Below are 270,338 nucleotides of genomic sequence, written 5' to 3'. Positions count from 1 at the left end.
ATGTCCTCGGTCTCATCACTAACTTACGCTCCGCGTCCCTGACCCAACAGACCAATGCAGTGGCTCAGAACTGCTTGCCTCATGACTTCCATGCCTCTAAGACACACCGAGGTTATTCCAGAGACATTAGCTTCTGTCTGCCTTTGGGAAGGCCCTCGTCCCAGTCCTGGCGCCACCACCACCGCGTGCCTTCTGTTGGACCCTGGGCCAGCTCTTTCAATTTGCCAGGCCTCAATTTTGCAAGTGTCATAGGAAAATAGTAATATTAAGTATTAAGTACTTCATAGAGCTGTTGCACGAATTAGATGAGAAAAGCTAATAATACGCCTAGCATAGTGTGTGCCTTACATTAAGGATTTGCCTGTAGGGAACAATATCCAAGCTAAGTTATTCCCCCTTAATTATGAACTATAACAAAGAAAACTGTGTAGACTTCTGCATCAAGCCTTTGTAATATTTGAATGAATTTCGTACTTCTGGATGTAATATCCATTTACAGAGTAAGTTAGTATTAAAGAATAACAAATTTAAGATGGACTTTATAAAACATATGTCCACAAAAAGGACTTGTTCTTAGCAGCCTTTGTTTATAATAGTTCCCAAACTGGAAATGAGTCAAATGTCCATCAAGAGGTGAACGGACATATTGTGACATATTCAGCCCATGGAATACTACTCTGCACTGAAATGGAACAAATTGCTGAAATACACAACAGCACAGACAAATCTTAAAAATGTCATGCTGAATGATAGAAAGAATACATGCAGTGTGATGCTGAGAAGGTGAATTACTAGAACAGGCAAAACTGTAAGTATAAGGACAGAAACTAGATCATTGATTGCCTGGGACAGGGGGTGGTGAGGGGATTGATGGCAAAGGGCACAAGAGGATGTTCTGGAGTAATAGAAATGTCATCAAACTTGAAATGGATGCATTGTACCATTTTATAATCACACCTTAATAAATTTGATTTTAAAGGGGAAGAAGAAAGCCACTTCAAATCTTGATGTCTTTAATTTAATCTAATTTGATTTAATTTTAGCCTGAGAGGGTTCTTTTATTTACTTGTGTTTGTTTTTTTGTTCTGTTTTGTTTTGTTTTGAGACAGGGTCTGAATCTGTCACCCAGGCTGGAATGCAGTGACATGGTCATAGCTCACTGCAGCCTTGAGCTCCTGGGCTGAAGCAATCCTCCTTCCTCAGCCTCCCGAGTAGCTGTGGTTACAGGCATGAGCCACCACACCGAGCTTATTTTTTACAATTATAAATGAAAAAACTGAATGACCTGGAAGTGAAAGAACAGAATAGACATGGAAGGGGTGTGGGGCAGGTGAAAAGGTAAAGGGGTGGACAGACCCAGTGCTGGCAGGAATTGTGTTTAAGTTGATGATTTGGGGGGAGCAGTTGTTGGGATAAGGAGGGTGTTGGGAGGCAGGAGGACCATGAAGATATTTAGGACACTTTTATGCATGTCATATAATTCGTCATGTAGAGTTTCTTCAAAAGACATACACAGGGCCAGGCGCAGTGGCTCACGCCTGTAATCCTAACACTCTGGGAGGCTGAGGTGGGCTGATTGTTTGAGCTCCGGAGTTTGAGGCCAGCCTGAGCAAGAGCAAGACCCCGTCTCTACTAAAAATAGAAAGAAATGATCTGGACAGCTAAAAATATATGTAGGAGAGAAGTAGAAAAAAATTAGCCGGGCATGGTGGCACATGCCTGTAGTCCCAACTACTCAGGAGGCTGAGGCAGCAGGATTGCTTGAACCCAGGAGTTTGAGGTTGCTGTGAGCTAGGCTGATGCCACGGCACTCTAGCCTGGGCAACAGAGTGAGACTCTGTCTAAAAAAAAAAAAGACATGCACAGACTTACATTTATTTTCAAGCATTTTTACCATATGTGTTTCTCTTTTATCAGCAGAGAAAGAGATGCAGAAACACAGAGGCTCTGAGAATGTCTTCTGGAGCCAGGCTGCCTTAGATTCAAATTCCTGCTTTCAAATCCTACTTCACTGAGGCCAGGTGTGGTGGCTCAGGCCTGTAATCCTGGCACTCTGGGAGGCTGAGGAGGGAGGATTGCTTGAGCTCAGGAGTTTGAGACCAGCCTGAGCAACAGTGAGACCTCGTCTCTACTAAAAATAGAAAAATTAGCTGGGTGTGGTGGCACACACCTGTGGTCCCAGCTACTCGGAGGCCAAGGCAGGAGGATCGCATGAGCCTAGAAGTTTGAGATTGCTGTGAGCTATGCTGATGCCATGGCACTCTACTCAGGGCAACAGAGTGAGACTCTGACTCAGAAAAAAAAATCCTACTTCGCTGGCTGAGTGACCATCGACTGGTTACTTAACATCTCTGTGTCTTGGTTTCCCCACATGTAAAATGAGGATGATGGTAAAACATCACACATAAACTCATCGACTGTGCCTGGCACATGGTACTTTCCGTGTACTCATTGAGCATTAGCTCTTGTATTTTGGGTGCAACACTGCACAAAGACAGAATGTGATGAAAACTAATTTTATTTACATCACACCAGTGATGCTTCCCAGTGGCTGTGGACCCTCCCAGGGAGAGTGCAGTAATCCTCTGACCAGTGGTAATCTCCTGGGCTGGGAGATCCCAGGAAAATCCCTCAATCTCCCACAGATTTGGTCCTCAAGGAGCTTCATGGAATGACCTACAGAATCGGTTCTATCTGGGAGGAACTGGGAGTTCATTAGCTCACCTGTTCAGCTCATTAAAAGTAGAATACTCTAGCACTCTGGGAGGCCAAGGTGGGTGGATTGTTTGAGCTCAGGAGTTCAAGACCAGCCTGAGCAAGAGCGAAACCCCATCTCTACTAAAAATAGAAAGAAATTATATGCACAGCTAAAAAGATATATATACAAAAAATTAGCCAGGCATGGTGGCGCATGCCTGTAGTCCCAGCTACTTGAGAGGCTGAGGCAGGAGGATTGCTTGAGCCCAGGAGTTTGAGGTTGCTGTGAGCTAGGCTGATGCCACGGCACTCTAGCCTGGGCAACAGAGTGAGACTCTATGTAAAAAAAAAAAAAAAAAAGGCAGAATAGTGATTCAATTTCTTGTTTGACATCTTCCCCAACAAATTTTTTTTATAGCTCTTCATTGGAGGACATTTCTCCCATTCAAGTACTAACCAGGCCCAACCCTGCTTAGCTTCGTGAAAAGAGATAAGGCACATTCATGGTGGTATGGCCATAGGCTATTGGAAGACATTTCTACATGTAGGAGACAGAATATGTCTTTTCCTCACCCATCCTAGGGTTATGGCTGAGGTCCTATAACAAAAGACAGATTAAACAATAGAAAAGTATACACATTTTTTAAAATTTTATTTCTTTGAAGGGGGCGAGGGAGAAGGGGTGTTCCATTTCCTTTTTGTTTTGTTTTTTTGTTTGTTTGTTTTGAGACAGAGTCTCACTCTGTTGCCCTGGGGCTAGTGCAGTGGCATCATGATAGCTCACTGGGACCCCCAACTCCTGGGCTCAAGTGATCCTCCTGCGTCAGCCTCCCGAGTAGCTAGGACTACAGGCACTCCCAGGACAATGGGCTAATTTTTTTTCTATTTTTAGTTAGTAGAGATGGGGTCTCACTCTTGCTCAGGTTGGTCAGGCTCCTGACCTCAAGCAATCCTCCCACCTTGGCCTCCCAGAGTGCTAGGATTACACACATGTGCCACCATGCCTGGCCTACACACTTATTTAAAATGAGCTTTACCTGACACAAAAGCCACCATAGGGAAATCAGGTTCTGAAGAAACAGTTAAACCTGCAGGTTTCTTTCTTTCTTTCTTTTTTGTAGTAGGTATGATTAAGAGTGTATAGTCATGGAGAAGTATGGAAGCCCAAAAGGAGTATGATCTAATGGTTATGAACTGGGAGAAATATAGCAAGGCCTGTTTGTTCAGATTCTTCTCTGTGTCCTTGTGTCTTCAGACATAAGGATGCTCCTTTCCTCTGGGTATAGGGAGGTTACCTCTCACATGAGGGTCTTATGACCTGCTTCAGGGGACAAAGAGGGTGTAAGGTTTTTTGGATTGGCCAGCACCAGAGAAAGAAAGACAAGCAGAGTTGAAAGGGTTAAGCAATGAGGCTTTATTGGAGCGCTCCCAGGTGAGGTTCATGGCGAGAGAGAGAGAGAGAGAGAGAGAGAGAGAGAGAGAGAGAGAGAGAGAGAGAGAGAGAGAGAGAGAGGGAGAGGGAGAGACAGGCCCGAGAAGTCTTATATATGGTTTTAGAGCTGGGGGTGGGGGTTTCTTTGGCGGGAAGATTTATGGTGGGGAGAGCAAGGAATTTTCCGTATTGAGAAATAGGAGGGGATGGGGGTATGTGCGGACTCCAGGAACTGTGACTCTTACCAGGGTAACCATCCAGGTGCGGTCATCCTTTAACTCAACTGGGCCTTGTAGGCATTGTTCTAGGCAGGTCTCCTGGGCTTCTTCTTTTTCCATTAGGGAGGGGAGGGTGCCCACCACCAGCCTCACATTCCAGCCTTTTAGTGATAATAGGGCACCGCGATCTTTCTGGCTACTTCCTGCTTGAGGGGTGTAGTGGGGTCTATGGTCCAGAGTTGGCTGGTGAAGGGGTGAATGGAAGGGGAGAGTAGGGTTGAAGAAGTATCTGATTTACTGTCACTCTGGATAATTCCTGCAAGTAGCATTGGAGAAACAGGCTGGATTTGCTGACGTGGTAAAAGCATTTCTCCGAGTCGCCAGGCTGTATACCAGTGTTAGAGATATCAGAGTCGGTTTCCGGCAGCTGAGGCAGATATCAGTCCACATGGGCATGGAGAAGTTGCCTGAGGAGAGAAAGATCTGGAAAATAGGAGGCCAAAGATGGTGGCTGGGCTGGAAGATGATGGTCAATGAGAAAAGGCTGGCTGTACACAAGTTCGAAATGTCTGTGAGGTGGCACATGAGTGAAATTGAATTGCCAGTCTTGTCCAGGGAGATGATCACATATCTGATAGATGGACACAGGGAAGTTGAGGCCCCCTTGAGGATTAATAGAAGTACAAATGTCACAGGCTGAGCAGACAGTTTTAATGGGGGAGTACAGAGAAGGGTGTGAAAATAGAGACTGTAAGAAGTGGGAGAGGCCCTTAGTGCCAATATGAAGTGATGAGTGAACCTGCCCAGCGAGTTTTAGGGCCTGTGCCTTAGGGAGAGCCAGCTTGCCGTCCTTAAGGACCCACGCTTCCGTGGTGGTTGATCCCCCTTGGGTGAGAAGGCTGTCGTGCTCCTCTGGAGTGTAGCGAGGTTGGAGGGAAGGAATGGAAAGGAAAAGAAGAGGAGCCGAACTAGGGTGTTTGGGGGATGTTAGGCTGTGGGAGACAGTATCAATATAGTTGTTTCCCTTAGTGACAGGGAACCCATCTGTCTGGTGTCCCTTGCAGTGTATGATAGCTAATTGGGTGGGTAACTGAAGGGCCTCAAGGAGACGGGAGATAAGGGTGGCATTAATATCAGGGGAGCCCTTGGTGGAGAGAAAGCCCTGTTCTCTCCATATGGCAGCAGGGCAGTAAGCTATCATAAATACATACTTGGAGTCTGTGTAAATGTTTATAATCCTACCTTTGGCTAGGTGTAAGGCTCAGGTGAGAGCAATGAGTTCTGCCTTTTGGGAGGTGGTGCCCTCTGGAAGACAGGAGGCTTCTATTACCCGAGAGGCAGAGACAATGGCATAGGTCACCTGGCGTTTGCTGTCCTCACCTGTGACCGAGCTGCCATCAACAAAGAAAGTTAAATCCGCAATAGAAAGTGGCTTGTCTGACAGATCGGATCTAGGGGTAGTGAAGGCTTCAACCACTTCTGAGCAGGAGTCTGAGGCCAGGGTTAGACAGAGAATGGGGAGCAGAGTGGCAGGGTTTAGAGTTGGGGATTGAGATAAAGTAATGGTGGGATTTTCTATAAACAAGAGATGGAATCCCTATAGTCTAGATGGAGTGAGGAGGGCTAAAGAGTGGTGAGTTAGAAGGTCCTGTAAACGATGGGTGGAGAAGACATGTAAGTCCTGTCCCAGGGAGAGTTTAAGGGCCTCCCTGGTGAGAGTAGTGGCCACGGCTAAGGCGCAGAGACAGGGTGGCCAGCCTCAGACCATGGTGTCCAGCTGTTTGGATAAGTAGGCCACTGGGGTGGAAATGGGAGTAGGTCCCAGAGGTTGGGTGAGGATGCCGAGGGCTAGGCCCTGGTGCTCATCCATGTAGAGATAAAAGGGATTTTCAGGATGAGGGAGTCTTAGAGGGGGTGCTTGTAAGAGAGTGTCATGGAGTTTTAGGAATGCACGGCAGACAGCCTGAGGGTTTAATAGGGGGCCAGCAGAAGCATCACGTGTAGCCTCATAGAGGGATTTGGTAAGGAGAGAAAAGTTGGGGATCCAGTGTCGGAAGAAACCAACGAACCCAAGGAAGGACAAAATTTGTTCAGCAATGGTGGGTGGCTGGAGGTCATGAAGAGCCTGCTGGAGATCAACAGTGAGATGATGGGAAGTGGGGGTGAGACTAAGTCCAAGGTATGTGACAGTAGCCTTAGACAGCTGAACTTTGGAGGGGGCCTGTCATTGACATAGTAGCAGCATTCCTCCTGAAGGAAGATGCAGGTCCCTCCTTTTTCAGCTGTCAGTAGATCTAGAATCAAAACACTTTTGAGGTTTCATTAAGAGCAAACCAGGATTTCAAGAATACCTTGTGATTTTTACCAAACCTTTTCTCCTTTAATTATAGCTGACTCAACCATACACAAAATTCTTTCATAAATTCCCTCCACGAACTCCATCACAACCTACACAGACCATCTACGACATGCTTGGGCCTTCTTTTTGTGTCCTAAATTTCCTCTTTCCCAAATAACCAGCCATTCTGTTCCAGGATAAAAAGTCACTACATTAGATCCTTCTCCACCCAAATCATTCCCTTGCTGATCTTTCTTAACAAAAATACATTTCCATGCTCATAGCCTTTCTACGTCTTTTTCTCCACCTTACTAGTTACCTTCTATCTTGATTTTATTTTTCCCTCCAAATCCAGTCTTTAAATCAATTTCTAAACAACCTCTGAATTAGACAAAATTACACACATAATTTCTTTAATGTAAACTTCGGGGTCTACCAGTTCAGATGGGAGAGGGTATGTAGGGCTTGGTAAGGTGGGAGAGGCTGTGGGCGGAGCTGAGGAATCTGGAGAGAGAGAGCGATAGAGGAAGAAGGGCAGAGGTTTTGGAGGAAAAGTGGAGGGTGGTGTCTAATTTGGTTAATAGGTCCTTTCCCAATAGTGGAGCAGGACAGAAGGGCATGATAAGGAAGGAATGGGTGATGGGACAGCCATTTATTAGACAGGTTAGGGGACCAGTGGTGGGGGGCTGAGAGGGATTGCCATCAATACCCATGACCAACACCTGGGAAGGATAAGTAGGGCCCAAAAAGGAAGGCAGGACAAAGTAGGTAGCCCCTGTGTCAACCAGAAAGAACACTGCCTTACCCGCTACCTTGATTGTTACCCTGGGCTTGGCAAGGGTGATCCGGGGTCACTGAGTTGGGGCCTCTTCAGTCTTCAGCAGCCAGACCCAAAACTGCCATCGGCAGGTCTAGGGATGGAAGGACTGGCTCTCCAGACTTCTGTCCCGAGGGGCAGTCACTTTTCCAGCGTCCCTCTTGACCAAATGCCGGGCAAGGCTTGGTGGGTGGACGTGGCTGCAGGCACTGCTTGCCCCAGTGGCCTTCCTTACTGCACTTGAAGCAGGTGCCTGGTGGAGTGCGGCTGGTCACCTTAGACAAGGACGATGGCTTTGCGGGTCCTGCCGGCCACAGGGCTGCAACCAAGGCTTGGGCTTGCAGGTGTGCCTTTTGGCGGACACAAGCCTCCTTTTGGGCCTCTGCCCATTTATTTCGGGAATTAAAGATTTTACATGCCATGTTTACCAGATCTTGGATAGGGGTCTGAGGGCCCTCCTCTGCCTTTTTGAGTTTCTTGCTGATGTCAGGGGAGGACTGAGTAATAAAGTGGGTTACAAGGACTGTAGTCCCCATGGGGGAGGTAGGATCTAGGCGGGTATATTGGATAAGGGCATCTGTAAGGCGGCTGAGAAAGGCCACAGGGTTTTCACCTGCCCTTTGAGTGATTTCCCTGAGTTTATCAAAATTTACAGCCCGATGCGCCGCAGCCTGGAGGCCGGCAAGGACACACTGCAACATGCAGTCCCGCCGTTTCCTGCCCTCCTGGCCAGCCGGGGTGTTGAGTTGGTATTCCCACTCCGGCTCTTTGCCAGGGACAGCCTCAGCCCCCACTAGCATAGAGCGGTCCGTAAGATGGACTTGGTCAGCATGTCCCTGAGCCGCTGCCCAGACGTGCTCCTTTTCATCAGTAGTAAGCGTAGAGGATAGTATAACAAAAATGTCATGCCAAGTAAGGTCATATGCCTGTGTCAAGTAGCAGAACTCTTTGGTATAGGCTACAGGGTCATTAGAAAATGAACCTAGGCGCTTTTCAATCTGAGAAAGGTCAGAAAGGGAGAAGGGAACATGTACCCCTATGACCCCCTTGGCGCCCGCCACCTCCCAACGGACAGAGGAGAGACTGATCTGAGGGATTTGCATGAGAGCAAGTGTGATGGCTGACGGGAGACGTCGTGGGGAGCAGATGGGTGGTGTGGGAGGGTGAGGGGGTGCATCCGGGTATGGTGGAGGTCCAGTGGGGGGAGAGCTGAGAGAGTCAGGTGGATCAGAGAAAGCAGAAGGGGCATTTGAGGAGATGCCTGGTGGAGAGTTAGAGGGAAAAGAGAGGGAGGGCGGTGGGGGACCCTGTGCAAGGAGAACCTGTGCGGGGTGGCAGGTCAGACGGAGAGAAGGACAGGAGCGCAAACAGAAAAAGGCTTGGACATATGGGATCTCTGACCATTTGCCATTTCTGTGACAAAAATTATCAAGGTCTTGTAGAATATTGAAATCGAAAGTCCCATTCTCAGGCCATTGGGAGCCATTGTCCAATTTATACATTGGCCAGGCAGTGTTGCAGTAAAGAATGAGGCGCTTGGGCCGGATGTCTAAACCCAGGGTCTTCAGATTGGCCAGCAGACACTCCAGGGGCGTCTCTCAGGGAATTTTAGAAGATTGGCTACCCCTGTCGTCCGAACCCGAATGGGGAAACAGACAGGAACAGTATCCTGACTATGGAGGCAGCAAAAGTCTGGAAAGATGTCTCCGCCTGAGACTAGTGTGCCCATATATAAAGGGGTGAGAAGAATTCAGGTGTCCCCAAATAGCCTCAGCCCCTGGAACGGGAGAGCCTCCAAGGCGAGGCGGGCCCACGGTTTAACGGCCAGGGAACAGTATGCCAGAGAACAGAGGCTCCCAGTGGGGGATCCGGGTTGGGATAACACAGGGTGACTCACCTAGGCCAAGGTCGTCAATCAGGGACTGGAAGTCAGTCAACGGAGGTCCCGGGCCGGAATGCGAGAGTTCGAGGAATGGGGTGGTGCAGCCAAGGCCCCAGAATGGACCGGTGCAGCCAAATGCCCCTCCTGGTTTCGGCACCAAATGTAAGGTTTTTTGGATTGGCCGGCGCCAGAGAAAGAAAGACGAGCAGAGTTGAAAGGGTTAAACAACAAGGCTTTATTAGGGTGTTCCCTGGCCAGGTTCACGCAGAGAGAGAGAGAGAGAGGGGCCCCAGAAGTCACATTACCCAGAAGTTTTGAGTGGGCTTATATAGGGGTTTAGGGCTGGGGGTGGGGGTTTCTTTGGCGGGAAGATTTATGGTGGGGAGAGCAAGGAATTTTCCGTTGCAGTTTTAGGTTGGGTATTTAGAAACAGGAGGGACTGGTGGTGTGTGTGGATTCCAGGAACCATGACTCTTATCAGGGTAACCATCCAGGTGTGGTCATCCTTTAACTTAGCTGGGCCTTGCAGGCATTGTTCTAGGCAGGTCTCCTGGGCTTCTTTTTCCATTAGGGAGGGGAGGGGTGCCTGCCAACAGCCTTACACAGGGGAAGAGGGAAAGTGACCTTTCTGCTTCTGTTGTTTTCTCAAATCCGGTCAGCTTAAAATGTTCGGTATGCCAAGGTGATATTTTTTGGGGGTAGCATTTACTGAGCTCCATCATGCACATGACACAAAGCCCAGAATCTTCAAAGAGTGACATTTATAACTACAAAATAGTTTAAATTCAAAAACAAATGATGAACTTAAAAAAATTCATATATACAAAGGAATTTTTTTTAATGCACCATACATTTTCATTAAAGTTACACGTGCCCAAAAACTTTTTATGAACAACAGTCCCCTGATCCCCTCCTACATTTCTCTTTGGGGATAACTGTTAGGCATAAAAAATTCACTCTCCCCAAACTTCCATCCAAACCACCTATAAAACCCACTTCTTTCCCCTTCCTAGGGGTGTATTAGGCACGTAGACTTTGCCAGCCTCCTAGGGAGATAAGGGAATGAAATGCAAAAGGGGAACTTACTTTCCTCATCCCTCCTGATAAGGACTATGCTCATCATTCCCGGTTGTTCCCTAGGAAGATAAGGGAAAGGAATGCAAGAGGGGAACTTATTTTCCTTATTTCTTCCGGTTGTTTGAAAAGAATTTATTTACTCCTCCCAGAAAAACCCTCTATAAAACCTAAGGTTCTCCCCATTTGTCTCCTGGACGCCTTTTTCGGCCTCCACCCATCTACCCAGATGCTCAAAATAAACAGCATTTTGCTACACTTGAGGCTTCGTGTGTCTCTCTCGGCTCCGGACCTAACAATGACCACTTTCAGCTCATGTGGCCAGTTTGGCTATTTACCTCCTCTTCTCCAAATAAATAATGTTATTCCTTGATTTTCCGGTTTTCCATCCCGAGCCCTGCAGACCCGCCGGCAAGCGGAAAAATGGGCAGTGTGTGTGTTTCCCTGGCGGCCCTCAACTCCAAGGGAGCCCACAGGCGCCCGCCTTGGCTTCCACTCACTTGCAAACCAACCGGACCCGCCCCTCGGAACCGAACCGGGAAGGGAAACTTTGCAAGAACAACTGCCAGGCAAGCGCTCCGCGACATCCGTGCGGAACCGGGTCGTCGGGTGGATCGGTAAAGGAGCGGAGCCCTCCAGAGTGAGGAGCTGCGGTCGCCCAAATGCGGTCCCCATTTGTCTCCTGGACGCCTTTTTCGGCCTCCACCCATCTACCCAGATGCTCAAAATAAACAGCATTTTGCTACACTTGAGGCTTCGTGTGTCTCTCTCGGCTCCGGACCTAACAATGACCACTTTCAGCTCATGTGGCCAGTTTGGCTATTTACCTCCTCTTCTCCAAATAAATAATGTTATTCCTTGATTTTCCGGTTTTCCATCCCGAGCCCTGCAGACCCGCCGGCAAGCGGAAAAATGGGCAGTGTGTGTGTTTCCCTGGCGGCCCTCAACTCCAAGGGAGCCCACAGGCGCCCGCCTTGGCTTCCACTCACTTGCAAACCAACCGGACCCGCCCTCGCTTCCCTTCCCTGCTTTCTCCCTTCTCTCCTTCCTCTGCTCCTCCGTGTGTCGCCAGCCTCCCAGGCTATTCTCTCCGCCCCACGCCTCTCTTTTTATTCGCGTCCTCCAAAGGGAGCTCCCCAAAGCGAGCTTTTCCCGTCCTTCGCAACGGCTTTCAGTCCCAGAATATCAAAGCCGGAGAGATGCTCCTCAGCCTCTGGAGAACATTTGACCTTGCTGTGAGGATCCACCATGGTCCCCATCCTAAGTTTTCTGCCGAGCAGAAGAAAACATTTTCCCATCTGGTCCTGAGGCGTCTTCTCCTTGGAGCGGACTCCGGGTGGGACGCAGGGGAGGCCCGCGGTCCCGGGTCGCCCTCGGAGCGGCCCGGCTCGGCCCCACTGGCCCCGAGGGCCCGGCCTGGGCGGCCGCGGGTGGGGGGCTCCGCGCTCACAGTCCGCGCGCTCCTCTTTCTGGCCGAGCCTCGGGCGAAAGAATGAGATTTGCTGCAGTCGGGCTCCAAAGCGTCGCGTAACAGCGACTTTCAGGGTCCGCAATCGAGACTGGGGAGCTAGAAAGTCTGAATAAAATCTGAATATGAAGAGCAGAATAAATTAAAATCTGGAATAAAACAGGCCATTTGAATAAAACACAGTACTACTCCCAAGTGAGGTCTCAGACCATCGACCGAAATCCAAGACGCAGTCCCCAATGACTGAGCTAATCCGGTCAAAAGTCTCATATTTGTTAATACCATTTAGGTACGGAAAAGACAATTGGTGCAATTACCGGATTCCCGGGGTGAAAGAAACCTCGGGGTGTAGGATTCGGGGCTGCAGCCCTTTTAGTGGAGGAAACCCTTCCCTCACCCCAGGCCCGAGGGTGCCGCTGAGCAGAAGGTGGGGACCTGCTGTGTCGCGGCGCCCCTGGGTGGTGGAGCTGGAAGGACCGATTGCACGAGGCCAGGTGGGCTCGCCGAAGACAGGGACGCCCCAGGCTCTGTCGTCCCGACTCCATGTGGCGGCGATTCCCGTGTGGACTCGCCTCTCTGAGAACCCGGTTTCTGGGACCCCAGCTGCGGAAGAAGGGGCGGGAGAGCCCAGTCGGGAGGCGTAGCCAGGCGCAGAAGGGACGCGGGGCTCTGGACTGAAAATTTTCTTTCCTGGGAACCAGGACGTGGAGAGGACGTGGAAGCTAAAATCACATTCCATTTAAGGGATTGGTTTTTTTTAGGAAAAAAGGTCTTCCCAAGTAAAGAGGAAGGTCCCACCGAGATTTGAACTCGGATCGCTGGATTCAGAGTCCAGAGTGCTCACCATTACACCATGGAACCCTTTTGTCCCTTGGTCCCTTCCTCTGTCAAAACACGGGACACTGCAGGAGCCATACTTCCCATCCCCCAAGACCCCAGACATTCTTTGTAACTCCACAAGCAACACTCCAGGGAGTTTGACCACAGAGGTGGAGTCATCCATCTTCCTGTCTGTCTGCCTCTATTCTTTGCTTTCATTGACTTCTGTCATTTCATTGCCGCTTCAGAAAATGAGGTAAAGTCCACTCTGGGCTTAGGGTCAGGGATGAGCCCTGTCAGCCTCTGTCATAAACCACATACTCTGTCTCAGTTGACCAGAGTTTTCTGTCCTGAGGTGACATTTCTGCAAACATTAGTGTTATTTGCTTTTTCTTTGCCTTCACACTTGTCCCATTGTCCAGGAAGGCCAGATGATTGTCAGGGAAGGACTTGGGACTTCTTGGGTTCCTTGACCACATAGTACCTATCACACTCCAAAGCCACCACCACATTCTACAGGTCACATGTAAAGCTGTGATGTGACAGCAAGCCACTGACATCGGGAAGCAGGGAAACCTTCAATTTCTTCTTCATAGACTCATGTGTTTGTTTGTTTGGTGGGTTTGGGTGAGTTTTTCTTACAACAAACGTATATTTGTTAGATTTAAAATCAAAATCAATCAGCCATATTTTACATTTATGTAGAACACTCAAACCAGACCATACTCACCTGCTGTGACTCAAAATCAGCCATGCACTGTCGAGGCCCAAGGCAGGGCTCTGACACTTATCCAGGCACAGTGTGTTTCCTGAGAACTTGGCAAAGGTGGTTCCATTGCAATTTCTCAATACATCATAACCCATGAATTGCACAGTTTTTAAAAAGTGTACATGTGTCAAGGCATGCAAGAGCACTCATTGCTGGCTCATAAGGTATGTGTACCCAAGGACTCTTACAGTGTATACAGTATTTATGTTCACAAAATGCTGCTTGCTAAATATTTCCATGTGTCATAGATGAAAATCTGTATTATATCTCAAAATAATAATCTGTATATTTTTCAGGAAAGTTTCAAGGGTGGTCTTGGATTGCTAACAGATAAACCTAGGCATATTCAAATTTTGAAGACTTTATTAGTGAATTCAGTGATTCATGAATCAGGCAGATACAAAGTGGCTCAGGACTCTTCTGGGAGGGGTGAGAGAAGAAACTTTTATAAAGTATTCACAAAAGCATGAGAAAGAAAACATATTTAGCCAGGTGCAATGGCTAACACCTGTAATCCTAGCATTCTGGGAGGCCAAAGCAGGAGGGTCGCTTGAGCCCAGGAGTTTGAGGTTGCTGTGAGCTTGGATGATGTCACGGCACTCTAGCCCAGGCAACAGAGTGAGACTCTGTTAAAAAAAAACAAAAACGGAAACATATTTGATCATATTTGATCAGTTAGAGTGGAAAGTTCTTAGTTAGAGACTAGTTGGCGCTTTCTGATTGGGGAAGCCCCTAGTTTTGTTTTACTGTTTGCATTGGGCTCCAGTTTGCTTACATAGGAACCTGAAGCCCTGGGCCTTCTCAGCCTCAAAACCTCCCAATTTAAAAAGAAAAATTATTTTTAACAATTTGCTCCTTTTAGCCAGTCTCTCCTTGATGAGAGCTTGACCCAAACTTGGGCATGAGTGCCACTCTCTGACACCACCATGGCTGGTTTGTCTTTATCAGCATGGAACTTATAGGTCACAAGATAAGGCTCATTGCTGTTCAACTTGTTTTTCACAGTGAAATCATCTGGCATACTGTTCGAGGCTGTGAATGTGCACTTAGACCCTTGAGAGAATATACGGTCTCAGTCTGTTGCCCGGACTAGACTGCAGTGGTGTCATCATAGCTCACTGCAACCTCTAACTCCTGGGTTCAATGGATCCTCCCACTTCAGCCTCCCCAAAAGCTGGGACTACCGACCTTTGGCAGCATGCCCAGCTAATTTAATGGCGTCTCGCTATGTTGCTCAGGCAGGTCTTGAATGCCTGGGCCTCCAGTGATCCTCCTGCCTCAGCCTCCTAAGTAGCTGTGATTACAAGTTCCAGCTACTGGACTCAGACGAGAAAACAAGATTCTTACTGAACTGCAAATAACTATATTGACATGTGTTTTGGGGAAAAATCCCAGAACAGTAGAGAAAATCTGCACCACTCCGCCCCCAACCTGAGAGGGAGCTGAGGGACCAAAGAATGACTGAGACAAGCCCAGCTTGTCGAGTTAGATGAGTTTATTTGAGGTGACTTACAAGGGCGCTTGCACCTGGACGGCACAGGAATTTCTTCCACAGGAGCTTCTTGCTAGTAAAATCTGCATCTGCCCACCCTGTGCTGTTGCTTTAAATCTCTTCCCAATGAGCAATGTAGTTTTTACAATATATCTTCTTCACTGAACAAGCATTCACAGTGAAACAAATCAGGCAGGCACAGTACCATCATCATATGTTGTCATGTAACCCGTGTTATGTTAATGGTATTATAGTTTTTGTATTACAGTTAGCTAAAGGGCACTATAGGACAATCAAAGCAGCTCTAAAGCAGTCAGGGCCAGTTTGAGCCTGACATGTCAAGGCAAGAAAGTGCTGAGGCACTCATGAAAGTGGGGCGGGAGGCACTCTTCATATCCCCCTTACTAATTATCTTGCTACCTGCTTGATCTACTTTGTAACAGTTCTCCCAGCCCTCCAAGCTACTACAATGTTTCTGTTCTGTGGTGGGGAACTTGCATTTTCTCCTCACCATGAAAATAAGAATATCCAAGAATAGTTACCAAATTCTGAAAGGATCTGGGAGAGAAAAAAAGTAATTGTTTCATCTTTTTTCACAAAGGTATGCTTTACCCAATTGCTATAAGCGATAGATAGCTTAACAGAAAAGAAAAAGGTTTCCTTAAATCTGGAAAACAAGACATTAAGAACAAGGTATGTTTCAAACAAAAGGCCATAGAGAAATCATAATTCTTCTTCATCAGTTCTTTTAGTCCCACACAATTAGTGCTTGTGCTGCTTAATATTGAATGAGGAGTTTTATGAACCAATCAGTTTCTTTCTTAGAGTTCTGGATATTCTTAGCCAGTCCAACCACAGGATCTTAAAGTTGGAATCCTGTACTTGTCAATTCTTTCCACGTATCCCCTCAAAGACAAAACAGTTGAGGATTATAGTTACTTTAAAATGGTTTCAGGAAAGCATCAGAGCAAAACAATTCTGTCTGTGGATGACAAGACTCAAAATGGCCATGGTTACAAATCTGATGAGAGTGCAGCAAAATAATGATGCAGCTGACAAGAAAATTTGGTAACTTCTGTGGCATACAATATTGCAAGATAACAATTAGAACTATGACTAATACATTATATCAGGCTGTATTAGGTTTCTAGGATTTTCATACAATTTCTGGGACACTCATTACTATCATATATCCATACACAAATAGAATTTGAAGAAGGTGAAACATCATTCTTATTTGACAATGGTTCCCATGCAAATTGAACATATCAAACAGGCCTAAGTAGTTTAATATCCCCCTTCTTAGAAAGAGAGAGAATAAACTCTCTTGAGATATTCCAGGGGCCCTCTGTAAGCTCCCAAAGTTAGTTTGAGATCAAAAAGGCTTAATTTAGAATTTGGTTTGGGATGTTTATTAAAAATATCAAACATAGTTTAGAGTACTTGATCAAAGTAGGACCACAGGTCACTGTAAAACAAGTCATTCATTTAACCAGAGTGATAAGTAAAAGACTTCAAAAGCAAATACAGAAAGTTACAAGCTGAGACTTAGCTTTTTGAATAGAGAGGACTCAGTTTTTCTTTTCCTTCCATTATCTGCCAAAGATGAAACGTTTCATGTATTTGTCCCTCCATGGAGGGCTTTGTCATGCTTTGGACTTCAGTTGACCCTGTGGCCTTGCAACCTCAGCTCTCTGGTGGGCCCAAAACAGGTATGACTGTGCAGATCATACAGCTTTCTCTTGTTAGAGTGACAACAGCTTTCTGCCTCTTAAACAGATGTAGGGTTACATATCTATTTTATGAAACCCTTATCTTCTCATGTATTTCTGGACTACTTTCCCTTCAGTACCCTACACAAATTCTTTTAGCCGATCACTTCTTTTGAGACCATGAGGTAGGGATAATGAGCACCTGGAAGATCCATGCAAATTAGCCTATACACTTGATGCAGAAGGGGAACCTGGGCACAGATCAGCGCTGAAACTTACAACTATCACCCATAGCCCTAGTTTACTTTTTGTAATGGGGCTCCTTCTCCTCAATTACCATACCGATCTTTGTACAAGTTTGAGATTGGGCACATCTTATGTTAGGTTCCTCAGAGGCAGTTAAGATTTGCTGGGATTCGAAGTGATGGCCAAATGTGGACTAGCAGAGTGAAGATGACACTCTTGGCAGAGAGAAAGGCAGTAATACCTGGATACACCACATTCTTTATCAACCTCAGAACATTTGTCTCAATGAATATGGGAATGGGTAATTGAAATACTTCTTTCCCCAAGCAGGTGATGGGAAAAATTGGAAAAGTTTCCTTAGTTGTGGAAGTGATTGTGTACTCAGACTATAGTTGATGACACATAAGGTGCAGCCTCCACTGGAAAAGTTTCTAAGGTCTGGATGTGAGTGGAGGATGCAATTTTGGAACTTTATGTCTTTCCCACCTTCTTTTTTTTCTTGCCCTTTCTGTTTTGCCTGATCTTGTGGTCCTAGGCCCAGACATCAATATACACACAACTACAGAAAGCATTTATTTTTCTCAAAGTTCTGGAAGCCAGAAGTCCAAGATCAAGGTGCTGGCAGGGTTGGTTTCTGGTGAGGCCTCTCTTCATGGCTTGGAGAAGGTCGCCTTCTTGCTGTGTCCTTGCATGGCCTCTCCTCAGTGCCTGTGTGGAGAAAGAGAGAGAGACCTCCGGGCTTTCCTCTTCTTAGAGGGACATCATTCCTACCTCATTATGACCTCATTAACCTTAATTACCTCCTCAAAGGCCCTATCTCCTAATGCAGTCACATTGGGGGTTAGGCTTTCAGCATGTGAATTTTGGAGAAGACAATTCAGTCCCTAACACCAAGCAACAGGGACAATCCTAAGACTCTTTACCTGTCAAATCCAGTGACATTTGCCTGGTGGTGGGGCCAAGAGAAGTATTCGTTAGCAAGGCTGTGGTTATTGGTAGTTCTATGATTAGGAAAGCACACCTGGGCTGGAAAGCATAGCCATATGGGAAGGACAGTAGGTGAAACAGATGATACATTGAAAGGGGGATGATGGTAGCAAGCAAGAGCGGTGCTCATAAGTGGGTCAGGATTCCAGGGAGGACTGTAGTTGTGCTATTTTGGAGAAAGAGCATTTGAGCATTAGAGCATTAGATATCTTTTTCAGCTATGGTGCTGTCTAATGCTAGGAGAAAACTACGGACCTTCTCGTCCAAGACAGGAAAATGGAATTCCTGATGATTTCAGAACTCTGCCTAAAATCTTCTTAGGGGACTAAAACAGCCCTGCCTCGTAAATTTTGTCATGCCCTCTACTTGGCCCTTGTGCATATGCCTGGAAAGGCTGATTTTGAGGCTAGAGTCAAAGAATAGGCACAGAGATGTCTTGTAAGTAGGGAATTTAGGTTTGAGACCCTAGGGTTCGAGTGGACCCAGGGTACTGAGTTGAATCAATCCTTTATGAGAAGAATTGCTTGCCCAAGTTCATAGAACAGAAAAAAGGAGGTTGTTAGATTTAAGTCCAGACATGACTATTCAGGATAACATGAACTCTTTACAAATTGGATACAGGGTGTGAGAGGAAGATTGCCAGTCAAAGAAAGTTCTATGATTTTTGGACCTAGCATATGGAAAGATGGATTTTCCATCAACTAAGATGGAACTACTTCAGGTGCAGCAGGTTGTAGGGGCAAGAACAGAGACCGGTTCAGGGCCCGGAAGCCTAGCCTGAAAGAGCTTTCCATTCACACTGTCTCCACTTCTGTATCCCCTTGAGTCCTTTTTGAGGTTGGACACAGAGGCATTGGTGCTTGGCCCCTTCTCCCCCTGGGCACCTACCCTCCCACCTCATCATGACAATATTATCCTGACAACCTCGTCCACTGCCCAGGCTCTGGTGACCATCTCTCAACACATTGTCACCTTGCAAAGAGGTGTTTCAAGATCAGTTCTGCATTGTAGCCACAGAGAGGCCACCACTCCCTGACACGTGGGGACTTGGTGGCTTCAGGAGCATGCCACTGCTCTTCAGAGCACTAGGACTTTCATGTTGGACTCTTCTTTTGAAGAAAGCAGGGAGGAAAATAAGCTGCGGAGAAGGAAGATCTACCACATTCAGGCCCATATGATACGTTTCAACACGTTTAAAAGAATAGAAATTATACAAAGGATCCTCTCAGACCACAGTAGAACTCAAGGAGAAATCAGTAACAGAAATATAGCTGGAAAACCCACATTTGTAGATTAAACAACACACTTCTAAATAACACAGGAGTCAAAGAAAAGTCTCAAGAGAAACTGCATATTTGAGCTAAATGAAAATGAAAATACAACTTACAAAAATTTGTGGATACAGCAAGAGCAGTGCTAAGAAAGAACTTCATAGCATTGAATGTATTATATACTAGCAAACAAAACAGACCTAAACCAATAATCTAAGCTTACACTTTAGGAAACTTGAAAAAGAAGAGCAAGTTAAATCCAAAGGAATCAGAAGAAAAGAAACCATAAAAATCAATGAAATTGAAAACAGGAAATTAATAGACAAAATCAACAAAACCAAAAGCTAGTTCTTTCAAATGATCAATAAAATGAATAAACCTCTATCTGGCTAACCAAGAAATATTCAGAGAAGATACAAATTACTAATATCAAAATGAAAAGAAGGGCCCTCACTACTGATCTCGTGGACATTAAAAGGATAATAGAGGACTATTATGAACAGTTCCCTACCCACAAATTTGATAACTTAGATGAAATGGCCCAAGTCCTTGTAAGAGACTAATCTAGCAAAACTCACACAAGGAGAAATAGATAACTTAAATAGGACTGTATCTATTAAAGAAATTCATAGGACAACTAACAACCTTCCAAAATAAAGCACCAACTCTACATGGTTTCACTGGTGACTTTTACCAAGCATTTAAGGAAAAAATAATGCCAATTCTCTTTGGAATCTCTTCCAGAAATTAGGAGCTAAGGGAACACGTCTGAACGCTGTTCCGAGGCAAGCTTTACCCTAATACCCAAACCAGACAGATGACCCAGGATGTTAACCAGTCTGGACTGCTGACCAGCTCCTCACAATTGACTCTGGAAGAATTCTACAAGCCAGAAGGAAATATGGCTTACAGGAACTGTGAAAAATTGTAAACCTCCATAGAGGTGGAAGGCTATTTTGTTGTTTTTTGTAGAGTGGGGTCTAGCTATTGCCCAGACAGGTTTTGAGCTCCTGCGATACTCCCTCCCTGGCCTCCCAAAGTGCTAGAATTACACACTTCAGCCACCATGCCCGGCCGAAGGATATCTTGAACTGACGTGTGTGGAAGTAGATGTTCACAGGTAGCAGAGAGAAAGAAGAAGATAGAGAAAAGCATTTTTGGTTTGCCTCTTGCCACTTGAATTTCCTATCCCTTCAAGAAAGAAATGTATCAGTGGCACTTAATCCTCCAGTGTGCTGCAGCCGCCATGTGACACCTGGAACCCATATAAGCTTTGCTGAGGAAAAGAGTTTGTTGAGGAAGACAGGTGTGGACAAACCAGATGATCCCTGGGCTTTCCTTTTCCAGAGTGTCCTCTCCCAAACCTCCAGAGCTAGTGAGTGTCATGGCCTCCTCCCCATGCTGCTTAACCGTAAGCATGGAAAGTAATCTCCTGAAGGGAAGATTTTCCTGGTGGAGAATAACAAAACAAGGGTGATAGAGATGATTTTGGAGGACGTGCTTTGCTGCTCTCCACCTTGAGTCGGGGCTCATCCTTAATTTCACCAAGACCACTGGTGCTTTCCTGAACAGGAAGGTCTGAAATCCTCTCCCCGAAGCTCCCCTCACTTCCAGGCGGAGTCCTCCCCTTTCCCGAGGCCCCTGACGACTCCCCAGCAAGGCGTGTGGGGTACACGCCACAGCAGCTCTCCTTTCAGGAATTTCATTTCTTGGTCCCCACGCCACAGTGACACGTGGTCCAGTGGTCTGTCCAAGATCCAGGAAGTGAATCAGTGACCAGATCACTCTTTGGATTCCAGGGATCAACCAGGAGGGAGAATAAAAGCAACACTGGTTTGGGAATGAAATACGGAAGACTGCACAAACCAAGCAGACACTTGCTGCTGCGGGGGAGAGTGTCTCTGCAAAATCCCTGTTTCGAGAAATTCTTTAAAGTCTTCCATTTTGGATATAATCCAGAAGGGTAGACAGCGACTCCCTTTTCCTTGCCTTTATTGCGGCCAGGTGTTCCTGAAGGGCAGAACCTGAAAAGGACCTGACTTAGCTGAGGAATAGGCACTGTCATGAGTGTAAAAGCATTAGACACGACAGACAAACCGCTGCATTGGCCGGGAATCGAACCCGGGTCTCCCGCGTGGGAGGCGAGAATTCTACCACTGAACCACCAATGCCGCCCGATCTGTGTCCCATCTGCATCTCAATGGATGGACTTTAAGAAGGACTTGGAAAAAGCGGCTTCATCATTTTCGCTGTATTCTCTTTAGAAAACTTGACTAACAACAACAAAAAGGCCGCCACACCAAAGGCTCGCATAGGACATTTACGTCAGGCAACACTACAAAGTTACGGCTTTGGACACAAAGGTCTGACTTGAAAAACTCGAATTCTCAAGTAGACCGTGTACCAACCGCATAACAAACCTCTGTGGAAAACAGCAGAAAGTCACCCAGTTTCTTGTCTCCGGCCCTGTATCTGGCCTCAGCCCCTGGAAAGTTCATTTCCTCACTTGCTGATATATTCTCTTTGCCTTCGCATCGCTTGGTACCTCCCAACCCTGAGACGAACACCACTTCTTTTCCCAAACAGACCTTCAGAACCCAGTGAGGACGGGTTGGGAAGCCGGACTGTTGGAGGTGTGCCTGGCTTACTCCTGAAGATCTGGGTGATAATTGGGCTTCTCTCCGCCTAACACCTCTTTAGAGTCCCTGGAAAGGGCCGGGGAGCAAATGTTGCGTTTAAATTCTTACGCCTTACAGAGACCTACACAAGAGCCAATAAACAAACATTTCACTCCAAGATTTCTTTCCTTCACTGCACCCTTATGGGCTACTCAAGGCGACCAGTTCAGGGGAAAAGATTCAATTTGACTCGATTCAATTCTGGGTAAATGCTAAGATATTACTCCTCTGTGTAATGTAAAGTGTTCTTTTGCCGTTTGCCTTTGTGGGATATTTGTGTTTTCATTCTCCTTCTTTGGCTTACAATAGGCCTGGCACAGATTTGTACTGCTGTTAATACTTCACCTTTTTCTGTCTTATAAACTGCTATAGCTAGAATTTACTTTTATGTCCAGTCAGAGAGATTTCGATCCATTTTAATTAGCAGCCATTAGTGTTATACTGGGGATTATTGGCATAACTGTTCGCACTTCCACCACTTCATTGTGTGGTTTCTGCTGTTTTGTTTTGTTTTTAAAATCTCTTCCTGCCTTTCCTCACTAGAATGGTCTGCTTGAATACATTTTCTGTTTTCCTGTAGTGTTTTCGAAATTCCATGCTCCTCATTAGTTAATATATTTTTTTAGATCTCAGGTGTATAGGATGAAGGTATTCATGTCCCTTAGCTCACGGAACACACTCTGGTGGTGGCTCTGAGAATGGCCCTTGCTGTCTTTCACTATTTGCTCTGTTTATCAAACTCCCATCCCCTTCTCCACTTTCAGAAACATGCACTCTGAGGAGGTTAGTATGTTATGCTCTTTTATCCCACATTTTGTCTGCAGATTAAAATAAGGGGATGTCTTTGAAAAATATACATTGGTCTTGGGGGGGGGGCTAAAACAACTTTAAGTGTGAGTTGGTCCACTCAAAATCCATTGCATCTGCTTTACTCCATTCTCTCTACTATCTTCTCAACTTTTCTGTAAATCTAAATCTATTCTAATGTAAAAAGTTTTCATAAAAAGTAAAAAGTAGGCTGGGCGCCGTGGCTCACGCCTGTAATCCTAGCACTCTGGGAGGCCGAGGCGGGCGGATTATTTGAGCTCAGGAGTTCGAGACCAGCCTGAGCAAGAGTGAGACCCCGTCCGTACTAAAATTAGAAAGAAATTACATGGACAGCTAAAAATATATATAGAAAACTTAGCCGGGCTTGGTGGCGCTTGCCTGTAGTCCCAGCTACTCGGGAGGCTGAGGCAGTTGGATTGCTTGAGCCCAGGAGTTTGAGGTTGCTGTGAGCTAGGCTGACGCCACGGCACTCTAGCCAGCGCAAAAGAGTGAGACTCTGTCTCAAAAAAAAAAAAAAAAAAAAGTAAAAACCAAATTCACAACAATTAAAAGTGGACGAAACACTGAACAGTGTTTCTTCACAAAAGGGGATTTCTTCATGGTCAAAATGCGGAAGAAAGGACTCTCAACCTCATTACTCACTGAGGGACTGCAAATCTAAAATACCAGGATATATCACTACAGACCCATCCAAACAGGTAAAATTTAAAAGACAGAGAAAACCATGTGCTTACAAGAATGCAGAGCAACTGTATATCTTCTTGCTGGTGAGAGAGTAAATAGTGCAATCATTCTGGAATAGTGTTTGATAGTCTCTAATGAGATTAAAACTACACTTACCACCTATGACATGACCCAGCTATTCCACAACTACGTTTGTATTCAAAGGAAATGAATGAAGAAAGTCCAAAAAAGACCCATTCTAGAATGTTCATAGCCACGTTATTCACAATAGCCCAAACTAAAAATAGCCCACCCAATTGTCCGTCAAACATACTGTATTCACACACTGGAATAACACTCATCAATAACCCCGAAAAACTCATACCTGCAACAAATAGGTCTCAGAAATATTACCTTGTATTTTTAAGAAATGGACCCCAAAGTATAATCATTTATGTGAATTTTAAGAACCAGTAAAACTTATCTATGGAGATAGAAATCAGAATGGTGATTGCCTAAGTGAGGCGGGGGTGGTGATTGACTGGAAAGGGCTCTAAGGACATTCTGGGCCGAGGGAAATTTTCTATAACTTGATCTAAGTGGTTACTTTTGTCAAAATTCATGGGCCATGTACTTAAGGTTTGTGCACTTTGGACTATGCGAATTATTCTTGATTCATTTATTGTTAGCAAAATAATAATAATAATTGGGGGTTAAAGAATGTCATCAAGTTTAGATTTTATTATATTACTTAGATTTTATTTAAAATAGTGCAGAACCTCATCTGAACTCATTCATTTCTGATTTGGTCTAAAAAGGCCCCACAGATGTTTGAAATGTCTGAACCAGAAAGACAGGTACGGCCACACCATTTCAACAGTGGAAGATTCCTATGGGGCTGATCGAGAGGCAGCACCTCACCTTTTGCATGCTGCGCTTGCTCAGAGAGGGGGCAAGTCCAGCCTTCCAAGATAATCTGCTCCCGGGTGTGCACAGTAGGGATTGTTTCCCTTGTCCTGACCTCACAGAGGTCCGGAGCCACAGGTAAGTTGTGATCTCTGGTCACAGGCAAATGCTGAAGTTAGAGTAAAGGAAAAGACAAACCCCACTCTGAGAATGTGCCGTGACTCGGATTCGAACCGAGGTTGCTGCGGCCACAACGCAGAGTACTAACCACTATACGATCACGGCGACCCACGGACAAGGGGACAAGCAGCTGAGTCTTTGTCTAACAGTTATGTTTCTCCTTTTGGATAGCGCTACAGGTCCTCGCATTTTGCTGCTCTTTTGGGGGCTCTCTCTATTTTCCCCTCTTCTCTTCCCCATTCAACTGCAATAAAACAAACAAAACATATCTCCTCTCTCAAGGATCCGGTCCTTACCACTGCACAAAGCTCCTGGGAGGTCTCGTCGCCGGCGTCTACGCCTCCCCGACTTCTTTCCCTCCTCTTCGCGGAACCCTTTTGGACCCGCCCCTCTGACGCCTCCGTCCCGGGCCCCAACCGGCCGCCCAGCACCAGCCTGGTGGAGGCCCAGCGGCTCAGCCGCGCAGGGGGCGCACCGTAGGCCTTTCCCGTGGCCCGCCCCACGGGATGCTGAGAAATCAACCCTAATAACACCTTTTCAAAAGGAACTGACCCTCTGAAAAAACTTTCATGATGTCCATTCTCAGGGTTCTTCAAAGGCCTGAAAGCTAAAGATTACGACGGATTAATTCAACGAGTCCTAATTGTGCGCCCTGGTGAGTGCCAGACCCTGTTCTCGGCGAGGGGACCCGAGAGCGACCAGCACCGCGATCCCCGCCCACTTGGAGCCCCGTGCTGGACCCGGGATCCGACGATGGCAGCGGAAGCGCCACAGCGGCCCCGAAAGCGACTCGGCGGACTGGGCACAGGCTCATTCGTTGGGTGAAGGCGGCGCAAAGAACGGGAAGAGCCATCCCCGGAGCCTGCAGGGTGTTCAGCCTCCTTGGCGCCCCGCGGGGCTCAGGCTCTGGGCGCGGACCCGGGCCTTTCCGGGGGCTTCGGAAGCAGGCGAGGGGCAAGGCTGGGCGAAGGCCATTCGGCTACCCTTCTGGCTTCAGGCTCACGCAACGCCCGGGTTTCGAAAGTGAGGAACCCCACGACTCATCGCTCGAATCTGTCCGGTGTTCCAGGGCTTTGGAACGTGCACAGTCGTCCTGCAAGGCGGACCCGGAGACAGACGGAGTAGGGCGGAGGACGCGGGGGTTCAGACTAATCCCTTGTAAAACACCCAGAAAATCGTTTCAGCATCGTCTCTGTGGCGCAATCGGTTAGCGCGTTCGGCTGTTAACCGAAAGGTTGGTGGTTCGACCCCACCCAGGGACGCCAGCTGTAGCTTTTAACCCCTGCTTGCCACCTGTCAACTGCTGAGTGACAAACACAGCAAGAGGCCTCCACCACACGTCCTACCCACTCATTCATGACTCAGAAGCTGGCAGGTGCCACCCGACACCCCCACCCCATTTTCACAGACCATCTGCTGGGATGAGGGGCTTACAAACTCAGACATTCCTGAAACAGAGGCTAAAGAACCTGCTTCTGCTGCCACGAAATCTTTATTCTGCCCTTTATAGGCTGGGAGGAGTAACCTAGACTTTCAGATGCCTCAATTTGTTTCATTTGTCATAGGAGGCCAATCCCCACGATGTGCCTAGAATCAGTGATTGCCCTATCAACCACGTTGACCAGTCGGATCATTCATTATCATAAGTATTCTCTCCGTTATTTTCAAAAGAAAGCATTTCTTCCTAGGTTGTGTGTGATTTATTTAACCCTTTTCAAAATGTTTTTGAAATGAGGTTGCTCATGGACTCAGGATTACAAATAATGCTGCAATCATCTTCCTTGTACATAGAGCTTTGGTCACTGGGGCAGATATTTCTATAGTGTAGAGAACTGGATGTGCAATTGCTACATTACAGTGTTTATATAGTGCTTCTAATTTTAGTAAATTCTGCAAATTCACCTTCCATAGGAGGGGCCCCAAATCATATTCCCGTTTATTTCCTAACTATATCAATGCCCCTTTCTTCATTTACTTGCCAGCATGACAAACTTTCTGTGCATATCTCTGTGATATTCTACTAAGGGGAGTGGTGCCCCACTGGATTAACTAAGGGGGAGGTATAACAGAAGGACACGGTGGACATTACACCCAAGTATTCTGATCCATACGCTGGACATCTACACTTCTGAGATATTTTAAAATCGTCTAATACCTGGATTAGCTTTCTGTGGTGACCAAGTCACACAGGAGAGAAGTTGCACCAGAGAGACCTTTTTGACACCTTTCTGCCAAGTTGCTTATCCAAGAGGAGGAAAATCACAAAGGTCCCGGACATTTTCCCCTCCTTCCCTTTCCTCTTGTCTCTACAAATCTAGGTTTTGGTTTTATTTCATGAAAACAATCCAATGCCAGTTCTCCCTCCTCTGCCACACTCTATTAGCATGCAGATAACTGTTCTATAGCATTCCTGGACAGTTCTTTGCATGCACTATGTTCATAAAACTTAGCCCAGCTGAAACACATCATTGGAGCCAAAAGAATACTGCACTTGACAGCACCTCGTGCAGACCTGGACCCTTAGAGCTATTGGCTAATGTTCCCTTGATTCTCCCGTTGACCCTGATGTGCAGAAATTGAACTCTTTGGCTTTTACTTACTAAGTATGGTTGTTGGACAATTCTCTCCCCCACCCCCTTTCTCTATCAGTTTCACATCATTGTTTTCTCCCATCAGTGACATCAGTGTGGCTTTCTGGTTCTGATGTTATGAGGTGAACTACTGGGGACAATCTCTGTTGGGTGGTGTTTGACAGGGATTCATTCCCTGATTGTTGGTACATGAAAGCTAATCTTGTCTGTGAGGCTTTTTTTTTGGTTTATTTATCAATCTTAGGATCTGGTATTTCCTGATATTTGAGACTGCAGCAATGAGAAGTTGTTCACATCTTGTCTTTCTAATGTTTCACAAAAATCTTATGGGCCTAATAGTTGTCAATATCTGCAAAAGTGGTGTATCTATGTTAAGGATGATCCTCATACACAGTGGTCCCCCCCCCACCACCATTGTACATGCCATAGTAACTCTGGGTTTGATAAATTGCTGTACCTGAAAGGGATCTTAGCACAGGAAGAAAACTGAATTTCTCGCATGCAAGGGGCAGCTTTCTTTGATTGGTATATTTGAGTTTCCAAACAGCTGGAAAAATTCAAATAAATGTCCTTTAAAGACTTGTAAAATCACACTGCAGAAAGCATAGGAAAGTCATTTATATAATCTCAAATAGGCAATTGAATCAACAATGTGAGCACTTCTGATAACTGTACAAATCACGACCTAATAATTTCTGGGAATTTAAGCAAGTTCAGTCTTTAGTAAGAATGGATGAAAAGCAATGGCCTGTAAAATTGTCAGAACCAAAATGCAGTCACTTATGCCAAACCCTAACAAAACTGAGCAGGAGGACCGTACAGGAGCTCTCATGCACATGAGCCCATGATGTGAACTATTACAAGGACTCTCTGAAGACTACACACAACCTTGCACAAAGGCCATGGCAGTATACGTCTTTGAGGACATCTTCCCAGCCACTGCCTGTTGAAACTGGGACTGACGCCACCCTCGTTCTTATTCCTGTGACCGATGATGATCATTTCAAAACACCTCATTGTAACCTTCCTCATTTTGCCTCTTAAAGTTTCCCCTTGTCTCAGCCTCCAGGGATGTGCCTATGATTCCTCACAGCGTGCATATCCCAGATTGCTATCCCCTGTTTATTGCTGAATAGATTCATTTATGTGGAGAGCCACTCTCTCTTTGCTGTTATTTTAAGTTGTTAACTTCATACCCTGGAAAAGAGAACATCTTGCCAGACTGAAAAGTGTGTCACAGGATTTCTGAGATTTCCAGCAATGAGGGCCCTCCAAAGATATGATGGTGCTTAGGTGGGTATTGTTCACAGATACCCTGGCCTCTGTTTACACCTTAAATGATGTTATTTACCACAGTTAGATCCTTTAGAATGCCCACTATGTTGATGGATTTGTGTGTGTGTGTGTTTGGGGGGGGGCGGGTTGTGGGAGGTTCCTACGGCCCCTGGGTGGACTCTGTCAAGAGCCAAGAGCATTGACGGGCCGGGTGAACCTCTGCGGGATGCGAGGTCCCGAAGCACGGGTGTGGTCCCCAGGGCCTTAGTTGCCCCGGTGGGCTTGGAACACTAAGCCCAGGGCCTATGGGAAGCCGCAGTCTTCTTGTCTGAGGGATCCCTGGTGCTTCCTGGGGCCTTTCGCCTGCACTTTGCCGCTGGCGGTCGGGCTGTGGAAACGCAGCTGGATTTCATACATCGTACGCAGCAATACACAGGAAGGCGGCGACTGAGATTTCCATGGTGAATCCCTCGACGGGCCGCATTCGGCTTGTTTACGTAGCGTGGCGATTGGCGCATTCGCTTGACACCCGGAAGGTTACTTTCATATTAAAATAGTTTTTAACAACGGAGTGGTGGGTGGGGAAACCTAGCTGCATCGTGGATCGCAAGCCACCTGGGAGGAGTTCCGTTACTACCTCCTTTGCCTGCCGTGAGCCAGACTGGAGACGAGGGCGCCGGACCAGGAGGACTTCGTGTTGGCTTTCCATCCGGAAATCCGCAACCTGCTTGTCGATCGCCCAGATCTTCTTTGCAGGCTGGCAGAAACTGCGTCTGTGAAGACCGAGGAGTTCTTTCCTGCGAAGCCCCCTCGGCTTCCTCCCACCCCGGGCACGGTTGCCGAACAGACTGACTCGCCCGACAGAAGCAAAGAAAACGAACCCAAGTCTGCACCTGGAGCTCGAGCCAAAGGCGTGTGGATTAAGTTTCGTGCGCTACTAATTGAGCCAGTCTGGGGACGAAAAGAAGCCCCTACACGTGTCGTTGCCAGGAGAGCCCCTTGAACCAGTTCCGAGATAAGGAACCGGAGGCACTTGGTTCTGAGAGCCAAGCACGCACTGCACTGACAGAGAAAGCGAGGCTCCAAAAGACAGTATGTGCCTGGCTCTGTCACACACAGGGCTAAAGTTAGGCTAGAATGGAACGCAGGTCCGTGTCCTTGCGGCCTGGCCTCACAGCCCAAAGCACCGGCCAGGCAGGGAGAGGCGAGAGGTGCTGAGCAGCGGGGCGGTTAGTTGGCTGCGAGCCTTGCAGACCTGCCACCAGCCCTGGGTCGCCAGGTACCACCTTCACTTCTGCTCCCCTGCCTTGGAAAGTCAATCTTTGCTTTCAGAATTTCCTCCCATAGGGGAAAATAGCCTCTCTCGAGTCCCTGGTGGTCTAGTGGCTATGATTCGGCGCTTTCACCGCTGAGGCCCGGGTTGCCTGCGAAGCCCTATTTGCAACGTCTGGGCTCCTTCCCCACAGGTGTGGCCTGGTGCGCCAGGCAAGGTCCGGTCCGGAAGCAGAAGAAGCTGGGCAGTGAACCCTCCCGCGAGACCCGGTCCCAGTGTCTCCTGCTAACCAGCCCCTTCACCCAACGAAATCCAGAACGATGTGTGAAAACAACAAGGGGTAGCATCCACCATGCAAATGTGGCGGGTGCCTGTGTGCTGCTACGGGCTGACAGGCAGACAGCGGAGCAAAGGGAGAAATCATGTTGTTTTCAGCTTTTCCAGGATGCTAGCTAGGTTGGTCCAAATGTCCAGAGCCCAGCTGAGCTTAAACTCACCTGGGAAAATCTGTCCCCAAAAGGGTAATTGTTGGCCAAAATACATTCCACAGCACGGCAGGGCGGTACTACTAGGCAGCGTTGCCAAGAGAGTAAAACTGCTAGAAACGTGACTCGCTACCTCTTCTTTGCGGGGCAACTGGGCAGGAATTGGCAAAATTAGAAATAACCTAACGCTTTGATATGGCAATTCCATTCCCAGGGCTTTATCCTAGAGAAACACACAGGTGAATAGGAATCAATGGGTGAGGATGTTCCTTGCAGCAGTTATTTGTAATAATAAACACTGGCGCCAACCTCGTGTCCATTAATTAGGGAATGTTTAAAGAAACCATGATCTGTCCATACCATAAAGGATATGAAATTATTTAAAAGGATAGAGTAGATAGCGGTGATCAGGCTCCTGCTGATGACAGCAGTAATAACGGCTAATGCTTTTGGAGCATTTACCATTTGTCAGGCCCTGGGTTCTATGTTTTATTTGCATGTCTCATTTATACTTGGGACAACCCACCTGGAAAGCATTCCTACCGGCCCCACTTTGCTATGTGGAAATGGAGGCACAGAAAACTTCAGTGACTTATTCAAAGTCACACCACCACCACCACCCAGTGAGGCTTCCCACTCAAGTCTAGGGCTTCTGCGCAGAAGAGTCCGAGGTTATCATGTTCTTCTTGCTGGGGACGGTCAGCTTCTCAGAGATGTGAAGCCTTAAAAACCAGCTGGGGCTGGGGGGAGGGAAGGTGTTTGTCTTGCCCTTGAGATAGGTAGGTTCTGGAGCTCTGGAACCGAGCTTTTGTTTTGCCTAAAACATACCATCTGCAATGGCTCTTATTTTTCAAACAACCCCTTAAGCATTCAGGCAGAATTTCCAGCATCTAACTTGAAGCAGAGGGACAACAGAGACTCCATATCCAGATTTGGAAAAGTGAAGATCAGAAAAGATGAGAATGTAAGATAATTACATCCCTGAGGTGGATGCAATGACTAGTCTTTAGTTGTTCACTGAGGCAATGCCCTAACTGCACCACAAGTGCCATGTGGCACCTGGAGGTCTTAGGACAGGTGGCATGACACTTGTCTATTGTCAAATGCCCCCTATTCCCAGGCTGGACTTCTCATTTCTTTGTGCCACTGCACCCATTCAAGATGCCTAGGTGGCGAGGTGACATTGAGGCCGGAAGTCGTGTGGCTGGGCATGTTTGGGAGTTGACCCCAGGGCCATGTGACAGGAGGCTCCCACGCAGGACCACCAGATCCACAACCTTCCCTGCTGTCCCCACTGCCCCCTGCCCCTCTGTGCTTTGGTAGTAGTCCCACTGCAGGCGACCACCACAGCGTCTAGGTCCTGAGTCACCCATTGCCCCATTCTTCCCTATGCTGCAGTTGCTGTGCTCACTGCTAGGCCCCCTGGGCCCGGACCATGGATGCACTGAGGAGAGGGCGGGAACCGGTGGCACTCCCACGGCACTGTCCCTTCTTGATGCCTCCAGATGTGGCTTCCACGGCACAAGGAACGTGCACCTGCTCTCCACGCAGCATGTCACCTAGAGCAAGCCCTGGCACCTAGTCAGCACCCGATAAATGTTCAGTGAATGAAGGCATCCTAATTGAGGGTCCTGTGAGAGATCAAGAAATCTACTTTGGGCTTCAAGTTTTTCATCTTTTGAGTAATTGGGATACTGGGAAGGTAGGAAAAGGTTTTCCAGGTGGGCATTCTTTGGAATGTTTCCTCGGAGAGCGAACTGAGAATCAGGTAAGTCTCCCGATTTGGGGAAAGTCTTGAGGGCACCATCTGGAATGAGCTTCCCACCCTGTGAGGTGCCCCAGACTCAGCCCGTGAGACTCCAAGGCAGAGAAGAGGTGATCCCGGGAAAGCTGAAGAAAACGGGTAAGACTGGGGGCAGCCTGGAGTACGGGGGACAGAGACAGACAGACAGACACAGACCCACAGACACAGATGGGGTGGGGTGCTGGGAGGCTGGGAGATATGCCCGAGAACCGGATTTAGTGTGTAGAAGTCAAAGAGTTTTACTCACGAGATTCAACGGAAGAGCCAAGGGAAAGTGAGTTCATAACTGTAAGGATGTGGGTCTGCGCAGGAGGCATTGTCAGGAGCGGGATGCAGTGGATCCAGCCATTGGTCTCAAGTAAGATAACTTTTGTGGGGGGCGGGGACTCAGACACTGTGGAGAAATAATATAGAGACAGTTATCAGCATGCTCATTCACCCTTGTAGGGGAGGGGGTAAAGTCATTAGATGGTTTGCACCCAACTAAGGCAAGATGCTACCCATAAAGAAAAGGGAAGAGGAAGAAATGTCTCGGACTAGTGATTCTTTCCTCCCGTGTTTGATAAGCGGCCTGACAGGAAGCAAGCCAGGGTCACTCCGGCCAGCTTTCTCTGGATTTGGTTATATAGGTCACCAGAGAAAACAAGTACAATTATTGGAAGACTTTCTAAACATGTTGGAGGTTGAGCTGCAGAACATATGCAATGGGGTATCTCTGGGTAATGTCCACCATGCCTTTCTGTTGTACCTCCTGCTTGGTTAGGTCAGGAGGGCGCCACTCCCCTCATTGGCAGATGGGTTGACTTATAGAAAGTTCGTTGTGCTGGTAAGAGTATGAAGGAAGAGGCTCCCTTTGAGTTGGAAAAATACATTGGACTATAAACTGGCACCCCTCCTATTGAAGTCAAACTAGGAACATACAAAGCGATGCCTTCAGCTTCTGGCAAAGGTGGAGTAACAGATAGCTAATTTACTCCCCTGCCTGAAATCTACCCCCTTCCTTCCCCAAAACAAAGAAACAGACAAAATACATGAGATTACAGTTTTTGAGACACTAGAAATCAGTCAAGAGAGGACAGCCACCCGAGAGAGCAGAAACAAAGAAGGTGAGCCCTCCCGCTGCCCCAGCTGTGGTCTCTGGGGAGTTTCCAGGCCAGGCCCCAGGAGGGGAATCTGAGGCCAACCCCCTGGCTTACTGAGATGAAGCTGAGTGTCCGTGGAGAGCCAGGCAGCTAGAGTTCATGGGACAAAGACCCAGTGATGAGAGAGATGGAGAGAGAGAGAATCCAGGGATGTGGGAAGGGTCACCCTCAAGTATTCAGCAGGCTAGGACCAACCAGCACATGCTTGTGGAGACACTGCCCGAGGCCAAGGAGAAAAGAAAGAAAGCTTCTGAAAGGGCTGTGGAACAGTGCCTGGTGTTCACGCAGGGCAGGAAATGGTACTTGCTCCCTGCCTCCCCCCCCCTCAGCCAGAGTGGACTGCTCATAATTCATAGGATATTGGGTATAATCCTTAGAAAGGCCCTCCCTAGTAGTGGGAATAATCAACCCTAGACTGACCTCCCTAAAAGAAATAATACAAGCAGGACCCAAAAGGATTAAACTGATCCCAAGTCACTTAACTGGCCCTCTCAGAAAAAAGCCTTGGTATCTCAAGTTTTATAGGGTTACCAAAATAGCCAGTAGACAAGAAGGTAAACTTTACAATGCCTGGTATCCAGTCAGAGAACAGCAGGCATGCAAAGGGGCGGGAGACCATGACCCGCAGTGAGGAGCATAATCAAACAGTTGAAGCTGAACCAGAGCTCACACGATGTGAGAACTAGCACAGGGGACTTTAAAACAGTTAATCTGACCGTCTTCCATAGGTCTAAAGAGTTACGTAGAGATGTGGAACATGTAAAAAATGGCCCAAATCAAACTTTAGAGATGAGAAACACAATCTTAGAGATGATAAATTCGCTGGATGATATTAACAGTAGATCAGGCATTGTGGAAGAAGTGATCAGGGGACACAAAGCCGGGACCACTCATAATCCAATTGGTCAAATCCAGCCAGAAGGAAAAGGGAAAAGACATTGTACACACACAGGAACAAAGAGGAGTATTGCAGGAGATTTCTCTCCGCTCTTGGAGGACTCTACCAGAAGCAATGCAGGCGAGAGGACAGCAAAGCAACACCTTTAAAGTACTGAGGTGGGGGTGGGATGGGGGGAGTGAACCTAGAAGTCTAGGTCAGAAAAAAAAAATTCTCTGAAAACTGTAAGTGAAATAAGGGCATTTCGAGACATAAAAAAGCAGAAAGAATTCACCCCCAGCTGACCCACACGTCAAAAGAGTCCTCCCAGCAGAAGCAAACGGATATCAGATGAAAATCTGGGTCTACACGAAGGAATGAAGGACATCTGAAATGGGTAAGTATATTGGTTATTTTCTGATTATTGAAATCTCTCTCTCTGTGTCTCTCAAAGATTTGACGGTTTAAACAAAAGTAATAACAATGGATTGTGGAGTTTATTTTGTAAAAGCAAAAAGGACGGCAAGAATAGCATCAAGGCCAGAAGGCGAGGTATAACACCACTTGAAGGTAGACTGTGGTAAGTTAAAGATGTATGCTCTAAACCCTAAAGCAATGACTAAAATAACAAAAGAAAGAGTTATAGCTAGTAAGCCAACAAAGGAGAGAAAACGGAACGATATAAAACCCGTGTAAGCGCTATGTAGAGTAATTGCTCTTTCAGGACCTCTATCCTAGAGGAATACTTAGACCTGTGGCCAGAGATATGTGTAGAAGAATGATGACTACAGCATTAGATGTAATCGTGAAATCGTAGAACCAATCTAATTTCAAAAGAACATGGAAAGGGCTGAATAAATGATAGTACAAGAAAAGAAATGGAAGGGACGCCTTTGTCAACAGGCGTTCAGAGGTGAATGGTGATGGTTCTGCTCTTTCAAGGTGTCAGTGTTCCCAGACACTTGGTTTCCTTCCTAGCTCTTTTGGGAGGATCGGAGAGGGCGTTGGTATGCGTGCTCATGTTGTACCCGAGACAAGGAGGAGAGGAGGGTAATGGAGGTCTCGCTGTCGTCTTTACGTGAAAGGATGTGCTAGATGGAAAAAGAAAACAGAAAAAAAAAAAACAAACGACGACACTCTGTCCCTTCAATATACAAGGTGCAGGCTCGAACCAGCAACTTTCGGGTTGACGCACGGACAGGCCAAGCAGCTGAGCCACGGAGACAAAGGTACTGCCCGGACGTCGTCACAACGGAGAGCAAGCGTTTCTTCAACGCTAGGCGGAGTCACTGCCTCTTGCAGGACAACTGTGCAGGTTCCAAAGCCTCGGAAAACCGGAGATGGAGCCTACGCGTCGCGCTCGCTACGATTGAAACCCGTGTGCTGGGCGATTCCCAAGCTAGAGGGGCGGTCTTCAGAAGCCGGCGTCCCGGGAGACGCCCGGGTCCGCGACTCCCCCTGCCTGAGCCGCGTGGGTGGCGAGGGAAGCTGAACCCCCGTGGGCTCCCGCGATGGGCTCGTCCGGTCCTTTGCTCCGCCTCACCGGGCCAGCCGCGCCCCGGGCGCTGGCCTCGCTGATCTCGGCTGCGGTGGCTGGGGCGGGAGGGAAAGGATCAGACGGGGGAATCTGAAGAGGCGGGAGAGAGGCAGGGGAGGCGTGGACGAGCACCACGGCACCTGCCAAGAGGCCCGCGCGAAGAAGCGCAGGCGGGATTAGCGGAAATGAGAATTGTTTTCCCCGCGTGTGCGAACTGAGAGGAGGGGAGGGGAAAACCGAGAGCGGGCACGAAGGAGAGAAAAGCACGAGTACCTGTGGCTGTCCGGGATCAGGGCGGCGCGGTAACTGCAATGATTTTACATCGAATATATCCGAGCAAGGTCGGCCTCCGCCACCGGAGTTGTGGCGCGCCGTGATCGTATAGTGGTTAGTACTCTGCGTTGTGGCCGCAGCAACCTCGGTTCGAATCCGAGTCACGGCACTGGCTGTGTTTCCCTCGGCTGGCCCGCCCCTTTTGCTCCACACCCGGCGCGATGCGGCTCGGGACAGGGAAAGAGACCTTCGCGCGCGCTGCGCTAACCTGGGCCGCAGTCAAACCGACACCCCGGGAGTGCTCCGCTCTGTGTCTCACTACTGAGCCTTATGCAGAAAATAACCCGCCCAGCCGTCTTGGTGCCTTAACACTCATGCGATAATGGCCTCCAAACCCATTTTCCGCTAGCGGTGTTACATTTCGCTGGGGGGCCTTTTTTTCCCTTTTACACGAAAGGACGACAAGCTGTAAACGACTTTAAACTCCAAACTCTTTGTCATTCTCTACACCGGCTTGTCTCCATCCCTTCCTCCCCTAACTTGTATGCTAACGGGAAATTATCGAGGCATGCTTCACATAGAGTAAAATGCACAAATCTTTACTGCAATTTTCACAAATGTAATCAACACGCAGGTCACGTTATAGAAAACTGCCATCATCCCACCGAGGTCCTTAGCACCCCTTTGCAGGCAATGCCCACCCTCCCTCGACTACTTCGCTATTCGGAGGACTAGCCCGTAGGTTAGTCTTACCTCTTCTTGAAATTCACACGCATGGATGTGCATTATTATTTTTATTTTCGTGCCACATTATGCTTTTGAGATATATCCATATCGCCACGTTTATCACTTCTTAATTTGGGTGTTGTTGACGAGTGTCATTCCAATGTGTGTATGAATTCACCGCAGTTGATGCACAGTTGATTGGGTGAAGAAGTGCTTTGGCCCGGTGAAGCGCTGAGAAAGGCAGTCTCCCGCATGCAGTCACTCCACCTCCACTCTGCCACGGAAGAATGGGCCTTGGGCCTGGAACGCTTCCTTACCAAGAGGTAGACAGTCCTCACAGCCTGTGCCGGACTTACCACTTGTGCGGGAATATCTTCCCCTGCCTGAGACTCAGTGTGTGCCTCTTGTTCTGCTTAAGCATGTGCATCAAATGGCACCTTGCCAACCCCACTGCTGTATCTGCCCCCTGCCGGGAGGGGAAGAGGTCCTTCCTTCTGTGTCTCAAGAGGGGTGTGTGCAGGCCACTGGGCCTTTTGCCAGAGGGACCTGTTGTCCACGAGGGACCGACGCCCACTACTGAAGCTGATCCTGCTCTGTCTCTTCCCTATGGGAGGCAAGCGCTGTTCTTCCATCCAGTGCTTGACTGCATTGTATTTTGCTCCGACACTCTGACACCAAGCTGCGGGGCCCAGAAGTGTTTCGACTTCTACTCCTGGTGATGGGCAACAGATGCCACTCACTCAAAAAGGCCGCTGCTATGAATGAATGTTCTCGCGTGAGTCTTTTTGTGGACACGTGCATTCCTTTCCCTTGAGTACTGGACTTGCTGGGTCGTGGGGTAGGTATGATTTTACCTTTGTTAGTTAACAGCCCAATAGTTTCTCCTAGAATGGTTTCTCCCCACCAAGGAGTGCTACAGTTGCCCAACCGTCTTGACGATGCCTGGTGCTTGCTGTCTTTTAAGTATTCCCATTCCGGTGGATGTAAAACAGTATCATATGGTGGCTTAAATTTGTGTTTCCTTCATGAGTAATGATGCTGAGCATATTTACTTATGCCTTTTCACCTACCGTTCAGAAATCCTTCCTCATGCAGAGAGGCTATTGAATCATTTTTCCCAATTCAGTTGGCTTGGCTTTTTATTACTGATTTCCAAACTGTACTCTATATATTCAAGATCTGAGTCATTTTCCATGTAAACATAGTGCAAACGCATTCTCCCAGTCTGTGGCTTGCCTTTTCACTTTCTCGCAGTGATTTTTGTTGAACACAAGTTTATTTCTTTGGTGAAATTCTAGTTAGCTTTGTTTTTTCATTTCATTGTTAATAAGGCTTTTATCTGTTCTGGCAGAAATGTATTCTGCTACATGTTTTTCACTCGGGTTGTTTTTTTTTTTTTTTTTTTGAGACAGAGTCTTGTCCTGTGGCCTGGGCTAGAGTGCCATGGCGTGAGGCTAGCTCACAGCAACCTCAAACTCCTGGGCTCAAGCAATCGTTTTGCCTCAGCCTCCCAAGTAGCTGGAACTACAGGCATCTGCCACCATGCCCGGCTAATTTTTTCTATATACTTTTAGTTGTCCAACTAATTTCTTTCTATTTTTTAGTAGACAAGGGGTCTCACTCTTGCTCAGGCTGGTCTTGAACCCCTGACCTTGAGCGATCCTCCCGCCTCGGCCTCCCAGGGTGCTAGGATTACAGGCTTGAGCCGCCACGCCCAGCCTGCTACATGTTTTTCTAAGAACACTTCTAAACCTATGAAATAGAAATTCATGTGAACTTCACCTACTGACCACAGCAAGCTTGGCAGTTATCAGTGTCCTGGTCTCCGGAAATCTTCTCTGTATTGTAAACACATTGGCAATAGTTACAGCTCTGCTCTTTGACACCCACAGGCCCTGTGCCTCCCTCCATTTCTCCCCCACTTCTCTCTCCCTCGGTCTCCTTCTCTGTTATTCTCTGTCTCCTCCTGTGCAGCTGAGAATCCCAGAGACACCTGAAACAGAGAAGTAGACAGATCCCAGTCTAATCTGCACACCGGAACGCGATTTCTGTTTTGGAATCTACTTCTGCCCTGGCGTGACCTTGGTTAAGTATCTTAAACTTTAGGTGCCTCAACATTTTTACCTGCAAGATTGGGCTGCCACGAGAACTCTACTTCACACTGTGGTCATCAGATGTGCCTAGATGTAGTGACTACTCAGTCAATAATGTTATAATCAGTAGAATCACCAAAATCATTGTCACTGTCTCCTGCCTTATCTGTGAACAATAACTCTCCAGACCGTTTCATTTTACCTGTGCTTCTTCTAGACCTTCATGTAGATGGAATCATAGCACACATACTGTTTTCTGCATGCTTCCTCCCCTTTGCATGGTATCTCTGGCTTTGTCCATTGCTGAGTACAGCAGGTGTTCACTCCTCTTTTCTTGCTGAGTAGTATTCCATTGCAGGGATATAGCACGGTTTGTCTACCATTCACCGGATAATGAGCATCTGGGCTGCTTCCAGCATTGGCTGTTGTGAATAAAGCTGCTTTGAACGTCCTTCCCACAGGAGACTTTGTAGACATCTGTTTTCACGGCTCTTGGGAAAAACGTAGCTAAAGAATTGCTGGTACCCGAGAGCGGTATATGCGTAACTTCATGAAAACTGCCAAAACGTTTTCCAAAGTCCTTGTGCCGTTTTACATTCCCACCAACCGTGTGTGAGAGTTGTGGTTGTTCCACATCTTCACAAAGATTCGGTGTTCCCTCTCCTTATGTAACAATTTTAGCCATGCATGCTACTGGGAGGAGTAGTGGTACCTCAACATGGTTTTAATCTCCATTTCCCTGATAGCTAATAATACTGAGCACTGTTTTATGTGCTTTGTCGGCCATGTGTATATCTTCTTTTCTAGCATGTCTGTTCAAGTGTTTGTAATGCCATCAAAACGAAGGTATGACAGTCACATCTCAGAATTTCTACACTCTACCGACCCATCTAACAAACTGGAGTTGTTTGGTTTGCTTTTTACTGCCAGGTTGGAGGAGCCTATGATACATTACAATTACAGGGCTTGGCGGTCACATATGGTTTGTGAATATTTTCTCCCTATCTGTGGCTTGCTTTTTCACTTCCTAAATGGCGTCTTGTGATGAGAAGATATGGTTAATGTTGATGAACTCTAATTTATCATGTCTTTCTTTTATACATATTTTTCCTGTGTCCTGTTTAGTAAGTCTTTGCCTAGCACCCAGTCACAAAGCATCCTTTTAAGTTTTGGTCTATGATGCACCTCAAATTACTTTTGTGTGTGGTGTGAGGTAGAAATGACGTTGTTGGTTTCTCCTCCCTGCAATAAGGACATCTGTTAATTGAAGGCATTTTCATTCCCCCACTGAACTGCTTTTATTGAAACCGATTGACCGTATAGCTGTGGTCACTTGTATATCTCCCAACTCAATCTATTTATCTGTTTGTGTCTCCTGATGCCACTTGCACACTGCCTTGTCTTTAATAGCTTATAGTAAGTTGTAAAGTCAGGTGGTGTAAGTCCTCTGGTTTGGTCTCTTTCACACAGCACAATACATTTTGAAATAGGTGATAACTCTTGTGACCATCAGATACCTCGAGATAATGTTGTCACTTCATCCCTGTCATTCCGGTGTGGGACACATGCCCTCACTCACATAGGCTGGTTTGGCTCCCTGTGGACAAAGATCCCCTATTGTACCCTCTGGGGAGAATGAATCTCCAGTTGTCTGCAGGGAGGATGAACATGCAAAATGTCCACAAGGCTCAGCACAGAGTCTGGATTTTCAGTGAAAGAAAAATGTGCGAAGCTTTGGGTTATATACTATTTCTTCTTTTTTCTGTGGAGAGTGCAATGGACTGCATGTTTGTGTCCCCTCAAAATGCACATGATGAAATCCTAATCCCCTGACCAGGTACAGTGGCTCATGCACTTTGGAAGGCTGAGGTGGGAAGATCACTTTAGGCCAGGAGTTGCAGACCAGCCTGGGCAACATCACAAGACCCCATCTCTACAGAAAATTTAAAAATTAGCCAGTTGTGGTGGCACGCACCTGTACTCCCAGCTACTTGGGAGACTGAGGCAGGAGGATCCCTGGAGCCCAGGAGTTTGAGGTTGCAGTGAGCTATGATGGTGCCACTGCACTCCAGCCTGGATGATGGAGTGAGACCCTGTCTCAAAAAGAAAAGAAAAGAAGGGAACAGAAGAGAAAAGAAAAGAGAGAAGAAAGGAAAAGGAAAGAAAAAGAAAATAAATCTTAACCCCCAATGTGATGGTATTAGGAGGTGGGGTATTTGGGAGGTTATTAGGTCAGGAGGCTGGAGTCCTCCCTTATGGGATTAGTGCCTTTATAAAAGAGACCCCAGAGCACTCTCTCACCCTTTCTGCCTTCTAAGGAGACAATGAGAAGAGGGCAGTCTACAACTGGGAAGAGGTCCCTCACCGCAAGTTCAAGATCAAGGCTTTTAGCTTGGACTTCCAGCCTCTAGAACTGTGAGAAATTCCTGTTGTGACCAAGCCACCCAGTCTGTTACCTTTTAATAAAAAGCAGCCCAAACTAAGACAGAGATGGAGTCCTGTGGAAGGCCTCTAATTTGCTAGGCTGGTCATTGGGTGGGATGTTGCCAACTGGAAACTGAGGAAGAGCCGCCTTTTTGTGCATGTGAAGGAAGATAGCAGAGAGGCAGTGATACAGAGTGGGCAAGAATAAGCTGGAACGAGAACATTGATTTTAGGGTCTGGCACCGGATGTCTGAATTTGGAGAAAGAGAAGACACTGATGGACATATCCAGAGAAAAAGAACTTCACTGGAAACAGCAGTTATGTAAAAGCCATTTTATGACATTTTTCACTTGTTTATGTATAATTCTTCTTTCCCATCTTTGTAAACGCGGCACAGGTGAGGTGGATGCATTTGTTAAATATGTTTTGGGAATGCACGTTTAAATAAAAATAGCTACCATATTTCAAATATTCATCCATGAACCTCCTGGACTCCTCTTGTGTTCCACCAACTGTTCATTGACAGTAAAAAGGCCAGACCTGGGGACTCTTGCTGGGAAAGTGAAATTAAAATTAAGACCGGGATGGGTGGGGGGAAGGGGAGGAAGGTGGCAGTCTCAACAACAGTTGCTGCAGTGGCGTTGGTATGTGCTTCACACCAACCAGATCCATATCGTTTCTTCAAATGAGAGCAGTTGGAAAATCAAAAAGTATTCAGTTGCGTCCTTGGAATCCCAGAAAATCCTGGGTAGGGAAATTCGAGTCCTACCAACTGGGAAGGCCGGGGATTGCCTACTCACTGGTACCCGGGCCCATGGTCGTCTGCTCTGTGTACTTTGGCAAACTGGAGACGGGGACCCGACTCTCCTTAAGCAGCCATGGGAGGACCGGCGTCCGGAGGAGGTCCGCTTGATGGTAACTTTAGATCCTGAAACCTCATAGGATTTTTCTCCTCTTCCCTTTGATCTCTCTTCCGCCTACCCAGATAGGACAGAATTCGCTGCCTTTCTTTCCCGTCAGGAGTCTTTCGGCACGGATCGCTTGTGGAAAGGACCGAAGTGGGCAGCTGTTTCCCTTACGTGTCCCTCCGGGCCTGGGCGTCTCGGGAGCTCAGGCTGACCCAGGATGTAACTCAGGGCGAGTGGGACCGGGGTGGCGGGGAGGAGCCGGGAAGGATGCGCGCCTGAGGGTGGATGTCGGGCGCCAGGAGTCCGGCACCACGATCAAATGCCATTCTTCACCCTGCCCCGCGCACCTGCCGCCCACCCCCGGGATGCCAAAAGACATGGCCCCTAAATCTTCTCTGCAGGCTGAACCGAAAGGGGCGTGAAGTTCCAGAAGGGGCGAGAAGAACTTCGTTGAGCCAACCCAGCCCTTTTGCCTGTCTGGCTGGCTCTCCTGGACAAGGCTCAAAAGAGGCTGAAATCGGGAACGGAACCACAGAATAAACCTAAAGGCAGAAATCCCCGAGATCTCGAGGTTAAAAGTCTCAAACCCTAACGCCCAACCTAGCGAGGGAGGGAGTCGGGGGGGGGGACCGCGAGTAGAATGGACCCCTGAGCCTTTATCAGGAGAGTCATCTGGACAAGCTCAGAGAACAGGACTATCCATGCACATCAATGGTTCTCACTGGGGGGCGGTTTTGCCCTCTCCCCCTCCTCCAGCCCCCCTTCCCCCGCATCCCTGCTGGGACGCTAGGCAAAGTCTGGGAACGTTTTTGATGGTCACAACTGGGAGAACGGGGGAGGGGAGAGTTGTCTCCTGCCATCTAGTCAGCAGAGGCGAGGGATGTTGCTAAGCATCTTCTAATCCACGGGAGGAGCCCTCCCCGCAACGAATTATCCGATCCAAAATACCAGTACCATCGAGGTTTCGAGGTCGAGAAACCCTGGCGTGGGTCAATGTGCACACACTTGACCGACGAGAAATCACGAGTTGGTGACTAGCTGGATATTGGATGCGAAGAAAACTCCAGCGTCGGACACAACTCTCAGATTTTTGGTTCAAGTGTATGGAAGGATGCAGGTGCCCTCAACTGAGATGGGAAAGTGGCAGGAGCAGCAGGTTGTAGGGGGAAGGTCGGAGATCAGTTCAGGGCCCCAGAGGTGTCCTCGAAAGTGTTTTCCATCCAGGCCGTCTGCGTGCTTTATGATGTTGGCCATGCTGGGGGTTCTAGGCGTTCAGCCCCCTTCTCACCCCAGGCGCCTGCTCGCTTCCCCCTCTTCCCGGCACCCCAGCCCACTGCCCCGGCCCCGGCCCGGGCCCGGGCGAGTCCCTCGACGCGCTGCCGCCTCGCAAACAGGCGTCTCTAGGTCAGTTGTGACGAAGTAACTCGGTCCGGAATTGTGGCCCTGGTGGGCCTCGCAGAGTGCTCGGGGAAAGCAGAGACGGAATGGCCTTAGGGAAAGCAGGGACGGAATGGCCTTAGGAGACGACTCCTGGAGCATCGGGCGACCTCCACAAAGCTCAAAAGTTTCCAGAGCTCAGGAAATGAGGCATTCCAGATGGCACAAAGGAGACAGGGCTCCTCGCGGCTCCCTGGTGGTCTAGTGGCTAGGATTCGGCGCTTTCACCGCCGCGGCCCGGGTTCGATTCCCGGTCAGGGAACTCCTTTTGCGCCATCTGGCACCCTCCAAGGGCCAGATGCAGAGGAGCCGCCGCACCGAGTGCCAGACTCCGGCCAAAGAAGGGCAAGTCATGGTAGGCTGCTTCTCAGGACACACAGCACTTGCTTAGCTCCGCGTGGGTCGTCACACGCACAAGCGACTCTCCAGAGCTGCTGAGCGTCTTGCACAGGCTTACACAACTGTGCGGCGATGCCAATCCACGTGGAGCTGCACCCGAGAACCCCACGCTTCTTGCCGCTGCCTGAGATCCCAATGACTAAGAGGGAGGCCAAGCCAAGTCGTGGCGTTTGTGCGCACCCTGGAAGCCGCCGGGTCAGCTGAGCCTCCTGAGCAACTTTCACAGGTAAAGTGATTGTTAGGGCCTTCAGCGGAGGTGACTGGAGGCGATACCCGCGAGGGTGGGAGGGGAGTGAGCGGCGGACGAGGTCCTTGAGGGCTGTCCCCCTTGTACAGTGAGCCAGTAGGGAGGTGACGTTAACTGACCCAACAAAGGCAGCATGTGAAGTATGCACAAATGGAAAACTAGTACCAGGCCCGTAAGAGGAAGGTAGGCGTGAAAATCAACACCGGAACATCAAAACGATGGTATTACAGTCAATTCCCACAATTTCTACACTCTACCAAGCACATGCGCACGTTTTCCCTTTTCCATTCAATGCTCCCAAGAGGGGTTCGGATAAATCCTGCGTCCACTGTAAGTCAAGAGGAGAGCGAGAGTCAGGGAGGCGAACTGGACTGACTCGACGGAGGCAGCAGGTAGAAACAGGTAGATGAGACGGCTTGGTGGCTGCTGGTCTGGAGCCGCTGCTGAAAGACGGTCTGGTTAGCCAGATGGTGGGTTGGCGTGTGGGGGACTGTCGGTGGGATTCTTTGGCAGAGAGTCGTTTGGAAGAATGGCGACCCTGAGTGTACGGTGGGGGGATAGGAGGCTGTGCTGTGCCAGCAGGGCATGCATTGCTGGCAGGGACGAGGGGCGAGGGGTAGCAGGGAGAGAGGGGGACCAGAGACACCAAAGTGGTACTCCCTAGGCACTCGGGATGTGCTGACCCCTGTGATCTCCCCACATGCGGGGAAACTCGTCTGGGGTCTTTGTTGCTAGTGGACACCTGGGTTCACCGCAGACTTGCATAAGGTCACCAGAGATCCTTTGCGGCCCTCCTCCTAGGGATCTTGAGGGCGCTTCCTTGGCACTCTCACTGAACCTCACGAACAGGCAGATAGGAGCTCTTTCTCTTTTACACAGTGAATACGGTTACTGGCAAAAAGCCCTGGCCCAAAGCTTGCGTTTAAACAGAAGTGATAAAAGTGATTGTGGGTTGTTTTTTTTTCCCCCCCCCAGTCATAGCAGTTATCACTTTTTCTTTTTTTCTGCGGCTGCTGTTGTTGTTGTTGTTCTTTTTGTGTTTTTTTTTTTTATTATTATTTCAGGATATCATGAGGGTACAAACATTTTGGTTACATTTTATGTCTCTGCCTCACCCAAGCGAGGATTAGAGGCATACCCTTCCCCTCTACAATGCTCACCGCATCCATTAGTTGTGAGTTTATCCCCCTCCGAACCCCCTAATCCCGGGAGAACATTACTACCGTGTGAGGACCATAGCGTTGATCAGTCAGTGCCAACTTGATGGTGAGTACATGTGGAGCCTATTCTTCCGATCTTGAGATACTACACTTCGGATAATGGGCTCACGCTCTATCCAGGAAAACATAAGAGGTGCTAGATCACTGTTGTTTCTTATAACTGAGTAATATTCCATTGTATACATATACCAAATTGTAATAATCCACTCATGAATCGACGGCCACTTGGGTTGTTTCCACATCCTTGCAATAGTGAATTGTGCTGCCATAAACATTCGGGTGCAGATGTCTTTATTATAGAATGTCTTTTGCTCTTTTTGGTAGATGCCTAATACTGCTATTGCTGCATTGAATGGTATTTCTATTTTTTAGCTCTTTGAGGTATCTCCAAATTCTTTTCCACAGAGGTTGCACTAATTTGCAGTCCCAGGTTGTGGGGTTTTTTTTTCTGGACAAATTCCTGGAAATGCACAACCTTCCAAGACTCAATCAGGAAGAAGTAGAACTCCTGAACAGACCGATAAGGAGCAGTGAGACTGAATCAGTAATAAAAAGTCTTACAACCACCACCACCACCACCACAAAGCTCCAGACCAGATGGATTCACAGCTGAATTCTACCAGTTCTATAAAGTAGAACTGGTACCCATACTGCAGAAATTATTCCATAACATTGAGAAGCAGGGAATCCTCCCCAACTCATTCTATGAAGCCAACATTACCTTGATACCAAAGTCAGGAAAGAACACAACAGAAAAAGAAAACCATAGACCAACATCCCTCATGAATATAGATGCAAAAATCCTCCATAAAATACTAGCAAACTGGAATTCAACAGCACACACACACACAAAGATCCACCATGACCAAGTGGGCTTCATCCCAGGGATGCAAGGATGCTTCAACATAAGTAAATCAATAAATGTGATTCACTACATAAACAGAAGCAAAAACAAAGACCACATGATCATCTCAATAGATGCAGAAAAAGCATTTGACAAAATCCAGCACCCTTTCATGACAGAAACCCTCAACAAACTAGGCATAGAAGGAACATATCTCAAAATTATAAAAGCCGTACATGACAGACCCACAGCCAACGCTCATTCTGAATGGGGAAAAGTTGGCAGCATTCCCCCTAAGAACTGGAACAAGGCAAGGGTGCCCACTGTCATCACTTCTACTCGAGATAGTGCTGGAAGTCCTAGTTGGAGCAATCAGGCAAGAGAAAGAAAGAAATAAAGCATATCCACATCGGGAAAGAGGAGGTCAAACTATCTCTTTTTTGCTGACGATATGATCTTGTATCTAGAAAACCACAAAGGCTCTACCAAGACACTCCTGGAATTGATAAATACATTCAGCAAAGTCTCAGGTTATAAAATCAATCTACACAAATCAGTAGCATTTCTATATACCAATAACAGCCAAGCTGAGAGTCAAATCAAAGACTCAATACCTTTTACAATAGCTACAAAGAAAATAAAATACCTAGGAATATACTTAACCAACGAGGTCAAAGATCTCTACAAGGATATCTACAAAACGCTGAAGAAAGAAATCGTAGCTGACACAAACAATTGGAGAAACATATCATGTTCATGGATTGGTAGAATCAATATTGTTAAAATGTCTATACTAACCAAAAGTGAGTTACAGATTCAATGCAATCCCCATCAAAATACCAATGGCATACTACACAGATATAGAGAAAATAATTCTACACTTTGTTGGGAACCACAAAAGTGCCCAGATAGCCAAAGAAATCCTAAGCAAAAAAAAAAAAAAAAAGCTGGAGGCATCACATTACCAGACTTCAAACGATAGTACAAGGCGATAGCAATCCAAACAGCACAGTATTGGCACAAAAATAGAGACATAGATCAATAGAACAGAATAGAGAACCCAGATATAAAACCATCTATCTGCAGACAACTGATCTTCAACAAAGCAGACAACAATGTACACTGGGGAAAAGAAGCCCTGTTGAATAAATGGTGCTGGGAAAATCAGATAGCCACATGCAGAAGAATGAAACAGGATCTCTATCTCTCACCACTCGCGAAAATTAACTCAAGATGAATAAAAGACTTAAATGTAAGGCACGAAACCATAAGAATTCTAGAAGATTTGGTCCTCACCTGGAGCACCAAAAAAAAAAAACATTAAAAAAATTCTAGAAGAAAATGTAGGAAAATGTCCTCTAGATTTTAGTCTAGGTAAAGGATTTATTTATGACTAAGACCCCAATGGCAATTACAACAACAACAAAAATAAATAAATGGGACTTGATTAAATTACAAGGCTTCTGCACAGCTAAGGAAATAATCAACAGAATAGACAGCCTATGGAATGGGAGAAAATATTCGCAATCTACACATTCGATACAGGGCTAACATCCAGAATCTACAAAGAATTCAAACAAATTGGCAAGAAACAACAGGGACAACAACCCCATTAAAAAGTGGGCAAAAGACATGAACAGAAGTTTTTGAAAAGAAGATAGACAAATGGCCAAGAAACTTATGAAAAAATGCTCAACATCACCAATCATCGGGGAAATGCAAATTAAAACCACAGTGAGATGTCACCTTACTCCTTATAAAATGGCTTTTATTAAAAAGTCCAAAAGCAATAGATGCCGGCACTGATGCAGAGAGAAAGGAACGTTTGCTTATACACTGTTGGCGGGACTGCAGATTAGTACAACCCCTATGGAAAACAGTATGGAGATTTCTCAAAGAACTCAAAGTAGACCTACCATTCAATCCAGCAATCCTACTACTGGGCATCTCCCCAGAGGAAAACAAGTCATTTTATTAAAAAGTCATCTGCACTCTAATGTTTATAGCAGCACAATTCACAATTGCAAAGATCTGGAATCAAGCCCATCAATTCATGAGTGCATTAACAAAATGTGGTATATCTATGCCATGAAGTACTACTCCAGCCATAAAAAAGGATGAATTAATGCCTTCTGCAGGACTTTGGAAGGAATTGGAGATCATTATCCTAAGTGAAGCATCTCAAGAATGGGAAAACAAACACCACACGTACTCTCTGATGAATTGGAACTAACCGATGTGCACACAGGTGCATGGAGGGGAGTAAAAGTCATTGGAAATCAAGCAGGGAGGAAGGGGAGAAAGGGAGGGGCAAAACCCCACCTAACGGGTAGGATGAACACTACTCAGGTGATGGGCATGTTTATGGCCCTGACTCAAGCTGTGTGACAAAAACATTTGTACCCCCTTAGTATTTTGAAATAATAATAATAATGATAATAAAACCCTAAAGCAATCACTAAGTAACAAAAGAAAGCATGATAGCTAATAAGCCAGCAAAGAAGAGTAAATGATATGATATAAAAACCATGCAAACAGTGTAACCCAGCAATCCCTCTTCCAGGACTCTACCCTATAGAAATACCTGCACAACTGGCCAAAGATATGTGTACAAGAATACTGTCTGCAGCATTGTTTGTAATAATAAAAGCAAGTGATCAAATTAATGTCAAAAGTATATGGGAAAATGTAAACAAATACGAGTAAAAACAACCGATGGAACTCTTGTCAGAAGTAAGGTAGAGGATAATATCGACGTTCCTGGGTTTCCCTATTCTTGCAGGTTCCCACGCATACACCTAGTTTGTGCTCAAGGGATCTCATCTTCTAGGAGGATCCGAAGGACTCTTCTTTTGGGTTCTCTGGCGATGCACAAGATAGAGCTCGCTCTCTCTCTCTCTCTCTCTCTGCGCAGTTCTGTAGAGGCTTGGAAAGAACTGCAAACATTTTAAAACAAGCACCGCGCTCCCTCTCTTTGTGCGCAGTTCTGTAGAGTCTTGGAAAGACTGCAAACATTTTAAAACAAGCACTGCGTCTGCGTCCCTGGGTGGGCTCGAACCACCAACCTTTCGGTTAACAGCCGAACGCGCTAACCGATTGCGCCACAGAGACGACCGCAACATGCTATTCTGGGCTATGTTATCAAAGAAGTACTCACAAACTTCCCATCCCTCCGTCTTCAGGGTGCCCCTTGCAGGACAGACTGGGCAAGTTCCAAAGGCTCAGAAAACCGGAGAGGCTCATTACATCATCTCTTGCAGACCCAGATTCTTAGAGCAATGGGCCCGCGTTCCCCTGGTTCTTTTGTTGGATCTCATGAGTAAAAAATGAGGTCTTTGGCTTTTATAGATTAAACCTGGTTCTTGGGCTTTATCTCTCTGTCATCTATCTTTCTACCTATCTCATTTATACATGGTCAATAATTTCCTCCCATCAGTGACATCAGTGTGGAAGGTTTGGGTTTTGGTTTAGGGAAATAAACCTCTTGTGATGAACTTGGGTGGTAGTTGACAGAGATCCATCCTCTCTTATAGTTTGTGATAGATGACAAACAACTCTGGCCGGTATGAGCTCCTCCAAGTCAGTACCCGTGGGCTATTGACATGTGCACATCTACATCAGGCTTTGGGCACTTCATTGCTTTATAGCACCGCTGAATTTTCCAGGACCTTTTTATTCTTTCCACACTCAGACCTGGAATTAGCCATTTCTCAAAATTCCTCGTTCATTCTAACGGATGATGACATTTAGAAACGGAGATCTGGGTGTCAGTTGTGCTCACTGATACTGCGGTATCATTGCCCCTCAGCAATAAAAACATCAAAAGGTCATACAGATATCTCTGATTCCAAACCATTACCAGAACGCACAACTCTTTCTTCCTTTCCCCATGACATATTTTATTTCCATTCTCTCACAATGACAACACTGATTACCACATTATCAGCGTATTTCCTCATTTGTTCTGCCTTACAAGGAACTCAAAGGAGTTTCAGAATTACTCCACAATAAAATTACCAACCCCAAACCTCAATTAAAGTACTGTACATGGTTTCTTTGCAGTCCCTAAAAGGTACTCCACTAAGAATGGGTAGGTAGAGCATTGCTTTTAAAAATGACCAGAGTTAGCCAGGTGTGGTGGTGTATGCCTGTAGTCCTACATACTTAGGAGGCTGAGGTGGGAGGATGGCTTCAGCCCAGGAGTTCAAGGTTGCAGTGAGCTATGATTGTACCACGTGACAGAGCAAGACCCTGTCTCATAAATAAAATAAAATAAAATAAATGTCCCTGTGGTATACCGGGACATTCAACTCCAATTACAGTGTAAAAAGTTGCAAGAGAGTATCACTCCTACCCTAACCATGAGAACACTGTAGATAAACAAAAAATAACAGTTTTTAAATCACTAGAAAGCTTAGGATGCAAAGAAACTAAAATGAACGGAATTCCAGGAAGTGACAAATCCATTTTACCAAAGAAGAGATCCATGGCCGTTTTTATCTCATGTGAACTGGGCAGAGTAGGAGTCTACAATATATGTGAATAAAGTGTAGTTAATCCAAATCTTTCACAAATGTGTAATGGCAACATGTCGGTAACTGGGCTGGATTAGAATCCCAAGGAGCGCTAGTCACAAATCTAGTGAGTACTCATCCATATACTTTTGTCCACACTGTCATGGACTCAACTGTGGTCCCCCCAAACTCAAACGCTGAAGCCTTAACCCCCAAACAGCTGGGAAGGTTGACTGTATTTGGAGATGGGGGCTTTAAAGAGGTAATTAAGTTAAATGAGGATGTTGAGGTGGGTTCTAGTCCAATCTGACTGGTGTTCTCCTAAGAAGAGGACATTAGGACATACAGAGGAAAACACCAGAGATGTGCCTTACACAGAAAAAAGGCCATATGATGACACAGCAAGAAGGTGGCCACATGCAAGCCAAGGAGAGAGGCCTCAGGAGAAACTAAACCCACCAACACCTTGATCTTGGACTTCTGTCCTTCAGAACTGTGAGAAAATAAATTTCTGTTATTTAAGCCACCCACTTTGTGATTTTTTTTTTATGGCAACCCTAGCAAACTCATACAGGTATCAACAAATTCAGGGTATCACACTGAAAGCTGGAAGTATTGCAAGAGGACCGTGTGTGTGTGTGTGTGTGTGTGTGTGTGTGTGTGTGTGTGTGTGTGTGTGAGAGAGAGAGAGAGACAGACAGACAGACAGACAGACAGACATAGACTGAGAGAGACAACTGCCAGGGGTCGAGGTGGTCATAACACAAGAAGCCACACTGAAAGTGACAGTCAAGACTTTATGCACGCACCATGAAAGTATAAGAAGAGGCTAAACAGAATGGGTGCCAGCTCTTTCGATGTTCCATTTTTCTCTATGGAATGGCACCAAGTAAGAGTCACATGTATCAGTGACAATGGGGGGATATCTCACTGCCAAGGAAGCCTTGAACAAAAGACTCCTGCCATTTTATGGATCCAGGGGCCACAGGGAGAGAGAGAGGTATGGGTTAGGAATAGGAAAGTACTAAGTGCTGAGTCTGGGTTGATAAAAGTGTCTTTAAGTCCCCCTGATAAGATCATCTCCTCAGAGGCACCTGAGCAGTATTTCAGCTAAGTCCACCCCCACCCCACCCTATAAAGAATCCTCTGAATAGAGGCCCCAGGGGGAGGGGCCTTAGTCCTTAACTGCAACTACCTTCAGAGACTGCAAAGCACTGGCTAGTCACCAAATGTGGCAGGGGAGGGGAGGGCAGCTTCCCCTCCTTAGGCCTACCTGGTAAAGCCTTTTAATTGCCTGTGGTGGGGCCTGAAAAATCACACATAGGATTTTGGCCTGGAGCTGGACTCAGACTGAAAATAATCCCCTCCCTCGCATGTACTTCCCAGAGTGCAAGTCCACAGCCTGGCAAATGCTGGGAACCAAGAAATTTGCTGTGAGAGATAACACTGGAATCTGGTCCAAATATAAGGCAGATACCTTCCCCAAGTGCTGAGCACAAGACCACCGGAGGCAGGCACGGGGCAAATGAGCCGAGAGGTCACCCCCAGGCACATAGGGCTTTCCCTGAGTGCCTATCTTTGGACTGCTGAAGACTTAGTCGGGCAGGATTGCAGAGAACAAAACCACTAGGAACTTAGGGTCTTCACTGAGTACGCTTCAGTAGCCCCCCAAAGGCTGGGTAGGGGGTGAGGATAGTAAATATGAAATATATCCTTCTGAGGCACGACGGGACTTTACCTCAGACCTCGAAGTCATCCACTGGAGCCTAGAAGCAAGGAAGCAGGGTGAAAAAAAAAGCATCATTGGAAGCTTGCAGCAGGGAAAGGGGGTTCTATGAGCCAAAAAGCTAGCAGCCAGATATAAAAGCAAAAGAAAGCTGGCCTCTGGGCTGTACTGCATAGTCTCACCGACTCTGAGATCCCCATCTCTGATGAAGGAAGAGTTGTGGCAGACTGAATCTAATTTAGATGTAACAAAACCTACACCCAGCTCAAGTACAGATTAGATTGGCTCAAGGCTCTAAACTACAGGCCTGAAAGAAAAATAGGCAAGTCCATAATTGGGAGTAAATATTATTTCCTTCAATTTCTACTGTTCTTTTGCACACACTGTTTGACACATATTAAAAATTATAAGACGCATAATTAAACAACAAAGAGGCACCTAATAAAGAGAAAATAGAGTCCATAAAAGTATAGCCCCAGAGGAGGTAGGTGTTGGACTATATTAAACAAGGACTTACGGAATATAGTCTTGAAAAACAAAAAGGTAAACATGTGGTCAAAAGAGAAATGGAAACTGAAAAAGAACAGAATGGAAGTTCTAGAAATAACAAATGTAATATGAGAAATGAAGGATGCACTCAATGGGATTAACAAGAGCCTTTGCATAGTGGAGAAAAGGAAGGTAGGTGCACCTTTCATCCTTTCCTCCCGTGTGAAAATCTTCCTGCCCCACAAGAGCTTCCACACCAAGGTAGCCGCCACCTGCAGACCTCAAAATTGGATGAGGTGGAGGTGGGGTTGAGCCCAGCAGTGTGACTTGTTTTTGATGAAAGCTTCCAGCTTTAGCCAGACTTGTTAACATGCAGAGGTGAAGAAAATCAGAGGAATTCCAAAATCTCTGTGTATGAATCAGGGAGGGGATCAGCAGGAATAAATCACTTAAGAGTAACGAGCAATCAAGGGAAGGGTAAAAGAATAGGATGGAAACCTGTTGGATCACTCTGCAGGGAATGGCCTCTAGGTGGATGGGGTTACTACTTATTAGGTTAAGAGCCAAGTCCGCGGATGGGGAGCACAACCAAAGCATCTAACCCTCTAACTCTCAGTTTCACAGCATGGTTGCTAAAGGCTGGTTCTAGTAGCTTCTGGAAGCCAAGGAGCCTGAGCATAAAAATCCTATAAATTGGCACCTTCTGCCCTACAGTGGAAACCTGGCCGGGAACAGGACAGCAAATCCAGGTACTGGTTCTCTGGGGAATCCACTGACCTGAACCTATGGAAAGTTTATTTCTTCAGTGGTTGGTGCAATCTCTTTGTCCTCCCACTGCTTGGTGCCTCGAGAACCAGTTTCTCCCAAACTAGAGATGGCCACCAGCTCTTCCTGCAAGAAGGTGTTCAGGGCCCAGTGACAGTTCAGGAGGCTAAACATACTCAAACTGCTCCGGAAAATCTGTGTGATATCTGAACTTTTCTTCTCTGATGCCTCTGGTGAGTCCCTGGTACAGGCCAAGTCCTGAAGGATCCTTCTTTTACTCTCTTGTGTCTTACAGAGACATAGAGCAAATAAGTGAAAGTTTATTCCAAGACTTCTTCCCTTTACTACACCCTTGACCACACCCTTTGGCCATGGAAGGAGGCCAGGCCAGTGCAAAACAATTTGACTACATTTGAGGTGGACACAAGACCCTTACTCGTCTATCCTTTAAAGCTTTTTGCCCTCTACCTTTGTCTAAGACTCATATTCTCACTTTTTGTTTTGATTATGGTTAGCCGGATACAGATTTGTACTACTCTTAATATTTAAACCTTTTGCTGGCTGATACACTACTGTAACTAACTATCATGTACTTTCATACAAAATCTGAGAAGACCTGTACCCATTATAATTAGCAGCACTTTTTATTTCAGAATATTACATGGATACAAATGGTTTGGTTACATGAATTGTTTTTGTACAGTTTGAGTCAAAGGTATAAGTGTACCCATCACCCAGATATTGTGCATTGTACCTATTAGGTGTGAATTTACCCATTCCCTCCTCCCCCCTCCCAACTTTTTGGTTTCCGTTGAGTTTTACTTCCATATGTGCACATGAGTGTTGATCTATTAGTTCTAATTTAGTAGTGAGTACAAGTGGTGTTTGTTTTTCCGTTCTTCGGATACTTCACTTAGAATAATGGTCTCCAGTTCCTTCCAGGTTGTTAACAAAAGGCAACCATTTTTCTTTAATAGCTTAGTAGTACTCCATGGTATGCATATACGACATTTTATTAATCCACTCATGTATCGATGGGCACTTGGGTTGATTCCACATCTTTACGATTGTGAGTTGTGCTGCAATGAATATTTGGGTGCAAGTGCCTTTTTGATAAAACGACTTTTTTTCCTTTGGGTAAAGCGCCAATAGTGAGATTTGCTGGATCACATAATGGTAGGTCTACTTTTAGTTCTTTGAGGTATCTCCATGCTACTTTACATAGATGGTGTACCAGTTAGCAGTCCCACCAACAGCGCATAAGCGCTCAAGAACCGCCGCCGCCTGCAGCTTCTGGGAGCCGGAGAGTCAGCCTGGGGAGATTGCACAGCGGCGCTTAGTTCTGGATCTGGAACCTGCGTGAGATGCGGGATTCCCTAGCCAGATTGTGGGTCCCCAGGGTCTTGGCCTCGGGGGTAGGCGCGAAACCTTAAGCCCAGACCTATGGGAGCTACACTGTCTCAGTTTGAGGGATCGCTGGTATTCCACTTGATTTTTGAAATACAGTTGGATTTCTTATGTTGCAAACTATAATAATGTAAATCGCACATGCTGAGCTGTCCAGACTTATACCTCGCACCGAAGGCCAGCATGCGGTTTCCGTAGTGTAGTGGCTATCACGTTCGCCTCACACGCGAAAGGTCCCCGGTTCGAAACCGGGCGGAAACAGTCCCCTTTTCCTGAACGTCAATCCTTTCTCAACAGGGGCGGGGGAAACCGGTCAGTCAGCTCGACGGCCACGGGGCTCCGGTGCCGAGTGTAAGTAGGGAGGCAAATGCGTAGCTGTATCTTTGAGTCGCAAGACATACGAGTGAGATTGTCATTACTACCACCCAACCGATATCCTGGCTACCAATCTACACCTCATTTTTCGCCTCCTATCCCTTCTGGAGAGGAGGCCACAGATGTCTCTGGCTCCCACGAAGGGAGGTGGGGGCACACGACAATCGCCTCTTCAGGAGGCCAGGAAATCCCTTAAGCGATTATGTCCCTGAAAGCTCAGCAAGTGTTTCTGAGGGGTCCCGGGTGGCTTCTCTCCATCTGGGAGCACAGCTGCAGAACAGGTCCACTTGCCTGAGAGAAAACCAATCCAAATCCGCTTCTGGATCTCAACCTGAGGCTGTATACAGTCAACCTTCCACCGTCACACCGATTAAAAGTCTATATATTTTTATATTAGAATTGCATACGTTCCTCTACCCTAAATAATGTCCAGAAAACTGTAAGGGTCCAAACCACCGTCCGGACGTTCGGGCAAACAACCATTTTAATGGCTACAATTCCCGATGTGTGGTGTACGGATCCCGGAAGGCTCTCACGCCCTGGCCCGCCCTTCTCCACTGCTTTGTCCCTGCCCCTTGGCAGCTCTGCCTTGACGGGTTTGGGGCCGCTGCGCCCAGCGCTTGCCGTGCCCTCCGTTCTCTGGAGGGGGTGCTTAGGCAGCGTGGTGCCACAGGCCGCCGCTTGGACCTGCTGAGTGGCCGCCACTGGTGTAGCTGCAGGCAGAGGCGCCCGCATCCTCAGGAATCTGCCCTTTACCCAGGCGAAAGGCCCAGCCGCTCTCCCCACGGCTTCCTGGCGGCGGTACTAGGGCTTTTGCCCACGAGCCTCGTCCTTCCTTGGTCCCTACAGCCACGGCCTCTAAAGATTCACCGCGTTTGAGCTCTCCGTACCGCTGCAGCGCTACACTGCTTCCTGGAGGTTTAGTTTCTGCCCAAGGCCCAGCACTGATAGCATGGATCAGCAGTGACTTTATGATTCTCCGCCTGGACTTCATGGATCCGCCAAGAGTGTAGGGGAATGCGACCAGGTTATCAGTTCCAAACGTTTTGTTCTATGCGCAGAACGGCACCAGAACACACCTCCCACGCTGGAAGGCGGGGCCTGGAGGGCGGTTGCTGCCCCTCAGGCCAAGCACTGACTGATTACTGTAGTATCACAACCCCGCCCCCAAGTCAGCCAAGTCGATAAGTAGACAAAGTCATTAGCATCTTTTATTCCGCAAAAAACGCCAGTGGGATTTTTTTTTCTTTCCCTCATTTCCTCAGCTGACAGAAGCCCTGCTCCTGGCTGCTGCATCTCTGCACTGACCAGGCTTACCTAAGCAACAGACACTCCCGCAGAGGTAATAAACGAGGTTTAGTTGACAGTGAGAAAAGAAGAAAAACAACTACATGCTTTGGCCAGAAACTGAACCTAGGGAAGAGGAAAAAAATCACTAAAGATTCTAGTTTGGGCAGGCGCGGTGGCTCACGCCTGTAATCCTAGCACTCTGGGAGGCCCAGGCAGAAGGATCGTTTAGGCTCAGGAGTTCGAGACCAGCGTGAGCAAGAGCGAGACCCCCGTCCCTACTAAAAATAGAATGAAATTAGCCAGGCAACTAAAAATATACAGAAAAAATTGGCCGGGGATGGTGGCGCATGCCCGTAGTCCCAGCTACTTGGGAGGCTGAGGCAGAAGGATTGCTTGAGCCCAGGAGTTTGAGGTTGCTGTGGGCTAGGCTGACGCCACGGCACTCTAGCCCCGGCAACAGAGTGAGACTGTGTCTCAATAAATAAATAAATATTAAAAATAACTAAATCAGGAGTAGGTTAGTCAAAAGTCAATGTTACACTTCTTCTAGTTGCAGAGGTTGGAGAGCTAGAAATTATACTCCTCAGACTCTCTTCCAGGTTGGGTTCCGGATAACAGTTAAACTCTGCCAGTTAGATACAGTCAAGAGAGAGCTGGCAGCTGTAAGGAGAGGCAACCTTCCTTCCTGTTGCTGTTATTGATGGCAAACAACATTATGAAAGCACGAGTTAGAGGCACTTGTGACTGGCATCTGTAATCTAATTTCTAGTCTATTTAGTGAGTGTGTGAGGCACTGATGTTGGCAGCAAAGCTTCTTGAGCAGGTAAGGGAGGAAAAGGTAAGGGAGGAAAGTCACTGAACTGCATAGACCAATGTTTCCACCTAAATTGCAGCCTTTCCAAGAAATAAATATCTTTCTAGTAGTTTGCTTCTTAAACTGAACTCCAAATCATGCATTAAGTTAATCTATACATCTCTTTCTATTTATTAAGTTTTCAATCAGTACTGTGTTTTTAAATCAATCTAGATTATTTTTATATTCAATGTATAGAAACTGCATAGTATGGTTACACTACATTTATCTATCTACTCCTATTATTATAGGCATCTATTAATACTCTCCCCAACTGCCTTTCAGAATCTATAAGCAGTAGTAAAATTGTCTCCATACATGTGTCATTATGGGATCTGTGCCACTGTTTCTCTGTGTTATATGCACACAAATAGAACATAGGTGGTACAGGATTACACACAATTTGCTAAATTTTGCTAGGCTACTCTCAGACTGATCCTCAGAATAGCTGCATTAGTTTACTTCCCAGATATGGAAAAATATTGCCAATGTTCTGTTGTTTGAAGACAAAAATTCCACTCATACTTGTAATCCTAGTACACTGGGAGGCCAAGGCTGGAGGATCACTTTAGGTCAGAATTTCAAGACAGCCTGAGCAAGAGTGAGATGTCCATCTTTACCCAAAACAGAAAATATTAGCTAGGTGTGGTGGTGCACGCCCGTAGTCCTGGCTATTCAGGAGGCTGAGGGAAAAGGATCAGTTGAGCCCAGGAGTTTGAGGTTGCACTGAGCTATGATAATGCTACTGCACTCTAGCCTGGGGAAACAGAGTGAGACTCTGTCCAAAAAAAAGATGAAATTCCAAAGGTTTGCATGATCCTAATGGGATTGGTTCCTAATTATCTCAATTGGAGTTGGCTTGAAGGCATCTAGACAACGCATACATATGGATGTATGTAATAATGAGTGCAACCCTTTCTCCGTTGATTATGTTTTGAATTAGTATTATTATTATTATTATTTGAGACAGTCTCACTCTGTTGCCGGGGCTAGAGTGCCGTGGCGTCAGCCTAGCCCACAGCAACCTCAAACTCCTGGGCTCAAGCAATCCTTCTGCCTCAGCCTCCCAAGTAGCTGGGACTACGGGCATGCGCCACCATCCCCGGCCAATTTTTTCTGTATATTTTTAGTTGCCTGGCTAATTTCATTCTATTTTTAGTAGGGACGGGGGTCTCGCTCTTGCTCACGCTGGTCTCGAACTCCTGAGCCTAAACGATCCTTCTGCCTGGGCCTCCCAGAGTGCTAGGATTACAGGCGTGAGCCACCGCGCCTGCCCAAACTAGAATCTTTAGTGATTTTTTTCCTCTTCCCTAGGTTCAGTTTCTGGCCAAAGCATGTAGTTGTTTTTCTTCTTTTCTCACTGTCAACTAAACCTCGTTTATTACCTCTGCGGGAGTGTCTGTTGCTTAGGTAAGCCTGGTCAGTGCAGAGATGCAGCAGCCAGGAGCAGGGCTTCTGTCAGCTGAGGAAATGAGGGAAAGAAAAAAAAATCCCACTGGCGTTTTTTGCGGAATAAAAGATGCTAATGACTTTGTCTACTTATCGACTTGGCTGACTTGGGGGCGGGGTTGTGATACTACAGTAATCAGTCAGTGCTTGGCCTGAGGGGCAGCAACCGCCCTCCAGGCCCCGCCTTCCAGCGTGGGAGGTGTGTTCTGGTGCCGTTCTGCGCATAGAACAAAACGTTTGGAACTGATAACCTGGTCGCATTCCCCTACACTCTTGGCGGATCCATGAAGTCCAGGCGGAGAATCATAAAGTCACTGCTGATCCATGCTATCAGTGCTGGGCCTTGGGCAGAAACTAAACCTCCAGGAAGCAGTGTAGCGCTGCAGCGGTACGGAGAGCTCAAACGCGGTGAATCTTTAGAGGCCGTGGCTGTAGGGACCAAGGAAGGACGAGGCTCGTGGGCAAAAGCCCTAGTACCGCCGCCAGGAAGCCGTGGGGAGAGCGGCTGGGCCTTTCGCCTGGGTAAAGGGCAGATTCCTGAGGATGCGGGCGCCTCTGCCTGCAGCTACACCAGTGGCGGCCACTCAGCAGGTCCAAGCGGCGGCCTGTGGCACCACGCTGCCTAAGCACCCCCTCCAGAGAACGGAGGGCACGGCAAGCGCTGGGCGCAGCGGCCCCAAACCCGTCAAGGCAGAGCTGCCAAGGGGCAGGGACAAAGCAGTGGAGAAGGGCGGGCCAGGGCGTGAGAGCCTTCCGGGATCCGTACACCACACATCGGGAATTGTAGCCATTAAAATGGTTGTTTGCCCGAACGTCCGGACGGTGGTTTGGACCCTTACAGTTTTCTGGACATTATTTAGGGTAGAGGAACGTATGCAATTCTAATATAAAAATATATAGACTTTTAATCGGTGTGACGGTGGAAGGTTGACTGTATACAGCCTCAGGTTGAGATCCAGAAGCGGATTTGGATTGGTTTTCTCTCAGGCAAGTGGACCTGTTCTGCAGCTGTGCTCCCAGATGGAGAGAAGCCACCCGGGACCCCTCAGAAACACTTGCTGAGCTTTCAGGGACATAATCGCTTAAGGGATTTCCTGGCCTCCTGAAGAGGCGATTGTCGTGTGCCCCCACCTCCCTTCGTGGGAGCCAGAGACATCTGTGGCCTCCTCTCCAGAAGGGATAGGAGGCGAAAAATGAGGTGTAGATTGGTAGCCAGGATATCGGTTGGGTGGTAGTAATGACAATCTCACTCGTATGTCTTGCGACTCAAAGATACAGCTACGCATTTGCCTCCCTACTTACACTCGGCACCGGAGCCCCGTGGCCGTCGAGCTGACTGACCGGTTTCCCCCGCCCCTGTTGAGAAAGGATTGACGTTCAGGAAAAGGGGACTGTTTCCGCCCGGTTTCGAACCGGGGACCTTTCGCGTGTGAGGCGAACGTGATAGCCACTACACTACGGAAACCGCATGCTGGCCTTCGGTGCGAGGTATAAGTCTGGACAGCTCAGCATGTGCGATTTACATTATTATAGTTTGCAACATAAGAAATCCAACTGTATTTCAAAAATCAAGTGGAATACCAGCGATCCCTCAAACTGAGACAGTGTAGCTCCCATAGGTCTGGGCTTAAGGTTTCGCGCCTACCCCCGAGGCCAAGACCCTGGGGACCCACAATCTGGCTAGGGAATCCCGCATCTCACGCAGGTTCCAGATCCAGAACTAAGCGCCGCTGTGCAATCTCCCCAGGCTGACTCTCCGGCTCCCAGAAGCTGCAGGCGGCGGCGGTTCTTGAGCGCTTATGCGCTGTTGGTGGGACTGCTAACTGGTACACCATCTATGTAAAGTAGCATGGAGATACCTCAAAGAACTAAAAGTAGACCTACCATTATGTGATCCAGCAAATCTCACTATTGGCGCTTTACCCAAAGGAAAAAAAGTCGTTTTATCAAAAAGGCACTTGCACCCAAATATTCATTGCAGCACAACTCACAATCGTAAAGATGTGGAATCAACCCAAGTGCCCATCGATACATGAGTGGATTAATAAAATGTCGTATATGCATACCATGGAGTACTACTAAGCTATTAAAGAAAAATGGTTGCCTTTTGTTAACAACCTGGAAGGAACTGGAGACCATTATTCTAAGTGAAGTATCCGAAGAACGGAAAAACAAACACCACTTGTACTCACTACTAAATTAGAACTAATAGATCAACACTCATGTGCACATATGGAAGTAAAACTCAACGGAAACCAAAAAGTTGGGAGGGGGGAGGAGGGAATGGGTAAATTCACACCTAATAGGTACAATGCACAATATCTGGGTGATGGGTACACTTATACCTTTGACTCAAACTGTACAAAAACAATTCATGTAACCAAACCATTTGTATCCATGTAATATTCTGAAATAAAAAGTGCTGCTAATTATAATGGGTACAGGTCTTCTCAGATTTTGTATGAAAGTACATGATAGTTAGTTACAGTAGTGTATCAGCCAGCAAAAGGTTTAAATATTAAGAGTAGTACAAATCTGTATCCGGCTAACCATAATCAAAACAAAAAGTGAGAATATGAGTCTTAGACAAAGGTAGAGGGCAAAAAGCTTTAAAGGATAGACGAGTAAGGGTCTTGTGTCCACCTCAAATGTAGTCAAATTGTTTTGCACTGGCCTGGCCTCCTTCCATGGCCAAAGGGTGTGGTCAAGGGTGTAGTAAAGGGAAGAAGTCTTGGAATAAACTTTCACTTATTTGCTCTATGTCTCTGTAAGACACAAGAGAGTAAAAGAAGGATCCTTCAGGACTTGGCCTGTACCAGGGACTCACCAGAGGCATCAGAGAAGAAAAGTTCAGATATCACACAGATTTTCCGGAGCAGTTTGAGTATGTTTAGCCTCCTGAACTGTCACTGGGCCCTGAACACCTTCTTGCAGGAAGAGCTGGTGGCCATCTCTAGTTTGGGAGAAACTGGTTCTCGAGGCACCAAGCAGTGGGAGGACAAAGAGATTGCACCAACCACTGAAGAAATAAACTTTCCATAGGTTCAGGTCAGTGGATTCCCCAGAGAACCAGTACCTGGATTTGCTGTCCTGTTCCCGGCCAGGTTTCCACTGTAGGGCAGAAGGTGCCAATTTATAGGATTTTTATGCTCAGGCTCCTTGGCTTCCAGAAGCTACTAGAACCAGCCTTTAGCAACCATGCTGTGAAACTGAGAGTTAGAGGGTTAGATGCTTTGGTTGTGCTCCCCATCCGCGGACTTGGCTCTTAACCTAATAAGTAGTAACCCCATCCACCTAGAGGCCATTCCCTGCAGAGTGATCCAACAGGTTTCCATCCTATTCTTTTACCCTTCCCTTGATTGCTCGTTACTCTTAAGTGATTTATTCCTGCTGATCCCCTCCCTGATTCATACACAGAGATTTTGGAATTCCTCTGATTTTCTTCACCTCTGCATGTTAACAAGTCTGGCTAAAGCTGGAAGCTTTCATCAAAAACAAGTCACACTGCTGGGCTCAACCCCACCTCCACCTCATCCAATTTTGAGGTCTGCAGGTGGCGGCTACCTTGGTGTGGAAGCTCTTGTGGGGCAGGAAGATTTTCACACGGGAGGAAAGGATGAAAGGTGCACCTACCTTCCTTTTCTCCACTATGCAAAGGCTCTTGTTAATCCCATTGAGTGCATCCTTCATTTCTCATATTACATTTGTTATTTCTAGAACTTCCATTCTGTTCTTTTTCAGTTTCCATTTCTCTTTTGACCACATGTTTACCTTTTTGTTTTTCAAGACTATATTCCGTAAGTCCTTGTTTAATATAGTCCAACACCTACCTCCTCTGGGGCTATACTTTTATGGACTCTATTTTCTCTTTATTAGGTGCCTCTTTGTTGTTTAATTATGCGTCTTATAATTTTTAATATGTGTCAAACAGTGTGTGCAAAAGAACAGTAGAAATTGAAGGAAATAATATTTACTCCCAATTATGGACTTGCCTATTTTTCTTTCAGGCCTGTAGTTTAGAGCCTTGAGCCAATCTAATCTGTACTTGAGCTGGGTGTAGGTTTTGTTACATCTAAATTAGATTCAGTCTGCCACAACTCTTCCTTCATCAGAGATGGGGATCTCAGAGTCGGTGAGACTATGCAGTACAGCCCAGAGGCCAGCTTTCTTTTGCTTTTATATCTGGCTGCTAGCTTTTTGGCTCATAGAACCCCCTTTCCCTGCTGCAAGCTTCCAATGATGCTTTTTTTTTCACCCTGCTTCCTTGCTTCTAGGCTCCAGTGGATGACTTCGAGGTCTGAGGTAAAGTCCCGTCGTGCCTCAGAAGGATATATTTCATATTTACTATCCTCACCCCCTACCCAGCCTTTGGGGGGCTACTGAAGCGTACTCAGTGAAGACCCTAAGTTCCTAGTGGTTTTGTTCTCTGCAATCCTGCCCGACTAAGTCTTCAGCAGTCCAAAGATAGGCACTCAGGGAAAGCCCTATGTGCCTGGGGGTGACCTCTCGGCTCATTTGCCCCGTGCCTGCCTCCGGTGGTCTTGTGCTCAGCACTTGGGGAAGGTATCTGCCTTATATTTGGACCAGATTCCAGTGTTATCTCTCACAGCAAATTTCTTGGTTCCCAGCATTTGCCAGGCTGTGGACTTGCACTCTGGGAAGTACATGCGAGGGAGGGGATTATTTTCAGTCTGAGTCCAGCTCCAGGCCAAAATCCTATGTGTGATTTTTCAGGCCCCACCACAGGCAATTAAAAGGCTTTACCAGGTAGGCCTAAGGAGGGGAAGCTGCCCTCCCCTCCCCTGCCACATTTGGTGACTAGCCAGTGCTTTGCAGTCTCTGAAGGTAGTTGCAGTTAAGGACTAAGGCCCCTCCCCCTGGGGCCTCTATTCAGAGGATTCTTTATAGGGTGGGGTGGGGGTGGACTTAGCTGAAATACTGCTCAGGTGCCTCTGAGGAGATGATCTTATCAGGGGGACTTAAAGACACTTTTATCAACCCAGACTCAGCACTTAGTACTTTCCTATTCCTAACCCATACCTCTCTCTCTCCCTGTGGCCCCTGGATCCATAAAATGGCAGGAGTCTTTTGTTCAAGGCTTCCTTGGCAGTGAGATATCCCCCCATTGTCACTGATACATGTGACTCTTACTTGGTGCCATTCCATAGAGAAAAATGGAACATCGAAAGAGCTGGCACCCATTCTGTTTAGCCTCTTCTTATACTTTCATGGTGCGTGCATAAAGTCTTGACTGTCACTTTCAGTGTGGCTTCTTGTGTTATGACCACCTCGACCCCTGGCAGTTGTCTCTCTCAGTCTATGTCTGTCTGTCTGTCTGTCTGTCTGTCTCTCTCTCTCTCTCACACACACACACACACACACACACACACACACACACACACACACACACACGGTCCTCTTGCAATACTTCCAGCTTTCAGTGTGATACCCTGAATTTGTTGATACCTGTATGAGTTTGCTAGGGTTGCCATAAAAAAAAAATCACAAAGTGGGTGGCTTAAATAACAGAAATTTATTTTCTCACAGTTCTGAAGGACAGAAGTCCAAGATCAAGGTGTTGGTGGGTTTAGTTTCTCCTGAGGCCTCTCTCCTTGGCTTGCATGTGGCCACCTTCTTGCTGTGTCATCATATGGCCTTTTTTCTGTGTAAGGCACATCTCTGGTGTTTTCCTCTGTATGTCCTAATGTCCTCTTCTTAGGAGAACACCAGTCAGATTGGACTAGAACCCACCTCAACATCCTCATTTAACTTAATTACCTCTTTAAAGCCCCCATCTCCAAATACAGTCAACCTTCCCAGCTGTTTGGGGGTTAAGGCTTCAGCGTTTGAGTTTGGGGGGACCACAGTTGAGTCCATGACAGTGTGGACAAAAGTATATGGATGAGTACTCACTAGATTTGTGACTAGCGCTCCTTGGGATTCTAATCCAGCCCAGTTACCGACATGTTGCCATTACACATTTGTGAAAGATTTGGATTAACTACACTTTATTCACATATATTGTAGACTCCTACTCTGCCCAGTTCACATGAGATAAAAACGGCCATGGATCTCTTCTTTGGTAAAATGGATTTGTCACTTCCTGGAATTCCGTTCATTTTAGTTTCTTTGCATCCTAAGCTTTCTAGTGATTTAAAAACTGTTATTTTTTGTTTATCTACAGTGTTCTCATGGTTAGGGTAGGAGTGATACTCTCTTGCAACTTTTTACACTGTAATTGGAGTTGAATGTCCCGGTATACCACAGGGACATTTATTTTATTTTATTTTATTTATGAGACAGGGTCTTGCTCTGTCACGTGGTACAATCATAGCTCACTGCAACCTTGAACTCCTGGGCTGAAGCCATCCTCCCACCTCAGCCTCCTAAGTATGTAGGACTACAGGCATACACCACCACACCTGGCTAACTCTGGTCATTTTTAAAAGCAATGCTCTACCTACCCATTCTTAGTGGAGTACCTTTTAGGGACTGCAAAGAAACCATGTACAGTACTTTAATTGAGGTTTGGGGTTGGTAATTTTATTGTGGAGTAATTCTGAAACTCCTTTGAGTTCCTTGTAAGGCAGAACAAATGAGGAAATACGCTGATAATGTGGTAATCAGTGTTGTCATTGTGAGAGAATGGAAATAAAATATGTCATGGGGAAAGGAAGAAAGAGTTGTGCGTTCTGGTAATGGTTTGGAATCAGAGATATCTGTATGACCTTTTGATGTTTTTATTGCTGAGGGGCAATGATACCGCAGTATCAGTGAGCACAACTGACACCCAGATCTCCGTTTCTAAATGTCATCATCCGTTAGAATGAACGAGGAATTTTGAGAAATGGCTAATTCCAGGTCTGAGTGTGGAAAGAATAAAAAGGTCCTGGAAAATTCAGCGGTGCTATAAAGCAATGAAGTGCCCAAAGCCTGATGTAGATGTGCACATGTCAATAGCCCACGGGTACTGACTTGGAGGAGCTCATACCGGCCAGAGTTGTTTGTCATCTATCACAAACTATAAGAGAGGATGGATCTCTGTCAACTACCACCCAAGTTCATCACAAGAGGTTTATTTCCCTAAACCAAAACCCAAACCTTCCACACTGATGTCACTGATGGGAGGAAATTATTGACCATGTATAAATGAGATAGGTAGAAAGATAGATGACAGAGAGATAAAGCCCAAGAACCAGGTTTAATCTATAAAAGCCAAAGACCTCATTTTTTACTCATGAGATCCAACAAAAGAACCAGGGGAACGCGGGCCCATTGCTCTAAGAATCTGGGTCTGCAAGAGATGATGTAATGAGCCTCTCCGGTTTTCTGAGCCTTTGGAACTTGCCCAGTCTGTCCTGCAAGGGGCACCCTGAAGACGGAGGGATGGGAAGTTTGTGAGTACTTCTTTGATAACATAGCCCAGAATAGCATGTTGCGGTCGTCTCTGTGGCGCAATCGGTTAGCGCGTTCGGCTGTTAACCGAAAGGTTGGTGGTTCGAGCCCACCCAGGGACGCAGACGCAGTGCTTGTTTTAAAATGTTTGCAGTCTTTCCAAGACTCTACAGAACTGCGCACAAAGAGAGGGAGCGCGGTGCTTGTTTTAAAATGTTTGCAGTTCTTTCCAAGCCTCTACAGAACTGCGCAGAGAGAGAGAGAGAGAGAGAGCGAGCTCTATCTTGTGCATCGCCAGAGAACCCAAAAGAAGAGTCCTTCGGATCCTCCTAGAAGATGAGATCCCTTGAGCACAAACTAGGTGTATGCGTGGGAACCTGCAAGAATAGGGAAACCCAGGAACGTCGATATTATCCTCTACCTTACTTCTGACAAGAGTTCCATCGGTTGTTTTTACTCGTATTTGTTTACATTTTCCCATATACTTTTGACATTAATTTGATCACTTGCTTTTATTATTACAAACAATGCTGCAGACAGTATTCTTGTACACATATCTTTGGCCAGTTGTGCAGGTATTTCTATAGGGTAGAGTCCTGGAAGAGGGATTGCTGGGTTACACTGTTTGCATGGTTTTTATATCATATCATTTACTCTTCTTTGCTGGCTTATTAGCTATCATGCTTTCTTTTGTTACTTAGTGATTGCTTTAGGGTTTTATTATCATTATTATTATTATTTCAAAATACTAAGGGGGTACAAATGTTTTTGTCACACAGCTTGAGTCAGGGCCATAAACATGCCCATCACCTGAGTAGTGTTCATCCTACCCGTTAGGTGGGGTTTTGCCCCTCCCTTTCTCCCCTTCCTCCCTGCTTGATTTCCAATGACTTTTACTCCCCTCCATGCACCTGTGTGCACATCGGTTAGTTCCAATTCATCAGAGAGTACGTGTGGTGTTTGTTTTCCCATTCTTGAGATGCTTCACTTAGGATAATGATCTCCAATTCCTTCCAAAGTCCTGCAGAAGGCATTAATTCATCCTTTTTTATGGCTGGAGTAGTACTTCATGGCATAGATATACCACATTTTGTTAATGCACTCATGAATTGATGGGCTTGATTCCAGATCTTTGCAATTGTGAATTGTGCTGCTATAAACATTAGAGTGCAGATGACTTTTTAATAAAATGACTTGTTTTCCTCTGGGGAGATGCCCAGTAGTAGGATTGCTGGATTGAATGGTAGGTCTACTTTGAGTTCTTTGAGAAATCTCCATACTGTTTTCCATAGGGGTTGTACTAATCTGCAGTCCCGCCAACAGTGTATAAGCAAACGTTCCTTTCTCTCTGCATCAGTGCCGGCATCTATTGCTTTTGGACTTTTTAATAAAAGCCATTTTATAAGGAGTAAGGTGACATCTCACTGTGGTTTTAATTTGCATTTCCCCGATGATTGGTGATGTTGAGCATTTTTTCATAAGTTTCTTGGCCATTTGTCTATCTTCTTTTCAAAAACTTCTGTTCATGTCTTTTGCCCACTTTTTAATGGGGTTGTTGTCCCTGTTGTTTCTTGCCAATTTGTTTGAATTCTTTGTAGATTCTGGATGTTAGCCCTGTATCGAATGTGTAGATTGCGAATATTTTCTCCCATTCCATAGGCTGTCTATTCTGTTGATTATTTCCTTAGCTGTGCAGAAGCCTTGTAATTTAATCAAGTCCCATTTATTTATTTTTGTTGTTGTTGTAATTGCCATTGGGGTCTTAGTCATAAATAAATCCTTTACCTAGACTAAAATCTAGAGGACATTTTCCTACATTTTCTTCTAGAATTTTTTTAATGTTTTTTTTTTTTGGTGCTCCAGGTGAGGACCAAATCTTCTAGAATTCTTATGGTTTCGTGCCTTACATTTAAGTCTTTTATTCATCTTGAGTTAATTTTCGCGAGTGGTGAGAGATAGAGATCCTGTTTCATTCTTCTGCATGTGGCTATCTGATTTTCCCAGCACCATTTATTCAACAGGGCTTCTTTTCCCCAGTGTACATTGTTGTCTGCTTTGTTGAAGATCAGTTGTCTGCAGATAGATGGTTTTATATCTGGGTTCTCTATTCTGTTCTATTGATCTATGTCTCTATTTTTGTGCCAATACTGTGCTGTTTGGATTGCTATCGCCTTGTACTATCGTTTGAAGTCTGGTAATGTGATGCCTCCAGCTTTTTTTTTTTTTTTTTGCTTAGGATTTCTTTGGCTATCTGGGCACTTTTGTGGTTCCCAACAAAGTGTAGAATTATTTTCTCTATATCTGTGTAGTATGCCATTGGTATTTTGATGGGGATTGCATTGAATCTGTAACTCACTTTTGGTTAGTATAGACATTTTAACAATATTGATTCTACCAATCCATGAACATGATATGTTTCTCCAATTGTTTGTGTCAGCTACGATTTCTTTCTTCAGCGTTTTGTAGATATCCTTGTAGAGATCTTTGACCTCGTTGGTTAAGTATATTCCTAGGTATTTTATTTTCTTTGTAGCTATTGTAAAAGGTATTGAGTCTTTGATTTGACTCTCAGCTTGGCTGTTATTGGTATATAGAAATGCTACTGATTTGTGTAGATTGATTTTATAACCTGAGACTTTGCTGAATGTATTTATCAATTCCAGGAGTGTCTTGGTAGAGCCTTTGTGGTTTTCTAGATACAAGATCATATCGTCAGCAAAAAAGAGATAGTTTGACCTCCTCTTTCCCGATGTGGATATGCTTTATTTCTTTCTTTCTCTTGCCTGATTGCTCCAACTAGGACTTCCAGCACTATCTCGAGTAGAAGTGATGACAGTGGGCACCCTTGCCTTGTTCCAGTTCTTAGGGGGAATGCTGCCAACTTTTCCCCATTCAGAATGAGCGTTGGCTGTGGGTCTGTCATGTACGGCTTTTATAATTTTGAGATATGTTCCTTCTATGCCTAGTTTGTTGAGGGTTTCTGTCATGAAAGGGTGCTGGATTTTGTCAAATGCTTTTTCTGCATCTATTGAGATGATCATGTGGTCTTTGTTTTTGCTTCTGTTTATGTAGTGAATCACATTTATTGATTTACTTATGTTGAAGCATCCTTGCATCCCTGGGATGAAGCCCACTTGGTCATGGTGGATCTTTGTGTGTGTGTGTGCTGTTGAATTCCAGTTTGCTAGTATTTTATGGAGGATTTTTGCATCTATATTCATGAGGGATGTTGGTCTATGGTTTTCTTTTTCTGTTGTGTTCTTTCCTGACTTTGGTATCAAGGTAATGTTGGCTTCATAGAATGAGTTGGGGAGGATTCCCTGCTTCTCAATGTTATGGAATAATTTCTGCAGTATGGGTACCAGTTCTACTTTATAGAACTGGTAGAATTCAGCTGTGAATCCATCTGGTCTGGAGCTTTGTGGTGGTGGTGGTGGTGGTTGTAAGACTTTTTATTACTGATTCAGTCTCACTGCTCCTTATCGGTCTGTTCAGGAGTTCTACTTCTTCCTGATTGAGTCTTGGAAGGTTGTGCATTTCCAGGAATTTGTCCAGAAAAAAAAACCCCACAACCTGGGACTGCAAATTAGTGCAACCTCTGTGGAAAAGAATTTGGAGATACCTCAAAGAGCTAAAAAATAGAAATACCATTCAATGCAGCAATAGCAGTATTAGGCATCTACCAAAAAGAGCAAAAGACATTCTATAATAAAGACATCTGCACCCGAATGTTTATGGCAGCACAATTCACTATTGCAAGGATGTGGAAACAACCCAAGTGGCCGTCGATTCATGAGTGGATTATTACAATTTGGTATATGTATACAATGGAATATTACTCAGTTATAAGAAACAACAGTGATCTAGCACCTCTTATGTTTTCCTGGATAGAGCGTGAGCCCATTATCCGAAGTGTAGTATCTCAAGATCGGAAGAATAGGCTCCACATGTACTCACCATCAAGTTGGCACTGACTGATCAACGCTATGGTCCTCACACGGTAGTAATGTTCTCCCGGGATTAGGGGGTTCGGAGGGGGATAAACTCACAACTAATGGATGCGGTGAGCATTGTAGAGGGGAAGGGTATGCCTCTAATCCTCGCTTGGGTGAGGCAGAGACATAAAATGTAACCAAAATGTTTGTACCCTCATGATATCCTGAAATAATAATAAAAAAAAAAAACACAAAAAGAACAACAACAACAACAGCAGCCGCAGAAAAAAAGAAAAAGTGATAACTGCTATGACTGGGGGGGGAAAAAAAAACAACCCACAATCACTTTTATCACTTCTGTTTAAACGCAAGCTTTGGGCCAGGGCTTTTTGCCAGTAACCGTATTCACTGTGTAAAAGAGAAAGAGCTCCTATCTGCCTGTTCGTGAGGTTCAGTGAGAGTGCCAAGGAAGCGCCCTCAAGATCCCTAGGAGGAGGGCCGCAAAGGATCTCTGGTGACCTTATGCAAGTCTGCGGTGAACCCAGGTGTCCACTAGCAACAAAGACCCCAGACGAGTTTCCCCGCATGTGGGGAGATCACAGGGGTCAGCACATCCCGAGTGCCTAGGGAGTACCACTTTGGTGTCTCTGGTCCCCCTCTCTCCCTGCTACCCCTCGCCCCTCGTCCCTGCCAGCAATGCATGCCCTGCTGGCACAGCACAGCCTCCTATCCCCCCACCGTACACTCAGGGTCGCCATTCTTCCAAACGACTCTCTGCCAAAGAATCCCACCGACAGTCCCCCACACGCCAACCCACCATCTGGCTAACCAGACCGTCTTTCAGCAGCGGCTCCAGACCAGCAGCCACCAAGCCGTCTCATCTACCTGTTTCTACCTGCTGCCTCCGTCGAGTCAGTCCAGTTCGCCTCCCTGACTCTCGCTCTCCTCTTGACTTACAGTGGACGCAGGATTTATCCGAACCCCTCTTGGGAGCATTGAATGGAAAAGGGAAAACGTGCGCATGTGCTTGGTAGAGTGTAGAAATTGTGGGAATTGACTGTAATACCATCGTTTTGATGTTCCGGTGTTGATTTTCACGCCTACCTTCCTCTTACGGGCCTGGTACTAGTTTTCCATTTGTGCATACTTCACATGCTGCCTTTGTTGGGTCAGTTAACGTCACCTCCCTACTGGCTCACTGTACAAGGGGGACAGCCCTCAAGGACCTCGTCCGCCGCTCACTCCCCTCCCACCCTCGCGGGTATCGCCTCCAGTCACCTCCGCTGAAGGCCCTAACAATCACTTTACCTGTGAAAGTTGCTCAGGAGGCTCAGCTGACCCGGCGGCTTCCAGGGTGCGCACAAACGCCACGACTTGGCTTGGCCTCCCTCTTAGTCATTGGGATCTCAGGCAGCGGCAAGAAGCGTGGGGTTCTCGGGTGCAGCTCCACGTGGATTGGCATCGCCGCACAGTTGTGTAAGCCTGTGCAAGACGCTCAGCAGCTCTGGAGAGTCGCTTGTGCGTGTGACGACCCACGCGGAGCTAAGCAAGTGCTGTGTGTCCTGAGAAGCAGCCTACCATGACTTGCCCTTCTTTGGCCGGAGTCTGGCACTCGGTGCGGCGGCTCCTCTGCATCTGGCCCTTGGAGGGTGCCAGATGGCGCAAAAGGAGTTCCCTGACCGGGAATCGAACCCGGGCCGCGGCGGTGAAAGCGCCGAATCCTAGCCACTAGACCACCAGGGAGCCGCGAGGAGCCCTGTCTCCTTTGTGCCATCTGGAATGCCTCATTTCCTGAGCTCTGGAAACTTTTGAGCTTTGTGGAGGTCGCCCGATGCTCCAGGAGTCGTCTCCTAAGGCCATTCCGTCCCTGCTTTCCCTAAGGCCATTCCGTCTCTGCTTTCCCCGAGCACTCTGCGAGGCCCACCAGGGCCACAATTCCGGACCGAGTTACTTCGTCACAACTGACCTAGAGACGCCTGTTTGCGAGGCGGCAGCGCGTCGAGGGACTCGCCCGGGCCCGGGCCGGGGCCGGGGCAGTGGGCTGGGGTGCCGGGAAGAGGGGGAAGCGAGCAGGCGCCTGGGGTGAGAAGGGGGCTGAACGCCTAGAACCCCCAGCATGGCCAACATCATAAAGCACGCAGACGGCCTGGATGGAAAACACTTTCGAGGACACCTCTGGGGCCCTGAACTGATCTCCGACCTTCCCCCTACAACCTGCTGCTCCTGCCACTTTCCCATCTCAGTTGAGGGCACCTGCATCCTTCCATACACTTGAACCAAAAATCTGAGAGTTGTGTCCGACGCTGGAGTTTTCTTCGCATCCAATATCCAGCTAGTCACCAACTCGTGATTTCTCGTCGGTCAAGTGTGTGCACATTGACCCACGCCAGGGTTTCTCGACCTCGAAACCTCGATGGTACTGGTATTTTGGATCGGATAATTCGTTGCGGGGAGGGCTCCTCCCGTGGATTAGAAGATGCTTAGCAACATCCCTCGCCTCTGCTGACTAGATGGCAGGAGACAACTCTCCCCTCCCCCGTTCTCCCAGTTGTGACCATCAAAAACGTTCCCAGACTTTGCCTAGCGTCCCAGCAGGGATGCGGGGGAAGGGGGGCTGGAGGAGGGGGAGAGGGCAAAACCGCCCCCCAGTGAGAACCATTGATGTGCATGGATAGTCCTGTTCTCTGAGCTTGTCCAGATGACTCTCCTGATAAAGGCTCAGGGGTCCATTCTACTCGCGGTCCCCCCCCCCGACTCCCTCCCTCGCTAGGTTGGGCGTTAGGGTTTGAGACTTTTAACCTCGAGATCTCGGGGATTTCTGCCTTTAGGTTTATTCTGTGGTTCCGTTCCCGATTTCAGCCTCTTTTGAGCCTTGTCCAGGAGAGCCAGCCAGACAGGCAAAAGGGCTGGGTTGGCTCAACGAAGTTCTTCTCGCCCCTTCTGGAACTTCACGCCCCTTTCGGTTCAGCCTGCAGAGAAGATTTAGGGGCCATGTCTTTTGGCATCCCGGGGGTGGGCGGCAGGTGCGCGGGGCAGGGTGAAGAATGGCATTTGATCGTGGTGCCGGACTCCTGGCGCCCGACATCCACCCTCAGGCGCGCATCCTTCCCGGCTCCTCCCCGCCACCCCGGTCCCACTCGCCCTGAGTTACATCCTGGGTCAGCCTGAGCTCCCGAGACGCCCAGGCCCGGAGGGACACGTAAGGGAAACAGCTGCCCACTTCGGTCCTTTCCACAAGCGATCCGTGCCGAAAGACTCCTGACGGGAAAGAAAGGCAGCGAATTCTGTCCTATCTGGGTAGGCGGAAGAGAGATCAAAGGGAAGAGGAGAAAAATCCTATGAGGTTTCAGGATCTAAAGTTACCATCAAGCGGACCTCCTCCGGACGCCGGTCCTCCCATGGCTGCTTAAGGAGAGTCGGGTCCCCGTCTCCAGTTTGCCAAAGTACACAGAGCAGACGACCATGGGCCCGGGTACCAGTGAGTAGGCAATCCCCGGCCTTCCCAGTTGGTAGGACTCGAATTTCCCTACCCAGGATTTTCTGGGATTCCAAGGACGCAACTGAATACTTTTTGATTTTCCAACTGCTCTCATTTGAAGAAACGATATGGATCTGGTTGGTGTGAAGCACATACCAACGCCACTGCAGCAACTGTTGTTGAGACTGCCACCTTCCTCCCCTTCCCCCCACCCATCCCGGTCTTAATTTTAATTTCACTTTCCCAGCAAGAGTCCCCAGGTCTGGCCGTTTTACTGTCAATGCACAGTTGGTGGAACATAAGAGGAGTCCAGGAGGTTCATGGATGAATATTTGAAGTATGGCAGCTATTTTTATTTAAACGTGCATTCCCAAAACATATTTAACAAATGCATCCACCTCACCTGTGCCGCGTTTACAAAGATGGGAAAGAAGAATTATACATAAACAAGTGAAAAATGTCATAAAATGGCTTTTACATAACTGCTGTTTCCAGTGAAGTTCTTTTTCTCTGGATATGTCCATCAGTGTCTTCTCTTTCTCCAAATTCAGACATCCGGTGCCAGACCCTAAAATCAATGTTCTCGTTCCAGCTTATTCTTGCCCACTCTGTATCACTGCCTCTCTGCTATCTTCCTTCACATGCACAAAAAGGCAGCTCTTCCTCAGTTTCCAGTTGGCAACATCCCACCCAATGACCAGCCTAGCAAATTAGAGGCCTTCCACAGGACTCCATCTCTGTCTTAGTTTGGGCTGCTTTTTATTAAAAAGTAACAGACTGGGTGGCTTGGTCACAATAGGAATTTCTCACAGTTCTAGAGGCCGGAAGTCCAAGCTAAAAGCCTTGATCTTGAACTTGCGGTGAGGGACCTCTTCCCAGTTGTAGACTGCCCTCTTCTCATTGTCTCCTTAGAAGGCAGAAAGGGTGAGAGAGTGCTCTGGGGTCTCTTTTATAAAGGCACTAATCCCATAAGGGAGGACTCCACCCTCCTGACCTAATAACCTCCCAAATACCCCACCTCCTAATACCATCACATTGGGGGTTAAGATTTATTTTCCTTTTCTTTCCTTTTCCTTTCTTCTTTCTTTTCTTTTCTCTTCTGTTCCCTTCTTTTCTTTTCTTTTTGAGACAGGGTCTCACTCCATCATCCAGGCTGGAGTGCAGTGGCACCATCATAGCTCACTGCAACCTCAAACTCCTGGGCTCCAGGGATCCTCCTGCCTCAGTCTCCCAAGTAGCTGGGAGGACAGGTGCGTGCCACCACAACTGGCTAATTTTTAAATTTTCTGTAGAGATGGGGTCTTGCGATGTTGCCCAGGCTGGTCTGCAACTCCTGGCCTAAAGTGATCTTCCCACCTCAGCCTCCCAAAGTGCATGAGCCACTGTACCTGGTCAGGGGGTTAGGATTTCAGCATGTGCATTTTGAGGGGACACAAACATCCAGTCCATTGCACTCTCCACAGAAAAAAGAAGAAATAGTATATAACCCAAAGCTTTGTACATTTTTCTTTCACTGAAAATCCAGACTCTGTGCTGAGCCTTGTGGACATTTTGCATGTTCATCCTCCCTGCAGACGACTGGAGATTCATTCTCCCCAGAGGGTACAATAGGGGATCTTTGTCCACAGGGAGCCAAACCAGCCTATGTGAGTGAGGGCATGTGTCCCACACCGGAATGACAGGGATGAAGTGACAACATTATCTCGAGGTATCTGATGGTCACAAGAGTTATCACCTATTTCAAAATGTATTGTGCTGTGTGAAAGAGACCAAACCAGAGGACTTACACCACCTGACTTTACAACTTCCTATAAGCTATTAAAGACAAGGCAGTGTGCAAGTGGCATCAGGAGACACAAACAGATAAATAGATTGAGTTGGGAGATATGCAAGTGACCACAGCTATACGGTCAATCGGTTTCAATAAAAGCAGTTCAGTGGGGGAATGAAAATGCCTTCAATTAACAGATGTCCTTATTGCAGGGAGGAGAAACCAACAACATAATTTCTACCTCACACCACACACAAAAGTAATTTGAGGTGCATCATAAACCAAAACTTAAAAGGATGCTTTGTGACTGGGTGCTAGGCAAAGACTTACTAAACAGAACACAGGAAAAATATGTATAAAAGAAAGACATGATAAATTAGAGTTCATCAACATTAACCATATCTTCTCATCACAAGACGCCATTTAGGAAGTGAAAATGCAAGCCACAGATAGGGAGAAAATATTCACAAACCATATGTGACCGCCAAGCCCTGTAATTGTAATGTATCATAGGCTCCTCCAACCTGGCAGTAAAAAGCAAACCAAACAACTCCAGTTTGTTAGATGGGTCGGTAGAGTGTAGAAATTCTGAGGTGTGACTGTCATACCTTCGTTTTGATGGCATTACAAACACTTGAACAGACATGCTAGAAAAGAAGATATACACATGGCCGACAAAGCACATAAAACAGTGCTCAGTATTATTAGCTATCAGGGAAATGGAGATTAAAACCATGTTGAGGTACCACTACTCCTCCCAGTAGCATGCATGGCTAAAATTGTTACATAAGGAGAGGGAACACTGAATCTTCTTGAAGATGTGGAACAACCACAACTCTCACACACGGTTGGTGGGAATGTAAAACGGCACAAGGACTTTGGAAAACGTTTTGGCAGTTTTCATGAAGTTACACATATACCGCTCTTGGGTACCAGCAATTCTTTAGCTACGTTTTTCCCAAGAGCCGTGAAAACAGATGTCTACAAAGTCTCCTGTGGGAAGGACGTTCAAAGCAGCTTTATTCACAACAGCCAATGCTGGAAGCAGCCCAGATGCTCATTATCCGGTGAATGGTAGACAAACCGTGCTATATCCCTGCAATGGAATACTACTCAGCAAGAAAAGAGAAGTGAACACCTGCTGTACTCAGCAATGGACAAAGCCAGAGATACCATGCAAAGGGGAGGAAGCATGCAGAAAACAGTATGTGTGCTATGATTCCATCTACATGAAGGTCTAGAAGAAGCACAGGTAAAATGAAACGGTCTGGAGAGTTATTGTTCACAGATAAGGCAGGAGACAGTGACAATGATTTTGGTGATTCTACTGATTATAACATTATTGACTGAGTAGTCACTACATCTAGGCACATCTGATGACCACAGTGTGAAGTAGAGTTCTCGTGGCAGCCCAATCTTGCAGGTAAAAATGTTGAGGCACCTAAAGTTTAAGATACTTAACCAAGGTCACGCCAGGGCAGAAGTAGATTCCAAAACAGAAACCGCGTTCCGGTGTGCAGATTAGACTGGGATCTGTCTACTTCTCTGTTTCAGGTGTCTCTGGGATTCTCAGCTGCACAGGAGGAGACAGAGAATAACAGAGAAGGAGACCGAGGGAGAGAGAAGTGGGGGAGAAATGGAGGGAGGCACAGGGCCTGTGGGTGTCAAAGAGCAGAGCTGTAACTATTGCCAATGTGTTTACAATACAGAGAAGATTTCCGGAGACCAGGACACTGATAACCGCCAAGCTTGCTGTGGTCAGTAGGTGAAGTTCATATGAATTTCTATTTCATAGGTTTAGAAGTGTTCTTAGAAAAACATGTAGCAGGCTGGGCGTGGTGGCTCAAGCCTGTAATCCTAGCACTCTGGGAGGCCGAGGCGGGAGGATCGCTCAAGGTCAGGGGTTCAAGACCAGCCTGAGCAAGAGTGAGACCCCTTGTCTACTAAAAAACAGAAAGAAATTAGTTGGACAATTAAAAGTATATAGAAAAAATTAGCCGGGCATGGTGGTACATGCCTGTAGTTCCAGCTACTTGGGAGGCTGAGGCAAAACGATTGCTTGAGCCCAGGAGTTTGAGGTTGCTGTGAGCTAGCCTGACGCCATGGCACTCTAGGCCAGGCCACAGGACAAGACTCTGTCTCAAAAAAAAAAAAAAAAAAAAAAAAAAAACCCGAGTGAAAAACATGTAGCAGAATACATTTCTGCCAGAACAGATAAAAGCCTTAACAATGAAATGAAAAAATAAAGCTAACTAGAATTTCACCAAAGGAAATAAACTTGTATTCAACAAAAATCACTGCGAGAAAGTGAAAAGGCAAGCCACAGACTGGGAGAATGCGTTTGCACTATGTTTACGTGGAAAATGACTCAGATCTTGAATATATAGAGTACAGTTTGGAAATCAGTAATAAAAAGCCAAGCCAACTGAATTGGGAAAAATGATTCAATAGCCTCTCTTCATGAGGAAGGATTTCTGAACGATAGGTGAAAAGGCATAAGGAAATATGCTCAGCATCATTACTCATGAAGGAAACACAAATTTAAGCCACCATATGATACTGTTTTACATCCACCGGAATGGGAATACTTAAAAGACAGCAAGCACCAGGCATCGTCAAGACGGTCGGGCAACTGTAGCACTCCTTGGTGGGGAAAAACCATTCTAGGAGAAACTATTGGGCTGTTAACTAACAAAGGTAAAATCATACCTACCCCACGACCCAGCAAGTCCGGTACTCAAGGGAAAGGAATGCACGTGCCCACAAAAAGCCTCACGCGAGAACATTCATTCATAGCAGCGGCCTTTTTGAGTGAGTGGCATCTGTTGCCCATCACCAGGAGTAGAAGTCGAAACACTTCTGGGCCCCGCAGCTTGGTGTCAGAGTGTCGGAGCAAAATACAATGCAGTCAAGCACTGGATGGAAGAACAGCGCTTGCCTCCCATAGGGAAGAGACAGAGCAGGATCAGCTTCAGTAGTGGGCTCGGTCCCTCGTGGACAACAGGTCCCTCTGGCAAAAGGCCCAGTGGCCTGCACACACCCCTCTTGAGACACAGAAGGAAGGACCTCTTCCCCTCCCGGCAGGGGGCAGATACAACAGTGGGGTTGGCAAGGTGCCATTTGATGCACATGTTTAAGCAGAAGAAGAGGCACACACTGAGTCTCAGGCAGGGGAAGATATTCCCGCACAAGTGGTAAGTCCGGCACAGGCTGTGAGGACTGTCTACCTCTTGGTAAGGAAGCGTTCCAGGCCCAAGGCCCATTCTTCCGTGGCAGAGTGGAGGTGGAGTGACTGCATGCGGGAGACTGCCTTTCTCAGCGCTTCACTGGGCCAAAGCACTTCTTCACCCAATCAACTGTGCATCAACTGCGGTGAATTCATACACACATTGGAATGACACTCGTCAACAACACCCAAATTAAGAAGTGATAAACGTGGCGATATGGATATATCTCAAAAGCATAATGTGGCACGAAAATAAAAATAATAATGCACATCCATGCGTGTGAATTTCAAGAAGAGGTAAGACTAACCTATGGGCTAGTCCTCCGAATAGCGAAGTAGTCGAGGGAGGGTGGGCATTGCCTGCAAAGGGGTGCTAAGGACCTCGGTGGGATGATGGCAGTTTTCTATAACGTGACCTGCGTGTTGATTACATTTGTGAAAATTGCAGTAAAGATTTGTGCATTTTACTCTATGTGAAGCATGCTTCGATAATTTCCTGTTAGCATACAAGTTAGGGCAGGAAGGGATGGAGACAAGCCGGTGTAGAGAATGACAAAGAGTTTGGAGTTTAAAAGTCGTTTACAGCTTGTTGTCCTTTCGTGTAAAAGGGAAAAAAAGGCCCCCCAGCGAAATGTAACACCGCTAGCGGAAAATGGGTTTGGAGGCCATTATCGCATTAGTGTTAAGGCACCAAGACGGCTGGGCGGGTTATTTTCTGCATAAGGCTCAGTAGTGAGTCACAGAGCGGAGCACTCCCGGGGTGTCGGTTTGACTGCGGCCCAGGTTAGCGCAGCGCGCGCGAAGGTCTCTTTCCCTGTCCTGAGTCGCATCGCGCCGGGTGTGGAGCAAAAGGGGCGGGCCAGCAGAGGGAAACACAACCAGTGCCGTGACTCGGATTCGAACCGAGGTTGCTGCGGCCACAACGCAGAGTACTAACCACTATACGATCACGGCGCGCCACAACCCCGATGGCGGAGGCCGACCTTGCTCGGATATATTCGATGTAAAATCATTGCAGTTACCGCGCCGCCCTGATCCCGGACAGCCACAGGTACTCGTGCTTTTCTCTCCTTCATGCCCGCTCTCGGTTTTCCCCTCCCCTCCTCTCAGTTCGCACACGCGGGGATAACAATTCTCGTTTCCGCTAATCCCGCCTGAGCTTCTTCGCGCGGGCCTCTTGGCAGGTGCCGTGGTGCTCGTCCACGCCTCCCCTGCCTCTCTCCCGCCTCTTCAGATTCCCCCGTCTGATCCTTTCCCTCCCGCCCCAGCCACCGCAGCCGAGATCAGCGAGGCCAGCGCCCGGGGCGCGGCTGGCCCGGTGAGGCGGAGCAAAGGACCGGACGAGCCCATCGCGGGAGCCCACGGGGGTTCAGCTTCCCTCGCCACCCACGCGGCTCAGGCAGGGGGAGTCGCGGACCCGGGCGTCTCCCGGGACGCCGGCTTCTGAAGACCGCCCCTCTAGCTTGGGAATCGCCCAGCACACGGGTTTCAATCGTAGCGAGCGCGACGCGTAGGCTCCATCTCCGGTTTTCCGAGGCTTTGGAACCTGCACAGTTGTCCTGCAAGAGGCAGTGACTCCGCCTAGCGTTGAAGAAACGCTTGCTCTCCGTTGTGACGACGTCCGGGCAGTACCTTTGTCTCCGTGGCTCAGCTGCTTGGCCTGTCCGTGCGTCAACCCGAAAGTTGCTGGTTCGAGCCTGCACCTTGTATATTGAAGGGACAGAGTGTCGTCGTTTGTTTTTTTTTTTCTGTTTTTCTCTTTCCATCTAGCACATCCTTTCACGTAAAGACGACAGCGAGACCTCCATTACCCTCCTCTCCTCCTTGTCTCGGGTACAACATGAGCACGCATACCAACGCCCTCTCCGATCCTCCCAAAAGAGCTAGGAAGGAAACCAAGTGTCTGGGAACACTGACACCTTGAAAGAGCAGAACCATCACCATTCACCTCTGAACGCCTGTTGACAAAGGCGTCCCTTCCATTTCTTTTCTTGTACTATCATTTATTCAGCCCTTTCCATGTTCTTTTGAAATTAGATTGGTTCTATGATTTCACGATTACATCTAGTGCTGTAGTCATCATTCTTCTACACATATCTCTGGCCACAGGTCTAAGTATTCCTCTAGGATAGAGGTCCTGAAAGAGCAATTACTCTACATAGCGTTTACACGGGTTTTATATCGTTCTCTTTTCTCTCCTTTGTTGGCTTACTAGCTATAACTCTTTCTTTTGTTATTTTAGTCCTTGCTTTAGGGTTTAGAGCATACATCTTTAACTTACCACAGTCTACCTTCAAGTGGTGTTATACCTCGCCTTCTGGCCTTGATGCTATTCTTGCCGTGCTTTTTGCTTTTACAAAATAAACTCCACAATCCATGTTATTACTTTTGTTTAAACCGTCAAATCTTTGAGAGACACAGAGAGAGAGATTTCAATAATAAGAAAATAACCAATATGCTTACCCATTTCAGATGTCCTTCATTCCTTCGTGTAGACCCAGATTTTCATCTGATATCCGTTTGCTTCCGCTGGGAGGACTCTTTTGACGTGTGGGTCAGCTGGGGGTGAATTCTTTCTGCTTTTTTATGTCTCGAAATGCCCTTATTTCACTTACAGTTTTCAGAGAATTTTTTTTTTCTGACCTAGACTTCTAGGTTCACTCCCCCCACCCCACCCCCACCTCAGTACTTTAAAGGTGTTGCTTTGCTGTCCTCTCGCCTGCATTGCTTCTGGTAGAGTCCTCCAAGAGCGGAGAGAAATCTCCTGCAATACTCCTCTTTGTTCCTGTGTGTGTACAATGTCTTTTCCCTTTTCCTTCTGGCTGGATTTGACCAATTGGATTATGAGTGGTCCCGGCTTTGTGTCCCCTGATCACTTCTTCCACAATGCCTGATCTACTGTTAATATCATCCAGCGAATTTATCATCTCTAATATTGTGTTTTTCATCTCTAAAGTTTGATTTGGGCCATTTTTTACATGTTCCACATCTCTACGTAACTCTTTAGACCTATGGAAGACGGTCAGATTAACTGTTTTAAAGTCCCCTGTGCTAGTTCTCACATCGTGTGAGCTCTGGTTCAGCTTCAACTGTTTGATTATGCTCCTCACTGCGGGTCATGGTCTCCCGCCCCTTTGCATGCCTGCTGTTCTCTGACTGGATACCAGGCATTGTAAAGTTTACCTTCTTGTCTACTGGCTATTTTGGTAACCCTATAAAACTTGAGATACCAAGGCTTTTTTCTGAGAGGGCCAGTTAAGTGACTTGGGATCAGTTTAATCCTTTTGGGTCTTGCTTGTATTATTTCTTTTAGGGAGGTCAGTCTAGGGTTGATTATTCCCACTACTAGGGAGGGCCTTTCTAAGGATTATACCCAATGTCCTATGAATTATGAGCAGTCCACTCTGGCTGGGGGGGTGGGGAGGCAGGGAGCAAGTACCATTTCCTGCCCTGCGTGAACACCAGGCACTGTTCCACAGCCCTTTCAGAAGCTTTCTTTCTTTCTTTCTTGGCCTCGGGCAGTTTCTCCACAACCATGTGCCGGTTGGTCCTAGCCTGCTGAATACTTGAGGGTGACCCTTCCCACATCCCTGGATTCTCTCTCTCTCCATCTCTCTCATCACTGGGTCTTTGTCCCATGAACTCTAGCTGCCTGGCTCTCCACGGACACTCAGCTTCATCTCAGCAAGCCAGGGGGTTGGCCTCAGATTCCACTCCTGGGGCCTGGCCTGGAAACTCCCCAGAGACCATAGCTGGGGCAGCAGGAGGGCTCACCTTCTTTGTTTCTCCTCTCTCGGGTGGCTGTCCTCTCTTGACTGATTTCTAGTGTCTCAAAAACTGTAATCTCATGTATTTTGTCTGTTTCTTTGTTTTGGGGAAGGAAGGGGGTAGATTTCAGGCAGGGGAGTAAATTAGGTATCTGTTACTCCACCTTTGCCAGAAGCTGAAGGCATCGCTTTGTATGTTCCTAGTTTGACTTCAATAGGAGGGGTGCCAGTTTATAGTCCAATGTATTTTTCCAACTCAAAGGGAGCCTCTTCCTTCATACTCTTACCAGCACAACGAACTTTCTATACGTCAACCCATCTGCCAATGAGGGGAGTGGCGCCCTCCTGACCTAACCAAGCAGGAGGTACAACAGAAAGGCATGGTGGACATTACCCAGAGATACCCCATTGCATATGTTCTGCAGCTCAACCTCCAACATGTTTAGAAAGTCTTCCAATAATTGTACTTGTTTTCTCTGGTGACCTATATAACCGAGTCCAGAGAAAGCTGGCCGGAGTGACCCTGGCTTGCTTCCTGTCAGGCCGCTTATCAAACACGGGAGGAAAGAATCACTAGTCCGAGACATTTCTTCCTCTTCCCTTTTCTTTATGGGTAGCATCTTGCCTTAGTTGGATGCAAACCATCTAATGACTTTACCCCCTCCCCTACAAGGGTGAATGAGCATGCTGATAACCGTCGCTATATTATTTCTCCACAGTGTCTGAGTCCCCGCCCCCCACAAAAGTTATCTTACTTGAGACCAATGGCTGGATCCACTGCATCCCGCCCCTGACAATGCCTCCTGCGCAGACCCACATCCTTACAGTTATGAACTCACTTTCCCTTGGCTCTTCCGTTGAATCTCGTGAGTAAAACTCCTTGACTTCTACACACTAAATCCGGTTCTCGGGCATATCTCCCAGCCTCCCAGCACCCCACCCCATCTGTGTCTGTGGGTCTGGGTCTGTCTGTCTGTCTCTGTCCCCCGTACTCCAGGCTGCCCCCAGTCTCACCCGCTTTCTTCAGCTTTCCCAGGATCACCTCTTCTCTGCCTTGGAGTCTCACGGGCTGAGTCTGGGGCATCTCTCAGGGTGGGAAGCTCATCCCAGATGGTGCCCTCAAGACTTTCCCCAAATCGGGAGCCTTACCTGATTCTCAGTTCGCTCTCCGAGGAAACATTCCAAAGAATGCCCACCTGGAAAACCTTTTCCTACCTTCCCAGTATCCCAATTACTCAAAAGATGAAAAACTTGAAGCCCAAAGTAGATTTCTTGATCTCTCACAGGACCCTCAATTAGGATGCCTTCATTCACTGAACATTTATCGGGTGCTGACTAGGTGCCAGGGCTTGCTCTAGGTGACATGCTGCGTGGAGAGCAGGTGCACGTTCCCTGCCCCGTGGAAGCCACATCTGGAGGCATCAAGAAGGGACAGTGCCGTGGGAGTGCCACCGGTTCCTGCCCTCCCCACAGCACATCCGTGGTCCAGGCCCAGGGGGCCTAGCAGTGAGCACAGCAACTGCAGCATAGGGAAGAATGGGGAAATGGGTGACTCAGGACCTAGACGCTGTGGTGGTCGCCTGCAGTGGGACTACTACCAAAGCACAGAGGAGCAGGCGGCAGTGGGGACAGCAGGGAAGCTTGTGGATCTGGCAGTCCTGCGTGGGAGCCTCCTGTCACATGACCCTGGGGTCAATTCCCAAACATGCCCAGCCACACGACTTCCGGCCTCAATGTCACCTCGCCACCTAGGCATCTTGAATGGCTGCAGTGGCACAAAGAAATGAGAAGTCCAGCCTGGGAATAGGGGGCATTTGACAATAGACAAGTATCGTGTCACCTGTCCTAAGACCTCCAGGTGCCACATGGCACTTGTGGTGCAGTTAGGGCATTGCCTCAGTGAACAACTAAAGACTAGTCATTCCATCCACCTCAGGGATGTAATTATCTTACATTCTCTTCTTTTCTCATCTTCACTTTTCCAAATCTGGATATGGAGTCTCTGTTGTCCCTCTGCTTCAAGTTAGATGCTGGAAATTCTGCCTGAATGCTTAAGGGGTTGTTTGAAAAATAAGAGCCATTTGCAGATGATGTGTTTTAGGCAAAACAAAATCTCGGTTCCAGAGCTCCAGAACCTACCTATCTCAAGGGCAAGACAAACACCTTCCCTCCCCCCAGCCCCAGCTGGTTTTTAAGGCTTCACATCTCTGAGAAGCTGACCGTCCCCGGCAAGAAGAACATGATAACCTCGGACTCTTCTGCACAGAAGCCCTAGACTTGAGTGGGAAGCCTCACTGGGTGGTGGTGGTGGTGTGACTTTGAATAAGTCACTGAAGTTTTCTGTGCCTCCGTTTCCACATAGCAAAGTGGGGCCGGTAGGAATGCTTTCCAGGTGGGTTGTCCCAAGTATAAATGAGACATGCAAATAAAACATAGAACCCAGGGCCTGACAAATGGTAAATGCTCCAAAAGCATTAGCTGTTATTACTGCTGTCATCAGCAGGGGCCTGATCACCGCTGTCTACGCTATCCTTTTAAATAATTTCATATCCTTTATGGTATGGACAGATCATGGTTTCTTTAAACATTCCCTAATTAATGGACACGAGGTTGGCGCCAGTGTTTATTATTACAAATAACTGCTGCAAGGAACATCCTCACACATTCATTCATATTCACCTGTGTGTTTCTCTAGGATAAAGCCCTGGGAATGGAATTGCCATATCAAAGCATTAGGTTATTTCTAATTTTGCCAATTCCTGCCCAGTTGCCCCGCAAAGAAGAGGTAGCGAGTCACGTTTCTAGCAGTTTTACTCTCTTGGCAACGCTGCCTAGTAGTACCGCCCTACCGTGCTGTGGAATGTATTTTGGCCAACAATTACCCTTTTGGGGACAGATTTTCCCAGGTGAGTTTAAGCTCACCTGGGCTCTGGACATTTGGACCAACCTAACTAGCATCCTGGAAAAGCTGAAAACAACATGATTTCTCCCTTTGCTCCGCTGTCTGCCTGTAGCAGCACACAGGCACCCGCCACATACATTGTTCTGGATTTCGCTGGGTGAAGGGGCTGGTTAGCAGGAGACCCTGGGACCGGGTCTCGCGGGAGGGTTCACTGCCCAGGTTCTTTTGCTTCTGGACCGGACCTTGCCTGGCGCACCAGGCCACACCTGTGGGGAAGGAGCCCAGACGTTGCAAATAGGGCTTCGAAGGCCGGGACTCGAACCCGGGCCTCAGCGGTGAAAGCACGGAATCCTAGCCACTAGACCACCAGGGAGTCGAGAGAGGCTATTTTCCCCTATGGGAGGAAATTCTGAAAGCAAAGATTGACTTTCCAAGGCGGGGGAGCAGAAGTGGAGGTGGTACCTGGTGACCCAGGGCTGGTGGGAGGTCTGCAAGGCTCGCAGCCAACTAACCGCCCCGCTGCTCAGCACCTCTCGCCTCTCCCTGCCTGGCCGGTGCTTTGGGCTGTGAGGCCAGGCCGCAAGGACACGACCTGCGTTCCGTTCTAGCCTAGCTTTAGCCCTGTGTGCGACAGAGCCAGGCACATACTGTCTTTTGGAGCCTCGCTTTCTCTGTCAGTGCAGTGCGTGCTTGACTCTCAGAACCAAGTGCCTCCGGTTCCTTATCTCGGAACTGGTTCAAGGGGCTCTCCTGGTAACGACACGTGTAGGGGCTTCTTTTCGTCCCCAGACTGGCTCAATTAGTAGCGCACGAAACTCAATCCACACGCCTTTGGCTCGAGCTCCAGGTGCAGACTTGGGTTCGTTTTCTTTGCTTCTGTCGGGCGAGTCAGTCTGTTCGGCAACCGTGCTCGGGGTGGGAGGAAACCGAGGGGGCTTCGCAGGAAAGAACTCCTCGGTCTTCACAGACGCAGTTCCTGCCAGCCTGCAAAGAAGATCTGGGCGATCGACAAGCAGGTTGCGGATTTCCGGATGGAAAGCCAACACGAAGTCCTCCTGGTCCGGCGCCCTCGTCTCCAGTCTGGCTCACGGCAGGCAAAGGAGGTAGTAACGGAACTCCTCCCAGGTGGCTTGCGATCCACGATGCAGCTAGGTTTCCCCACCCACCACTCCGTTGTTAAAAACTATTTTGATATGAAAGTAACCTTCCGGGTGTCAAGCGAACGCGCCAATCGCCACGCTACGTAAACAAGCCGAATGCGGCCCGTCGAGGGATTCACCATGGAAATCTCAGTCGCCGCCTTCCTGTGTATTGCTGGATGTATGAAATCCAGCTGCGTTTCCACAGCCCGACCGCCAGCGGCAAAGTGCAGGTGAAAGGCCCCAGGAAGCACCAGGGATCCCTCAGACAAGAAGACCGCGGCTTCCCATAGGCCCCAGGCTTAGTGTTCCGAGCCCACCGGGGAAACCAAGGCCCTGGGGACCACACCCGTGCTTCGGGACCCCGCATCCCACGGAGGTTCACCCGGCCCGTCAATGCTCTTGGCTCTTGACAGAGTCTACCCAGGGGCCGTAGGAACCTCCCCCCACCCAAACACACACACACACAAATCCATCAACATAGTGGGCATTCTAAAGGATCTAACTGTGGTAAATAACATCATTTAAGGTGTAAACAGAGGCCAGGGTATCTGTGAACAATACCCACCTAAGCACCATCAGATCTTTGGAGGGCCCTCATTGCTGGAAATCTCAGAAATCCTGTGACAGACTTTTGAGTCTGGCAGGATGTTCTCTTTTCCAGGGTATGAAGTTAACAACTTAAAATAACAGCAAAGAGAGGGTGATTCTCCACATAAATGAATCTATTCAGCAATAAACATGGGATAGCAATCTGGGATATGTACACTGTGATGAATCATAGGCACATCCTGGAAGGCTGAGACAAGGGGAAACTTTAAGAGGCAAAATGAGGAAGGTTACAATGAGGTGTTTTGAAATGATCATCATCAGTCACAGGAATAAGAATGAGGGTGGCGTCAGTCCCAGGTTCAACAGGCGGTTGCTGGGAAGATGTCCTCAAAGACGTATACTGCCATGGCCTTTGTGCAAGGTTGTGTGTAGTCTTCAGAGAGTCCTTGTAATAGTTCACATCATGGGCTCGTGTGCATGAGAGCTCCTGTACGGTCCTCCCGCTCAGGCTCAGTTTTGTTAGGGTTTGGCTTAAGTGACTGCATTTTGATTCTGACAATTTTACAGGCCATTCCTTTTCATCCATTCTTACTAAAGGCTGAACTTGCTTAAATTCCCAGAAATTATTAGGTCCTGATTTGTACAGTTATCAGAAGTGCTCACATTGTTGATTCAATTGCCTATTTGAGATTATATAAATGACTTTCCTATGCTTTCTGCAGTGTGATTTTACAAGTCTTTAAAGGACATTTATTTAAATTTTTCCAGCTGTTTGGAAACTCAAATATACCAATCAAAGAAAGCTGCCCCTTGCATGCAAGAAATTCAGTTTTCTTCCTGTGCTAAGATCCCTTTCAGGTACAGCAATTTATCAAACCCAGAGTTACTATGGCATGTACAATGGTGGTGGTGGGGGGACCACTGTGTATGAGGATCATCCTTAACATAGACACACCACTTTTGCAGATATTGATAACTATTAGGCCCATAAGATTTTTGTGAAACATTAGAAAGACAAGATGTGAACAACTTCTCATTGCTGCAGTCTCAAATATCAGGAAATACTAGATCCTCAGATTGATAAATAAACCAAAAAGGGCCTCACAGACAAGATTAGCTTTCATGTACCAACAATCAGGGTACAAATCCCTGTCAAACACCACCCAACAGAGATTGTCCCCAGTAGTTCACCTCATAACATCAGAACCAGAAAGCCACACTGATGTCACTGATGGGAGAAAACAATGATGCAAAACTGATAGAAGAAGTGGGTGGGGGAGAGAATTGTCCAACAACCATACTTAGTAAGTAAAAGCCAAAGAGTTCAATTTCTGCATATGAGGGTCAACGGGAGAATCAAGGGAACACTGGCCAATAGCTCTCAGGATCCAGGTCTGCGCGAGGTGCTGTCAAGTGCACTATTCTTTTGGCTCCAATGATGTGTTTCAGCTGGGCTAAGTTTTATGAACATAGTGCCTGCAAAGAACCGTCCAGAAATGCTATAGAACAGTTATCTGCATGCTAATAGAGTGTGGCAGAGGAGGGAGAACTGGCATTAGATTGTTTTCATGAAATAAAACCAAAACCTAGATTTGTAAAGACAAGAGGAAAGGGAAGGAGGGGAAAATGTCTGGGACCTTTGTGATTTTCCTCCTCTTGGATAAGCAACTTGGCAGAAAGGTGTCAAAAAGGTCTCTCTGGTGCAACTTCTCTCCTGTGTGACTTGGTCACCACAGAAAGCTAATCCAGGTATTAGAGGATTTTAAAATATCTCAGAAGTGTAGATGTCCAGCGTATGGATCAGAATACTTGGGTGTAATGTCCACCGTGTCCTTCTGTTATACCTCCCCCTTAGTTAATCCAGTGGGGCACCACTCCCCTTAGTAGAATATCACAGAGATATGCACAGAAAGTTTGTCATGCTGGCAAGTAAATGAAGAAAGGGGCATTGATATAGTTGGGAAATAAACGGGAATATGATTTGGGGCCCCTCCTGTGGATGGTGAATTTGCAGAATTTACTAAAATTAGAAGCACTATATAAACACTATAATGTAGCAATTGCACATCCAGTTCTCTACACTATAGAAATATCTGCCCCAGTGTCCAAAGCTCTATGTACAAGGAAGATGATTGCAGCATTATTTGTAATCCTGAGTCCATGAGCAACCTCATTTCAAAAACATTTTGAAAAGGGTTAAATAAATCACACACAACCTAGGAAGAAATGCTTTCTTTTGAAAATAACGGAGAGAATACTTATGATGATGAATGATCCGACTGGTCAACATGGTTGATAGGGCAATCACTGATTCTAGGCACATCGTGGGGATTGGCCTCCTATGACAAATGAAACAAATTGAGGCACCTGAAAGTCTAGCTTACCCCTCCCAGCCTATAAAGAGCAGAATAAAGATTTCGTGGCAGCAGAAACGGGTTCTTTGGCCTCTGTTTCAGGAATGTCTGAGTTTGTAAGCCCCTCATCCCAGCAGATGATCTGTGAAAATGGGGTGGGGGTGTCGGGTGGCACCTGCCAGCTTCCGAGTCATGAATGAGTGGGTAGGACCTGTGGAGGAGGCCTCTTGCCCTGTTTGTCACGCAGCAGTCGACAGCTGGCAAGAAGGGGTTAAAAAGCGACAGCTGGCGTCCCTGGGTGGGGTCGAACCACCAACCTTTCGGTTAACAGCCGAATGCGCTAACCGATTGCGCCACAGAGACGATGCTGAGAGGGTTTTCTGGCTCTTTTACAAGGGATTAGTTTGAACCCCCGCGTCCTCCGCCCTGCTCCGTCTGTCTCCAGGGTCCGCCTTGCAGGACGACTGTGCACGTTCCAAAGCCCTGGAACACCGGACAGATTCGAGCGATGAGTCGTGGGGTTCCTCACTTTCGAAACCCGGGCGTTGCGTGAGCCTGAAGCCAGAAGGGCAGCCGAATGGCCTTTGCCCAGCCTTGCCCCTCGCCTGCTTCCGAAGCCCCCGGAAAGGCCCGGGTCCGCGCCCAGAGCCTGAGCCCCGCGGGGCGCCAAGGAGGCTGAACACCCTGCAGGCTCCGGGGGTGGCTCTTCCCGTTCTTTGCTCCGCCTTCACCCAACGAATGAGCCTGTGCCCAGTTCGCCGAGTCGCTTTCTGGGCCGCTGTGGCGCTTCCGCTGCCATCGTCGGATCCCGGGTCCAGCACGGGGCTCCAGGTGGGCGGGGATCGCGGTGCTGGTCGCTCTCGGGTCCCCTCGCCGAGAACAGGGTCTGGCACTCACCAGGGCGCACAATTAGGACTCGTTGAATTAATCCGTCGTCATCTTTAGCTTTCAGGCCTTTGAAGAACCCTGAGAATGGACATCATGAAAGTTTTTTCAGAGGGTCAGTTCCTTTTGAAAAGGTGTTATTCGGGATGATTTCTCAGCATCCCGTGGGGCGGGCCACGGGAAAGGCCTACGGTGCGCCCCCTGCGCGGCTGAGCCGCTGGGCCTCCACCAGGCTGGTGCTGGGCGGCCGGTTGGGGCCCGGGACGGAGGCGTCAGAGGGGCGGGTCCAAAAGGGTTCCGCGAAGAGGAGGGAAAGAAGTCGGGGAGGCGTGGACGCCGGCGACGAGACCTCCCAGGAGCTTTGTGCAGTGGTAAGGACCGGATCCTTGAGAGAGGAGATATGTTTTGTTTGTTTTATTGCAGTTGAATGAGGAAGAGAAGACGGGAAAATAGAGAGAGCCCCCAAAAGAGCAGCAAAATGCGAGGACCTGTAGCGCTATCCAAAAGGAGAAACATAACTGTTAGACAAAGACTCAGCTGCTTGTCCCCTTGTCCGTGGGTCGCCGTGATCGTATAGTGGTTAGTACTCTGCGTTGTGGCCGCAGCAACCTCGGTTCGAATCCGAGTCACGGCACATTCTCAGAGTGGGGTTTGTCTTTTCCTTTACTCTAACTTCAGCATTTGCCTGTGACCAGAGATCACAACTTACCTGTGGCTCCGGACCTCTGTGAAGTCAGGACAAGGGAAACAATCCCTACTGTGCACACCCCGGGGCAGATTATCTTGGAAGGCTGGACTTGCCCCCTCTCTGAGCAAGCGTAGCATGCAAAAGGTGAGGTGCTGCCTCTCGATCAGCCCCATAGGAATCTTCCACTGTTGAAATGGTGTGGCCGTACCTGTCTTTCTGGTTCAGACATTTCAAACATCTCTGGGGCCTTTTTAGACCAAATCAGAAATGAATGAGTTCAGATGAGGTTCTGCACTATTTTAAATAAAATCTAAGTAATATAATAAAATCTAAACTTGATGACATTCTTTAACCCCCAATTATTATTATTATTTTGCTAACAATAAATGAATCAAGAATAATTCGCATAGTCCAAAGTGCACAAACCTTAAGTACATGGCCCATGAATTTTGACAAAAGTAACCACTTAGATCAAGTTATAGAAAATTTCCCTCGGCCCAGAATGTCCTTAGAGCCCTTTCCAGTCAATCCCCACCCCCGCCTCACTTAGGCAATCACCATTCTGATTTCTATCTCCATAGATAAGTTTTACTGGTTCTTAAAATTCACATAAATGATTATACTTTGGGGTCCATTTCTTAAAAATATAAGGTAATATATCTGAGACCTATTTGTTGCAAGTATGAGTTTTTCGGGGTTATTGATGAGTGTTATTCCAGTGTGTGAATACAGTATGTTTGACGGACAATTGGGTGGGCTATTTTTAGTTTGGGCTATTGTGAATAACGTGGCTATGAACATTCTAGAATGGGTCTTTTTTGGACTTTCTTCATTCATTTCCTTGGAATACAAACGTAGTTGTGGAATAGCTGGGTCATGTCATAGGTGGTAAGTGTAGTTTTAATCTTATTAGAGACTATCAAACAGTATTCCAGAATGATTGCACTATTTACTCTCTCACCAGCAAGAAGATACACAGTTGCTCTGCATTCTTGTAAGCACATGGTTTTCTCTGTCTTTTAAATTTTACCTGTTTGGATGGGTGTGTAGTGATGTATCCTGGTATTTTAGATTTACATTCCCTCAGTGAGTAATGAGGTTGAGAGTCCTTTCTTATGCATTTTGACCATGAAGAAATCCTCTTTTGTGAAGAAACACTGTTCAGTGTTTGGTCCACTTTTAATTGTTGTGAATTTGATTTTTACTTTTTTTTTTTTTTTTTTGAGATAGAGTCTCGCTCTTTTGCCCTGGCTACAGTGCCGTGGTGTCAGCCTAGCTCACAGCAACCTCAAATTCCTGGGCTCAAGCAATCCAACTGCCTTAGCCTCCCAAGTAGCTGGGACTACAGGCAAGCGCCACCATGCCCGGCTAAGTTTTCTATATATATTTTTAGCTGTCCATGTAATTTCTTTCTATTTTTAGTAGAGACGGAGTCTCGCTCTTGCTCAGGCTGGTCTCGAACTCCTGAGCTCAAATAATCCACCTGCCTCGGCCTCCCAGAGTGCTAGGATTACAGGCGTGAGCCACGGCGCCTGGCCTACTTTTTACTTTTTATGAAAACTTTTTATATTAGAATAGATTTAGATTTACAGAAAAGTTGAGAAGATAGTAGAGAGAATGGTGTAAAGCAGATGCAATGGATTTTGAGTGGACCAACTCACACTTAAAGTTGTTTTAGCGCCCCCCCTCAAGACCAATGTATATTTTTCAAAGACATCCCCTTATTTAAATCTGCAGACAAAATGTGGGATAAAAGAGCATAACATACTAACCTCCTCAGAGTGCATGTTTCTGAAAGTGGAGAAGGGAATGGAAGTGTGATAAACAGAGCAAATAGTGAAAGACAGCAAGGGCCATTCTCAGAGCCACCACCAGAGTGTGTTCCGTGAGCTGAGGGACATGAATACCTTCATCCTATACACCTGAGATCTAAGAAAATATATTAACTAATGAGGAGCATGGGATTTCAAAAACACTATAGGAAAACAGAAAATGTATTCAAGCAGACCATTCTAGTGAGGAAAGGCAGGAAGAGATTTTAAAAACAAAACAAAACAGCAGAAACCACACAATGAAGTGGTGGAAGTGAGAGTAGTTATGCCAATAATCCCCAGTATAACACTAATGGCTGCTAATTATAATGGATCGAAATCTCTCCGACTGGACATAAAAGTAAATTCTAGCTATAGCAGTTTATAAGACAGAAAAGGGTGAAGTATTAACAGCAGTACAAATCTGTGCCAGGCCTATTGTAAACCAAAGAAGGAGAATGAAAACACGAATATCCCACAAAGGCAAACGGCAAAAGAACACTTTACATTACACAGAGGAGTAATATCTTAGCATTTACCCAGAATTGAATCGAATCAAATCGAATTCTTTTTCCCTGAACTGGTCGTCTTGAGTAGCCCATAAGGGTGCAGTGAAGGAAAGAAATCTTGGAGTGAAATGTTTGTTTATTGGCTCTTGTGTAGGTCTCTGTAAGGCGTAAGAATTTAAACGCAACATTTGCTCCCCGACCCTTTCCAGGGACTCTAAAGAGGTGTTAGGCGGAGAGAAGCCCAATTATCACCCAGATCTTCAGGAGTAAGCCAGGCACACCTCCAACAGTCCGGCTTCCCAACCCGTCCTCACTGGGTTCTGAAGGTCTGTTTGGGAAAAGAAGTGGTGTTCGTCTCAGGGTTGGGAGGTACCAAGCGATGCGAAGGCAAAGAGAATATATCAGCAAGTGAGAAAATGAACTTTCCAGGGGCTGAGGCCAGATACAGGGCCGGAGACAAGAAACTGGGTGACTTTCTGCTGTTTTCCACAGAGGTTTGTTATGCGGTTGGTACACGGTCTACTTGAGAATTCGAGTTTTTCAAGTCAGACCTTTGTGTCCAAAGCCGTAACTTTGTAGTGTTGCCTGACGTAAATGTCCTATGCGAGCCTTTGGTGTGGCGGCCTTTTTGTTGTTGTTAGTCAAGTTTTCTAAAGAGAATACAGCGAAAATGATGAAGCCGCTTTTTCCAAGTCCTTCTTAAAGTCCATCCATTGATATGTAGATGGGACATAGATCAGGCGGCATTGGTGGTTCAGTGGTAGAATTCTCGCCTCCCACGTGGGAGACCCGGGTTCGATTCCCGGCCAATGCAGTGGTTTGTCTGTCGTGTCTAATGCTTTTACACTCATTACAGTGCCTATTCCTCAGCTAAGTCAGGTCCTTTTCAGGTTCTGCCCTTCAGGAACACCTGGCCACAATAAAGATAAGGAAAAGGGAGTCGCTGTCTACCCTTCTGGATTATATCCAAAATGGAAGACTTTAAAGAATTTCTCGAAACAGGGATTTTGCAGAGACACTCTCCCCCGCAGCAGCAAGTGTCTGCTTGGTTTGTGCAGTCTTCCGTATTTCATTCCCAAACCAGTGTTGCTTTTATTCTCCCTCCTGGTTGATCTCTGGAATCCAAAGAGTTATCTGGTCACTGATTCACTTCCTGGATCTTGGACAGACCACTGGACCACGTGTCACTATGAAGTGGGGACCAAGAAATGAAATTCCTGAAAGGAGAGCTGCTGTGGCGTGTACCCCACACGCCTTGCTGGGGAGTCGTCAGGGGCCTCAGGAAAGGGGAGGACTCCGCCTGGAAGTGAGGGGAGCTTCGGGGAGAGGCTTTCAGACCTTCCTGTTCAGGAAAGCACCAGTGGTCTTGGTGAAATTAAGGATGAGCCCCGACTCAAGGTGGAGAGCAGCAAAGCACGTCCTCCAAAATCATCTCTATCACCCTTGTTTTGTTATTCTCCACCAGGAAAATCTTCCCTTCAGGAGATTACTTTCCATGCTTACGGTTAAGCAGCATGGGGAGGAGGCCATGACACTCACTAGCTCTGGAGGTTTGGGGGAGGACACTCTGGAAAAGGAAAGCCCAGGGATCATCTGGCTTGTCCACACCTGTCTTCCTCAACAAACTCTTTTCCTCAGCAAAGCTTATATGGGTTCCAGGTGTCACATGGCGGCTGCAGCACACTGGAGGATTAAGTGCCACTGATACATTTCTTTCTTGAAGGGATAGGAAATTCAAGTGGCAAGAGGCAAACCAAAAATGCTTTTCTCTATCTTCTTCTTTCTCTCTGCTACCTGTGAACATCTACTTCCACACACGTCAGTTCAAGATATCCTTCGGCCGGGCATGGTGGCTGAAGTGTGTAATTCTAGCACTTTGGGAGGCCAGGGAGGGAGTATCGCAGGAGCTCAAAACCTGTCTGGGCAATAGCTAGACCCCACTCTACAAAAAACAACAAAATAGCCTTCCACCTCTATGGAGGTTTACAATTTTTCACAGTTCCTGTAAGCCATATTTCCTTCTGGCTTGTAGAATTCTTCCAGAGTCAATTGCGAGGAGCTGGTCAGCAGTCCAGACTGGTTAACATCCTGGGTCATCTGTCTGGTTTGGGTATTAGGGTAAAGCTTGCCTGGGAACAGCGTTCAGACGTGTTCTCTCAGCTCCTAATTTCTGGAAGTGATTCCAAAGAGAATTGGCATTATTTTTTCCTTAAATGCTTGGTAAAACTCACCAGTGAGACCATGTAGAGTTGGTGCTTTGTTTTGGAAGGTTGTTAGTTGTCCTATGAATTTCTTTAATAGATACAGTCCTATTTAAGTTATCTATTTCTCCTTGTGTGAGTTTTGCTAGATTAGTCTCTTACAAGGACTTGGGCCATTTCATCTAAGTTATCAAATTTGTGGGTAGGGAACTGTTCATAATAGTCCTCTATTATCCTTTTAATGTCCACGAGATCAGTAGTGAGGGCCCTTCTTTTCATTTTGATATTAGTAATTTGTATCTTCTCTGAATATTTCTTGGTTAGCCAGATAGAGGTTTATTCATTTTATTGATCATTTGAAAGAACTAGCTTTTGGTTTTGTTGATTTTGTCTATTAATTTCCTGTTTTCAATTTCATTGATTTTTATGGTTTCTTTTCTTCTGATTCCTTTGGATTTAACTTGCTCTTCTTTTTCAAGTTTCCTAAAGTGTAAGCTTAGATTATTGGTTTAGATCTGTTTTGTTTGCTAGTATATAATACATTCAATGCTATGAAGTTCTTTCTTAGCACTCCTCTTGCTGTATCCACAAATTTTTGTAAGTTGTATTTTCATTTTCATTTAGCTCAAATATGCAGTTTCTCTTGAGACTTTTCTTTGACTCCTGTGTTATTTAGAAGTGTGTTGTTTAATCTACAAATGTGGGTTTTCCAGCTATATTTCTGTTACTGATTTCTCCTTGAGTTCTACTGTGGTCTGAGAGGATCCTTTGTATAATTTCTATTCTTTTAAACGTGTTGAAAGGTATCATATGGGCCTGAATGTGGTAGATCTTCCTTCTCCGCAGCTTATTTTCCTCCCTGCTTTCTTCAAAAGAAGAGTCCAACATGAAAGTCCTAGTGCTCTGAAGAGCAGTGGCTTGCTCCTGAAGCCACCAAGTCCCCACATGTCAGGGAGGGGTGGCCTCTATGTGGCTACAATGCAGAACTGATCTTGAAACACCTCTTTGCAAGGTGACAATGTGTTGAGAGATGGTCACCCGAGCCTGGGCAGTGGATGAGGTTGTCAGGATAATATTGTCATGATGAGGTGGGAGGGTAGGTGCCCAGGGGGAGAAGGGGCCAAGCACCAATGCCTCTGTGTCCAACCTCAAAAAGGACTCAAGGGGATACAGAAGTGGAGACAGTGTGAATGGAAAGCTCTTTCAGGCTAGGCTTCCGGGCCCTGAACCGGTCTCTGTTCTTGCCCCTACAACCTGCTGCACCTGAAGTAGTTCCATCTTAGTTGATGGAAAATCCATCTTTCCACATGCTAGGTCCAAAAATCATAGAACTTTCTTTGACTGGCAATCTTCCTCTCACACCCTGTATCCAATTTGTAAAGAGTTCATGTTATCCTGAATAGTCATGTCTGGACTTAAATCTAACAACCTCCTTTTTTCTGGGCTATGAACTTGGGCAAGCAATTCTTCTCATAAAGGATTGATTCAACTCAGTACCCTGGGTCCACTCGAACCCTAGGGTCTCAAACCTAAATTCCCTAATTACAAGACATCTCTGTGCCTATTCTTGGACTCTAGCCTCAAAATCAGCCTTTCCAGGCATATGCACAAGGGCCAAGTAGAGGGCGTGACAAAATTTACGAGGCAGGGCTGTTTTAGTCCCCTAAGAAGATTTTAGGCAGAGTTCTGAAATCATCAGGAATTCCATTTTCCTGTCTTGGACGAGAAGGTCCGTAGTTTTCTCCTAGCATTAGACAGCACCATAGCTGAAAAAGATATCTAATGCTCTAATGCTCAAATGCTCTTTCTCCAAAATAGCACAACTACAGTCCTCCCTGGAATCCTGACCCACTTATGAGCACCGCTCTTGCTTGCTACCATCATCCCCCTTTCAATGTATCATCTGTTTCACCTACTGTCCTTCCCATATGGCTATGCTTTCCAGCCCAGGTGTGCTTTCCTAATCATAGAACTACCAATAACCACAGCCTTGCTAACGAATACTTCTCTTGGCCCCACCACCAGGCAAATGTCACTGGATTTGACAGGTAAAGAGTCTTAGGATTGTCCCTGTTGCTTGGTGTTAGGGACTGAATTGTCTTCTCCAAATTTCACATGCTGAAAGCCTAACCCCCAATGTGACTGCATTAGGAGATAGGGCCTTTGAGGAGGTAATTAAGGTTAATGAGGTCATAATGAGGTAGGAATGATGTCCCTCTAAGAAGAGGAAAGCCCAGAGGTCTCTCTCTCTTTCTCCACACAGGCACTGAGGAGAGGCCATGCAAGGACACAGCAAGAAGGCGACCTTCTCCAAGCCATGAAGAGAGGCCTCACCAGAAACCAACCCTGCCAGCACCTTGATCTTGGACTTCTGGCTTCCAGAACTTTGAGAAAAATAAATGCTTTCTGTAGTTGTGTGTATATTGATGTCTGGGCCTAGGACCACAAGATCAGGCAAAACAGAAAGGGCAAGAAAAAAAAGAAGGTGGGAAAGACATAAAGTTCCAAAATTGCATCCTCCACTCACATCCAGACCTTAGAAACTTTTCCAGTGGAGGCTGCACCTTATGTGTCATCAACTATAGTCTGAGTACACAATCACTTCCACAACTAAGGAAACTTTTCCAATTTTTCCCATCACCTGCTTGGGGAAAGAAGTATTTCAATTACCCATTCCCATATTCATTGAGACAAATGTTCTGAGGTTGATAAAGAATGTGGTAAGGCCGGGCGCGGTGGCTAGGCCGGGCGCGGTGGCTCACGCCTGTAATCCTAGCTCTGGGAGGCCGAGGCGGGTGGATCGCTCGAGGTCAGGAGTTCGAGACCAGCCTGAGCAAGAGTGAGACCCCGTCTCTACTAAAAATAGAAAGAAATTATCTGGCTAACTAAAAAATATATATACAAAAAAATTAGCCAGGCATGGTGGCGCATGCCTGTAGTCCCAGCTACTCGGGAGGCTGAGGCAGTAGGATCGCTTAAGCCCAGGAGTCTGAGGTTGCTGTGAGCTAGGCTGACGCCACGGCACTCACTCTAGCCCGGGCAACAAAGTGACACTCTGTCTCAAAAAAAAAAAAAAAAAAAAAAAAGAATGTGGTGTATCCAGGTATTACTGCCTTTCTCTCTGCCAAGAGTGTCATCTTCACTCTGCTAGTCCACATTTGGCCATCACTTCGAATCCCAGCAAATCTTAACTGCCTCTGAGGAACCTAACATAAGATGTGCCCAATCTCAAACTTGTACAAAGATCGGTATGGTAATTGAGGAGAAGGAGCCCCATTACAAAAAGTAAACTAGGGCTATGGGTGATAGTTGTAAGTTTCAGTGCTGATCTGTGCCCAGGTTCCCCTTCTGCATCAAGTGTATAGGCTAATTTGCATGGATCTTCCAGGTGCTCATTATCCCTACCTCATGGTCTCAAAAGAAGTGATCAGCTAAAAGAATTTGTGTAGGGTACTGAAGGGAAAGTAGTCCAGAAATACATGAGAAGATAAGGGTTTCATAAAATAGATATGTAACCCTACATCTGTTTAAGAGGTAGAAAGCTGTTGTCACTCTAACAAGAGAAAGTTGTATGATCTGCACAGTCATACCTGTTTTGGGCCCACCAGAGAGCTGAGGTTGCAAGGCCACAGGGTCAACTGAAGTCCAAAGCATGACAAAGCCCTCCATGGAGGGGCAAATACATGAAACATTTCATCTTTGGCAGATAATGGAAGGAAAAGAAAAACTGAGTCCTCTCTATTCAAAAAGCTAAGTCTCAGCTTGTAACTTTCTGTATTTGCTTTTGAAGTCTTTTACTTATCACTCTGGTTAAATGAATGACTTGTTTTACAGTGACCTGTGGTCCTACTTTGATCAAGTACTCTAAACTATGTTTGATATTTTTAATAAACATCCCCAAACCAAATTCTAAATTAAGCCTTTTTGAACTCAAACTAACTTTGGGAGCTTACAGAGGGCCCCTGGAATATCTCAAGAGAGTTTATTCTCTCTCTTTCTAAGAAGGGGAATGTTAAACTACTTAGGCCTGTTTGATATGTTCAATTTGCATGGGAACCATTGTCAAATAAGAATGATGTTTTACCTTCTTCAAATTCTATTTGTGTATGGATATATGATAGTAAAGAGTGTCCCAGAAATTGTATGAAAATCCTAGAAACCTAATACAGCCTGATATAATGTATTAGTCATAGTTCTAATTATTATCTTGCAATATTGTATGCCACAGAAGTTACCAAATATCCTTGTCAGCTGCATCATTATTTTGCTGCACTCTCATCAGATTTGTAACCATGGCCATTTTGAGTCTTGTCATCCACAGACAGAATTGTTTTGCTCTGATGCTTTCCTGAAACCATTTGAAAGTAACTATAATCCTCAACTGTTTTGCCTTTGAGGGGCTACATGGAAAGAACTGACAAGTACAGGTTTCCAACTTTAAGATCCTATGGTTGGACTGGCTAAGAATATCCAGAACTCTAAGAAAGAAACTGGTTCATAAAACTCCTCATTCAATATTAAGCAGCACAAGCACTAATTGTGTGGGACTAAAAGAACTGATGAAGAAGAATTATGATTTCTCTATGGCCTTTTGTTTGAAACATACCTTGTTCTTAATGTCTTGTTTTCCAGATTTAAGGAAACCTTTTTCTTTTCTGTTAAGCTATCTATCACTTATAGCAATTGGGTAAAGCATACCTTTGTGAAAAAAGAAGAAACAATTACTTTTTTTCTCTCAGAGATCCTTTCAGAATTTGGTAACTATTCTTGGATATTTTTATTTTCATGGTGAGGAGAAAATGCAAGTTCTCCACCACAGAACAGAAACATTGTAGTAGCTTGGAGGGCTGGGAGAACTGTTACAAAGTAGATCAAGCAGGTAGCAAGATAATTAGTAAGGGGGATATGAAGAGTGCCTCCCGCCCCACTTTCATGAGTGCCTCAGCACTTTCTTGCCTTGACATGTCAGGCTCAAACTGGCCCTGAGTGCTTTAGAGCTGCTTTTGTTGTCCTATAGTGCCCTTTAGCTAACTGTAATACAAAAACTATAATACCATTAACATAACACGGGTTACATGACAACATATGATGATGGTACTGTGCCTGCCTGATTTGTTTCATTGTGAATGCTTGTTCAGTGAAGAAGATATATTGTAAAAACTACATTGCTCATTGGGAAGAGATTTAAAGCAACAGCACAGGGTGGGCAGAGGCAGATTTTACTAGCAAGAAGCTCCTGTGGAAGAAATTCCTGTGCCGTCCAGGTGCAAGCACCCTTGTAAGTCACCTCAAATAAACTCATCTAACTCGACAAGCTGGGCTTGTCTCAGTCATTCTTTGGTCCCTCAGCTCCCTCTCAGGTTGGGGGCAGAGTGGTGCAGATTTTCTCTACTGTTCTGGGATTTTTCCCCAAAACACATGTCAATATAGTTATTTGCAGTTCAGTAAGAATCTTGTTTTCTCGTCTGAGTCCAGTGGCTGGAACTTGTAATCACAGCTACTTAGGAGGCTGAGGCAGGAGGATCACTGGAGGCCCAGGCATTCAGGACCTGCCTGAGCAACATAGCGAGATGCCACTAAATTAGCTGGGCATGCTGCCGAAGGTCGGTAGTCCCAGCTTTTGGGGAGGCTGAAGTGGGAGGATCCATTGAACCCAGGAGTTAGAGGTTGCAGTGAGCTATGATGACACCACTGCAGTCTAGTCCGGGCAACAGGCTGAGACTGTATATTCTCTCAAGGGTCTAAGTGCACATTCACAGCCTCAAACAGTATGCCAGATGATTTCACTGTGAAAAACAAGTTGAACAGCAATGAGCCTTATCATGTGACCTATAAGTTCCATGCTGATAAAGACAAACCAGCCATGGTGGTGACAGAGAGTGGCACTCATGCCCAAGTTTGGGTCAAGCTCTCATCAAGGAGAGACTGGCTAAAAGGAGCAAATTGTTAAAAATAATTTTTCTTTCTAAATTGGGAGGTTTTGAGGCTGAGAAGGCCCAGGGCTTCAGGTTCCTATGTAAGCAAACTGGAGCCCAATGCAAACAGTAAAACAAAACTAGGGGCTTCACCAATCAGAAAGGGCCAACTAGTCTCTAACTAAGAACTTTCCACTCTAACCAATCAAATATGTTTCTGTTTTTGTTTTTTTTTTTTTAACAGAGTCTCACTCTGTTGCCTGGGCTAGAGTGCCGTGCCATCAGCCTAGCTCACAGCAACCTCAAACTCCTGGGCTCAAGCGACCCTCCTGCTTTGGCCTCCCAGAGTGCTAGGATTACAGGTGTGAGCCACTGCACCCGGCTACATATGTTTTCTTTGTCATGCTTTTGTGAATACTTTATAAAAGTTTCTTCTCTCACCCCTCCCAGAAGAGTCCTGAGCCACTTTGTATCTGCCTGATTCATGAATCACTGAATTCACTAATAAAGTCTTCAAAATTTGAATATGCCTAGGTTTATCTTTTAACAATCCAAGACCACCCTTGAAAACTTTCCTGAAAAATACACAGATTATTATTTTGAGATATAATATGGATTTTCATCTATGACACATGGAAATATTTAGTGAGGCAGCATTTTGTGAACACAAATACTGTATACACTGTAAGAGTCCTTGGGTACACATACCTTATGAGCCAGCAATGAGTGCTCTTTCGTGCCTTGACACATGTACACTTTTTAAAAACTGTGCAATTTATGGGTTATGATGTATTCAGAAATTGGAATGGAATCACCTTCCCCAAGTTCTCAGGAAACACACTGTGCCTGGATAAGTGTCAGAGCCCTGCCTTGGGCCTCGACAGTGCATGGCTGATTTTGAGTCACAGCAGGTGAGTATGGTCTGGTTTGAGTGTTCTACATAAATGTAAAATATGACTGATTGATTTTGATTTTAAATCTAACAAATATACATTTGTTGTAAGAAAAACTCACCCAAACCCACCAAACAAACAAACACATGAGTCTATGAAGAAGAAATTGAAGGTTCCCCTGCTTCCCGATGTCAGTGGCTTGCTGTCACATCACAGCTTTACATGTGACCTGTAGAATGTGGTGGTGGCTTTGGAGTGTGATAGGTACTATGTGGTCAAGGAACCCAAGAAGTCCCAAGTCCTTCCCTGACAATCATCTGGCCTTCCTGGACAATGGGACAAGTGTGAAGGCAAAGAAAAAGCAAATAACACTAATGTTTGCAGAAATGTCACCTCAGGACAGAAAACTCTGGTCAGCTGAGACAGAGTATGTGGTTTATGACAGAGGCTGACAGGGCTCATCCCTGGCCCTAAGCCCAGAGTGGACTTTACCTCATTTTCTGAAGCGGCAATGAAATGACAGAAGTCAATGAAAGCAAAGAATAGAGGCAGACAGACAGGAAGATGGATGACTCCACCTCTGTGGTCAAACTCCCTGGAGTGTTGCTTGTGGAGTTACAAAGAATGTCTGGGGTCTTGGGGGATGGGAAGTATGGCTCCTGCAGTGTCCCGTGTTTTGACAGAGGAAGGGACCAAGGGACAAGAGGGTTCCATGGTGTAATGGTGAGCACTCTGGACTCTGAATCCAGCGATCCGAGTTCAAATCTCGGTGGGACCTTCCTCTTTACTTGGGAAGACCTTTTCTCCTAAAAAAAAACAAAAATCCCTTAAATGGAATGTGATTTTAGCTTCCACGTCCCCTCCACGTCCTGGTTCCCAGGAAAGAAAATTTTCAGTCCAGAGCCCCGCGTCCCTTCTGCGCCTGGCTACGCCTCCCGACTGGGCTCTCCCGCCCCTTCTTCCGCAGCTGGGGTCCCAGAAACCGGGTTCTCAGAGAGGCGAGTCCACACGGGAATCGCCGCCACATGGAGTCGGGACGACAGAGCCTGGGGCGTCCCTGTCTTCGCGAGCCCACCTGGCCTCGTGCAATCGGTCCTTCCACCTCCACCACCCAGGGGCGCCGCGACACAGCAGGTCCCCACCTTCTGCTCAGCGGCACCCTCGGGCCTGGGGTGAGGGAAGGGTTTCCTCCACTAAAAGGGCTGCCGCCCCGAATCCTACACCCCGAGGTTTCTTTCACCCCGGGAATCCGGTAATTGCACCAATTGTCTTTTCCGTACCTAAATGGTATTAACAAATATGAGACTTTTGACCGGATTAGCTCAGTCATTGGGGACTGCGTCTTGGATTTCGGTCGATGGTCTGAGACCTCACTTGGGAGTAGTACTGTGTTTTATTCAAATGGCCTATTTTATTCCAGATTTTAATTTATTCTGCTCTTCATATTCAGATTTTATTCAGACTTTCTAGCTCCCCAGTCTCGATTGCGGACCCTGAAAGTCGCTGTTACGCGACGCTTTGGAGCCCGACTGCAGCAAATCTCATTCTTTCGCCCGAGGCTCGGCCAGAAAGAGGAGCGCGCGGACTGTGAGCGCGGAGCCCCCCACCCGCGGCCGCCCAGGCCGGGCCCTCGGGGCCAGTGGGGCCGAGCCGGGCCGCTCCGAGGGCGACCCGGGACCGCGGGCCTCCCCTGCGTCCCACCCGGAGTCCGCTCCAAGGAGAAGACGCCTCAGGACGCGACCAGATGGGAAAATGTTTTCTTCTGCTCGGCAGAAAGCTTAGGATGGGGACCATGGTGGATCCTCACAGCAAGGTCAAATGTTCTCCAGAGGCTGAGGAGCATCTCTCCGGCTTTGATATTCTGGGACTGAAAGCCGTTGCGAAGGACGGGAAAAGCTCGCTTTGGGGAGCTCCCTTTGGAGGACGCGAATAAAAAGAGAGGCGTGGGGCCGGAGAGAATAGCCCGGGAGGCTGGCGACACACGGAGGAGTAGAGGAAGGAGAGAAGGGAGAAAGCAGGGAAGGGAAGCGAGGGCGGCTGGGCGTCCCCCGCAGAGCTTCAGTCGCTGGGCTTGGGCGACCGCAGCTCCTCACTCTGGAGGGCTCCGCTCCTTTGCCGATCCACCCGACGACCCGGTTCCGCACGGATGTCGCGCGGAGTCTATTTTTAGTAGAGACGGGATCTCACTGTTGCTCAGGCTGGTCTCAAACTCCTGAGCTCAAGCAAATCCTCCCTCCTCAGCCTCCCAGAGTGCCAGGATTACAGGCCTGAGCCACCACCCTTGGCCTCAGTGAAGCTGGACTTGAAAGCAGGGATTTGAACCTAAGGCAGCCTGGCTCCAGAAGACATTCTCAGAGCCTCTGTGTTTCTGCATCTCTTTCTCTGCTGATAAACTTTGCATTTGTTCTTGCAAAGTTTCCCTTCCCGGTTCGGTTCCGAGGGGCGGGTCCGGTTGGTTTGCAAGTGAGTGGAAGCCAAGGCGGGCGCCTGTGGGCTCCCTTGGAGTTGAGGGCCGCCAGGGAAACACACACACTGCCCATTTTTCCCCTTGCAGGCGGGTCTGCAGGGCTCGGGATGGAAAACTGGAAAATCAAGGAATAACAGTATTTATTTGGAGAAGAGGAGGTAAATAGCCAAACTGGCCACATGAGCTGAAAGTGGTCATTGTTAGGTCCGGAGCCGAGAGAGACACACGAAGCCTCAAGTGTAGCAAAATGCTGTTTAGTTTGAGCATCTGGGTAGATGGGTGGAAGCCGAAAAAGGAGTCCAGGAGACAAATGGGGAGAGCCTTAGGTTTTATAGAGGGTTTTTCTGGGAGGAGTAAATAAATTCTTTTCAAACAACCGGGAGGAATAAGGAAAATAAGTTCCCCTCTTGCATTCCTTTCCCTTATCTTCCTAGGGAACAACCGGGAATGATGAGCATAGTCCTTATCAGGAGAGATGAGGAAAGTAAGTTCCCCTTTCGCATTTCATTCCCTTATCTCCCTAGGAGGCTGGCAAAGTCTATGTGCCTAATACACCCCTAGGAAGGGGAAAGAGGTGGGTTTTATAGGTGGTTTGGATGGAAGTTTGGGGAGGGTGAATTCTTTACGCCTAACAGTTATCCCCAAAGAGAAATGTAGGAGGGGATCAGGGGACTGTTGTTCATAAAAAGTTTTTGGACACGTGTAACTTTAATGAAAATGTATGGTGCATTAAAAAAAATTCCTTTGTATATATGAATTTTTTTAAGTTCATCATTTGCTTTTGAATTTAAACTATTTTGTAGTTACAAGTATTACTCTTTCAAGATTCTGGCCTTTGTGTCATGTGCATGATGGAGCTCAGGACATGCCACCCCAAAATATAACACCTTGGCATATTGAACATTTTAAGCTGACCGGATTTGAGGAAACAACAGAAGCAGAAAGGTCACCCTCCCTCTTCCCCTCCTTGTACCCTCAAGCAGGTCATAAGACCCTCACGTTAGAGGTGACCTCTCTATCTATAGCCAGAGGAAGGGAGCATCCTTGTGTCTGAAGACACAAGGATGCAGAGAAGAACCTGAACAAAGAGGCCTCACTGTATTTCCCCCAGTTCATTACCATTAGATCATACTGCTTTTGGGCTATCATATTTCTCCATGACTACCCACTCTTTTTTTTTTTTTTTTTGAGACAGAGTCTCACTCTGTTGCCCGGGCTAGAGTGAGTGCCGTGGCGTCAGCCTAGCTCACAGCAACCTCAAACTCCTGGGCTTAAGCGATCCTACTGCCTCAGCCTCCCGAGTAGCTGGGACTACAGACATGTGCCACCATGCCCGGCTAATTTTTTGTATATATATTTTTAGTTGGCCAGATAATTTATTTCTATTTTTAGTAGAGACAGGGTCTCACTCTTGCTCAGGCTGGTCTCGAACTCCTGACCTCGAGCGATCCACGCGCCTCGGCCTCCCAGAGTGCTAGGATTACAGGCGTGAGCCACCGCACCCGGCCATGACTACCCACTCTTAATGATGCCTACTATAAAAAAAAGAAAGAAAAAGAAAAGGCAAGAAAGAAAGAGAGAAGGAAAGAAGGAAGGAAGGAAAAAAGAAAGAAACAAACCTGCAAAGAAAGAAGGAAGAAAGAAAAGAAAGAAAGAAAAGAAAGAAGAAAGAAAGAAAGAAAGAAAGAAAGAAAGAAAGAAAGAAAGAAAGAAAGAAAGAAAGAAAGAAAGAAAAGAAAGAAAGAAAGAAAGAAAGAAAGAAAGAAAGAAAGAAAGAAAGAAAGAAAGAAAGAAAGAAAGAAAGAAAGAAAGAAAGAAAGAAAGAAAGAAAGAAACCTGCAGGTTTAACTGTTTCTTCAGACCTTCATTTCCCTATGGTGGCTTTTGTGTCAGGTAAAACTCATTTTAAATAAGTGTATAGGACAAGCGTGGTGGCTCATGCCTGTAATCCTAGCACTCTGGGAGGCCAAGTTGGGAAGATTGCTTGAGGTCAGGAGCCTGACCAGCCTGAGCAAGAGTGAGACCCCATCTCTACTAACTAAAAATAGAAAAAAAAATTAGCCCATCATCCTAGGAGTGCCTGTAGTCCCAGCTACTTGGGACGCTGAGGCAGGAGAATCACTTCAGCCTAGGAGTTGGGGGTCCCAGTGAGCTATCATGATGCCACTGCACTAGCCCCAGGGCAACAGAGTGAGACTCTGTGTCAAAACAAACAAAAAACAAAAGGGAACACCCCCTCCCTTGCCCCTTCAAAAAAATTAAATTTAATTTTTTAAAAAGTGTATACTTTTTCTATTGTTTAATTTGTCTTTTGTTATAGGGCCTCAGCCATGAACCTACGATGGGTGAGGAAAAGACATATTCCCTCCCTACCTGGAGAAATGTCCTCTAATAGCCTGTGGCCATACCACCCTGAACGTGCCTGATCTCCTCTGATCTCATGAAGCTAAGTCAGGGTTGGGCCTGGTTAGTACTTGGATGGGAGAAATGTCTTCCAAGGAAAACCTACAAAAAATTTTGTTGGGGTAGATGTGAAGCAAGAAATTCAGTCATTATGAGCTGAACCCTTTTAATGAGCTGAACAGGTGAGCTAATGAACTCCCAGTTCCTCCCAGATAGAACTGATTCTGTAGGTCATTCCCTGAAACTCCTTGAGGACCAAATCTGCAGGAGATTGAGGGGTTTTCCTGGGATCTCCCAGCCCAGGAGATTACTGCTGGTCAGAGGATTACTGCACTCTCCCTGGGAGGGTCCACAGCCACTGGGAAGCATCACTGGTGTGACTTAAGTAAAATGTTTTCATCACATCTTGTCTTTGGGCAGCCTTGCACCCAAAATACAAGAGCTAATGCTCAATGAGTACATGGAAGGTACCAGCTGGCAGGCAGAGTCGATGAGTTTATGTGTGATGTCTTACCATCATCCTCATTTTATGTATGAGGAAACAAAGACACAGAGACATTAAGTAACCAGTCGATGGTCACTCAGCCAGTGAAGTTGGATTTTTTTTTTTTTTTTTTTTTGAGTAAGAGTCTCACTCTGTTGCCCTGAGTACCATGGTGGCAGCCTAGCTCACAGAAACCTCAAACTTCTAGGCTCATGCAATCCTCTTGCTTCAGCCTCCAAGTAGCTGGGACCACAGGTGTGTGCCACCACACCCGGCTAATTTTTCTATTTTTAGTAGAGAAGGGGTCTCACTGTTGCTCAGGCTGGTCTCAAACTCCTGAGCTCAAGCAATCCTCCCTCCTCAGCCTCCCAGAGTGCCAGGATTACAGGCCTGAGCCACCACCCTTGGCCTCAGTGAAACTGGACTTGAAAGCAGGGATTTGAACCTAAGGCAGCCTGGCTCCAGAAGACATTCTCAGAGCCTCTGTGTTTCTGCATCTCTTTCTCTGCTGATAAAAGAGAAACACATATGGTAAAAATGCTTGAAAAGAAATGTAATCTGTATATGTCTTTTGAAGAGACACCACAGGAGGAATTATATGACAGGTATAAAACTGTCCTAAATATCTTCATGGTCCTCCTGCCTCCCAGCATCCTCCTTATCCCAACAACTGCTCCCCCAAAATCATCAACTTAAACAGAATTCCTGCCAGTACTGGGTGTGTCCACCCCTTTACCTTTTCCTCTCACCTGCCCCACACCCCTTCCATGTCTATTCGTTCTTTCACTTCCAGGTCATTCGGTTTTTTCATTTATAATTATGAAACATAAGCTGGTGGCTCATGCCTCTAACCCCAGCTATGCTGGAGGCTGAGGCAGGAGGATCGCTTCAGCCCAGGATCTCAAGGATGCAGTGAGCTATGACCATGCCACTGCATTCCAGCCTGGGTGACAGAGCCAGACCCTGTCTCAAACAAAACAAAACAAAACAAAACCCAAGTAAATAAAAGAACCCTCTAAGACTAAAATTAAATTAAATTAAAGACATCAAGGTTTGAAGTGATTTTCTTCTTGCTCTTTAAAATCAAATTTATTAAGGTGCGATTATAAAATGGTACAATGCCTCCATTTCAATTTTGATGACATTTCTATTACTTCAGAACATCCTCTTGCACCCTTTGCCATCAATCCCCTCACCACCCCCTGTCCCAGGCAATCAAAGATCTAGTTTCTGTCATTATACCTATAGTTTTGCCTGTTCTAGAAAATCACCTTCTCAGTACCACACTGCATGTATTCTTTCTATCACTCAGCATGACATTTTTAAGATTCTTCTGTGCTGTTGCGTGTTTCAGCAATTTGTTCCATTTCAGTGCAGAGTAGTATTACATTGGCTGAATATGTCCCAATATGTCCGTTCACCTCTTGATGGATATCTGACTCATTTCCCGTTTGGCAACTATTATAAACAAAGGCTGCAAAGAACAAGTCCTCTTTGTGGACATATGTTTTATAAAGTCCATCTTAAATTTGTTATTCTTAAAACCAACTTACTCTGTAAATGGATATTACATCCAGAAGATGAAATTCATTCAAATGTTACAAAGACCTGAAGCAGAAGTCTACACAGTTTTCTTTGTTATAGTTCATAATTAAGGGGAAAAAACTTAACTTGGATATTGTTCCCTACAGGCAAATCCTTAATGTAAGGCACACACTATGCTAGGCGTGTAATTAGCTTTTCTCATCTAATCTGTGCAACAGCTCTATGAAGTACTTAATATTTAATATTACTATTTTCCTATGACATTTGCAAAATTGAGGCCTGGCAAATTGAAGGAGCTGGCCCAGGGTCAAACAGAAGGCACGCGGTGGCGGTGGCGCCAGGACTGGGACGAGGGCCTTCCCAAAGGCAGACAGAAGCTAATGTCTCTGAAATAACCTCGGTGTGTCTTAGAGGCATGGAAGTCATGAGCCAAGCAGTTCTGAGCCACTGCATTGGTCTGTTGGATCAGGGACGCGGAGCGTAAGTTAGTGATGAGACCGAGGACATTTCTTAAACACTCTAAAGACCCGAGTTTTCTCATCGGTAAGGCACTCAAAGTTGACTTCGGTCTATATTTGAACAAGGAAACCTCCCGCTGCTGGGGAGTCCTAGACGGCTCGTCTTCATCAAACTAGATCGGTCCATAGGACGGACGGCTTCTACTTGCAATTTCCAGGACACTGGCTGGGCGTCCTGTCGGATTTCCGAGGACCTGCCCACGGCGGCACCGCCCCCTACTCCACCCTGGGTACGGAAGCTTCTGAGGCCACGCGCATCGAGGAGCGAAATCCCCGGGACTGGCAGCCACCAGGGGACGCCAGGATCTTCCCGCCAAGGTCCTGCCTTTTCGTTGGCCAGGACATTACACATCAGAAGCTGGAGTGGAGTCAGAGAACAACACACCGGGGGCGAGGCTGGCAAAATGCCCACAACCCCAACACTAGACCTGGGGCTTTCTTCTAAACTGTACTTCAGTGCTCGGGCATTTTCAGAAAGGGAAAACACAAATTACGTACTTCTGGCAGTTAAAAAGAGATGCCATTCCTAGTGCATCTGAGAAGGGTATTAAGGGTTCCCCTAATTTGGTAGGGGAATAGGCTGCTGAGTCACGTCAGCTGCAAAGTGGAGGCTGAGCGCGAGCTACTGTTTCTGTCTACGAAGGTGATGAGCGAGGGTCTGAGGGAAGGCGGAGGGGAGGAAAACAGCCAGAGTGTGAAGACGCGGCTTTGGGGTGAGAAGGATGGGTCAGGGTGGTATGGAGAGTTGGCTGGCAATGGATGTAGGATGTGGAAGCAAGACATCAAGCAGCCGTGACTTAAGAAAGGAAGTCTGAGGAAAGATTCGATAGTTAATTGGCAAAAGGTAGGTAGGGAAACGGCCTGGTACGAGCCTCCCGCAAGAGGGAGAGGCAGATGAGAAACCGGTCCGGCTCCTCACAAGACGTCCCATCTCACATTCCAGGGAGCCACCTGCGGGGCCTCGGTGAATGTGCGGAAGATCCCCAGAGTATCAGCAGAGCTGTTCACCTGCCAAAGTAAGCGGTTTACGTAACAACCAAACGGGAACACCGACAGCCGTGAAAGACAATAGTTTCTCTCTGAAGAAAACTTAATGAGTTCTGGATAAAATTTCAACCTAGGTCCATGATATCAGCACAAACTCCCGTTAGACAAAACAAAGTTTCCGGTTAAGTCTGCACTTACCAGCACAGTACCCATTGAAAGGTAACCCTGGCCACCATGCATAAAGGCGTTCATGGCCGGGGACACCTAGGAGCCGCACATAACGGCAACTGACAGAAAAAGTACAACACTTTTAGAAACAACGAACTAGACCTACTCCGATTTAAAAATGTAAAAAAAACACAAGTTAGCACCGACGGAAAAAAAACTAAGGAGATGTCTACACCCGTGCAAAAACAATTAAGATGTCTGTCATGTAACACATCGCAAATCAGGGGAAAGCGCGAACGCAGTCCCCCACTACCACAAATTATGCAGTCGAGTTTCCCACATTTGGGGAAATCGCAGGGGTCAGCACATCCGGAGTGCAATGGACAAGCCTCGCCCTGGGAAAACCACCTTCGTGATCATGGTATCTCCCCTGCCAGGTAAGTATGAGTTCCTCGCCTTCCGCCACCACGCACCCTCACACGCCTCTCACTCTACACACACGGTCACTTGCCTCCGCGCGCCCCCGGCCCTCCTGCCCCTTCCACACGCGCCCTACACTCGCTTCCCAGAAACACTCCTGGACTCGCCCCCGCACCACGGGAACCCGATCGCCTTTAAGCCGCAGGTGTCCACGCGGCAGCCCCCGCGCTGCCTCATCTGCATAGCAGACGCTCCCTCCGTGATGTCACACGGGCGGCCCTGCCTCCAGCCCTCGCCGGTCCCCGCTGCGCTCCTCCGCCCCACCCCCGCGCCGCGCAGCCCGCCAACCGGCGCGCAGGTAGCGGGTGGCGGAAGTGACGTCTGCCTCTCGCGCCTTCCCTCTCGCCGCACCGGGTTGTGGCTGTGCGCCCAGCTAATTGAGTTCTTAAGCTGTGTTCCGCCCTGGACCCTTTTGGCGGCCTGCAGAAGCCTGTGTACCCTTCCTAAAATAGTGGCTTTTCATGCGTAGAATAGAACGTTTATAAAGCAATACAAAGGGAATCTGTTCCTTCCGAATACGGTTATCTTTGTGATGTGGCATTGCAGTTAAAGTTTGAAGCCATCCAATATCAGAGAGAAACCACATTCATGAAACTAGAGAGAATGCTCAGTGACTGCCAACCAGCCATCCATGCTGTTTTTCTACCACTAGCGGTGTTAGAGAGACCATTGTCTAATTTCATGAATCTTGTAGGGTTTGAGGGAGGGGAGGTTTGTTTGTTGCTGTTGTTGGGGTTTTTGGTTTTGGTTTTGTTTTGTTTTTGTTTGCAAATACAGCATTATACAAAACTGCTACCCCAGCAGAGATGACTGGACAACTCTCAGGCATGGTGTAGGACTTTGTCATCTCCTCCATAGCCATCTCCAGATCTTACTGCTTACCTTACGTTAGCGCTTTATATTCTGCAAATACAAAAACAAATCGTCCAAATTCAACAAAAATATCTGGGGGAAATTTTGTTTGAGGTGCTTAACTAATGACTTTTAATGCGAAGAATACAACCCTGAATTCTGACAATACTCCACGGATTTAGTTTCCACTGCCCCCCTCCAAATCTATCGGGATAGGTTAGTTTTCCCTGTCCTTTACTTTCATATAAATTGAAACATGAAGTGTGCAGTGAGTTTTTTTGGGAGGAGAGAACCATAAGTTTTTCTTTTACTCCACAGTATGTCTACGAGATTCATCCATGGGTTTCATGTAGTTCTTTGTTTCTGTATGTACTTCTTTGCATGAATATATCTCAACTTATTTATTCTTTTATTTTTTTAGAGACAGGGTCTGGCTCTGTCACCCAGGCTGGATTACAGTGACAGGATCATAGCTCACCCTCACCTTGAACTCCTGAGCTCAAAGGATCCTCCTGCTTCAGCCTTCCAAGGAGTTGGGAATACAGGCGTGAGCCACTGGCACCAGCCCTAGGAACGTTCTTTTATGCGTCTTTTGGCAGGCTATATTCACACATTTCTCTATGGTGGCACATTCCCCTAGAAATAGAGTGCCAGCCACATATGTGATTTTTAATTTTCTACTAGACATACTTTAGAAAGTAAAGAAGTGAAATTAATTTTAATATTTTATTTACCCAAATACATAAAAAATATTATCATTACAACATGGGACATCAGCAATATTTCAAGTGTTCAATAGCTGCAGGTCTAAGGGATACAGTTAAAAGTAGAACTGCTGGATTACAGCATACATGTATGTATGTTTGACCATTAGTAGACAACTAAAAATATGTACAGAAAAAAATTAGCTGTGCATGGTGGTGCATGCCTGTAGTCGCAGCTACTAGGGAGGCTGAGGTGGGAGGATCGCTTGAGCCCAGGAGTTTGAGGTTGCTGTGAGCTAGGCTGATGCCATGGTACTCTAGCCTGGGCAACAGAGTGAGACTCTGTCTCAAAAAAAAAAAAAAATGCTTGAAAAGAAATGTAATCTGTATATGTGTTTTGAAGAAATGCCACAGGAGGAATTATATGACAGGTATAAAACTGTCCTAAATGTCTTCATGGTCCTCCTGCCTCCCAGCATCCTCCTTATCCCAACAACTGCTCCCCCAAAATCATCAACTTAAACAGAATTCCTGCCAGCACTGGGTCTGTCCACTCCTTTACTTTTCCTCTCACCTGCCCCACACCCCTTCCATGTCTATTCTGTTCTTTCACTTCCAGGTCATTCAGTTTTTTCATTTATAATTATGAAAAATAAGCTGGGAGTGGTGGCTCACGCCTCTAACCCCAGCTATGCTGGAGGCTGAGGCAGGAGGATCGCTTCAGCCCAGGAGCTCAAGGCTGCAGTGAGCTATGACCATGTCACTGGTCATAGCTTTAGAGAACCCTCTAAGGCTAAAAACAAATTAAATTAATTTAAAGACATCAAGATTTGAAATGGTGTCCTTCTTGCTCTTTAAAATGAAATTTATTACGGTATGATTTGAAAATCATACAATGCATCCACTTCAAGTTTGATAACATGTCTATTACTCCAAAACGTCCTCTTGCACCCTTTGTCATCAATCCCCTCGCTACCCCCTGTCCCAGTTAATCAATGATCTAGTTTCCGTCACTATACCTACCTATAGTTTTGCCTGTTCTAGAAATTCACCTCTCGGCATCACACTGCATGTATTCTTTCTATCACTCAGCATGACATTTTTAAGATTCTTCTGTGCTGTTGCGTGTTTCAGCAATTTGTTCCATTTCAGTGCAGAGTAGTATTACATTGGCTGAATATGTCCCAATATGTCCGTTCACCTCTTGATGGATATCTGACTCATTCCCAGTTTGGCAACTATTATAAACAAAGCTGCTAAGAACAAGTCCTTTTTGTGAACATATGTTTTATAAAGTCCATCTTAAATTTGTTATTCTTTAATACCAACTTACTCTGTAAATGGATATTACATCCAGAAAGACGAAATTCATTTAAATGTTACAAAGGCCTGAAGCAGAAGTCTACACAGTTTTCTTTGTTATAGTTCATAATTAAGGGGAAAAAACTTAACTTGGATATTGTTCCCTACAGGCAAATCCTTAATGTAAGGCACACACTATGCTAGGTGTATTATTAGCTTTTCTCATCTAATCTGTGCAACAGCTCTATGAAGTACTTAATATTTAATATTACTATTTTCCTATGACACTCGCAAAATTGAGGCCTGGCAAATTGAAGGAGCTGGCCCAGGGTCAAACAGAAGGCACGCGGTGGCGGTGGCGCCAGGACTGGGACGAGGGCCTTCCCAAAGGCAGACAGAAGCTAATGTCTCTGGAATAACCTCGGTGTGTCTTAGAGGCATGGAAGTCATGAGCCAAGTAGTTCTGAGCCACTGCATTGGTCTGTTGGGTCAGGGACGCGGAGCGTAAGTTAGTGATGAGACCGAGGACATTTCTTAAACACTCTAAAGACCCGAGTTTTCTCATCGGTAAGGCACTCAAAGTTGACTTCGGTCTTGGTTCATACAGTTTATATTTGAACAAGGAAACCTCCCGCTGCTGGGGAGTCCTAGACGGCTCGTCTTCATCAAACTAGATCGGTCCATAGGACGGACGGCTTCTACTTGCAATTTCCAGGACACTGGCTGGGCGTCCTGTCGGATTTCTGAGGACCTGCCCACGGCGGCACCGCCCCCTACTCCACCCTGGGTATGGAAGCTTCTGAGGCCACGCGCATCGAAGAGCGAAGTCCCCGGGACTGGCAGCCACCAGGGGACGCCAGGGACGCCAGGATCTTCCCGCCAAGGTCCTGCCTTTTCGTTGGCCAGGACATTACACATCAGAAGCTGGAGTGGAGTCAGAGAACAACACACCGGGGGCGAGGCTGGCAAAATGCCCACAACCCCAACACTAGACCTGGGGCTTTCTTCTAAACTGTACTTCAGTGCTCGGGCATTTTCAGAAAGGGAAAAAACAAATTATGTACTTCTGGAAGTTAAAAAGAGATGCCATTCCTAGTGCATCTGAGAAGGGTATTAAGGGTTCCCCTAATTTGGTAGGGGAACAGGCTGCTGAGTCACGTCAGCTGCAAAGTGGAGGCTGAGCGCGAGCTACTGTTTCTATCTACGAAGGTGATGAGCGAGGGTCTGAGGGAAGGCGGAGGGGAGGAAAACAGCCAGAGTGTGAAGACGCGGCTTTGGGGTGAGAAGGATGGGTCAGGGTGGTATGGAGAGTTGGCTGGCGACAGGGCGCGGTGGCTCACGCCTGTAATCCTAGCACTCTGGGAGGCTGAGGATCGCTCAAGCTCAGGAGTTCGAGACCAGCTCTGAGCAAGAACTAGACCCCGTCTCTACTAAAAAAAAATAAAAAGAAATTATCTGGACAACTAAAAATATATAGAGGAAAAAAATAGCCGGGCATGGTGGCGCATGCCTGTAGTCCCAGCTACTCGGGAGGCTGAGGCAGTAGGATCGCTTAAGCCCAGGAGTTTGAGGTTGCTGTGAGCTTGGCTGACGCATGGCACTCACTCTAGCCCGGCCAACATAGTAAAACTGTCTCAAAAAAAAAAAAGAAAAATAAAAGAAAAAAACACAAGAGTAGGCTGGCAATGGATGTAGGATGTGGAAGCAAGACATCAAGCAGCCGTGACTTAAGAAAGGAAGTCTGAGGAAAGATTCGATAGTTAAACGGCAAAAGGTAGGTAGGGAAATGGCCTGGCACAACCCTCCCACTAGAGGGAGAGGCAGATGAGAAACCGGTGCGGCTCCTCACAAGACGTCCCATCTCACATTCCAGGGAGCCCGGCAGGGAAGGGCGCCAAGACTTAGGTGAGACTGCGGTTTTGACCTGAGGGGTCTCAGTGAATATGCGCAAGATCAACCAGGGCATCCATCAACAAAGACGTTCCCCCTACGAAAGTAAGCGGTTTACGTCTACAACAGACTGGGGACACCGACAATCCTAAGAAGCGATAGTTTCTCTCTAAACAAAACTTAAGTAGTTCCGGACGAAATTACTACTTAGGTCCACGGAAGAGTACAAAATACCGGCAAAACAGGACAAAAAGTTACCCGTGAAGTCGGCGCTTGCTAACACAGCATGCGTTAGAAAAAAACATTCATCAACATTCAGAAAACCATAATATTTCCAAAAACATCTAAAAACCACACTTAGGATCAGATATCAAAATAAAAAAAAAACCCTGAAAAAGATTCTTATGAAAATCAGCGTGCTTCTTTTTCAAAATAGCAAATGCAAACCTGCTTCATAAAGACATAAACAAGTTCTCTAATCACAAAACCGCATTGTCCAGCTCTATTGTTCAACTTAGCAAAAACCAGGGGAAAGCGCGAACGCAGTCCCCCACTACCACAAATTATGCAGTCGAGTTTCCCACATTTGGGGAAATCGCAGGGGTCAGCACATCCGGAGTGCAATGGATAAGCCTCGCCCTGGGAAAACCACCTTCGTGATCATGGTATCTCCCCTGCCAGGTAAGTATGAGTTCCTCGCCTTCCGCCACCACGCACCCTCACACGCCTCTCACTCTACACACACGGTCACTTGCCTCCGCGCGCTCCCCCGGCCCTCCTGCCCCTTCCACACGCGCCCTACACTCGCTTCCCAGAAACACTCCTGGACTCGCCCCCGCACCACGGGAACCCGATCGCCTTTAAGCCGCAGGTGTCCACGCGGCAGCCTCCGCGCTGCCTCATCTGCATAGCAGACGCTCCCTCCGTGATGTCACACGGGCGGCCCTGCCTCCAGCCCTCGCCGGTCCCCGCCGCGCTCCTCCGCCCCACCCCCACGCCGCCCAGCCCGCCAACCGGCGCGCCGGCAGCGGGTGGCGGAAGTGACGTCTGTCTCTCGCTCCTTCCCTCTCGCAGCACCGGGTTACGGCGGTGCGCCCAGTCCGGGATCTGCTCGCGCCCAGCTAATTGAGTTCTTAAGCTGTGTCCCGCCCTGGACCCTTTTGGCGGCCTGCAGAAGCCTGTGTACCCCTGGTGAAGTAAACGATTTTCTTGCATAAAATAGAATATTTAGCGTGACAAAGGGAACCAGTGTTGGGGGGCAGGTTGCACCAGGTGAGAGATTTTTTTAGACAAAGTTTAGGATAGAAAGAAGCACAAAGTTAGTTTTACAATTTCTGTGAAGAAAAGGAGGGCACAGCACCAGAAATAAGAGAGAGACGCTGGGCTGAGACCACATGACTCTGACTCTATTAGGGCAGGCTGAGGGAGGGGTAGGGGGAAATTTATGATCATAGTCCAGTTAGCAGAAGACTGCTGAGAAACTGTTGAGTTCGTCCTCTTTTGTTTTCCTGTAGCAGATTGATAACAGAAATTAGTTTTTTCTTTTTTCTTGATAGCCGGAGGCATCTGGTGTTTCCCCTGGAGGAGGTGGGATGCTTGTGTCTATGTTGTCTGTCCAGGAACTCTCCAAGGCTGTGTAAACAAACTCAAAAAAACTTTTTACAGGCAGTGAATTTTAATGACAGTTGATCAGGTTGTTTACCTGTTTTCTCTCCTGAAGACTCTTCTTCCTTTTAGAATGTGAATTGACTAACTCTGGCGAATATCAATGATGATTTAGTCTCTTTTGTTTGTTCAGCTGTTTTAAATTGTTAGGTAAACATCTTTGTAGGAGAGATACTTATGTTACTAATGTTAGAGGCAGAGTTTGTATCACTCTAAAAAGGCTGTCAGTTAGAAATTTATTTTTCTTGTTAGTCTGTGTTAATGGAAAAAAAGCCAAACCCTGTAAAATAATTTTAAGAAGATTTATTGTGAGCCAAATTTGAGGACCATGACCCAGAGCCACGCCCAAGAAGCACTGAGCAAGTGGACTCGCTGTGGCTGGGTTACAGTTTGGTTTTGTACATTTCAGGGAGACAGGGGTTACAGGTAAAGTCATAAATCCATACGTGGGAGGCATACATTGGTTTGGCCTGAAAAGGTGGGCCATCTCCAAGGGAGAAGGGGGCTTACAGGTTATAGGTGGGTTTAAAGATTCTTTGACTTGTAATTGGTTAAAGACATGAAGCTTTGTCTAAAGGCTTGGAATGTTTTAACATAAGTGTAGGGACCGTCCCTGGGCAAGAATTGGCTTGAGCCCAGAGTCAGCAAAGCTGGACGTGCTCCTTGAGGCCAGCGGTCAATAGGTCCGGACATGGCCTGTTGAATGCTTCTTGGGGCTAGAGGTTAATGGCCTGTTGAACAAACAAACTGTTCCCTATGGCAAATAGCCAAGGGCCTGAGGTCTTGGAGGCAAGCCAAGGTGTCTCATTGTCCTGCACTCGGTAATGAGGTCAAGAGGTTAAGATGCAAACATCTGCCTCCCCTGAGCAATTTTCCAGAAGGAATGGAACATGTTTCCTCAGGGCTCTAAAGGTAGTCACGTACCAGGAAGTAGCTGCTGGACAAAAAAAGTATAAAAATAAAACGACTTGTAAGAGCAAAGATAACTCTGTGACAGGCCAGGCTTCCTGGAATAGGCCTAAGTTTCGGTTTCCCCAGCACGGAGCCTCCCCTTCCCTGAAATGACGCCAATGACCACCTGAGGATCCCGAGACTTGGAGCCGACCAATCAGGAGTTAATGTGACCATGGAACCAACCAATCAGGAGCTGACACGGTCAGCCAGTCTTGAAGGAACAAATGAACTGAGGGAGGTAGGGGGGGTGGTGTGCCCAGCATAAGTAACCTACTGAAAAGTATAAAAGCTTCATTTTTACTCCAGGGCGGGGTCCTGGTTTGTGGAGAGGCCACTGCGTTGGTGGTCTGGGACTTGGACCCTAGCTCGAGCTAGCCAGTAAACTCCTTTGCCTTTTGCAGCCTCGGTGACTCTGCCTCTCTGTTCCTGGGGCCGAGGAAAACCGGTTCTAACAGACTGGTGCTGTCGGCACTGCAGTCTTGTACCATCTTTGTGTGTCTGTGTGTTTCTTTCTGTGTTCATCCCCCGTTCTGCAACTGGGCCGCAACAAGTGGTGCAGCGAGCAGGGTCTGTGTCGTTCAGGACGGAGGGACCGAAGAGGCACCCCTTTGGCCATTGGTAAGTGGCATCCAACAGGGGACTTTCGGGGAAAAAATGGGGAATTCCCTCTCAGCACCAGAACGCAAGTATAGAAAACTAATTCAGGGACTTTTGCACTCTGTAGGGGTGGAAGTGAAGGAAAGTACTTTGAAACAATTATTTGCTCTGGTGCAGCAGCATTGTTATTGGTTTCAATGTCAGTCAGAAGTGCAACTAAATCTTCATAGTTGGCAGCAAGTAGTTAGGGCCTTTCGTGACGCCCACCAGCAAGGTGAGACTATTGATTTAAAAATTTGGACTGTCTGCAGTGCAATCACTCAGGCATTACGCTTGTTGCAGACAGAATCAGAAAAGGCTTATGCAGGGGAAGAATCTGAGAAGGAGCCTTTACCATCTCGTGCCCCGTCCCCCGAGGAGTTAGGGGATGAGGAGGAACCACCAGATAAGGATCCTCCCAATGAACTGCCCACTCGGGCAGACATACAAGAATTAATCTCTTTACTTAAAAAGAATAAGGTGACCCCGGGACCTCCACCTCCTTTTTCAGCTTATCCAATTCAGCCTTCCGCCCCTCCAGCGGGACGGAACCTTAAAATTCATTTTACTCAAGGGCCACATGATGATTTCCCCCTTCCCCCTGACTTTGATGATCATCCTCCAGAACCAGATCCTAATGTTATTCCCCCTTTGCATTTCCCATTATTCGACAAGAAGTGCCTCCCGGCCAAGATCGTAATCTCCCTAATGGAGGATGGAATGTACAATATCAGGCTTTGCAGTACAAATTTTTAAAGGAACTTAAACAGGCTGTTCAAGCATATGGACCTCAGTCCCCTTTTGTTACTGGCTTGATTGATGCTTATTCTGGTGCTAATATTTTGTTGCCTATAGGTTGGGAACAACAGTTTTGGAAAGTCCACAGTGGCTACAATTACGTAGCTGGTGGATGGAGGGGGCTAGAGTACAGGCTCGCCTTAACGCACAACTGCAACTCCTGGGCCCACGGAGGAGCAGCTCACTGGGACAGGACAGTATGCTACCTTAGAAGCCCAGACAGCCTTGGGTGATCCAGCCATAACTCAAATTAAATTGATTTTTTTAAAGGCTTGGAGAAAAATTGAGACCTCTGGCTCTTTAGCCCGGTCCTTTGCTAAAACTATGCAAGGACCAACTGAACCTTATACTGATTTCTTGTCTCGGCTAAAAGACGCTGTTCAGCGCAGTGTCAGCTCCACAGAAGCAGCTTCTCTTATAATTCTGTCCTTGGCTGTAGAAAATGCCAATCCAGATTGTCAAAAAATTTTACACCCTTTAAAGGCTAGTGGGGCTTCCTTAGATGAATATGTCCACGCTTGTGCCGGTGTTGGTGGCGCTGCTTATCACGCTGCCTTGCTGGCGGGAGCTATTCAGAAAGGCAACAGTAAACCCACCTGTTTTAATTGTGGAAAGGTTGGGCATATAAGGAAAGAATGTAGGCAAGGAGGACATAATAATTCTGGTCCTCCCCCACGAGCCTCTAAACCGCAGCCTTCAAAGCTGTGTGGCAGATGTGGAAAAGGACATCATTGGACTAATGAATGTAGGTCAAAATTTGATAAGGATGGCAATCTGCTCCCTCCCATTAATGGGACAAGCGTTGGCATGCAGTTGGGAAACTCCCAGAGGGGCCCCCGGCCTCAGGGCCCCAACAACAACAATATGAAACCATCATATGGTTGGACAAGGGTCTTGCCCCCCCTCGACCTCATCTTTTGGGAACATCACATGTTCAGGGCCATCTATGGAAACTATTAGCAGCTGGAGAGTTAGTTAATATATGGATTGGTAATATGTCACTTAACCATTCAGCCTCTGCTCCCTTTCAGGTTAATCTTCATATTAATGCCTCGCGGCCTTTATTGGCTTGTGTACCCGATCCTTATTTGCTACTGCTAGGTTTTGTTCAGTGGAATGAGTCCACAGGAAATATCTCCTGCCTTAATAACTGCTCATTATATACTTGCCTTAACCGCTCTTCATGGGCTGACTTCAATGCTAGTTCACAAAGTTTATATGTTTTAAGGGCTAGGACAGAGCTTGAAACTGCCTTAATTACCACTTTTTTAAACAAAATAACTTCCTTGAGCCACCGAGTTAAGAGAGCTATCGGTCTTATAATCGCTGTTGTGGCTGGATTATTATCTATAGCTGCCACAGCTGCTACAGCAGGAGTAGCATTACAACAGTCTGTTCAAACCGCTGACTTCATCCGTAAGTGGCATGAAGACTCCCACCGACTGTGGCACCACCAACAGGAAATTGATAGCCATTTAGAAGGAGAAATCTTGCACTTACAAAGTACTGTCAAATTCAAGTCCTAACCACCCAGTCATTTTTGCGTTGCCTATTCCTTTTAACAATTGCAAACATTGGCGAGTTCTACGCCAACTGCTAGCTGGAGGGCGTAACCTGACGGCTGATGTACAAAGCCTAGAACAAGAAATAACCAGTACATTCCAGGAAAATTTGCCAGAATTTAATGAACAAGATTTCTTTCAAGGTTTGGCAAATGGCCTGTCACAAGCTAATCGTTTAACTCCTTTTAAATCTTTCCTTAATAGCATAGGAACTAATGCCGAAATTATAATTGTCTTTATTCTTTGCCTGTTTTTAGTCTACAGATGCTGGCACTACCGAAAAATAAAAATCAACCAACGTAATCAAAATATCATGATGGTCTTTGAGCATATTTGATCTCAAACTTAAAAGAAGAGGGGGAGATGTAGGGACCGTCCCTGGGCAAGAATTGGCTTGAGCCCAGAGTCAGGGAAGCTGGACGTGCTTCTTGGGGCCAGAGGTCAATAGGTCCAGACACGGCCTGTTGAATGCTCCTTGGGGCCAGAGGTCAATGGCCTGTTGAACGAACTGTTCCCTATGGCAAATAGCCAAGGGCCTGAGGTCTTGCAGGCAAGCCAAGGCGTCTCATTGTCCTGCACTCGGTAATGAGGTCAAAAGGTTAAGATGCAAACATCTGCCTCCCTTGAGCAATTTTCCAAAAGGAATGGAACATGTTTCCTCAGGGCTCTAAAGATAGTCACGTACCAGGAAGTAGCTGCTGGACAAAAAAAGTATAAAAATAAAACGACTGGTGCTGTCAGCAGGGCACTGCAGTCTTGTACCGTCTTTGTGTGTCTGTGTGTTTCTTTCTGTGTTCATCCCCCATTCTGCAATCAGCCGCAACAATAAGGAGCTGTTTATCAGAGATAAACCACTGAACATATATTTGTTGTGTAAATTGAGGACCTGCAGGTTTGTCTTGAATACCATTAGGCCTGTTAATGGGTTACAAAGGATGTCCCCAAGAAGGGAAGTGGGCGTGATGAGGTATATCTGACCTCCCTCCTCCTGGCAGGCAATTTAGTTTTAGGATATTCCTTTGGCCATGAGGGGGTCCATTCAGTCAGCCGGTGGGGGGGGGGGTGCCTTAAGATTTTATTTTAGTTCACATCCGTTAGCAAGACTGTCCTTTCAGCTGGTTCCTTCCAAATATGGTTATCTTTATGAGGTGGCATTCCAATTAAAATTTGAAGCCATCCAATGTCAGAGAGAAAACACATTTATGAAAGGAGAGAGAAAGCTCAGTGAAAGATGACCTTACTAATAACCAACCTAACAGAGAAAAACTATCAAACAGAAAGAAAGAGAAATAAACTCACAGCACATGATTGCCCTTTTGAAGAGAAAACTCACAACACAACTATACTACCCCCTTTGTTTAATTAAAACACCTGTGGCCTAACTCATCTCTAAGTTTCCCTTTCTAAGCCTGAAGAGCTTTAAATGGACAATAGGGGCTGGAGGTCTCTGTTTCAGTTCTTCCCAGGACCAGATTCCAAGGACTCTGATAAGCCAGCTTCACAGAGAAAAGAGAGAAAGTAAAGAACACCTGCAACAGCTTTGCTGGGGCTTCTCTTATCAGTTTGCTAAAGCAGAGGGGAAAAAAGCCATTTTTACCCTTCAAAATTCCAAGTAGTTTTCCCTCAGCTGCTTGGCATTTCTATTTCTTCATTTGTGTGCCGTGGCCATTCATGCCCTCTGACTCTCTCAGGAAAATAAATAAACTTCTGTATATTCTGCACTCTGTGTGAGAAATCTTTCTCCACCTGCTGTGAGCACCTAGTGAATTTACACCCTTTCACTCAGATGACTGCAAAACAGCCATCCATGCTGGTGTTACCACTAGTGGTGTTATAGAGACTGTTATCTAATTTCATGAGTTTTGTAATGTATACAGCATTATACAAAACTGCTGCCCCAGCAGAGATGATTGGACAACTCTCAGGCATGGTGTGGGACTTTGTCATCTCCAAGGTCATACCTTAGTGCTTACCTTATGTTAGCACTTTGTATTCTGCAAAGGCAGAAGCAAATCATCCAAGTTTGACAAAAATATCTTGGAGAAATTTTATCTGAGGACTTAATGGATAAATAGATCACCTTCTTCTATCTATAACTATAATCCACAATACTGAAGGTAGAGCAAAATTGGGATCTCCAAAGACTATTTGAACATTTATAAGTAGATTATTTTGTTGCTCAAATCACAACATTTAATGGAGGGTTTTCCTTTGGAGACCATAAAGCAAAGGTCTGTGGCATAGTGGCCAGTTAGGCCATTGGAAGACATGGCAATCTATTGAAAATGGGAGATTAGGTGAAAGTGCAGCAACTGAATGCTGAATGTTTGTCAAGGCCCCACTTCCTGAATACTGACAGAGAGACTCATTGTCAGGTAGTAGTGGAGGAATACTTTCTGGGGAATCTGACCAGCTTGTGTGGAAAGACCTGGCATCATTCCACAGAGATTGGACATTTGTTAAAAACAGGAGACATCCCTGGTAGTCTAGTGGTTAGGAAAAATAAAAATAAAACCAGGAGATATTTTATTCTATATACTGTAGTAGGAGTGAGAGATTTCAACATAGAACTGAGGTTAACTCCAAATATAGCAAAGAGAGCTGGGGATTTATAGATAATAGGCAGGATGAGGGTGTCAATGGACAGAAATTACTAAGAGGAACTTGATTAGACATCAAAGGTTGGGGAATTCTTGCTAAACTGGGCTCAACAGGATTCTTTGCTAAAACTGTACTTGGCAGGCCAAAGACTAGGCTTTATAGAGAAGAATGCTCAAGGAAACTGCCTAGTTTGGTCAATGAGGGAGTCCTTGTCAACTCTACATTGAAGCTTCTGCAAATAAAGGAAGGCCAACCAAGTGAAACAAGCAAAGGCTATTTACTCTGGGCTTGTGCTTTGGCAGTGATGGGACTCAGAAAATGGTACCCCAAAATGAAGGTCTCAGAAGCAAAAGTTCTTCTCTGAACTTTCCTTGTCCTCCTGCCTCTCAGCCCCATTCTTCCCCAAGGCTAGCCATAAAAATTAGAATCCCTCTTCCACAAGGCAGGTCATAAAAGCCAGAACCCCTTTTCCCAAAACCCATCCATAAAACCTGATTTTATTCTATGTAAGAACTGGCCATAAAGTGATTATCTGACCTACTTTGTTTGACTGTAAGAACCCCATTCCAGAAAGGGCCATGCACACACCCAGAAGGAAGGAATGCATGCTCAGAGAGGCCAGGCAGAATCTAGACCAACAGGCCTTGCTGGGTTTTGCCACTCAGCCTGTTAGCGTTAGAGTATACCCTTTTTGTCCAATCATGTTTCTACATGGATGCCCATACGTTGTTTAACCTAAGCATAAAAATGAACAATTTCCCCTGTATCTTTAGAGTTTTCATTCTGAAGACATCCACGTATACATATTGAAATAAATTTGTAACTTTTCCTATTAATCAATCAGGCTCATGTCCGTGATTTTTTTTCAGTGAACCTTAGAGGGGCAAGAGCCTTGCTCCCTGTAGCAGAGACTGGAAGGCAGTCAGAGGGGTGGGAAAGTTTTACCGTGGAAAAAAGGGAAGGCTTCAGGCGTGCCCTGGTTGAAGGCTGTCAGCATAAGGTGTAGTCAGGCTAACTAGATCTGTCAACCTAAAAGGAAGAAGCTGAGGCAAAATTAATATGAATAGAGAGTTTATTTGGCCCAAGCTTCAGTATTGAAACCCAGGAGCATAGATTCAAGGGGCCCTAAACATACACTGATTAGCAACAGTTTCAAGTGGATTTTTAAAGGCAAAAAAGGGAGACAGGGAGTGGACTGACACAAAGCTCTTTGTCAGGAATTCTCAATGGTTGACAGAAATAACACTGATTAGTGATTGGCTCTACATTAAGTTATAGGGTGCAAGTTATAGTGTCAGGTGTAGCATTACCAGGTTAATTTACTCAGCTGCTTGTGGCAATAACAAGCAGTTTCCATAGGTCAAGGAAGGAGTGTTACTGAACCGTGTGCTTGCTGCCCAATGCACATTAGTCTATACTATTGAGGCAGGACATTAGGATAGGGAACACAGGTGGTGGAAGGAACTCAGGTAGCAAAGAACAACAGGAACAAAATTAGGGTTACTGGTCAATGAAAACAAAAGCTGTGATTGAGCTGCGATTGTACCCATTGTATTATAGATACATTTTGCTTGCTCCAGTTTGGGGAAAGTCCTATGGGAGGTGCCTGTGCAGATGGGGAACAAGAGTTTCCTCAGATGAGTCTGACTTCATTTTACTGTCATTATCATAGATTAGCATTGCAGCTTGCCTCCCTCCCCAGTGAATTTTGGAAGCCATGACTTCCGGGCAGAAGGATGGAAAGGGATAACATTGTCATTGGCCAGAGAGACAGTAACACAAGAATGAGGAAGTCAGAAGAAAGAAAAGGAGAGACCCAATGAGACCCAAGTGTCACTGTTCACTGGGACTTGAGCCCACTCCTACCCCTATTATGGAGTAAACTGTCACTTGCTAAATCTTTCTTGACACTGCCAGCCCCCCCATATCTGGAGGTGTACCTACTTAATAAATTTCTTTCCCTTTGCTCTGGTGCTTTGGTGTTTGCTTTGGAAAAGATGTCAAACTCTGTAAAATAATTTTAAGAGGTTTATTCTGAGCCAAATTTGAGGACCATGGCCCAGAACCATGCCCAAGAAAACTTCAGCAAGTGGACTTGCTGTGGTTGAGTTACACTTTGGTTTTATATATTTCAGGGAAAGAGGAATTTCACATAAAGTCATAAATCAATACAGTGGTTTGGCCTGAAAAGGTGGGACATCTCCAGGGGGAGGGTGTTTACAGGTTGTAGGTGGGTTTAAAGACTCTTTCACTTGCAATGGGTTAAAAAATAAAGCTTCTGTCTAAAGGCTTGAATGTTTTCAGATAAGTCTATTAATCAGAGATGAGCTATGTATATATACTTGAGACATATGTTTGTTGTGTAAATCGAGGACCTGAAGATTTGTCTTGTAGCCTTAGGCCTGTTAACTAGTTACAAAGGGTAAATCCAAGAAGGGAGGGGGGCATGATGAGGCATGTCTGACCTCCCTCCTCCTGGCAGACAATTCAGTTTTAGGGTATCCTCTTGGCTAGGAAGGGGTCCATTCAGTCACCTGGCGTCGGGGGAAGCCTTAAGATTTTATTTTAGTTCACAGGTTTCAATTCTTTCTTGGCCAGGCTCAATGGCTCATGCCTGTAATCCTATCATTCTGGGAGGCCCAGGCGGGAGGATGGCTTGAGGTCAGGAGTTGGAGACCACCCTGAGTGAGACCCCCCCATCTCTACCAAAAGTTGTTAAAACAGTCAGGTGTGGTGGTGCAGGCTTGTAGTAGCAGCTACAGTTATTGGGGAGGCTGAGGCAAGAGGATCGCTTGAGCCCGGGAGTTTGAGGTCGCTGTGAGCTACGCCAGGGCACTCTAGCCCAGGTGACACAGTGAGACTCTGTCTCAAAAAATAAAAATAAATGAATGAATAAATAAAGATTAACACAGAATGGCACATCGAAAAGATAACCGTATTTGAAAGGAATCAGTTCCCTTTCTTTTCTACGAGTGAGAAGGCATTATTTCAAGAAAGCCGCCAAGAAGGCCTAGGTCGGGACACAACTTAAGAACTCAATTAGCTGGGCCCAAGTAGATCCCGGACTGGGCGCGCCGCCGCAACCCGGTGCGGCGGGAGGGAAGGAGCGAGAGGCAGACGTCACTTCCGCCACCCGCTACCCGCGCGCCGGTTGGCGGGCTGGGTGGCGTGGGGGTGGGGCGGAGGAGCGCGGCGGGGACCGGCGAGGGCTGGAGGCAGGACCGCCCGTGTGACATCACGGAGGGAGCGTCTGCTATGCAGATGAGGCAGCGCGGGGGCTGCCGCGTGGACACCTGCGGCTTAAAGGCGATCGGGTTCCCGTGGTGCGGGGGCGAGTCCAGGAGTGTTTCTGGGAAGCGAGTGTAGGGCGCGTGTGGAAGGGGCAGGAGGGCCGGGGGCGCGCGGAGGCAAGTGACCGTGTGTGTAGAGTGAGAGGCGTGTGAGGGTGCGTGGTGGCGGAGGAAAAGCTACTCATACTTACCTGGCAGGGGAGATACCATGATCACGAAGGTGGTTTTCCCAGGGCGAGGCTTATCCATTGCACTCCGGATGTGCTGACCCCTGCGATTTCCCCAAATGTGGGAAACTCGACTGCATAATTTGTGGTAGTGGGGGACTGCGTTCGCGCTTTCCCCTGATTATTTTTGGTAATAAGAATAGATCTGAGCAATATAGAAGCTTTTGGAACACTTTGCAGTTACATCAAACCTTGTAGAGCGATTATTGGAAGTGAAAAAACTGATCGTTGCCGTTTGTTTTCGGTGGGGGTTGTTTTTGTTGTCGTGATACCAAGGCGCTTTCGTTGTTTGGATTTTGGTTTCGTAAGAATGGATATTTCTTGTGTTAGAGCCAGATTCCCTCGGCCCCGGGAACAGAATGACAGAGTCACTGAGGCTGTAAAAGGCAAAGGAGTTTATTGACTAGTTCGAACTAGGGTCCAAGCCCCGAGCACCAACGCAGTGGTCTCTTTCTATGGGCAGGGACCCCGCGCAGCGGGAGTACAGGTCTTTTATATATATTTTTTTTTTTAGCTCTCTATCGCAACCAAGCGTTTAAGCAAGCAAGCCTTGTATACAAAAGCGGACTTTGGCTGTTAGCTATAAGTTAGGCAAGCAGGCCTTGTATACAAAAGCGGACTTTGGCTATTAGCTATAAATTAAGCAAGCAAGCCTTGTATACAAAAGCGGACTTTGGCTATTAGCTATAAATTAAGCAAGCAGGCCTTGTATACAAAAGCGGACTTTGGCTGTTAGCTATAAGTTAGGCAAGCAGGCCTTGTATACAAAAGCGGACTTTGGCTATTAGCTATAAATTAAGCAAGCCATCACAGAATTAACTAAAATGTTGTTTCAGTCCTGTTCTACACTTGTAGTTGTGATTTATTGTTGCAGTTTATGGTTTGTTTGTTTTTTTTATTATTTAAAGCAGGGTCTCGTTTTCTGGTCCTGAGCCATAATGCCTGGCTAATTTTGTAGTATTTTTCTGAGACAGAGTCTCACTCTGTTGCCCGGGCTAGAGTGCCGTGGCGTCAGCCCAGGTCACAGCAACCTCAAACCCCCGGGGTCAAGCAATCCTAAGGCCTCTGCCTCCTGGGTAGCTGGGACTACAGGCATGCGCCACCATGACCGGCTAGTTTTTTCTATATATAGTTTTAACTGTCCAGATAATTTGTTTCTATTTTTAGTAGAGACGGGGTCTCGCTCTTGCTCAGGCTGGTCTCGAATTCCTAAACTGAAGCGATCCACCCGCCTCGGCCTCCCAGAGTGCTAGGATTATGGGCGCGAGCCGCCCTGCCCAGCCCACATTCAAATCTTTAATCTATTTTGAGCTGATGTTTGTATGTGGTGAGAGATAGGGATCCAGTTTCATTCTTCAGCACATGGCACTCCAATTTTCCCAGCACCATTTACTGAAAAGGGTGTCCTTTCCCTAGTTTATGTACTTATTCACGTTGTCAAAGACCAGTTGGGGCTGCGCGCAGTGGTTCACGCCTGTAATCCTAGCACTCTGGGAGACCGAGGCGGGAGGATCGCTCGAGCTCAGGAGTTCGAGACCAGCCTGAGCAAGAGCGAGACCCCGTCTCTACTAAAAATAGAAAGAAATTAGCTGGACAACTAAAAATATACATAGAAAAAATTAGCCGGGCATGGTGGCACATGCCTGTAGTCCCAGCTACAGGAGAGGCTGAGGCAGAAGGATTGCTTGAGCCCGGGAGTTTGAGGTTGCTGTGAGTTAGGCTGACGCCACGGCACTCTAGCCTGGGCAACAGAGTGAGACTGTCTCAAAAAAAAAAAAAAAAAAAAAAGAACAGTTGGCTCTAAGTATATGGCTTTATTTCTGGGTTCTCTATTCTGTTCTACTAACCTATGTGTCATTGATCTATGTGTACCATACTGTTTTGGTTATTATAGGCTTGTAGTATAATTTGAAGTCAGGCAGTGTGATGCTTCCAGATTTGTTCTTTTTGTTCACAATTGCTTTGGCTTTGAGTGCTCTTTTTTGTTTCCATATGGACTTTAGAATTGGTTTTTCTAACTCTGTGAAAAATGACATTGGTATTTTTATAGTGATTGCATTGGACCTATAGATTGCTTTGGACAGTGTGGTCATTTTAATGGTGTTACATCTGATCCATGAGCATGAAATGTTTTTCCATTTGTGTCACCTACAATTTCTTTCATCAGTGTTGTATAGTTTTCCTTGTAGAGATCTTTCACTTCCTTGGTTAAATATATTCCTAGGTATTTTACAATATTGATTTTTGTATCTGTTGTAAATAAGATTCCAGTTTATGAGGGTTCTGATTTCTTCACATCCTCAGCAACACGTGTTATTGTCTGTCTTTTTTCTTTTCTTTTCTTTTCTTTTTTTTTTTTTTTTCTTCTTTTTTACACAGGATCTCTGTCTCCTGGGCTAGAGGGCAGTGGCCTCATCATAGCTCACTGCAGCCTCAAAACTCCTGGGCTCAGGCCATCCTCCTGCCTCAGCCTCCCAAGTAGCTGGGACTATAGGTGCTTGCCACCAGCCAGGCTAATTTTTCTATATTTTGTTCAGACAGAGTCTCACTTTTGCTAGTCTTGAACTCCTGGCCTCCAGCAGTCCTCCTTCCTGCCTCCGCCTTCCAGAGTGTCAGGCATGACCCACACAACCCAGGCTTGATCGTACTACTTTTGATCAGTAAGAGAGACCTGGATAGTGGATAGAAACTGTTGCGCAGGGGTGGGGTTGGCTAGTGAAGAAACTCTATTCTCCCCTAGGCCTCTTGGCCTCTCTCTGTGTTCCTTTCCACCTAGATGGAACCCCAGACTTCGATGGAAAGAAAGAATCTCCAGGATAAAAGGGTCTTTTTCAGTCCACCCTAAAAGGTGCCACTGAGATTTATCATGGATCTACGTGCTTAGTCCTGCTACTGAAATTTTCGAACTTCCCACAATTGTGGGTGCCTTTCTTCAGTCATTAGGCACAAGTGACAGTTCACGGGGCCCAAGAGCACAGTCTGTGCCTCCGCTCTTCCCTTCCTCAAGCAAGCCCCCCGCGTTCTTTGCCTCTTCTCTGGAGGCTGTTGATAAGAAAAGTAGACCCACAGGACATGCATGTTGGTAAGTACAGAATTAGCCAAGTTTATTATTGAGGGAAAAAATCAAAATAGCTTCAAGGCTATAGCAGACTTTCAACTATTTATATGGAATTAAAGCTACAGTTGTTATATATTATCCTACTTTTAGTAAACAGCATTACTCAATTTGTGCCAATAATGCTATTAAGCTTACTGCTGTTCTTGTTCTTCAGAATTCTTTATCAGTACCTGCTACAGATGCAGCGACAGTGCACCTACTTGAGACAATACAAACGGGTTAGTCGCAGTCTCCATCAGTCCTCTGTAAGGCACAGGGCGCAGCTGGCTCCTGGGCGGGGAGGGCTGTGGCGGAGTCGCAGTCCCTCGTCCCAGTCCCTCCCCGGCAGTGGTTTATCGTATTCTCTCCCCGCCGCTGAGGCGCAGGTTCTGTGCACCCGCTCTACCCCTCGGGCCCAGGTCTGCACGCCAGCAGTCGCCAGGTGCAAATCCAAAGGCTGAATCTTAAGGCATTTCCAGCTTTAATTAAACATTTAAAAGAGGAACATCTGTTTTCAGATTCTAGAGCACCAATCACACATAATTACCCGGCGAGCCCGACAGGAGGCTGAAGGAGAGTGATGGAAATTATTATTATTATTTTGGAGACTGCTCTGTCGCCCAGGCTGCAGTGCAGTGGTGTCATCATAGCTCACTGCAACCTCAAACTCCTGGGCTCGATCTTCCTGCCTCAGCCTCCCGAGTAGCTGGGACTGCAGGCACGCGCCATCACGCGTGATCAGCTTGTTATAACCAAGCTGATCTCAAACTCCTCGGTTGAAGCAGATCTCCCGCCTTGGCCTCCCAACGCGCTGGAATTAAAGGCGTGAGCCACCGCGCCCGGCTCTGATCGAAATTATTAAACAAAAAGAGACTCGTGGCATGTTCGTTTTCTGCTGGCCTTTTTCTTTAGTATCCACCTCGTGCCCTGCCCCCTCATCAGGCTGTCCCGACTCCTACCCACTTTCCTCTCCTCCTCTTCAGCTTTGCCTGTTCACTCCCTCCCCAAGGACCAACGACCCCAGGCTGAGGCTGCTGCGCTGTCCAGGATGGGGAGTTCAGTTCCGTTCCAGGGCTCATGTGTCCAAAATTGGGACCTCTGCTGGATTCCAAATCAGCTCCGAGAATACAAGAACCGCTGCCTTTGAGAAACAGTTCAAGTCTTCACATTCTGGAGTTCCTCGTAGGACCAGAAGCTTAAAGGCCACCCTGGAATTATTGGTTCTCCTAAAAACCTGCGGTGGGAGGGCTCTATTCATGGAGCGTTTATTGGACACCCACCAGGTGCGAGGCTGGCTCTGGGTGAAGGGCTGCACCATATGCAAACCCCAGGTTCCTGCGGGGTGGAGCCGACCTCCGAAAGCCAGAGGGTGGTGCGGTGCCCGCACCGCCAGTTCTGGTCCCTCCCACGCGCGTCCGCCTGCCCAGGCCTGAGGAGAATACCTGTGAACACGAGCAGGGAAGCGGAGCTAAGGAGGGCAACGGGGGTGACTTCGGCAGGAGAAGCTGCAGTCGGTCGTCTCCTGTGGGGGCTGGGGGGTGTGGCGGGGAAGGCTGTGGATCTGGCGTTTGGCTGTCTGAGTACCCCAGCTGACTCCGGCCCGATATATTGTCCAAACGTGCCCAACGACACGACTCTTGGCCTCGGTGTCTTCCGCGTCCCTGGTCTCTCGAAGGCACGGAGTTGGACAGGCGACAAAGATATGAGGATATCTGCAGCCAGAGGCTAAAAATAAATTTCTGGGATCAACAATTGAGTAAAATACGTTGGGTCTTGGCGTCTCTGTGGCGCAACCGGTTAGCGCGTTCGGCTGTTAACCGAAAGGTTGGTGGTTCGAGTCCACCCAGGGACGAGGCCTTTTACTTGCTCAAGGTCCTTTCCAGCTACTTAAAAGCAACTTCAGGCTTTCTGTTAAAGACTTTAATCCTCAGGACATCTGTCGGTTTTAAATCAGATGCCAAAATATGATGCGCGAAGACTCAAGTTCCACAAAACTTCCTAAAAGGAGGAATATTTCAGCAGAAGTGATTTTTCAATAGATCCCGTGTCTGGGGTTTCAGACCTTACCCCCAGAACCACTGCACATGTTCCCCCACTTCCAGAAGCTGGTACATCCCTGGAAACCTGAAAATTCCAAGGATAGAAAATAAGAAAACCCCAGTCTTGTGGTGGAGTCTCAAGTTCTGGGTGGAAATATTCATTCTGCCACGATGTAACTTTGAACAAGTTACTAAACTTTCTATACCTCCATTTTCTTCGTCTGTAAAAAAGAGCAAAAGGTATTTTAGGTATTTTCCTAATGGGTTACTCTAATATTTAATGAGAAATTCACATAAATCATTTGGGCACTTAATAAATGTTCATCAAACGTTAGCTACTATAATTATTTTCAGTGGGATCATCATCACCATTTTCATTATTTATCGCAGCCTTTTAAACAACTGCATATCTTTTCATGGTATGCATGGACCATCATATATTTAAACATTCCTCAATTGGTGGACAAGAAATTGTCTCTAATGTTTGTTCTTATAATTATTCAGAGAACATCCTGACACCAATATCCTTTATCACTTGGGCAAAGATTTCCTAAAATAGATTCCTAGAAGTGGACTTGCTTGATCAAAGTGTTTGTGCATTTCTAATTTTGCTAAATCATGCCTAATTGACCTCCAAAGAAGTTGTACCTAGTCATATGTCCACATTCTAAGAGAACACTCTTTTCTTGGCAACACCATCTAACATTTAATAACAGTACAGACATATCCCTTTTGTTTGGGGAATGTTATTGTTTGTTTGCCTCACACATTGCTCTCAATCTTATAGGTGAGGGGCTGGTGCTGTGATGTTTTCCTTTGTTCTCTTGTGCCCTGAGAATTCTGGGAAAGTGGTTCACAAAAGAGACTTGAGGTTTGATTCACTTGATTGTAAAGGTAGTGACAATGGGTGTTCCCATTGTTCCTGTGACAGACAGCCCAACTTTCAGCTGCTGAAGAAGATCCAGAAGTATCCCTCCAGAGTGGGACTTTTTATTTGGCTCAGTGTTGGTCCTGAGCCAAATAAAAATTGGAAAGGGCAGACTTTAAATTTTCATTGGATTGAGATTTTAGATAATAGATCTTTTTTCTTATTTTCTTATGGCAACAAAAGGACAGATTGCATTCTTGAACTTTATTGGAGGAACTCAATAATAGTGGCTATTCTACTGCTCTTATGGGATTATTTGTCTATGCTGGCCTGTGGTGCTTGCTATGAAACATCATCTGTTGAGCTGAGGTGGGCAAGTGGCTAAAGAAAACCTGTCAGAAAATAAAATGGAGTTGAGTCCAATATCTGTCTCCCTCTACAAGACCCTGTTGCAGTGGTCCCTACACCTATCACCATGGCCCACCCCTCTTGAGTGAAATCTGTTTTACCATCTTTTTTTTTTTAAGTGAAGAAAACAGAAGATTTACCTAGGGTTAAGTAAAGTCTTATTTTGACCCTTTCAGAGGTTTGGATCTCTTTGGATGTCAGCTCAGGCTGCTGTATACTATAGACTGGGTGGCTTAAACAACAAACAGACTTGGGGTGAAGTGGAGTGCAGTGATGCCACCATCATAGCTCATTGCAACCTCCAACTCCTGGGCTCAAGGGATTCTCCTGCCTCAGCCTCTTGCATACCTGGGACTATAGGCATGTACCACCATACCCAGCTAAGGGGTCTCTCGCTCTTGATCAGGCTGATTTCAAACTCCTGACCTCCCATCTCAGCCTCCCAGAGTGCTAGGCTTACAGGTGTTTGCCACTGTGCCTGGTCAAACAACAGACATTTAATTCTCATAGTTCTGGAGGCTGAGATCAAGGTGCCAGCAAATTTGGTTCTTGGTAAGGGCTCTCTTCCTGGTTTGCAGACAGCAACTTTTCACTGTATTTTCACAAGGCAGAAGGAGGAAGCTCCGGTGTCTCTTCTTATAAGGGCACTAATCCCACCATGGGGGCCCCACCCTCAGGGCTTCATCTAAACCTATTTACCTACAAAGGCCCCACCTCCTAATACCATCACGTCGGAGGTTAGGGTTTCAATATATGAATGGAGGGAGGGGCAAAAACATTCAAAACAGGTGGTAACAGAAAGAGACATTCCTCAAGAGTCTAAAATGCCCTTCATAGTGACTGGATTGCAAGGACTTGACAACAGTCACATAAAGGTGGAAGCAGAAATTGTCCCATAGTTCATTGATCTTTTCCTTCTAGAAGGATCAGGGCAAGTGCTTATATGTATGTATGTATGTGTGTGTGTGTGTGTTTTCAATATTAAAATCAAGGGATCATAGAAAGGCACACACAGTAGGAAAATTCTCATCTCTACTCAAGTTCCCAGTTTCCAAAGGGAGAAAAAATACTAACCTGTTTTTTTTCTTACAAGCATGAGTTTGTTACTTTTATAATAACAAAGAAATCACCCGCTTTATAAGTAATATTGAAAACTTAAGACAAACCAGGCTATATTCACCTGCTGTGACTCAACTTAACCATAGGCTGCTAAAGCCACAAGGCAGGTCATTAACTTACAATCACAACCTGTCACCTGAGCTTAGGCAAGTCACAGTCTCTATGGACTTAAAAAGCATCATGACCCAGAAGTTTATAGGATTTTTCTTTCCTTTTTTTCTTCCTTCTTGAGACAAGTTTTTTCAGGCATTATATATACACACACACTTCCCACTCCTCTATCTTTCCAATGGTGATGGTTTATTTTGTGGGTTAACTTGGCCAGGTTATGAAACCCAAATATCTGGTCAAACATCAGTCCAGATGTTGCTATCAAGGTATTTTTTTAGATGCAGTTAACATTTAAATCAGTAGACTTTGAGTAAAGCAGATTACCCTCCAAAATGTGGGTGGACCTCATCTATTCAGTTGAACATCTTAAGAGAAAGGACAGGAAGAGGGAATTCTGGCTTCAAAATGCTTTCAGACTCCAGCTGCAAATCACTCTTCCCTGGGTCTTCAGTATGCCAACCTATCCTGCAGATTTTGGATTTGCCAGCCTCCTCAATAATGTGAGTCAATTCCTTAAAATAAATCAATCTCTCTAGCGCTCTCTCTCTCTCTCTCTCTCTCTCTCTTTATACACACACACACACACACACACACACACACACACACACACACATCTTCTGTGGGTTCTGTTTCTCTGGAAAACTATGACTAATATACCAATATACTTGTATCGTAATTTTGATGAGAACAATGATTAAATTATATTACTATAATATTATTTTGTATTATTATATTAATATATCAATATATTTTAAAATATATTAAGTGCATAAATTATTTTATTAATAAATTATATTAACAGATGAGCTACCTAATTTAATGTGATTTTTTTGTACAATATTTTATTTTTCCATTTGCTTAGTTTTTATTACTGAATTATAGCCAATTGCTCCTGTAAATCTGTAAATCTCCCCTCAACACATAGAAATACACAATCTTTCTTCTCTCACCCTACCTGGGCACATTCACATTCCTACCAGCTCCATTCTGGATTAGACTACTTGATCTTCAGGCCAATATCCTACAGTTGTTACATAATAGCTATCTTTAATTCACCATCTTGGGATGTCCATAGTCTCTTTCTTTTGTTGGATCCCCTGCTTCATGGATCTCAGGTGGTCTTCTTTTTTCACTTACTCCTTTCTTTTCTCTCTCCTCTCCTCTTCATTTCTCCCCCTCCTCTTCCCTCCCCTCTCCTCCCCTCCCCTCTCCTCTCCTCTCTTTTCCCTTAGGCAGGGTCTTGCCCTAGAGTGCAGTGGTATGATCATAGCTCACTGCAACCTCAAACTCCTAGGCTCAAGTGAACCTCCCACTTTGGCCTCCCAAAGCTCTAGGATTATAGGCCTAAGCCACTGCACCTGGCCTACCCTTTTTGATAATGCATATCCTCCAACAACCTTTGTAAAGAGGTTGACCAAGAACTACATTGCATGTCTGAAAATGTCTTTTACACCAATATACCTGATATCTAGTAAAATCTAGATAGAGAATTTTATGTTGAAATAATTTTCCCTCAGAGTTTTAAAGGCATTGCTTCATTGTTTTGTATGTCCCATAGTTGCTGTCAAGAAGAAAAAAGTAGTCCTTGACTGCTCTCAGCTTATGGCTGGTCTGACTCAGACACCAATGCCATGATGTTCTGCTGTTAAAACTAAAAAATTTCACATAACACCAACCTCAGACAAAGTTACTCTCTCACCAACATGAAACAAAGACTATTTCACTATCATGTTTGAGCACAAATGCTTCAAATCACAAATATGATCAACATCCCCCTTTTTCAATGGCTAATAATGACTATTCTTTACCAATTATGCATTTAGTCCTGCTCCATTCCTCCCACTTTCTAGATAAAAATTATTAAAATTCCCAATGGTAGTCTTGCCCCACTATTTCCCCATGGCATATGCTGTGTCCTTTGTTGCAATGAGCCAATAAGCCCAACTTTGGCCATAAATTTATTCCTGATAGTTATAAACTGGAGGACATCAACACTGTAGAGAAGAGAGATGCCATTCTAATTTTTTGTTATTTGCATTAAACTGTTCTCATCTTCCCTCCCAAAAAGCTTATAGAATCTTTTATTCTTACTGTTTTGAATTTGTTTTTTGTTTTTTTTTTTGAGACAGAGTCTCACTCTGTTGCCCGGGCTAGAGTGAGTGCCATGGCGTCAGCCTAGCTCACAGCAACCTCAAACTCCTGGGCTTAAGCAATCCTCCTGCCTCAGCCTCCCGAGTAGCTGGGACTACAGGCATGCACCACCATGCCCAGCTAATTTTTTCTATATATATTTTTAGTTGGCCAGATAATTTCTTTCTATTTTTAGTAAAGACGGGGGTCTTACTGTTGCTCAGGCTGGTCTCGAACTCCTGAGCTCAAGCGATCCACCCGCCTCGGCCTCCCAGAGTGCTAGGATTACAGGCGTGAGCCACCGCGCCCGGCCTGTTTTCAACTTTTAATTAATTTATTTATTTTTGAGACAGAGTCTCCCTCCTGGGCTCAAGCAATCCTTCTGCCTCAGCCTCCCAAGTAGCTGGGACTATAGGCATGTGCCACCATGCCTGGCTAATTTTTTCTATGTATGTTTTTAGTTTCCCATATAATTTCTTTCTATTTTTAGTAGAGATGGGGTCTCACTCTTGCTCAGGCTGGTCTCCAACTCCTGACCTTGAGCGATCCTCCCGCCTCGGCCTCCCAGAGTGCTAGGATTACAGGCATGAGCCACCACGCCCAACCTATTTTGAACTTCTTGACCTATTTTCATCCACTGTGCACAGTGCTAGGATCCCATGCCTGGCCATAATTTCTTTTCTTTATATGCTTGCCATTTTTATTGGTCTGTTGGTTTGTTTCTTATTGGTTTGTAGTTCTATAAATATCAGGGAAACTAGCCCTTTATGTATGATGTATGTTCTAAGAACGCAGACGTTGAGAATAGTATGGTAAAGTAGGTGCAGCCAGAGGAGGAGAAGCGAACAAACTTCAAAGGAAGAAGTTTATTATACTCACAGGTCCCAGAGAGTGGGTTACAGCATGTTTCTCAGGGCCATACAGGGACACAACCAACAGCATACACGACAGAATAAGTAGGCAGTGGAGAGAGAGAACGCATAGGACAAAGCCTTTATTGAGTTCTGGGGTGGTGTTGAAGTTTAATGGGTCCAGGAAATTTATTCCAAGTGGTTTGACTGCAAACCAAGCAGAGGGTGGGGAGAAAGGGAAGGAAACTGCTGCGGGAGTGAGGGATGGGAAGGGGAGCTAGAATCATTGGCCTGGGTTTGTTATCAAGGGAGTTTCATCTGGGTTTGGGTGTGGGTTCAAAATTAGGGCAGTGAAAAGAAGGTTGAGGCACCAAAGCATGAGCTTAAAATGGAGGATTTTAAACACAATGTGAATTACAAACATTTCCCTAAATTGTCATTTATCTTTGGACTTTGCTAATGAAAATTCCATTTGATTTCTGTAGTTACATTCTTCAATATTTTCTCTCAGGATTTCTGAGTTCATTTTGAAGCAAGAATTGTTTGAAATGAATAAAAATAAAATAAAGAGGATTTCTGAGTTTATGTCATAGAACAGTCTTTTCCACACATACATCAGAATAATAAAATAATTGTTCCTTGGTTTCTACAAGAACTTTAATGTTCTTTTTATTATTGAACTATTTGATCAATTTGGAATTTATGCTTATGTAAAGGGTATGGTATTTTTTGATCATCGTTTTTTTCCCCATTTATTTAGTTATCAAAAAATTGTTCCTTAAAATTATTGATTTGAGTCCCTTTTTCTAATATATTAATATTACAATTCTTTAAGTATTTTGGTCTATTTCTAGACTCTATTCTACCGTGTCTATTCATACATGATATTGCACTGTTTAAATTATTACAATTTATGGCATCTTAATACTTCATAAGGCTAATCCTTCCTTAGTCTTTTTTTCCTGAAAAGAATGACTCAGATATTACTGCTTGCTATTTTCTATTTGAATATTGGAATCACATGGTCCAGCTGGGATAAAAAAGAAAAGAAGTCTTTTGATATCTTAATGAAAATCATGTTAAATTCAGACACCAAGGAGAGGTGCTATCTTTATGATGTTGACTCTCCTATCCAAGAACATAGTATATATTGGTTAATAAGGAAGGAAACCACTGCCCTAATGCCGTGATTCCTGAACTTGAGCATTCATCCAAAATCACCTAGAGAGCTTGTTAAGTCACGATTGTTGGGCCCACTCCTCAGTGTTCCTGATTCAGTAGGTCTAAGGTGGGGCTTGCGAATTTGCATTTCTCCCAAGTTTCCAGGTGATAATGAAGATCCCTGTCATGGGACCACACTTTGAGAGTAACTGGCCTAGCATGTATTGGTAATTTTGGAGATGGCTGGTGGCGATGAGGTGTGTGTGTGTGTGTGTGTGTGTGTGTGTGTGTGTAAAACTAAGGCATACTTACAAACTTAAAAAAAGAAAGTACTGGTAAATGCTCCCTAGGGAGAGATGGTGGACGATCTGTATGAGGAATTAAAAGGAATGTACGCGTTGTTGTAGAGAAACCTGTTGAGCGGTGCCGTGCTTGGCTCACCTTGCAAACCAACTTAACCCATCCGACTCATCCCAACAATGAAAGGTAATTTAGCAAAAACAAATGCGAGGCAAACAACTTCAGGCTTTGGGGGTAAAACAAAGTTCTCCAGTGAATCAATAACTATCTCAAAGCACTCGGGCGCAGCCTTCTGGAGAGGCAGCATATATCCATCAAATAAGACTGGCTGTGAACTCCCTACTCGCCTGCTCTCCTGTTCCTGCACCTTTGTTCCTCCCTCTCCGGTCTTCGCTGCTCTCCTCCGCGCCCCCCGCCCCGCCCCCAGGTCCTTTTCTAGGCCTCTCTCCTCTTCGTTTCGGGACCTTCCTAAACGAGTTGTATTGTACAGCCCTTTACGGCTGACGAAGGTTTCAAAACCTAAAAAGCACAGACAGATGCCCCTTAGCTCCCAGCAGAGGACATTTTAACTAGGTAAGAAGGCCCTTTAAAACCTCATCTGTGGCGGAAGGAAAAACCAAAAAACCTCATCCAAAATTTCCCACCGACGAGCCGAGGAGTGTTTCCATCTGGTCGCGTCCTGAGGCGTCTTCCCCGCGGAGCAGAGTCCGGGTGGGATAAGGGGAGCCTGGCGGTTCCGGACTCAATCCTCGGGGCTGCTCGCTCCGTCTCACCTTCGCCGAGGAGGGAGTCGGCTGTGAATTGGAAACGCCTGGTCGTCACAGACGCCGGAATCCGCGGTCAGATTCCTTTGTTTTGATGAATTTAGAGCGAACAGAAGCGATTTCTGGAATAATTTACTAAAGTTTAAATGAACACTAGCCGCAGCGGCGATTCAGAAGTTCATTCTGTTAGCAGCTGGCCGAGAAGATTCAATGTGAAAACAAGACAGAAGGTTAAAAAAAAAAAAAAGCTGCCGCGCCCAACGTGGGGCTCGAACCCACGACCCTGAGATTAAGAGTCTCATGCTCTACCGACTGAGCTAGCCGGGCGCCGGTGGCAAAGGTTTTTCCTACTCAGTATCATTTTCCTTTGACAGGGTGCACGATCTAGTTTAGCGCAAAAGAAGTTTCAGGGGTTAGAGTTCAGTGAACACAATAATGGCCTTTTACCACTGAGGAACCCGAGGCTTAGAAAGAGTGTTGGGGACTGCGCTGGGCTACGCGGGCTCGCAGGAGGACTCGGGAATCACGGGTTCTGCCTGAAACTTCGATGTTTTCACTGATTTCTTCTAGTGAGGGAACCTCCTTACCAACTGCTGGGGGTGGGTGTGTGGAGACCAGCGCGAGCACACGTGGTTTAGAGCAGCAAACAGCCGCCTTCAGGGAGCAGGAGGGGCGCCGGGACTCGTGCTCCTGGGACCTTGGGGCTGCAGTTCCTGCCTCCTCGGTTTGAAACCCTTTTCTCCCCTAAATTACGACAACCAGGGGGGTGGGTTGGGGGTAAGGGACACGTTACTGGAAAGATAGGTCCTATTCACTATTCATTTGGAGCATAAGTTTGTTTTTAAATACTGAAATTTTCTGTGGCCTAAGTAAACTACCATGGTCATTACGTGTAAAGTTCCCACCGAGATCTAAACTTGGATGGGATTCAAAACCTCAGGTGTACGCAATCTCGGGAGCTTTCACTCCACCCTCTCCGAAGCTTTCAGTGCTGGAGTCAACCTGTGAAGGGTTCTCTCGTCTCCTTAGGTAACGGCCGAAGGAACCTTTCTCTCCAACCTTGGTCCCAGCTCCGTGATCTCCATACCTCCCTGAAGCGTGTCTGCCTGGCCTGGTTAGGTTAGCTGCGGTGAGCGAGCCGCGGAGTTAGCCGACTACAACTGTGTATCTGCCCAATTTCTTGACTGCACCTCTGCGCCGCTGTCTTGAGCGAAGGCAGAATTACAAGCTTGTGTCACTTTTAAAAGGTCGAAAAGTAAGCTGCCAAGACAGGTCACAGTCACATGCCGTGACTCGGATTCGAACCGAGGTTGCTGCGGCCACAACGCAGAGTACTAACCACTATACGATCACGGCGCGCCACTTGGAAGGCAATATGTTTGTGGTGGATTTAATGCCTTTTGAAGTAGGAATACCTGCCTTGTCCGTTGTTTCATTTGCTAGGTTCGTAGGATCCGCATTACACAGAATCCCAAACGTTTCCACGCCGCAACCTTGAAGCTACGACACCCGAATCCGGTTCTGAAACTAAATTCCCCGATCCCAGCAACTGCATCGCCCCCTCTGCTGGGCGGCCACACGCCCAGGTCCTGACTAGAAGACAGAAAGCCGCGGTTGCAGCCCGGATCAGGTTCCCTGTCGCCCTTGCTCTTCCACCTCCCTCTCCCCCCGCCCGCCCATCTAACCCTCACCTCGCCTCCCATCCAAACAATCAAGTCGTCTCGCCCAAGAGTCAGAGAGGCAGCTCCGTTGGATTTTCCTAATTACATCTCCAGCCCGTGCCCTGGAATTGAAGTTTCTGTCCCCAGAATGGTGGAACCGGAAGAGAAGCGGAGTTGGTGAGCTGAGGAAGGGGGTGAGGGCCCCTTCTTAATTATTTTTTCTTGCTGCTTTCATCGTTCCAAGTAACGCTGTGCGCTCTCTCTTTGGAACTGCGGGCGCCTGTGCTGATTTCCTTATCCTGAATCCTCCGTAAATCAGGCACTCTGCAGAGTCAGACAAACAAATCCAACCAGCCTGTATTAGAGACACTGCCCTAAAGACTCCCAAAGGATAACTGTAAACTCCTGCGACGCCAGCGGCCAAACCCAGCAGAAAGACTTGGCTCGTCGTGCAGCTACGAAAATACCCAGGGGCTTGCTCTGCGCAAGGAGGGACTCCACGGAGGCACAGTCTCAGGACACAACGGTGGTCAAAGGCCATTTTCTTTGCTTCTTTGTGTGCTTCTTAGCCTACTCGGTTTCAAAGTTGGTAGAGAAAAGAAAAAGTCCTCGGTTGCGTTGGCCGGGAATCGAACCCGGGTCAACTGCTTGGAAGGCAGCTATGCTCACCACTATACCACCAACGCACTTCGAAGTGTTGCTTGGTTGGTTTTCTTATGAAGACTCGTCGTCAAGACTGAGCCCTGTAATTCATTTTGCGTTTCATTAAAAGAAATTTAGACCACAAAGCCAAAGGAGGAAGAGAAAGCAGCTCTCCAGGATTTCTCCTATTAAAAATTCTGCAGTAGTTTCTAGTTTCACAGATTTAAAGAAAGTCAATTCTAGTTTCTTCTATTGTCATTTGAAAGGAGCCTTTGAAATCCAGTGAACCAGTTAAGATTCTGCTGTGGGAGTTATCTATGTACATCGTTACCCATTTGAGTGTTTCCTTAGGACAAATGCATAACGGTAAAGTTGCTTTGAAAAGATATGCACGTCTTTAAGCTTTTAATACATATTGCCAAACTGCTGTGTGGAGAGTTATCAATTTTCACTATTCAATGACTATTACCAAATTACATCAGTCAATGGATATCGTCATTCTTTTCATCTTTACAAAAGTGGAGGATAAAAATATGGAGTCATTTTAATTTGCATTTATTTATTACTACGAAGGTTGATCATTTTTCATAAGCTTACCAATTATTTGTATTAGTTTTGAGACTAAGTCATGTTGCTTTGTCTTTGTATTCGGTATTTACATTTTTCCCTACTGATTTATACCAGTTTATCATTTATCTTTTAATACTATTTATGAGATTTTGGGGAGGGCAGAAATTTCCTGTTTTTATGTAGTCTAATCTATCAGTTTTATCCTTTATGATTTCTGCCTTTGTTTTTACCTTGAAAAAGTCCTCTGTAGCCCAAAATTAAGATAATTATTCACTAGAGTACTTTTCTTCTACTCTATTAATAGTTTCAGTTCTTGCATTTAATTCTTTAATCCGCTTAACATGTGGTATAAGGTAGTAATTCCACTTCTAGAAATTTACTCTAAGGAAATATCTAGAGATACACCCACAGATACCGCTACACAGATGTTCATCAAAGTGTTATTTCTAAAACCATAATTTAAGGGGGAAAAAAACCCTAAAAGTCCAGAAATATGATTGATTAAATCCATTTTGATAAAAAAATGAGGTTTTTTAAAAATTATATTTACATCATACATTGCTGATGAGAGTGTAAATTGGTATGAACTCTATGGAAGGCAAATTGGAATATCTATCCACAAAAACACATACATTTTGAACCAGCATTCCAATTCCTGGGTATTTATTCCACACACATGCAAAATGAAATATATACAAGATCATTTATGGCAGAATTTTTGTAATAGCCAAGGGTTAGAAATAACCTTACTGTCCATCAATAGGAAGCTGACTAAACTATCCACACAATGGAATGCTGTGTCATAAGAAAAAATAAGGAAGTTCTTCATGTCTAATCTGTAACTACTTCTAAAATATATTGTTAAATGAAAATGGCAAAGTGCAGAAAGCGTGTACAGATTGCTACCATTTGAGTAAAAGGAAGAGCATGTTTAAATATATATACACATGTTTGCATGCATGTACAGGGGTGAAAAATAAAAATGTTTCTTCCCTGACCGGGAATCGAACCCGGGCCGCGGCGGTGAGAGCGCCGAATCCTAACCACTAGACCACCAGGGAGGTCGATGAGCCTGTCTTCTTAAGAATATATCATTCTAACTAAAATGTGTGTTTCCGCTTGTACTTTCTATTTTCCATATTATTATATTTTCATTATCCAGGTTTTGCGATTTTCGAATGCTGGGCTGCGTGAAACTACTCACTACTTTTTTCTTAGAGTAAAAAACATCGTGAAAGAATTCCCCAGCTTGGCTCGTAGAGCCGAGAGAGGATTGTGTACACATGATCACAGTTCCCAAGACCAGAGATGAATGTCCAAAGAGAAGAGCGAGAAACAGAGAGAAAGCTCTCACCCCCTTGTAGTTGCAGTACTTTCCTGAACTGTGATCAGTAGAAAAGTAAGGTCCCCAGCTGGGTCTTTGCCAAAAACAACCAGGAACTTTTCCTTAAGAAATATAAGGGACATCATGTGAGTAACGCTAGGAGATCCTGGGCCTATTGTAGTTTTTCATGTCGTGTGAATTTTCACCGAACTCTGTAGGCTAAAATGAGTATTATAGACAAGTGAAAATCACTCCTCCTACGGGTGCTTGGTGCTCAGCAGGATCTGAGCTTCACTTGGTAGTAGAAGACTAAGAGAAGTGCAAGATCTTGTAACTTTAAAATTTTTAAATATGAGGAAGGAAGAGAGGGAATGAGGAGAAAGTAAGATTGCATGCATGGACTGAAGGAACTTTTAAAACGATCCCCATCAATGTATTGGAAATTATCCTTATGAGAGAGGAAAAAAAGCAAATGTGGCAAAATGTTGATAATGAATCAGTGTATTTTCAGCTTTTCTGTAGGTTTGAAATTTTTAGAAACAAAAGAGAAAAACAAAAATGAAATAAACAATCAAAAGCCTCCCCTCAGGTCTTTCTTTGGTCAGATGACCACCATGTGATTAACTCTGTGCCCATGAATCCAAATAGAAATTTTTAAAAGTAATTCCACCCCTAAACATACTCTTACATCAGAAAATACTTTTCATAATGAATGAAAAATAGAATTCAAAAATTGAATCACCGATGATATGTGTATATCAGCAGGGCTTGGGTGGTAGGACATGGAGTGTTGGGGGGATTCTTTTTGTTATTTTGTTTTGTTTTCAAAGTAACAATGTTGAAATGTTGTCTAAGAAAAACATTAATCTTCCACTCATCCAATTCCACCTTCCTAGGAGTTTAAATGCCAGACATTAGGTAGAAGAGTAACTAAATGCTAGACATTTATTTTCACAAAAACAAGAATCTTGTGGTCATGTCACCAATGAACCTAACAGAAACCACTTTCTTTTACTTCATTTGTTTCCACTAGACAGTTACGCACTGTGCCTCAAGGCGCGGAGTGGGGGATGGGGAGTGGTGTATCTAACTGTCAGAACAGCATACTGGGATTGCACCCAGGGTGGGTACAAGGTAACAATTTATTTCTCTATGTCACAGAGGAAATGAGCCTCCTTATATTTTGTTCAACAGTTATACAGCAATTAATTTTCATGAATTATTCTGCCACCTGCAGGTAATTTTTTGTAACACAAGAGGACTGAGGAAAGAAAGTATGAGCTCTGGAAGCTAGCCACCTTTCCCAACATCAAAGCACCAGGACAAAATCAAGCCTCCTCCTCTTCCTGGCACTACACACCTAAGGGTGGATGGGGAAGGAATGAGACTCATTCACATCACTGCCAGTTCTATTTTCTATTTTCCTTTTTAAAAATATTTCATGTGCCAGACTAGGTATTGAAGAGACAAAAATACAAGTAAACAGCTCAAAATCTAGTGGAAAACCAAACAAACAAGTGAATAAAAGACAATGGATTAGGGAGGATTGAGTAGATGTAATTTTCCTTATTCCTCCTCCTAATACAACCAAACACACTGGATATTACATATAAAACAAACATAAGAAGACGCTGAAAGGTGGAGAGAAAGAAGGAGGTAGACCAGCTAGAGGCCCCAGAACCCAAGGAATGACACAATGCTGATTCCCCTGGTCTTTCTTTTTGCCTCATATACCCCAGACTTGGAGCTGAAGGAGCCAGCAACCTAGAAATGCCAATAGGAGCAGCGAAAAAATCCCTAACAAAAGCCTGTTCTCTCTAGCCAAAGGGTCAGGAATGAGGCAGCCTAACAAAACAGAAAACTTTTAGACAATAACTGCTCTATTCCAGCCAAACACCACAGAAACAAACTGTGGCTCCCTCTCAGCCATTCCAGAAGAGACTGAATGGAATACCTACACTTCTATTCTCAGCAGGCCTGTTAGGAGGCATCCCTTCCCTTTCCTGCTGGGGTGGTATCAGAGGAAACTTAATAGAGAGCCAGGGCTTTCACCAAAAGTCACTGGTAACAAGGCTACCCTCATCCCCTAGTGTCAGTGGAGGTCATGTGGGGAGCAGTAAGGAGGTACTCCTACCTCTCCTGGCCAGGTTGGTATCAATGCAGCACTAGTAGGGAGCTGGAACTCCTACCTCTACCCAGCAGTAATGAGAAGCAGAATAGAGACAGAATAGAGACCCACACAAATATACCCAACTCATCTTTTTTTTTTTTTTTTACAAACGTACAAAAGCAATTCAATGGAGGAAAGATAACTTTTTCAACATACATTGCTGATGAAATTGGACATCCATAGGCAAATAATAATAATAATAATAAAACAAAACCTCAACCTAAGTCTCAGACCTTAATACCTTTTTTAAAAAAATAAAAAATATGAAATACTTCATGAATTTTCATGTCATCCTTGCACAGGGGCTATGCTAATCTTCTCTGTATCATTCTAATTTTAGTACATGTGCTGCCGAAGCGAACACAGACCTTAATATCTTATGCAAAAACTAACTCAAAATGGATCACCAACTTAAATATGAAGTGTAAAACTCTTAGAAAAACAATAGGAGAAAATCTTCATGATCTAGGACTATACAAAGACTTGACACCAAGAGCACAATGTATAAGAGGAAAAACTGATAAATCATAAATTAGACTTCATTAAAATTAAACACATTTGCTCTGCAAAAGATCCTGTTACAAGGATGAAAAGACAAGTTACCGATTAGAAGAAAAATATTTGCAAACCACATACCCAACAAAGGACTATTACCTAGGATGTATAAAGAACTCTCAAAAAAAAAAAAGAATCCAATAAGAAAATGGTAAAAACAAAACAAAAATCATGGAGGGACATTTCACCAAAGAAGATATACAGATGGCAAATAACCACATGAAAAGATGTTCACCATCATTAGCCATTAGGGAAATACAAATTTAAACCACAATTAAATATCACTACACATCTATCAGAATGGCTAAAATAAAAAATAGTGACAATATCAAATGCTGGTGAGAATAGAGAGAAACTGAATCACTAATACATTGCTTATGGGAATGTGAAATAGTACAGCCACTCCAGAAAACAGTTTGGCAGTTATCTTTAAAAACTAAATATGCAATTGCCATGTGACTCCACCTTTGCACTCCTGGTCATTTATCCCAGAGAAATAAAAACATATATTCATACAAAAATATGTTCACAAATGTTTACAGCATATTTATTAATAATAGCCAAAAACTGAAAACAAGGCAGATGTCCTTCAAACTGTGGTACATCTATAGAATGAAATACTATTCAGTAATAAAAAGGAAAAACTACTGATACACCTAACAACCTGAATGAATCACCAGAGAATCATGCTGAGACAGGACCTCACTTTGTCACCCAGGCTGGAGCGCAGTGGCGAGATCATAGCTCATTACAGCCCCAAACTCCTAGGCTCAAGCAATCCTCCTGAGTTAGCCTCCTGAGTAGCTGGGACTATAAGTGCACACCACTATGCCAGCTAATTTTTCTAGTTTTTGTAGAGTCTCTCACTTTTGTTCAGGGTGGTCTCCAACTCCTGGGCTCAAGCAATCCTCCCACTTCAGCCTCCCAGAGTGCTGGCATTACAGGTGTGAGCCACCGCACCAGCCAGGAGTTTTTTAAGTTCCCCAGATGATTCTAACATGCAGCCAAGGCTAACAGCCACTACTTTAGGCACTGGATTGTGCATTTTTCCATGAAGCACTATATTACATCTGTCTTGCATCCAGGTGTTACTTTTTATTTCTATATATTTTGTCTTGATGGCAAGACTGCAATATACTAGAAGGCCTTAATTCTGTCACACATTTCTAGAAAATTCTATGGTCAACATTTGCAGAATTGAACTAAGCCAACTAGTTGAGAATATTCCTGGCCTGGCATCAAGATTCGAGTTAATTTTGGTTAATTAATATAGTCCAAATCTAAGATGGAACAGGGGAGGGAGATGAAATCTAACATTTGTTGAGAATGGCAGACATTATCCTTGGTATAGCAGCAGCTAAAGTGCAGGCCTAAATAACAGAAATCTTTATTTGATTAGCAATAAATGTCTGGGGACAAAAAAAATACAAGACAGTCCAGGTGCAGTGGTTCATGCCTGTAATCCCAGCACATGGGAGGCTGACGCAGGAGGATCATTTGAGGCCAGGAATTTGAGACCAGCCTGGGTAACATAGCGAGACCTTGTCTCTAGAAAAAAAAAAAAATTAGCCAAGCATGGTGGCACACACCTGTAGGCTTAGCTACACAGGAGGCTTGAGGCAGTAGAATTGCTTGAGCCCAGGAGTTCCAAGTTACAGTGACTATGATGGTGCCACTGCACTCCAGCCTGGGCAACAGAGTGAGACCCTGTCTCTAAAACAAAACAAAAAAACAAAACACACACACACACACACACACAGGTATTAATCATGACTCTAATCACTATTGATTTCTCATAGTAAGTTCTCCTCCTAGCTTAATCTGGTCGTTCTATCCACAGCATTATAATAAGTATGTAAAGAACTCTTCAGGAGATGGACAACTGTGTGCTAGAGTCCAGAAATCAACCAGAAACACCCAAAGTCCTTTTGAAGAACAGTCTAGGTGGACAGACATAATCTCTATTGTATAACTAAAAAAAAAAAAATTTGCAAGTAAACCCAAATGGGTAGTAATTTATAGACTGAAGTTCACCTTATAGAATCTCATGGACTCTGAGAATTTGGAACAATCTACCTCCAAGAGCCCTAAAATGCCTGATGTATTGAGGACATATGCTGCAGGGTGATTTAACCATCCAAACATTTCCTACACCAACCCAATTTCCAACTTAGCATGAATTCTGCTTCAATGAGGGTATGGGGAAGTACTAAAATTATAAAGACTCTTGGCACTAGAAGAGATACCTTAGATCATATATATAATCTGTTGGGTTTTCAATCCATTCTAGCAATAAAACCCTTTTTTTCCTAATGAAATCAGATCCCAAATCCCAAAGTGTAAAACAGCTCAAAGTAGAGCCGCTCTGGTTGGATTGAGGTGCAAGGCATTACTAAGCCTTTGGGTTGCATGGTCGTGAAAAACAGCTTCTACTGCTGAAGGGCAGATCTCTGTGTGGCACTGTCCTTGAGAGGCTCCAGAGAGAAGCCAAGTATGTGAATTAAAAGGAGTTAACTATCTCTCTTATATCTATTATATTATATTGTCTTATATCTATCTCTTTATAACTATTCTCTTATATGAGAATATTGGGAATATCCTTGAGCTCCAAAAGAACAAACTGTTTCTAAAGCAAGGAAGGTCCGTACAGTGAAAGGACTTCTGGCTAAGCCAGTTTAGGTCATCGTAGTGTGACACCACCTGGGATTGAGAATGTCTAGTAGTATTCCTCAGTTGAAGTGGTACTGCCTTCCCCAGAGGGCCCTTTGGAAATATGTAGGGACACTTAAAATTTATAATGACTGGAGATGCAACTGGCACTTGGCAGAGGAAAGGGGACAAGAATGCTAAATGTCCTGCACTGGGAAGAAGAGTTCCACAAAACAAACAATTGTCAATAGGGCCCCATTGAGAAACATCAAAAGGCAATGGAAGCCTGAAATATTTGGGTTACTTTACACACAGAGACCCCATGACACACCTCAATATGTTCTGCCACAACTGAACTCTAAGAAACCCTAATTTTTTTCCCTCATTACTTTTCACTACCTGTGTTCTACCTTTACCAGTTATTCACATTTCATCTCCACAATCAAGATCTCACTGGTAATGAATAATCCTTTTTTTTTTAGATGTTATATGATCTGCAGCTCCTTTGGAGGCCAGGAGCCACTGGTGGCTGGCTCTACAAACATAATGAAAGCCACTATAAAAAATAATACTATCTTTAATAACATGCCTAATTCTTTACCTGAAGGTAAGTAGTCAGAACATTGAATGCACCATAAAGGAAAAGCTCCTGCCACTTTATGGCAAAATGAAAGAATTGAGTTCTACCCCAAATAGTTAATAAACAGTTTTCCCCTCTTGATGGGATTAAGATCACTGGGACTTAGGGATGCTATGTCTGAGGCTGTGAGAGGAAAGGAGGTGAAGGAATTGCCTGAGCAGAAGCCTGAAATAAAGGCAGATGTTAACTGCCTAGTTGGGGGACATATATCAGCGATCTGGGAGTACAGCAAAGCATGCTCCAACCTCAGAGCCAAGGGGTCTCATGCATGAAAAGCCGCGGAGCGGCCTGACATGAAAACTTCTCAGGACTGTAGAGGTAGATTGCAATATGTCAGCCTGGGAGAAGGGTCTTAAGGCTTCCATTGTTAGAACACTGGGCCAAGTTCCTTCTTTCCCTTTCTCTCCACAATGCCTCAGTTAATGTAAAACCAGTCTCCCAGTGGAAAGCATGTAGTTTCTTTGTTCCTTGATCAAATGGGTCACAGCTACTGAAGTTAGAAGATTGATATCCACGTACATAGCTTGAGCTTGGGATAAAATTGGTTAGTTTACCTTGATCAAAAGTGTCGTACCTACTGAAGAATTATGTGGTTTTTCCCTTATAGAAAGGAGAAGGAAATTAGCTAGGACACCTTGTGATTTTGGGAGGATCCCTGAGACTTCTGATCATTGTATCCCATGATTTTTTCGCAAGAGATCATTGTATTTTGCAGCACGGCAAAGAGAGTAAAAAGCAAGTGCTGGGTTTCAGTCACTGCCACCTTGGCACCAGAGTGCTAGTGGTCCCCTGATTTCCCTGCTCTTTCAAATACTGTTTCTGTTTCTTTCATCTCTTGCAACACATTCTGCCAGGGACCCTATCTTTATCAGGGACGTCGCAAACCCCCAATACCCTCTATAAGACCTCAAGATACAAATTAATATAAATCAAATAAATAAAACTAAATCTACAAGAACATATACCATAATGGATAGTCTCCACCAACTCAAGTATTTTTCAGGACTATCTGATAGCCAGAAAAGAATTGCTCCAAAGGCAGAGTGAAATACTCTTGTAGCTGGAAGAGCTATTTGCCAGTACTGCTTTGAGCTGGGTACTGACTGATTTACTCAAGGATGGTTTAGTAAAGCATCTACCTTATTCTTACCACCATCTACAATAAAAAAGAGTCATATCTTGCCTATTCTAACCCTCTAGTAAGAGGTTTTATATACTCCCAAGAAATTGTAATTGCAATGTCAAATGTACGTACTTGACCATTTTTCTGAGGAGAGGGCTCATATCTACCATCAGATTTTCAAAAGGGCGTATATATATAATCCAAAAAAGTTAAGAAGCACTGTTTTTTTGTTTTTTATTTGTTTGTTTTTTTAGACAGAGTCTCACTCTATCACCCTGGCTAGAATGCAGTGGTGTCATCATAGCTCACTGCAATCCCAAACTCCTGGGCTCAAGCAATCCTCCTGCCTCAGCTTCCCCAGTAGCTGGGACTACAGGTGTGAGCCACCACACTCAGCCAGAACCACTGATTTATAAACTCTGAATTCTTAGTAATCTCACACTGCCAACATACAATTAGTTCAACAAATGGAGACCCATCCTTTATGGCATCAACCATAAATAGATATGATAGTAGAATGAAATTGGAAACATTTTGTTTTGGGAGCTTTCTTCTTCAAAAAGGGAAATGCAAGCACTGCTCCCTCGATATTCCTAAGAATTGATAAAAACATCAAATGTGTGGGTAAATGTAGCACAAAGTAAAGTACATATGTCTTTATGTAATAGCTCCAAATGAGTAAAATGGCAAAATTCTAAGCTGTGAAAAATGAAAGCAGACTTTTTATTTAATTTAAATTTAAACTCATACTTCCAAAAATATTTGATTTGCTTTTAACTGTAATTTTTACAAAAATTTTTTTAAGTGACTTGTAAAAAATGCATAAATAAAGAAACATCTCATATGTAACCAAAAACAAATATAACAATTGACAACTAACATAGAAACTTTGGAAGCTATAGAAAAGATAAAAATACATAGCAAAAACTCAAGTTAATATAAATATAGTTGGTACTTATATTTTTCTATGAACTTCTAAACAGTTCAAACAAAAAGAGAAAAGAAAATGAATTATATAATCCTCATTGCCTCTTAAAAGGAAGCATCACGCTGCCTCCTAAAAGGAAATATATCAGAGTCCTGTATGGCTGAATCTGCTTCCAAATTCTGTACAGAGCAGTGAGAATGATCTATATTTAAAACTGAGATTATATTTTGATATAAAAAACTGATAATATTTTGTTTTTAATTTACACTTTTTCTTCTCTCTTTTTCTCCTCCTTTCTTGTCTCCTTTTGGACTAAAATTTTATCTTATTTTATTATTTTATTTGTCAGAAAGGCCAACTTTTCTTACATGGGGAATTTATGAAGTAGGCCCTTATACCTATAACAAATGAACATCATAATAATCATTGCCAGGTTTATCTGAAATGGATTTTGAAAAAATACCTTGTTTCCTTATCATTTTTTCATTTGACACAAAATAGAAGAGGTTATCACGATTCTCTTCTATTTTTGCAGTATATTGCTAAAAGTTAGTGGTTTAGTAATATAGTTTAAATGTGTTGAAATACATTAGAATTTTGATTAACTACTTAGGTATATACAAAAGCTGGATGCCATCCTGTCTCTCTATCCTTACTACTTGGTGATAGGCCCCATGTCTTAGCCAGTATTCTAATCTAAAAATCTAGAGATTATTTTACCTGTTCTACTATCTCCCACATCCTGATTGGAACCTGTATGTTTTCTGTTTTCCTTATCATCTAAACTCAGCCACTTCTGAACCTATAGAAAATGTTACAATGCAGAGTACTTGCTTCCGTGTCAGATAAATCTGGATTTGAAATAGGCTATGCCACTTTCCAAATTTACAGCCTTGGGCAAGATGGTCTCTCTGAGCTTCGGCTTTCTGATCTATAAAATGGGGATAAGATCTACCTTTCAGAGTTGTTGAAAGGATTAGAAATACCATCATGCGGATTACTCAGCTCGGCATCTGGCACCGATACACGTTCAACGATACTGTTATTCAAACTACTTTCTATTATTATTAATATGATTACCCTTGTCCAGGTAGATCTATTTTATTGTGTCTCATGACAATTCTCCCTACCCATTTCTGAGACTTCTCCCTTACTGAGTATAAAGACCAACATAATACTCTTTTCCTGTGTTTCTCTTATTGGTTAACCTTGTCTGGGCCCCTTGATGCTTTTAAATGTGGCTCTACCTTCAGCCACAAGTAGGATATTTTATTCTAGAACAAACAGTATACAAATTAGTGGCTGATATCCAGCCCATTACACTCTCTTTCCTAATTGCAACTTCTTTTCAGCTTCAGAACACTGAATGAGCATGCAGTAACTTAAAACTGCAATATAAATAACTTCAAAAGGGTAAAGAAGACAGATCTATAAATGGCATGGGAAAGATCTAAAGGACTTGATCCATGCTCCAAATCACCCTAAGTGGTGCCAACAAAGAGTTAGTGACCATCTTCTAGAAGAGTAGGGAACCTGTTTCTTTTTCTTTTTTTCTTTTTATTCAGACTTGAGCCAGTTTATAGGAAACTTTTTTCTATTAAGTGTCAAGAACTTACAGAAAACAGACTAGTTTAAGCCTTATAAGGAAGACAAACACAAAAGAAATTATTTCATCTACTTGAAAAATTAGACATTGGGCCAGGCAGGTGCCATGGCTCACACCTGTAATCCTAGCACTCTGGGAGGCTGAGGCAGGTAGATTGCTTGAGGTCAGGAGTTCAGGAGTTCAGGAGTTCGAGACCAACTGGAGCAAGAGCGAGACCAGTCTCTACTAAACATAGAAAAATTAGCCAGTCGTTATGGCATGGGACTGTACTCTTAGATACTGGGGAGGCTGAGGCAGGAGGATCGCTCAAGCCCAGGAGTTTGAGGTTGCAGTGAGCTACGATGACACCACAGCACTCTACCCAAGGTGACAGAGTGAGACTCTATCTCAAAAAATAAAATAAAATAAAAATAAAATAAACATTGACAAAAGTAGTAAAAATTAGTCTCAAAAACAATGTCTAAGCATCAGCAAGTCCTATAGACTTTACCTGCAAAATATATCGTAAGACAGACCACTTCTCATCATTTCCATGGCTGCAGTCAGAGTCCTAAATGACTGAATCTGCTTCCATTCTTCCCCCTCTCGAAAACCATTCTGAACAGAGCAGTGAGAATGACTGATGTTTAAAATTGAGATTATGATAATTTTTTTTCTTTTATTTACACTTTTTCTTTTATTTTTCTCCTCCTTTCTCTTCTTTTGGAATAAATTTTTGTCTTGTTTTATTTATTATTTTAATTCCCCTTCTTCCTCTTTTGGTTCAGAAATAATACCTTTTTCCCCTATTATTTTGGTGGCTATGCTTACAATGCATACTTACATAATAATTAAAGCATAAATTCAATTATATCAATTTTTATATATTCCTCCCTAACACTATGAGAGTCTTGGATAGCTTTAATAATAATTCCCATCCTATCTTATGTGCTATTGTGGTCATTTTTACTTCCAAAAGTAGTCATTTTTTTTTTTCTTTTTTTGAGACAGAGTGTCACTTTGTTGCCCTAGCTAGAGTGAGTGCCGTGGCATCAGCCTAGCTCACAGCAACCTCAAACTCCTGAGCTTAAGGGATCCTACTGCCTCAGCCTCCCGAGTAGCTGGGACTACAGGCATGCGCCACCACGCCCGGCTAATTTTTTGTATATATATTTTTAGTTGGCCAGATAATTTCTTTCTATTTTAGGCTGGTCTTGAACTCCTGACCTCCAGCGATCCACCGGCCTCGGCCTCCCAGAGTGCTAGGATTACAGGCGTGAGCCACCGCGCCCAGCCTCAAAAGTAGTCATTTTTAAGATTTACAATAATTGTTTAGCTTTAGCCGCAAAGTTATTTCTTTGTTTATCATTCTTTCTCCCATCTCAATCTGTCCTTCTGGGCTCAAAGTCATTCTTTCCATAGTAATCCTTTAAAAGTTCTTCTGATGAGTGTTGTTGGTATTAATAAATTCCTTCAGGTTTTGGTTTGTTTGAAAATGTTTTACTCATAATAGCTCACTGTAACCTCAAACTCCTGGTCTCAAGCAATCCTCCCATCTCGGCCTGCCAAAATGCTAAGATTACAGGTGGGAGCCACCATACCCAGCCTGTTTTACTTTTTTTTTTTTTTGAGACAGAGTCTCGCTCTGTTGCCCGGGCTAGAGTGAGTGCCGTGGCGTCAGCCTAGCTCACAGCAACCTCAAACTCCTGGCTTAAGCGATCCTACTGCCTCAGCCTCCCGAGTAGCTGGGACTACAGGCATGTGCCACCATGCCCAGCTAATTTTTTCTATTATATTTTTAGTTGGCCAGATAATTTCTTTCTATTTTTTTTAGTAGAGACAGGGGTCTCACTCTTGTTTAGGCTGGTCTCGAACTCCTGACCTCAAGCGATCCACCCGCCTCGGCCTCTCAGAGTGCTAGGATTCCAGGCGTGAGCCACCGTGCCCAGCCTACTTATTTTTAATTCTGGAATAATATTTTAGCTGAGTATAGAAGTCTATGTTGGCAATTATTATCTCTCAGCTTATCAGAGCCACACCACCACTATGTTTTGAACAAAATAGAGATAAGATCAACCACAAAATGACCAACCATCCCCTCTTCTAACATGAGTAATTGCAGCTTTTTTTGAAACCAATTTTGACTCCAATCCTCTTTAATCCTCCCACCTTCTATATAAAAATAATTTAGATATCCAATCACTGAAATACCTCACTTCTCAACAATATTCAGTCCAAAATTGGCCCTCACTATTCTAAACTCTAGTTCAGAAACACCCAACAGAAGCCCAAACACTGTAACAGGCTCCTCCTAACTTTCCCTCAGTGAAATGGTTCCATAATTCCTTTAGGGGCTTTCTCTTCCTTGCTATAGCAAGCCAAACAAACCCAACTTTTTAAACTACAGGTTCGTTTCTGGTGGTGTTTGGTCAATGGGCTTTGATGAGGATGATGGGCAAATTTCTCCAATACCAATTGACTATGTGAAGAATACATATGTGTACACATATATGTATGTATAAAATATATAACATTTATATAATATACATTATATTTAAATAATATTTTATATATAAACATATAAATGTTAAATAAAAGTGTATAGATATATATCAAAGGGACCACAGATGACTCTGGCTTTACTTTTTTTTTTTTTATGGAGACAGAATCTCACTCTGTTGCCCGGGCTAGAGTGCCGTGGCATCAGCCTCTCTCACAGCCACCTCAAACTCCTGGGCTCAAGCAATCCTCCTGCCTCAGACTCTCGAGTAGCTGGGACTACAGGCATGTGCCACCATGCCCAGCTAATTTTTTTCTATATATATTTTTAGCTGTCCATATAATTCCTTTCTATTTTCAGTAGAGACGGGGTCTCGCTCTTGCTCAGGCTGGTCTCGAACTTCTGAGCTCAAACGATCCTCCCGCCTCGGCCTCCCAGAGTGCTAGGATTACAGGCCTGAGCCACCATGCCTGGCTATTGGCTTTAAATTTTTACTATAAAATTTTCAAACAGGCCGAGTGCAGTGGCTCACGCCTGTAATCCTAGCACTCTGGGAGGCCGAGGAGGAGGATTGCTTGAGGTCAGGAGTTTGAGAGCAGCCTGAGCAAGAGTGAGACCCCGTTTCTAATAAAAAATAGAAAGAAATTATCTGGACAACTAAAAATATATAGAAAAAACTAGCCAGGCATGGTGGCGCATGCCTGTAGTCCCAGCTACTCGGGAGGCTGAGGCAGAAGTATCACTTAAGCCCAGGAGTTTGAGGTGGCTGTGAGAGAGGCTGATGCCACGGCACTCTAGCCTGGGCAACAGAGTGAGACTCTATCTCCAAAAAAAAAAACACATTTGATGTGTTTCAATCCATTGCAGATAGTATCCATTTTGATGCTCAACTTGTCCCATCTTTGACCAGTGGGAACTATTCTATTTGGCTCCTTAGTTCTTTTGCTACAATCCTAATAGTCTTCCTTGTTTATCCTTCCTTAGGGTAATTCTTGCCCCAAACTTGAAATCAGCCATTTCTCCAAGAAGTCCTGGTTCCTTTTAGTGGGAATTGGTATTTTGATAGCACAATTTGGACACTAGAGGTGTTTATTGTTACTGGATTGTCTCTAGGCCTTTTCAGGATAAAGCTAGGAAATTTTTTAGGATAAAATATACCATGAGTTCACAGTTATACTTGCAATTTAAATTCAGAATTGTAGATTTTTTTCTTAACTTCACTAATCATAAATCTGTATCACTTTAATCCACACTAAAAATCCTGGTTCTCAAAGACACCAACATTATTACTCATTTTTTTAATTCCACATCACACCTAAAATAGTTTCAGAATAATAATACCAACACTATAATCTATAATATGGCATTTAAAAATACTTTTTGTCACTTCTCTTTGTCATTAAATTATATCCTACTTGGGATGTCACAGCCAAGTTATTTTGTTTTAAAGTCACTTCACTTCAATAGTTTGCTTGGAGGCATTTAACTTTTTGTAAAAAAACTCCTTGTGATATGGCCTCTGGTGGTTGAGAGAAAAATTAAAGTTGTCAGATATACATATATCTGAGAAGAGTAGTACTGTGTGGGCCTCTGAATTAAATGTAGAGCCAATTGGTACAAATGCCTCAGTGGTACTATTTGGAATCAGTCCTTGCATTAACTTTACTCAGCAAATACTAAAAGATAATGATCTCAGATGTTCCTATGGCTGCAAAAACATGATATACCTAAATCCCTTGATCACAATATCTTAAATTCACAAGATTCTGTTATTCCACAAAAGTACCTTTCTGAATGTCTTTTTCTCTACACTTATCTCTCCAACTCCCCCTCCCCTACAGGTTAGTAGTTTCAAAAAAATTCTATTTCCAGTCTTTCTTCACTTCTTTGCCTTTGTTAGCCTTCTCCCCCAGCAACTCAGGAGTTTATATTTTGTGTGTATTATTGAGGGGGCGGGAGGAGGAATTGCTGTACGAACTAAGGTAATGAAAACGGAGGAGGTAGGGGGATAGACAGCTGCAAGGATCTGAGCGGGATAGACTGAACGAACCTTCATCCTAAACAACTCAGAGCTCAGATTTCTTCTCTGGACAGCTGGCTTTTTCAGTCCTTCTAAAATACTCTGTCTGCACAGATGAGGGAGGAGCTGTGAATTACCTCTGCTATGGATCTTATTTAAAGTCAACTACCTCCCAGATAACCATTTGTAGAAACTAAATGTAATATTCAATACAGCAAAGATGAGGGTGGTAAACAAAAGGTATCCAATCACCCACTACAATTTTTAAAGGCCAGGAGCTCATTATTAAGAATGCTGGAGGGCTGCCTGGAGTAGGCAGTGACTAGAAGTCATACAAGCTGGAATTGGATACCTGACTTGTCTGTCATATTTTTCTCCCCACCCCCACTTGGCACCCAATACTCCATATTCTTTCTAATCCTCCTACTCTCCCCACTCCCCCCACTCCCACACCCTACCCCCACTAACGTTCCTGGAATTTTGGACTTAGCTATTTTTAAAACCGTCAACTCAGTAGCCACCTCCCTCCCTGCTCAGCTGTCCAGTACTCCGGCCAGCCATATACTCCCCCTTTCCCCCACACCAAACCTTCTCTGGCTCCCTGACCTCAGTGAGACTGCAGCCGATCTGGGGACCTGGGGGAGACATGGAGAAAGAGACGGGGGATCCCCTGGCTGGAGCCGACTGACAGAGTAGGCAACCATGGCTGGAGAATTGGATATCAGAGTAATGTTTGACCTCTGGAAACAGTAAGTCAAAATGAAATTGCAATTCCTTTAATAAGCTTTTGGATTGAAGTTAGACTTTTATAAAATTACAGACACCTACTTGGATGTCTCTGGTCCAAAAGCTAGGATCTCTCCCTATCAAGGTGCCTCAATCTCCATTTCTCCTTCTGTCTCATTTCCTTCTGGCCTCTGGCCTCTAGCCTCTAGCCATTTAAAGTTTAATCCTCTGTCTCTCCTCCCACAGTCTTAGCTCCCTCTTTACCCTGTTACCTCAAGATTTCTGATGAAATTTTAGGAGTTCTCCACACTCTCTATTCTGTATTTTTCTCACCAAGGCCAAATTTGGCCTCAGACGATTAGTCACTGACACCCTTCTAGCCTGCCCTACTTAGCAATGCCCTTCACATTGGATTCCAAGGGTGGGGGCTATCCTTTGTTGTAAATTATTTCTCCCCACAACTCCAGTCCCTCTATTCTATTCTCCCTCCTGCTGGACTCTGCTCCCAATCATATCCTTACCCCAACAGAGGGGAGTTCTGCAGGAGGGAGTTAGTCCCTGCCCAACCCCTGCCCTCACCAAAAGACTGAAAACTTCTGAATTTGCAAAGGGGAGATCAATGGAAAGAATGATTCTTCAGTCAGGTTTGGAAAAATACAAGAACTAAGAAAAAACAAGTATTGATTCGCATGCTTGGTTTGCATCCTATTATTCAATGAGACAGAGGAATTATAACTGCAGCTCTCTAGAGCTGATAAAAGAGATTGGTTTCCTTTTCATTTGCATACTGATGTTCTAGAGGGGGAGGGTATTCTACCTTTACACCTTGTGTTCTTCTGACACAAAGAAGGAAGAGAAATTAATACACCTGGAAAATGTCCCTTCTAATGGAGAAGGACAGATAAGAGGTATATTTCTGAAATATTTTCATATCCTAATTCTATTGGGGATCCCACTGGTGACTGGTATTTGATCTATCCCCAAGATTTCTCCATTTTTGACATATCTGCTGTTTGGTAGCTCAGGATGGGGCAATACAGTAGACTTTGCCCCCAGAGTTCACTCAACCTTCTCTCCACCCCCACCTAGGCTTATTGCACAAGGGCCTTGAAAGTGGCCACAGGAGCAGGGCACGGAAGCTTAAGAGCTACATTTATAGTTTTAGGATTCCCATTCTCCCCAAACTCCAGTCTATTCATCCTTTTCTCAATCTCCCCAGATTCTCTTCACATCATCCTGACCAATCTTCAACTCTTCTCTCTCCCCATGCCCAGCCAAATTTCTTTTTTCAGTCACTTACAGGACGTGCGGTCAAAATTCACTAGGTAGGAGGGCCATCAGCTGGGAAGAACCGGCGCCTGGGGGGACCAGGCTGGATAGGTATGGGGGATCCAGGCCAGTCCTCTGGTCCCCGGTCCCCCCATGGCAGTCCCCCAACTCTAAGCACTCTCACTCTCCTGCTGCTCCTCTGTGGACATGGTAAGGAAGGGCCAGGGAGGGGTTTGGGAAATCCAGAGGAAACCCTGCTATGTAGGGTTGGGCACGTGAGCATGAGTGAGTGAGGAGAGACAGGTGCTGAGGAGTCCTAGTCACTCTACTCCCAAACAAGTGTATTTTATTTCCCACTCAACTTGGGGAAGGGAACTGGGGAAGCCCTTGATTGACAGGGAGAAGAGACGCAGGCTTACACATTTTTAGTAAGACCAAGTTAAGAGAAAATGAGGGAACTGAGGGGGTGGGGGTGGGAAAAACCCTTAGTTGGGTTTTAGGAACTTCTGAAATCCCTTGATGAGATTTGGAAGAGTTATGATCATACTCTAATAGAGCAGAGGTCTGGGAACTATCTCACAATCCTCTCCCTTCCGTTCTCAGCTCATTCTCAATGCAAGATCCTCCGCTGCAATGCTGAGTATGTATCGTCCACTCTGAGCCTTAGAAGTGGGGGTTCAACAGGAGCGCTTCGAGGAGGAGGAGGAGGAGGAGGCGGCGGTGGTGGCGGCGCCGCTAGTGGCCGAGGGGGAGAGGTGGGCTCCGGTGGCCTCTGTCGAGCCCTCCGCTCCTACGCGCTCTGCACTCGGCGCACCGCCCGCACCTGCCGCGGGGACCTCGCCTTCCATTCGGCAGTGCATGGCATCGAAGACCTGATGATCCAGCACAACTGCTCCCGTCAGGGCCCTACGGCCCCTCCCCCGCCCCGGGGCCCAGCTCTTCCAGGTGCTGGTCAGGGCCTCCCAGCCTCGGACCCCTGTGACTATGAAAGCCGGTTTTCCCGGCTGCATGGTCGTCCCTCTGGCTTCTTGCATTGCGCTTCCTTCGGAGACCCCCACGTACGCAGCTTCCACCACCACTTTCACACGTGCCGTGTACAAGGAGCTTGGCCTCTGCTGGATAACGACTTCCTCTTTGTCCAGGCCACCAGCTCCCCCGTGGCATTGGGGGCCAACGCTACCACCACTCGGAAGGTCAGGGACTCAATTTTCCTCCAGACCCACTTCATGAAAATCTCTCAAGGTCACCCCTCGATACCACTTACTCCTCATTCTCACTCCTCCACAGCAATGCTCCTTATTCCCTTTTTTCCTCAGCCACTCCCCCATCTTGAATCACTCCGTCCTACCAAACACTTGCTCCTGTAAATCACTTCCCTTGATGGGAATTTCACTCCAATGCAGAAAACACTGAAGAGAAAGTTGGGAAGAGTAGACTTGAGGAGTTTCAGAAGGGAAACTTTCTCTCTTCTTGGGAGTTGCTGAGATTGAGTAGAGAGCAGGGTTAAGTAGGGATAAGGCAATATTGAAACATGAATAGAAGGGATCAAGGATTGATGGCCCTGAGAAGCCTTGCATCTCTGTGCTTGGATCACATCCCTGACTGTATGAGGTCTGAGTGGGGGGAGGACGCACCGAGCCCAGAATGAACTATTTTCCTTCTTGCCCTCACAGCTCACGATCATATTTAAGAACATGCAGGAATGCATTGATCAGAAGGTCTACCAGGCTGAAGTGGACAATCTTCCTGTAGCCTTTGAAGATGGTTCTATCAATGGAGGTGACCGACCTGGTGGCTCCAGTTTGTCTATTCAAACTGCTAACCCTGGGAGCCATGTGGAGATCCGAGCTGCCTATATTGGCACAACTATAATCATTCGGCAGACAGCTGGGCAGCTGTCCTTCTCTATCAAGGTAGCAGAGGATGTGGCCAGGGCCTTCTCAGCTGAGCAGGACCTGCAGCTCTGTGTTGGGGGATGCCCTCCAAGTCAGCGACTCTCTCAATCAGAGCGCAATCGTCGGGGAGCTATAACCATTGATATTGCCAGACAGCTGTGCAAGGAAGGGCTTCCAGTGGAAGATGCTTACTTCCATTCCTGTGTCTTTGATGTTTTAATTTCTGGTGACCCCAACTTTACCGTGGCAGCTCAGGCAGCTCTGGAGGATGCCCGAGTCTTCCTGCCAGACTTAGAGAAGCTGCATCTCTTCCCCTCTGATGCTGGAGTTCCTCTTTCCTCAGCAACCCTCCTAGCCCCACTCCTTTCTGGGCTCTTTGTTCTGTGGCTTTGCATCCAATAAGTAGGCCAGCAATCCCCTGACTGGTTTGGAAATAATTTGGGGATAGAGAATGGCATGGAAGAACATAAAGAATCACTAAAGGAAACAGTAGGGACTAGGAGATACATGAAACAATAACATTTATCCAGAGTCAGATGAGGCTGCAGTTCACGGCCAAAATGATCACAGAATAAGGACTCTGCACAAGGTTTCTGCATTCCAGACCTCCATAGGTGCTCTCCACCAATTTTTTCAGTCCTGTTTTTAGGAAGCTAATTGCTCTAATGCATCTACTCCAGAGATCACCCCTACAAGCTCTTAGTGGTTAGGTGGGGTCCTGACAATCAATAAATTAAGGGTTGAGATTTTTTAAGAACCAAGAACTCAAAAAGTAATACATGATCATCACCCATAAGATACTCAAAAAAGGAGGAAATAGGGAAAAAAGTTTATGATGAATATATGTGGGTAAGGTATATTCTGCTTGCCTACTTCAGAAATGAAGTGGGTGTTATCTGGATCTTATGTGAAGGGAGTCTCTGCTTTTGGAGAACAGCACAGATAGGACAGAAGCCATCATCCCCACCCCTAACTAATCTATTATTAAAACTATGAATTCTTCACACCATCCTGTTGCCTATGTTGAATCTCTTCATAGATGCTTGAAATAGAGAATGGCAATGTGTTCACACCACTGAAAGAGGGCTGAGAAGTACCAGGTATTGTTTCTGTCCTCAGGGAGTTGACAGGCTATTGGAGAGACAAAAGTGATTCACATGAAGGAATGATGAGTGTGTAATGATTCACTAAATTCTATGGTACTGTGAATTCAGGTGGGAAGATGATTGACAAGAACTAAAGTAATAAGAGTAGGCCGGGCGTGGTGGCTCACGCCTGTAATCCTAGCACTCTGGGAGGCCGAGGCAGGAGGATCGCTCAAGTTCTGGAGTTCAAGACCAGCCTGAGCAAGAGTGAAACCCCATCTCTACTAAAAATAGAAAGAAATTAGCTGGACAACTAAAAATATATAGAAAAAATTAGCCAGGCATGGTGGCACACGCCTGTAGTCCCAGCTACTTGGGAGGCTGAGGCAGAAGGATTGCTTGAGCCCAGGAGTTTGAGGTTGCTGTAAGCTAGCCTGACACGATGGCACTCTAGCCCAAGCAATACAGCAAGACTCTGTCTCAAAAGAAAAAAAAAAAGTAATAAGACTAATAAGAGGTAATAGAGAAGATAGGATTTGAAGTGAGCTTTGAAAAATCAGTAGGATTTGAATTGTTAAGGACCTTCTAAACAATGGAAACCATCTGGAGTTATGCATAGATTCATGATTCAGTGAGGAAAGTAGCAAGACTCAAATGAAGTAGACAAAGAGTAACAGGATAGAAGATTAGATGGGCAGAGGCCAGATTATGAAGCACCTTAAAACTGGAGTCAAGGAGTTTAAATTTGACTAATATCTAACATTTATTGGAGCTTAAAATCTGGCAAGCAATGTTCTAAACACTTTTAAAATATTAATTTACTTAACTCTCTAAGAAAGGTAGTAGTATCTCTATTTTTATATAAGGAAACTGAGGTATAGAAAGATATATATGTGCCTACAGTTACACAGCTAATAAATGGCCGTTTGGATCCAGAGACTTAACTCTTAACCACTATATCATGCTGTCAAGGAAACAGAAAGCCATTAAAGATTTGGTTGTGGAGTTGAGCAGGTAAAGGGGAGCTGAGGTGGCAGATGTCACCACAAAAGCTACTCTCTTCTCATATAAAGCCAAGAGAGAGTTGGGAAAGGGGGAAAAGCCCAAAGTTGGAATCTAGTTTATAGAAAAAATACTGAAAAGAGAAGCTGTTCTGGTTGAAGGTGTTCTAAAGTAACAGTGCTGCTCTGAACAAAATTATGAAGGAGGTTAACTTTTATATCTAGTATCTTCCCCCTGTTTCTGGTCTCAGCCTCTCCCTTCAGATACTCCATCACCTAGGGCCTGCCCTTCCTGATCGAATCATGTATTCAATGTTATCTTCCCCCTCTCCTCTCAGTCCCATCCACCTGACAATACTCCCCTGAACACATAGACAGTTGGGCTCTCTGTATCTACTAGTTCTGCATCTGCAGATTCAACCAAACCCATATTGAAAATATTTGGGAAAAAAATTAAAAATAACATCATACCAATAAAAAATACAGTATAACAAACATTTACATGGCATTTACATTGTATTAGGTATTAGAAGTAATCCAGAGATGATTTAAAATATACAGGAGGGGCCAAGCTCAGTAGCTCACACCTGTAACCCTACCACTCTGGGAGGCCGAGGTGGGAGGATCACTTGAGCTCAGAAGTTGAGACCATCTCTGAGCAAGAGTGAGACCCTGTCTCTACTAAAATATAGAAAAAAATTAGCTGGGCAACTAAAAATAGAAACAAAGAATTAATAGGCCATGGTGGTGGGCGCCTGTAGTCCCAGCTACTCGGGCGGCTGAGGCAGGAGGATTGCTTGAGCCCAGGAGTTTGAGGTTGCTGTGAGCTAGGCTGACGCTGCAGCACTCTAGCCCAGGCAACAGAGCGAGACTCCGTCTCAAAAAAAAAAAAAAAGTATACAGGAGGATGTGCATAGGTTACATGCAAAATACTACGCCATTTTATATAAGGGACTTGAGCATCCTTGTATTTTGGTATCTGAGGTGTGGGAGTGGTTCTGGAACCGATCCTGTTCAGATACCAAGGAATGACTGTATATACTCTGACCAGGACTTACCAGACAGGGTGTCCTACCTGGTATGCCATTTCAAATTTCTTCTGCAATTCTTTATCCCCTATACCCTCCTCTCCACCTCCTCTAAGGACCACAGCCACTCTACCATTCCCTCAAAGCAATCTCTATGCTTTCTGAAATAACCTTTAGCTAATCTAGAAAATAGTCTGCTTTAATAGAAGAAAATGGGGGAGTGGGGGACATAGCCAGGGCTATCCCTTCACTTACAGATAATATAGGTATTTTAACTCAATACATCTTTTAAAAGAATTGCTCAGTATTAGTTCTTGTATTGTTTCTCTTAACAGAGTAACTTTATCCCCCAGGTGTGGGAATTTCAAGTCAATTGAGAAGAACTTCATAGTCAACTGGTCAATGAGATTCTTTCATGGCACCTGTCATGTAACACTCTTCCTTTGCCCAGACTTAGGGTTAGCTCTATTATGAATGAAGTATTCAAAAATACATAGCTCAAAATAAGCACATGAAAAGATGCTAACCACCATTAGTCATTAGGGAAATGCAAGTCAAATTAAAACCACAACGAGAAAATACAATATACCCACTAGAATGGTTAAAATTAAAAAGACTGACAATACCAAGTATTGGCAAGATGTGGAGTTCTCATATGCTGTTGGTGAGAATATAAAATGGTACAACCACTTTGTAAAATGGTTTGGCAGTTTCTTTAAAAGATAAGCATACATTTACCATACAATCTAGACATTGTACTCCTTCGACCCAAGAGAAATGATGACATCTGTCCACACAAAAACTTGTACACAAATGTTCGTAACAGTTTTATCTATAATAACCAAAAATGAGAACCACCCTAATGTTCATCAAGAAGTGAATGTAAGGCCAGGTGCGGTAGCTCACACCTATAATCCTAGCACTCTGGGAGGCCGAGGCGGGAGGATCGCTTGAGGTCAGGAGTTCGAGACCAGCCTGAGCAAGAGCAAGACCCTGTCTCTACCAAAGATAGAAAGAAATTATCTGGCCAACTAAAATGTATCTATAGAAAAAATTAGCCGGGCATGGTGGCGCATGCCTGTAGTCCCAGCTACTCGGGAGGCTGAGGCAGTAGGATCGTTTAAGCCCAGGAGTTTGAAGTTGCTGTGAGCTAGGCTGACGCCACGGCACTCTAGCCTGGGAAACAGAGCGACACACTGTCTCAAAAAAAAAAAAAAAGAAGAAAAAGTGAATGTATACACCAATTTGATAAATCCATTGAATAGAATACTACTCAGCAATAAAATGAAATAAACTCCTGATACACGCAACAACATGGATGAATCTCAAAGTAATAACACAAGTGAAAAAAGCCAAACCTTCCCCCCCACAAAAAGTATGTACCATTTGCTTCCATTTATATAAAATTATATTAAATATAAATTAATACATAGTGAGAGAAAGACCAATGATTGCTTGGGGACAGGCGGAGGGAAGGATGGCTTATAAAGGGGCACGAGGAAAATTTTGGGAGTGATACACATGTTCGTTATCTTGAGTGTGGCAGCGGTTTCAAGAATATAAATATGTCAAAACCCATAAAATTATACACTTTAAATATATGCAATTTATCACATATCATGTATACATCAATAAAGCTGTAATTTCTTAAAAATAGGTAGCCCCTTTCCCTCTTCCTTTGGTGGAATAGATAAAAGGCTTAGAATGACCATAGCAAGAAAAGGAAAATTAAAATAGAGACTTTCCTTCCTCCAGGAAATACAGAAAAGAAGAGGATAACAGGGCAAAGGAAAGAGAATATTTAATGATCTTATATTCTCTCCTCTACTCCTATCACAAGGGCATTCCTTCCTTCAGAATGTCATCCTCAAAGTCAGATACCATGGAATAGAGATTATCCAGTTTCAGAACATCTACCAAACCTGTGACTCATAATTCTGTCTTTCCACTTCAACAACAGTCAGCAGGTGGCGCTGGTGACTAAAATGTTACTCAAGGGGCACCAAGACAAGTCTCCAGAAACAGGAACATTAAGGATTATCTGATAAAGAGTGCCAGTCGAGCAAGCAAGCTGAGTGCTTATGTGGTCACATTTCGGAAATGGGTCACCCTTGCAGCATGACTGACTGATTGAAGAGCAAATTGCAGAATGCAAAGTTTTGTCACCATTGACAAGGGTGATGATAGAACTATAACAACAAAAGAATTGGGAACTGTAATGAGGTCTATTGGACAGAATCCTACAGAAGCAGAGTTGCAGGGATATGATGAATTAAGTAATAAGTGCTGAGGGTAATGACACAATTGACTTCCCCGAATTTCTGACAATGATGGCAAGAAAAATGAAAGACACAGACAATGAAAGAGAAATTAGAGAAGCATTCTGTATGTTTAGTAAGGATGGTAATGGCCGTATTCGTGCAGCAGAGCTTCACCATGTGATTACAAACCTTGGAGAGAAGTTACCAGATGAAGAGGATAATGGAATGATCAAGTAGGAAGATACTGATAGTCAAGTAAACTATGAAGAATTTGTACAAATGATGACAGAAAAGTGAAGTCATTGTACACAACATCTTAAACTTCTTGTACAAAAATTGTTTATTAGTCTTTTCTTTGTTTGTAATTTCTCTGTAAAAGGTTTCTCCCTACCATCAAAAACATATGTATGACCGGCCTTTGAGTCACAGCAATGCAAGATGGCAGCCACTGCAAGCCTCGGGAGTAAAAGTCCCTCACAATTTCTGACTGTTGGAAGAACTCTAAGAAGGCTAGAAAGGAGTAAAAGATGGAGTCTTCTAGACCCTATCACAGTTAGCTGGGGTCTATAAGATGACAAAGATATGACACTTCCAAGATGGACGGGGATGATAATTGGGCTTCCAAGAACAATTTATGAAGACTGGATATACAGCCTTAAAATAGAATGTGGACTTAAATACCCAGAAGCATCCCCCTTTGTAAGATTTGTAACAAAAATTAATTATGAATGGGGTTAATAGTTCTAATGGAGTGGTGGATCCAAGAGCCATATCAGTGCTAGCAAAATGGCAGAATTCATATAGCATCAAAGTTGTCTTGCAAGAGCTTCAGCACCTAACCATGTCTAAAGAAAATACGAAATTCCCTCAGCCAACTGAAGGACAGTGTTACAGCAGTTAATCAAAAAGAAAAACTACAGGCCCTTCCTCTTCCCCCCCATTCGATTTAAGCAGTCTTCATTTTCCACGGTAGTAAATTTTCTAGATATGTCTTGTAGACCTCAAAGTACTGGAAAGGAAGCTCCCATTCAAAGGCAATTTATCTTAAGATACTGTAAATGATACTAATTTTCTGTCCATTCGAAGAATATAAGTTGTGCTATAACAAATCATCCTGTCAAATGTAACCACTGTCCACTTAGTTGAACTTCTGGGATTAAGAAAATATATTTAGGCCAGGTGTGGTGACTCACGCCTGTAATCCTAGCGCTCTGGGAGGCCAAGGCAAGAGGACTGCTTGAGCTCAGGAGTTCGAGACCAGCCTGAGCAAGAGTGAGACCCCATCTCTACTATAAACAGAAAGAAATTAGCCAAACAACTAAAAATAAAAAAATTTAGTCGGGCATGGTGGCGCGTGCCTGTAGACCCAGCTAGCTACTCTGGAGGCGGAGGCAGGAGGATTGCTTGAGCCCAGGAGTTTGAGGTTGCTGTGAGCTAGGCTGATGCCATGGCACTCTAGCCCAGGCAAGAGAGTGAGACTGTCTCAAAAAAAAAATAGAAAAAATTAGCCAGGCAACTAAAAATAGAAACAAACAAACAAACCAGGCATGGTGGCGAGTGCCCGTAGTCCCAGCTACTCTGGAAGCTAATGCAGGAAGATTGCTTGAGCCCAGGAGTTTGAGGTTGCTGTGAGTTAGGCTGATGTATGGCACTTTAGCCCAGGGAAACAGAGTGAGACTGTCTCAAAAAAAAAAAAAAAGAAAGTATATTTAAATTGGTTCCCATCATAACTGGTGGGGCACATCTAACTCAACTGTGAAAAGACACATCACACGATCATCACCTTGTGGGTGATTACATGGCCTGGGGTCTCTGCCTTTTCTCTTTACTCTTCCCCCTGCCTCCTTCCCTCCCTGCAACAGCCTTCCAGCTTGTTAGTGTAGATGTGAAGGTTTCAGATCGAAGTCTGTGGGACTACTGCTGGGTGTGTGGGGTGCTTTCCCTGCACCCCTGGGCATAGATTGTAACCCCTCTGCTCCCCTCTGAGATTGGCCTTCAGTGAGGAATTCGGGGCTTTTCCCATATCCTCTCTCCCACACCTTTATTGAAGGGTGCTGCTTTCTTGTCCCTCCTCCTCAAATCCCTCTTTGCACTATCATCCCCAACACTTTCCATAATACTCTGTTACCAAAAACTAGGCCACGAGCTGAATCAAAAGAACGAGGACAAGCAGTTTGAGGAGGAAGGAAAGAGAGTTCACTTTGCTGGCAAAGGAGGAAAAATGGCAGACCTTCTTTTCTCAAAATCCAAATCTTTCCTGCACACTCACAGAAATAAAGAGCTTTTAAAGGATGCGTTCTCAGCTTCAGGCAATTACAGTTGATAATTCTGATCATCCCATCTCCACTGACCTCCATCCAGGATTTCCCTTTACCAGGATGGGCTGGGCCATCTCCTGTTGCACAAATAAACAAATGATTTACCCTGCCCCTCCCAACCACTGGCCTGAGGCAGGGATGCAGGCTTTACAGACAAAAAAATATTTTTCCCGTTATTCCCACTGTTACAATTCCTTGCTTTGGCCAAAAGCCATCAGGTAAGGTTGGACAGAGTTTCTGATCTCCCTCCTTTAGTTGTAGAACTGCATTTATTCACTCCACCAGCCTGGAAAATGAATATTGGGTCCTCTACCCTGCCACCCTCTGCTATCATCAGCTGATGCATTTTTTAGCTCAGATTTTGATGAGGTGAAAAGAACAGTCACCAAGGTTACTCAGACCTACCAGCTCTCAGAGTCCTTGGTGGTTAAACTTGGAGAAAGCTCACATGAAGACACTTGTAAGCATGCCCAATCCCTCTAAATTGTTTTCTTTTCCTGTAATTGTTTTGCTTTTAAAAATTGAAAAAGTTTTGAACAGGGCTCTCATTTGGTCATCCTTGCAATCCATTGGGGTCTACTTTGGAATCTGACAACTGGAACAAAAAAAACCCTTCAATTCAGTGCATACTTTGGCTTTGGTGCTGCTGCTTCTCACGACCCTCAGCTGGGATCCAGAAAGAACTGGGTGTGCACAGCAGATCCCTGAAATTGGTGGGCTTGACTTCCTGGCAAATTGCTGCATTTTTCCACTTTGTGTTCAGGACCTCAAAATACTGAAATGTGGATGCATACCAAATAAAAGCAATCCATTGTGTACTAAAGTTTTTCTGTTTTTTTTTTTTTTAATATAAATAGAGATGGGGTCTCGCTCTTGCTCAGGCTGGTCTAGAACTCCTGAGCTCAAGCTATCCTCCTGCCTTGGCCTCTAAGAGTGCTAGAATTACCGGTGTCAGCCACTGCGCCCAGCCAGTTTTTTTTTTTTTTAATTTAGCATTTGTGTAAAACCACTTTTTGAGCAGCAACTGTTAAAAGTCTGAAAAGTGATTGATGTTTCCATTAGTCTTTTTCTGGGGAAAACATTAGTTCTGAAGATTCAATATTCTGTAAATAAACTTTAACATAATAGTATTCCAAAAGCAGGCTTTTTATTGTCAGACCATTGCCTAATTTTAATATAATAAAAAAGTGTGCATTGGTATTTTTTTAAATATGCACGTACAGTAATTTGGACTTCATTCCTCCATGTTTTCTTCTCTCATCTTACTGTCATTGTCCTGAAATCTTATTTTAGAAAACTGATGAAGTACCATGTTGCATGTAGCTTACTCTGGATAGATATAAGCCCTTCTGCACATCTAAACTTATTAATAGATGGAGTTGGTCAAATGAGGGAACATCTAGGTTATGCCTTTTCTTTTTTTTTTTTTGGAGACAGAGTCTCACTCTGTTGCCCTAAGTAGAGTGCCATGGCATCAGCCTAGCTCACAGCAACCTCAAACTCCTGGGTTCAAACAATCCTTCTCCCTCAGCCTCCCGAGCAGCTGGGACTACGACTACAGGCATGCACTACCACGTCCAGCTAATTTTTTCTATATATTTAGTTGTCCAGCTAATTTCTTTCTGTTTTTAGTAGAGACAGTGTCTCGCTGTTACTCAGGCTAGTCTAGAACTCCTAAGCTCAAGCAATCCTCCTGCTTTGGCCTCCCAGAATGCTAGGATTACAGGTGTGAGCCACCGCGCCCAACCTGGGTTATGCCTTTTTAAAAGTAGTTTTCTTTAGGAACTGTCAGCATGTTTTTGAAGTAAGGAATTGTAACTCTGTGTGGACTATGGACAGCCAACAACATGTACTTAAAAGTTGCACTATTGCAAAACAGGTGTGTTATCCAGGTACTCATTCACTATTTTTTTGTATTGCTGGTACTGTACCAGAAACATTTTCTTTTATTGTTATTTGGTTTTTTCAACTTTGTTTAGTCACTTAAAGAAAATCTACTTATGGCACAATTTGCCTCAAATTCATTCTAAGTTGTATATTTATTTTCCAATAAAAAATTTAGGCCGGGCACCACGGCTGTAATCCTAGCACTCTGGGAGGCCAAGGCGGGAGGATCGCTCGAGGTCAGGAGTTCAAGATCAGCCTGAGCAACAGCGAGACCCCAACTCTACTAAAAATAGAAAGAAATTACCTGGACAATTAAAAATACATATAGAAAAAATTAGCCAAGCATGGTGGTGCATGCCTATAGTCCCAGCTACTTGGGAGGCTGAGGCAGGAAGATTGCTTGAGCCCAGGAGTTTGAGGTTTCTGTGAGCTAGGCTGATGCCATGGCACTCTAGCCTGGGCAACAGAGTGAGACTCTGTCTCAAGAAAAAAAAAAAAAAAAATTACAATTTACCAAAAAAAAAAAAAAAAAAAGATTATCTGGTATGTATGTATGTTAGCCATTTGAGAGAAAATAATTAATAAGCATTTGACAGAATTGCCATTTTGGAAATAAAGAGGTGCACAGTAAACTAAGCAAATTTTTAAACTAAATTATAAGATGGGTACAGTGGCTCACGCCTATAATCCTAGCACTCTGGGAGACTGAGGTGGAAGGATTGCTTGAGCTCAGGAGTTCGAGACCAGCCTGAACCAGAGCAAGGGTGTTGTGGCCTGCACCTGTAGTCCCAGCTACTCAGGAGGCTGAGGCAAGAGGATCGCTTGAGCCCAGGAATTTGAGGTTGCAGTGAGCTACAATGATGCCACTGCACTCTATCCAGGGCGAGAGAGTAAGACTCTGTCTCTAAAAATTAAATTAAATTAAAATAAAATAAAAACTTTACAACAAAGAGTTGTTCAAGACATGAAACAATTAAAATGACTTCTATGTTCCTCAACAGATATTATTTACACAGTGATAAAAATGTAAACTTACTATTGATTTAGCAAAAACTGTAATATAACCCTATTGGGAAGAAGTAATGGAAAAGGGAAAGTGGGGATACAATGTAATATAAGAGTTAAAATGTTAATTACTATAACCAGAAGACAGTAGATATCTAATATTTCTAAATTAAGAAATAAAAGAAGAAGCATGTCACTCAGCAATATGAAGTAAATGCCAGATGAAAATGCTCAAACAATTGGAAGAGATTCTCAATAGAGGAGCTTGCGGACTGATGTTTTTTACATAAGCATTTGCTATTATGTGATTTTTAACTATATTATGTTACATTATTTTGAACATATTCTGTTCAAAATAATGTAACACCTTAGCCTAAGCTTTCCCCCTTAACTTCTTAATTTGTGGCCATACCAACCCCTTCTCAGATCAATCCAACACTGCCCTCCCCGCTGCTCTCCACCCTGTAACTTCATGGCAAGTTCCTTCCCACATTTCTTCTCAAGGAAACAGAGATAATATATCCACGGCCCAAAATCAGTGCCAGGAAGCCAGCACTAAGGAAGGGAAAGAAGGCATAACATTAGAAAATAAAAGGCTTTCCAAAATTTTTCTGCCTATTTCCAAGCCAAATTATTCATCATCTTCCCAACAATTAATAGGAAGAAATGCTACATATGTTTCCTGAGATAAAGCTTGTGTGTGAATGGAGGGTAGGCTTCGAGAATGTGAGAAAGAAATCAGGAAGGATAACTAGATTCTGCTTCCAATACAGGGCTATTTTGGAATCATTCAAAGAATCAGTATTTTTAATATCATGGGCTTCATGCCGTCAGTGTTTGATACAGCATTTCTACATTTGAGAAATTATTTAAGTCATATTTTTAAAAATTCAGGTTATTCAGCCTCTTCATCTTGCCCTCCCACCTCACCTAACCCCAGCCAAGAAATGAAAGGCCCTTTGGGCTGGGTGTGGTGGCTCACTCCTGTAATCCCAGCACTTTGGGAGGCCAGGAGTCCAAGATCAGCCTGGTCAACATAGTGAGACCCCTAGACCCCATCTCTACCAAAAAAAAATTAGCTGGGTGTGGTGGCATGCACCTTTAGTCCCTACTACAGCTACTTGGGAGGCTGAAGTAGGAGGATTGCTTGAGTCCAGGAGCTTGAGGCTGCGGTGAGCTATGATCGTGCCACTGCACCCCAGCCTGGGTGACAGAGTCAGACCTTGTCTCAAAAAAAAAAAAAAGGTCCTTTGCTAACATTACATCTTCTGAAACAGAACAGAACATATTCTGCCATGGTTTTATTTTCTCTTTATGGGGAAATACACTGCCTTGCATCTATCATAACCAAACCTATAGCTTGGGGGGAATGTCATGGCGGGGGGGGGGTTGGTGAGGAAACCATAATTAGAAGGATGAGCAATGGGATGGGCTACATATACTACATATTAGCTGATCAGGTTAAAATAATTCTATGGATTGATTTTGACCCTTCTTTAGAATTTCTGAAGCACTGAAACTATGTCAGGCCATAAGACAACATGGATCCTACCTTTGGGAAACTCAGTTTAGTGGGAATAAAACAGTAGGAAGATAAACAGATCATTACAAGATAAATACAAATGCTCAATATTCACCACATATAGAAATATGTCCAACCTGCTATAGGAATACAAAAATACAAAAAAGGTAGCAATCAAATCTGCTTGTAGAAATCAGAGAAAGCTCTACAAAGAAGAAGATACTTTTTTAAGGATCAGAGAAGCACTAGAAGAACTTTGAACCATAAGTCAAATTAATTTTGTCCTAGCTGTGTGACCACAGGCAAGTCACTTGAGCTTTCTAAGTCACAATGTTTTCTGCAAAACTTCTGCCTATCTGGTGAGAATCAAGTGTTTTTGAGATTGCTTTATAATACATAGGTACGTTAGCTAGATAGCCAGGCATCTCCAAGACTCTCCTAGGGACAAAAGTGGGTGCCTTGCTTTGGTGCTGCCTAGAGCAATTGCCCCTACCTGGGAAGAAGGACAAGGAGGAGAACCCATCTTGGTGCTGTCCCACCCTTAATCCTGCCCAGCCCCTCAACCCCCCAGCAACTGCCACACCTTGGGGAAGCAGGAACCCCTGCTAATCTGCAAAAGAATGCAGGGAATCCCCAGGCACAATAGAACTTGGAAAGTGACTTAGAGTAACCTAAGGCTAATTATCATGTTCTTAACTGTCCATCAAAGTGGTTCAGTGGTGACTTATGAACCACAACTGGCCCAGTCCAGACACTATAAAACAGTACTCCAGACCATAATGGAGCCTTTTTGTTTTATAATTGAGCCTTTTTGTTACAAGAGGCCCGTTCACTGTTTTGTGGCGAACATATCTTGCTCTTACTCTGTAAACCTATATCTTGCTCTTGCTGTGTAAACCTATCTTGTCCTAGCTCAACAAACTTCATTGCACACTTGCCTTGCTTTTGGTGAGTCTGGTCATTCTTTGGCCAAAAGCACACCACGAACCGAGAACAGTCAAGATTACCAACCCTAAACCCCAACATTTTGGGGGGAGATTACTGAACCTGACAGATACAGATATATAAACTGTAAAATGCTATTAACAAACAAAGTATTACCCATTGTCAGCATGTATAAAAAAGAGAAAACTGTTTTAATATGTAGTTTCTTCTTCTCAGTTATGAACACTACATTTTCTTCATCTGTTCCTTCTTCGCATGATCAAGGATCATCTTCACCACTCAAAGGAGAGGTCTAAAACAAGATTCAGATCTCAGAAAAGTTTTTGTGTTTTGGAGACAATTCTTGGACTAAGAATTTTGCAGTACATTAAATTATCCACTGGGTAGCAGGGCTGAGCCAACTGGATTCCTGAATTGTGTAAGAAAGAATTTCTCAGAAAAGCGGAAGTTGGGTTGAGCACACAATGTCCCATCTCCCTCATACTTATAAACATCAATACAGTCCAATTTTCTCCTCATAGAAAAACAAACCATCACCTCTCACCGCCTTAGGCCATTTGCTCTGATACATACTTAGGCCACAGGCTTTGAGGAGGGACCAGTTATATGTTATAGTATAGCAGAAGAAATTGAGGTTGAAGTTTAATGTCTAATACTAGTAAGAAATAATACTAGGTTCTGAATTACTGGCATATTCTACTGCAAGGACATAGCCCAATCTATCGATTTAATTTATGTTTCATAATATATTTACTCTGAAATGTACTCCAGTAGGAGTTAGGAAGAACAAACATTTAAAAGGACATAATTCCTGTACTGTAGGAATTCATTATCTAGGACAGAAAAGGCAACTTACATTTAAGTGTTACATGAGAAATATAAACAACATGCTATGGAGCATTTAAAAGAGAATGAAATCATATTTGGCTGTAAAGTAAAAGATGAGGGGATTGGGAATCAAGAAAGTTTAGAGGAAAAGTCATTTGGCTGTCTACAGAAGGGTGGGTAGGATTTCAAAAAACAGAGATGGGGAAGGAAGGACAGGCATTCCAGGTACAGAGAAAAGCAGAAGCAGAGACACAAAGACAGAGAAGGATATATTAGGGGAACACTGAGTACTCAGTTTTGGCTGAAGTATAGGGTACATATATGAGGAAGTAGTGGAAACTGGAAATTTTGGTTGAGGCCATTTAGTGAAGGCTTTAAATGCCAAGATGAAGCACTTGAATGTGATTCAGTAAGCAATAGATTTTGCAATATCACAGGAATAAACAGGAACAGCAGCAGAAAAAACAGTTAAAAGCTACTAAAATAAATAATCTAGGCAAAAGTAACAAGCACATGGATCTCAGTGGTGGCGGTGGAATGAGAAGCAGGAGATAAATTCTAGAAACACTGGAAAGATGGCCTCTACAGAATTTGGCAGTTGACTGGATGTGGGGAATGTAAGAGAGGAAGGAATTAAAAGCAGTTCCTTCCTAGCACTCTGGGAGGCCAAGGTGGGTGGATCACTCGAGGTCAGGAGTTCGAGACCAGCCTGAGCAAGAGACCCCATCTCTACTAAAAATAGAAAGAAATTAACAGGCCAACTAAAAATATATAGAAAAAATTAGCTGGGTATGGTGGTGCATGCCTGTAGTCCCAGCTACTCGGGAGGCTAAGGCAGAAGGATTGCTTGAGGAAGGAGTTTGAGGTTGTGAGCGAGGCTGATGCCCCGGCACTCTAGTCTGGGCAACACAGTGAGACTCTGTCTCAAAAAAAAAAAAAAAAAGCAATTCCTAGATTTTTAACCTTGATGGGGTAATGTAAAGTGGTTCCATTAAAACAAACAAGAAAAAATGGGTTTGAACACCAGGGGAAATTATGAATTCATTACTGGACAAGTTGAATTTGAGATACCAGCTGGAACTCTGGAGACAGACTAAAGGCATATTATAGACTTTTAAAGTTATTTACACAGACCCCCCATGTAAAAACAAACAAACAAACAAATAGAAGTCATTTACACAGAGTGAATTACAAATGGGCAACTGAAGAGCAAAACTTAAAGAAAGAAAAGGAGAGGGCCAAGGACAAGCCCTTGAGAAAAGCTTTCAGAGTCTAGAGAAAAAGAATTTCGAGCAAAGGAAAAAGGATGAAGTCCAAACATCAGGATAAATGTTTAAGTTTTGTTTGTTTGTTTTTTGAGACAGAGTCCCCTTCTGTAACCCGGCTACAGTGCCATGGTGTCAGCCTAGGTCACAGCAACCTCAAACTCCTAGGCTCAAGGGATCCTCCTGCCTCAGCCTCCCATCCTGTTGCCTCAGCCACCTGAGTAGCTAGAACTACAGGTGTGCATCACCATGCCTGGCTAATTTTTTCTATTTTTAGCAGAGATGGGGGTCTTGCTCTTGCTTAGGCTGGAGTGTTTAAGTTTTTAAAAGACGGCAGTTTTCAAGTTATACAGAAGTCAAAGGAAATAAGGCCCCCCCAAAAAAACTACTCTGGTTTCCTCAGGAAACTTGATAAAAACCATTTCAGAGGGACCAGAAACCAGATGACAAGAGGACAAGTTTAGTCAACAGAGAAAGCTGGTATAGGTTATTCCCTTAAGAGATTTGAGGTCAGGCACAGTGGCTCAGACCTGTAATCCTAGCACTCTAGGAGGCCGAGGCAGGAGTATCACCTGAGGTCAGCAGTTTGAGACCAGCCTGAGGAGGAGTAAGACCCCCATCTCTACTAAAACTAGAAAAAATTAGCTGGCCAACTAAAAATAGAAACAATTAAACAAAAAAAAAATTGACAGTCAAGAGAAGAAAAAAGAGTGATAGTATGAGAGGGTATGTAAGACATTTTTTTTACCATGTATAAAGGCAAGTTTAAGGAATATCTTGGCAGGGCGTGGTGGCTCACCCCAGTAATCCTAGCACTCTGGGAGGCTGAGGCGGGTGGATCGCTCGAGGTCAGGAGTTCAAGACCAGCCTGAGCAAGAGCGAGATCCTGTCTCTACTAAAAATAGAAAGAAATTATCTGGACAACTAAAAATATATATAGAAAAAATTAGCCAGGCATGATGGCGCATGCCTGTAGTCCCAGCTACTTGGGAGGCTGAGGCAGAAGGATTGCTTAAGCCTAGGAGTTTGAGGTTGCTGTGAGCTAGGCTGACGCCATGGCACTCTAGCCTGGGCAACAGGGTGAGACTCTGTCTCAAAAAAAAAAAAAAAGGGGGGAAAAAAAAAAAAAGAAAAGGAATATCTTAAGTGAGCCTCCAATAGTTCTAAACAAGTTAATTCAGCCCTTCTCCCCATCTTGCCATTACCATGAAGTTGGGCAACACTGAGATCTCCATCCTTTCCTCATCATGGTAGAAAAATAGATCTCAGTCAACATGAAATGTGAGCTTCCAGATATTTTTAATAATTAAAGCTAAATTTAAAAACAAAAAGCCCTCACAAAGCATCCTACAGATAAGAACGCTAGATTAAATATTAAGAATCCTGGGTTTGAAGAGTGGCTCCACCAGACACTAGTTGTGTGTCCTAGGGTCAAGTCACTTAACCAAAATAAAGGAACTGGTTTAAAAAAAAAAAAAAAAAAAAAGACTGCTAGAATTCCCTTTAACTCTAAAACTCTCTGAGTCTTGCCCTGAACCGTTTAGAACAGTGATCCCCAACCTTTTTGGCACCAGGGACCAGCTTCATGGAAGACAATTTTTCCACAGACCTGTGGGGGGATGGTTTCGGGATGATTCAAGCCCATTATATTTATTGTACAGTCAAACCTCTCTGCTAATGTTATCTGCAGCCACCCCCCAGAACTAGCATTACCACCTTAGCTCTGCCTCAGATCATTAGGCATTAGATTCTCATAAAGAGCAACAACCTAGATCCCTAGCATGTGCACTTTACAGTAGGGTTTGTGCTCCTATGAGAATCTAATGCTGCTGCTAATGCGACCGGAAGCGGAGCTTACGCAGTGATGTGAGTGACGGGGAGCAGCTGTAAATACAGATGAAGCTTCACTTACTTGAGCGCTGCTCACCTCCTGTCCGGCCTCTTGCTGTGTGGCCCTGGTTCCTAAAAGGCCACTGACTGGTACCAGTCCGCAAGCCCAGGGGATGGGGACAGCAGCTTTAGAGGACTGTTGTGAAAATCAAACAAGATGCTATGTGTCAAAGCACTGAGAGGCAGGGCAACATATTAAAGTACATACGTTAGACAGAACTGGGTTCAAAATCTTGCTCTACTTACAAAATCTATGACCTCAGGCAAATTACTTAACTTCTGAGCCTGATTTAATCAACTCTGAGTCACAGGATCATTGTGAGAATTAAATGAAAGACTCAAATCTCAAGTCCTTCCTGGAACAATACGACAGATGACCTTATAAATACCATTGACATAATTATATAAAGGACTTGGTTCATGATAGGTGCTTAATATATGGCAATTATTTTAAAAGTCACTTTGAACTTTAAGATGCTATACAATTATTTATCTAAGACTTGGAGCCATATACACAGTTGGGCAGTCTTGAATTCCACACTCTCACTTATTTGCCTCTAAACTAATGCTCCTTAGGGAAAAATGGGAAAGGGAAGTGGATAAGGGTAAAAGGAAGTTTAAAGAGTAGAGGTAACATTAGTGATTAAAAGGACAAAAAGGGGGTTTGTTTTGCAATAGGAACTGTGAGTCTTTAGAGTTCTAAATGTTTGTCAGGCCAGAAGTTAAAGAAAAGAGAAATGCAATGAGCGCCTTGTCTCAAACTGGCAACAAACAGAGTGGTGAGGACTCTTGCCTCCCTGAAAGCTCTGGCTTCACTCTGTCACCTCCAATAAAGCAAACAAAGACACAATCACCACTTGTTTTCCTATTGGTACTGGAATTGAAGAGATAGGGAAGGGGCAGATAAAGATGATCTAACTTGCAGAACTCTTGGACTGAGTCCTACTTTGCTGTTCCTCCTGAGCCTGCCCTTTTTACAGAACTCCATAAGTGTTCGTACCCTTTCTTCAGGACAGGAATTTACAAGATTTTTTTCTTTCTTTGACCCAAGAACTGAGAAGGAAGAATCAGGGGGCAGATTGTTATCAGACTATGGGGTTATAAGGTGAAAGGTTGTAAACAACTCTGGCCAGGAGAACTCCATTTCAGAACATGTCTTGGCTACAGGCCTGGTAGGCAGCTGCTGCTGCCAAAGCTAGATAGTTTTTTGGCATTCAAGGGAATCCAGACATAATACAGAGCAAACAAATGGTCTGTGCTGAGCTCTGCAGGATGGGAAAATAAGAAGAAACTGGAGCCCAAGAAAGAAACTTAGAATAAGAGAGAATTGTCATAGGATTTTTACAAACTCAAAATGTCAGTATTTCATAGAAACAAATATTAGCATTCCCTTTTCTCTTAGACGTCCTAAATTACCACCACCCTGATCCATTACTAGCCACTACTCCTCCTATCCCTTCAAAATTTATGTAGTTCTATAACACATTATTTAACAATATTGATTCACGTACGACTGTAAACTTTGATGTCTCATATTTATGTACACTTTCATACCCATCAAACTAAAAATTCTCCCAGAGCCACAATTTTGAATTTTTAAAATTACTTTAGTCAGAGTCCCACCTCCTTTGCTCCCAATAACTCTATCAATATTGTTGACCTAGTGAAAATACCTCAAGCCTAGTTAGTTAACTTTCTCGAACAGGGTGCCACCTCAAGCCCACACACCCTAAAGAACAACATGTTCCTGGGGTTTGTACTCTGTGCGTATGTTTTCCAACAGAGTCCTGAAGTCTGATTCTTGAGCTTGCTTAATATTGGGGTTGAGTTGTAACTTGTTACCCTTAGGGTGTCAACCCAGTTAGGATGTATGAGGAAGGAAGAAGGATCCTTCACAGTAGTGAAGATTTCTTTTTGCTGAGAGGATAGGATTTCAATATACCCAAATGCTGCTTATTTACTTCCCCATCTCAATCTTGAGGACATTGTCGTCCTCTTTCCAGCACAAGGAATGAGGGTAATAATCTGCTGATACCCCAGAACAGATATGAGAAGGGTCTAGGAATCAAAGAAAAGGGGAAATAATCCCTGCACTTCTGCATACAAGTTTTTAAAATCACATTTAGGAATAATTTCTCAGGAGTCAGCTCCTAAAGGCATCTCACAGCCAGCAGGGAGAAACCCATACGACAGACAACCAAATGAAACCTACAAAGAATGAGGAATCAGGGTCCCTTTAGCATGAATTTATAGTGCTCTGGTGACCTTTCTTTCTTGTCTTGCCCTTCTTATTTCTAAACAGCTTAGGAAAATACTCTGAGAAGATAAAAAATTGTTCCTCCACCTGTCCACTGACAATTTGGTTATAAACAGAACTTTCTTGCTTCCAAGCAGATTTATGGATGTGCATTTGATTTAGTAAGTTGGGAGTGGGTGAATACAAAAAAGAGTAAAAGTAACCGGGAGGCGGGGGAAGGGGAAGGGAAAAGAGTAAAGCACGCTTTTACTTTTCTTTTTCTTTCCTGGAGAAGCAGGGAGGAAGTGAGAGATAATCAGAGCCTAAAGAACACACCTTACTAAAGAGGCAATGAGGTAAACAGAGAACATAAACAATGTGTTCCCCAACTTTGCAGGTAGAAGCTGAACAGATGAGGGGATAAGCAACAGGATGTGAACACGCCCTTACCATTTCCGTTCCCGAGAACAGTGAGAACCGAGTAGAGGGTACGGGGTGAGGAACGTCACGGGCACACAGCGCCAGAGCCCCAGAGGCTAGACGGGGAGGCAGAAGACACCTCAGTCCCCTAGGCCCGCTTTCCAATGAGGACTGGAAAGAGATTTAAAATTTGTGGCAAGTTCTCCTTTCCTTCAGAGAAGCCAGTTTTTTGTTTTTAATAGAGATGCGGGACAAGAGACAAAGGGGATCTTCCCGAACAGTAACAACAGCATGCCCTACACTCTGCCACCCCAATCCTAAAGTACTCCTGGAGCTATGGGATTGTTTTGCACAGATTCGGTACTTATGAGCCGGAATAAACGGCTGCCTCTGAAGTCACTGCACTGGCTAAGGCTACGCATGAAATTCCCTCAGAAGCATTTTCCTTTTACCTCAGAACACTGCTTCTAGACCAGAAGCATCCCCACACTCACTCGTCCTCCGACGGCAACTCGCCCTACATAGCTTTTAGGGTCCGGGGACCCTCCTCCCCTCCCGCGGTAAGTCACTCCACAGCCCCCTCCACTCCCCCCCGCCCAGTAGCAGCACTACACAACAACCATTTTCCCCGCCAGGAGCACACCGTGTCCACGCGCCTCTGCGACCTCGCTGATTGGTCGGGCTCCTGGTAAACAAGGACCGGGCAGCCAATGGGACGGCTGTGCACGAGGGCAGCACGAGCCTCTGGGGCAGCGCTCGCGTGGCTCCGCCGCCCGGGCTGCTATATAGAGCAGTTTCCGGCTCCCAGTAGAAACCATCCACTCGGCAACTCAGGCTGAGTGACATCCGCGACCCGCCGAGATCCGGATTGTCTTCCAGCGATCGTGCTGGGGGAAAAAGTTTTTTTTCTTTCGCTTGAAATTCTTCGGCGTAACTAGACGTTTAAAAACTTTGGACACCTTTTCGAAAACCTAGTAGTTAGGATTCGTTTGTGGGCTTCTTTCTTTAAATCTTATTTTGCTTTTAAGGCCAACCTGCTTGAGGACACCCTCACTCTTTCTTAGGAAGAGTGAAATAACTTACTGCAAAGGGTGCTTCTTGGATTTGGCGTTTTGGTTCTTTGTTTCGCCCCCGTTTCTGATTCTTGAACCAACTCAGCCCAATCATGGTGATGTTCAAGAAGATCAAGTCTTTTGAGGTGGTCTTTAACGACCCGGAAAAGGTGTATGGCAGTGGCGAGAAGGTGGCCGGCCGGGTGATAGTGGAGGTGTGTGAAGTTACTCGAGTCAAAGCCGTTAGGATTCTGGCTTGCGGAGTGGCTAAAGTCCTCTGGATGCAGGGATCCCAGCAGTGCAGACAGACCTTGGAGTATTTGCGCTACGAAGATACGCTTCTCCTGGAAGACCAGCCAACAGGTAAGTGGCCCGGCTGTTTGTTGTTGGAGCGTTTAAGATGGTTAGAGCAGAGAATTGAAAGGAATTAATAGAATCTACACTAAATGTTTTAAGTCGCTCAGTTTGGTTTGAATTACGTGTTGCTTCCTTTTCTTTTTTAGTTTTAATTTGCAAACATTCCCCCAGCCTCCCTAAAAGGGAGATTTGTACAGTTTCTTACAGTACTGGGTCCTGAAGGTGGTCCTTGAGGGGTGTTGCCTCAGCTATTTAAAGACTTGTGTATGCATAAGTTGCTTATTCTTTGCTTGCTTCCTGTTTGAGATGTTAGTAGGGGAACTCCTGGGCGAGCCTTTGAGCATTGCAGGGCTTTTGCAACTTTTTGCCCAACAAAATACATTAGAGGCTCTCATTTAAGAACATAAGGGATGAAATTGAGCTACTACAATACTATGGTGGCTGCCCAAGTGTTCTTTATCACACAGATGCATTTTAAGTGTAATAAGAAACCTAATGGTTACTCGCTTTTCTCTCTCTTCAGCTGAGAATGAGATGGTGATCATGAGACCTGGAAATAAATACGAGTATAAGTTTGGCTTTGAGCTTCCTCAGGGGTAAGTATCAGCTAAATAAATCTTTGGGCTCTTTTATCTCTAAATATCTTCCCCTTTTTTGATCAGTTTACTGTTCTTGGAGAACATTTTTAAATTGTTTTTCTTTCCTTGACACAGGCCTCTGGGAACATCTTTCAAAGGAAAATATGGGTGTGTAGACTACTGGGTGAAGGCTTTTCTTGATCGCCCCAGCCAGCCAACTCAAGAGACAAAGAAAAGCTTTGAAGTGATGGATCTGGTAGATGTCAATACCCCTGATTTAATGGTGAGGTTTCATTAAGATTCTGTTCTCCTGGGTCACAGGGATGATAAATCAGGTGGCTTGGGCATTACATTGCAGTATCTCAAAACACTTTTTTGTCCCATTCTGTGTAGGCACCTGTGTCTGCTAAAAAGGAGAAGAAAGTTTCCTGCATGTTCATTCCTGATGGGCGGGTGTCTGTCTCTGCTCGAATTGACAGAAAAGGATTCTGTGAAGGTAAAAACCTAGTGTTTAAAATAGTGGATATAATAGAAACTCTGGGTTTGGAGGTGAGGGCACAGGACTGGGGCAGAAGAAATGTCATTAACTGTCTTTAGTATTAGTTAATAATTTTTCATGTTTATTTTTGCTAGGTGATGACATTTCCATCCATGCTGACTTTGAGAATACATGTTCTCGAATTGTGGTCCCCAAAGCTGCCATTGTGGCCCGCCACACTTACCTTGCCAATGGCCAGACCAAGGTGCTGACTCAGAAGTTGTCATCAGTCAGAGGCAATCATATTATCTCAGGGACATGTGCATCATGGCGTGGCAAGAGTCTTCGGGTGCAGAAGATCAGGCCTTCTATCCTGGGCTGCAACATCCTTCGAGTTGAATATTCTTTATTGGTGAGTGGATGGGAGTGGCTGTGTGAGAGAAATTCTTTATCTGTTACAACAGTTGTGTTTTCTCAAGACCTCTAGTCCAACAAACTACCATCTTCTTTTCTAGATCTACGTTAGTGTGCCTGGCTCAAAGAAAGTCATCCTTGACTTGCCCTTGGTAATCGGCAGCAGATCAGGTTTAAGCAGCCGAACATCCAGCATGGCCAGCCGAACCAGCTCAGAGATGAGTTGGATAGATCTGAACATCCCCGATACCCCAGAAGGTGAGCCAGACCTAACATCTTTTCTTCCCTTTTGGTCTGCTTGGGTTTGTAAAACTGATGATCCAGGATTTCTTGGCCAGACTGCTTATCTCTCCATATTTTCTCTTTTTAGCTCCTCCTTGCTATATGGATATCATTCCTGAAGATCATCGATTGGAGAGCCCCACCACTCCTCTGCTAGATGACATGGACAGCTCTCAAGACAGCCCTATCTTTATGTATGCTCCCGAGTTCAAGTTCATGCCACCACCTACTTACACTGAGGTGGGAATTGTCATTTTTACCATTATATTTGTCCCAAGCCTTCTATAGGAAGTTGACTTAGAGGAATGGCCAAACTGGTTCTTTAGTTCGTATTCAAACTAAAAGGGTCTTTGCTTTCTTCTTCCAGGTGGATCCCTGCATCCTCAACAACAATGTGCAGTGAGCATGTGGAAGAAAAGCAGCTGTACCTACTTGTTTTTTTCTGCCTCTCTTCCTGGACTCTCCCTTTTTTAGGGACTTAATAGTCTCTACAGCGGGCTATGGGTCCACCTCAGCCTCTGACTTCCTAATGCAGGAGGTGATCAGCAGGCAATCTCTTGGGCCTTAAAGGGTGTGGACTTGTCTTCGACCAACGCCAGTGTTATGATATAGAGGTGTTTGCTGGACAGGTTTTAAAACACACTAGAAAAACCCAGGCCCGTCATTTTCTCAGATCTCCTTGAAAAATGGAGGCATTTTCAGAGTTTTGAGTCAGGGGTAAAAATGATCCCCTCACATGGTCGTCTTAAGAGTTTATGAAGGTTTTCTATAGATTGTTAGAACAACACTGGACCTTGAAGTTCCTGTGCCATGTGAAGCAGAGCCAATTTAGCAAAACTAGGAAAATTGTGGCCAAAACTTTGGGAAAAGGGGGTTCTTAAAATCTGTGTACCCAATTGTTTTTGTACGTACAGAAAAAGAAAAATCTTCCAGGGCTGATTTGGTTTGGACTTTGGAAGGAGATTTCCCTGTGAATTAAAGGGAAAGTGCTCTAAGGTTGTCTTTGTTTAGAATGTACTTTAACCTGGCTTAAAACAATAGTAACTATGTCCCACCAAAGGTCTTAAAAGCCATTTTTATAGCGTGTTGCACTGTATTCTCCTGTTGCATTTTCATATGGGAGGATGTGTTTTTCTTTTCATGTGAGTCCTTGGAATTGATTCTAAGGTGATGTTCTTGGCACTTTAGTTCCTGTCAAATTTTTTGTTCTTTTTTCCTCCACCTTAAATGTAAGCTAAAACTGGTCTACTATGTCTCTAGGGGTAAGCATAATGACAAAAGTGTTACTACTTTTGAGACTTTGTCCCAGTATACAGAACTGTATAATTCTAACACTTTAATCATATGAAAGGGTTGCTGCTGTCAGCCTTGCCCACTGTGACTTCTCCAAACCCAAGGAGGAACTCTAGATCAAGAAGCCCAGACACTGCCTTGAGAAACTAGAGGGCAAGTCTTCACTGAAGTCCCTCGCTCTCCCTTCCTCCCCAGTGTTACGAGATAGGGATATTAGCCTCTCTCTCACTGTAGCTGCCAACAATTGGTCAGTCACCCTCAGCCATAGCACTTTGTTCACTGTCCTGTGTCAGCACTGAGCTCCACCCTTTGCTGAGAATTATTACAGCCAGAAAGTATGTGAGCTGAAGATGGTTTCATTTTTTGTTTGTTTTTTAATTATGTATCTTTTTGTATGATAAATACTATATTTTGTACTTAACCAGATATATTTTCACCCCGGATGGGGGTATTCTTTGTAAAAAAATAAAAATAAAAGTTTTTTTAATGACAAAAAAGGTTTTGTTTCTTGTCTGTCAGATGGCATTGCAGAACTTACATAAGAAGTTGTGCCTAAGGTGGTTTCCTCTACTTTGCAATCCACACTACTGAAAACCCCATGGAAAGAACTCTCCTATTGACTGACCCTATCAAATGTAGTCAAAATGGGGGTTGGAGGGGTGAAGAGGGAAGGAATTGGTTTGGTCGTCTTTCTGATTCACCAAAGAACTATAATGAGATTTTTCTGATGGCCTAAACTAGTTTTCCAAATCCACAGGTAATCATTAAATTCCTTCAATTTTAGAGTTCATAAATTCTTGAAATGCAGGGGAAAAAATTGGTTTATGAGGGGATTTAAAAGGAGAAGTTGAAAATTTTCATTGTGGGTGTCTTCCGAGTGTAAAGCTGGTTTATATGCTGACAAGGATAAGATGAGTTTAGAGTTGGGAGTATTCGTTGTTGGAGGTAGCTACCATTTTTTTCTCCCCAGTTCCTGTCCAAGCACGTAGTCATAACTCAGTAAATGTTTGCTAAATATTCAACCCCACCCTTATCCCTTCCTATTTCTTCCTTGTAGGGTAATAATTATAGATTAATACTACAATTGCACTTTTTTTTTTTTTTTTTTTGAGACAGCATCTCACTGTTGCCCAGGCTAGAGTGCACCTTTTCTTTTTTTTGGAGACAGGGTCTCACTGTTGCCCAGGCTAGAGTGCAGTGCTATTGTAGCTCACCATAACCTCAAGGTCCTGTGCTCCAGTGACCCTCCTGCCTCAGCCTCCTCAGTAGCTGGGGCTACAGGCATGCGCTTGCATGCTCGGCTAATTTTTCTGTTTTTTGTAGAGATGGGGGTCTTGCTCTTGCTCAGGCTGGTCTTGAACTCCTGAGCTCAAGCGATCCTCACACAGTGGCCTCCCAAAGTGCTAGGATTACAGGCATGAGCCACTGCACCCGGCCTCCCCCTTTAATTGAAGTGATCTTTATTCATGAAAGAGTGACAGGTGAGAAACCCTGAGATGGCAGAGGTCAATGTACTTTTTGATTTCTGGCTCATTTAAATATTTGCAGACAGATCTAGTCCTGGCCCTTGCAGGCTCTCATTTACTGTGAATCAAACAGTAAATGAGATTGAAAAGATCCTTTCCCATTTCAATCTTCATTTTTCATTTAGTTTGTCTTTCATTCTCCATAGCTCTCTCCTGGCTCTTTGTGTCTCTTTTTCATTACCAACAAGTCAGTTTCTAGCTGTCCATATTGCCACGGTGACTCTCACTTGAACCCGCCCCACTCCTTTCTCACCTGTTCAAGAATTTAGTGGCTCCTCCCCTTTGAATTTGTGACCAGGAAACTAGGTCAAAGTTGATGGAAAAGTTTCTTCTGTAGCTTGTTTTCCAGGGGTTGGAGTGGTGGAGGAAGGACAAGAGCAGGCCAGAGGGCAGGACATGGGGACGGAAAGACCATGAAGCACGTGAGCCTGATTGTGTACACAGCCTGGCTACTGGCACATGATATGAGAATGGCAGTGGCAGGGAGAGGATAGATAACTTACACCCTAGCCTTTTAGAGATTTGATCCTGGAAGGGCCAGAATATATGCATTCCCTCCTGATACCCAATTCCCCTAATCCAGCACTGTCAGAAAGGACTTTCTATGATGGTGGAAATGTTCTTTATCTGTGCTGTCCGATACCGTAGCCACTAGCCACATGTGACTGTTGAGCTCTGAAATATGCCTACTGTGACTGATTAACTAAATTTTTAGTTGTTTAATTAATTTAACTTTAAATAGCTTTGTATAACTACTATATTGAGCAGCACATCAAAATCTGAGGAAGTAAATGATAGAGCTGTTCCCCCAGAGGAAACCCATCCCTCACTTAGAGCACAAAATCTCCACTCTACTTCCTTTTGCCTTCTATACACAACTTCTACCTCACCCCAGGACATTTTCTGCATACAGGCCCCCTTAATTATACTTCTCTGGGTACTGGCCTAGCTGTTTCTCCACTGAGGTGGGTAAATATTTTGGGGTTTCTTTGCCCATGCTCTTCTCATATGCCTTTTTTTTTTTTTTTTTTTTTGAGACAGAGTCTCGCTTTCTTGCCCAGGCTAGAGTGAGTGCCGTGGCGTCAGCCTAGCTCACAGCAACCTCAAACTCCTGGGCTTAAGCGATCCTACTGCCTCAGCCTCCCGAGTAACTGGGACTACAGGCATGCACCACCATGCCCGCCTAATTTTTTCTATATATATTTTTAGTTGGCCAGATAATTTCTTTCTATTTTTAGTAGAGACGGGGTCTCAGTCTTGTTCAGGCTGGTCTCGAACTCCTGACCTCGAGCGCTCCACCCACCTTGGCCTCCCAGAGTGCTAGGATTACAGACGTGAGCCACCGCGCCCGGCCTTCATATGGTTTTTAATTTTTAAAGAGCTGTAACCTTCGTGTGTAGCCATTAGAGGAGATCTAGTTCTGAGTATCATTTATTCATTAGGTCCAATTTGGTATAGGAAGATCTGAGAGAAATCAGAAAGAAAACTATCTAAAGAGAGAAAAGGCAGGTACTTCCACAAGCAGGGTCCTTAGCTACCTGAATTGATACCTCTGAACACACTGGACACAAGGATCTAACATGGATGAGGCAATGGGAGGGAAGAGTGTGGAGAATGGATCTGACCAAGCACATGATCAGCAAAAAACAATCACACAAGAGCTGAAGGGTATGAAGTAGGGTCAAGGAGTGACCTTTGCTGAATTCTTTTTTGTCTAACATGTTTTGTTTGTTTTTTGAGAATGGGGTCTTGCTATGTTGCCCATGCTGGAGAGCAATAGCTATTCACAGGTGCAATCATAGTGCAGCCTCAAACTTCTGGCCTCAAAGGATCCTCCCCTGCCACTTAGCTGGGACTACAGCAGTGTGCCCGGTGACCTTTGCCCAATTCTTTCAATGCAGACCCTCTTAGAGTTCTTTCCTTGACCACGTCTAGGAAATAAAATGCATAGGGTGGATGAGGAAAATATTTTACTGATCCTGCAGTGGCTACAGTCCCTGTACCAAGCACCCTGATCTTAATAGTTCTGAACTGGGAGATGGGAAGACTTTGTCCATTTTCTGTTCTGACCTCAAGTCCACCTCCATTTCCTAAACTGAAAAATTCCCTTTCAGAGGTAGCTAAAGATTCAGGGCTGCAGGTCCTGGCTCAATAGTCTAAAATCTGGAAAAAGTTCAGAGACTAGCCTTCCTATACTATTAAGGAAAAATAATATAGTATAGTATAATAGTTAAGCATGTGGTCCCTGAAGGCAAACTATCTAAATTAAAATCCTACTTCTACCACTTAACCAGCTGTGTGACCTTGGGCAACTTGTTTAACCTCTCTGTGCCACAGTTTATTCATTTGTAAAACGGGATAATAATAGTACCTATCTCAGAAGATTGTTGTAAGGATTTTACAAATACATGTGAGGTGTTGGAACAATGGCAAGCAAGTGCTTCTTATCTAAAAAAAGAGACATATCCTTCACCACCACCTTGAAAAATCACTTCCAGGCATGTCCAGAAGATTGCTTTTCCTCTCCAACGTTTCACAGTTAAGGCCATTCTCCTGTTGCTCCTCTTGATTCTCTTTCTTTGTGGGGGGAACAAAAGAGTCTGGGGAAGAGGTCAATGTATAGGAGCTGACTCAGCTGGAGTTGCCATGGCAGGGGAGAGTTAGCCCATTCTTGGGACTCCCACCCCTAGGCCCAAACAGTCTCTTTGCACACACCCTGGCATCTCAGGGTATAGCTCTGAGAGCGCCAGGGGTTTCTCTTTCATACTCCCAGTGTGCTTCACAGGCCTGTGACCTGGAAATTGAGCTTTCTTAACTTTTCAGCATACAGCTCCAGGGAAAAGATTCCCACCATTTGGAGTGATAAACTGAGGACTAGAGAGTGCTAGAGATACAATGTGACACTACAAAGGACTCCCGGACTCCTTGTTCCAAGGTATTGCACCTCATTTGATATTTTCCCCTGGGGTGAACTAGGGCAATTTAGCCTATTTAGGCTATTCCTGTTCTGTCCTGACCTTTCCTTTGGCTTGACTCTTCCCTACTCTCTCTGGACCTGTTATGTAAGGAGGAAAGAATAAACAGACTCCGAAGGCTGGGGTTTTTCTGACTACCAACTGATTAGTCATCTCCAGGAAACAGGGTGATGGGAGAAGGAGGAAGACAAGAACATGGGGACAGCGTGAATTCCACGTGCCTGAGTCCTGGGATGTCAAGCAAGGTCCATTCTCAGTCCTTGCTGGGTGATGGAGCTGATGACTACCTCTCCAAGTCAATCAAACGGTCAGTAAACAGGTTCTTGGAAATGTGTGGCTGGGTTCCCAGCTTGGATATTTTTAACCTCCTGGACAGATGGACAGAGAATGGATTTCAGTTGCTGAGAGGGGAGGGGATTTTCAGGGGCATGAGAACTGTGCTGCCCTTATATGGTTCTGTGGCTTAAGATTCCTCTCTCTCCATTTCATCTGTCAAATTCTGACTTCCTCCGTTTATCCAGACTCAGGGTTAATCTTTTGTCTCCTATTCTCCCATTTTTCTTAATTCCCAGTCTTTCATGCTTGCCTCACCTTCCAACTCTGAGAAAATTTTGTTTTCTGTTCCAGACTCCAAGATGTTTTTACCTCTGTATCCCTGCAGATCAGGAAGAGGGGAGTTGGGCAGTACCAACGGCTTCTTTGCTACCCCTGGAGAAAGGTGTAGCCCTGCCAGTGGTACTCACAGGCTTCTCTGCAGTTCTATCTCCTCAAGCTGTCCTGCAGGAAAGCTCCAAACTCTCCTGCAACCTCATGTACCCCATTGCCCCCAACTCTTGGGAACAGAATTCAAGATCATGGAAGACCAGGTCTGGGCTTCATATACCTCGGAAAGTAGAGGAAATATTCGTGGAGGTCAGAGAGGTTGGATATGGTGACAAAGTCTGACAAGGCAAGATCTACTTTCTCTGGTTTTGGAAAACTAGGTCACCTGGGGGGTGGAGGAGCTGGGAGAGAGGTGGATCATTGACAAGCCCAGAATGTCTTTTTTTTTTTGGTGGTATCTGCTTTAGACCAGAATATCTTTTTGACTGTGAGGAAGGTCTGGAGGTTAGGAATGAAGGCAAGGAAGGAGAGATGAAAATTAGGAAAATTCCAAAGTTGGGGCTTCATCTTCCTTTGACCTTCTCTTTAAACTGAATACCCATCTATATCCAAAGACTGCTTCCTCCTCTCCTCTTGTTCTTTTCTATCTCAGCACCCCTTCCGATATTGCCCACTCTGCTTTGTGGGTGGAGGAGGGAATCTCTGACATAGGTGCTGTAAGACTGATGGGAGGCCAGAGGGGAGAAAGAGTTAGGGAAGGGAGATCACACTGTGCTTCATGTTTCTCTCCCTGTGTCTTGATTTTAGCTGATGAGGCACTGAAGCATAGCTGGAGGAAACTCTAAGCCAGAGGCAGCAAACCAGGGGCTTGTAGGCAAAACCAGCACATAGACAGAAACCTGTACAGTTCTTCCTAAAAATGTGAATTGATTGTAAACACTTAAAAACCAGATTTCACAAAATCCACCATTCTGGCTTCTCTCAAAAAGCAATCATATCTGGTTACACTGAACCACATTCTTTCATGGCATCCGCCAGCTGGGGCTGAAGGAGCCCAGCTAGCTCTGGTTTGCCAGTTCTCACCACTCCCCATTGCTTTACACCCCCGTACTTCACTCCTTTATATCTGCCTGATCCTGTTTGGTGTTTAGGTTTGCTTTGGCTTGTTACCTCTGCTCTAAGTAGAGCTTCTCAAATATTTCCTCTGCAGAACCCGTAAGATTCAAGAGAGTGACCCATTTTCCCCCAGGGTTCCCAGAGCAGTCCAGAGTAGCTGTCATAAGCCAGAAATGTCTTTGAAGTTATCTATCTTATCTTTAGAAAATGCACATTTTGATTTACACTGAATAATATATTTGTGTTGGTTTTAGTATAAAAATGATTCCTCTTCCCCCATCAAATCTTAAAAGTAAAATTAACACTCTGGAAGATGTGCCATGTGTATTCTGTGGCTCCAAATAGTCTTCACCACATTACCCCAAGAATAACCCAATTTAAGCAGCACGGTATAAAGGCATGAGACAAAGAGATACACGGGAGAAAAGACGTGGAGAAAGAGTCGAGAAGGGGAAAAGAATCTGAAAGACAACAAGAATGAATCTGAAAAAAAAAAGAATGAGTCTGAGTGATAAGCTCTCTATCTGGTCCCTCCTGGCCTGGCCCAGTCCAGCTCGTGAGATATGTATAGACATCACTAATATCTCTGGGCAGGTGTTAGAGTGGTAGTTCAGCGTGGAAAGCAAGACCCAAAACAGGAGCCAGGCCAAGTAAGGGAGAGGTGAGGGGCCAAGGGCAGCCAAGTATGGTCAGACAGGAAAGATTATGTAGGCGCCAGGAGAGAGGCTGGGGAAAGGAAATGGGAGACTTAGAAAAGGGCTGATCAGCATTTTCTGCTTCCTCTCCGAAATGGTCACACCAGCGTATGAGGAGGAGTACCAGAGTTTCTTTTCCTGTCCAAATGGGACTTTACCCATTCTCTCCAGGATATGAAAGACCTCAAATCTGCACCCAAACTTAGGTGGGTTTTTTCCCTCCACCTCTTTTAGTAAGACAAAGTTAGGTCTAACTAACTCCCTCCTGTTCTAGGACTGTCAACATTGTCCTGAACGTAACAAAGAATGTTAGAGACAGGATTTGGATGTTTTCCCCCTTTCTCTACTGTACACCAAGAGAAATGGAATCACAGGATGGGGATCATTCAGGGAGGGCCTGGGGAGCATAGCCCACAGCTGAGGATCCTAGGTGGAGGGGCGTTTTGGGCATGGAGAAGAACAGTCCCAGACTCTGACATGGGGACACAGCCCCTCCCTGTGGTCAGGATCAGGTCTGAGGAATCTCTGGATTCCTTTCCCAACATCTTGGCTGCCCAGGGTGATAGCACCTAGCCTCTCAGGTCTTGCAGTTACAGTCGGATCAGTATCTTCCCAATGACTCCCTTCTACATGCAAAGAGACAAATTAAAGCTTGTTGGCTATAACGCAAAGGTCTTTCTGAAGTGATACCAGGAAACTAGAAGAATTTATTTCCAGCTTTGTGGTCCCAAATGACCTGGGTTTGAGGGGGAAGGTGGGCCTCAGTAGGGGAAAGGTCAGTGGAGAAGAGGTCACTACTGATTTGGCCAGATTAGCTAACTGAGCTATTCCTATCTAGTTTATTTCTAGTCTCTGTCCTCTGGCCAGACATGATATGAGAGGAAATGGAGAGGACTTGCCTCTCAGCCCCTTCCTCAGTCAGAAATCTACTGGTGGCTTCCTTGATTTGAGTCCTGCAGGCTTGCAGCCTGTAACCTTGAACTCTCTTGTAGGGGTTGTCTCCTTCCTTGCTAGTTGGTGAATTGCTGATCTTCCTGCTGCTTGGACTGAAGCAGCTTCTTGGAAATGACTGGCCAAATGCCTGAGGTATCTTTAGCCTGCCTGGGCTGAAAATAAGGTGGGGAAATTCAGCGGATCAGCGATGGAATGAGTTCAGCAAAAGCCTTTGTTCTCAGAACCATTTGTATGTACTCTTACGGGTGGATCAACATAAGCCCTACTGTGTGAGAGCTAGAAGGGTTCCTAGTGGACATCCAATCTAAATTCATGTTTCACACATGAGGAAATTGAGGCATGGAGATTTATATGATTTTCCCAAAGGCACAAAGTATGGAGTGGTGAAACTAGGACCATAAGACAGTGTTTTGCCCAATTAAGATGGAGGCTCTCCTTCCTCTTGGTTAGTTCATAACCAGCCTATGCCTACAAGCCACCCTTTCTTCCACTCAAAGTTCAAACAGCAATAAAAATGAAGTGAGGAAAAGAACTGTCTTTTCCTTACCAACCCATACATGCCCAACACCTTAACCATTAGACCTCTGACCCTCCAATTTTCTTTGGCCTCTACTCCCAATCTAAACGGCATGTTGCATCCAGGTCTGCCCTTTGGCCTCCCTCAAACCACTTTAGTCACTGTGCCTGTTTGTAGATCCCACTCTCGAGCTGCCTACCCAAGGTTGGAGGGGACCAGGAGGCTAGGGATGGAGTATAGGGTAGGGAAGGATAGGATTCTTGCCAGAGAATCTACCCTTCCAGGGGCCAGTGCAGCCCAGGCTGTGGGCATGGAAGCAATATGTTCAGCATAAACAGGCCCTAGCAGGCGAGTAGTACAGGGCTGAGCAAGCACTGCGTGTGTCCTCTGTAAATATTTGCAAGCAGAGCCTTGACCCTAACCTCTCAGATGGTCCTCCAGAGAGAATAGGAACCCGACCCTGTTTACTAGGCTTTAGGCTTCAGCCTTAGGCTGCCTGATAGTAACTATGAAAAGTAGGGGAAAGGTCAATGGAAACAGTGTAGCTCATGCCTGGAACCACTCCAGAATCTGAGAAAGCGGCAGTGTCCCGGGTCTCTGGCTTTGTCCAGCAAGATCACCTGCCAGGCAGGGCAGAGTCCAAGAATAGTCTGATCTTTCTGACACTTTGTCTTTGAGGCAGTACAACTGATCCCAAGTGGTCACCCCAACCTTTGTCCTCCTTTCCCCAGTTTCATGGGAAAAGGATGTTTGTGTATAGAGGTGGGGGTAGGGGTGTGGCTTCAGTCCTCTTCTACTGCTACTTTTCCACAATCTTGTTTTTTCTCGCTCTTTTATGTTCCCAGCTGACATAATGTGGGACTTAGGGAGTGGCTGTGCCAACATAGACACAGGTATAGTTGACCAGGTTAGGACTGGTATGTATATGTACAGGAGAAAGATAAAAGGAAAATTTTCTGTGTCTTGTTTTTTGCTATTTCTTCCTAGCCACAATCAGAGGCTCAAGTATAATTATGGGAAACCCCAGTGACGGATCCTCTGTCCCCTTCCCCCCACTCCACTCACATAACACCTCAGAGAGATAAAAAAGGAAACATGTCAATCATCACAAATTGCCCAATAACTCTGGAATGTTCTGTTTCTATTACTGTTTCCTTCTCTGTTTTCTTGGCTGCTTCTATCTTAACACTTACTAACAAACCCAGACTAGGCTTTTAAGGTGCTTTCCCTCAATGGAGTCACAGCCCCTTTTCATTCTTTACAATGAGGTCAGGAATATCCAACCTTAGATTGCCAGTCTCTGTCACTTGATGCTGTAGGAAATTCAGTCTGCCTGAATGCAGTTAAGGAATTTCTTTCTTTTCTTTCTTTCTTTCTTTCTTTCTTTTTTTTGAGACAGAGTCTCACTTTGTTGCCCGGGCTAGAGTGCCGTGGCGTCAGCCTAGCTCACAGCAACCTCAAACTCCTGGGCTCAAGCGATCCTAATGCCTCAGCCTCCCGAGTAGCTGGGACTACAGGCATGAGCCACCATACCCGGCTAATTTTTTCTATATATATTTTTAGTTGTCCAGATAATTTCTTTCTGTTTTTCAGTAGCCACGGGCTCTCGCTTTTGCTCAGGCTGGTCTCCAACTCCTGAGCTCAAACGATCCACCCGCCTCGGCCTCCCAGAGTGCTAGGATTACAGGCGTGAGCCACCACGCCCGGCCCAGTTACGGAATTTCTTGAAGGTTCTCCTACATCTCATTTTATGCCTTTCAAATGCTCAGTAGGGCCACTATGATAGCATCCCAGATATCTGTGCAAGCTTCCTTATTCAGTTCCTATTCTGGACACGCAGCTTTCCCGTGACTGTTGCATGTCAAGTGGCTGCAACCAATCAGCTCATCTAAGGCTTCCTTAGAAGCCAATCAGAGCCCGGGGAAGTGACCTCACCCAAGGGAGAGCTGTGTGGGTGAGAAAGAGAAAGCATCTCTCAGAGCCGTGAGTGTCCCTAAGTCACTCCCCTCCTCCTCACCCTCCTAACTTCCTGTAAAACAACACCGCCTACCCCCACCCCTAAAGAAAGGGAGTGAGAAAAGCTAACTAAATTCCACAAAGGGAAGAACCAAAAGAGAAGCTGCAACTCAACCACACACTGGTTTCTGCAAGTGGAGAATAGGATACTTAGGGGGCTCCTTTTGCACAGATATATCTTTCAAAATGGGGTCTCCAAGGGAATATGCTGAGAAAGAGTCGGCTCCTCCTACCGACTCCCTCCCTCCACCTGGCTTTCTTGACTCTCCCTACAAAAATAGCTGTAATCATTCTTTGTAAATAAGGACAAGATCAAGGTCAAGTGTGGGAAAGAGAGGGCCTGTGTCCTTGTGAACATGTAAGAACAGAGACAATCGTGTCCCTGTGGCCTAAAGGACCTGAGGCTCAGAAGCCAGTGGGTCTGCAGGGAGCATGGGCTGTTCTTCTCTACAACTGACTCTGCATAGCTCTGCAGATGAGGTCCTGAATATTCCATGGCAGGGCTAGATTTCAGGTGTATTTCCCACCATGGGCAGAAGACGGAAGGAACAAAGTACGAGAGGCTAAACCCTCGAGTGTGTCACACTGGACTCTGCTCAGCTAGGCATCCCCTTCATCCCTCCGGCCCTTTCCCACTAGGTCACACCCTGGACAGAGAGGCAGATAAAAACACTTTATTTAAAAATATAAAACTGGGGGGGGGCAAGGGCAATATATGTAACCTAAACTTTTGTACCCCCACAATATGCCGAAATAAAAAAAAAAGAAAAAAAAATATAAAACTGGCCTTACTCCTCCTAACTGCTCCCACCTCCAATTATCTCCACAAAGAGCTATAAAAATTGCGTAGGAGTATGTGTACAGCTGCCTCAGCTCTAACAACCCCAGTTCTTTCTACTCTTCTTTCTCCCTTCATACAATTGAGACATTTGTCCTTTGCACCTTCCCCAAGGTATGAGAGGTGCTACAAAGGTGGAAGGAGGGAAGGGTAGAAAAGAGGCTATCCGTCATCACTCTCTATTCCTGTCTCCAGGGACCAAACAGATTATCTGAACTCTGACCAAATGATTTGCTTGTCCATAAAACCAAATAATAGGGACAGTCACTCTCTGTATCCCCAAATCAGGAAACATATGTGGGTCCAGGGTGTTGTTTGGGGTCCTTCTTCAGTATATAGCCTCATCCATATTGTCATCACTGTCACCTCCAAAGTCCTCTCCATTGTCAAAATATGACATGATATAATCAGTCTCCTGAAATGGAAAAAAAGAAGTAGGAGTCAGGGCTGCTTTTGGCATTCTGCTTCCTCCTTGTGCACCAGGCCCCTTTCCTCGTGATCACACCATACCAGGCCTGGATATCCCTTCCAGCTGTAGTTCATTTCTGAGAAGAGTCTGGGGACAGATGAAGTGGACAGAAACCCCTACCTTTGGGGGGCACTATCTCCTTTGGCCTTCCAACCCTCTGAGGAGTAGTATACCCTGATGCAAAGAATTGAGATTCCCAGAGCTTATGAGGGGAAGACAGGGAGGCTAAGGTGGAAGGAAACCCCCTTCACCTCTTCATGTTCTTCTTCATCATACTCTTCTTCTTCTTCCTCTTCCTTCTCTTCTTCTTCTTCTTTCTCCTCATCTTCCTCTGAAGTCACTTCTTCTTCTTTCTTCTCCAGGGTCTGATGTGATGACAAATAGGAAGAGAAACTCAGATTCAGCTCACAGTACGGAAAAATTGAGGAACACATGGGGACAAAGAGAAAAGGAATGGATTTAGGTCTCAGGAGGTCTCTGTGCATATTTTCTCCTCACCTCTAGTTTCTGTATTGTTTCCTCTTTATCTTCTGTGGTCTTAGGGGGCCTCTTGGGGAGTAGAATGGTGATCCCTGGTGGGCGGATAAAAAGATGAACCATCAGAGACCAAATCTTGCTAGCTTTCTACCCAACCCTCCTGCAGAGAACATGTCACTCTGCTGCCCTCATGTGGCCACTGTGGCATCCAGCAACAACACTTGGTAGATTGGGTAGGAATTGGGAGGACAGGTGAGAGCACCAGCAGACTTGGCCCTCCAGCAGACAGAGAGAGGAAACTTCTACTCTCTACTTCTTGTTTCTAGATAACACTCACGCTCCTTCTGTAGCTTCCGCACTCGGATCTTTAGCTCCCGGGGTAGACGCCGCCAATCTGGGAATAGTAGGAATGTGAATGTCAATAGGATCCTGCCTGGGGTCTCCTATGAATGATGACTGGTTTTATTTAAAGGAGAGGTGAGGGTTTTAATGGAGAGGAAGGAAGGGGTTGGGTCAAAGCTGCTCAGAACAAAATTGTGGCTTAGATGCCTCCTGAAGAATGGGAGTTATTTAATAGGTTTTTCAGGTAGAGTCTGAGAGTATTTCGGAAGATAACTAAGGGTCTAGTTTGTAGACAATGGATGGGGGAGGAGCATGGAAACACCAGGAGTGGTGGTGGAGGCTTGAGGCAACTCAAGCATTTGAAAGAAGGGCAGTCCATGAAAGGGCCAATCACCTACCAGGGTTCCAATCGATGGCATTGTCAATCGGCCCTGACATCTGATATTTGTCTGAGTAACGCTCCACATCTGAGGGGTCAGAGGTCAAGAGTCAAAGTTTTATCCCTTCAGAGCCCTGGAACAGGGTTGTTTCTGAGAGTCCAGCCCTCTTAATTATCAGGAATAATCTGTCTCCTCACCCAAAACCCACAGCCCAGGGGGTCATTTTAAGTGAAGACCTCATCACTCTTCTTTTTTTATTTTTGGAGACAGGGTCTTGTTCTGTTGCCCAGGCTAGAGCGCAGTGGCATCATCATCACTACAGCTTCAAAATCATGGGCTCAAGCAATCCTCCCACCTCAGCCTCCCGAGTAACCCTCATCATTCTTCTAACCTGCCCTCTTGCCACCCAAAACTGTGATGATACTTTTTCTCTCTTATCTCAAAGGCACAGTCATATTGAGTAGTATGGTGCAGTGGAAAGCATACCAGGGAACAAGAAAATAGGGTTTTAGGCTTCTCTTTACTCTTTGTTAACAGGTTAACTTAGGTAAGTCTTTTATCCCTCTGAGCCTCAGCTTCTAGGGCTTTAGTAGGAAGGCACCAGTTGTCAATATACTGAAATACTGTACTTCCGCACTAGTTGGTAAATTTCTACTGTCCCAAGCTTCCCAATAGTGTTCCCTTCCTCCAGTCCCTCCTGGTCTCCCCATCCTCCCCATGACCCACTAAACAAGCATTAATACTTTACTTAGATGGGGTTCTCAGAGACCAGGCACTCGCCCCCTTCTGATGGGTTGGTGCTTCAGATTGTAAAAATTTTTAATACATCCTCCCATTTATATGTGTGAAATGAGCTCTTAATACTTAACCTCCCACTGTCCCAAGACTATTGTGAGACTCAAAACAAACCATGAACTGTAATGCATTTCAGATGCAGGAGTCATTATCATCGCCTCCCAGTTAGTGCACTTCCTGGGCCTCTCTGGCCCCCACAGTGCTGAGCACAGGGCACTGCCCATGGGAGGCACTCAGAACATGATGCCAGCATTCCAACTGACCTCTTTTGGGGACAGCTGGCCGGATGAAGTAGGGGAGCTGCCTCATGGCTCCTCGTAGCTCCTGCTTCAGTGCTAGGACATATTCTCCTTCCTCTCCTGAGGGCAGAGGCACTGGGTGGTATTCCAAGGGCTAAAGAGGCAGGAGCAGTGGTCATTTCAGGGAAAAAATACTGAGTACAAATCTGGGAGGGCTTCTCCTCCCAATTTAATCCAATGCTCCCACTAAGCAGAGGATCACAATGAGAATTGGGGAAGCAACATAGCATTTTGAAAGCTGGGGACCTGGGAATGTGAGAAGTAAGGGTAAGACACTTCTTTGCCTGGAAAACATCCCTTGTGAGTTGGGAGTATAGAGACAGGGAGGGGCAAGATGGAGATGGTTTTGTGATGGTTCAGGAGAAATCCAGGATCATAAACAGTCATCAAGGGGTCCATGGAAATCTTGGGAAGGGAGGGGAGACACTCACAGGAAAGAGTGGAGAAGGCTGCAGGGTGGGTGGGGGCAAAGCATCCCCCTTCCCAATGCCCACGGCTTCCATGTTGAAGGTCAGCTGGCCCCGGCCACGACCCCGGCCACCACCCCGGCTGGCCATGGTATTTAGAGATCCAGCAAGAAAAACCTGAACAAAGAGAAAAAGAAGTACAGTTGAATGAACAGGAAACCAAGGAAGTACAAAACACTCAATTTTCTCTCCCTGGGACTTGAAAAGCCAATATCATTCAATTAATTTTGACTGATAAGGCACAGTACCAGACAGGGAATTTCTCTTTTTCTTTTTTTTTAAACAGTCTCACTCTGTCGCCTGGGTAGAGTGCAGGGGCGTCATTATAGCTCACTGCAACCTCAAACTCCTGGGCTCAAGCAATCCTCCTGCCTCAGCCTCCCCAGTAGCTGGGACTACAGGCATGTGCCACCAGGCCCAGCTAACTTTTCCTATTTTTGGTAGAGATGGGGTCTCATTCTTGCTCAGGCTGGTCTTGTACTCTTGACCTCAAGCGATCCTCCCACCTCAGCCTCCTAGAGTGCTAGCATACAGGCATGAGCCACTGCACCCAGCAACAGTCAGAGAATTTCTGAAAATATAAACATGGATGAGACATGGTCCCAATGGGACAGATAATTGCAACATAGTGTAATTGCAGCACAAAAGAGAAAGTGATTAGACCCTTAGACAAAACTCTACATCCCTAAGACAATTTGATGGTTATCACTATCTGCATTTCTATATATTAATATAATCTTTGAATTCTTTCTCTCTCTGGCTTTCCAAACCCAGTCAGGCTCCAGTTCAATCCAATGCAATGTGTTTCAGCAAAACATTTATTAATATTAAGCATCTAACAAGAAAAAGGTAGTGTGCCGGGTACTGTGGGAGCACAAGGATGAGTCACCAATTGCATCGTCAACCAGGGGAAAAGAGACATTACAATCAAATTGTTCTTTTAAAACAGCACTTGGAAACAGAATTTTAGAATTGAGAGGACTCTTAGAGATCATCTAGTCCAAACCCCTCCCAGTGCAGGACTCCACTCTATAAATTGTTAGTTATATAGCTTATAATGGCATTTTCCTAAAGACAAGGTGTCCATTCTCCCCCAAGACAGCACATTGTACTATGATCAACTCTGATGAATAGAAAGTTCCTCCTTCCACTGAAATGAATTCTGCCTTTTGTCATCAATCCTGAGGAGCCAGTCAAAGGCAGCTGGGATGGGGGATAAAATCAAAAAATGAAAATGAAACTTGAAAGAAATGACATTCCAGTAGCAATGAGCACACCTACCACCCAGATCTTGGTTTCTAATACCATTTTCCAATAAAAGGAACCAGGGCTCCTTAGGGAAATGGTTGATTCTAAGACAGGGTAGGAGATATACAAGATGAGCCTGGAGCATGTTGAGTAACTAGAAAATAAGAAAGTGCTCAAAACAATAACAACCACACTCACATATTGATGGGACTATGTCAAAGGGCATAAGAGCCAATTGAAAGAGCTCCTAATGTCCAAAACTGGAATAATTTCAGCAACAAAATAAATAAAGTAGTATTGAATTATAACCTGAAAGTATGAGATAAATATTCATGAATCCATAGTGATATAAATAAATGACTGAATTAATACATGGGGAAGAAAAGAGATATTACTCATGCAGAATTCCAAATCAATTATGTAGCTACTCCACCCTGAAAGTACAGGAGCATAACTATCCACTCTTTAAGTGTGGACTGTATAAAGAATTTTGTCCAGTACAATTTTGGAAATCAGAGAGGGGGATTTACAGTAGAGAGACTGGACAAACACTACTTCAGCCAGGTGACCAAGGTCAACATCAACAGTCATAAATTATGTTGATAGTATGTGCCCTTAATATTATTTGATGAAATGTTACTTTACCTCTGTGATCATCCTCCCAAAACACATAACCCCAGCACAATAATGAGAAAAATATCAGACAAATTCCAACAGAGGGGTATCCAACAATACACCTCACTCCTCAAAACTGTCAAGATCATCAAAGTCTGAGAAACCGTCGCATTTAAGAGGAGCCTAAGAGGCCAGGCGAGGTGGCTCACACCTGTAATCCTAGCCCTCTGGGAGGATCGCTCGAGGTCAGGAGTTTGAGACCAGCCTGAGCAAGAGCGAGACCCCATCTCTACTAAAAATAGAAAGAAATTATCTGGCCAACTAAAAATATATATAGAAAAAATTAGCTGGGCATGGTGGTGCATGTCTGTAGTCCCAGCTACTCAGGAGGCTGAGGCAGTAGGGTCGCTTAAGCCCAGGAGTTTGAGGCTGCTGTGAGCTAGGCTGATACCATGGCACTCTACCCGGGCAACAAAGCGAGACTATGTCTTAAAAAAAAAAAAAAAGTAAAAAAAAAATAATAATAATAATACTGTATCAGTATTGGGTCATTAATTGTAACAAATGTACTATGCTAATATGGAATGTTAATAAGAGGGGAAACTGGGCCAGAGATATATGGGAACTCTTGGTATTATCTGCTCAATTTTTCTGCAAATCTAAAATTGTTCTAAAAATAAATCTATTTTAATAAAAAAGAAACAAGTAGCAATTCAAAACTCACAAAATATTAGTTGATGGAAAAAAGATTTTAAGATAATACATAGAACATAATCTATTTTGTCAAAAATACAAACACACACATATAAATTAAAAAGCTGTTCTTGAAGGATATAAACCAAAAATTAAAATGGTTAATTTGAGGTGATGGAGTTTTTCTGTGGATTTTTTTTTTTTTGGTTATGCATATTTTAGGGTTTTTCTCTATACTGAATAGCTACTGCTATTGTAATAAGAGAAGAATATTCACTTAAAAATTTAAAAATATGGTGAAAAAATAGATGAGACTAATAACGTGTAGGTAGAAGGAGAGGGTAGAAAAATGTATATCTGAGAAATGTGGAAAGTTTCAAGTCTAACTGCCATGAAAAATCTGAGGAAAAATGGCTGTTGGTTAACAGATTAAACTGTGACTTATTTGAAAAGAACATAATAGGGGAGAAGGAGGTCTCATGGAGATTAGAAAAAGAATAAGAATTTGTCATCATGTCCTCAGTCTCTTTCAAGGGAAAGGACACTCTAACTAGCTGGCTCAGGTATCATTCCACTCGACACATACAGTTCTAGCAGTGAAGATAGGAGCTGCTTTGATTGCAAAGCAGAGAGGAGTTAAGAAAAGGCCATGAGCTTTGAGGTTATACAAATTCAACTCCATTTCTACATATTAACACATTAACTACTACATGAGTTGCATTTAACTCACACTAGTTTTGAGCCTGGGGGTTCACGAAGCTTATGTAACTCAGACGTCTTATTACCTTGGTAGTCACATGGTTCAAGGGCAACTCACGCTGCCATGCTGTAGCATACATGTTACATGATGGGTGGCCCCCTGGGCAAAACCTTGCAGTTGATTCAAAGTTTTTATTCTATTTTTGTAATAAAATAACACGGTTCCAAGGAAAAAAATTTTTTCTAGTGTGGCACTTAATGTGTTAAATGAGTGATCCTCCAAGTATGTGGAGGAAAAAGATGACAACATTTTATTTAATCCAGGCAATAAACTGGTGGTTGGGAAACTATAAACCATCCATCTACCCCACTCAGTTTAAGAATCTACAACAACAAATCTCAGTTGTTTAAGATTGTAATTGACTCTGAATTCTCGAGGATATTTAAAGTCTCATAATCTGGCCCTAATCTGCTCCTACTTTTTTTTTTTTTAGACAGAGTCTTGCTCTGTCACCCAGGCTAGAGTGCCGTGGCATCAGCCCAGCTCACAGCAACCTCAAACTCCTGGGTTCAAGCAATCCTTCTGCCTCAGCCTCCCGAGTAGCTGGAACTACAGGCATGTGCCACCATGCCCGGCTAATTTTTTTCTATATATATTTTTAGCTGTCCAGATCATTTCTTTCTATTTTTAGTAGAGACAGGGTCTTGCTCTTGTTCAGGCTGGTCTCGAACTCCTGACCTCGAGCGATCCTCCCGCCTCGGCCTCCCAGAGTGCTAGGATTACAGGCGTGAGCCACCTCGTCCAGCCTGCTCCTCCTTAACGTCAACCTTCCCTAGTGTTCACCCTGCATTCTGCTTTCCCCCAGACAACATCTCATATACACTATACTCATTCCCAATTATGCATACCTGTGTAGTGTGGTAAAAGTTACTAAGAAGCAGTTTTCAACAAAACATACAGAAAAACACGAATGATTATATCAAATTTAAGGAAGCCAGTACTTGTAGTGGTTAAGAACACAGATTTGAATCCCAGTTCTGTCATTTTCTAGCTACATAAGCTTAGGCAATTTATTTATTGTAAATTGTTTCCTAAACCTGTTTCCTCACCTATAAAATGAGAATAATAATAATACCACCACCTTCATTCACTCAGCAAATATGTATTAAGCGCTTATTATGTGCCAGGCACTGTTCTAAATGCTAGTGATATACCAGTGAGCAAAATGGACAAAAAACTGCTGTAGCTATGGCCTTCAAATGGAGCTTACTTTCTAGTGAAGTCATCAGCATACAAACAATATTTCAAGTCATGAAACTGGGTTAGATCCCTAAAGGTGTGGATATGGACAGAAAAAAAAGAAATCCAGAGACCGAGAACTGGGGCACTCTAATATTTAGAGTTTGCTATGATTGTAATAAATACAAGAAGGTAATACTCATATATTAGAATTCTTGGGAAAAATAATCACCCCAATAGAAAAAAATGGGCAAAGGACATGAACAGGCAATAAACAAAAGAATGGCCAATAAAACCACTCTTCTCCTATCAAATTGACAAAAATTTACTTTTTTTTTTTTTTTTTTAGAGACGGGGTCTTGCTGTGCTCAGGCTGGTGTCGAACCCCTGAGCTGCAGCTATCCTCCCGCCTCGGCCTCCCAGGAAGCTATGACTACAGGCATGAGCCACCGACCTGGCAGACAAAGATTTAAGTAATAATCAGGCTGTCATGAGTATTTTTTTCAGACGGAAACTCTTATACTCCATTGGAAAACTAAAAACACAATCTTTCAAGGGGAGCAGTTTGACCACTGGAATCAACAACCTTTTAGATGTTTATAACCTTAATCCAGTAATCCTACTTTAAAAATCTCTCCCAAAGAAATCATCAGATATACATACAGAGATGTAAGTACAGGGATGTTCATCAAAGAGCTATTTACGGTAGCAAAAATTCTGAAATAACCAAAGTGGTCCAACAACAAATGAATGGTTAAAAAAATCAAAACCCATTTTAGACTATTATGAAGCCATAAAAAGCATGACTCCAAATAATATTTAAAGGCAGAAAAATGTTCACAATATAATATAGATTGGGGGAAACATAATATAAAATTATATTTATTGGCCAGGCGAGGTGGCTCATGCCTATAATCCTAGTACTCTGGGAGGCCAAGGCAGGAGGATCGTTTGAGTTCAGGAGTTCGAGATCAGCCTTAGCAAGAGTGAGACCCCGTCTCTACTGAAAATAGAAAGAAATTAGCTGAACAACTAAAAATATATAGAAAAAATTAGCTGGGCATGGTGGCGCATGCCTGTAGTCCCAGCTGCTCGGGAGGCAGAAGGATTGCTTGAGCCCAGGAGTTTGAGGTTGCTGTGAGCTGGGCTGACACCACGGCACTCTAGCCTGGGCAAGAGAGTGAGACTGTCTCAAAAAAGAAAAATTATATTTATTATATGGCCCTATTTATGTATGGGACACACACATGTGTATATATATATATACACACACAGAGAAAAGAAACTGAAAGGATACATGTCAAAATGTGAATAGTTATCACTACATCATGGTGATGAAATAATAGGCATTTTTTTATATCTTTATGTGTTTCCAAATTTTCTAAAATAAATATTATTACTTCTATAATCAGAAAACAAAAGGGATGGTTTGCTTTTAAGAATACTATCACTAGGCCGGGCACGGTGGCTCACGCCTGTAATCCTAGCCCTCTAAGAGGCCGAGGCAGGTGGATCGCTCGAGGTCGGGAGTTCGAGACCAGCCTGAGCAAGACCCTGTCTCTACTAAAAATAGAAATAAATTATCTGGACAACTAAAAATATATACAGAAAAAATTAGCCGGGCATGGCGGCGCATGCCTGTAGTCCCAGCTACTCGGGAGGCTGAGGCAGTAGGATCGCTTAAGCCCAGGAGTTTGAGGTTGCTGTGAGCTAGGCTGACGCCACGGCACTCTAGCCCGGGCAACAGAGTGAGACTCTGTCTCAAAAAAAAAAAAGAATACTATCACTAAGACAGATTTCCCTCTTTTACAATGGAAGTGTGAAATGCATTTCATTGAGCTATATATTTATTTAGCGTATCTGTTGGATATTGACTGAAGAATAAATATTCAAAAATGGAAAGACCTGCAAAGACAGGGAGTTCTCTTACTAAAGATGTTTATGTGGAAGCTGGGTAACAATTTATTAAATAGAGTTTGTCAGAGGACGGATGCATGGCTAGAGTAGAGGATTCACTATGATCCCTATTGTCTAGCAGTGTGTCTGGTATTAATAGGTGCCCAATAAATATTTGTTGAGTGAATGAATAAATAAATACATGATTCCTATGGTCCCTTCCCAACTTGAGACCTTGTGATTCATAAAGCCTCCCCTCACCATTCCAGTTGTACTCACTTTCTTCCTTCTCTAGACTGTGGGAACAATTACCAAACACTAATATTACGAACCACTAATTTATGGGCCCTTAATTATATGCTGTATTGTCTTTTATTGTTCCCTAATTACGTTAGGAGTTTAAATTCTGCCTCCTCAACAAGAGTACTAGTTCCCATAAATCAATTCCGTTCAGTTAACCCTTACTGGGCACTATGTATTAAGTACCTGAACCTGCCCAACAAAACCTTATATTCTAAAAAGCATAGAAACATTAAGAGAGCGCGCACTCAGTGTTCTAATAAAGGTATACATAAAATGCTATCGTCGGACACGGAAACAATGAATTTTGCAAGAACATCAATCCAGGAAAGCTACAGGTATGACGTAATATTTCAGCTGAGTCCTGATAGGTAATAGGAGTATGCCAGGCTCCTAGGGGGATAATATTAATAGATTCGGGGGAGGCTGATGACATAGCAAAGAGTCAGAGGTACTAGAGTGAGTCTCACTTTCTGCTTTAATATATCTCTCCGTTGCACAATAGAAAACTACGGTTTTCAATACAGCAATGGGAGCCCAGGGTAGAAAGGGTAGGGAGCCAGAAGGGGACTGATCCAACAGGCAGCTGGAAAGTGTTGTCTATTTTGCAGGCTGGCTCAGGTGAACTAGCTGGGCAAGTGTGGTACCGACCCAGGTCAGAGCCACCAGGTCGGAGCCTTACCTGCTGCCCCTCCCCCACGCGGAGCCCAAGCCAAGGCCAACTTGAAATTTGCTTGTCTTCCTCAAGCCGCAGGCGTTCAAGGCCCGCCTCTCGAAGCTCCCTATTGGTGAGTTCTCCCGGCCAATCTAGGAAAAGCAGAGGAGGGAGGTCCCCGCCCCCTTGAAGCTTGGAACTAGAAGGAGGGAGGGAGCGAGTAAGCCTGAACCGTGGCTTGGGAAGCGGGGCGCAGAGAGAGATGTGGCTGCAGAATCACCAAGGGTCAGTTATTTCCGACCTCACCCCAGATGGAGGAGCTCCTGGCCAGCGAGAGTTCACAGAAGGAACCTGACAGTCAGATCTCTTCGAGGGACTCTGTTTAGGGAGCCCCCACAGAGAAGCCAAAGGATAACTCCTACAGAGAAATGAACCCCTATCAAAGCTGCTCTTTAGGGATAAGTCTTTTTGTGACTCTGGCTTCACAGCTTGGCCTCTCCTCCATTACTCCAATCGTCCTTTCAATCCTACATTGCCTCCCTCCAGCACCACCAATGGATACTTCTTTTCTAAAAATATTTTTGTGTAGGTTGCTGCCGTGTCTATGAGAAGGTGGGAAGAGGGTTTGGGGAAGGAAGGATTGAGGATCAGAGAACCAAGGTTAGGGAGGCTGGGCAGGAGCCTAGTGTTTTCTGAATGTTCCACTGCCTTCGGGCTCCTCCAAGCCCTTTGGTAAAGGAGGACAGGGTGAAAGGAATCGTCTTACTTTCACAGAAAACAGAAAAAGGGAAAGAGTTCAGAGTGAAGATAAAATCTAGAAGTTACTCAAAAAGACTATCTCAGATGTCAGAGAAAATGGCTTCTAGACTGGGAGGCTGTAGGTTCAGTGGCAAGTGCCCAGTCTTTGGAATGGGACAGAAACATAGCTGTGAAGCTCTGGAGAACTTTCTTAGCCTTATTAAGTCTCAGTTTCCTCACCTGTAAAAAAGAAGGTAATATTTCCTACCTTATAGCGTTGTTGTGAGGATTGGAGATGATGTATATAAAGCACTTGGCACATAGTTGGCATCCAAGAAATGGCTAGTAAAAATGGGTAGCTTCCGTGCAAATATTCTCTCTCTCCCTTCCCTGGGAACACTATTTTTAATATCTTGTGTCTGGGGGCCTCTAGCCTCCAAATTATATTAGGACCTTAGGTGAGCTTTCTAAGTCCTTAGGATTTTTTCTCATCTCCCACTTCCCTTGGTGCCTTCCAGCTGGGCACAAACTCATTCCTAAAATACGTAGATGGAAGCTGTGGTAACCATGGAGACAAGGCGGGTGGCAGGGAGAGGCAGAGACAGTGTGAGAGACCAACAGCAACAGATAGGAAGAGAGAAGACATAAGGAGCGATTCAGACAGAGACCTTCAAGCAAGATGGAAAAATAATGAGTCTCAGCAAGACTGAGAGTAAAGACAGGCAATGCGAAGAGCATGTGTTACACGGCATGTGTTACACGGTCTGCTCTTCTCCTTGCCCCTTTCCTATCTCTCCCCCTCCAAGAATATGGGATGGAGGCATCTGAAAATGTCCCTTACCCTGTCTAAAAATTCCTCCGGATATCCACTTTCCTCATACTTATCTAAGAGGTCTACATAAGGGAGCTGAGGTCCAGGTTTCTCTGTGATGTGTGTTCCCTTTTGGGAGAGGTAGGGTGGGGATGTACCTGTGTCTGACTCCAGGCTGGATCGTGTTCTCCCTGACAAACTACAAGAAGGCAGCCAGATCTCCTGTCTCTGCATAGTATGGACGGCGGCTGTGGATCCAAATAGCCTCTCTACACCCCTCTGCACAGTGTGCCATGTACCGTGTGTGGCAGGTCAGGTCTGACGCACAGGAGCGCATAAAAAACACACCAAGTGCTGAGAATGGTGATCTGCTGAAGCTCGGCGAAGAATCCGGATGGTCCTTGTCTGAGTGGTGGAGGAGTCCCCTAAGGAACACTTAGGTTTGTTGGGGCTGAGGGGAGGGCTGCTAAGAAAGGGAAGTCAGGATTGGAGCCTCTACATTTTGGAAGGTTTATGTGTGCATGGGGGGAGCGGTTTGGTACCCGACGCCCCCACCCGCAGAGACTGGGCTATAAATAGCACAGCAGAGCTCCGCCCCCCCCCCAGCTTCTCTCCTCCGGAGCCGGCGCTGTGCCCGGGGCGCTCCGGGAGGAGGGACCAGGATCCGGCGCGGGGCGCAGATACTGACACCAAGGGAATCCGGGTGCCCCCCCAAAGCCATGTGGGCCCCCGGGAACCAGGCTCCGCCACCCAGGCTGCCCAGTGGCCACGGCCTCAATCCTGGCCGGGTGGAGATTCTGCGGATATTCAGGTATCTATTTGGGCGCACAGCCTGGGAGGGGAAAGAGCAAGGAGTGATGGGGAACATAGCAGGGGCAAAAGAAACCCCCAATTCTCCCTCCACCCATTTTAGGTCCCAAACGCAAGCTGCTTCCCTCCCCCCACTCAATTTTTGGGGCTGTGGCAACCTAAAAGAGGTTAGGAATGGGAATATGTGTGTGACTGTATGGGTGCATGTGTGTGGGTGGGTGGTGTTCAGCATCCTAGAAAGGGGGATTCCAAATGTGGCTACGAAAAGGGGGATGCTGGAAAGGTCTGATAAGCCGTGGGGTGAGGGTGGGGGTGCGGATATCCCTGCGCGTGCACGAACGCATTTGCACGCGCTCGTCCTTCAGTGCGGGTGCACCCTTCCCACCTCCTCAGGCATGCGCTGGGGGGGAAGGGGCGGCTCAAAGGCATGAGTTAGAGAAAGGACTGTGTGCCGTGGAGATCTTCCCCACCCCACGCCGGGTCCCTCCATCGGTGCCTCAGTTTCCCTGCTGAATCCATCAATAAGATCTTCCTCTTTCTTGCAGGGATCTGCTTTGCCACTGAGACCTCAGGCCTCTGCCAACCACCACCCCCACACCCCTAGCCATCCTCGGCAGGTCCCAGTCCCGGCTCCATCGGTTCCCTCGCCCCAGCCGCAGCTATGCTGCACACGGAGGGCCACGCTCTTCTTCGGGCCGTGGGTCAGGGTAAGCTACGCTTGGCCCGTTTGCTTCTGGAGGGAGGCGCCTACGTGAATGAGGGTGATGCCCAGGGGGAGACTGCGCTAATGGCGGCCTGTCGGGCCCGTTATGATGACCCTCAGAACAAGGCGCGCATGGTACGCTACCTCCTGGAGCAAGGCGCGGACCCGAACATTGCAGACCGCCTAGGGCGCACTGCGCTCATGCACGCTTGCGCCGGGGGTGGGGGCGCTGCGGTGGCCTCGCTGCTCCTTGCCCACGGCGCAGACCCCTCCGTCCGAGATCACGCGGGCGCCTCAGCGCTTGTCCACGCCCTGGACCGCGGGGACCGCGAGACCCTTGCCACGCTGCTAGACGCCTGCAAGGCCAAGGGCACGGAGGTCATCATCATTACCACTGATACCTCTCCCTCGGGCACGAAGAAGACCCGGCAGTATCTCAATTCCCCACCATCCCCAGGGGTGGAGGACCCTGCTCCCGCTCCTCCTAGCCCGGGGGTCTGCACGTCGCCTTCGGAAATCCAGCTGCAGACTGCTGGAGGAGGAGGGCGGGGGTTGTTATCCCCTCGCACCCAGGAAGAAGAGGAGAAGCGGGACGTATTTGAATTCCCTCTTCCTAAGCCCCCCGATGACTCCTCCCCTTCTGAGCCGCTCCCCAAACCACCACGTCACCCCCCTAAACCCCTCAAAAGGCTCAACTCCGAGCCCTGGGGCCTAGTAGCCCCTCCTCAACCGGTCCCGCCCGCGGAAGGGAGACCTGGGATCGAGCGCTTGACCACCGAATTCAACGGCCTGACCCTGACCGGTCGACCCCGTCTTTCCCGACGTCACAGCACAGAAGGCCCGGAGGACCCGCCCCCATGGGCGGAGAAAGTGACGGGCGGGGGTCCCCTGTCTCGCCGAAATACAGCGCCAGAGGCTCAGGAATCTGGTCCCCCTTCAGGGCTGAGGCAGAAACTGAGCCGCATGGAGCCGGTGGATCTCGACACCCCCGGACATCTTTGCCCTGATTCGCCAGAGTCCAGTCGCCTGTCCCTGGAGCGCCGCCGTTACAGCGCCTCCCCGTTGACCCTCCCTCCAGCCGGCTCGGCTCCCTCCCCGCGCCAGTCCCAGGAGAGTCTGCCTGGGGCCGTATCTCCGCTGAGCGGAAGGAGGCGAAGTCCCGGGCTGCTGGAGCGGAGGGGCTCTGGGACGTTGCTCCTGGACCACATATCGCAAACGCGGCCAGGTTTCCTGCCCCCGCTCAACGTCAGCCCCCACCCCCCTATCCCCGACATTCGCCCCCAACCCGGAGGTCGGGCGCCTTCGTTGCCTGCCCCTCCCTATGCCGGGGCACCAGGCTCTCCCAGGACCAAGCGCAAATTGGTGAGACGACACTCCATGCAAACTGAGCAGATCCGCCTGCTAGGGGGCTTCCAGAGTCTAGGCGGGCCAGGGGAGCCAGGGCGCTGAGAGAAGTGAGCGGAGCCAAGGAGGGTGGGGATCAGGACCTTGATGGGACAGGTGGGAGAACCAGCTCACACACATACCATGGACAGAGGGGTCTCTTGCATGTGCTCATGAGAACGGTGCACACACACATGGTTAAACATGTGTCCACAAGCACAGCACTCTTACTGGCAAGGAAGGATAAGTACTCTTATTTACTGGGCATATAGACACATGCAATCATGCCCTGGTCATTTCACATGCATGTGGGATTACTTGTGTACCCACAGGCACAGCACACTAATAAACACACGTGGCCACTTGTGCTAGGGTCCCAAACTCACTTACATTTGTTCAGAAGCAGTAGGGAACCCCCTACTATGGGTAGTCTCCAATATCTTTGCCCTCCTGCCGAACCAATCCCTTGCTTTCCATGTATACCCCGCAACACAGCCTATCACGATTTTGCATACTCCACCCTCTTCATGAATATCCCACCCCATTCTGCAGGTCTTGCTTCTCTCTCCAGGCCTGGCTCCTGCTCCTTGTTCACACCCTACTTCCAGCCCCAAACACTTTTCAGGATATCTTCACTCTTCTTGGGGTTCCTGCAGCAACCCCCCTGCCTCAGTTCTGCTGCTGCCCTCCATGCCTCAACTTCACTTCTCAATTAACTTCCTGCTTTTTATTCCCAGCCTGTTCCCCCAACCACTACAATACGTTGTCTCATTTTCCCACGGGGTGGGTCATGGGCTCTAAGCTGCTCTTCTGTCTGTCTGAGCTTATGAACACCCCCACAAGGTAGAAGTGGGGAGTAACCCTAAATCACTCTTCTCTCCACTTGACATATCAAATAAATGTGTTCAGAAGTCTCTGTTTTGTCACTTCTGCCTGGAAGTGTGGGTGTGGGGAATGAGGAATGGGGAGGGAGGGTGATCCTAAGTTAAAGCTATAATGATCCAGGGGACACTTAGAAGTTCCAGCCACCTTCTTTTCAGGAGACCAACTGACCAATTGTTGTTGTAGAAGAAAAGGCAAGTATCCTGTGTCCTGAAGGTTTTAAGGCATTTGGCAGGCTTTTCATTTCCTCCAATTTCCCCTATGTCCATCCTTGAATTCTTTAAGATTCCTACAAAGAGTCCCTTCCTCCACCACCAGCAGATATATCCAGTACATTGACTGCCCTTGTTCTAGCTTCCTATTTCTTGGCCACTCACAGTTGTTACTCAGGGTCTAATTTTCATGTCACCAGCTGTGTTTCATCTATTTTCTTCTACTTTTGGCCTCTATTTCCCTATCTTTGATTTCTTTGATTTCTGATCACTGTAGGAGAGGTTGGAGTGGCAGTTAATCTCACCTAAGTAGAAACTGCAAAATGGTCAATTGACAGACTATGTAGTGTGTGTGTGCATGTGTGCAAAGAAATCAGAAGAACCCAGCCTGACAGTTTCTATGAACAAGGTACCTTTCTTAATCTGCCCCCCCCCACTATGACTTCTCAGCTGGTTTTCTGCATATACTCTCTTTCTCACTCTAAAGGGAGGTAAAGGGAGCTTTTCATTCTACTCTCTTACTTTCCCCCTTGCTTAGAACAGATGAAATCATAACTTTACCCAACAATGTGTCATAATGAAAAGATAAAAATATTGGGAATCAGAACATCTAAGTCTGAGCGCCCCTTAGCCATCTCCTAGCTATTTAATTTTGGTCAATTTATCTAGCCTCCCTGAGCATCTGTTTCCTTATCCATAAAATAATAAAATCTAGTTAGTGATTGTGATCACTAAATACAACAATGCACTAAAGTACACTGTATAGTATATGCTCATTAAATTCCAGTATCTTTCTTGCTTTCATTCCCCCACCAATTGCATGTGATACTGGACAAGTCGCATCACTTCTCTGAGCCGCACGTTCCTCATCTACATCTATAAAATGAAATGGTCAGACAAATGTTCTCTAAGAATCCTGTGTCTACAATTCTCTGCAGCCTTGCATCCAGGTCCTTTTTTTTTCTTCAAGCTCCGCCCCCAGATTCTAGCCAGCTTTCTAGAGCTCGCCGCAGGACTCTCAAAGACGCGCCCAAGCTCTGCGTCTGCCTTACAGAAGATATTGCTTTTTCTTTTTGCAATTGGTCCTCAGAACCTCCGCCCTCCTCAATATGTTGCCTATGGCGGAGCGGGAGCCCTCCAGCTCCCGCCCCCTCACTGGTGATTGGCATGGGACCTGGCTCGTCCCCGCCCTCAATTGACTGACAGCTCGGCCTCGGCACCGCCCTCAGTCCCCAGGCGCTCGCTGACTGGGGTGGCGGGGACCGTTAGCTGGCCAGGCTGGCAGGCTGAGTGAGGGCCGCTACTCCACTGGCAGCCGGGATGGAGACGATGCGAGCACAGCGGCTGCAACCTGGAGTGGGCACTAGCGGGAGGGGCACTCTTCGAGCGCTGCGGCCCGGAGTGACTGGGGCCGCGGCTGCTGCCGCCACACCCCCAGCGGGCCCCCCGCCGGCCCCACCGCCCCCCGCACCGCCCCCGCCGCCGCTACTCGCGTCAGGGGCCCCCGGGCTGCCCCTGCCCCCCGGCGCCGCCGGCAGCCCGGCTGTGCTGCGGGAGGCTGTGGAGGCCGTGGTAAGGAGCTTCGCCAAGCACACGCAGGGCTATGGCCGAGGTGAGTCTGCGGGTCTGGCCTCCTGCGGGACACTCTCTGTAAGGGAGCCTTGCTCCCACAGTCCTCCGGCTCGCTTTTCCTGGCATGGAGCCCTAACATGCATTTCCTTTTGGGGAGTTTACTTCTGGGCTACACACACGCTCACGCACAGACGCACACACACATACATACGTTTAAGCCTCCCACCTCCTCCCCTTTACTGAGTTATTAATATATTCTCCAGAGACCCCCTTTATCAGATACAGTCCTCTTTTCTTCTCAACCTTTTCTCCTTCGGAAATAGAATTCCTCCTCTAGCTTAAGGCGTTAACATCTTTCTACCTTTGAGAACCAGTCCCCATTGTGTGGGATCCTGTCCTTCATCACAGATTCCATTTCTCATCCACACCCTCTCAATCTTTCCTCTGTGGTCTCATCAATTCCTACGCTCCCGTTAATTTACTCCATCTCCTTAACGTCGACTTTTTAATTCTTTACTTACTTAACTCTGAAATTTCAATGCAACGTAAGATTTGCTGGGTAGTTAGGTAGTACCTTCACAAGTCACTCATAATAATTGTGCCTTTCTTTAAATCTGGACCCATACCACTGAGCCCACACCAGCTTCCTGTGGCTTAGTACCTCACTTTGGTTGTCTTTTTTAGTATGGAGACTCAGAACTCCTGCCTCTGTCTGGCTTTGTTTTCCTGGCCCTTGTCCAGGAACTGAGGATAAATCCCAGGCCTTGGCTCTGTCGATGTTAAATTCTGTGGAAATGAGCCAGGTAGAAACCCTATTTTGCTTAGAAATCTTCATCTAAAGATGTATAATTTCTGGGAAGGGGGATGTGAGGATTTTCTTCGTTGTTTTTATTTAACCAATGTAGAATTTCCTGTCTGAGTTCAAGTTCCATATTTATAGTGTAAGTAACAAGGAATATATAGTGAGGGGTGTGGGATACAGAATTTAAGTCTGGAATTTCCAACATCACTTCTGTCTGCTTGGTCACGTCCTACTTGACCTGAAAGTAACTATATCTTTAACTTTCTAATTTAATAGTAATACAGAGAAAGGTTGCAGGGCTTTCTCTATAGACTTTTTTTGTTTTTGTTTTTGAGAAAGTGTAGTGAAAAGAGCACACACAGGCTTTGGAGATTTCTGTCTTTACCAGCTATGGTCTTGGGGGAAGGGACTCAACCTCACTGAGCTTCAGTTTCTTCAGGGATCATGTGGATTAACTGAGATATTGCAAGTGACATATAATGGGTGCCTAAAAATGATCATCATCTCAGATTTGTTGGTTCATACTTCCTTAAGAATAGCATGTCTCATTTTCTCCCACTCTTAAATCCTGATTGTGTAAACCAAAAAATTCTGATGAGAACAGATTTTCAGATCCATTTTGCTATACATACCTAATGATTCATTTACTGTAAGTTTCCTTTTGTTCTTCATACAATTTGAACTCCTACCATAGGGCAGGTACTCTGCTAGGTGCTGGGTATACAAATGAAAATGATTCTGAAATTCATTGAGGGAGTTATTTTTCCAGTTTAATTCCTAGATTTAACAAGGTTATATGACGGAACTGCCATCAGCTACTATCCTGCTACTTCAGGTCTCTTTAAGTTGAGTTCAAGGGAAGGTCTTTGCCTCTGGGCACAAGAGTAGCCAGGAGCGGTCACCCTAAATATGAAGTCTTCCTATAGGAAACTTATAGGCATTTATTAAAATTATAGAGGAGTATACCCTTTTTCTTGTCTGTGTTACCTGGAGAGCCTCTGGTTTGGCTTCTAAACTGGGCATCCTGTAAAAACTTTCATTTCCTTACCAAGGATGAGGGAAAAAGAGGATTGTGTTGACAAAGAACAGTCAGGCTTCAGACTCTGTGGTGATTCTCTCTCCCACCTCCCATCACAGTTTCTCTCATTATTCTTAAGTTTCTCATTTCCAGTCTGGGTGTCCAGCCAGTTCTTTAGGAGAGTTTGGCAGATAGTTCAGCAAGCAGAATCTCTGCCGATTTGGCTCAGAAATCCTTCACCACATGGAATCATTTATTCTGTTTCAATTCTTAGGCAAAGCTGCCATTGGCATGTACCCACATACCCTTGTGACTGATGGCATGGTATTTGGGGGATGGCTCTATTCCCCTGAATACAATTTATTTTGGTCTCTGCCCAGACCATTCTCTCATCCAGCAATGCTTTACCACATCTTCTTCCTGACTGCTTCAAATTCCCCTTTTCCAGTCACGGTGGGTTTTTTAAAATTTATTTATTTATTTTTTATTTATTTAAGCTGGGGTCTTGCTCTGTCTCCCAGGCTGGAGTGCAGTAGTGTGATCATAGCTCACTGTAACCTTGAACTCCCAGGCTCAAGCAATCCTCTCACCTCAGCCTCCCAAGTAACTGGGACTACAGGTGCATGCCACCATGTCCAGCCACTTAAAGTTTTTGTAGAGATGGGGTCTTGCTATGTTGCCCTGGCTGGTTTCAAATTCCTGGCTTCAAGTGATTCTCCCTCTTTGGCCTCCCAAAGTGTTGGGATTACAGGCATGAGCTTGGCACCAAGCCAAGTCACAGTCTTTAGATTTACCTTCACTCATGTAGGATCTTAGCATTCATACAAAAAAATTCTTCCATTATTTCATCTGTTTGTCCTTTATCTCCCCCTCTCACCCACCTACCCAACATACACACATGCTTTTAATCAATTTATAGTGTATAGGATTTGGAGTCAGAGGACTTGGCCCCGTCAAATAGTGTCTCTGTGATCTTAAAGATGCTTAATCTCTCTAAGTCTCATCTGTTCCATTCATTCATTTAACAAACATTTATTGATCACCAGATGTAGTGGTGAACAAGGCAGATATTTAGTCCCTATCTTGATGGAGCTCACAGTCCACTTTATAGAGCATGTGTGAGGATTAATGGTACAAGAAGGCAGGATGGTACAATAGAAAAGAGTGTGGACTTTTGAGCCCAACAAACATTGTTTCTAAATCCTGGCCTATTCCTTAATTTGTTTACTTTTTGTAGAATGGGTATTATAATACCTATCCTGATAATTTTAGGTAGGTTAAATGAGATAATCAATGTAAAGCATGCAGAATATAATAGTACTCAGATTAGTTGCTATTATTATGCATTTGGAAATGCTTTGAAAACTGTGCAAATGATAGCTATTATTAGCATTACCATTTCCTTTGCCCGTTTTTTCTACATAGCATATAGTCCCCTTCTCATGTTTGACATCTGACAATCCCTAAACTGGCACGATTGAGCAAGTTACTTTCCTTGTTCTATAACTACTACATTTTTCTCTTCAAATGTGTTGTTTTGGAATTATTGCTATCCCTTTATCTTATAATATCACTATATGATGGGAAATTTTACCCAGCTACTCCACTAAGTTGAACAAATGAATCTTGTGTGGTATTTTCTGTTTAGTTGTTCCTTTTCCTCAGAATCACAGATAGCTTCTTTTCCTGTTAAGTGACTGGAGTTAAATTGATTGGTCTGAATATTTCTAACTTTTAGAAATGTTGGATTAGTTCCTGTATTAGTTTCCTGTGACTGCTGTAACAAATTATCACAGACTTGGTAGCTTAAAACAACAGAAATTTATTCTCTCACAGCTCTGGAGGCTGTAAGTCCAAAATCAGTATTACTAGGCCAAAATCAAGGTGTTGGCGGGGCTGTGCTGCCTCCAGAAGCTCTAGTGGAAAATCCACTCTTTGTCTCTTCCAGCTTCTGGGGGCTGCCGACATTCCTTGACTTCTGACTGTATCATTCCAGTCTCTGCCTCTATGCCTTCTCCTCTTCTGTGTTTTGTCAAATCTGCCTCCCTCTTATAAGGACACTTGTGATTGCCTTTAGGGCCTACCCAGATAGGATAATCTCCCTATCTCAAATTCTTTAAACACATCTGCAAAGTCTTTGCCACATAAGGTAACATTCACAGGTTCCAAGGATTAAGACATGGACATCTTAGGAGGGGCCATTATTCAGTCTACCAGGTTCCCTTCCCAAAGTCACTATTATTAGTACTTCCCAGTCCCTCCCTTCCACAGAGACTGTACTGTGGACTATTCAGGGGTACCTTCTAAAAACTGAAATAGTAAATACCGGATGAAATATTGTTAACCAGTTTCCCTATCTTCCGTAATAATGTGAATTAAGCTGGGCCAGCTATTCTCACCATCCTGTATGATCAGGGAGAGCCTTTTTACTTACCTCTCAATTTCATTATCTATTTATTATCTCTTTATCCCTGTTCCCCCACCACATATTGTATTTGTTCTTTTTTCCCCATCCCCCTATATTTATTCTTGTAATATAAAATCTTTACTGTAGTTTCATGTGTTGTTCTAATGTTTTTGTTCTGGTAGATAAATGATCTGTACCTCTCACTGCACTTAGATATTCATCTAATATTTTATCTCTTAAAGGCAAAAACCAAATTATTCTCTTTTTTGTTGTTGTTTAACATCAGGATATATGCACTTAAATATCCCTCACTATCTTGGTCTTACAGAAAGCAATTGTGGCTATCAAACATGTACATCTCATCATTCCTATGTAAACCATTATATCCTTATGTAAACCATTATATCCATGGTTCCTCAATGAAAATCTGACAAAAACTGTCACATGCACATACACATGCACAAATACTTATATGCATACACACATATAATTTTACTTAACAGTTTTAGGGGGCTTGTGAGCCCCTGTGAAGCCCAACCATAGACTGGATCTTTGACCCTGGGTTAAGATTCCCAAATGGGAAAGAACACTGGCATCAGGATATCTAGATTCATGCCCCAACTACGTAATAGCTATGTGACCTTGAGTAAGTCATCTGCCCTACCTTAGCCTAAATCGGACTAGATGATCTCTAGAGTTCCTTCCAGCTTTAAAAATTAATGAGTCTATGAGCATTTTCAAATGCTGATCACAATTAATTGCTTTTTCTTGACCATTTTGCCCAATCTCTCATTTTATACTCACATTTCTGAAATAAGACTCCCCATTTCCTTTGGCTTTGAGTAATCATTAAAAATTGGTCCTCTACTCTGTGCCAAGAGGGATTTAACTGAATATAGACTGGGCATATGCCTTTTAATAAGACCTTCCTAATTATGGTGGTCTCCTCCCCTTCTTCTTTATTCCAATATTCTCTCTGTTGTTTGCATGTCAGGAGAGCTGTCACCCAGTGCATTGTGCTAAATTGTCTCAAAGAGAGAACTGGGGCTGAAAAGATCTCAATGGAAAGAACAAAGATGGCTAAGCTTTCTAGGCAGCAGTGACCTTTGAAGAGCCCTTGCCAAAACCAAGGGTGGGAAAGAGAGTTTCCTTTTCATGCTGTCTTTTAATAGAAGAATGAACATTCTAAAAAGTCAAAGATACGGTATTAGAAAAGAGCTTATGCTGCTTTTCACCTCTGGTTGGTGTATGGGTTGTTTCAATTTCTGTTGTTGAGCAGGTGAGATAACTTATTATTGGGTACTAGATTTTAAACACGTTATTGACAGGGACTGTGTGTTTTTCTTTGCATCCCTAATGCCTAGAATAGAGCCACACACTTATTAAGTGCTCAAATTTTTGCTTAATGCGTGTATGGCAGCCATGAAAATGTGCTGTTCAGATCTCCTGCTACAGGGAGCATAACTAACAGCCTCAGGTGCTGCCCCCTCTGGGCCCATCACCATGTTTGCACCAAGACCACGCTTCCTGTAGGCTGCTCCCAGCCAATGACTGAGCATACACAGGCACATCCTGGTGAGATGTGGGATTCCTTTGGCATGAGGACTTCCCACTGAGTTGGCCAAACCTTTCATGAAACTGCACTGCAGTCTGAGGTCCTCATATCCAAACCTCCTTCCCTCCCTCTCTTCCATAGGTGTCAGACCTTCACTGTGATCTGAGGGCTCTTCCTGCCTTCTCCTACTTCCTCCCCAAAACATCTCTTGCATGTCTATGCTATCTTGGTGTCTTCTTGAAACACCTGAACTAAGGTAATATGAAAGAATGAATGAGTCCTTGTTGCAATTAAGAGTAGGAGACTCCATGTTGCAATATCTCCAAGATATTGGAAAGCATGTGTGATAACTTCTTATTATAAGAAGGCTTTAGTTAAATGTTGGAACCCTACAGTCAAAGTGATCCTTTCCAAAGGCAAACTGCTCTCATCCCTCCTTCTGTTTAAAATCCTTCAATTGCTCCCTATTGCTCTAGGATAAAGCCAATACTCTGACATGACCTAAAAGGCCCTACTTGGTCTGGTCCCTGCCTCCTCTAGCAACTTCATCTTGCATCACACTTCCCCTCATTCCCTCTTTTGGACCCACAATGGCCTTCTTTTAGTCCCTTTATTCACCATGTTCCCTGCTGTCAGAGAGCCTTTGTACATGCTGTTCCTTATGCTCAGAACACTATTCTCTCATCTCTTGCCTAGTGAATTTCTACTCATACCTGAGCATAGTTATCACCTCCTCAGAGTAACTTTCTTTGACCTTTTAACTAGCTCAGATATTCCTACAGCATTTCCCACCATCTACTACTCCTTTATAGCACATATCACAGTTACAGTTTTACATTTGTTTGAAATTATTTGGTTAATATCTCTCTCCCTCTTTACACTGTAGGCTACGTAAGGAAAAAGTAGGGAATGGGAAGAAGTGTTCTAGAATACAATGTCAGGTCTGGAGTTTGATTTTATCCTATTTACAACTAGTAAGTTAGCCAGTTATTGTTTCATGGATGCTGGCTGAAGTCAAGAGACTTCTGGGTCAGAGACAAAAGACTTCATTACTCATAGCATAGCAAGTAGCATGAGCATCACATTTGTATTAGTCCTCTTTGCCTCCTCCCAAGTCCGATGTGGAGGGCTCAGGTAGATGCTTACACAGGCCACAGGTTGCATCACAAGAGAGGATAATGAGCTTGGAGAACCTGCCATTTTATAACAAGCTGTAAGCAAGCTTGTTCTTTGTCCCAGTGGGAGACATTACCTCATCCCTTAAGGTTTCTTGCTGCAAACACAGTCCTGAGAAATGCCCTAAGTAAAGAGCAGTCAGGGCTTTGCAATTTTAACATACCCAGCAAGATGTGAAGGAGCATGAGAGACCCATGGAGAAGTGTCTCCCACCATACAGTTCCTCCAAAAATCATTTATACCAAGGTAAAGCCTCAGAAGAGAAGTTTTCTCTCTCTGTCTTTCTTCCATCTCACATAGTATACACATAGTATTCCTGGATAGATAAGGAATCTGGCCATGGATTTGCTCACTATTTGCTCGTATTTCCTTGAGTGGCAGTATTGCATAAAAGAATATTGATTGTGGAACCAAGACTGCCTGAGTTTAAATTCTTATTCTTGAATTCTACTTGCTAGCTGTTATAACCTTGGGCAAATTATTTAACTTTTCTATACTTCATTTCCCTCATCTGTAAAACGGGGATAATAAAAGTACCTGCCTCATAAGGTTGTTGTGATTAAATGGGTAAAACACTTAAGGAAATGCCTGACATACAGTAAGTGTTCAATAAATGTTAGCACTTATTGTGCTGGTCATCATGATCCTGGGCCAGCGGACCAATTGTGGTATAATCTACTTGTATTTCATCAGGCAGTGATAATGTTCTACTGACCTTGGAAATTCTACTCCCAATATTTAAGTTATTCTAGGACTAAATCAAAATGTGAACTAGAGGTAAGGGAGGAAAGCAGGCATACTCTGTTCTTCCTATGTAGATTAATTTAATCACAGTCTAGGTTTATGAATTTAAATGCTTTTAAATGGTGATAGGTAAGGAGCTAAGGGGCAGACTCTTAATGTAGGTACAGATTACAGGTACTGTATTGAAGCACAGCACTACTTGAAGGTGTTCTCGTTGCTGAACTTAACTACTTCTCTTTTTGTAGTGAACGTTGTGGAGGCACTTCAGGAATTCTGGCAGATGAAACAGTCCCGTGGGGCTGACTTGAAGAATGGGGCTTTAGTGGTTTATGAGATGGTTCCCTCCAACAGTCCTCCCTATGTCTGCTATGTCACCCTGCCTGGGGGAAGTTGCTTTGGGAGTTTCCAGGTAAGAGTTGTGAGATGGCAGTAGAAACAATAAATGCTCAGGTGCTAGTAAGGGCTTTCTCTACCACTCTGGCCATTAAATGTGCATCTGAAATCACATATTTGAGGACCTAAACCAATTCTGAGTAAATAATTCTGGCAAGCATTTGAGGCTCATTTGACCACAAAAGAACCTCAGTAGCATGCTTTTCTTTCAAAAACTCAAACTCATTTTGAATTTGAATATGCCCTTGCTCACTTTATCAAACTACCAGCACCCAACCCATGTTCTGATCTAGCTTCCATTATTGCATTCCCACTTCCTGCCATCTCTTCTTGAGGATATAGAACAATATTCTTTGCCCTTAGTGCTTTTTTTTTCTTCTGCTTTTTTTTTTTGAGGCAGAGTCTCGCTCTGTTGCCCGGACTAGAGTGCCGTGGCATCAGCCTAGCTCACAGCAACCTCAAACTCCTGGGCTCAAGGGATCCTCCTGCCTCAGCCTGCTGGAGCCACCACGCCCGGCTAATTTTTTCTATTTTAAGTAGAAATGGGGTCTCACTCTGATCTCGAACTCCTGAGCTCAAGTGATCCTCCTGCCTCGGCCTCCCAGAGTGCTAGGATTACAGGCATGAGCCAGAACGCCTGGCCCTTAGTGCTTTTTCATAGACAATTACTAAAGAAAGCAAGGTTTGAATTCTCTAAGAGATCAAGGGGAGGGACTATGTATGGTGGAAACAGTATTCATCTAAGAGTTAGGTTCCCCTGACTGCCAGTGGGGCTAGTCAGGTAACTTTTCTGGGCCTGTTTCCCAACCTATAACATGAAGGGGGATAGGTTAGATTATTTCTAAAGTCTTTTCTACTACTAACATTCTACAGTTGTAAGAAAGACCTATGGTAATGAAAAGAATGGTTGCCATTATGGGGTAGTAAGAAATTATTATGGACTAGGGTGAAGAGTATCAACAAAGACAGATTTTTTACATTGCAGACAGGAGGCAGCTTCTGAAATGTCAACTTAAGAGTCTGAATAGGAATTTAGAGAAAATAGTAAACAACTTTGTTCTGTTTTCCATATGGTTTGTGTAACTCTTAGACAACGTTAAAACCCCTGCTATGTGCTTCCATAGGATCTTGAACTTGCCCTATCACATCACTTATTACAACATATCATAATTTTTTGTCTCTTCTAGTGGAGTATGCTCCATGGAGGCAGAGATTGTGTCTGTCGCCTTTTTTGTTCAGTATTAAATCCCTACCATCCAACTCAGTGCCCAGCACATAGTAGGCAATTAATATATCTATTGCATGAATGCCACTGAAATCCTAAGGAACCTTTATTTCAAATCAGGTGACTAAATTTTTTCCCTCAGATCTTTAGCCATTTCAGAGAAATAAATATATGCCCAGGGTGACTAATGTTTATGCTTTCTTATCTTAGAGAATAAGATCTTTCCTTCTTTCCACTTCATCACATTGTTAAATAATGATTTAAAATTTTTATGATGATGCCCATAACTGAAACATAGTAATTTGATTTCTGTTATTTTCTGAAAGAGTAGAATTATCTCTGTTGGCCTCTTTTAGCTTGCACCTTTTACATCCACTTTGGCAGGTAAAATTTCTCCTGGTGGTTTTCTTCACAGATGACTTTTTCAGAAACACCACTATAGAGCAGCATGCGCAGTATGCTAGAGAAGTAGAGACAGTGAAATTGAAGAAGCAAGAAGACTTATGGCTAACGTACTAAGCTCCATATGCTGCCTCAGAGAGAACTGTCAGCTAAAGAAAATTGGGAATTAATGATAGTAATGATGGTTAAGTAGTAAACATAACCTGGTCTACTTTAAAAAACTGCAACATCACTTTCCCCTTAATCTTTTTTTTTTTAAGCCAGTCAAATTTACCAGTGGGGGGTCTTTCCCCTAATCTTAATCATAAATGACAGAGGGAACAGAGGCCTTTGAGGGAGCCAGTAAAGATAAATTATAAAGGAATACTATGGTGGCTAGGGATCTGAAGTTGAATGATTTATTTTCTGAAAATCAGACTTGTCCTATGGTACCCTGTTCAGGGATAGCTCCTTTGGCTCACTACACTACTGGGAAAAATGCTTGCCTACAGCTAAAAGTGAAGTCCAGGAATCCCAGGTGGGTGCTTCTGATAGAGACCAGAGGCTTCCTCTGCAAAAGCAGCCTAGACACAGCTTTGTTCTAATCTTGGATTATCTAGAGAAATCAAAAAAATCTTGCCTGTCCACAGAATAAGAGAACAAGATACAGATTTCTATTGATAATCAATTGGCCAGAATCTAGCTTTTAAGTAATTAATTCTGTCGACAGTTTAAACAGGGGTATTTTTCATGTCCAGTGATTATATGCTGACATCGGCAGTCTTCCTCATTCTGCATTCAATTTGGTATGAGCTATAGCCGTCTCCAGTTCCTTAATGACTTCAGGATGTTGAATCAAAATTATGTTTCCAAACAGCCCAACCATTTTACAATAAAAACTTTGGGGAGTGTGTTGAACGCAACTGATTTATCCAGAGTGTCCAAGTGTCTTCTACCTCAAATATTTCCCTCCCACTGTTCCTTTCTCTTCCTCAGATGCACATATACACATATTCTCACTCTTTCTCCCCTGCCCAGTTTTGCCCCACAAAAGCTGAGGCCCGGAGGAGTGCTGCAAAGATTGCACTAATGAACTCTGTGTTTAATGAACATCCTTCCCGAAGAATCACTGATGAGTTCATTGAGAAGAGTGTCTCTGAAGCCCTGGCATCATTCAATGTAAGCTGCATGGAGTTGGAAGGAAGGAGAGTGGGGGATGGGTGAACTGGCCAGGTGGGAACTCTTATAAATTACCGGGAAACAGAGCATGAATTCTTGTTTTCTTTCCTGTCTACCTCTCTGTTCTTTCTGTTTAGTCTCTGTTGTGTCACGTGTTCCATGTCTCAATCTCTAATTCTGTATCTGTGTTTATGTGTTTTTTGTTGTTTTGTCTTCTTTCATTGTGTCTCTTTGGTATCTAGAAACCTTTAATTCAAGATTTATGGAACTTTAGTATTCCAAAATGAAAAGTGAGCTTGAATTTTGCTTTTTCCCAATTTTGGTTTAAGACCTTAGTCCCTTACTGGTTTTTTTGTTTTTTTTTTTTAAATAAGACTAGGGTTTTTTGTTTTGTTTTTCTTTGTTTTGTTTTTCGAGACAGGGTACTGCTCTGCTGCCCAGGGTGGAGTGCAGTTGCCCAATCATACCTCACTGCAGCCTCATACTCCTGGCCTCAAGTGATCCTCCTGCCTCAGCCTCCTAAATCAATGGGATTACAGACATAAGACACAGTGCCCATAAGACTGTTATTTTTGTTTTATTTTTGAGACAGAGTCTCACTCTGTTGCCCAGGCTAGAGTGCCATGGTGTCAGCCTAGCTCATAGCAACCTCAAACTCCTGGGCTAAAGCGAACCTCCTGCCTCAGCCTCCCAAGTAGCTGAGACTACAGGCATGTGCCACCATGCCTGGCTAATTTCTTCTATATATATTTTTAGTTGTCCAGCTAATTTATTTCTATTTTTTTAGTAGAGTCGGAGTCTCGCTCTTGCTCAGGCTGGTCTCAAACTCCTGAGCTCTAACGATCTGCCTGCCTCGGCCTCCCAGAGTACTAGGCTTACAGGCGTGAGCCACCACGCCCGGCCGAGACTGTTTTTATTTTTGCTTGTCTCCTGCCTCTATTACTTCATCTTATCAATAGAGAACTACTTTATAATACAGTGTCTTATCTTTTTCCCTTTTTAGAAATGAGGAAGATAATTTATTTGCTCTCTTTAAAAAGAACAACTGTTCTTTCAAATAATGATGATAATAATAACCATAGCTAATCCTTGTGCCAGGGACTATTCTAGGAGATTTATATGTATTTTATGTCATTTGGACATCATAACAATTCTATTAGGTGTGAGTACTATTATTACCCCTATTTTACAGATGAGGACACTAAAACACAGAAATGAAGTTTTGCCTAAAGTGATATAGCTAGGAAGTGGTAGTACCAGCCAAGATTAGATAGAAACCCAAGCAGACTTTTTTGTGTGTGTTTTGAGACAGGGTCTCACTCTGTCAACCAGGCTAGAGTGTGGTGGTATGATCATACTACTGCAGCTTCAAATTCCTGGGCTCAAGCGATCCTCTGGCCTCAGCCTCCCTAGTAGCTGCGGCTACAGACACATACCACCACGCCTGGCTAATTTTTCTTATTTTTTTCTAGAGATAGGGTCTCGCCCAGGTTGGTCTCTGAACTCCTGTCCTCAAGCAGATCCTCCCACCTTGGCTTCCCAAAGTGCTGGGATTACACACATAAGCCACCATGCTGGGCCTTTAAGCACTTAGTTTAAAGTTACAGTTTAGAAATTAAAACTGCCTTCCTCTTCCTCCCTGCAAATTCATTGATAGGGTGATAAAGTGACCAATTTTCTGTTTCTGTTCTCTTTGCATTTAGTTAAGATATAATTACATATACTAAATTGTTTCAGTTATCTGCTTTGTGGATTGAATTAAATTATCTCTAATTCCTTTCCAATTATATTCTAACGATCCTTTCACTTATCAAGTATTCTGTGATAAAATGTTTATTGAATAAATGGAGTTGGTTTAACCATGTTAGGTGTGGAAGTGTGATATGAGGCAGAACTTTCCAACTGGTAGGTCATGTCACTCTGGTACAGTCCAAATAGGGTGAAGGTGTGCCATCATATTGATTACCCTCAGCTCCCAGAGGACTGGGCAAGGCCTGGGACAGATGAACTCCTCTGCCCAAAATCATTTGGGCTGCCAGCATCCTCCTCTGTATATCCCAGTTGGCTGTACAGATATGATCATTATTTTATATGTGCCATGTCATGGAAAAGTTTAGGAGGCACTGAATAAGGTATCACATTGAACAATTACAAGTAAAAATGAAATGGTTGCTTGCCTTAGAGCCCTAATGCCTAATTTTGAAAATTACCTTTTTCCTTCCAGGTTTTCACTTCTAAATCCAAATTTTGTACTTTTTTTTTCCTCCTTCCTCCTCCTCTAAATCCAAATTTTGTGATCCTTGCTTCACCACAAAAATTAACTACATGTTAATCAATATGGGCTGATCTTGAGTAGTTCTGACCTCCAGTTGATTCTAGTCCAGTAACAACAAATAATAATAACAATAATTAACTAGTACTTGTGGCTTTACTTACTAAGTGGTTGCCATTATTTTAGGTGCAATACATATACAGGAAAACCCTACAATAAACTCAATTTGGATATATAACCTGATTAGCTCCTGACTTCTACCTAGTCCCCTTTCTCAAAGAATGCTGAATAAAGTTCTAATCTTGGGATGTGTGGGTACGTGGAACCAGCTAGAAAGAGCAGGCAACTTCTTAGGAAGTAGGAGGACAAAGTTGGATCCCTATGTTCCCAGTAGTTTCCTGGTCCTAATTTCCTAGTTGACAAAAAGGTCACCAATAAACCAGAAGATGCCCTACTTGGGGAGTCCCAGTCAGCCCCAAGATCTGGAATTACTCCCAATAGTTAAACCAGAGAGAAAAACCACCAGCAAATCTACACCAAACCATAGCCGGTATCAGAATGGATTTGGATTGTGTAACTGGACACCAGGACCAACACAATAATGTACCCACATTTTATATGATTGGAGTTCTATACCACATTTATCCCTTTTTAAATTTTTATTTTTAATTTAGAAAATGTATTTAATTCTCAAAACAATCCTATAAGGTAGGACTATGATTATTCCCATTTTACAGATGAGGAAACTGAGGAAGAGAGAGGTTAAATGACTTCCCCAAAGCCACACTACTAGTGGGAGCTCCAGTCATGCTCTTAACGTCTATGTTATATTGATTTTTGCACCCACTAGGCTTGAAGGTAGGACAAAGTGTTTTAGTTCCACCCTTGCAGGGTTATATAACCAATAGAAGACACATTAGGCAAATGACCAGGAAGTCAAAGTTTCCCACACTTATGGCTCCTATAGTTTCCCTTTCAAATGCATTGCCCAGTTGTCCTTTAGACTAATCCAGTATGGTATGCCAAACTCATTTTTTTTTTTGAGACAGAGTCTGACTCTGTTGCCCGGGCTAGAGTGCCGTGGCGTCAGCCTAGCTCACAGCAACCTCAAACTCCTGGGCTCAACCGATCCTCCTGCCTCAGCCTCCCGAGTAGCTGGGACTACAGGCATGCACTACTGTGCCCGACTAATTTTTCTATATATATTTTTAGCTGTCCATATAATTTCTTTCTATTTTTAGTAGAGATGAGCAAAAGCCTCGCTTTTGCTCAGGCTGGGCAAACTCATTTTTATTTTGGCTAAATCAGAGCACTTCTTTAAGCCTCAGTGTTCCCACTTTGTAAAATAGGGAAAATCAGATTAACCTTTTTCTACCACCTATAGGTCTGTGCTGACCAATAGAATAGCCACTAGCTCCATATAGCTATTTAGCACTTGAAATGTGTCTAGTATGAATTGAGATGTGCTTTAAGTATAAAGTAGATAACAGATTTTAAAAACTTATTGCAAGAAAAAGAATGTAAAATATTTCATTAATAATGTTTATACTGATTATAATTCAAAAATAATATTTTGAATATATTGGGTTAATGTGGCTTGCTTTATAATTGAGTTACTTTAATGTGGCATCTAGAAAATTTAAAATTAAATATGTGGCTTGCATTATGTTTTTATCGGGCAGTGCTGCCTGAGATGATAATTCTGATTGAAAGTCTATTTGTCTTTTCCTTTCCTCTGTTACCAGGGCAACAGGGAGGAAGCTGACAACCCAAATACAGGGATTGGTGCCTTCCGATTCATGCTGGAGTCCAACAAGGGCAAGTCAATGTTGGAGTTCCAGGTACTGTTCTTCTCGCTCTAATAACATGGGTCAGCTGCAAATGCCTCCTACTAATCCCTGATTCATTGATATTGGAAAGGAAGGGAAAGAAGGTTGTTAGAATATTTTTCAAAATATAAATAGCTTCCACCCCCCAAGGGCATATCACAGTGATGAGAAATGTTTCCACAAATTCATTTTATAAAAGATTTCCTGTGTAATTCTGATGCAACTTCTCAATATAAAATCACTGCCCTGTTACTTCATATCTTCTTCCCCAGGAGCTAATGACAGTTTTTCAACTGCTGCACTGGAATGGCAGCCTTAAGGCCATGAGGGAAAGACAGTGCTCTCGTCAGGTAAGAGATCTTATGAGTTGAGGGGTAAGGAGGAGTCTGGCAGAAAACTATTTTGAGGTGGCTGCTATGTTAGAAATAAACAGGCCTATGGTTACCAGGTTGTGAAAATCAAAAGTGTCCTCTCCACTCCTATAATCTTTCCTATTTAATTCTTAACTGTGATTCTTTTGCCTGTCTTACCTTCCGTACCAGGAAGTTTCCTTAAGAATCTCCTTGAAAGACTTAGGTGCTGACCTCAGTTAGGTCTCCAAGGCTAAGAGTTCTTAGTCCCAGATGGGTCAATGTGGTATGATATGAACCGTTACCCTCTCAGTGATCTTCACGTTCCCCTCCCCCACTAGGAGGTGTTGGCTCATTATTCACACCGGGCCCTGGATGATGATATTCGCCACCAAATGGCCTTGGACTGGGTAAGCAGGGAGCAGACTGTACCAGGGGCACTGTCTAGAGAGCTGGCCTCCACCGAGCGAGAACTGGATGAAGCCCGACTGGCAGGCAAGGAGCTGCGCTTCCACAAGGAGAAGAAAGATATTCTCATGCTGGCTGCTGGGCAGTTGGGCAATATGCATTCTTCCAACTGCTAGGCATCCACCCACATACTCCCCATCCTCACCAGGCCTTTTTGTATGTCTCCTTTCTAAGACTTAGGATGATTTCTGTACATATTTTCTCAATTTTATACTTTAAAATATAGATATATATGTATAAATTCTACACCTGGATTCCTATTTGCTAAGAGATCCCTTTTCTTACTTCCAGTTTTTGGATGTAATTTCATTTGAAACATCTTCACTCTACAAGAAAGAGCAAGCTGTTTTTGGAGCTCTGGTAGCTCTTAAACTTCCAGGCTAACTCTGTGTAGTCATTTCAGTAGCACAATATGATTGACTAAGTGTTCATGTCTCCTTCTTTTGAAATAACAGGTAGACTAAATAAGGACTATGTGCCCCACCCTCACTTTATTCCTGCTTTCTCTTGGATTCAAACAGGGTATGAGTATGAAGCCTTTGGCTTTAGTTTATCTTGAGCCAAACCTGCTTGGTACCCCTTCCCTCCCCATCACTACATTACTCCTCTGCTTCCAAATGCCACTTTGTTTTGAGGCTTCTCTATCTTATTATTCCAAAGGAAGCAGAGATATGGTTTCTTAGAATTTCCCCCCTCTCCCTTCACCTGGTTTCTTATTTTTAAATCACTCCTAAGAAACTGCCCAGGAATTCATGGGAGTTTACTATCTAAGTTGCTTCTGGGGCATATCTGTACCATACCAGCAGTCCAGGTTTCCAGATGCACTCTACAGTAACAAGTGGGTCAGGGTTGAAACCGATTATCTTTCAATATTCCCTTTTCATTTCTCCCCTGCTCTCCCAGCTTAGTTAAACCCTGTATTTAGACCTTCCTGCCTGCATAGACTAATAGAAGGTAAAACATTTTTCCCTCCTTTCCATCTTCCATCATTTTGCTTTTGGAAGTGTTATTGGCCCTACTTGGTGGGTGAGGGCCATGTTCCTCTGACTCCCACTAAGCTGCTGCTGTTTACTACCTTAAATGTACATACCTTAGAATCTCATTTCTCTCTTTTCTTTCCTCTTCCTCCACATTGATTAGAGCATGAGTTGATCAGGAAAATTAGACGAGATTTTAGTATTATTACAGCACTTCCTAACTGGAACCTTGGGAGACTGCAGGAGAGGAAAGAGAATTAATGATCAGCTATTTGTGTTTTTAATACCATTGTCCTCCCTAACCTCTCTCCTGGGTGAAGTAAGAGAGAAATGACCTGTAGTACAGCTAAAGCATTCTCCTTTTGGAGAATTTTTTGGTAGTCTCTCTAAGATATATTTTTTCCTTGTTTCTGTGATCTCTTTTATACTACATTATTGCTCAGTATACTTTCTAAACTGAGCTTGAGATGTTTAATGCTCTTGCAGTTGGACTTTCCATTTAACAAATATATAGACTTTACTTCTAGAATAGACTAGGAAACAGGTTACCATTTGCTCTTTTGGATTAGATAGGGACAAAATGAAAGGCAGCTTTCTTGCTTTTGAAATCATCTTGGTGACCAGTACATATGGATCAGAGGTAAGGAGTCCAGCTACAATTATATTAGTGCTTGAGAGGGGCTTCCTTGAATTCTCCAAGCCTCATCTTTGTATTCCATGAAGCACATGTAGGTTTGGAGTAGAGGCTCCTACATTAAATAATAGATGCATCTATCTGTTTTTATTGGTATTTATAACTCAGAAATCATAAACGCTCCTGTTTTTCCTATGCTACTTTCTCTGGGAAGAAGTGTTAAAGGGGTGTGAGTTGTGGGAAGAATTGTGCTTGCACCTCCTGGATTTATTGTTTTTCTCAAATACCACTCAGTAGAATCCCAAGGAACTAGAGAAAAATTGTTCCCTGACCTGTCCACTTTTGGTGTCAAAGATTTTACTTATCTTTTTAGTACTCTTTATGTATTTTATATGTATAATTTTATACAATTAAAAATAGATTTTTGTCTAGTGAGCCAGATTGATTCTTTCTGAAGACCTATATATCAGAGAAGCTGTAAAATGGCCTCATTTTTTTTTACATATATCCTAGAATTATGAGTATTTGGGGGATGGTAGAAATAAGATTGTACTGCCGGGGAAAGGCAACCTGTCTCCCCTTCTCCAGATATTTAAGGAACCTGCATTTTGTCCTCAGTACTTTCTCCTCAAGCTCTACCCATTCCTACTGGCAGTCTTACCCACTATGGTGACTTTGACTCCACTGTCCACGTGATTTTCAAATCTATTTCTTCTACCCCAACCTGTTTTGAGTTTTTACATCCATATTTCCACATACTGGATATTACCACCTGAACATGACAGAAGCACTCTGAACTCATATATTCAAAACAAAATCCACTTCTCCATACTTGCTCCTCTTCGATTCCTTAGATCAATTATTGGAATTATCCCAGTTATCTAAATCAGAAATCTCAGATCCATCCTCAACTCTTCTCTATTGTCCTCTAGTCACTTCCTGTTGAATCAGCCTTATACATAAACTTCCTAATCCAGTGGTCCCCAACCATTTTGGCATCAGGGACCGTTTTCATGGAAGACAATTTTTCCACGGATGGTAGGGTGGTGGTTTCGGGATGATTCAAGCACATTACATTTGTTGTGCACTTTATTTCTATTATTATTACCTTGTAATATATAATGAAATAATTATGCAACTCAACATAGGTTGGGGAACCCTGTCTTGTCCATATTTACTGCCTTAGTTCAAGTTCAGTCCTTTCTTGTCTCTAGATTGGACCACTGCGATAGCTTCCTAACTGGTTTTTGCTTCCTTTCTGAACATCCTTCCTAATACTGTCATATTTCTTTATAAAATACTTATGACTATACCACTCCCTTGCTTAAACCATCACTTAACTATTTTTACCTTTAGCGGCATTTCCTAAAGTTTCATATGTGAACCCCTGAGGTTACCTGGGATGATTTTAGGTAGCAGATGGACAAACTTTAAAAAGTCTATTTAAAGAAAAATAATACGCAAAAAATAGTATGGGGACTATTTGCAAATGTCAAAAATCAGAAATACTCAAATATTTGAAGTAGAGAAATTTTCTGCCTATAGGATAAATTTCAAAATCCTTATCATGGCAATTTAACCCTGAACTGTATTTCCAGCTTTATTTCCTAGTCACATAGTGTCAGACATACAGGTTTCTTGCCATCCTGATATTCACTCATAGTATTTACCAAGGGCCGGGCACGGTGGCTCACGCCTGTAATCCTAGCACTCTGGGAGGCCGAGGCAGGCGGATTGTTTGAGTTTAGGAGTTCGAGACCAGCCTGAGCAAGAGCGAGATCCCGTCTCTACTAAAAATAAAAAGAAATTATATGGACAGCTAAAATACATATAGAAAAATTAGCCGGGCATGGTGGCACACGCCTGTAGTCCCAGCTACTTGGGAGACTGAGGCAAGAGGATCGCTTGAGCCCAGGAGTTTGAGGTTGCTGTGAGCTAGGCTGACGCCACGGCACTCTAGCCTGGGCAACAGAGTGAGACTCTGTCTCAAAAAAATAAATAAATAAATAAGTATTTACCAAATGTCTACTATGAGCCAGGCACTGGGCTAAACTTTGGGGATATAGTTGTAAATAAGCCTCTCTGCCATAAGCATTACCTTCTAATGGGAAAAACAGACAATAAACAAGTTAGAAGGTAAACAAGATAATTAAAGATTCTGATTTAAGTTCTGTGAAGGAAATAAACAAAAGTGAAGGACAGGAGGGTAGAGAAGACCCCTTTGGATAGTACTATTGAGATCTAAAAAGATAACATTGACCCAGACATGTGAAGAGCTGGAGGAACAGCAACAGGAACAGAAAGCTGCAAAATCCGAGATGAGAAAGTGCACCTAAACCATATTTGAGGGAAAGTATGAGGAGAGCTAAATGGGTGAGGGGGAAGAATGGTGGTTGAAGAGTTTGGAGACATAGGCAGAGCAGGCTGTGTGAGTTTGAATTTTACTCGAAGTGCAACAAAAAGTCAAGTTAAGAGCCAGGTATGGTGGGTGGCGCATGCCTTTAGTTCCAGCTACTCAGGAGGCTGAGGCAGGAGGATTGCTTGGGCCCAGGATTTGTTGCCATCATGGGTACCACAGTAGTACCCTGTCTCTAAAAACAAAACGAAACAAAACAAAACAAAACAAAACATAAAATGTCAAGGAAGGGTTTTTAGTAGGTATGTGACCAACTGATTTTTAAAATAATCACAGTGCCAACAGTGCCAACAGTGGAGTAGTCTCAATATAACTGCTTTGCCTGGAGAACTACTTACCCTCAAAGTCTCAGTTCAAATGCAAAGTGCCCCCTCCTCCTGAATAGTCCTAGAAACTTTCTTTGTACTGACATAGCACTTTATGGTAGCAATTATCACTTTCATAGTGTGATTATAAAGTGAGTGTTGATAATACAATTATTTGTCTTTGTATTACCAGTATCAACTAAAAAAAAATATTAACGAGTTTTATACTTCGGAAAAAGGAGAGCATTATTTGTCATAAAGGGCAGCAACCTGCTGCGCAGCCATTCTAACATGTTGTGAACCAGGGCCGAGGCCAGAAGCCAGGCACACATGCCTCAAAGAAGGGACAAAAGGCAACAAGATTTTATACTGAACAGGGTGGTCAAATATACATATTTAACAAGCTATAGAAGGAGTAGGAGTCACGAATATTTATGGAGGGAAATCACACACATGTAATTCTGCTTTACCTCTCCCATCCCTCATCGGTGGGAACTCAGTTTTAGGGTTTCTGGGGCCCCCTTGGCCAAGAGGGGTCCATTCAGTTAGCAGAGGTCTTAAGGCTTTTTTAGTTCACACCAGCAACTCCTCTAATATTAGACACACATATAGGAATTCACAACTGTTTAATAATTTAATAAATGAATCCACATTCCACTATTAATGCACAGGATTCCAGAATTTGGGAGCGTTACTGGTTTTGCCTCAGCTCCTAGGTTTTCAAACGTGAAACATCTGTACCATGTTCAAAAAAGCTAAAGCCCCTATTTTGTTTAAGGCCATGACTTTTTTTAAAAATTATCAACGGTAGTAGGAAGAGTTTGGGAGTTTTATCTTTAAAAAAAAAATGTTGATATCTGTCTCACCAATCGTATTTCAACGGCAATCACGTCTGTTAGTTTCCTTAGCAGAAATTCGGTGCTGCAGTATGTTCCAGAAGCTTTTTGAGCCAGCATTGCTGATCAAACTATTATTTAAAAATCGCTTCTATCATAGATCAGGCTGCTCTTCGAAACAGGGTACAGGCCTGGAAGTTTTAAGAGAAAAAAACTTTCTTCAACTTCCATTTCCTAGTTTGAGGTGAAGAGACAGAAAAGCAACCTTCTAATATAAAGAAACTAGGCAGGGCTTCACAGTTAACAGCACACTATTTCCTATGAGCCGCCGTAGTTAAGAGAAAGCCACTGACTCCGCCCATACCCTAGTTTGACTCTCCCGGATGCATTTAGCTCGCGACCTTCTCAAGATGGCTGCAGAAACACTTCCGGCATCGTTCCGAACTAGGCCCGACTCCATTTGCGTATATTCAGCGCGCCGGGGACGGGGCTTAGAGTTCGCCTCTGATTGGTCAGTTTGACTGGCGACCTTTCTCCTCTGCGACAGTTTCCTGCGGTGCCTAGTTCTTGAGCGGCACAGACGAGAGCTCGATCGGAGGCAAGATGGCGGATGTGCTGGATCTTCACGAGGCTGGGGGCGAGGATTTCGCCATGGATGAGGATGGGGACGGTGAGGACAGCAGAGGCGGCTGCGGGAAGCGGGGAAGGTGCGAGAGAAGGCTGTAATAAAAAAATTTAACCTCCCTTCTCCCCGGCAGGGAGGAGGACAGCCGGGGAGCCGGGGAACCGGGTCTGTGTAGAATTAGAGGCTCCGCCTCCTTTGGGAGGAATGGGGGCGGGACCGGGAAGGGAATGGGACAGGAGGCGATGGGGTCCTCTTTCAGGTAGTGTCTTGGGAAAGAGACAGTTGTTACAAATGACTCTTGTCATTGTTACTCATTCTTTTCTCTTCTGGGGCTGTAGAGAGCATTCACAAGTTGAAAGAAAAAGCGAAAAAACGGAAGGGCCGCGGCTTTGGCTCCGGTGAGTATGGCGAAAATGGGGTAGAGTGGTGTTGGAGGGCGGGAGCTACGAGTTTTGGAGTCCCCCACCCAACTCAGGAGGAACAGTGAGAGAAAGGGAGAATTTTTGGTGATCTCGTGTATGTTCATTATAGAAGAGGGGTCCCGAGCGCGGATGCGTGAGGATTATGACAGCGTGGAGCAGGATGGCGATGAACCCGGGCCACAACGTTGTGAGTAAAATGGAACCTGTGCGGGCTCTGTGTCTGTAGACAGAGACCAATAAAATAAACAGGCTGGGCGCGGTGGCTCACGCCTGTAACCCTAGCACTCTGGGAGGCCGAGGCGGGCGGATCGTTTGAGCTTAGGAGTTCGAGACCAGCCTGAGCAAGAGCGAGACCCCGTCTCTACTAAAAAAATGGAAAGCAATTAGCTGGACAACTAAAAATATATAGAAAAAATTAGCCAGGCATGATGGTGCATGCCTGTAGTCCCAGCTACTCGGGAGGCTGAGGCAGGAGGATTACTTGAGCCCAGGAGTTTGAGGTTGCTGTGAGCTAGGCTGACGCCATGGCACTCTAGCCCCGGGTAACAGAGTGAGACTCTGTCTCAAAAAAAAAAAATAAAATACAATAAAATAAGCAGTAGGGATGGGTTTAGAGATAGCACAGCCAGTCTCTGAAGTCTGTACTCTCTACACCTGTGATCCTGATTGAAGTTTTTCTCTTATGTGCTCATAAAACCTCCCTCCTTCCGCAACAGCTGTTGAAGGCTGGATTCTCTTTGTCACTGGAGTCCATGAGGAAGCCACTGAAGAAGACATCCATGATAAATTCGCAGAATATGGGGAAATAAAAAACATCCATCTCAATCTGGACAGACGAACAGGATACCTGAAGGTAGCCTAAGTGACACTTCATTAATTCCCTACCCTCATAACCCATAGACAGCATCATTAGTTCTCCTGTGTTTGCTGTGATTGGCCAAGAGCAAGGTTGAAGTACAATGACATTGGAAGTTGATTTTGTTAGACACAGCAAAGAGACAGACAGAAACAGACAAGTCATATATGCAAAAGAGAAATGTGCTGTACATTCATTGTTTATAGGTTTTTCTATTTAAGTATGAGTTGGGATTTGCAGAAGATACTCAATGATGCTTGGTGAAATAGTAGGGTTTTGATATTTCTCTTTTCATTTGCCCTAGGGGTATACTCTAGTTGAGTATGAAACATACAAGGAGGCCCAGGCTGCTATGGAGGGACTCAATGGCCAGGATTTGATGGGACAGCCAATCAGTGTTGACTGGTGTTTTGTCCGGGGTCCACCCAAGGGCAAGAGGAGGTAAAGTGGAGAGGGCAAACACTGTCTTGGTGAAGGGTGTATGCGCAAAACAGAATAAGGACATTGTATTATGTCCCTCTGATGGACTCCTGTCCTTTTTTTCCCCCTAGGGGTGGCCGAAGACGCAGCAGGAGTCCAGACCGGAGACGTCGCTGACAGGTCCTCTTGTCCAGATTTGACCATGCAACCTTGGAGAAACAGGGCTGGAGTGGATCTTGCTATGTTTATATTTAATTTCTTATCCTACCTGCTTAGTGTTTCTTTTGAGTTATGAATAAATGTTCCATTTTTGTTTTCTACATTTAAAATTACTTTCCTGTTCTGACATTGAAAGCTCTGAAGCACTATTTACAGTAAGGCAATATGGATCATTGTGAAGATTCTTCTAGGGACTGAATTCTGTGTGAGTTTCTGTATTAGATATAGTCTCAAGTGTCAGGTAGGGTTAATGTAGAGACACTGCTCAGTATTTCTTGGAAGCTAAGAAAGCAGGGAGAGAAGTGAGACATTCTTATGGTATTAGAAAATAATTATTCTGTTCCTACGTACTCTGTTGAGAGCAAATGGATGTTATAGGAATGTCTTCTTTTGTTTTTCTTGTCCTTCTTAATGTCATATTTGTTTGTACTTCCAGCTGTCTAAGGGCTTGAATCACCTGTTGGGGCATTTTCCCACACTCTCCTTCCCTGGAGAAGTCTATAGTAAGTCCCTTGGTGCCCTCTTCAGCAGCCAAGGGTGAAGGCCCCGTAGAGAAGAGGATCCAAAGGAGCATTGAGGAGGCCAAAGAGGAAAAGGATGTGGCTGAGGCTGGGAGGGACTTCAGTTAGCATGGCTGGGGAGAACCAGGACCACAGACCCAGTAGGTAATAAGGCGTCCAACAGAGGACAAAGGTCAGCAAGACAAGCAGGGCCCAGAGATGAACATGGGGGCAATTGTGTAAAAGGAGCAGTGGAGGGCAAATTCACTGGCCGGGGCTAGGAATTTAGAAAATATACTCAAATTCAGAATGACTTAGCTTATGAACTGAGTACAGGGTGAATTGATAGAGGGGAAGAGATCATGAGAGGGAGCTATCCTACAAACAGGAGAATGCTGCAAACCCTTTCCCCCTTCCCAGGGTGGGACTATATGATCCCCTACCACCAGCGATTATGACAGATATGTTAGAGAAAAGGTTTTGATTAAGGTGCTGTTAGGTAAAGGAACTAAGTCTACTTTAAGACTTGATTGTGTTCAAGAATAAAGAATATTGGCTGTTGGCTTACACCTGTGATCCTAGCACTCTGGGAAGCCAAGGTGGGAGGATTGCTTGAGGCCAGGAGTTCAAGAGTATCCTGAGCAAGAGTCTCTACAAAAAACAGAAAAATTAGCCGGGTATCATGGTGTGCACCTGTAGTCCAGCTGCTCAGGAGGCTGAGGCAGGAGAATCACTTGAGCCTGGGAGTTTGAGGTTGCAGTGAGCTGTGATGATGCCACTGCACTCTAGCCCGGGTGACAGAGTGAGACTGTGTCTCAAAAGAAAAAATAAAAAGAATACTAATCACTTTTGTCCCTAATTTTTGCCCAGCTAACTCAAGTTAGCTAGAAGCTGTTTAGAATAGAAGGCATTCAATAAAATCACCTCTAGCAACAGGTGCAAGAGATATGGTTAGGATCTTACTGTAGTTTAGTGACTGCTGGCTATCAGGTAGGTAGATAAATAAATTGTGCTACAGGCAATAGTTCTCCGGGTAAGGATTAACACATGGGAATTGGAGTCTCACCATGGCTCCCCTTCCTTATTTGGGGACTGGATGCACTGAGGACAGTGTGGCTATAGCAGATGGCTATGGCTGATAGTGATAGCAGAAGGTGAAGAGATTATATGTGATTTCTTGCTATTCAGCCTTTTTTTTTTTTTTTTGAGACAGAGTCTTGCTTTGTTCCCCGGGCTAGCGTGTCGTGGCATCAGCCTAGCTCACAGCAACCTCAACTCCTGGGCTCAAGTGATCCTCTTGCCTCAGCTTCCTGAGTAGCTGGGACTACAGGTGAGAGCCTCCACACCTGGCTAATTTTTTGTTTCTATTTTTAGTTGACTGGCTAATTTTTTTTCTATTTTTAGTAGAGATCGGGGTCTCGCTCTTGCTCAGGCTGGTCTAGAACTTCTGAACTCAAGCGATCCTCCTGGCCTCAAGTGATCCTCCTGCCTTGGCCTCCCAGAGTGCTAGGATTACAGGCGTGAGCCACCATGCCCGGCCTGCTATTGATCCTTGAAGCTGCCTTTGGTGACACACTGAGTGAAGGGACTTGGCCAGCTTGGTGGACAGTGTGGAATGGGAACAGCTGGAGTGGAGTTGAGGACTATTAGGACTGATTCCCCCAACCTTCCCACCTATGTCATACTATCTCCTCCCAATTCATCCTTAATTCCAGGTGAAGCAGTGCAGTGCTAACTAATAATTCATCCATGGTGCCCTTTTAGGGAAGTTAGAAATGTATCTTGAAAATGTCTATCTTCTCCTTAGGCTTGACTATGATGCTGAGCAAAAGTTTGTTAAATCCTGGAACTTAAAAGGATCCTGCCTTCTCAAGTACTGTTCTAACATTACACTTTATGGAAGTATGATATTTTGGCCAGGTGTGGTGGCTCATGCCTATAATCCTAGCACTCTGGGAGGCCGAGGTGGGAGGATTGCTTGAGCTCAGGAGTTGGGAGACCAGCCTGAGCAAGAATGAGACCCCATCTCTACTAAAAATAAAAAAATCAGCCAGGCGTCATGGGGCACGCCTATCTTCCCAGCTAATTGGGACTCCAAGGAGGACTGCTTGAGCCCAGGAGTTGGAGGTTGCAGTGAGCTACAGTGATGCCACTGTACTCTACCCAGAGCGACAGAGTGAGACTGTCTCAAAAAAAAAAAAAAAATGATATTTATGATATTTCTACCACCTCACCCACATTTTTAGCTGAAATGATTTTCCTGATATATATGTGATAAATTTTATGGAAAAAGAAATCTTGTATAAAACAGGTGCTGATGGGCCCAGTGTAGTTACTGGTGCCTATAATCCTAGCACTCTGGGAGGCTGAGGTGGAAGGATCACTTGAGCTTAGGAGTTTGAGACCATCCTGAGCAACAGCATGAGACCCCATCTCTGCGCTAAAAATAGAAATTAGCCAGGCTTTGTGGCAGTCACCTGTAGTCCCAGGTACTTGGGAGGCTAAGACAGGCAAATCACTTGAGCCCAGGAGTTTGAGGTTGCAGTGAGCTATGGTGACACCACTGTACTCTACCCAGGGTGACAGAGAGACTCTGTCTCAAATAAATAAATAAAATGGGTGCTGCTAAATCCCAGGCCATTTTGTAGCCACTCTGAAGTGACCTTTTGTAGTAACAGTTTTATGTATAATAACCAAAACTGTCATGGTGAAACAATGATAAATAATAAAATTTGACACTTAACAGATGCTGTTGCCTTCCCCATCCCCTTTTTGGTAAGTTACTGGGTTTTCAGATTGAATCAGTAAAGACTATTTTTCAGTTTAGAGCTGGCAGGGTTAGAGTGCCTTGGTTCCAGTAATGTAGATTGACTCACTATTCATCTGATAAAAGGTAAGCTCAATAGATAACCAGATTCCTAGATAATAAGGCATTTGGGAAAGTGATTTTAGCAGGGGTGAGGTACTTTTAGGAAAGGTGAATAATATCAGCCAAAGACCAAATTTTATGAACTGCTTGGAGTTATGATTAGGCTACTCTGAGGTAGTTGGGGAGTGGTCTTTTCTCCTTCCCATCTTGTTGCATCCATATGTTTCTGAGTATTTCCTTCCCTACCTGTGGACTTACGGTTTGGTCCATAGCCTTGCTTCTCCTATTTTATATGCCAGTTACCACCTACTGTAGAAACATTCCTTTCAACTACTGATAACTTGGAAACTTGAGCCTACAAAAATAAGTAATTTCTAACTACTTATAATATTCCTTCACCACACTAACATCACACTATTAAAAAAATTTTACTGACGCTAATATTTAAATACAGTTAGAGCATATGGGCAATGCGAAATTTATCCAAAAGGAGACTAATTTGGAACCCAGTTTGCCGTTGAAACAGATTGTAATTGTCAGATTGTTGAGCTGTAAGAAAGGATAAAATTCATCTATTCCATCATCTTGTGGCCCATGCTTAGCCAAAGTCACATAGCTAGTTAGTGGTAGAGCCTAGACTCAAAAAAAAGTAAAACAGGCAAACAATGCAACAAAAATAGTCTTCTACTTCCCAGTCTATATCTAAAATTCGCTTCATATAACCAAACCCAACTGTAATTCCTATTGCACTGTGGCAACAGGTTCCTTTTTAACACTTGGAGTGGCAGAGGTCCTGTTTGCAACATGTTGGAAGCAGTATATATTTTTTTGTCCCTAGAGCTACAGTCAAACTTTTTTTTTTTTTAAAGACACTGTGGCCCAGGCTGGAGTGCAGTGCCATGATCATAGCTCACTGCAGCCTTGAATTCCTGGGTTTATGTAATCCTCCCTTGGCCTCCAGAGTCACTGGGATTACAGGTGTGAACCACTATGCCCAGTTTATAGTCAAACAAACTTTTAGTAAATTTCTAATAATTCAGGATTTAAGGATCAAATCTTAAATCTGACTCTAATGCATTATCATTCCAGAGACTGAAATCGTAGGCCCTTCTTGGGTTCTTTCCATAGACATAATCATTTTATAGTCTCAGAGATGCTGCTTTATTTGGTTCCCCTTTCCCCATGGTAGTGGTGGTGGTTTTTGTTTTTGTTTTGAAGTAATTACTTTGTATTTAGCTTTTTTCTATATTTCTAGCTCCTTTTCAATATTGAGGTTTGATTAACCTGGTACTCAAGTTCAGATACTCCTTTGTAGTTTAATACCCATTCCACAATAAAGCCAAAGGATAAAAATACAAATCTGATTATGTTACTCTCTCCTCCTTTTACTTCAGTATCTCTTCACTGCCCTCGAGATAAAATACAGATTCATATTTGTGATCTGGCCCTTCTCCCCCCCCCCCCAGCTCATTACCATTTTCTAGTCCTTAACTTTAGCAGCAACCACTTTTAGATCCTCTACTCTCCATACTCCCCAGCATTTCTCCTACTTTAATTTGTCTAACTATCTTTCAAGAATCAAATTTTTATTTTTATTTATTTATTTAGAGACAGAGTCTTGCTCTGTCTTCCAGGCTGGAGTGCACTGGTGTGATCATAGCTCACTGTAACCTCAAACTCCTGGGGTCAAGCGATCTCTGGCTTCAGGTTCCTGAGAAGCTGGGACTGTAGAGAAAGGGTCTCGCTATGTTGCTCAAGCTGGTCTTGAATTCCTGGCTTCAGGTGATCCTCCCGCATCAGCTTTCCAAAGTGCTGGGATTATAGTCATAAGCCACAGCACCCAGCCAAGAATCAATTTTTTTTGTTTTTTTGAGACAGGGTATCGCTTTGTCACCCAGGCTAGAGTGCAGTGGCATCATCAAATTCCCGAGTTCAAATGGTCCTCCTGCCTCCGCCTTCCCAGTAGCTGGTACTAAAGGTGTGCACTACCATGCCCAGCTAATTTTTTTTTTTTAAGTTTTCCTCAGCGTGAATTTCCAAGTCAACCCAGCTAGTATTTTTTTCTATTTTTTTGTAGAGGGTGGGTCTTGAACTCCTGAGCTCAAGTAATCCTCCCACCTCGGCCTCCCAAAATGCTAGGATTACAAGCATGAGCCACCGTGCCCAGCCAAGAATCAAATTTTTTTTTTTTTTTTTTTTTTTTTGAGACAGAGTCTCACTTTGTTGTCCGGGCTAGAGTGAGTACCGTGGCGTCAGCCTAACTCACAGCAACCTCAAACTCCTGGGCTTAAGCGATCCTACTGCCTCAGCCTCCCGAGTAGTTGGGACTACAGGCATGCGCCACCATGCCCGGCTAATTTTTTCTATATATATTTTTAGTTGTCCAGATAATTTATTTCTATTTTGAGTAGAGGCGGGGTCTCACTCAGGCTGGTCTCGAACTCCTGACCTCAAACGATCCACCCACCTCGGCCTCCCAGAGGGCTAGGATTACAGGCGTGAGCCACCGTGCCCAGCCCCAAGAATCAAATTTTAACGTCTCTGAAATGTTTTCTCTGACTGCAAAAGTGGGTCACCCATCCCCCCATTGTCTGTAACTCCTTACCTTTAGCATTACACTTTTGACTGCACTCTATATTGTAATTTGCATAACTTGTTTATTTCCTGCACTAGTCTATACATTTTTTAAAGGCAGGACTTTTTTGCTCTATCCTTAGCATTTTAGTGTCCCTGGAGATGATGCACATTATTCTTTGAATTGATAAATCAATGTACCACAAAGGCCCTGACTTCACTGTCTTCTTAATAGACCCCCATATATATTTCCTTCCTGCCCTATAGTTTTTCAGCACCAATCACTTAGAGGAGGTGGGATTGGGAGGATGCAAAGAGATGGAAGCCAAGTGTAGTAAAGTGACTCCTAAGGAAGAGGCACAGATACAGGGTACTGCTTTTAAAAGGTAGGCTCCTAACATGTAAATTAAATTAACATGCAAATGGTATTAACTTGCACAAGAGATAGCAGAGGTTCCCTCCCAGAGGATTAATGGCTAACAGCGGCCAAAAACATCCTTTGACTCCCAAAGTTCATGCTGTATACTCAAATCCCTGTCCAGCCCAGCCCTGAGTCTGGACAAGTCACTCACCTGGGACAAAGCAAGCAGGAAACTATGTCCCCAGGCTGCCCCCAGAAGTTTCTTTCCACCTTAGCAGGGTCCAAGCCCATTGAATACTGTTGCCTGGTGGTCAAGCCCAATGACCACAGGCAGGAAAGCTCCGGCATACATGGCCACTAGTTGCAGGAACATGAGGTCCGACATGTGATGTCCCCGGCCTGCCATTGAACAGTGATATTCCCAGTAGCATCTAGGGGCATAAGTACAAAAGTGACCGGTAAGACGGCAGCTGCTAAATGGGTGGAGGGTCACTGGACTGGAATAGGGCGGAGCTGACTGGGTTGCGGCCAGCCGTGCCACTGACCATAGCATGGCCAGGTTCACTCTAGCTGAAGAAACAAAACAGCACAACGGTCACTCCCATTTGGACCTTGGCTGCAGCTGAGAAGGTGGGTAGCTCTGAGCCCCCCCACCTCCACTCCTGATCCCGCCCAGACCTGCTCCCTGGCTGCTGACGCATGGTCGTGGCCTGGAAGTGAAGGGTGGAGAGGATGAATTGTTGAGAATGAAGCGGTTAGCTTCGGCCACCGACTCTTCGCCCTCCCTTTCGGGATCTGGAGCTGGTTATTGAGAATTTCGTCCACTAAAGCCTGTCTCCAGAGACTCTCCAACTGTTCTGGAGGAGGTCACCTGTCTAATTGTCACCGTCCTGCAGGGAACGGAGATCTGGTACTAATCATGTTCCTTTTTCCTTGGACAGACTAGTCTGGGCTTCGGACTTACAGTGCCGTAGGCCTCTTTAGCTCCTATAGCGCTGGATTCAGCCGGAACTTAGGTGCGTGTGTGTTGGGGTTTGTTCTGGTGGACGCAACCGGGGGAGCTCTGCCCCAGCCGCCAGGGCGTGAGCTTACTGCGGCGCTTCTCGCCCCGCCCCCGGCCCCTGCAGGCTCCGCCCTTGCTCCTGAATATTTAAAGAAGAATGTGCAGCTGGCGGTGTACTTAGGGAAATAGAGATCGTCCGATAAGGGGATGCTCTAACGGAGAAAACATGCACAGTAACTCACAGGCGTAGGTCCGGAGACAAAAGCTTCGAATCCTGAAATTCCACTTCAAGGGACGGTTTTGCTCGCTTTCTCTGCGGATGTTGTTTGTCCCTCGCGAGGCGCCGTTGGGTCGCCCAGGAGGCGTGACAAGGGGCGGGAAGTGGGTCCGGAGCGGAGCCGCACAGCCTGGGCGGCCGCTGTCATGGACGCCTGGGTCCGCTTCAGTGCTCAGAGTCAGGCCCGGGAGCGGCTGTGTAGGTGCGGCCTGAATAGGAATAAGGGGAGGACGGGCCGAGGAAGGTTCTCGTGAGACGAGGTCAATTCAGGTTACGGGGGTCAAAAAAGGTCAAGTCCTGCTACGGGGGCCGGGATGGACCGTGGGGGCGCAGATTTGAGCCGGTCGTGAGGAAATGATTCTTTTCTGCTCACGCGAGAGATGGGGAAACTGAGGCACGAGTGGGCCAGCGGGGAGGCCACTCAGGGTGGCCGTGTTCACATAAGCCCAACAGTTTCTTCACTGGGCGGTGGTTAAACGAGGAGCGTTCGCCTCGCGGTGGATAGCGAGCGACGCGGACTCTGTCCCCAGAGCTGAGGAGGCGCTCCCACTTCCGTGCCCCTTCACCATGCTGTCACCCAGGAACCCCTCTGCCTCCACTCTTGCCTTTGGTCTCGATTCAGCTCGAGGGCCTTGAAATCTCTTAGCTCACCTATTCTGAGGAATAATCTGCCCTACGACTCTCCCCCCACCTCATACTCGTATATCAGTCACATGCTCACACTGATGTGCTTGCGATGGACCCCTGCTGTCTTCACTGGCCCCTTCAGGCCTCGTTGTCAAATCTCTTATTTTCTCAACTTTCAATAGTGCTTCCCACCCCCTTCTAGGCTCCTTTTTATCTTTGTGCCTTTCCCTTCCCTTGGGCTGGAGGAGAAACGGTGAGCTATGGGCATGAAGAGGAGGAAAGGGAATGGTGTCAAACTGGGAAGAGGGGAAGTCTATCTATCCTTGCCTCTTGGAGGATGTTTTTGAGAGAGGGGTTACCTTACCTTACCTTACCTGTCCTTTTCTCCAGGGCTGCTCAGTATGCTTGCTCTCTTCTTGGCCATGCCCTGCAAAGACATGGGGCCAGCCCCGAGTTACAAAAACAGATTCGACAACTGGAAGGTCATCTGAGCCTTGGAAGAAAGCGTAAGTAACTGTGCCTTTCTTTATCACCCCAACCCTTCCTCCATCCCCAGCTATTCTCCCTTAGTCCCTCCTTCCTGTTTTTTACCCTCTTTGCCCAGTCTTCTCCTCATTTGGCTTTACATGCCTCCACTTGATATAAGAGAGTAGGGGTAAGGAAGTAATGGAAGATTGGAGAGAATGGGGAATGGGGCAAGTTTGAGAAAACTAAACTGGGACAAAAATTAATTAAAACTTGAAGTAAAAAATAATGAACTGTTTTTGCTCTTTTTAAAAAATTGGTACCATTACTTGCTTGACTTTCATTGTCTTCCTTTCTCTCTTTTTCTGTTTCTTGCTCTCTATCTGCCTCTTTACTTCCAAATCCTTGCTTTCTTTTGCTAATCTCCACAAGTTCTACGCCTGGGTAACTCAGCAGATGCCCTTGAGTCAGCCAAAAGAGCTGTGCACCTCTCAGATGTTGTCTTGAGATTCTGCATCACTGTTAGTCACCTCAATCGAGCCTTGTACTTCGCCTGTGACAATGTCCTGTGGGCTGGAAAGTCTGGACTGGCTCCCCGTGTGGATCAGGAGAAGTGGGCCCAGCGTTCGTTCAGGTTTGATATCCTTTTATCCTATAAGACCTTTTATAGCCTCTATACTGCATAGCTAGTCTTTTGTGAGAGAAAGGTCTCTCAGGATCATCCCAGAATATACATTGATATGTCTTAACCAATCACTTTGCTTCCAATCTTCATTTAGTTCTTAAACTATCAGAGAATAATGAATGAGGGCAGATGGAAGACAGATGTTCCTCCATGATGAATGACTAAGATTGGGCAAGATAAGATATTATATTGCTTTAATTGTGAGGGTTGAGGGGCTATAATCCCCTTACTACCTGCTCATTCATTCATTCATTCCAAAAACATTTATTAGGTGCTTACTGTGGGCCAGGGGATAAAGCGAAGAGCCAAACAGATATGGTGCCTGCTCCCATGAAGCTTCCAGTGTAGTTGGGAAGTCAGATATTAAAACAAATAACCACTCAGTTATATTTGTAGGAAGGTACATTGTATTATGAAAGAATATAACAAGGGGAGCTAGTTTAGATTGAAAGAGCAGGGAAGAATTCTTTGAAAAGTAATATTTTAGTTCACACCTGAAGTCTGAGAATTAGACAAAGCAGCAGTAGCAGAAAAGACCTTTCCAGAGAAAACAGCACATTTTAAGTCTTTGAAACAAGAAAGACTTCAGAGAAATAGGAAGAAAGCCAGTGTGATGGACGATATTGAGTGAAGGACGTAAGTTTAAATTGTAGTAATAGATGGGGGCCAGATCATTCATACAGTGCCTTGTAGACAATGGTAAGAATTTTTTATTTGTTTTGTTTAATTTTTTTTTTTTTTTTTTTTGAGACAGAGTCTCACTCTGTTGCCTGGGTAGAGTGCCATGGCGTCAGCCTAGCTCACAGCAATCTCAAACTCCTGGGCTCAAGCAATCTTTCTGCCTCAGCCTCCCGAGTAGCTGGGACTACAGGCATGTGCCACCATGCCTGGCTAATTTTTTATATATACTTTTAGTTTTCTGGCTAATTTCTTTCTAGTTTTAGTAGAGACAGGATCTCGCTCTTGCTCAGGCTGGTCTCGAACTCCTGAGCTCAAACAATCCACCTGCCTCGGCCTCCCAGAGTGCTAGGATTACAAGTGTGAGCCACTGTGCCCAGCCCTGTTTTGTTTAAATTTTATCGTAAGTACAATAGGACATTATTGGAGGGTTCTGAGCAGAGACATGAATTGATTCAAACTGTGCTTGAAGAACATATCTCCTGTTGTGATGTGGAAAATGAATTGCAATGGGACAAAAGAGGAGGAGTTGCCCTAATATGGGTAAGAAATAATGTTGGCTTAGACTAAGGAGGTGGCTGACAATGGAGGTAGAGAGAAATATGACTTGGGAGTCAAATTCTCGATGTACATATTACCTGTATTTGTTTCTCTATGGTTGTTTTTGTCCTTTTTCATTATATTAGCATCTTTCTATCTCCATTGCTATCTTTCTTTTCTCTTCATCTTTCTCAGTGATATGCAACTATGACATGGCTTATGATGTCTGAGGGGTGGGAGCAGAGCCATGGCTGCAGTGGTATGGAAAAGCAACTCCCTAGAAGAGTTTATACGCTATACTTACTCATTTCATTCAACAAATGTTTACTGAGCTCTTACTATTTGCTCTTACTATTTGACAAGCACTGGTCTAGACACAGGAATACAGTGATTAAAGATACACAAGGTCCCTGTTCCTATGGAACTTATATTGTAATAGGAAGGAGATAAACAAGAAGAAATAAACAATAGGAAGGTAATAGGAAGAAATAAACAATAAATAAGCAAAATATCAGATAGTAGTAAGTGCCACACAGGAAATTAAAATACGGTCAAGTGGGGCCGGGCACAGTGGCTCATCCTAGCACTTTGGGAGGCCGAGGCAGGAGGATAGCTTGTGACCATGAATTCAAGACCACTCTAGGCAACACAGCAAGACTCTATCTCTACAAAAAATTTTAAAAATTTAGCCATCATGGTGCACTCTTGTAGTCCCAGCTACTTGGGAGACTGAGCCAGGAGGATTGCTTGAGCCTGGGAGTTTGGGGTTGCAGTGAGCTATCATCATGGCACTGCACTGGGTGACAACTCTGTCTCTAAATAAAAAAGAAAAATAGAGTCATGTGGAAGAGAGTAACTGGCTCACTGCTTTAGATTGGGAAGGCTTCTCTGAAGAGGTAACAGTCAAGTTCAGACCTGAAGAGCAAGAAAGAGCCAGCCTTGTAAAGACTTTGGAGGGGCCAGGCATGGTGGCTCACGCCTGTAATGCTAGTACTCTGGGAGGCCGAGACAGGAAGATTACTTGAGGTTAGGAGTTTGAGACCAGCCTCAGCAAGAGCAAGATCCTGTCTCTACTAAAAATAGAAAGAAATTAGCTGAACAACTAGAAATAGAAAAAATTAGCTGGGTGTGGTGGCACACGTGTGTGGTCCCAGCTACTCGGGAGGCTGAGGTAGGAGGATTGCTTGAGCCCAGGAGTTTGAGGTTGCTGTGAGCTAGGCTGATCCCATGGCACTCTAGCCTGGGTGACAGACCGAGACTCTGTCTCAAAAAAAAAAAAAAAGATTTTTGGAGGGAGAATATTCCAGGTAGTGGGACTAGGGGACTAGTGCAGAGATCTTAAGGCAAAAATGAACTTGATGGGATCAAAATATATTAATAGAAAGAAACCAACATGTTTGGAGCATAGTGATTGAAGGAAAGAACAGTACAAGATAAAATTGGACAAGGGACACATTTTGAGTATGTAAGCCTATCTGAGGTATCTAGATTTTATTCTAAGTGTGATAGGAAGAAAACCATGGAGAACTTTGAAAAGGGGAATAATAATGTGATTGATTTACGTTTATGCGAGCTACCATATGAAAGTAGATTATTGGGGATGTAGGCAAGAATGGCCATGAAGAGACTAGTTTAAAGACTAAAGCAGTAGTCCAGAGAAGAGATGATAGTGGCTTAGACTGTAGTAGTGGGTGTGATAGAGAAATGTGGTTAGATTCAGGATGTATTTTGGAAGGATACATTTATTTTTTATTTATTTATTTATTTTATTTTTTTTGAGACAGAGTCTCGCTCTGTTGCCTGGGCTAGACTGCCATGGCATCAGCCTAGCTCACAGCAACCTCAAACTCCTGGGCTCAAGTGATCCTTCTGCCTCAGCCTCCCAAGTAGCTGGGACTACAGGCATGCGCCACCATGCCCAGCTAATTTTTTCTATATATTTTTAGTTGTCCGGTTAATTTCTTTGTATTTTTAGTAGAGACAGGGTCTCACTCTTGCTCAGGCTAGTCTCGAACTCCTGACCTCTAGTGATCCTTCCGCCTCGGCCTCCCAGAGTGCTAGGATTACAGGCATGAGCCACGGCACCCAGCCTGGAAGGATCTATTTATTGAGTACAGACCACCATTGTCAGAGTGAATTAAAAATAAAAAGCATAGATTTTGTATGTAAGGAATTTATAATCTAACACATTTGGCAATTACTTAAACCTCTCTATGATGTGTCTGAATCTCTGAAACAACTGAAGTTTGTTCTTTCCAAACAAGTTTGCATTATTTTAGGTCATATTGAATGTGTGTGTGTGCGTGTCTGTGTGTATGTGTGTGTTGCCTAGTGGAAAAGTGAAACTTGAGATTGATCTTAGAAGATTTCATGATGTTTGTGAATTTTAAGCCAGGATCTTAAGGTACCCATAAACACATATTAGTTACACAAGGGTGGAAGGACTTTTTTTTTTCATTTTTATTGGGGTATAGTTGACAAATAGAAATTATATATATTCTAGGTGTACACTTGATGTTTTATACATATACATTGTGAAACGATTACCACAATTGAGCTAGTTAACATATCCATCACCTCATAGAGTTACCTTTTTTAAATGGTGAGAACACCTAAGATCTAGCCTCTTAGCAAATTTCAGGTATACAATACAGTATTGTTAACTATAGTCACCATGCTGTACATTAGATCTCCAGAACTTATTTGTCTTGCATAACTGAAACTTTTGTACTCTCTGACCAATATCTTACCATTTCCCCCATCATCCAACCCCTGGAAAACACGATTCTATTCTGTGCTTCTATGAATTACACTATTTTAGATTCCATATATATGTGAGATTATGTATGTAGTGTTTGTCTTTCTGTGTCTGGCTTATTTTACTTAGCATAATGTACTCAAAGGAGGACATTTCTAATACGGTATAGGAGTAATAGCACTTACTTCTGGTGTTCTAATGTGTAATCTCTTTGCACTGTGGGTAAAGAAAATGTTAGAATGTCATGTTGGATATGTTAGTAGGTGTATTTATACTATTGACCTTTCTGTTCTCAGATACTATCTGTTCTCCCTCATCATGAATTTGAGCCGTGATGCTTATGAGATTCGCCTACTGATGGAACAAGAGTCTTCAGCTTGTAGCCGACGACTAAAGGGTTCTGGAGGAGGAATCCCAGGAGGAATTGAAACTGGGGGACTTGGGGGACCAGGGACACCAGGAGGAGGTCTGCCCCAACTGGCTCTGAAGCTTCGGCTCCAAGTCCTGCTCCTGGCTCGAGTCCTTCGAGGTCATCCTCCACTTCTGCTAGATGTGGTCAGAAATGCCTGTGATCTCTTCATTCCACTTGACAAACTGGGCCTCTGGCGCTGTGGCCCTGGGATTGTGGGGCTTTGTGGCCTCGTGTCCTCCATCCTGTCTATTCTCACCCTAATCTGCCCCTGGCTACGACTGAAGCCGTGACATTCTGGTACAGGAAAAGGAAGGGACCTGAATTGGGGAGATGGAATCTTGGATCGTCCCCCATGTGCCAGCTTCATTCTAATTCTACTCCTTGGTTAAAGCTAAAATTCAGAGATTTAGGGATGGAGGAAGGAGCTTTGGGAAAGATGAGGTGAGGATAGGTGACTCGTGAAGTCAATAAGATGATTCTAATATCCAGATATGCCAGAGCTTTTGTTCTTTTACTTTTTCATTGTCTGTGACTCTCTTGTCTTTTTACTTTGTGTCTCTTAAGTCTATGTAAGAGTCTGTGTCTATGCAGCTCTTCTTTTTACCTTCTAAGTCCCCTATCCAGGAATTTAATCAGCAGAATTACTTTTTGGTGGGGGAGGTATAAGGTTTTTGTCTGTAACATTCTAACTGCCTTCTTTTTTCTCACAGAGGTGGCTTATGGTAGATTTCTTCTTGTTCAAACTCCAAATCATAATTTTTAGACTTTATGTCCCAGTGGACTCTTCCCTCATATCTCTGCACCACAGGTTGTTTGATGCTTCCTCTTCCTCCCTCTTGTCCACCTCACCAAGCTCCCTCATGATTTAGCCCTTACCCTTCCCTATACTCATACCTTCAGATTTCTGCTTATACATTGACTTCAGAGCTTTGTTCTCTAGCCTGTTCTTACCCCTTCTTTGCCTACTCAGAATGATGCTGCGTCTAGCATCTTGCTGTAAATACTGTACAATGATTCTATGTAAATAGCTGTGGCTCATGCCAACAATGGAGAGCAAGCCTTCCAGGTCAGCAAATTAAAGATCAGTTTGCTCATTGACATTTGGTCTGGTCCCTCAGTTTTTGATCATTTGAAGCCCCTATTCCTGTCACTGTGCTTTGGGTTTTCCATGGGATTGGCCACTAGCATCATTACCCACATGTTTTTATTGAGTTCCTACAGAGTGCAGAGAAAAATACTAGGTAGTGGACATATAAAAAGCTAAGAAGCACCATGGTGCCAACTTTAGGAAGTTTATCACCTCATTGAAGAGCTGGAGTGTCGAGAGAGTGGTCTAATGCTAAAGTAATTATCCCGGTACTAAAAAACACACAGCATGCTAGTTCACAGATATATTCCCTCTAAAAACTATAATGCCTGAAGGCAGCATAGGCTGAGAGCGATGAACAGAACTAAGTGGAGTGGGGCCGATAAGGCGTGGTTTGGGGCTGTGTCTTCACATGTTGGAAACCCCCTTGGTGGGTGGGCAAATGATATCACTGCTATCAGTTCTTTCGTTTTCCATATCCCAGGTTGAGATAAATGAGGTTAGAAAGTAAAAGGAATCTATCCCCCATTCCTACCTTCTATTTTAACTCTGAGGAAAGCAACAATAAAAGGTAGAAAAAAAGAAATGGCAGAAATAGTCAAAAAATGTGTTCTCCTCGGATATTGAGATGAGACCTCCAGGGGGCAGCACCAAGGCAGAGAAATAGCCTAAGTCACTCAGTCCTCTCTTCCTCGGTCTGGGGCTCCCCACAGTTCTCCACCATCACCCCTCCCATTCCTTCCAACTTTATTTTTAGCTGCCAGTGGGAGGGGGCAGGATGGGAGGGAAAGTAAAGAAAACAGAAAAGGAGAGGGACAGACAGAGGCACAGAGGACTTCTCATACAGGACAGGGAACGACCAGGCATGGAGCACCCCCTCATCCTTCACCTGTTCTTGCCTCTGATGTTCCTGACAGGTGAGGGAGGTTAACTTCTTGGTTTCTGGTGGAAGATATGTTTGGAATTGGGACTTTAGGGTTAAAATTCTTTGGGAGTCAGGGTAGGAAGTTAACACTGATTCTACATTTCACGTATGTGTGCGTGTACGCGTGTGCATTCTTATGCCCACACATGACTGCTTCAATATTGAGACTGGCAGGGGCTGAAGCTGTCTTGGACCTTGCTAAGATTTGCATCTAATTGCATCAAACCTTTGTCCTAACCCTTGTAGGAGTGAGGAGATAGAAAAGAAACATGATGTGGCCATCCACGTGGCTAGTCTGATTCCTATCATCCCCCTCCTACTTCTCTGTACGCTTGGTGGTCCCTGGGGCCTGAGGCATAACTGACTATGTGGTCAGAACTCTGGGTTTATCTAACCAATGAATTACAGTTCCTGGTCATACATCCCTGTCAATTTTCTGGATGCAAAAAGGCTCACATACAAGATACTTTCTGAAAATGAGCATGGTTTAGGGTAGTGCTTATAGCCATTGGTAGTGGTGGTGGGAGGGAAGCCTGAGGGAGGTTGCTCGGAAGTAAGGAGCAAGAAACAGTTGGGGAAAGAACCATGGGAGGGACAAGAGGCCTGGAATTCTTCCTTGCCAGTGCCCTGTAATCTTTGTTTCCTAAAATACCAGCTCTGATTTTAAAGGGATTGGGGTTGGAAGGGAAGAATCATCCAGGGCTTGACTGGGGGTCTTTAGAGTGGCCCTAAGGTTGAGTGAGGAAACCATGGTGGTAAGCAGGGGGCAGTTGGAAAGGTAGATGAGTTAAAAAGGAAGCAAGCTGCGGGAAACTGTGGAGTGATGGGACCCTTGGCACGGATGGATGGCAAACTGTGTGTGTGGGCAGGCGGGTGGCCCCACCCAGTTAATTACCACTGAGGTTTCCAGGACTAGAATCAACCAGAGACCTAGACATTGGAGAAAGACAGTGAGAGTGTAAAAATGACACTGGGAGTCAAGAAGAGATAGAGAAGGAGAGACCCAGACAGTGTTCCTTAGCTTCATTTCCTTGCCCCTGTGGTCCTGAGTCTTGGGGGGAATTTGGAAGGAATGCTTGTTCTGGGGCTGCAGAAAAGGCTTCTCTTTCTTTTTACCCTCACAGTTTGGGGAGGAGAATGTGTAGGAGGAATGATGTGGAAAACAGTAACTTGACCTTTCTAGACATGTCTGTGAATGAGATTTCAGGGTTGGGAGTGGAAACACAGCTGTACATCAGCCTGGCAGAGGGCCGCAGGTTAGACATCTGGACACAAACAGGAAGGGAATCATCCTTGCTTGGGGCTCTGAGTACATGACATTGACAGAGGCCAGGAGAGCTTATGAGTGAAAAAGCGGCAGATAGACTGAGATAAAGACGTTTCCCTCACGGCTTCTCTCTGGCTGTGCCTCTCCAGTCATTCATTAACTCTGACCACTTCGTGCTAACCTTATGATCCTGGCCCACAGGTCTCTGCTCTCCCTTTAACCTGGACGTGCATCACCCACGCCTATTCCCAGGGCCACCGGAGGCTGAATTTGGATACAGTGTCTTACAACACATTGGGGGTGGACAGCGATGGTGAGGAGGAACCAGAGGGCTATGGGGTTGGGACTGTGATAGTGCTGATAAAGGGAAGGCAAGACCGATGGGACTCTAAACAAATCTGGACTTTTGAAAGTGGCTGAGGCTCTAAATTTGCCACTTCTGTGCCCTTCCCCTCTGACCTATGTCAAGGGTCATGTTCACCCAATGCTTATATTCACATCCTCCTCCCAGGATGCTGGTGGGCGCCCCCTGGGATGGGCCTTCAGGTGACCGGAGGGGGGACGTTTATCGCTGCCCTATAGGGGGGCCCCACAATGCCCCATGTGCCAAGGGCCACTTGGGTAAGAAGATGCCTGACCCTTCCCCTCCTAACCCTTGACCTTGATACCCTAGTAGCCTTGACCCCCTATACCTCAGCTTCTTCACCCCCAAAACCCATATACTCCCTGTCCCCAATTTGATATTGATCCCTTCTCATTTTCTTCCAAAATCACCCTGAACTCAAGCACCCTGTTTGTGACCCCATGATCTCATTCTCTTCCATCCCCCTCCAATCAGGTGACTATCAACTGGGAAATTCATCTCGTCCTGCTGTGAATATGCACCTGGGGATGTCTCTGTTAGAGACAGATGGTGATGGGGGATTCATGGTGAGCTAAGGAAAGGGTGGTGGCAGGGCCTCCTAAGGCCCAAGGCAGAAAAAAAGTGTAGCTTGGTAAGGGAAACTGGTTTATATGGAGGGATCAAGGCATTCAAAACCCTAGAAAGCAAGGTAGGGAATCTCAGGGAGTGGTCTTAATGCCTCCTTCAACTGGGAGCATGTTCTCAGGGTGCCCTCTGAAGCCTGGGAGTAACTATTTCCCCCACTCATTCCCAGGCCTGTGCCCCTCTCTGGTCTCGTGCTTGCGGCAGCTCTGTCTTCAGTTCTGGGATATGTGCCCGTGTGGATGCTTCATTCCGGCCCCAGGGAAGCCTGGCACCCACTGCCCAACGTGAGCCAGAGGAAGGGCCTGAGGACTTAGTTCCCAGAAGAGGGTGCTGGGTGGAAAAAGTTGGGACAAAGGGTATGATGCCTGGCAGAGGGCCTGTATTGTGGCTATCCTCGTTTCTACCTAATGTGCCTGCAAAAGCCCATGTTTCCTAACAGATTAGAATTCAGACTCCTCACCAGGGCATCAAGACTCCATGATCTGATCTAACCAACTTCAAAAACTCAACTCGTGCCTCCACACACCCTGTGCCTTGGCCATAGTAGTGACCTCACCATTCTCCTATGTGTCATCTATTTTCATACTACCATCTCCCTTTGTTTTATGTATTCTATACCCAAATGCCTTTCCTCATATTCTCCTCTCCTCAAATATCTGTAGTGCTCAATATTTTCTTAGCTGCTGCCTCCTTTAATTCCCCATCATCACCGCCAATCCTCTTTCATTTTTCCACAGCAAAGTGTTGTTTTCTCCCTAGCACTTAATTCCTTCTTTGTTTTTCAATAATTGTACATATGCCTGTCTCCTCTTTTATTCATTTCCATACTTACCCAGAGCCTGGCACAGTACCTTCCTTGCATGTAAGAAGTGCCTAATGAATGTTTGTATTGAATGAGCTCTCCCGTGACTCTTTCCCTTGTTGCCCTCAGGCCAGTATCCTTCTACCTCTTTGTTCCCCATCACCATATCCTTCCTCCTAGGCTGTCCCACATACATGGATGTTGTCATTGTTTTGGATGGCTCCAACAGCATCTACCCCTGGTCTGAAGTTCAGACCTTCCTACGAAGACTGGTAGGGAGACTATTTATTGACCCGGAGCAGATACAGGTAAGAGACGGCAATGTGGAGGGGCCCGGCGGGGGAGAGACAGGGAAAGAGGAGATAAATGTGGCATCTTTGGTAGTATTCAGGTGTCCATCTCCCCTCTCCCACATACTTTTTTCTTTCTCCTGTCCCCCATCCCACATACACACATTCCATTTGAGTACACACTTTATTCCCAGGTGGGACTGGTACAGTATGGGGAGAGCCCTGTACATGAGTGGTCCCTGGGAGATTTCCGAACCAAGGAAGAAGTGGTGAGAGCAGCAAGGAACCTCAGTCGGAGGGAGGGACGAGAAACAAAGACCGCCGAGGCAATAATGATGGCCTGGTGAGGCATTGTGAAGGGGAGTGTGGAGGCCAGAGTGATAAAAGCTTAGAAGGGCTAGGGGAGGGTGTGGAGTACAGTGTCTGCATCCCAAGATGTCTTGCATGTTTACCTCTGTGTGTACACTAATGGCACTTGGAGGAAAACAAAGTTGGCTGTCATTGCACTCCCTCTAATTGCATTTCTACAGTGTCTATATCTGTGTCTCTCCATGTCTCTGCTTTGTTTATCTTCACAGACAGAACTCTCCCTCTCTCCATCCCTTCATTCCAACTTTGATCCTGGCCCCCAGGTTCTCCAGCACTCATGTCCTAGCTCATGATTCAAAGCCCATCTCTGGGAAGACTCCCCTGACCTGACCATTCCTCTCTGTTCTATGTTTTCTTAATATTTATGCTCCCAATGCAATATTTGTTGAATGAATCTATGAATGAATGAATTTTGTGCTCATTTGCATTGATGATCTGCTACTCTGTATGTTCTATGACATTCAAATATTTGAGCTCTTACTCTGTGCCCGTCTTCATGTTAGGCACTTGGAAATGTCCTAAAAGGCAAGATGCCCGACCTTGGTGAATTGCCAATTACATTTAATCTTCTGTGTGTGTGTGTGTGTGTGTGTGTGTGTGTGTGTGCGTGCATGTGTGTGTCTGCATACATCTGATCACACCTCACTTCTTTCTCTCTCAGCACAGAAGGGTTCAGTCAGTCCCGTGGGGGTCGACCCGAGGCTGCCAGGCTACTGGTGGTTGTCACTGATGGAGAATCACATGATGGAGAGGAGCTTCCTGCAGCACTAAAGGCCTGTGAGGCTGGAAGAGTGACACGCTATGGGATTGCAGTGAGAATCTACTCTGGATCTGGAAGGATGGTGGGGGGTGGTGACTTGTGAACTGCCCAAGGCCTGAGAACTTGAGGAAAACAGGGGCATTAACAACTTCCCAGACTTTAGCCTCTTCAATTTAATTGACTGTGTTCTGTACCAGCTCTAACACAGCTAACAGACCCTATCTGGATCTCCTGACCTCAGGTCCTTGGTCACTACCTTCGGCGGCAGCGAGACCCCACCTCATTCCTGCGGGAAATTAGAGCTATTGCCAGTGATCCAGATGAGCGATTCTTCTTCAATGTCACAGATGAGGCTGCACTGACTGACATTGTAGATGCACTAGGAGACCGGATTTTTGGCCTTGAGGGTAATGATTACTTTGGAGAAATGGAGGACAGGGTGTGGGGAGTTCTGGAGTGTAGGTGGGGTTCTGGAGTGAGTTCAGTAGGTCAAAGATGGAACTGTCATCCTCTGATATTGCCTCAATATATTCTCATGCCCAAGGGTCCCATGGAGAAAATGAAAGCTCCTTTGGGCTGGAAATGTCTCAGATTGGTTTATCCACTCATCGGCTAAAGGTTGGACAGACTCTGACCCCCTCCATGTCACCTCCCAACCTCTGACCTCTTCATGACTCCTTCCAACCTGTGACTCAGACAACTTCAACCCTAGGGCCCTTCCAGATTCTTCCTTTAACCAATCTCCACACTGACCATCCCACGCCTTTCCAACTGACCCCAGTGTACCCTCAGTGATCCTCTCACTCCTGGAGAGTTTTTTCTCCTTATTCCCCACTGTCTTCTCAGGGATCCCATCTGGTTCTGCCCCACAGGATGGGATTCTCTTTGGGATGGTAGGGGCCTATGACTGGGGGGGCTCAGTGCTATGGCTTGAAGAAGGCCACCGCCTTTTCCCCCCACGAACGGCCCTGGAAGATGAGTTTCCCCCTGCATTGCAGAACCATGCAGCCTACCTGGGTGAGTGGCAGAAAGTTGCAGAGGACTTGGGGATCAGGGGGAGGAAATGCTTCCCCAGTGGGGGTTATGAGGTACTCCCTCTTAATTCATGTAGTTTCTCACTAATCTCTTGCGATTTCCCTGGGAACTGCCTCCTTTGCCTTTAGGGAACCCCCCTACTCTGACTCTATCTTCTTTCCCTTTTACCTCTGATGCCTTGCACACTTCTAGGTTATTCTGTTTCCTCTATGCTTTTGCGGGGTGGACGCCGCCTCTTTCTCTCAGGAGCTCCTCGGTTTAGACATCGAGGAAAAGTCATCGCCTTCCAGCTTAAGAAAGATGGGGCTGTGAGGGTCGCCCAGAGCCTCCAGGGGGAGCAGGTAGGACATCCAAGGAAGGGTGGGACTCTTGAATCCCAGGGACCTCCAGGCTGTGGGGGAAGAGTATGAAGGGGCAAGAGAGAGGCCTGAAAAGTCTGTGCTGAATTCTGGTTGGCAGAGTCTGTCAGGGATGTAAGGACCAGATTGGCAGGCTGGTGAGTGCTTCCCACTGAGTCCACTTGTCCACAATCACCTTCCCTTTTCTCTGGGGTCATCACCACCCACCACTCCCCAGATTGGCTCATACTTTGGTAGTGAGCTCTGCCCACTGGATACGGATAGGGATGGAACAACTGATGTCTTACTTGTGGCTGCCCCCATGTTCCTGGGACCCCAGAACAAGGAGACAGGACGTGTTTATGTGTATCTGGTTGGCCAGGTAAGACTTGCTGGGAACCCCTAGGACTTGTGTGGGGAGGATGGAGGGAGGAAAGAAGGAAATGCGTATATATTTGATGGCTTGCTGAGAGGTTAGGGTTTCCAAAATAGAATCTTCTGTCTTCTCCTCACCATCCACTAGCAGTCTTTGCTGATGCTTCAAGGAACACTTCAGCCAGAACCCCCCCAGGATGCTCGGTTTGGCTTTGCCATGGGTGCTCTTCCTGATCTGAACCAAGATGGTTTTGCTGATGTGGCTGTGGGGGCACCCCTGGAAGATGGGCACCAGGGAGCGCTATACCTGTATCATGGAACCCAGAGTGGAGTCAGGCCCCATCCTGCCCAGGTCAGGAGTGCCCAAATAAAGCAGGGTCATGGTGATAGGAAGGGGAAGGGAGATGTGCCCTTTGCTTTTCAATAGTCGCCTTGGCTTGAGATCTGGACTGAACAAGGGCCTTTATCAGTAGGCAAAAAAGTAAGGCAGTAGGGGTAGGATAAAAGTTGCCAAACTAGGAAATCCTGAACACGGGCACGTTTCTCTTATTCCCATGCCTGATGGGAAGATTAGGAAGAACCAGGCAGAAGGCCTGAGAAACCAGGTGTATGAGTCCCTGCCTCAGTCTCCTCTCTATTCCTCTTAGCGGATTGCTGCTGTCTCCATGCCACAGGCCCTCAGCTATTTTGGCCGAAGTGTGGATGGCCGGCTAGACCTGGATGGAGATGATCTGGTAGATGTGGCTGTGGGTGCCCAGGGGGCAGCCGTCCTGCTCAGGTGAGGGATCCCAGCTCAGGTAGCAGTGGACAGCATAGCATAGCTGTCAAGAGCAAGGGCCTTAATGTCATAGACTTAGATTGGATTTCTTGGTCAACTTACTCTGTGCCTCCATTCCTAGTTTATCAAATGACAATCACAATAATACCTACCTTATAGATTTATTGTGAGGATTAAATGGGATAATCCACGTAAAGGTTTTAACACAGTGCCTAGAATCTGATATGGTAAGTGCAGGTTGAATTGAATCTATTATCTTACTTCTGTCAGAGAGTTCAGGGGAGGGTGACACATGTGAATCCAGCCTCTCGCTTGTTTGACTACAGGGAGGCAAACATGGGAGTTGCACTTCTTGAAGGGCTCACCTCCTACTGCTAGAATTTCTTTCCTACCCCGTTCACAGCTCCCGGCCCATTGTCCACCTGACCCCTTCACTGGGTGTGACCCCACCAGCCATCAGTGTGGTTCAGAGGGACTGTAGGCGGCGAGGCCAGGAGGCAGTCTGCCTGACCGCAGCCCTTTGCTTCCAAGTGACTTCCCGCACTCCTGGTCGCTGGGATCGTCGATTCTGTGAGTGACTAGAGTGCAGCCTCAGCAGCCCTCAACGCCTTGCCTGCCTTGGTCTCTGGACTCCTCTCCACCCTCACTCTTGCCTCCCCCATTCAGACATCCAGTTCACAGCATCACTGGATGAGTGGACAGCTGGGGCACGTGCAGCATTTGATGGCTTTGGCCAGAGGCTGTCCCCTCGGCGGCTCCGGCTCAGTGTGGGGAATGTCACTTGTGAGCAGCTGCACTTCCATGTGCTGGTGAGAAGGGGACAGGAACTGCTTTACATCAGGGCCTGAGAGTGAGGAGAAGTCGGGGTCGGAGGAGGAATTTCAGCTGGATCAGCAAGAAAGCCAAAGCCAGGAAAATGCAATGATTCAGACTTTGGAGTCAGGCTGGTCTGGGTTTGAATCCTAGCTCTGCCATTTACCGCCTGTGAACTCTGGCAAGTCCCTTTACCTCCAAACTTCAGTTTCCTTGTCTGCAAAGGGGTAATAACAATAATAATAACTATATCATAGGAGTTGTATTAGAATTGAGTTTAAAAGTATTGATAAAACCTTAGGATAGTGCCCAGCACACGGAAAGTGTTTCATAAATGATCGCTACAATTATTACATTCTGCCAGGGTCCTGGGTTGTACCCTTAACCCTGGCTCCTCATGATCCTAGACTCTGGTTTCCCTCAGGATACGTCAGATTACCTCCGGCCAGTGGCCTTGACTGTGACCTTCACCTTGGACAATACCACAAAGCCAGGGCCTGTCCTGGAAGAGGGCTCACTCACCTCTATACGAAAGCTGGTCAGCAGTGCCAAGCTCTGCCCTACCGTGGGTCCCAAAACTGCCACCCCCACCCCCGGTGAATTCAAGAGAAAAGGGAAGAGGGAAACATGAGATCATGGTGAAATCTAATCGGGGCCCCTCTGATCAAAATATACCCACTCTTCTCTTTTCACTTTCCCCCAATTCCATTCCTTTCTCTGTGCCCTCCTCTCTCAGCCCTCAGTGTCTTCTGTCTCTTCCAGGTTCCCTTCTCCAAGGATTGTGGCCCTGACAATGAATGTATCACAGACCTGGTGCTTCAAGCTAATATGGACATCAGAGGCTCCAGGTTGGATGCATGCACTGGCCAAACCAGGGTGACCTGGGAAAAACTAGAAGGGACTTGAAGGGAGCTAGGGGTTGTTTCTTACCTGTGATAACAAAAATGAAACTTTTGGCCAGCCTTCAGCTCCTGGTCTCTCCTTTATTCACCACTCCCAGGAAGACCCCGTTCGTGGTTCAAGGTGGCCGGCAGAAAGTGCTGGTATCTGCAATTCTGGAGAACAGAAAGGAAAATGCCTACAACACTAGCCTGAGTCTCAGCTTCTCTAGAAACCTCCACCTGGCCAGTCTCACTGCTCAGGTGCCCTTGGAGGAGGGGGTGTGGGAGGAGGAAAGAAAGGAGGAGGAAGAAGATTGGGGTATTGGCCTCATCTGTGAGGTGCTCTGAAGAAAGGCTCAGTGTTTAGGGCCTGTAGGTAGGATAGCAGTGGCACCTCCAGCTTCAACCCCCATTCCTCTGCCCTCAGAGGGACAGCCCAGTAAAGGTGGAATGCACAGCCCCTTCCATTCATGCCCGGCTCTGCAGTGTGGGTCATCCTGTCTTCCAGACTGGAGCTAAGGTTTGTTGGGATCCAGGGTGAAAGGGGGGCTCTGGGAGAGCAGGAGCTGGGATCCAAGGGTCCCAGGAGTTCAGGGAAGGGGTACAAGGGCTTCTGTTCTTCTGTAGTTGTTCCATGGGAAAGAATCTACCACTGCCTTATGTCCCCTGCTCCCAGGTGACCTTTCTGCTAGAGTTTGAGTTTAGCTGCTCCTCCCTCCTGAGCCAGGTCTTTGTAAAGCTGACTGCTACCAGGTAAGAACAAAAGGAATGTCCTCCCAGACTTCTCCTATTGGGTCTTGACTGGAGGGGTGGGGAGGAACAGCATTGACTCCTTTTTTTAGCAGAGAGGGGTGTCTGAGGAGCGGTTGGATGCGAGCTTCTCCCCCCTGACCCTACAGCAATAGCCTGGAGAGAAATGGGACCCTTCAAGATAACATAGCTCAGACCTCAGCCTACATCCAGTATGAGCCTCATCTCCTATTCTCTAGGTATGGCCTGGCTCCTAGCTGGGACCCAGTTCTGACCCCAGACTCATACCCTTTATGTTTCTGCCCTTTCCTTCCATGTTTTTCAGGGTTTCTAGAAACCCATATCCTTGGGGCTGATGAATCTTTTTGCCCTCAATCCCATATACTCTGAACCTTCTCTTTCAAGCATCTTACTTTCTTAGGTATAGGGTTTTGCCGGGCCCTAGGCATTGGAGCTGGGATGAGGGGTTACGGGATGTGGCCATAACGTTTGTATCAAGTCTATGTCATGTTCCATTTCTGTCTTCTCCATGTACCCCCATCTCTTTGTCCATGTGCTGTTCCTGCCTTCCCTGAATCCATGTCTGTGTGCTGTGTCTGTCATGGCTGTGACCATGTATTTCCTGACTTGGTGTTCACACAGTGAGTCTACCCTGCACCGCTATGAGGTTCACCCGTATGGGACCCTCCCAGTGGGTCCTGGCCCTGAATTCAAAACCACTGTTAGGGTGAGAAGCTGGAGGGGTCTTGGCATGAGGAGGGTGGGAGCAACAGTGGTACAGGATAAGGATGGGAAGAGTCTCTCTTGGATTTCATTGGTATCTAGGGTGAAGGGGAACAGATGAGAATGGTTCGTCTTCTGTCTCCCGCCTCTTCCCATTTTCAATCCTCCTCTCAGGTTCAGAACCTTGGATGCTATGTGGTCCGTGGCCTCACCATCTCAGCCCTCCTTCCAGCTGTGGCCCATGGGGGCAATTACTTCCTATCACTGTCTCAAGTCATCACTAACAATGTGAGTCTGGCCTATGAGTGCATGGAATCCTGCCATCTTGAGCTGGTGGATTCACTGAAGCTGGACACCACACCAGCTTCCTATCTGCTGGGCCACTGCTCTCAGGACTCCTCCCTCTGGAGGACCTTTCTTTTACATATGTGCCTTCTTTGGGAGGAAAGAAAGGGATTATAAAGGGAAGAACAAGAGTGTGGGTAGTATGTCCCTGCTCAGCCTAGAGTGGCTGGCCTAATCCCATTAGGAGGGTCTTTCAAGTTGGATCTTCCTCTAGGCAAGCTGCACAGTGCAGAACCTGACTGATCCCCCAGGGCCGCCTGTGCACCCAGAGGAACTTCAGCACACAAACAGATTGGTATGAATGACAAGAGGGTGTCTGGAATGGGAATTCAAGTAGAGTCGGGTGCCTTGGGACAGCAGGGTGGGAGCTGGAGGGAGGAAGAAGGGATCTTTCCAGCCCAGGGTCCTGATCTGCCTGTCTGTCTCTTCTGGTAGAATGGGAGCAATACTCAGTGTCAGGTGGTGAGGTGCCACCTTGGGCAGCTGGCAAAGGGGACCGAGGTTTCTGTTGGACTACTGAGGCTGGTTCACAATGAATTTTTCCGGAGGGTAAAGCTTTCTTTTTCTACTATTCTCCCCTTCTGTTCCTATCTGGAATTTTAGCATAAGTTTTGAAGGTAGACAGACCCATGTTCAAGTTTTGCTTTTGCATCTTATTAGCTTTGATGGTGAGCAAGTTACTTCATCTCTCTAAGCTTCTTTTTCCTGATCTCTAAAATAAGGAAGATGATGCCTACTTCATGGGGTTGTTATAAAGAATAAATGAATAATGAGTTGGATATATGGTGAACACTCAATAAAACCTACTTATTGTCCTTGTATTTTCCTCCATTTACCGTTCCTTGGTGCTATATCAATGATCAATCAACATTTATGGGATACCTAAGTTTAATCAGTTAATAATCAACTGCCTATTATATCAAAGGCCTGTATTATTAGGTTGATACTGAGGAGAATATCCCTAATGTTTAGCCTGATGCCTAACTCATTGTAAGTGCTTAATATATTTTTGTTAAATGAATGAATAAATAATTGCTATTACATGCAGGATGTGTATTAGGGAGGAGTGGGAAATGAAATTATAGGTTGAGAGGGATCTAGATTATCAAAGGTCTCTGAAGCTAGGGAAATAAAATTGAACTTAATATGATAGGCAGTTAGGAGTCAGTGAGAGGTCCTAAGCAGGGAAATGATATCTTAATTATAACAGCTAGTTAGCACTAGGAGTTTATATTGTGCTTTCCCATATATCATCTACTTTGAATAACACAAGATCCCTGGGATGTAGATATCTGTTTTAGGGAAGTTAAGTCTGGCAAACCATCTTTTCTCCTAGTGTGGTTTTCTTTATCCTTCTTTGGTATCTTTTTTTCATTCATTTATTCATTCTTTCAACAAAGATTTATTGAGAACCACTGCATACTTGGCACTGTGCTAGGCACTAGGCACCGGGACACGAAGGTTAGCAAGACACAGCCCTTAACCTCAAGGATCTCATCATATCATTCAGTGGCGAAAGACAGAGATGTAAACACCAGGGTTGGTGGGAGTTAGGAGGAAACATTGCCCTACTCCTCAGGGGGGATGACATCTAAACTTTAACCTAAAGGAAGGGTGGAGCCTAGACAAAGGGAAGGGGAGTAGAATGCATTTCAGGTAGAGTAAACAGCAGATATGATGGACCAGAGGCTTTCCATCTGTTACCTTTCTTCTCATTTCCCATTGGTTGTCAACGTTTCCTTTTGGTCTTAATTGGCCTGGAAGTTGTGCCTCTCAGCCTCAGCTTTGCTCTTAAGGTTCCAAAGACCCACACTACCCGATGAAGGCTCACTTTAAATGTCTTCCTCTCCACTTGTTCAATAGGTCAAGTTCAAGTCTCTGACAGTGGTCAGCACCTTCGAGCTGGGCACTGAGGAGGGCAGTGTCCTACAGCTGACTGAAGCCTCCCGTTGGAGTGAGGTGGGGCTGGAGACTGAGTTTGAGAGCTGTGAAAATAGCTGATGATGGGGATGAGGGATGGGAGATTTTTCCAAATAAAGCCATCTCCATTAGGCAGCAGTGAGTGAGTCCAAAGTGAAAATCAGGATACTAGAGTTCCACTGCCTCCATTCCTGCCTCAGTTTCTTTCCTTTGAGTAGAAAGAAGTTATTTATTCTATCTGGCAGCTGGCTTTGCTAGAATATTGGGTGAGGCTATCTGGGTTAAAGGGTGCATGTGAAAAAAGAACTCTTCTCCCCAAATAGAGCCTCCTGGAGGTGATTCAGACCCGCCCTACCCTTATCTCCCTGTGGATCCTCATCGGCAGTGTCCTTGGGGGGCTACTTCTGCTGGCCCTCCTTGTCTTCTGCCTGTGGAAGGTAAGCACTGCTTTGGGGGGGGTAGGGAGCGTGGTGCCCACGAGTTGAAGATTACAGCAGGGGAACAGGATTTGTGCTGGGCAGCTAAGCAGGCTGTGTGTGTCATGTCCCTATCTTCTTCACTGTAATCCATAAATGCTGGTTGAATTAAACTAAGCCAAATAAAATAAATTTGCATCTTATTTTTGGAAACAGAACAAAAGTAAAGACCTCAGATAAGTCTGAGGGCTATTGGCAAGGTCCCCAGTCAAGGCATTTGGCAATAACTCTTATCTCTTCCTCTACAGCTTGGCTTCTTTGCCCGTAAGAAAATCCCTGAGGAAGAAAAAAGAGAAGAGAAGTTGGAGCAATGAATATAGAATAAGATTCTAGAAAAGCCTCCCTGGCAGCTTCTTCAAGAGACTTGCATAAGAGCAGAGATTTGGGGGCTCATATGGGACAAGAAGAAACCTCTGGACTATCTCCCCAGACCAGCTGCCCGACTTGACTTTTGAGTCACGGGGACGCTGCTGGCAAGAGATGAGGCTTTACCTCAGACAAGAAGGGCTGGCACCAAAACCAGCAACGCTCCCACCCCGTGCTCCCCCCTCCTTATGATCCTGGTTCCATAGCCAACATTGGGGCCTTTGTTTGGGGCCCATTTTTCCTTATCCCCAGGAATTAAGAATTTTTTTGCCTAGGTCCCTGATTCCTTTCAGATTCCCTCTTTGTCCTCCCTCACAATTTGGAAAGGATAAGGATTATCTTCCTCCATTCTCCCACCCTCTCACCTTCCTGCCTGCTCCCCACTCCACAGGAGGGAGCTGAGGTTGGCTTGAAAGGAGTAAAGTCAACATCTGCTGCTTTCCTGTGGAGGCTGGTGATTCATAGAGCAGGATGGGGAGAGTCAACAGGAAAAAAGGAGGGAGGAGGAAAAGCCACAAGAGACATTTTGTACAATTCCAAGGAACAGAGAAGCCTTTAGACAAGCAACTGCCATCCCCCCTGAAACCTGAGATTTTGCGGTGCACTCGGCCGCCCTCAGGTGCTGGTGAAACGGAGCTGCCCCCAGGCTCGCTGGCCATGGGCTTCCCGACTCACAGCCTTCCCTGGGAGCAAAGCCAGGGCCTGGTGCCCGATTTTCTGGAGCCAGGGGCCCCCAGGTGGCTGGAACTGGGATAGCAGGGAAGGCTGGGTGCCCTAGGCAGTGTTTTCTCTACTTCTCTCAGGCCTTATTCACTCTTGAGCCTTCCTTGGGGCCTCTTTATAGAAAGCAGAAAGAAGAGAGAGGATTGCTGCTTGATGATGGGAAACGCTTCCACCTTACTGGCTTCGGGAAGCAGCAGCCCCATGGATCTGAACGAGTGGGGTCTGCATGAAGATGCCAAAGCAGTTGGCATGAGGTCTCTGGGGAGCAAGGCCTCGCTTGCTCAGCACTGGTTGTGTAGCACAAACAGCTTTTAGGAAAATGTTTCTGGGACAACCCTAGTCATATCTTGTAGGGTTCATCTGGTGGGATCAGTTTGCCAGTCCTTGCTTGATCTTTACCAGAAATCCCCAAGTTAATTTCCATCTCTGACCCCCACCCTTCCCTACCTTCATGTTTTGGTCATGGCCAGTAAAGGCAATTGGATTCTCATAAATAACTGGGTAACTGATATTTTTTTGTAATCAAGATTTTGGATATTGAAGTCAGTTATTAGTCTCCAGAGCACAGCTCTGATAGCCAGTTGAAGAATCAGCACTCATTTTGAGCTGAGAAGAGAGAAGATGTGATCAGGTAGTTGACTAGCTGCCACAGAACCTGTCCTCCCAGACTGCTCCTGAGGCCTGACCACAATGTTTATTTTGGCATGTCTCTGGTCTTCTGCAGAGGGCCACCCTCATGGGCATTGTCTCTATTTCTTAGCAGGGTGGACAGTATATCAGATGGTTAGAACAAATAAAGTTCAGTGTCAAATGACTTCTGGATCTATTTGAGTTCCCTAGGATATAGGCTGCTTAGTAACGGTGAGAGGTAGATTCTTGTTTGGCCTGAGATCTTATAGAGTGGAGCCTCTGAAAGGCAAAGGTATGAAGTATTTCAGATGTTTTCTGTGATTGTCCCACTGCAGATGTGCTCCAGCCACCTGCAATTCTCACCTACCTAATTAACCACAAAGTGTAAAGTATGTAGATTTGGGAAGC

At 45.1% G+C, this 270,338-nt stretch overlaps 8 protein-coding genes, 3 long non-coding RNA genes, 25 other non-coding genes and 3 pseudogenes across 47 annotated transcripts; 21 read left to right on the top strand and 18 right to left on the bottom strand.

The window, feature by feature from the left end:
• Positions 1 to 12,715: 12,715 nt before the first annotated feature.
• Positions 12,716 to 12,787, bottom strand: TRNAQ-CUG. Its single transcript has one exon. It is a non-coding gene; the product is annotated as a tRNA-Gln (tRNA).
• An 8,535-nt stretch (positions 12,788 to 21,322) lies between these two features.
• Positions 21,323 to 21,393, bottom strand: TRNAG-CCC. Its single transcript has one exon. It is a non-coding gene; the product is annotated as a tRNA-Gly (tRNA).
• Positions 21,394 to 24,510: 3,117 nt separating this feature from the next.
• On the bottom strand, positions 24,511 to 24,582 carry TRNAH-GUG. The gene has a single exon. It is a non-coding gene; the product is annotated as a tRNA-His (tRNA).
• Positions 24,583 to 25,665: 1,083 nt separating this feature from the next.
• Positions 25,666 to 25,739, top strand: TRNAN-GUU. Its single transcript has one exon. It is a non-coding gene; the product is annotated as a tRNA-Asn (tRNA).
• Positions 25,740 to 35,831: 10,092 nt separating this feature from the next.
• Positions 35,832 to 35,903, top strand: TRNAH-GUG. The gene has a single exon. It is a non-coding gene; the product is annotated as a tRNA-His (tRNA).
• Positions 35,904 to 43,513: 7,610 nt separating this feature from the next.
• Positions 43,514 to 43,585, top strand: TRNAE-UUC. Its single transcript has one exon. It is a non-coding gene; the product is annotated as a tRNA-Glu (tRNA).
• A 5,485-nt stretch (positions 43,586 to 49,070) lies between these two features.
• On the bottom strand, positions 49,071 to 49,144 carry TRNAN-GUU. Its single transcript has one exon. It is a non-coding gene; the product is annotated as a tRNA-Asn (tRNA).
• A 5,978-nt stretch (positions 49,145 to 55,122) lies between these two features.
• TRNAV-CAC lies at positions 55,123 to 55,195 on the top strand. Its single transcript has one exon. It is a non-coding gene; the product is annotated as a tRNA-Val (tRNA).
• A 5,098-nt stretch (positions 55,196 to 60,293) lies between these two features.
• On the bottom strand, positions 60,294 to 60,366 carry TRNAV-CAC. The gene has a single exon. It is a non-coding gene; the product is annotated as a tRNA-Val (tRNA).
• A 5,978-nt stretch (positions 60,367 to 66,344) lies between these two features.
• On the top strand, positions 66,345 to 66,418 carry TRNAN-GUU. Its single transcript has one exon. It is a non-coding gene; the product is annotated as a tRNA-Asn (tRNA).
• Positions 66,419 to 71,902: 5,484 nt separating this feature from the next.
• On the bottom strand, positions 71,903 to 71,974 carry TRNAE-UUC. The gene has a single exon. It is a non-coding gene; the product is annotated as a tRNA-Glu (tRNA).
• A 7,614-nt stretch (positions 71,975 to 79,588) lies between these two features.
• TRNAH-GUG lies at positions 79,589 to 79,660 on the bottom strand. The gene has a single exon. It is a non-coding gene; the product is annotated as a tRNA-His (tRNA).
• A 10,049-nt stretch (positions 79,661 to 89,709) lies between these two features.
• Positions 89,710 to 89,783, bottom strand: TRNAN-GUU. Its single transcript has one exon. It is a non-coding gene; the product is annotated as a tRNA-Asn (tRNA).
• Positions 89,784 to 90,867: 1,084 nt separating this feature from the next.
• On the top strand, positions 90,868 to 90,939 carry TRNAH-GUG. Its single transcript has one exon. It is a non-coding gene; the product is annotated as a tRNA-His (tRNA).
• A 3,117-nt stretch (positions 90,940 to 94,056) lies between these two features.
• TRNAG-CCC lies at positions 94,057 to 94,127 on the top strand. The gene has a single exon. It is a non-coding gene; the product is annotated as a tRNA-Gly (tRNA).
• An 8,901-nt stretch (positions 94,128 to 103,028) lies between these two features.
• TRNAQ-CUG lies at positions 103,029 to 103,100 on the top strand. Its single transcript has one exon. It is a non-coding gene; the product is annotated as a tRNA-Gln (tRNA).
• Positions 103,101 to 111,175: 8,075 nt separating this feature from the next.
• LOC123636052 lies at positions 111,176 to 111,339 on the bottom strand. The gene has a single exon (XR_006734295.1). It is a non-coding gene; the product is annotated as a U1 spliceosomal RNA (small nuclear RNA).
• A 5,308-nt stretch (positions 111,340 to 116,647) lies between these two features.
• LOC123636050 lies at positions 116,648 to 116,811 on the bottom strand. The gene has a single exon (XR_006734293.1). It is a non-coding gene; the product is annotated as a U1 spliceosomal RNA (small nuclear RNA).
• Positions 116,812 to 119,103: 2,292 nt separating this feature from the next.
• Positions 119,104 to 122,503, top strand: LOC123633890. The gene is made up of 2 exons (XR_006733828.1): positions 119,104 to 119,359; positions 121,995 to 122,503. It is a non-coding gene; the product is annotated as an uncharacterized LOC123633890 (long non-coding RNA).
• Positions 122,504 to 127,811: 5,308 nt separating this feature from the next.
• On the top strand, positions 127,812 to 127,975 carry LOC123636049. The gene has a single exon (XR_006734292.1). It is a non-coding gene; the product is annotated as a U1 spliceosomal RNA (small nuclear RNA).
• Positions 127,976 to 130,378: 2,403 nt separating this feature from the next.
• Positions 130,379 to 134,527, top strand: LOC123633888. 3 transcript variants are annotated; one of them, XR_006733825.1, is made up of 3 exons: positions 130,379 to 130,937; positions 131,128 to 131,191; positions 131,962 to 134,527. It is a non-coding gene; the product is annotated as an uncharacterized LOC123633888 (long non-coding RNA). The 3 variants fall into 3 exon arrangements; XR_006733824.1 differs by lacking the exon at positions 131,962 to 134,527 and having other exon boundaries at positions 130,379 to 130,515; positions 130,596 to 130,937; positions 131,128 to 131,605; XR_006733823.1 differs by lacking the exon at positions 131,962 to 134,527 and adding an exon at positions 131,471 to 131,605.
• TRNAN-GUU lies at positions 132,731 to 132,804 on the top strand. Its single transcript has one exon. It is a non-coding gene; the product is annotated as a tRNA-Asn (tRNA).
• A 6,430-nt stretch (positions 134,528 to 140,957) lies between the features above and the next one.
• On the bottom strand, positions 140,958 to 141,030 carry TRNAK-CUU. The gene has a single exon. It is a non-coding gene; the product is annotated as a tRNA-Lys (tRNA).
• Positions 141,031 to 141,987: 957 nt separating this feature from the next.
• On the bottom strand, positions 141,988 to 142,059 carry TRNAH-GUG. Its single transcript has one exon. It is a non-coding gene; the product is annotated as a tRNA-His (tRNA).
• A 919-nt stretch (positions 142,060 to 142,978) lies between these two features.
• Positions 142,979 to 143,050, bottom strand: TRNAG-UCC. Its single transcript has one exon. It is a non-coding gene; the product is annotated as a tRNA-Gly (tRNA).
• A 1,515-nt stretch (positions 143,051 to 144,565) lies between these two features.
• On the bottom strand, positions 144,566 to 144,637 carry TRNAE-CUC. Its single transcript has one exon. It is a non-coding gene; the product is annotated as a tRNA-Glu (tRNA).
• A 2,690-nt stretch (positions 144,638 to 147,327) lies between these two features.
• Positions 147,328 to 147,434, bottom strand: LOC123636142. Its single transcript, XR_006734352.1, has one exon. It is a non-coding gene; the product is annotated as a U6 spliceosomal RNA (small nuclear RNA).
• Positions 147,435 to 160,500: 13,066 nt separating this feature from the next.
• HJV (hemojuvelin BMP co-receptor) lies at positions 160,501 to 163,959 on the top strand. The gene is made up of 3 exons (XM_045544886.1): positions 160,501 to 161,275; positions 161,669 to 162,258; positions 162,739 to 163,959. Exons 1-3 carry the CDS (start codon positions 161,179 to 161,181, stop codon positions 163,360 to 163,362), a joined length of 1,311 nt encoding a protein of 436 aa, XP_045400842.1. The 5' UTR covers positions 160,501 to 161,178; the 3' UTR covers positions 163,363 to 163,959.
• A 56-nt stretch (positions 163,960 to 164,015) lies between these two features.
• On the top strand, positions 164,016 to 169,236 carry LOC123633886 (annotated as a pseudogene).
• On the top strand, positions 168,213 to 168,632 carry LOC123633887 (annotated as a pseudogene).
• Positions 169,237 to 176,226: 6,990 nt separating the features above from the next.
• On the bottom strand, positions 176,227 to 183,325 carry LOC123633889. 2 transcript variants are annotated; one of them, XR_006733827.1, is made up of 4 exons: positions 183,295 to 183,325; positions 182,682 to 182,767; positions 180,018 to 180,131; positions 176,227 to 176,421 (listed from the first exon to the last, which is right to left on the bottom strand). It is a non-coding gene; the product is annotated as an uncharacterized LOC123633889 (long non-coding RNA). The 2 variants fall into 2 exon arrangements; XR_006733826.1 differs by lacking the exon at positions 183,295 to 183,325 and adding an exon at positions 183,104 to 183,129 and having other exon boundaries at positions 182,682 to 182,822.
• A 129-nt stretch (positions 183,326 to 183,454) lies between these two features.
• On the top strand, positions 183,455 to 187,602 carry LOC123633883 (thioredoxin interacting protein). The gene is made up of 8 exons (XM_045544885.1): positions 183,455 to 184,066; positions 184,584 to 184,656; positions 184,774 to 184,921; positions 185,032 to 185,134; positions 185,272 to 185,528; positions 185,632 to 185,788; positions 185,901 to 186,052; positions 186,180 to 187,602. Exons 1-8 carry the CDS (start codon positions 183,817 to 183,819, stop codon positions 186,213 to 186,215), a joined length of 1,176 nt encoding a protein of 391 aa, XP_045400841.1. The 5' UTR covers positions 183,455 to 183,816; the 3' UTR covers positions 186,216 to 187,602.
• Positions 187,603 to 198,215: 10,613 nt separating this feature from the next.
• Positions 198,216 to 246,959, bottom strand: POLR3GL (RNA polymerase III subunit GL). 5 transcript variants are annotated; one of them, XM_045544880.1, is made up of 10 exons: positions 246,809 to 246,959; positions 237,029 to 237,687; positions 232,921 to 233,044; positions 201,539 to 201,691; positions 201,072 to 201,201; positions 200,032 to 200,100; positions 199,629 to 199,685; positions 199,313 to 199,386; positions 199,066 to 199,179; positions 198,216 to 198,760 (listed from the first exon to the last, which is right to left on the bottom strand). In XM_045544880.1, the coding sequence occupies exons 4-10, from the start codon at positions 201,662 to 201,664 to the stop codon at positions 198,674 to 198,676; spliced, it is 657 nt and encodes a 218-aa protein (XP_045400836.1). In that variant the 5' UTR covers positions 201,665 to 201,691; positions 232,921 to 233,044; positions 237,029 to 237,687; positions 246,809 to 246,959; the 3' UTR covers positions 198,216 to 198,673. The 5 variants fall into 5 exon arrangements, with proteins under 5 accessions (XP_045400836.1, XP_045400837.1, XP_045400838.1 ...); XM_045544881.1 differs by having other exon boundaries at positions 237,029 to 237,189; XM_045544882.1 differs by lacking the exon at positions 237,029 to 237,687.
• On the top strand, positions 211,109 to 214,279 carry ANKRD34A (ankyrin repeat domain 34A). The gene is made up of 3 exons (XM_045544871.1): positions 211,109 to 211,280; positions 211,383 to 211,446; positions 211,825 to 214,279. The coding sequence occupies exon 3, from the start codon at positions 211,941 to 211,943 to the stop codon at positions 213,429 to 213,431; it is 1,491 nt and encodes a 496-aa protein (XP_045400827.1). The 5' UTR covers positions 211,109 to 211,280; positions 211,383 to 211,446; positions 211,825 to 211,940; the 3' UTR covers positions 213,432 to 214,279.
• On the top strand, positions 215,675 to 232,252 carry LIX1L (limb and CNS expressed 1 like). The gene is made up of 6 exons (XM_045544872.1): positions 215,675 to 216,071; positions 223,979 to 224,142; positions 226,771 to 226,911; positions 230,929 to 231,024; positions 231,285 to 231,362; positions 231,704 to 232,252. The coding sequence occupies exons 1-6, from the start codon at positions 215,780 to 215,782 to the stop codon at positions 231,944 to 231,946; spliced, it is 1,014 nt and encodes a 337-aa protein (XP_045400828.1). The 5' UTR covers positions 215,675 to 215,779; the 3' UTR covers positions 231,947 to 232,252.
• Positions 237,497 to 239,641, top strand: RBM8A (RNA binding motif protein 8A). 2 transcript variants are annotated; one of them, XM_045544883.1, is made up of 6 exons: positions 237,497 to 237,668; positions 237,962 to 238,021; positions 238,155 to 238,232; positions 238,762 to 238,898; positions 239,206 to 239,342; positions 239,453 to 239,641. In XM_045544883.1, the coding sequence occupies exons 1-6, from the start codon at positions 237,602 to 237,604 to the stop codon at positions 239,496 to 239,498; spliced, it is 525 nt and encodes a 174-aa protein (XP_045400839.1). In that variant the 5' UTR covers positions 237,497 to 237,601; the 3' UTR covers positions 239,499 to 239,641. The 2 variants fall into 2 exon arrangements, with proteins under 2 accessions (XP_045400839.1, XP_045400840.1); XM_045544884.1 differs by having other exon boundaries at positions 237,533 to 237,668; positions 238,158 to 238,232.
• On the bottom strand, positions 239,634 to 247,272 carry LOC123634770 (annotated as a pseudogene).
• Positions 241,351 to 254,387, top strand: PEX11B (peroxisomal biogenesis factor 11 beta). Of its 4 annotated transcripts, none has more exons than XM_045544876.1 (4): positions 241,351 to 241,370; positions 248,142 to 248,257; positions 248,649 to 248,850; positions 253,174 to 254,387. In XM_045544876.1, the coding sequence occupies exon 4, from the start codon at positions 253,196 to 253,198 to the stop codon at positions 253,577 to 253,579; it is 384 nt and encodes a 127-aa protein (XP_045400832.1). In that variant the 5' UTR covers positions 241,351 to 241,370; positions 248,142 to 248,257; positions 248,649 to 248,850; positions 253,174 to 253,195; the 3' UTR covers positions 253,580 to 254,387. The 4 variants fall into 4 exon arrangements, with proteins under 4 accessions (XP_045400832.1, XP_045400831.1, XP_045400829.1 ...); XM_045544875.1 differs by lacking the exon at positions 241,351 to 241,370 and adding an exon at positions 246,735 to 246,754; XM_045544873.1 differs by lacking the exon at positions 241,351 to 241,370 and adding an exon at positions 246,959 to 247,326.
• Positions 254,388 to 255,178: 791 nt separating this feature from the next.
• Positions 255,179 to 270,114, top strand: ITGA10 (integrin subunit alpha 10). The gene is made up of 30 exons (XM_045544870.1): positions 255,179 to 255,293; positions 256,770 to 256,881; positions 257,080 to 257,189; positions 257,407 to 257,498; positions 257,726 to 257,840; positions 258,539 to 258,666; positions 258,843 to 258,991; positions 259,679 to 259,829; positions 260,019 to 260,184; positions 260,322 to 260,395; positions 260,650 to 260,794; positions 261,005 to 261,153; positions 261,389 to 261,532; positions 261,674 to 261,877; positions 262,173 to 262,303; positions 262,707 to 262,873; positions 262,970 to 263,112; positions 263,541 to 263,654; positions 263,879 to 263,964; positions 264,117 to 264,258; positions 264,425 to 264,517; positions 264,674 to 264,750; positions 264,897 to 264,986; positions 265,390 to 265,474; positions 265,645 to 265,758; positions 266,030 to 266,110; positions 266,251 to 266,364; positions 267,679 to 267,774; positions 268,059 to 268,172; positions 268,460 to 270,114. The coding sequence occupies exons 1-30, from the start codon at positions 255,242 to 255,244 to the stop codon at positions 268,523 to 268,525; spliced, it is 3,504 nt and encodes a 1,167-aa protein (XP_045400826.1). The 5' UTR covers positions 255,179 to 255,241; the 3' UTR covers positions 268,526 to 270,114.
• Positions 270,115 to 270,338: the final 224 nt, after the last annotated feature.

This window comes from Lemur catta, chromosome 3 (assembly GCF_020740605.2).
Source record: "Lemur catta isolate mLemCat1 chromosome 3, mLemCat1.pri, whole genome shotgun sequence".
Classification (NCBI taxonomy): Eukaryota; Metazoa; Chordata; class Mammalia; order Primates; family Lemuridae; genus Lemur; species Lemur catta.
The sequence above is the reverse complement of the archived record's forward strand: the minus strand, read 5'-3'. Positions and strand labels throughout refer to the sequence as shown.

Excerpts from the sequence above, each read along its gene's own strand:
- HJV (XM_045544886.1), top strand. The coding sequence starts at position 161,179 with ATGGGGGATCCAGGCCAGTCCTCTGGTCCCCGGTCCCCCCATGGCAGT. Across the intron at positions 161,276-161,668 it reads GCTGCTCCTCTGTGGACATG|CTCATTCTCAATGCAAGATC; the intron begins GTAAGGAAGGGC and ends TTCCGTTCTCAG. Across the intron at positions 162,259-162,738 it reads ACGCTACCACCACTCGGAAG|CTCACGATCATATTTAAGAA; the intron begins GTCAGGGACTCA and ends TTGCCCTCACAG.
- LOC123633883 (XM_045544885.1), top strand. The coding sequence starts at position 183,817 with ATGGTGATGTTCAAGAAGATCAAGTCTTTTGAGGTGGTCTTTAACGAC. Across the intron at positions 184,067-184,583 it reads CCTGGAAGACCAGCCAACAG|CTGAGAATGAGATGGTGATC; the intron begins GTAAGTGGCCCG and ends CTCTCTCTTCAG. Across the intron at positions 185,135-185,271 it reads CAGAAAAGGATTCTGTGAAG|GTGATGACATTTCCATCCAT; the intron begins GTAAAAACCTAG and ends TATTTTTGCTAG.
- POLR3GL (XM_045544880.1), bottom strand. The coding sequence starts at position 201,664 with ATGGCCAGCCGGGGTGGTGGCCGGGGTCGTGGCCGGGGCCAGCTGACC. Across the intron at positions 200,101-201,071 it reads GCCAGCTGTCCCCAAAAGAG|ATGTGGAGCGTTACTCAGAC; the intron begins GTCAGTTGGAAT and ends CTGACCCCTCAG. Across the intron at positions 199,387-199,628 it reads GCGGAAGCTACAGAAGGAGC|GGATCACCATTCTACTCCCC; the intron begins GTGAGTGTTATC and ends TCCGCCCACCAG.
- ANKRD34A (XM_045544871.1), top strand. The coding sequence starts at position 211,941 with ATGCTGCACACGGAGGGCCACGCTCTTCTTCGGGCCGTGGGTCAGGGT.
- LIX1L (XM_045544872.1), top strand. The coding sequence starts at position 215,780 with ATGGAGACGATGCGAGCACAGCGGCTGCAACCTGGAGTGGGCACTAGC. Across the intron at positions 226,912-230,928 it reads AAGCCCTGGCATCATTCAAT|GGCAACAGGGAGGAAGCTGA; the intron begins GTAAGCTGCATG and ends CTCTGTTACCAG. Across the intron at positions 231,363-231,703 it reads AAAGACAGTGCTCTCGTCAG|GAGGTGTTGGCTCATTATTC; the intron begins GTAAGAGATCTT and ends CTCCCCCACTAG.
- RBM8A (XM_045544883.1), top strand. The coding sequence starts at position 237,602 with ATGGCGGATGTGCTGGATCTTCACGAGGCTGGGGGCGAGGATTTCGCC. Across the intron at positions 237,669-237,961 it reads CATGGATGAGGATGGGGACG|AGAGCATTCACAAGTTGAAA; the intron begins GTGAGGACAGCA and ends CTGGGGCTGTAG. Across the intron at positions 238,233-238,761 it reads TGAACCCGGGCCACAACGTT|CTGTTGAAGGCTGGATTCTC; the intron begins GTGAGTAAAATG and ends CTTCCGCAACAG.
- PEX11B (XM_045544873.1), top strand. The coding sequence starts at position 247,271 with ATGGACGCCTGGGTCCGCTTCAGTGCTCAGAGTCAGGCCCGGGAGCGG. Across the intron at positions 247,327-248,141 it reads GCCCGGGAGCGGCTGTGTAG|GGCTGCTCAGTATGCTTGCT; the intron begins GTGCGGCCTGAA and ends CCTTTTCTCCAG. Across the intron at positions 248,258-248,648 it reads TCTGAGCCTTGGAAGAAAGC|TTCTACGCCTGGGTAACTCA; the intron begins GTAAGTAACTGT and ends AATCTCCACAAG.
- ITGA10 (XM_045544870.1), top strand. The coding sequence starts at position 255,242 with ATGGAGCACCCCCTCATCCTTCACCTGTTCTTGCCTCTGATGTTCCTG. Across the intron at positions 258,667-258,842 it reads TTGACCCGGAGCAGATACAG|GTGGGACTGGTACAGTATGG; the intron begins GTAAGAGACGGC and ends CTTTATTCCCAG. Across the intron at positions 264,751-264,896 it reads GTAAAGCTGACTGCTACCAG|CAATAGCCTGGAGAGAAATG; the intron begins GTAAGAACAAAA and ends CTGACCCTACAG.